Source organism: Apus apus, chromosome 2 (assembly GCF_020740795.1).
Source record: "Apus apus isolate bApuApu2 chromosome 2, bApuApu2.pri.cur, whole genome shotgun sequence".
In the NCBI taxonomy this organism is placed as follows: Eukaryota; Metazoa; Chordata; class Aves; order Apodiformes; family Apodidae; genus Apus; species Apus apus.
Window position 1 is genome coordinate 144,153,149 of NC_067283.1, and position 288,358 is coordinate 144,441,506.

A 288,358-nucleotide genomic window follows, 5' to 3' on the forward strand; every position below is an offset into this window, starting at 1 on the left:
GGTCTTACTCGTTTTTTTTTCCTCTCTCAGAACTCCTGAACCTTGGCTGTGTGGCTTGTTTTGCGCTACACACACACAGAGAAAAATTCAGATGGGGACAGACCTTCAGGTATCCAGACCCCAACTGATTGGCCTCTGCTAAAAGTCCAGAAAACTCAGTCATCTTTCTCAGGCAGATCAGTTCAGATCAGTTTTCAATATCTCCACGGAAGAACACAGTATCTTACAGAAAAGTATGGCTGTCTCATGCTCTGGATCTATTTGTTTGAGGTAAGTGGTCTCCTTTCCCATCAATTGAATACTTATATTGCATTTTTAAAAAATTATTCCAGTTCCTTAGCCTGGTGCTCACCCAGTGACAGCTGGACCTGTGTACTAGGTGAAATCACATCACACCCTTTGGAGAGGTCATACCTCCTTTGGGTGACCTGTGTTAGCTGACACTCAATGTAGACCTTCAAGTCCAGACCTCTCCCATTGCCCTTGCCCATGTTTTGCCTGTCTGAATGTGAAACCTCTCTGTTTCTCTGGAACATCTCTATTTGGGGAAATGAAACCAGACCCCAAACATCTTGCTGAATCCTCAGCCATTAACGTGGTGAACTTCATCTCCTTGCTGAGGGACAGGCAGGAGATAGCCATGCTTATGTCCTGCCCTGGTCAGCCTGCACTGAGGTGTCCCTCAGGCAGCCAGACAGCAGCAGCCTGGCAGAGCTGGTGAGACACTTGAAAAGCAGGCACATATGTTATGAACATGAGCTGCAGAGCCCCCCAGTAACTCTGAATTTGAGCCACAAGGCTGTAAATGCAGAATACACAGTAGTAACGAGCCAGATGGAGCGAATAACCTGAGGACTCTCCAGGAGGCAACATCCCCAAGGCAGTTATGATGAACCACCTGGGCTGGTTGTTAAGTGGGCAAGAGCCACGTTTTGGAGGTTTAGTGGCTGGTGCTGGCAGGAGGTGCAGCTGCAGCCCAGCAGCCTTATTCCCCTCTAGAGCAGCTGGTAAGTTGTGCTCCTGCATCTCTCTCCAGGCAGAGGGTGCTTCCCCAGTAGTAGTTTTTTGGGCTATGTCGTGCAAGGTCAGGGAGAGACACATGGTCTGTGCCACCAAAACATGGGAGGCAGAGGAATGGATGTGATTCACACGTCTCAGGTGGAAGATATAGTCAGGTGGGGACATTCATCCCTTCCAGGAAAACTTTTGAGATTTTGGACATTTTTTTCCCATGTTGTGTTGTAATACAAAAGAAATTCTGACTCTTTTTTTTTTTTCAAAGGGAAAAGTGAAAAGAAGTTTGGGACAATCCTCATGCTTTATTTAAACATGTTTGAGATAAGTTGTTTTGAATTTTATCTGAATGTTACTTCTCTACTTTGCATTATAAAGTTTACAGAAACAGTTTGAAGCTGAAAACTGGGCTTAAAATTTGATCTTGGAAATCAAAATATTACTATTTTTTTTTTACAAATGGAAAAATTTATCAGGTATTTAAATCAACTTAACAGCCCTCTCCCCAAAAATGTTTAAATTAACAATTTTTCCTTTTTAGTGGAAAAATGTTTCACATAAAAAGTTCCCTAACAGATGAGATGCTCCTTTGTGTAGCCTTAATACCCTCCTGCATGACACAGAAATTATTGCACCTATCACCTTCCTTCAGATGCCAAAACACTGACAGAGGTCTCTTGGAAAATGGAATGAACTATCTACTGCTTGTGACCTAGAAAATAAAACCAATAATAAATAATAGAAAGTTACTTATTAAAAATCCAAATGCTATAAAAAGACCTGTGCTCCTTTAGGAAAAAAAATGGTTTCATGTTTCAAAATTGGAGGAAGTCAAATACAACGCAAGGAAAATATAAACATTTACAACACTTTCTGCATCTCTAAGTGTATTTATTTTAAAATCAAAAGCTAGTCAAGGTGTTTTTGAGATACTACACACAAAATTACACAAACAGTCCAAGTTTTCGTGAAAGCAGAAAACCTCCTTGGTTTTAGCATCATGTCTGGCTAATGCCCTACCTAATAAATCTCCTTTCAAATTCAATTAAATATGCAGTTTATTTAACAGAGAAGTGCACATGTATACATTCAGGAGGCTTAACACCACTTCTGGCCAACTTGTGCTCAGGGGGCTCCAGCTCCAGCATGTGGTGGAAAACTCAACCCTGATTTAGCGTCAGAGATCCTATTGCTGCCGCAGAAAATAGAGGATGAATTTCAGATGCTGGAGCAGAGCTGGTGAAAAACTGAATGCTTGCATCCTTTGAAAGGATTCAAATACCTGCAGCTCTTACTGAGAGAAGCTGGCCATAATCACAAAGATATACAAACAACAAAACGTGCTGCGTAGGTCCAGATTCTCAGAAATTTATTGAGCTTCCTAAATGAAAGTTGAGCGTACTGGCAGGCAGCTGCAAGTGAGCAAGCAAGGCAAAGCCACTCTAATGATGTGCTTGCTCCTGGCTGTGCTGGAGGACCACAAACTTGGCTGCCAGCCTGTCTGTTCATGTCTGGTGACCACCAGGCTGTGTGGGAGCTTGCAGTGAGTCTTTCTGTCCCGGCCAATGAACCACCTGAAGAGAGTCTGGGTATTTCGGTCATTTCTGATCATTTCTCCATTCCCAGGGAAGTAGTTTTTGAAAATGAAGCCACAATACTAGAAGCTGAGGTATGCTGAAAATCCTGGCCATGAGGAGGAAGAAACCCTATGTTTCTCTCCACAGCTTGTTTGGAAAGGACTTGATCCAAAACGCAGACAAATCCTGTGAGTGATTCCCATGGACTTAACAGGCTTTGAGTGAAACCCAAAGTGCTTAATATTAGAGTCCTTATAATCATGTGCAAGTGAAACTAGTGAGGACTCCTTGGGCAACAGGCTCTTTTTCCTGCAGCTATTCCATGCCCAAATGTCTGTTTATTTCTTTGGTCATCTCTCTTCCTCTGCAGCCTGCATGACTGTGGATGGCTCATGCAGGTGAGAGTCAGACCATCCTTTTCCAGATCCTTGCAGGTCTCTCTGTTTCTTTCCTGCTCCACTTTCTGCACCAGGAGATTTCCACCCTGACTGACCTGAGGTTTAAATACTCCCTTGGGGACCCATTATCACATCCACAATGCTGGTTTTTGCCAGGACCTTTCTCTGATACTTTTTTGCAGACCCATCATGTCCCCATAGAAACTCAGGGTAACAACTAGGATGCATTACACTCCCCTTCCATTCTTCTGGCACTTGATTATGAATGTAGCTGCCAGCAGGTAAATTTAAAATGAATAAAATACAGACCTTCACACAGCTGGTAGCTGGCCTGCATAGTTTGCTACCACAAGAGGCCACAGAAATGAAGAAATAAAGTCTGAAACCAATTGAAATTGCAGTTGCTTGTGGGAACGTCATCTCACTTTTCACATGGGTTTGATGGGCAGAGGAAGCGATCCAAGGACTACAGTGCTCACTCCGTAGAAGATTCAGCTGTGCGGTTGTTGCAGTTTCCTAACAAGAATTTTGTTCAAAGTTATTGTTAGCTTCAAAGAGTGAATTTGGGCAAACTACCCCCATCAGGTGGTGGGGGTTCTCTGCCTTACACCTTTGAGCAGGACACAGTTGCGGTGCTAACGGTTGGTGGTAGTACTTTTAATAAAGTATGTTCATGATTTCTAATTGAGAAGCACTTGGGAATCCAAATAGATCATGTTCTCCCTTGGCTTGAGGAACTCCAGGCACTGGTTCATGACTTTACTATGCTCCAGGTGAAGCTCCTTTTGAACTTGTAAAATTCCCACTCTGAAGAAAGGAGGATTAGCAGATGCTAATTAATTTCTTCCCTCCTAACATTTCAAGGCTTCATGAAGATGTTTTTTCTTCCTGTTAATTCAACTTATTGAACACAAGGACATGTTCATTTGAGCAGAGTGGTTTTACTATCAGCAGAGAAAAAACTTGGGCACGAAATATTCAGCCTGAAAGAGGTGTCTGTTCAGGGAGAACTCTCCATTTCAGCTCTTCTGTATAGCACATCTTCTCATTGAGCAAAACTGTAGAAAGGAGGTCTGATCATTTTTACATTAAGTTTCCTAAGAAAACTCCTTTTCTTCATAGATCTGCCACTACTGGTGATTTTCAAATTTTCAGAAACCTCTTAAAATTGATGAGAAGTGCAGAGACACTTTCTCTGGGAATGTTTTACTGCTTTCTCTGAAGTGGCTGACCTTGCACTTACTGCAAGTGATAATTTGGTATAAGGTTTCTTCTCTCAGCTTGAAACACAATAGGAGCTCCTCCCACTTCCACAGAAATACATGTACTAGCACTTAACAGACCAGCAGTCCTCAAAGACCTGGATTCCCTTAGTCACACATATGCTCTGCCTCCTTCCTCCACCCTGTTCTGCTCCATGAGATGCCAGCATCTGGTCGGATAGTCTCTCTATGAGAAATGCAGTTCCACTTACAAGAATATTATCATAACACCACTTACAGTTATGGATTTATATATCCATCTCTGGATGACATATTTATCCCCCTGCTTCTCTCTTGCTGCATGTTTCTGTTGTATCAAATAATGCTTGAAAAGAATCAAAACTCCCTGCAACAATCCCACCCATTTTTAAATATAAAAGAAATTTTCTCCAGCAATTTTACTTGACAAACAATCTCGTATTTTACCCAACAAGTTCTGTCATGACATATCCATTGTTTTCACTGAGACCTGTTCCCTCCTGGTGCCACAGACCAGTTCTGGTCAGTGTTCACCACCAGTTGTAACATAGAATTTCAAAACACAATTACTAATCCCTTCCACAGGAACAAATAGATCTAGTTCAGAGTATGATGGATTGCTGGAAGCTAGATCTGCTTCCAATAACTGCGCCTGGGAGACCCAAGAGGGATTTTCCTGCAGGGTAGCAAGCCCATGGACTGGGAAGCAGCCTACATATTTGTGCAGCTTGGAGTCCCTTTCTCATCATTGCACCACAGTAACTTTACAAGCACGACGTGGCTGGCACTTTCTCTTCAGCCTCTCCATGCTCATGATGTCAGGCCCAAACTCATTGCACCTAACAGTAAGTAGTCAGCTTCTGTCCTTAAATTATGACCTTCATCATCATTCTCCTTCAGTTACCTCATGAGGCCACTTGATTGGTACTTTTGATTCCAATATTGCTTGTGTTTCACACTGGCCATGGAAGGATCATAAGATGACTGGACTTACTTAGGGTATTTCAGTCAGGTATTTACAGTTAGGAGGACAAATGCAGGTCTTGGGAGCTATAGTATTTCCCTACCTGTCAAGGTTGCTATGAAGTTAAATATATTAGGGGATTCAAAATATTCAGGTGTTGCTTTGTTAGGGGCCTTACAAATCAATATAGATGTGAGCTGTGTGTACCATTACAGAGGAAAATAATACATACCTAAGTATTTTGTTTTGTTAATTGTCAAAACTACCATGGCCAGTCCTGTCATTTAGTACAGATCCTTATATCTAAGTTTTAAAAGCAATAACTTTTTGATAACCAAAAAAGACTTAAGGAAATTCCACAGATATACATGTATTCTGTACAAGATTCTGTCACAGTAATGACCTACATTTTCTGAAGTTGCTAATAGCTGAGTGAAATAAATGCAGAGTTGAGTGTCCCACTAGAGACATTTCTGTAAAGGTTTCCTCATCTGCAAATCGGGTGTGTCACATGTGGAGATGTTTCTTCCTCATGCAAATTGAATTTAGAAATACATTTCTCCTTTGAGACAGAATTAGAGTTGCACAGATTAATAGTTAAATTATCTAGACTACAAAACTCCAGAGCATTCTCATCTTTTCAGGTCCATACCTTACCGCAAACCAGGAAAAGACTAGGGCACACACTTTTATTCTCAATCCTTATTTTCTGCTTCATATAGCAGTTATTTTAGCTTAGCTAAGTCTGAGCAACCAAGGGACAAAACCCCACAGATCTCCTGCAGAAAGATAAGAGATGTGTTCATAACCTGAACAGTGAGTTGAAAGACTCGGCCTGTGAAACACTGGCTACAATCCCTTCAACTATCACCTTTGACCATCAGCAGCTTCACTGAGAGATGCAGTTTTGGGATTCCTAAAAGTATTCATAAATTCAGCAAGAGAACATGGAGGTGGATGGGGGGTAGTCGTGTGGGGAGGAGGGGGACAAAAACACTGTGGTGCTTTCTTATAGAATTTTCTTAATGAAAAGCTGCAACTTTTACCTCTTTTTGGAAGGGCCTGGAATGCTTAAAGAACGAACCGATTTTCACATTTGAATACATATCTTACATCTCCACGTAAGTGACAAGCAAGAGCACTACCAAATGCCTTGCAAGGAGTCTATTTGAATCAAAACAGCTAAAAGCATTTAATGCTGCTAGTCGTAAATGTGTGACCTCAGATTCACTCAGAACTTTGCATTTTGCTCAAGTCTTTTTCCCCTAACAATGTGTTACATACTGACAACCCCAGAAGGCAGGAAATGTAGGAAACAATAAATTCCTATTGTTGACACAATTCTCTTTCATAAATTAAACCAGACATTTGCTGACAAGTCTGTCACAAATAATACTCAGCAATTGCAATTTCTATTATTAAGGTTAGGAATGTGGCTAGCTAACATCAATTGATTTTATTAAGATGTGGAAGCCTGTCTAGCTAGCATGTCCTCAGGCAATCGACCAAGGAACGTGACCTTTCATAAAGTTTTTGAAGCATTTTGAAAATGCTTATCCACTTCTGAGCATCTATTTATGAGTGAAAGCATCAGGACTTTACCTCTCTAGTGAAAGTTACTTGGACAAATTACTTGTTTACGTGATGCCACTTCCAAGTTCACAGCATTGTCAGCAGTCTCCATGGTTTTGGGAATAGGAAGAGCAATAAGAGAAAACACTGCTAACTTTTCTAATGTAATGGTGGGAAATTTAGCTGATACTGGACTGGTATTACTTGCAGTTTCCCTCCAGCTTCTGGAGCCGCAAGCAAGTCAGGCTCCCTTTGACTTAAAAAGACTGGCCAGAATTATCACCCAAGGGAGAACCTTCTCCTGCCTGGGTGACAAACACGGTTCCAGGGCTCTTTGGAGCAGGTGACAGAAGGAGTTTTCACTCTGTCTTTTGACATCACTCGGCCTATGCTGGACCACATCTTCAGTGTCACTGGCCAATACTACTTGTCTTTCTTCCTCTCTTAACTCCTATACGGCTGTAATTAAAGCAGGGAGTTTCCCTTCACTTTTTAAAGAAAATGAAGTTATTTGCTTTTCTCTTTGGCTTCTTTCATGAAAAATAAAATCCTGTTGGTCCCCTGGAGACTGCATCCAGAATCATTAAAACAATAGCTATAAAAACTTCATGAGTATCCTTCAGCCATCTCAGACTTCAGGAACCAGTGGTTGTTTGTAGCTGTAGGACCTTGCTATACCAACTGCAGATTTTCTGGCTTCTTTATGTATGAGAAATTCAAAGACTGTGCCTAGGAAAACAATATTGTGTTGGACGCTAGGTGTTTTCCTTTCTCTCTCCAATTTTTACACCTTCTTCTTTTTACTGAGATTGTCTTTGTTAAGGGTAGTTCCTGATTTAACTTGTTTCTCCAGTTAATTCGTCTTGGATTAGTGTGACCAAGTTTTTTCCCCTCAGTTCTCTTGACTATGGCTAAGTGGCCTGTAAAGAAAGTTTAATAAATACATAGAAGTTTTTAACTCCAGAAGTTTTAAAATCTTTTCTGTTTGTTCTCAGCTGCCTAAATTTTGCTGCAGGTCTCCTTTATTTTTGGATCAAAAATGGTAAGGACATACCCGAGAAATATGTGCCGTAAGCACATCTCTTAGGCTGGCCTGTGCAACAGACTGTGCAAACCAAAGGAAGCGGAATAGTTGGAAGTGGAGGTCAAACAGTGAGTCTTGCAGATGAGAAGAGTGAAAGAGCATGGAAGCAGCCTTGCCCCAGGGCTGGCTCAGAAGAAAGGCCTGGTTGCTTAGCTTCTGTAAGTCAAGTGTGTTCTCATATGATCCATGTCAGTGTTTATACAATAAATGGACCTTTCCACATGTCTTGCAGCTGTGATACAGACACAATGTACTTAACCCCCACAGCAAGCTTCAGAGACTGTAGTATCCCCTCCATTGCCTGTGAAAGTCTGGTACTGTTCCTATTACTTCTACAACTCTGCACCTTGCAGGTAGCATTTCTGGCAAAGTGACTGGTTGATGGAAGTATCAGGAATATCAGATATAATATATATGAAAAAAATAGTAAGCAGAAAATCAGGAAACTTGGGGATTTAATAAAAAGAGGAAACACAAATTTTTCGGACGATTGACAGGTCTTGTTGCTGGCTACAGATTATTAAAACCAAAGAAGCCTGGGCCAGATTTCTATCTCACATTTCAACCAGAATGAAAATGATGCAAGTGAACCCATTGTCCCTCCATGGGTCAGGCATTCCTACTCTTTATTTCTTGGGAGAGAAACTAGGGATGAACCCTTGTAGCCTGTGTCTTTCAGGACATATTCTTCCAGGAAACATGCCTCTGGATCTCTCTGATCCCTCAGGGCTGGAACTTTATTTAAATCCATCAGCTGGTTCTGTTGCCCCTTGGCTGATTCCCAGCTCCTGTGTGCTCTTGTCACAGAGCAGGCCAGCTGCTCCCTTGAGTCCTTTCAGGGACTATGTGCTTCATTGCAGCAGGACATATTTAGCACGGAGGGTACTGGAATGTCAGTTGGGCTTACAGTGACCTCAGTGAGGACCAGTCTCAGCCTCTGATGCACAGGGAAACAGAAGGTTGTTTCAAGGGCACTAGGCTGGTGTCCAAAAAGAAATGAGGTCAAGAGTGAAGAAAGTGGGAAAAAGGGGAGCAGTAAATATTTTTCCCTGGTGTTGGTGTCAGGCTTACAGCCTATTCTCTTCACCCCATCCCTTTTTTTTCCAAGGGGGAACAATATTAGTTGTCTTCTCTGGTATTTCCCTGGTATTTCCCTGGTGTTCCAGAATGTGAACATCTGAATGCCAGAGACCACTTTAGTCAGCTCTCATGGGACTGTGGGGTGATTATTATTTGAAATGCTGTGTAATATTGTCTTCTGCTACTACTTACCTGGAAAATCTGTCATCTTTCCCCAAAGGTACAAACTCATCTTCCACTTTAAAGTACAGACAATATACATATTAAACATGTTGTCTGCAGCAGTATTAATAAGGTTACTATCTCTGTGTAGTGATAGGCTTATGTTATTTTTACAATTTGCTTTTTTAACAACACATTTAATGTGCTTATTGTCCTTAATCCTACCAAACATAGTTTTCTCTGTAACAGATTTAGCTTTGTGTAGAAGTGTACCTGCAGGTATATTAATTTTCTTTCCCATTTCTCTTGCTGTATATTACCTTTTAACCTTTGTATTCATCTCTCATCAGATTTTAATAGATATCCTTCTTTTTCTTGATTGTGAAATTGTACCAATTCAGATATCCACAAAGTCCTTCTGTCATAAATTTTCAATTTATTTTTGACTGGTTATATTTTCCTTCCCCAGCCAAGTTTCAGCTCTTTAGCTTTTCTAAATCTCTCTCTTATATATTGAGACTGTTTTTTTGTCTGCCTGAACTGAATATACTCCTCTTGGTAAGCATTGGTCCCACAGAAACCATAAATTTCTTGATCATTGATAAGTCTTTACCCATCATCATGAAAACAAAAAATATTGCATAGTAATGGCAGAGTAGCTGAATTTTGACATTTATTACAAATAATTAACAGCAAAATATTAACTGAACAAGCACCACAACATTCTGTGGCTTATTTATTTATTTATTTTAGAAGACATTAGTGCCTACAATGGAATAAATCTCCTCTCTGGGTATATGAAGTGAAAAGCCAGAGTTAATCCACCTGATCAGTTAGCCACAAAAGAATTTTAAAGGTGCCATTCAGAATCACAGCTGGCTGTGACAGATGCCTTTTCCTTCAGTGCTTTTGCTGAGCTCTTGGTCCTAAAACATTTATAAGTTGGGCTGCTAGCCCAGACCTACGTGTGTTGGAGACATAGAAGGCAGCATGCGCCAAAGAGCTGCTGCATGGACCGATGAATATTTAATGGAGAAACACCATTGAAATATTTTTACAGCAACAAGCACAGCTACTGATTGGGAATTGAAACTAACTCCCCTTTTGTACAAGCATGGTATTTTACTTCCTATCATGCCTGTAGCTTTATGGTAGTTTTACCATAAGGCCTTTTGCTTTTAAGATTACAGTAGGAGTGATAGATTGTCACAGCTTCAAGCCTGCAAAGACTGCTAAGCCTGCTACAGGGACTAATGCAGATAAATGCATCCTTTCCAGGCAGACTTTATGGTCCAAAACCAGACACACAGGACATTCTGGGGTCACTTACATTTTATTGCTTCAGCCGAGATAATTCACATGATCTGTCTCTTTTATTCATCCTACCATCCTAGAAGCCACCTGGCTTCTTCATCCTCTGTTTTACAGGCATTTACAATACAGCTGGTAGTCAAGTTTTACTGAGAGAGAGCCAGATAAGGGACACATGTGCATATAATTGAAAATAAGACTGCCTGTTTGTTAGCAATAAATCAGTGAAAAACATGGCCACAAGTACATAACTCTGGTCCACTTACTCACTAGTTGTAATAACATCTTAGTGTTTCCACAGCTCTTCAGATTGCTCTAACTTGCAAAGTTCATGCTGAATAATCTCAAGTCATTTCACAAATGGGGAGGTGTGAGATACAAAATATTTAATTGCCCAAGGCCGAGGAGGCGGCATAGTCCACAGTATACTTGCATAGCCCTTAGGCAGTAGGCTTCATCCAGTACACAATATAGTCAATGTCATGACAAGCTGGTTAAAACTGTGTTCCCTTGCCCTAACATGCTGTGAGAGTGTCTGAAGGGACAGGACTTCCAGGGTTGCTGCCTCAGACAACCCAGGCTGTTGGTGCTGGATGGCTCCAAGGGATGCTGGTGGGCTGGATGCCTGTGAGATGTCTTGGGAGGTGCCAAAAAACAACCAAGAAGGATATGAGTTTGAGAGTGAAGGTGGGGGTGGCAAAGGTAAAATCTAGAGAATACGGACTATGAGAAGTAGGTTTTGCAGGAGAGAGAAACATGGAAAAAGGAGTTGTAAGTTGAAGGGAGGTAAGACTGGGAATACAGTGGGTGTGCTGCAATGGAGCTATAAGGCAGAGGAGGTGTAAGAGTGTCAATCTATGCCAGATAAACTACTCCCCACACATCTGAGCTAATTTAATTATGTTATCTGATGACCTGTTCCCAGTGGCTGCAACATTAACCCAGCAACTGCTGAGACCAAGCTGCTGCCTGTGGCTGGACTAGACATGAGAGTTCGATGTCTACTACTAGTAGCAAGAGAGTTAACTTCCGTGGATTCATTTGTGGGAAGTGCTTTATTTCCTCGCAGCCCTTAATGTCCTGCCTTAACCACCTTGTCAGGAGTCAGGGGTGCTTATGAGACATGGGTCACAAGGCTGCAGGGACACGTCTTCACAGCATAGGGTAGGGAAGGTATGTGAACTACACAGTCAAGGAAGATAATTTTTGTGTATTTTTCATAGAATCATAGAATCATAGAATCATAGGGGTTGGAAGGGACCTCGAAAGATCATCTAGTCCAACCCCCCTGCCAGAGCAGGGTCACCTAGAGTACATCACACAGGAAGGCGTCCAGGCGGGTTTTGAATGTCTCCAGCGAAGGAGACTCCACACCCTCTCTGGGCAGCCTGTTCCAGTGCTCTGTCACTCTTACAGTAAAAAAAATTTTCCTGATATTCATCTTAAACCTCCTATGCTCCAACTTGTATCCATTACTCCTTGTCCTATCACTGGTCATCACCGAAAAAAGCTTAACTCCATCGTCTTGACACTCACCCTTTACATATTTGTAAACATTGATGAGGTCCCCCCTCAGTCTCCTTTTCTCCAAACTAAAGAGACCCAGCTCCCTCAGCCTTTCCTCATAAGGGAGATGTTCCACTCCCTTAATCATCCTTGTGGCTCTGCGCTGGACTCTTTCAAGCACTTCCCTGTCCTTCTGGAACTGAGGGGCCCAGAACTGGACACAATATTCCAGATGTGGCCTCACCAATGCAGAATAGAGGGGGAGGAGAACCTCTCTTGACCTACTAACCACACCCTTTCTAATACACCCCAGGATGCCATTGGCCTTCTTAGCCACAAGGGCACACTGCTGACTCATGGCCATCCTCCTGTCTACCATGACCCCCAGGTCCCTTTCACCTACACTGCTCTCCAGCAGGTCAGCCCCCAACCTGTACTGGTGCATGGCGTTTTTCTTCCCCAAATGCAAAACTCTACACTTGCTCTTGTTAAACTTCATCAGGTTTTTCCCCGCCCAAGTCTCCAGCCTGTCTAAGTCTCTCTGAATGGCAGCACAGCCTTCTGGTGTGTCAGCCACTCCTCCCAGCTTGGTGTCATCAGCAAACTTGCTGAGGGTACATTCTGTGCCCTCATCCAGGTCGTTGATGAAGAGTATATTTTTGTATCAAAACCAGTCTATTAATCCAAATAACTTGGAGTGAATCCAAGTGTTATTCTCAAACATGTTGGTATGACTGTGGGTAAACCATCTAGCATCTCTGGTCCAAGTTTAGCAAAAAAACGCACCCATAAGCCAGACTTGGTATTAAGCATATAGCAGTGGGAAAAACATCAAATGTTACACATATGTTTCTGAGGAAAAACACTCTTAGGATAAATGTCTATAACTATTTTTCATGGATGCAGACTATCTAGACTATCTAGAAAGACACTATTTGGACTTCCCATGACTGGAAACCATCTTCAGTTCAAGTCCCAAACTTTTCATTGATCCTTTTCAGCTTAAAGCCAAAGAGTCCAACTCAGAAAAGCTTTTGCAATATTTCTTGAAGTGCTTTTAGCTGCTTGACAAACAGGAGGCTCCTTGACCACAAAGTAGATTCTGTTCTTCACAGAAATTTTGCCCTCCCAAATTTTAGTGGGATGCTATGGAAATCCCTGGCAGGTACAGCCCTCGAGGGACCCAGCCCAGGTAAAGTGAAGAGCAAAGAGCAGAGAAAGGTGGCAGAAATCAATCCCACAGTGAGTTGAAATTAAGTATGTCTGTTTATTGTAAAAAACCCCAACCCACCAAACACAAAACCCACAAAACTACAACCCAGACAAAATAAACCAACACAAAATATTTTTTTCCCCTCAAAATCCATTTTGACTAAAAGGCGACTGTTTCTAGCCTAGTCAGCTGCTTCTTCCTGCCACTTCAAACCAGCCCCAAAGCAAGATTCTCCTTGAGTGCATCTATTTCTGCCTCCTGATGATGGCTTGATAAGCAGTGATATGCCTTTTTGGGGTACACAAGGAGCATCTCCACACTGGTAAGGAGGCACCTGTTTTGTATGAATAGAAAGAGTCCTCTAGCCAGCTTGTATCAGTACAATTAAGGCAGTGCAAATCCTTATCCACAACCTCTACCCAGTGAAGAGGCTTTAAACAGATAGAAGAACAATGTAACTTAATTTATTCTTGTGAATTCATATCAGCAAACTGTACAATGCAAAGGTTTCTTTTGTATGTTAATTTGTTTCTATACTAGATCTATTTATTTATTCAATTATTTTGGCTAAAGAAATCATGCCTTCCACAACTCCAGTTGCTGCAGTTACTAAAAAAGGTGTGCAAAGTCTTGCCACATCTACTCATAATCCACTTTTATCTTGCTCACATTTTGTCTTTGAGTCTAGGCCCTGTGTTATACATCATTACAGGATTTAGCATAGTATATCAAACATGGACTTTAAACCCCATGGTAACATACATGTTAGATTAAAATAATGAGCTTCATGGCTTACACTCACTGAATCAGTGCTTTCCACTGCAGAGACTGCAATTGTTTCACCTCTGCTGTTCTGCCAGGGCACTTGAAGCTTCACATAACCATGCTTTGAAGTGCTTCTTCCAAGTTCACAATTTACTGTTTGAAATTTCTGATGTAATGCTATCTAATCCTTTCCAGGGCTTCAGGGAAGACAGGCTTTCAGTTTGGTGAAAAATGTATTTCTGTAAGGTGATTAGAATAAAATGAAATAGAAAACACTTGTGGAGTGATCATTGCAAGGCAGCTTGATAAGGGCTTCTTTTTGAATGAAGCAGAGGCCAGCTCCTGCCCCACTAAAAGCAATGGCAGGTTTGCTGTCAGCCTCCATAAGCTCCAGATCTAAACCACAGCTTCCATTCAGGACATTTTTTTTATTTGTTTTTAATAAGGTTGATGTTCAGGAAGAGGTCAACTGTAAAATACAGGACCTGTTTTATAGGATACTTGAATCCCTCTTTTTTTAAAGTGGTCGTATAGATTAGAAACCATACATGGAGGACCTGAGTAATCTTACACCTGGTAGCAATCACTACTCTGCATTATGCACTCCCTTCCTAACATCATATGTGAGCAGATGGGGTCTTTCCTCCAAGGGTGCTTTTTATTCATGTTCTTGAATTGAAGTTATCACTGTGATCTTAAACCGTTTTTATTAGAGTCTGTTTTCAATCAAGAAAGAAGGAGGGCTTGCAATGAAGAAAAAATACTGGTGGGTAAAATGAACCACTACAGAGACAAAAATAAACAAAGAGGAATTTCCTCAATGCCTGATTTTGTCTTCCTTTTCCTTTTTATTAAATAAAACATACTAAATAATTTAACATAATATTGTTTTTACAAGCACTGTCATTAAAGTAGTTGTTTATTTAGAACAGAAAGAAACAGCTTAGCTTCTTTCCTTTTTTTCTTCATTCTTGCCTTCCTTCTTTTCTTTTTCTTTTGAATATAATCAGTTCATAATCAAAAAGGAAATAAGAAACCCTTAAGGAGGAAATTTAGTCTTTTAGGACTCAAATGGTCTTAGCAAGTTAAGGAAAAGGGGTGTTTTGCTGTTTTATTTTCTTGGTTCTCCTGCATGTGACTCCAAAATTAAACCAGTAAATATAAGAGGAAACTCCATGCTAATTATAAGTGCCCCATCTTTGAAAAATAAAGGTGAATGCAGTTATCAAAAAATAGTAATGCTGGTAATACCCTCTTGACAATGGTAGTTCACAGAGAGCCCAGCTAAGAGCTGGACATGAAAAATGCAAAGCTCAGTTTTTGCCTGAATTAGGGAAAGCGTCTGAAGATTGATTACAGGGTGTTGGTACCTTCAGTGGGCTGGTTGGAGATATTTTGCCATTGTAGCCACCTTCTGTTCTTCTGCATGCGCCTACCAGCCGCTGCACACAGGTAGGACAGAAAGGGCATCCACCCATCACCCAGCCCAGACCTTGTAGCACTAATATATGCTCAAGAGCCGATAAAGCAAATTTGCCCAACCACACTGGCCCTCTGACCTCACTGTTGGCTCAGCTACAGGAGCCACCTCTCTTGCAAAGCCCTGAGATCTGCCCAGCATGATTCATTAGTAGTGGCTGGCCAGAGCTGGATGCTTAGATTAGGCTGCACCAACTTGAACTGGCTTAGCCCAGATGGGGTTTCAGGTGTTGACATACAGACACAGCAGATGAATGCTGATAGCTGAGGTGGTCACAGTCTCCAGCTGCCTCCCTGGGTGTCTCACTCTTTTCTGTTGCCACCTTTTGCAGCAAGAACAGACAAATCACAGGTAGAAGTTGTTTCTTGAACTCAGAAGTTGAACTGAATTTGTCACTGGGCTGGAGCAGAACAGTACTCTGACATCATTTGGGAGCAACTTCAAGCATAGTTCTCGCAGGCTGCAGTGGCTGCGGGGGAGAAAGGTGGGGAAGCCACCACAGCTGGGGGTGATAGCTGCTGCGGGATGCTGGGCTGTACCCTACTGCATTTATAAGTCAACATCCTTAACCACTTTCTTTACAGTAAATGTACCGTGACCCCAGAAGCTGTATTTTTAGCAAGCTGAGTTATGGCATGGGCAGGACGTAAACTCAGCCATTTTCCCAAGATCACCCCAAGCCAGCTTGACTTGATCCCTACCCTTAAATTCTTACAGGCTTGACAGATCTTACAATTGGATGTAAATACATTGGATTGAGTTCTAGTGAAAAGCTGGGGACAGCTGGAGTGGTCAAAACCAAGATGGGCTTTTTAAAAACAATCTAAACCAGTCACATCCTTCCCAGGGCAACTGCACAAACATGTTAGAAGAAATTATTAAAAAAAAAAAAATAAATACAGAAAAACACTTTGCTAACACTCTGGTAACTACAGAGTGGGTGAACTTCCAAGAGATTTGGGTATTTGGGTGGCCTGTGTGCAGTTCATATATCTTATGCTTCAAAAAACATTCCTCTTGTACTTAAATTACGGTCTTTGCTACTTGCGTGAGCTCAAAAGACCAGAGGAACCAGTTCTGATTTAGCTCAGCTTTTCCAGGGAAAAGGTCACCCCAGTACAGTAAAGCCACCTCTTCCAGCTTTGTGCTGGAAAGTCGCAGATCTTCTGGAGGATGGGATTAGAAAGCCACATAAATAATTTCATCACCCACCACTGAAAGGGAAGTGAAAGAGACTGAACAGTTCCCAAAACAAAATTGTATAAAATTTTCCAGTTTTTAAAGTGGTTTTAATAACTTACATGTACTTTCAAAAAACTTTATTAAAGTTGTCATTACAAACAGTAACCGCTTCTTTACTAAGTTACAGAGCCTGGGATCTTTATAACTTTAATTCATTTATGGAAACCAGGAAATCTTTGATTAAAACTTCCTTTATCTACTTTGCAAGAGGATTTCAACAAAAGATCAAATGTCCCACTTGCATGAACCACATCTCAGGCAGGCCAAGATGTATAACATTGAATATCTCTTTAAATAAATAGTTATCATCACTTTATTTTCCTAAAGAAATATAGCTTCTCACTATCAATGGTTGAGTAATAGGGGTAAAATTAACAACATCTTGAATTTTCATCCCACACAATGCAGCAATATTTTTGAGTTTAAAAAAAGTCACATTTAAAAATAATTTGGGTGCCTCTTTTAACATCCAGATTTCAGTTGGAAGTCAAAGAAAGTCAAAGATAGAAGCAGAAATACCATGAGAAAAAATAAACCCATAGTATTTCAAGCAGAGTGCAATACAAGAGGTAAGGGAACTGACTTTGAGAAGATTAACAGCCAGGCCTGTATGCCAAGAAATTAAAGGCCTCCCATCGTTATCTTACACTCTCCCTTACGCAGATTCCTGGATCAGATCCTCAGATGATATCAGCTGGTGGGTGCAGCTACATTCATGCGAGTAGCATTACAGTGATTTAAACTAGATGATAATCAGCCTCACCAGTTTCGAAAAGTGACTTTTATTATTCATTTGATTGAAAGGTATTTTCCAATTGTTGTGAAGTTGGAAATGTGTTTTGAATTCATCATTTTTAAGCCTCACACACGTTGTTTGGCAAACAAGGATTGTTTTGGTTGTCCAGGACTCCTCCATCGCATCCTCCCAAATGTGAGATTTCCCTCTTTTCTCCAAGGGGCCATTCTGGCCCAGTTAAACACACAGTGGCCAGCTTTGCAAAGCAATAAGCCTTCCTTAGAATGAGGTCTTTTGGTTTCATCTGTAATCTTTGTGGAAAAAATGGACATTACAGTAGAAGGATTATGCTAAATTGCTTTCTGCCACAGAAGAGCTGGACAAAGCAGTAGTTCAAGGCATGGAATGAACATTCTGAAATAAGCACTGAGGTCACTGAATTCAGTACCAAGAAATTAACTTAAAGGATTTCAATTTACATATGTTTGCAATTTGCATCTCAGCTTTACACCTTACAGAGACTTCCTTGTTTGCTGTTACTGTAGTAAATGTTTGTTCACAGGCTGCTCAAAATCAAGCAGGGAGGTTAAGCTGGGACCAAATCCAAGGCTGACTGCCTTGCCCTGTCTGCATGCCTTGTCTGAATATCCTCCCAGCCCTCGATGCTGTTGGGTGGACGTGAATGGGGCAAGTCTGAGTCCAAAGTCTGTTACTGCAATATAGGGGTTTCCTAGCTATGCTGGGATCTATGAATCAAACCAGAGACTTCATGCAAATGCTTTCTCCTTCTACCACTCCTTTTCTGCACTGATTTGTTCTCTGGAGGAGACTCAGGTTTTCTCTCTTGCTATTGCTCTGTTGACACTTCGCAGGGATGTGTCATCTTTCCTTGGATATATAAATTAATATCACCTTCAGATGATTATATCCAACAAATAAATTCAGGTGCTTAAGAGTTGCAAGAGGTACCATTCATGTGAATGGCTTTTGGACTAGTGTTCACAATTTCATTCCTAGTGTTTCTGTATCAGACATTAACCAATCTCCTGTTCCTTCCTCCTCTCATCCTTCTCCATCAGATGTCTTTGCAGATTGACACTGCTCTCCTATTAGTTCTCACCCTTACATTTTCCATTTGGCACAGAGTAATCTCCAAAAAAAAAAAATGTCCATGGCAGGGCAAGGAGCACCAAGGTTGTGACCCTCAGTAACACCACTCAGTTCTGTCCCAGGGAAAGGAAGAGCTCGAGCAGGGGTTATGCCAACACAGATGCCTGTAGGGCCCAGAAGGCTGTCTGCAACTTTCCAACTGACACAAAATTATGCAGGCTATGTGCTTGTGCATCTTGTGCTGTAACCACAGCACATCTTCGTTCTTCTTTCAGACTGAAGCTCACTCTGCCCCAGCAGCAAAACTGAATGGTATAGGAAAGTTTTCTTTTTCCTGGTGCTAAATTTCCTTTAGCATGACAGGATATTGTACAGAATCTGTGATCAGTGGCTACAGAGATAGATATATGATGCTATCTGGGGTGCCAGACTGTGTAGTAACTGGAGTATGCAAGTCTATACCTAGTGCCTGACAGCTGCAGAGACCTGTTGCAAACTGTTGGTGCACTTCAGAACAGAGGAATATTTATCCATGCAGAAATAACGGTGTTTTACAGAAATGGCCCAATGTTTCTCAGTCAGAGTCATGAACTCCTTGAAGCCCAGGAGAACATTCAAAAGGGTCATGAAACTTTAGACAGCAGAAGTCAGGAGCAGCTCAGTTCCTCCAGAGAGGCAAAGTGAGAATAAGCAGTAAGTATTGGCTGTCAGTGCCTGCAACAGCCAGGGAATAGCTGACTACACCTTTAATTGCTCTCAGTGCTTGGTTCTGGCAGGGCAGGGAGAGGGGCACAAGCACAGACATCCAGCAGTAACACTGTACTCACTGCCTTGCCCAGGAGGAGCTGCAGTGGGATTTGGATGGGATGGTCACCTGGAGAAAGGGAAACATGCCTTGTAAATGAGTAGCCCTAGTACAGCAAAATGATGCTGTGTCAGAGCAGGGTAAGGAAAGTGGTGTCTCTACTGCTGGGTACAGCCTGCCCTGGGGCACAGTGTTTGGTAATACCACCTTGTCCATAGTCTTCAACAGCCTCTGCAATTTTGTTTCTTGCTTTTCTTCTTTCTGCACTGTTTCATTTAATCACCTTAAGGGTCGCTGCAGTCTTTTCATTTAATCACTATACAAAAGATTTAGCTGGCTCACTTATTTCCTTTCTTTCGTTACGCCCATACTCCGTGGACCTTGCAGAGCTAAATTTCAGTATGAAAGGTTTAAAAATCCAGACAGTTGTGAAAGTACTTTGGCAAATTAGCATCTTTGGTTGAGATTAGTCTTAAAGTTGTTATGTGACATCTGAGGACAAAAACCTGTAAATCTTTCTAAAATGCTAGGCCAATAGCTTTGATATGTAATAAATACTGAAAATCTGTAAAACATTGTGATCCATTTTATCATCCTTTCTAAACAGAAAGAGGAAAGTCAGGAAATTCATTGCTGAGGAATTGTACTTTCCTTTGAACCTACTTGATACTAAACATTTGGGTAGTTAAAGCAGCCAGGTTTCAATGTAAACAGGCAAATGACTGAATTAAATGCACAAAGTAGACTATTAATTTTTTCTTATGTGTTGAGTGAGCTCTTACAATCATGGGATAATAGCGCTCTGTAACCATTTAGTGCTTTCCAGCTAAAGAAGTACAGTAAAGCCTTAATCTCTTTAGTGCCACTACTTAGATGTTATCTGTCTTACCTGCCTATCCTCTCATAGATTATAAATGTTATATTCCTACCTGCCTGTCCTCTCGTAGGCCATAGACCATGGCATCTAGGTGCACCAGCAAAAGGTTTACAAAACCCAGGAACTCACAACTACCTCATAATCAAAAATTACCACTTCAGCAGAAGTGCCAGTTAAATAGCTGTGATTGTGCCCCAATTCCTTTAATTTAAATCAAGCCATCCTAGTTTAGACTAGGCTTTAAAAAACAGGCTTTTTACTAAACAAAATTGCTTTGACTAGAACAATTGAAGGGAGGGCTCCAAGAGCTATCCAAGCTCCAAGAGCTGCATCTGAGAAGACGATGTTCTAAATTAGGTGGGAAGTGAGAACAGGACACTTGGGAATGCAACTACTTCAGCCATTGCAACTGAAAATTGAAAAGAATATATGCCAATGATATTAGCAGCATGCAGCTCTCAATTTCCATGCCTGCTTTTCCACTTTCTATTTTCTGCTACTGTAATTTCCTCTAAAAAGTTTGGATTGCATCCCCTACTGCATCCCATGCACAAGAAGGGCTACCCAGTTTCTCCAGTCTGTTTTGTTGTCTCTTTAAAACTCACCTCTGCTGTAACACTCAGTAGCCGCTGGTGGTCTGTGCTCTCTGCTGGGTGCTTTGCTCCAAAGTAGTATCTATATCCTTTTGCTCTGCCTGGTATGTCCATCGCTTTTCCATACTCCTCACCCAGACTGAACGATAATTTCACATCCTTTCATGCTGTGCTGACAACACCTAGAATTACACACCCGTGATCAGATGTGCATCCCTAGACAAGTAGTAAAATAGCAGTAACGTCAGTGGAGGATGTAAGTGGCTCCCCCTAACTCACTGCTGCACAGATGGGGAAAGAGCTCAGATCTTTTGTCTTGATTATTTGCTGTAACCACTTACTCCTCCTTCCTAGCATCCCTCTCCAAAACATACTGACATCAATTAACCTTTTCATTGCATTGAGCCTCTGCTTTTGCCTTTATAGTGATGGAAGCCTCTGTAATACTGACAGTTCTCAAAGATGGCTGTTAGAGCCCAAAGGATAGTGAAGTTGTTTCTCTTAAGGGTTAAGATCTGAGGAGACAGAATGAAAGAAATAGAATGTGCTAGAAATCATACCTTGCAAGTCCAGAGTGGAAGAATGTTACTGACTACCTGCAACAGTGAGGGCAGGAAACCTCAGAGGTGCTGCCTGGTAGCCAGGCTACAATGTCTGGCCTGGGATGTACAGTCATGGACTCACCTGGAAGACAAGACTTGCTGTGAGAGGCTGTTGCCAAGGGGCTGCTTTTCCCAAAAGTATTGCCTTGCATTGATCGCTTGAACACACTCGCTTTGTCTTGACTCTGCCATGGCCCAAGCCCTTGGGCTCTGGGCTCAAAGGCCCTGACAACTGACAGCCACACTTGGATTCTGAGGGGGTCATTCTGGTGACAAGCTGTGACAAAAGTCTGTGTTTAACCATGGCACTAGGTACAGCAGAACACCACATGGTGTACAGGAGGCTGCAGCTTGCTCTTTTAGACAAAGATATCTGGAAGGTATCTCCCATGGAACAGGAACTTTTGGGCACGGAGATGAGTGTAACTGCAGTCATGAAATGCCTATAGACACCATGATTTCAAAAATGTCTCTTAACACAACCCTGTAAACCATGGGCCATTATTGAAAGTCTTCCCCCAACCTGCAGTTCTTTGCACTGACATCTCCTTTCTTGTCTAGTGGTGAGCTTACCAAGTGTCCACCCTGTGCTGTGACCTTCACAAATTGATGTGGACACCAGAAAGAGCAGTAGCCAAGCCACCTACGTCACCTCAGCTGTAAACAGAGCTCCCTCTCCCACCCCTCCCATGCTGCCTGCCACACACCCTCGGGCCGTCCTCCACAAAGACTGGTTTTCTGGAGGAGGCCAAGCTCTGCTTACCAATTACATCAGCTCCCCTCGGTGAGTACATATGCTTCCACTTCAGAGCCTTGTTTCATTTGCTTCTCCTCTTTGTAAAAAGGGTTTTCCTTGAAAACCATTCTTCCAAATGTGCTGCCTACATTTTTTCACATTGCAAATAATATTTTCCTATTCTTTCTCATGGGAATGTTTTTATTGGCTTCTGTTGTTCACTGTCTGCTAATATTTTATTTGTTAATAAAATAATTAGGAAGTGTTCATAGTAGCTGAACTGTTCAGAATTTCTCCCTGTTATATTGTTGCCTTTTTCCCTTCCCTACAACAAAAGTGGTATCTCATTCTCACTACAACTTGATTTAAAGATGACAGCTGTCTTCTGTGTGGTGACAATCAGTATAAAGAAGAGAAATGTGGACTGATTTCTTCAACCTCATCCTGTACATAGTTATTATTGCAGTAATATAAACATCCCTTACTTGCTGAATAAGGAAATATCAGAGGGATTTCTAGTTTGATGAAGAGTTATTTGGTTGGATACAGGTTTGCTGGATTGTGGTCTCAATAGGGTCTGCACAAAATCTTTGTTTATTTTGCTCTGCTGAAATATTTCAAACAGCTTCTCATTATCATTGGGTGGGACTGAAGAGAAGCACTGATGTCAGTTTTGTGACATGTCCTGTTATTTAAGTAATTCACAGTTTAGGCTGGGACACATTTGACCTTCTTAAATGATTGGCTTTCCCCCCCCTTTTTTTATTTAGAATGAATAAACGAAGAACAAACTACCATTGGCAAGGAAAGAACTTCTAATAAACAAAAACTTCTTGTGATTTCCTTGTAAATATCACTCTGGGTTTGTCCCTCCTAAATCATATAACACCCTAAATAAAACCTATTATTAGAGTTGTTGAAAATTTTCCTTTGGAAGGCACTTTCTAAATTCAAAAAGCACCAGACTCTGTTAGTGATCTAAGGATCTAAGACCCTGTCCTCTGCTGAGCTTCAGATCCGTGAATAGCTACACTGGAATTAATAGGTTTACTTACAAATTTATAAGTTTAAGCACTTGGTGAGAAAGCTTGGATGCTGACCCTGTGCTTGCAAGAAGGAAGCTGTCCCAGGCCACAGTGCCATCACCCCTCTTTGAGACAGTGGCCGCTGAGGCCCTTGAAGATGAATGAGAGAGCCATGTTCTCCTGGAAAGTTTTCAAAGAAGTAAGTCTTGAGTGATCATAGATCCTTCACTCTTACACTGCTCTGGTGACTTTGGTGTTTAGGCTGCAATCAGAGAAATTTTCATTTCCCTGCTCATACAAGAGCCTCTCACACAGACATGGGTGTTATTGTCACATCCACAGCCTGGTCTCATATCTTGTTCACACTAGTGCATCTGCTCATGGAGATAAAACATAGTGGTGGATTTGGGTTTCACTCTGAGGAAGAGGATTTAGAGGGTTACTGCTGCGTCCAAACGTTTCACAGCTGATACGTGTCAATGAAAAAGCAGAGCTCAATGAAAAGACTAAATGTTCACAAGGAACCTCTTTACTGTGGGGTTAATGAGGACTTGAAAGGACTTGCACTCTGGCCTTAGCTGTGTATGTTTGTCTTTTCTTTTACTTTCATCTCTCCTCCCTGTGCCCTGGTCTCTTTTCATTCTTTTTTGCTGCTTTTAATTTGTGCCTCTGTATTAAACCAACCAACCTTCCTTCCTTCCTTTGCTCCTTCCTTTCTTTCTCTCTTTCTCTCTGTCTCTTTCTTCCTTTGCACTTTTTTGGGAGTCTGACTTTGACAGATTGTTAGCAGCAGAAACCACAAAAGTGTCTATTGATTGAACCTACTTACGGCCTCTCTTGCTAACACACAAGGATTATTAGTGATAACAATGCAAAACAAAAAGAAAGTAAAAGTCTCAGAAGGAAAATTCTGAGGTTTTTTAAGATGTAAAGGTTTAACTTTGAAGGGTTTAATTCCGTCATTTTTGATCTGCAGCACATGGCCAGAAGAAATACAGTATTTGTTTGTTTTAATTTTGTTTTCCTTTCTCCTTTAAATATAAGCTCATAAGGGTTCTTTCATCTCATGCTCAAGACAACAAGAGTGAATATTGTCATGTAAAGAATACTATGTATCCTAATGAAACAGATTATTTGATGTTGCACATACACTACCTGCTATGTTCGATAATGCATAGTGTAAATAAGAATATAAACCTCTCAGAACACTAATTTTTTATATTTTTCCCAACAAAGAGCACTCTAAAAACTCATGCAAACTGAGGCTGCTATAAAATGCAAAAAATAAGGTCTGTAAAAAAGTCTTAATTTTAAATTCTGTAACTTAAAGACTGTCTTAGCTCACTGGCCCTATCTTCTGTAATTACATCTAGATTCAGTGAAGCTAAGCCCTGCTCCCAATGCTCTGATACACTCTCATGTTTTCTGCCAGTCCATTGTTTATAAAGACAGCATTTCTTCTCTTTGAGCCTAATGAAATTACACTTCAAAATTAACTGGAATAATTGCGAAATAATAAATTAATGCTTCACCATGTTAAATGTTTTCTAGGAGAGCAAATTTAATAAGTGCTTGACTAAATGTAGGACTGTAGATAGCTGGGTGAATTGACCCCTTCTATTGAGTGGTCCAGAATCTCGATATAGATCAGTTATACTAGTTTTTATAGGTCTTTATACTGCCTTCATCTCTACAGGCTACACTTATACCATAAATTTAGCAGTGTGAAGGAATATTCCCAGGCCCTGCAAGTCAATCTTCTACAGTTTTAAATTATTAGAGAAGTTTCTGGCATATTTTTGGCCCACATCAGCATTTTCTCAAATTGTTCCCAGGCATGGTTCGGTTCTGAGATTAGCACATGGCAGGAGCCATTCCCAATAGGCAGTTGCTCTGATTTGCAGAGCTAGAGATTTTTATATACTTATGTAGTACTTAATAGAGTATAGTAGTATTGATTTTGGCATGCTCCACACCAGGTGGCCTTAATACCAGACAAGAGTCATGACCACATTTAACTTTTAATAGAGATGTAGCCTTGGTATCTAAGCACCCACTAGTTGTATGTTAAGTGGCACAGCTGACAGAATTATATATAATTTTATTCAATTCTTCAGGAGAACAGTTAGGACAATATGTAGCCTTTGGCTTCAGCAGACCTAACATAGCTGCTCTTCTCATTGTATGTATTGCTCCTAATTAGAGAGCAAGTTGGGGAACTGCAGTTAACTCTGAAGATCTTTCCTTCCTCAGGGGAGTATATTTCTCCTTCTTAGACAAGAGCATAGCTTAAACCAAAGTGTAATGTATTGTACAAGGGAGAGAAAGACCCTTTGTGTTGAAGAATAAGGGTGGCCAATCATGTGCCTTTGAAACTTTTAGAGTACCTTAAATGTAACTTTCTAGGGTACATTGATATATCCCTGTTCTAGTATGCAATAATACAGATACATCAGAGAGCAAAGGCATGTACAACTGCAGTCAGTATGTTGTCCACCAGAATTAGACAGACCCTGGAGTTTCTGTGCATGGTGGCATTAAAAAAAAATTAAGAAATTATGAGAACTCTTAAACTAATCCCTAAATTAAGCAATTTACTTTCTACACCTTTAATCTCAATGCATTTTGTACTAAGCCTGCAGAATTTTTCAAAACATTTTTTTCCGTGCTTGCCTACCCTCTGCCTTTGATTGCATCTAGCCTTGCTAAGCTCTGCTTGACCAAAAACTGATCTCATCCAAGATCTGGAGGACACCAGTGGAAGACACACAGACATGAGGAAGGTACTGCTGTGTTCTCCTCACACTGATGGTATTCAAATACTTGTCCTGTCTAGTAGTGCTCCTTTTGCCAACCTCTGGATATACTGCACATTGTCTTGCCAATCACATCTTCTAAACCTAATAATAAGGTCATCTCCAGGACCTTAATGATATTTTGATGCAATAGGCCTGTTAGCTGACTGTATTTTTTCTAGTTTTCTGCATTGGAAAAGGAGATGGATTCCCTAAAATCCTGTGCTGAAAGACTGTAATACCAAACTCTAGTGGCAGCCAGAGATCTGACCCAAGAAACTGACAAAGGTGATAAATATTTGCTCTAGATTTACATGCCTGTAATGCAGAAATCTGTATCTGAGAAAGTCATAAAAAATCCTTAAGAAAAAAACCAGACTTGTGCAGAAAGCAATTCTTCTGTTCTGTTTTGCTGTTGGGGAATGTTGCCATCTACCTTAGGCTGAAATTAACTGTGTGCATGAAGTCAGAGTCTGTGTGTCTTTATTGACTAATAAAGCAAATTCTCAACTCAGATGAAGATATCGACATCATGGACATTCAAAGATGTTATGTCCTCTGTCCCTACTCAAACCATGCTTCCAACCCTATTAGTAATTTTGAAGAATGGCTCTAAATGAAATATGTTTTTGAGATCTACAGTGGGATAAAATGTCAATATGGCAAGTATATGCCTGTTCATTTGTAGCTTTTTATCATCTTCATAGATTTTAAAAATCCTTCTTACATCATAAAACACTACTGTTCCATGCATTCAGAGATAAAAATTAAAATTAGCAGAAAGACCTGCCTTATGTATGAACAAAATATACACACAACCATGTGTTCATGAGAAATAGTTTGAAAAACAAACCTTCATAGCATGAGATCTTTCAAGCCATGAGGTTAGGCATTCTAGCTACACCCAATAAAATTAATTTCTATCAAGTAAACAGGAAATGCTAGCAGTATTAAAACAAACAAGACTTGGCATAGGGGCAAGTTAGGAAATGGCTTAAGAGGGAAGTGTTTGGATCAGCTAATTTCTTGCTAATATTGACTACTTATTGAAGGAAAATCAAAAGGTTTTACATTTTCTCACAATCTGTGATTCTGAATCTTCTAAATGACACTTAAAACATACATTTGAAATTAAATTGTTTATCTTGGCATCAATTATGAAAAGGATAGCTGTGTGTTTGGGGTAATTTTTGATAAATTAAGGCCTGCTTCACAGAGAATCACAAAAAAAAATGAAGTCATTGTTAGCTGATTTCATACCTATGCAGTCCTGCTTGGAAGTCCTGCCACCAGCAATGTGTGCCATATGACCAAAATCTGGGATTAATTAAGTGAGAGTGAACTCCTAACCCATTTGAACTGTCAAGCTGAAGGTCTGGCACAAAGGATCCGGGAGTTTACAAAGACTAATCACCACCACAGCGTCCTGTGGGCTACTCTTCACACAAGTGCCTTTGTAGTAAAATGAGCCTTCAAAGAGAGTGTTGCACACTGAGAACAAAGACAGTGACAAGGAGATGCTCATTGGACACCAACTTCCTTTTGTTCAGAGACAATTCTTTGCTCTCTTTAGAAAACAAGAGATTATCCCAGCCTTAAAGTCATCTAATAATAACTCCATAACTACTGATGTCCAATGAAAATATAAGCTAGACAGGACAGGTTTATTTTGCTAAATCTGTGGTAAAAATATCTTACTTTTTCCATGCAGTATATCTGTTGCATTCTAATTATGACAATAGCAGAATTTACAAAAGCTTCGCAGTTAAATCACCTGGGGATGTCAGTTTAATCAGCAGCAAAGAGAGCTAAGAAAAAAATTCCTGTATTTCCTGAGTCCAAGCAGCTGCATCATGGACTTGGGCATAAACACCAAACCGTGGAGCAGAGTCCACACTGCAAAGTTTCCTTGAGATTATAGGGTCTTTACATGATCTACTACTACTTTCAGGTTTTGGGGCTTGTTTTGGGCTGTGATCTGTTTCAGCCTTGTTGGTGACCTGTCCATGTAACATACGATGTCAAACAATACAGTAACTGAGTTTATCTTTGTTTTGTGAGTTGGGCATTTAAAAAATTGTGAGTAGTTATGTATATCAAAGCAAAAGTAAAGTCATATTTACAATAACATTACTGAGGTGGCAAAGTCAAACAATCCCCTCTTAAAAACACAATTAACCAGTGTTCAAAATGGTGAGATAATTACAGTGTCCTAGAGGAATTTGATCAAAAGATTTCTGCAATTTTCTGCCACATAGTTTGATAACCCTGTAAATTCTGAACAAGACCATCCCACCTTACTCCTGCTTCCTCACAGGTTGTTGCTTTATTTGTTGGGGTGTTTTATTAGTTCTGATATAGCTGCATGTAAGTCTCCTCTTCAAAATCCAGCCCCCTTTCCTTTATTTGCTGTATCAGTGGATGAAGATGGTCAATACACCAAAAAATTCACTGCAAGAAATCTTGACAGATATCCACCCATTGATCCTCCCAACAACCCACTCAGATCAAAAGGTAAAGAGGAAGGAGCACAAACACTGGGATCACCTGGAATATCTTCAGCAATGAGAGTTCATCAAAAGGAGCTCCAGGGTTTTACATTTGTTTCAAATGCATTTTATTCAGAAGGTGCTGCGGGTATTTGGGGTGGGGGTGGTGGGGAACCACACAGGGATTGTAGAAAAAGTAGTGTTAATAACCTGAGAAGCAAAGTTGTGATGGTGTTCTGTTTCAGGAAAACATCTTTAAGGTTTTATTGCTGCTTGACTTCTGAAGTGAAAGCAAATTTTAAAAACAACCCACGAAAAAGAGTTGTGGTCAACTTTATTTGATGCCTCTGCTTTACTTATGAAGAATACAAGGCAAAGTAAGTGCCTTGCTTGGATTTAGGTAGCTCATTATTTACTTCCCCATTCTTCTTTGTTCTTTTCTCGTATTCTTCTGAGATCTTCTGTATTTTTCTGTATTCTTCATGTATTTCTTCTGAGTTGCTGTTAGACACAGTGAGTGTGTGGTTGGTAGACCCTGAGAGCCCAGACCAGTGTTTCTGCAGCTGTGTTGTAGCAGATAAAGACCTCAGGTCCTTACTGAAAAGTTTTTAACAATCAAGGATTTTGAAAAAAATTAATAAAAAAGGTAGAATGAAGTTTAGTTCTACAGAATTCAGACAAAGAAAATAAAGTAAAAATAAAACCTTCAGCTGTTAAACCAGTTCATCCTGTTGTCAAAAAATGCAAGCAAACCCAAATGCCTAGAAGGCAGCAAATCTGCAAAGATCAAAGGGAAAGGAAAAACAGATCTGAAAACAAGTGGATCTTGCTTTCACATTCTACATTTGGCTCTGAAAAACATGGCTATGGCTAGACATCCTTGGCCAGAACTGGTGGTGCCAGCTGAGGACACTGCCATAGCCAGCCCACTTCTGCCAGCTCACTACCATGCCCTTGAGGGAGGCTGCTGCCAACTCAGATCCTCTGTCTGAGACAGACAAGATAAAAACAACTTTTTAGTCAAAATAAGATGTGTAAGAAAGGGCTTACTGTCAATATTCCATAGATCTAGCTGGCTATGTGGATGAGGAACCACAGTGATGAGACCTGGGGCCAACACATTGAAGGAGCAATGACAACCAGTGGTGGGGCAGAGAAAAAGCAGCAGCAGTGGCCAGGGTGCTGGAAAAGGGTCTCATTTTCCCTATGCCACTGGGTTGGCAGGTGGTGTGTGAGCAGTTCATCAACTGTTCAGACATGCCTGGCCAAGGGGATGTGAAGCAACTGAGGAAGCACAAGGCAAACCCCATGATTCAGGACAGGCACAGTCCCCAGCAGGATGAGAGAAGAAACCAAGAGAATATGGCTTCCTCCACTGGCAAAGGTGTGTGCCAGGTGGGGGCCTACACACAGCTTTGGGTTAACAACAGTTTCTTGGAAGGCAAAATTCACACTGGCTGCAAAGACATGCTGGCTGCTGCCTACAGATAAACATCCAGAAACTCTCCACCAGCAGCTCTCCACTGGGACTTTGGTCTTGTGTGGTGTGTTTTTTTTTTGTAAATCCATCATTTTGGGATACTTTGTGTTCTGGAGGGTTAATGCTGGAAACACCTTTTAGAAAAAAATAGCCTGGGGTGGCTGTGAAGTTATGGGGCAACACGCAGCAACCCTCTGCGTAAGGGCTGACGGCACTATTTATTTTCATTAGAGAAACAGCGAGAGCAGGGCCTGCCCCAGACATCCCTCACTCCATTCAGAAAGCGATGTTTATGGACAGCTGCAGGGAGTTACTCACAAGAGGCTTAAACAGGGAGGGGAAGAATGGGCCATTCCTCGGGGCCCACCCAGCCACTGGGTTTTTCAGCTGAAGGGCAGGCTCAGTTTCATCCTGACTGGCCGGTGAAAACTGAGCCCAAACAACTGTCAGGATCACAAAAGCGCCAAGAGGTGGGAGCGACAGTGATAAATGTGGTGGCAAGTCATTCCCCTGGAGCTGCCCAACGTGCCCCTTGTTTGGACACTGTCCTGGGGTTAACAGTGGTTTGTGGGCTAACAGGAGGAAACAAGAAAGGGTCATTCACAGACATGAGAAAGATGTTTGGAAAAATGTTTAAAGTGCTTATCAGTTCAGGGGGCCTTTCAACACCAACAGCTCCACGTGTTCCACCGGAGATGCAGATGAATTGCACGAGTAAATCTATGCTCAGTTGAAGCAGCATAAATCCAGTGTGGGCAGCATTTTGTAGCTCCCATGGTGTTGCCTGTCTTTCTATCCCACTGCTTAGTCATTGTCCATGCTGTTTTTCAGTTACCCATCACCATGTCATAGAAATATCTTCCTTATAAAACTGCAGGCTGTGCCCTTATCGTGCGTCATGTCTGCAGCATTTCCCCTGTCTTAGTGCTGGCAGAGGGATAAAAACTTCTCCTAGCACAGGGTTTTCCTCCTTTTAAGACTTAATGACCTATTTTAATGCCTTACTGGTACACAGCTTTTGTGTTTCTCAGATGTGTTTTGGGCTTTTGACACTTGTTGGTTTGCTGGCAGCATCTGGAGAAGTTAAAAGAAAAGAAGGAAGTTTTCTCATTATCGTGTTCAAAATGGAGCCAAATTCCAATCCTTTCTCAACTTTGTGCAGACACAAAGTACCAACTCTCCTGATAGAGAAATGAAGCAACACCTGCTCACCCACCTCCTTTCAGTTACTCTGGTGTGTGTTGTGATGATAACGTGGGATCAGTAAATTTCAGGAACTCTCTCTCACTTGACATTGTTTTTAGCAAAGATTCTGGCCTTTATACCACCTACTTGCACAGTTATGCACCATAAATCTTCTGCAACTTATGAAAGCATGTGATGTGTAGTACAAACCAGTTTCTCTTACATTCTTGGGAAATCCAAACGCCTTGTCCAAGAGTACCTTGAAATTAAAAGCAAGACTAAACCTATATTTCCTTCACCTCAACTTTGGTTACGGTTTCAAATTAAATACAGGTAGTTGTCTGCTTGCCCAGAATTTAAGTTGGTTAGATTTTTGTCTTGATCAAAGCTATTGGACAAACTGGAAAATGTTTCATGTTTCATATTTAGTTTTTTGAAAATTAAAATAAACCTCTCAAGTATGGAAAATATTAATGGTATCTGCTCTTCAACATGTGGATTCTGTGCAAACACAGACAATATGATTTTCAAATGCAATTAGTAATGGTCTGCCTAAAATCTTTGCATCTCAGTGTAAAAACAGTTACTGATAATTTGCCTCAGAGTTAAAATAATAATATTGATAATGGCACATAATACATTTCACCACAGTAGTCTAGTCAAACACTAATAAGATTTAGAACATTTATGAACGCGTTCATTCAGATCTGGTTTATCTGTTATCATAAACTCAAAGATCCATTGGGCCTGTAGTTATTTGTTGTACTGCTGCCAAAAAGGAGTTAACACTATTACGTGCCAAAAGGGGACAGAGGGTAAAAAAATGTAAAAAGTGTTCATAGCCATGCATAGACATGAAACCAGTATGTCAGATCCACCTCCCCACTGCTGGCCCAGTGCCCCACACTACTGAGGAAGGCAATGAATGCTAAGGGTAAATGTCTGCCTGCACCTATATTTTTGTGATCAATTTGACCCAAATAATGGGAGAAGACACGGTTACAAAACATCTCAAATAGGACTCTCTGTAGTGTTTCTGCTACTGATTTACCCCATCTGGTACTTTGTTTCCAGGGTTGGTAAGTCTCTGAGACTTCAGAAGACTTCAAACACAAAAAAGAAAGCATTGCTGAGAACAATGAGGAGCACAGTTTTATTTTCTAGGACCAAAAGGGAAGAAAAATGGAAGAAACAAACTCACAGAACCAAATATATAAAGAAGCTGAACCAAAGAAGTAAAAGAATGCACATTATGGCTTTTACAGTAGCTTCTTTGACAATATCCATACCAAGACACTGATATGAATAAAATACTGAGATTTTCACTCTGCAGTCATGCCTAGCCAGCAAAGCTGAACTTCAGTTAAATCCCAGTAACATTAAGCATGTTCAGAAATGTTTTGCCAAGGCAGGCTCATAAAGAAATACCTGGAAGCCCCATTTCAGTATCTCTCAGTACACTTCCGTCAGCAGTGTCAAGCAAACGCTTCAGGTAAAAACAAAATCTTTCAAAACTGTTAGAAAATTAACCTTTAAGTAGATCCAAGGATAAGTTCCCCAAGAAAGCTGAAATTCTAAGCTTTCAAATAAATCTCCTCTTGGCATTTAAGTTTGTAATTTTCTTACTTTAAAGACTGTATGTTTTCACCTATGCTCTCAGATGAATTTTCAAGTCTGTTAGTGGCATGGCTGTTTTTGAGAAGAGCTGGTGGCATGTTCTCTATGTGCCTAAAGGAACATCCTCCAACAATGAAATTAACTTCACAGTGAGGTGCAAACAAATTACAAATGAGCTTTTCCCTGGGGATCCGTATGTTATGGTGAGCCCAGAGTGCCTGACCTACTGAAATGAGAGTGAGTGACTGCAAAAGGTAGAGTTGAATTCATCTGCATAACATACAACACAGGGAAGAACAGCTTACATGTTTCCTTGCACACTGTCCTGTGAATGATTTTTGTGTTTTCCAGGAGGGACTGTTCTGAGGGGCAGACTCAGCCTCCTTACCCTCAGCTGTTCAGCCGTTTTGCTTATAGCTTCCTGCTTTATCATCCAAAGTAGTGGTAAGCACAACATGGGCAATTCCCATCTGCCTTCAGTACACCTGGCTCTTTTATTGGCATCCCAATGGAAGCTGCTACTTCCTGTAGGCCACAAATGCTGTCCTAACCAGCCAAGTGTGCTTGGCCACAAGGGCTCTGTGTGCTCTGGAAGGTGTGTGTCAGCTGCCAGGCTGGATACAGTGCTTATCTATGTGGAAAAGCAGGCTGGCCTTGAAGCAGTCTAGACATGCCCCAAATGCCATGGTGTTGTTAAGGGTGCACCCTGGTAAACAGAAGCGCCATGTAACATGATGGACCTTGGCTCTGTGTCCTCATTGCCCAGGCAGACCTGCTGGGAAATGACCTAAGTGTGCCCTGGCCCTCCACCCCTTCAGCTTGCTTTCCACGAGGAGGAACACGAGAGCTCAGGCAAGATGGAAACAACTGGACACCAGCCACGGCCTTACTCAGATGGCCAGGGGCAAGAGACTGCAGACAGCCTGGTGGGGCTCAGTCGAGGCAGAGCCAGCTCTTGCCCATTTCTGATGTGGAGAAAGGTCAGTTTTGCCATTCCTTACTGCCTGACCCAGAACATCAAACCAGCAAGTTAGGTCACTTTTAAAACTTCCATTTTCTCTACCACTGCCATTTGCACTGTGAAGCAAGATGTTTGTACTTGTATCCAAGGCAAATTTAATCCCACAGATTCAGGTAACTGGATCACCATGGCACTGGCAGTTCTAGGCTCCATGTGGGCTGCAGAAGTCCACATCACACTGTAGGGACACCTACAGCAGCTGCTAAAAAACAGACACAGCATTAGGCAGAACACAATTTGATGAATAGCAGTGTCTCACAGACCACGTCTGGTTTTAGTCTCTTCCTGATGCAACTAAAACGCTCACACTAAAATAATACAGGCTTAAGCTACCAAAAAGTACTTCACATTTGGGATGTTCCCACTGTCAGTTCCTACAGCTCAGCCAGATACAGGCACGTCTTTTCTCTGCTGACTTTACCAGGCACGTTCACACTTCAGTTCTATCTCCAAGAAGTACTGATCAGATTTTCAATAAAAATTCAAACTGTGTACGTTTCTTCTGGTATTAAACAAGGTAGGGTATTACCCTGGTCTCTACATAATGTGAGAAACCTGCTAAGCTGAACTGAGTAGATATATCCATCACCCAGAGTACAAGGGAGATGAAAAAGGGGGAAAAGGATGATCTTAGTCTGCACATGAGGCTCTCAGGAAAACAGCATCTTTTAACTCCTATGTGTTTTATACGTTTACCTTGCATGTTCTGACTGAGTTTTCCAAGGCTGTGCAAAGATGCTGAAGCACCTGATAAAGTTTAGGAACTTAATAACCAAATCTCCTAGGCAGATGTGAAGTTTCTGGCCAAAGTATATTATCTGTAATCCAACTTGTTTTACTGTATTTTCCAATAAGTGGATGAAAACTCAAAATGAAACTTCCCATGCTATTTTTTTGCCTGCAGGCTGAGCAAGGCACTTGTTTGTCCTACCATTGCTGTGGACTCACATGTGTTTTCCAGTTTAGATGTTGGCATATTCTTTACAACCAAAAAGACAAATGCTTGCTCTGAACAGCCCACATGTTTGAATCTGATCTCACAATGGCCTGTTTTCTTTAAAAATATACCCTTTGAACATGTTGCTATGCTTGTTACAAAACAAATGAACTTAACTTCCTCACCACCATAGCCACTAGGCTGACAAGGACAGCAGGCAAATGTAATCATCAACTGCAGTCAGCAACAGACGGAAGCAAAATCAACTTTCTTTTAAATAGCCATTTACTAATGACAATGAACTTTCAGCCACCTCAGATACTTGTTTCCAGTTCAGTACAAGAGGAAGCATATCCAAGATACCATAAGATGTAGCCAAGAAAATCAGCTCTAATTAACACTCCATCCATAACTCACAGTGTTGTGGAAAATGGAAAGGGAACCACAGTATCTGTTCAAGTTAGACAAACACACATGAATTTTCCTAATGTTCATAGGAGACTGGAGGTGAAGAGGTGATGGGGAAGAAGGTCAGGAGAGTTATTCCTGGTCCACAACCTTTTTTTTAAATTGGACTTTTAACTATACTCACAAATACTTTCCATTGGAAAAAAAGTTATAAACCGCTGAATAATCGCAGTTACAGCAAGTAAGCTGGTTTTCACCTCTCAGGTAATCAAGTTAAACGAAAATTATGCAGCTTACTCAAAAAATATGTAGCAGTCTAAAATCCTTGATCAAATTTGAATAAGTCTTTTTAATGTGTCTGATTTGGGATAATAATGGTCCCTAGAATACCTTGTTATGGAGTCTCATGAACCTCCTGGGTAATTTCCTATGTTATCATCCTTCTTAAGTATCTTTGGCTGTGGTTGAATGTGCAGGGCAAAACCCCTGTCATCTTTATCTGTCATACTCCTCTCTATTTCATGGAGTTATTTTGTTGAAGTGTCCCAGAGTAGTGAATCTTGGAGTTCACAGATTTGATGGAAAGTAGGAAACATATGAGTCTTACAGCAATTTTTATGCCTTTTGCCTATGATGACTGGTAACATTCATTGTAACCTCAGAGTGTAATCAAAAGACTCTAGGAGCTGATGTCTCTTTTATAAATAGGTTTACTGCCATAACTGGATTTACTACATACGATGTCACCTATTAAACCCTGCTTCAGATCTGTTATTTGTGTTTGAGCTCAGAATAACTTTCAGAAAAGCCCATACTCCTCGCTTTATAAGTCCATGAACAGTGAAGAAGGTCTGCCAGATCCAGGACATAATAAAAAGGTAAAGTGTGGAGCAGTCTCTGTCTTGAAGGTGGTCATGTTCCCAGGTAATGTGGCAATGCTGGGAAGCCCAGTCTTAAAGGATTATATATTGTGAGCCAGATTCTCAGCTGGTACAGGTAGACATATCCCGCTCAAGTCAGTTAGTGTTCAAATATATAAAGCTAAAAATACAACCTGAAATTTCTCTTTAGAGTTTTTTTCACCTTGTTTTTGACAAAGTGTTTTCAAAAGCACAGTTCTGGAATGTAACCAAATAAGCCTGATGTTAAAGGGGAAAAGAAATAATCCCAGAGCTAGATTTTCGAGTTTCCTGACAGCCAAAGACACTGTTGTTTGAATTATACATTATGAAAAGCCATTGAATTAACCTAATTAATTAATTAGGATTGGGATTTCAGCTGAAGAAAAATCCCACCATAATATTTTTCATCAATTCAAACCCCATGAAAAATACTGCCTTCCTATCTTTTGAAGGTAACAGGTTGCCTGTTTGAAGCAGGGCCCTCACTGACATAATGTATGACATAATTAGCTTCCTTCATGTGTTGACCCGGCCAGAACATTTTATCCCTGAGACAAAATGCTTGTGTTTTTCCCCAGTACATTTTCAAGAACTAACAGGTTTTCTCAGACACTGTAACATGCTTCAAAGTCACTTTCTCAGGCCAAATTTCTTCTGGGATGTAACTTCTTAACCTCCAACAGAAATACAAATTGATTTTACCTGTGAATTTTAAAATCAGATTGTTTGTAATGCTTGTACATTTTTCATTGATGTCAGAACTCCAACTGGTGCATCAGTACATTTGTAATGTTTGGGAGCACCCTGAATGCATCAAAAATGTCAACACCAGCCCTCTGAATTACTAGACTGAAGATTTCCACATGGACTGGAAAGAAATACAGTCACTGATTTAATAGTTAAATCGAAGCTTGGGAGGTTACCAAATTGCCCAGATGTATCTGTCTTGCTGCTGGAATCCCTTGTTGCTTTGCATGAATAAAGGGTTCCCTTCTAAAAATGATTACAAGTGTTTGTGTTTAGAAATGTCAGGAGGGAAAAGAGAAATAATGATAGAAAAGTTCATGGCAGTCAGCCCTTCATTCCAGCCTCCTAACACGGTGTAAGGAAGGACTTCTTCATGACTACATCAGGAGTCTTATATGACAGCAAATGCACATAATTTCAGCAATAGTAATAGTTGAAAAATATGTTAATATATTCCTTTGGTTGCTTGTTCAGTGACCAACATAAATATCCATGGATAACAAGGGTAAGTAAATAAATGGTAGCTGTTTGCTTTTTTCTCTGCCATTTGATAGCTCTTTTCTATATTTTATTATACCTTTGTCTGAAACATTACTCTGAATTAGTTTTAGAATTGTTACTACTTGGACTGCAGAAGGGGGGATAGGCATGTAGCAGGTGCTACATGATCAAAAAGAGCAAAGCCCATGCTCCAGAATTTTGTAGTCTATTACTTGAGAAGCAGCAGGTAAGGACACAGACAAATACAGAGAATCAGTGAGCAAACTATGATTGTATCTGCAGTGGTAAACTATAGCTGCTCAGGACTGTTCAGTGGTTCTAATACCACCAGGCACACATATGTTCTGAAACAAGGGGTTCATACTCCCTCCACCAAGGAAATGTCCTGCACTGTTGTCTTAACACTGCCTCGGGATTGTATGGGAGATGAACCAGACCAACACTGTGTCATGGACCATCCTCTCAACCTGCCAGTAGAGACTATTGAGCTCCTGTGTCCAGAGCATTGAGTGGTACTGCTTTATTTGCTAGTATAGATGGAGTCAGTGACCATCCTGATGGAGCCTGGTCAAAGCAAACCAGCTGCCTTTCCAATGATGCAAAACATAAGAAACTATATACGATGTGTGCAGATCATCTCAATAATAATGTAATCTCAGCAAATAGACTCACTGTTAAGGTAAACCATATGAACAAAATTGAAGTGTTTGGGTTTTGTTTTTTTTTTTTCTTCACCAGAACAGTTTGTAAAACAAATATATCCAAGAGTTTTGGAAAGGTTAGAAACCCTCAGGCTTTTATGCATAAATCACCCTCTAATGAACAGTGAGTTAGCAAGTGATTTACTTCCAGGGAAAGTTATTTCTCTGAGCAACTTCTTTTTCTCTCTCCAGAACAGATGGTAGTGTTCAATGTTTAGCATAGATTACCAACAGAGATGGACAACTTATGTTTCGTTTGTGCATGCTTTTTTGTGCATTTGCTGTTAGACAAATCTACTTTATTGAAAGATACACACACATGCATTAAGCCTACAACAGCCAGGGCTTGTGCATATGTGATGTATATAAAACAAAGCCACAAAAGCAATTGAATACACCTTTAAGCCATCTATTAGAGTACTGCAGTGTAAACCATTTATGCCTTTGTCTGGAAGAAAATGTCTTTCCAGTCCTACAACCACTATATTTCAAAGCAGTGCATCATAACACTGTCTGTCCCGTAGTGGTGGTGATGGATTGTAGGGTGAGGCTGCCACTGTAATCCTACAAAAATAAAGTGAGAAAAAAAAAATGCACAAAACTTTTGACTTTTTCTCAGAAAGGTTCACATTAGATGGAACAACTTTAAGAATTTAAAAAATATAGTTTGTTATGTGCCTTGATGTGGGTCATGCTGATAACTGGGTCTTAATAATCCAAGTGGATCACTGTGTACAGCACAGTCATGCAGCCCCATGAAATGTCCAGGCAGATGTATTCCAACCACCTCTGTTTAACTATGCATTCACCCTCCTCCTTCCCTTTCATATCCACACAGGTCTTCTTATTCATAACATTTTTTTTTGTTTATACTTTTGAGGAACATGAAGGAAAACAGCCCTCTGGCTTTTCAGTAACTAGGTAAGAAATGGGGTTCTGTTTTCATAGCTACAGTAGAAGTAATATTTCTTAAGGAGTGATAGTCACCAGAGAAATTACAATACTAAGACTTCTTTGTGAGTTTTAGTGGTGGTCATTTAACTGTGGCACCAAACCCCAATAACCCTTAGACTCCTTGCTATCCATTCATATCATTGCAGTTGGCTGTATCCATTAGCATCCATTCATATTCACAGACAAGAACGTGCTGCATGCAATACAAACGACTAGCAGATTCTTTCTAGACATTATGGATTATTTGGGCTCTTTATCTTCTTAAGACAGCAAGATTTCATTGGGCCACAGCAATGTCAGATATCTGAATATTGCAAGAGTTTCTTGTAGCAAAAAGTTCTGTGTTTTGGCATCAAGTTAAGCAGTCTATATTTAAAGGAGCTAGTGCACTTCAGATGACATCATTTTTTTCCTTAGTGAAATGAGAATGAAGTGTTTTCCCTGAAGACTTGATGACCACAGAGGTGCTGGTTGGAGGTGTTCTTGCACTGCCTATTCACTGGCAAAGCCAAATGCTGGGTCCCTGACCCCAAATACTGGAACCCTCTCCCCCATTGTCCCCTTATGTTGAACCGTGGCATGTCGTGGAAATCTGTTTGGCTAAATTATTCAGACTTAATTAAAAAAAATCTGTCTTAACCCAGATCATTTCACTAATTTAAAGCCCAGCACAGGCCCACAGGCAGAGAGATCAGCACTGAGAAGGCGAGGGTTTCAAGGTACAGGGACAGAACAGGAGAGGGAAGGAGAATCCAGCCATATGGGTGGCTTGAGATGGCATCATAATGGAGAAAAAAATTGTATCAGTTTTCTTGTATTGTGGAAAATTAATGAGCAAAGTACATTTTCAGGAACTGGAGTTGAGACTAATCAGGCTAGAGCTCAATTGCTGTGACTGGGGCAGAAATGCTTTCTAATGAGCACAGGATTTACACTGTGATTTGAAGTATAAAACCTCAGTTTCATTGACATGTAAACTAATTAATGGCAATGCAATGAAAATGAGTAATAATTTTTTTAAAGGCCACAATGGAAAGAAGCTTAACTGCTGTTTCTTGTTAAGTAAAGAGTTCCAAACCTCAAACATAAGTTGCAGCACTTCTCTTAAGAAATCTTAAAAAATTACACAGAAAATCTGTTTCCATTCTTTTTAAGTATTCAACTTCTTTATTCTGCATTATCATAAGATTATTCAATATCTACTATGCTTTCTACACTTCTTATTTCTAGCTTCCTGGAAGCATTTCCCAAGAAATATTTTGGTCTATTACTTGAAAATTTCTGAATGCAAATAAGCTTAGTCCTAACCAGGTTTGTCTGGTATTTGTCATGTAAAAGAAGGAACTTGAGGAGAACCAGAGGCAGCCTTGAACACAAAGAAAATGTTGCTCTCCTTAAAATCAATGGGCATGTACAACTCACTGTAACTAAGATATTTATATATTCATTGCTGAGAGAAGCTGCCGATTTAACGTCTTTGATATTATGAACATCTGGCAGAACACATATTAATATGCTCTTTTCAGATTTCTTACTTTTCCAAAAACAGCATGATGATAATGGGCAGAACTGTTTTAGTTATCCACCTGAAATTAAATCAAATACACTGAAGACTCATAAATTGTTAAGAAAAAAAAACACAACCAAAGTTTTCCAACTCTCCTGGACTCTGCCACAGTGCCATACATAATTTACAAGTGAAATTAAATCTCCAAGCATGTCAGTGAGCTTTAGACAAGGCAAAGACTATACTTAGGTGCTGGAGAAATTCAGTTGGCCTTTGGAAAGGATCCTAGACATGTGCAAGGGCTTATGCCTGCATGGAAGCAGAGCCAGGCAAAGTACAGGTATGAATGATGACAGCTGTCCTCCTATGTAGCCAGGGCATCTGGGGAGACTTCCTATATGGCACAGCTCTCCTCAAATATCTTAATTTAATCATTTGGCTATGACATGCCTCTTATCATTCCCTTTCCCAGCACTTCATATATCACAGAAGTGTTATTCATTCATTCATTATTAGAACTGGGCATTGACAAGTATAACATGTATTCCTTACAAAGGCTGTTTATCAAGCTAATATTTCTAGGCCTCTTTAAAATTAATCATAAAGTGTCCAAGACATATATTTTCACTATCTTGCTGGCTTTTTGACTGGATGAAAGCCCAACATCTTGTATCCTAGAATGAGAGCATGCTGACACAATTCTCTGTGTTTGATATCTTGTAATTCCATTGCTGCAAGAACAATAACCAGTATGGCAGCTTTATTGATTTATTGACTTGGCTAAGCGAAAATGCACCTTTTGCACTCATTAGAGAGAAAAATGTTAAAATATAATTGAAAAAAAATTTGACCTAATGTTATTTTCTTGAGAACGTGAAAATTATCTTAAAGTTGACAGCATTTTCATTGGAAGGGATTTTCTGGTGTAAGCTGCATGGTTTTGATTAATCTGAAAGAGTGAGGAAAAAAAGAAGATAAAATTGCCAATTATTTTTCCCCAGTAAGACATTTTGTAGCAGTTTCAGGTCTGATCAGGATTTCTTCAGTTGTTAATTTACTTATTGGAAAAAGATGATTCGTACAAACCTGACTTTTCCCAGATATGGGTTGGTTTTGAATATATTTTCATTGGGAAAATGCTCCCCTACTCTACGGACTAGCCAAGACCAGTGGCAACATTGGAGATAACACAGGACCCTAACCTAGATGTGTGAAAGCAGCTGTACCTCTCCTCCTTTTTCTGGTTAGGTATTTGTAATTTCTGAAAGAGATACAAGCAAATTAGAGATCTTGTAATAAGTTTCAAATGTAATTTGATTACAGTATAAATTATTAGTCCTGCAATCACAATGTGCAATAGCAGAAGACAGATGTCAGGGAGAAAGAGAAGAGTATGGAAATAGCAGATTATGAGTGAGTTTAAAACTAACCCCTTTTTTGCAGAGAGATATTAATCTGGTGCAAAGTCCAGCTGAGATCACTGATGCACCACATGAATCTGGGCACCCATCTCAAGGATGACAACTGTGAACAGTGGGCTTGTATCCATTACAAGAGTTTTCTTCAGTGAAGCAGGGCACAAAGCCTTTTAAAGTAGACTTTGCTCAGTTTCTTTTCTACAATGCAAAATTCTTTTGAGTTCATCTGATGAAAAATGTTAAATAAAAAGTGAGGTGTTAGGATTACTGCACAGCTTTCATCACACAGCAATTGTCATCTATCACCAACTCAGAGAGACGCTTCTTCCCATCAGCATCTTTTTTTCTGGTGGGTCAAACCAGCTCATACAGTAATAAAAAGTATTGAATACTAATGATAAATTATATAGAATATATATTTAAGAGTTCATAGAATAGTGTTTTATGGGAAACATTTATCTAGAATAATCGTAAATGAATCTTGTTGGCTTCCTTAGTTCTGAAATGTGGGAAAATCTTCCCAAATTGTCAGTCAATACATTTCACAATGTTTCTGCAGAAATCTACCAACAATCATTTCATCTGAAACTGATTAAACAGAGCAAAGTCACTGAGCATGACCAATTCCTTCTTATCTTGCCTGCAAAAGCCTAACAAGAATGAAAGTTTCTAACATTTCCCTGTTTCCTCTCAGTATTGTATTTGCATGTAAAATCCATGAAAAATATCAGTTAGGCAACATGAGCATGTTGGGGCTTTCTCTCCTTTGAAAGAAGTGCTTGAAACAAACTCTAGGTACGTGACCCTTACAAAAAGAGCTGAATTAGAAGCTGTTCAGGTTCTTTTGTTAGTCAGTCACTTTCTTTTCCCCCATGACTTTACAAACTCACACAGGCTGGGCTTCCAGTCCTTCATGTTAAGTCAGGGATACATTAAGGAAAGGGAATCCACAAGGGAGCAGGTAAATGGTTACTGAAGAAACATTTGTGTCGTAACCTGCAGCCACCCAGAAGTAGCTGTCGAAGAGCCAGTGAGCCATTAAATGGCAGGGGTCAGCTATCAACTGGGACTAGTTTTTCAAAACGAATAAAGTAATAAATCCAGAGACATGCTCAGAAAGAATTTTTATTCCTTAGGTGCTGGATGCAGATGCTTTCTGGACTTTCACGACTGTCAAAGATCCTATTATTGTAAAAGTGTAAAATTCTTGTCAAGAAGAATGCAAAAAATCTTGTAAAAATCAAGAAATAAACCAGAATGTGATATTCAGTAATCCGCTTCTCCTAGCTTTGCTCTATCTGAGATACGTTTGTGTTCATTGTCAGGAATTAAATGCACCTGGCAAATCTGGGTTATGGAACATCTCCAGGGGACATAAAGATACTAGTTTCTCTCAGTTCCTCAAAACAGTGAAGATTTGTTTTGGGTACCTTCACTTGCCGCAAGTCTTTCTTTACGATATGCTTCTGATTCAATGCTTTGAGAAAACAGAAAATAAAAATACACAATTACACAGTTCAGTGATTTTTGTATATTTTTTTTTTTTTTTTTAAATTAGGTAACACTGTTGGTCCTGTTAGTGAATGTGTGTTTGTCTCTTTATCTCATACTGTTTAAACATCTTGTTAGGTTTGCTTGCAAATCACTTACCCATCTCTGACCCACAAGTTCTTGTCACCCTTTTTTTCTCAAATTGTCTTGTCAAGTGAAACCCAGAGCAGTTTTCACTAACCTGAATGGAGTTTGGAAGCTCACTGTTCTCACTTCAGACCTGAAAGCAATGAAAGCTTGTCTGTTTTATTGCAGCTGTGCTTATTGGATTAATACAATATATAACCTCTGCCTATACATCTTCCCTCTTTGACTAGAGTACTCTGGTGCTCAAAATGAACATGGCGACATCTTCCTACTTCAGCCATCAGTATGTGCATTCCTCGTAATGAAAAGTGAAAGAAATATCTTTTTAGGTGTTTTCTTTATGAGCTTGGAAAATGTTAAGTTTTTGTTTAGATTTTCTGATAATATTAATTTCAATCTATTAATTTGTGTTGGAAATGCCCATATTGTATCACACAGTTGCAAAGAGGTCAGTCTATTCCCCCAGTGGACAAATGTACTTGAGCACATTGAGGACAACAGTTTTATTAGTCTGAATTTTCTGTTAGATGTACAGAAAAACATCGTGCCAGTCTCATGTAGTGCACAGGGGGAAGATCAACTGAGCAGTAGTAGGAACAGGAAGACCTGAAAGCCTGAATTAAAGAACTGAAGGACATTGCGGTGAACCTGGGGACAGAAGGCAAGTGTAGGGCAGCCTGGGTACAACAAGGGGATCGACTGGGAATGGCAGGTGAGGGATTCTAATTAAAGAAATGAGAAGCTGTAGAAACTCACTGGGAGCTGAAGTGTGCATCAGTAATTAGTGTCTCTGTCACTCTGAGTCTTTCCAAGCGAACCTTCTCTAACTCATCCACCAAACTGACATCTGCACTTTCATCAACCTTCATTATTTTCAACTGTTTCATTTATCATCTCTTGCTCACTATAGGAAGATCCATTTCCAACTCCGAACAACCTACCATGTGTTCATGAAATTTCAAGCAGACACTTCAGTGCTTTTTCCAAGGCTGCTGTCAGTCTCAGGAGGAGCTCTTGTAAACTCCTGCAAATTAGGCTCATCAATCCCTTTCACCCTATTTGAGCTGCTGGACTGCTAAGATCAATAATGTGCTACCTATCTCTCTGACCAATATTGTCTCACTCTTTCTTTACAATTGTTTATATCCATTTATTGTCTCTGGTCTTACCTTTAGTTTATAATTTCTTGCAGAGGGCTTCCTGTCTGGTCACCATTTGTTTGGGGCTCAGATCAGTAGATCTTGACTGAGACACTCAGCTATAACATACATATATGTACATATATGCAGCCACTTCATATAAACTATAGTAGTGCCTAGAAAGGTTGGACCAGACAGCCCCTGAGGTCCCTTCCAATCTGGCATTCTATGATTCTATGAACATTAGTGCCACCAATGGATGAAGATGGCATTGGTAGGGATGGCTACCTGCTGCCAAAATATTTATCTGTGTAAGAGAGGAAAATTTTTTCAGCAGGCAGAAAGTTGTTCAAATTCATGCAAGACTTGAGAGCCAGCTGGAGCTTATGGGATCCTGGTAAGCTCATCATTACACCAGCACCCTCAGCAGAAAGCTAGAAGGACTCTTTCATATGCCTGCTGGGAATGAGTAAAGTAGTACAAAAAGGAAAGGAGAACACAAAATTCCTGCATTATTTCAATCAGACAATCAGAGAATAGTTTGGATTAGAAGGTATCTCAGTACGTATTCTAGTCCAACACAGAATTCTAGCTTTCTTTGGGGAAAAAAATAAATCTCATGAAGTTAGCAGTAATCTCTCTTTTTTCATTTTAACTCTCTGTGTTGGCAAAAGGATGGTGGCAGGATCACAGGAACAGTTTCTGACAGTCCATTTGGTAGCTGTACACATGATGGGAACTTAATTGGATAAGCAAGCACAAATAGCCCATATATAGTCAAGATGTTCAAATTTATGCCTTTGAATACCTTCTGGTTTTTGGTCCAAGTTATTAAGGTGTCTCATTTTCTGGAAGCACTGAACATTTGAACCTTTGAAAAGCAGGCCCTGGAAGTGATACAAATCATGCACCAAAAATGTGTGTTTCCAGAATCACCAACTGTTTTTAAAAATGTTGCTGTCATTTAGATATTCCCTTTGTTGATAATCATTAAAATATGGTAATTGTTACCAGGCCTTCACTAAATTTCTAAAGAAAACTGATACTCACTTTAAAGTAACAGGAATGCTGCTTATTTTCTCTTTAAAAAACAAGCACATCCCTATCTAGTGATCCTTCTTAATGAAGCATGTCTTGCATCTCCAGCTGCCAGGCAAACAGGGAAATAAGCTGTCCAAATTGCTGTGCAGCCAGATACTTGCTCACTCCAGGAGAGCTGCCAGATCGCTCTCCTTCAGAAGGAGATTCTGTCAGTCTGGAGGTGACTTTGATTTCTTCTAGATGGGATGGAGTATTAAAGTGTTGTGTACATTTCAGTAGGACTTTACATTTGTGAGGCTGTCTCATATTGTGGTAGGCTGCCTGCTGTTCCCTCTTTCTCTGTCATAAGTCTGTTTTAATATTGATGAAGATTCATTTTCTGGTTGATCCACATTTCAGAACAAAGAATTGATTCGCCCATTCCTAGCTCCTGCCTCACATGGTATGATTTGGAAATGGATTAATTAGTTTGTGCTATTATCTGCAAGCAACTATACTAGTTGCTGCAGGGGGGCTTTTGCCATGAAGGGGAAGGGAGAAAATCTACCTGACTGCAAAAAGGGGATATGGCAAAAACAGTTTAAAAAAAATACTTTTATTGATAAACAAAGATTTTCAGGTCACAGCAACAAAGAAAATGTCATAGTGGTGGTTCATCTAACTGTATATCCTGCCTCTAGACCTGAAGGCAGCTTAGGTGTTTCATCTTAGACATCTGAAACTGATCTCATAGACTCTAAATTCGGTCATAGGTACAAATTAGACAGTGACAGACTTGAGTGAAAGGGCATCCTTCCTTGGCAACAGCCATTGCAACATTACTGTCCCTTATGACTCAATTACAAAGCAGATGTGTTCCCAGATGTCTAATTTGCCATGCAAGTGAAGACATGAACATAGCTTGGCAAGGGCATTCTGAAGAATGATATTCCTGATGTCTTTAGCACATGGAAAAGTGCTGCAGATTAAACTGAGAAATATTATAAAAGTGTGTTTGGGATGCTTAAGATAGGGTTGTGTGTCATTTTAAAACAGGACCTTATCTCTTTTTCAGAGAGGAAAGAAAAAATATTTTGAAGTGCTACATAGTAGTGTCATTACTTTTTCTTCAGCTAGACGGGATGTACAAAAAATCGTAATTATCACAGTATGTATTTTCCATACTCAGTAAAGAAATATAATTGCTAGAGTTTCTTATGAAAGTCTTTGCTTGCCTGAGTGTGTACAGGTTCATGCAGATGTGCGAAATATCCCACTGGTTCAAACCAGACAGTTGCTGCCTTCTGCTAACAGCTTGTGGTAGACAGGCCATTGCTCCAGGGCTGGAGGTTCCACATCACACCTCTGTCATAACCCAGGATGCGGCTACTGCATAGGCAGAGATTTTCACTCTTGTCAATGTAAGCTGCATCCTAAAAAATAAATAACAATAGAATTAGCCTATTAATTCTTCCAGAACAAAATCCTTTAGGGATATTAAAACTTCCTTCTGTTTATCTTCATACTAAATGAAAAATTAAAGCAACAAATCAGCAGCTAATGTTATTAGCCATGCTAACATTGGTTTCCAATAATCTCTGTCTCTCACCAGGTTTACTGGCTAGTTTTATGGTTAAGGATCTACAGACAATTCATCATTGTCTTTGTAATACTCTAGTCACCAAACACGCATTTCTGTATTGTACGCTTGTTGCTAAACAAGAATAATCCAGAGCGGCCGCTCGCGTCATCACCCCTGGTTGCCTTGGAGATGAGTCACAACACCTCCCTCTCTCAGGATGATTTCCCGCTCAGGGAACTCTTCAAGGGTTTTCCCTGCTTTCGTTACACAATAAAAAAGCAGTTTTGTGAAGTAAAATTGATCATTTAGTTCTGCTGTGCAGCCAGAGATATGATTCCTCCAGCAAGTGCTGAAACTTTTATCAAATGGAATGATGTGGCCTTTCAAAAGCTCCCAAATGTATCTTTGCATGAAAACAATTTAGATTTGAATCCTAAATATGTTCAACCTCTAAAAAAATAAATAAAAAATAAAAGTGTAGAACAAACTTCCCACCCTTTTCCTGTACACTGGTGTTTGCAAAGCAGGGTCTGGTAAGGTCTATATGGAGACACCTTCTTGTGTGTCAGAGACTCGTTATGAGATGAGCTCCTAAAGAGAATTTACGTTAAAATGTACTGTCATTTGTGGCTTCCCCATCATTGCCACACGACCCATGCATTGTAAGCACTCCCCAACTTCATCTGGCTTCAGCTCAGTCACAGTGAGTTATCACGTTGCCACTGATTTTGGCAGAGTGCTTCACAGATTTTCTGCAGAGTTTCATGTCAGCAGCAGGAGGACAGGTAAGTCTTTACCTGGATGAAGACAGAGCAATGAGGACAGAAAATAAAGCTGGAAAATGTAATGTTGCTGGTAGCAGTGTGCTTTCTGAAAGATGGCATATAGTTTTATTCCATTGTCAGCAGTGCTCAAGGGCATGAATCCACCATGGAGGGTAACATCATCTAGTGGGGCAAGTAGTCATCCAAAGGTACTTCAGAATTAAGAAGAACTTAAGAAATGTGCTTGTCTTTCCAGTGGATTTATTTCCTCAAAGCACTGCTTTTGGGCAGCATTTTGGTCCTTTGCTGTTGCTTGTCAGCTCCAGTCTCCTCAGTGCACAACTGTCTATCTCAAGCTGGTGGGTATAGAGTCATAGGCAGACAATCACAAGTGGTTTTCCATAAGTGGAACTTTCAAAAATGGACATTGCCCCAGCACTCTCCTCACAAAGGCATATGGTCATAATATGCATACTTTACTTCCGTAGTAAGATTTTTGTCCATTCAGAAAAAAACTCACCACATTTTGAAACTCCATTAAAAAGAAATTGGACACAAATATGGTTGGATTGAACAAAGTGTTTCATTTTAATTTGGGATTTTTTGGTAAAAGGATATAACATATAAAACAGAAAAATGACATAAACTCAAGATTTATTTTAAATTGAAAACTCAAAAGGCTCATCATCAAAAATGCCAAAATGGGACAGAAATTTCAGTTGTGTCAGACCATTTATTCCTGGGCCACTTTCAACAGGAGATTCAAACGTAATTGCAATGATTTCACAAATGGCATTTTGATTTTTAAAGAGTTGCATTCTCCAATTAAAGAAAAAATAAAATAAAAGAAAAATAAAAATAAAGAAAAAAAAAGCTGTAGCAAGAAAGATTTTTCTAATCAGCCTCAGTGAGTGAGAAAACTTCAGCAGTTGGATACAACATGCAAAGCCTCGGAAGGGGAATTAAAAGATCCTGGAATGTAAATATAGAGGAGAGGTTTTTTTTAAAAAAATGTTTTAGTTAGGTTTTTTAGGGTTTTTTTTCATCAGGCAATACTGGAGTGCTAGGGCTGCAGAGACCCCACCCTGCATCTGGCAGGCAGGGAGGGGAAAGCTTCTCTGCTCTCCCGTGGGTCATCTCCTCACAGGTGGGAAGCCAGGGGTAGTGGAGGGGGGTTTCTGGGTGAACTCAGCTGGGAGCACCCTGGGGAGCCCTACAGAAATGACTCACTGGCAAGGGGTGGGGGCGTTTTTTGGAAGGAGGTTAGTGGGGAGCAGATTGCTCTGCTGGCTCCTGAGGACCGGGGCTGTGAAAAGAAGTGGAGTTTTTGTAGCCTGAGCAGGCTGCTGCTTCTCTTTTAATGTAGGAGGGAAGGGGAGGAGGTTGGAGGGAGGGAACTGTTTTGGTTTTTGTTTGGGTAACAAAATCAGGAGAGAGTGTTTGGTAGAGTTCTCTAGTGTGACTTTTTTTTCTTTTGCTGACATAAAGCTATGAGCTGCTTACCCTAAGCAAGGCTTATGCTGAGGGTTTTTTTAAGTGCCCAGTACGGAGCTGTTTTAGCAAAAGCCCCCGTGTTTCTGCTGGGAAAAACTGTGCACTTACTGACAGCTTATTTCACTCAAAGTGATTGTTAGGGGAAAAAAGATTATCATAAGTATCCTGCTAAAAGACCAATTTTGCCACAGCTGTTCACACCAGAGCATTTTCCTGATTTTAGCATCCCCTCCAGTCTTAGTAATTTTCTCAAACCCCATATTTATGTGACTGTGATTTGTTTTGCCTTTTACGCTATGGTTTTAAGCAGTGCCATAAAGGTGGAAAAGTACTTCAAATTAACCTCTGTTTCTTGAGAAATGAGGGCAAATCAGAGAATCCTAGAATCCTAGAATCCTAGAATCCTAGAATCCTAGAATCCTAGAATCCTAGAATGGTTAAGGTTAGAAGGGACCTTAAAGATCACCAGGTTACAGCCCCCCCGCTATGAGCAGGGACACCTCACACTAGACTAGGTTGCACAAAACCTCAACCTGGCCTTGAACACCTCCAGGGACAGGGCTTCCAAAACCTCCCTGGGCAACCCATTCCAGTGCCTCACCACTCTCATGGTGAAGAATTTCTTCCTGATGTCTAACCTTAATCTACCTCTTTCAGGTAATAAAATGCTTAACTCCAAATACTAATTTTCATTTGACAGTTTTTCTGGAGTTCACTTTAGAAATAAAATAGAACTGAGGTAAATGTCAAACAGTGGACATTAAGTCTGGGCAGAATTGCTTTCATTTTCTCCAAGCCAAGTTCTTCTAGTGAACCAAAATATATAGCTAATACTTTTTTTAAAACTTCAGTTGAAAATTATTTGTCTTCTGATTTCAGGCAAATCTGCCCCCTCCCCCCCCCAAATACTCAAATTCAATCTCTTTTTTTACATGCTTTGGTCTTACTGCACCAAAGAGAAAGAACAAGCACATGACAGATTAGGATTCAAAATAAGATGTAGCAAAGAGGCACCTTCCATAGAATCATGGAATGGTTTGGATTGGAAGCGACCTTAAAGATCATCTAGATGCAACCTCCTTGCATGGGTAGGGACACCTTTCACCAGATTGCTCAAAGGCAACCTGACATTGAACACTTCGAGGGATGGGGCAGCCACAACTCCCTGGGCAACCTGTTCCAGTGTCTCACCACCCTAACAGTGAAGAATTTCTTTCTAATGTCTAATCTAAATTACCCTCTCTCGGCTTGAAGTCATTCCTTCTTGTCCTATCACTACAAGCCCTTGTAAAAATTCCCTCCCCAGCTTTCCTGTAGCCCCTTCAGGTACGGGAAGGCCACTATAAGGTCTCCCTGGAGCCTTCTCTTCTACAGACTGAACAGCCCCAGCTCTCTCAGCCTGTCTTCATATGAGAGGTGCTCCAACCCTCTGATCATCATAATTTCATTTTAGATGTGTCCACACACTCTCTTTTGTTATGTTGCAGGATGTTGTGGTCCATGTGTTGGTATCAGTCTCTTCATAGTGGTTCAGAGCGGAGCATTCACTTCACTGCTCTGGTGATGTTGTAACCAGCCCCAGTACCCACAGCTGTGAGAGTGCTGATGGTAATCTTAAAGTTAGCTTGAATATGTCTCCTCTGTACTGTCATCACTGTCACAGCACTGACTTATTTCTACAGGATATGTCAAATCTCCAGAGGAAATTTGGTGGTTACTAATGTCTGCAAATTCCTTCTTTTTTGTCCTTCTCCCATTCCTGATTTCCCATTCATGCTTTCCTCCAGACTCACAGCCTACAGCAATATGTGGAGGATATAATACTCCAGTACAACATCAAACATATGAGATGTGTGACAAATTGTAATGACAAGGTTGATCGGGGTGTGGAGGGACTGTTTGCAGCACATGACTTGGAGAAAAAGAGAGCTGGGTTAACATGATGAATACAATTAAGCCATGGCATCTGAGGGATCTCAGCAAAATAGCTCACTGTCTTCTCCCCTCAATGATGTCTTTTCATTACTCAGCTCTATAAATGTGGAAAACTGAGTTCTATATAAGTGGGTGTTCACTGTTTTGGAACTGGTTTAACTTTCTAATAATGAGCAAAACAATGTGCTACTTTTCTGGGTGTCCTGTGCTCCCCAGCTGGTGCCCATGAGCACTGCCAGCACTGCCACTCTCTGTCCCAGTTCCTGTCCCTTGCTGGATGCACGCTTAGGTATATGGACTTGCTTCCACCTGGACATGGATTGGTGGCTGGCTGTGGAAAGACGACATTTGTAGTTGCATAGGTGAGTATCTGCACCCTGTGCATGCTGCTCAGGGCTGCTGAGCCCCAAGGTAGCAGAGAAGCCCCAGAGCTGTTCAGACTGATAGAAGTGTGATTTCCCAGACACTGCATCCTACCACAGTCTCCCTCCTCTGTCAGACCCAGGGCAGAAGTGGAGTGAGAAGCATATCATCCCACATGTGCAGGCTTATGCTTTGAGCAACTGCAGCCTGAGATCTCTGATTTCCAAATGGCTGTGCCTGGTGGAGCATGGAGCCCACCCATCAGATGATGTAAAACTGAAACCTTAATTTGAGTTTTGGGTTTCTGGGATTTGGGCTGAACTTCATTTGCCTATAGGAACTTAATTCCTTCAGCCAGAGCATGAATACACATAGACAGGACTGAATTTCAGGAAATCCTCACTCCCTTACATTTACTTTAGGTGTCAGCATCTCAGAAATGTTCCTGAATTATGAACTCTGTGCAGAAGGCATTCCTGGCAAGTAATTTTCTCCCTTTCCCGAGCTTAAAAAAATGTAAGAGATAAAGATTTATCTCTGTAGCTGGTATATGTTGTAACACGGTGAATAGCTAGAGCGGGATCACAGAAATCATGACTCAGAAAAAAAAAAAAAGTATCTAACAGAGGAAATGAAACTGTTTTCAGTAAATGTCATCTGATTAGACCACTCAGGATTTTTGTGCAACTACCTTTTTATTGCTTCTAGGACCAGGTTAAGTTTAAATTACTTTTATTTGCTGTTTTGCTCTGTTACACGTAATTGTTGAAATCACAAAAATATATGGAAACTAAAATACCTCTGTTGCCATAGTTATAAAGCCATTTCCTTTCTGGACATGAAAGAGTATCCCATGCCAGCAGGGTGCTCCAACCTTTTCACTGCCAGAAGGTACCAGATTTTGTAACTCAGTCCTGACCCAGACATTTATAGCCAGGCTTTGTGGGCTGCAGCACTGAAGCTTCCTTCCCATCAAAGGACTGAGCAGAAGATAATCACCAGAACAAGGTGAGAGTATTTCCTCTGTGATGAGAGGCATTCACAGATGAATTTTCAATCTCTATAAGAGATTAGAAAATGCTTTTAATTCACACCAGAGTGTATTTCCTGACCATGAAGGAGACACAGGTCCCTCACCAGCTTCAGAGAGTTGCTCAGAAAAAATATCTTGTACTCCAGCAGACCGGGTTTGTTTCATATGTCTGTGACATCTTGAACAGTGGTGGTGCTCTTACCCACTTGGAAAACGTATGAGAATCAAGAGGTCTCACTTCCAGGATGCTTTCAACTCCGGAAGGTTGCACTGTTCCACAAGCCTTGGCTTTGCTGTTGCTGACCACCTGGGCGCGTTTTACATCAGGAGAAAGTGAGGGCAGTAATGATTATACAGTGCACACAGGAGAGTCAATAATAGTGCCAAAAGGCAACAAACAAAGGAGTATTGAGACAGGGTTTGTTTTTGTAAGATTATACTCAATTCAGTCATTCTATGACTACATATATTCTTCTGTTTATTTATGTAATAAGCTGCCCTTGTAAGGCTCTGGCAGATAAAAAATGGAGTCTTTCCAGATGTGTGAAAAAGCCAGTTATTTGGAGGGGATTTTATACACTGTGTTGCTACAAGAGATTTTAACTCACCAATCATCATCAAGAATATTTGGATTTTCCTTGCTAAACCACAAAAACCTTAATGGGGAAAATCATTAAGCATATAAAGTTATAGCAATATAAATATTTGACTAAAACCATTATTGAGACGGCTCTTGGGAACCTGTGTTTCTGTAAACTTTAAGAGCCGTAATGAATATACACATACCCTTCTTCCTCTCTTTTTCTCTCCTCCTATGAAAGACCAAAATTGCTTCAAGTTACATCTGTGAGGCTGAGTACCTTTATGAAGTTTTCCTTCCTTGGCTTATCCTAAGAATACAATTTTCATCCCAGAGTATGGCATAGCAAAAGGTATGTTAATGTCTGATGAACCAATGTAAATATTTAAAAATGAGCTGAGAAAGCTATATAATAGCAGAGCCAGTGAGGCCACCTTGTAGAGCCTGTGTTTTATGATCTGTGTTTTTAACAGATCAAGTGTGAGCATATTATTGTTCATATTTGAAAGGAGAAGAAAATATTTTAGGTGTCTTTCCTAAAATGTGTGATCACAGCAAACCTCTGCAAATTAACCCCTATGAATCTAGTCCCCTTTAGGACCTCATTACAAAAAAAAAAAGTTGTATGACCTTTAGCATCACTGTTCATTTGTTTTGGATCATTTTTTTCTTGCTGCTGCCTTCACAACAGAATGGCAGAGTTGCTGTACTAATTGTGGGACTTTTTACTCTTTTTTTTTCTTTTTTTCTTTTTTTTTTTTTCTGTAGAAGGAGAGAGAGAAAGGAGTTCAGGATTTGAAACTTCATTCTTTCCTCTACATGGACAAGGAAGCTCACAAGAGAAGACTTTAACTTGGATTCTATCTTTTGTAGTATTTTAAAAGCCTATATAGGTTTAAAATAAGGACCTGAGCATATGATTCAGTGAGCACCCTGTGGAACCTGAAGGGGTAAGGCAAGGAGAAGTAATAATGGGCTGTTTCCTGGATCCAGGATGCCTCTCTGGCTCCTGCAGCAGCCAAAGAACTGGAAAATCCCTCTGACCTGTCTTTGAGGAGTTTGTTATAGATATCTCCCTCTCTGATACCCTTTCAACCTTGAAACAGATCATAATAATTTCCAGAACAGAACTTCTCAGCTGTCTCTGGTAGGATAGAAAAGGCCTTTTGATCTTTCAACAGAAGAGGTGAAGCTCTCTGCAGGACTGCTGGACATTGCTCTTCACCATGAAGCTGACAAGGGTAGATGCTGACCCTAACTTCACACAGCTGCTTTATGTAGGATGCACTGTGTGCCTTCAGAGTTTTCTTGATGCAGCCTAATTGGTTTCCTTCTCTGCCCCTTTTGAAGTGATGTCACTTTTCTGAATTTACGTGGTTAAAACCAGAGTACCTTAAATACAGTGTATTCATGTGCCAGGAAATTGTGGATTTAGTGAAAGCTCACAATAAATCAAAGCAAAGTATGAAGCTCTATGTTTTATTTCATTATTAACAAGCTTAATAAAATTTTAAATTTAATTACTTGTATAATCAAACAAAGGCTCCATAGTCTCTCAGTATATTGCGCGGTTTTAGGGCCCACAGATATTGCAGAAGGGGGTATGCCTTTTCCATAAGCCTTTAAAGGATTTAATTACAACCACATTTCAAAAGCCATTTAAACTGGAAATGTAACTGGAAGTCAACAAACCAGCTTGCCTTAAGACATAGTACCTGGCTACGGTGTGCTTGTGTAGGAATAATGGATGATATATTCTTCAGACACCCCCCACACAGCCAGTGTTCCCTTCCTTATAGTATGTCTATCTTAAGAACAACACACAGTAAAGAGCTGTTACTGGCTAAGCACCGAGTGTCATTGTAGCATCCAGCCTTTCCCCTGTAAGTTGTGTTACTCAGCAGACAATTCAGTGTATTCACAATAGGCAATGCAACACTTCTGGTGCTCTCTTTGCATGCTGTGTTGTGTGCAGACACTGTCTTTACTAACACTTCCGCATTCTGCTGAAGATATCCTTCCATTAAATGTGGTCCAGTTTGGCATCCTCTAGTGCGTATGTGCTAGGAGTATACCTTGATCCCATTTGGGTTTTGATGTGTGGAAAAGTACAGCTTCTCCTATTGCAACACATCATTGTCTGTAGTTGCACCAAAACTGCTTTGGAAGAGACTGGTAAGTAGAAAGGAGTTAAAAGATGCTAAGGATAATGCAACAGGAGCAACCTCTGATCTGCCACCCAGCAGCAAGCACAATGCAGTGCTCGGCCAAGCAGAAATCCATCTCTCTCTCTGCACTTTCATCCCCTGTCCAACTCTATAGATACATTTCCTGTGAGATCTTGGCTTTCTCCCCTTGGTGGTTACAACAGATACAGAGGGATTAGGCAGAGTCCTGGTCATCAACCCAATGGTAGCATTCACTCACTACCTCCCCAGAACAGAATCATAGAATCATAGAATGGTTTGATTTGGAAGGGACCTTAAAGATCATCTAGCTCCAATGCCCCTGCATGGACAGGAACATCTTCCACTAGACCAGGTTACTTACTCCAATCCCCAACCAACCTGGCCTTGAACACTCCCAGTGAGAGGGCATCCACAACCTTCCTGGGCAGTACTTCAGGTATGGTCTCACAAGGGCTGAGAAGAGGCGGAGAATCACATCCCTTGACCTGCTGATCACACTTCTTTTGAAGCAGCCCAGTACACTGGGCTGACCTGGCAGAAGGGCTCACTTTCTGTATAATAAAGAATTACTCTCTGTTTTCAGTCTACTTAGTGGACAGCTGTTGGAAAACAATCTGGGAAGTAACGTAATGGATCACAATGAGAAACCTCTTGACACAGAATCAGAGGCACTTCAGAACATCTGTTTCCTCACCACAGGCTGAAGCTGTAGAGTTGTTTTGTCCACGCAGAACATCCCTGAAATAAAGACATTGGAAGAGAATTGAAGAACTAGAAACCTTTTCTTAGGAAGGCAGACACAAAGCAGGAAGTCCGGGAATGTTCTTTGTAAGCCCAAGTTCAAAAGAGATAAGGTGGAGGGAAGGGCACTTGTGTTGTGGACTTTTTTTTTTTTTTTCCTTTGATTCTATAATGTTCTTGTGGGGTTTCCCCTCAAGGCTTTGTTCACTGCTTTAGTCAGTGCTTACTGTGCTGGGATTAAGGCCAAGATTTAGACTATTTTATTAAGGAAATAATAGTAAAGAAAAGGAGACAACTGCTTCGTCTGAGCTATGATAGCTGGAGAGCAGAGAAGGAGGAGAGCTTGAGGAGACCACAGAAGCTAGAGGCTCTGCATACCCTGTGACTGTGAAGGGCACAGGATGACATTTTCTCTTAGGCATCATGTTGTCATTCAAGAAGACAGAGGCAGAGCTCTAGCACCTACAAGCAACTGTAATGGAGAAACCTGTCTCTGGTTTTATGGATTCCATTGTAAATGGCCATGGGAGAGTTTCTGTAGTCAGATCTGTGCCTGGCATGTGCTCTGTTGGTGTCCATCCTAGTCCTTGTGTCATCAAAGGAAATGATGGGAACAGTGAGATGAAATTTCCCCAGTGAAATTCAGCCTGCCAGCTCGGACCATCAGCAAGACACTGCATTTTGAGATACACTGTGAACTTTTCAGGCAAAGCTGGAGGCAAAGCCGGCCAAATAACTCCTTCAGCTAGGACTGCCTGAGTAACAGGCAGTTTCCATCACGGTCTTGAACCCCAGCCGTTAAATTCTGCCTTAACGGCTTTGGTTTTCAAAGTAGGTGGTCTGAGCAGTAACTGCTGCTCCTGAGGAGAAATACAGGTGGCTGACGGCTGAGCTGGGTCTGTAGCCCCACAAACAGCAGTGGGGTGCAGTCATACTGGGAGCCTCAGAAACTTTCTTCCCTCTGAGCAGACATTTCCACAGCTCCCTGTCCCACAGAGCACCTTGCAGCCGTAAATCCTGCCCCCAGCCTCCCTCACTCTGCTCAGTTGTTAACTTTCATACATGATTTTTTTTTTTTTTTTTTTTTTTCTGAATTTTGCAGTGCTGAAGTTCCACCAAGGCTGCAGTAATTTCAAATTTTGGCCCATTTAGCATCAGGACAACTGCCCAAGTCCATTTATTACAAACATATGTTATGAATTCAGTTAAAACAAACAGTCTCTTATTTTCTCAAGTCAAAATAATCACACTCCAGACTTACTTAATGCAAACATCATTTGAAAGCAGTATTTTTTTTGGTAGTAAATCTGTTCTAGTAGTGGATCTGAGATTAAAAGTTAGGCAAATCTCTAATGTAGGCTAAAGGAAACACAAAACCCATCAGAAAAGGTGAAATAAAAATGTTTGCAAGGTTGTCCCAGTCTTTGTCTTTACCCTCCCACTTCTTTGCTTTGTTTTTATATTTGAGACAAAACAAAATGAAACAAAAATAAATAAATCATAGCAAAATAATGTAATGCCCAGAGAACAGGATGTGTCCCATGGCCAGCTTGGAGCTTTTCTGCATCCTTCCCAGCCTCAGTCCATGAGTGTGGTGGCTGGAACCAGTGATTTTATGCAAGCACATATAACATTCACTTGTCTGCCCTTGATTTGCTTCAGAAGAAATCACCTCACAGTTTCAGAGTGGATTAGAAATAGGGAATGGCATTCTGAAGTGAATGCCTCAGGGTGAATGATGCCACATGTCTGGTCTTATGTGTGCCACACTTGGATGAGATCCCTGCAGTAAGTTTCCCCCATCAGAGCAGCTGAGCATTTTGTGATGAGACAGACCTCTGCCACTCAGTGTCACACTTTTTAAGTAAAGCCTGGCTCACCTCTATTAGAGTGATTAGTTGGTTTAGCAGAAAGCTTTTTATATCCCTTTCATCAAGCAGAGCCAATAAGATTAACAAGATTTTGGGTACGAGAGCTGACTTGTCAAAATGAAGGAGAAGGGTTTTTGCAATTGCTCCTACCTCAAGTCAGCACAGGTCACACTGTTGAAAATGTTTGGCACAGTTTTTATTGGTCAAACAACACTCAGAAGTACCAAGTACTGGTGATATTGCCCCACTGAATGAAGAAGTTCTTTTGGTCTCTGCGGGTAGAGATAGTATAACTCAGTGTCATTAAATCTTGATTGGAGGCAAAAATTACCTGTTTGGGAAGAGCTTCCATGCTCTGTAAAGTCAGGCGGACAGGGACACAATGCCCTCATAACCTGAATGATTGACCAGGGGAGAGGATGGTTTGAGAAGCCCACTTTCATTTGAGTCACTCAGCAGGAAAGGTGAAGCAAAAAGGTGAAGCACTGTTTTTGTTTATTAAGCTGTTCTGTAATTTTTGCTACAGATTTCTGTAGGGATCTGTGTAGAGCATCAAAGTCTCCCCACATCTCACTCTTTCAACGTATCAGTTACTCCTGTGGCCACCAACGTGACACAGGTGAGACTGTCTCTGAGCACCAAAATCTGTGACCCAGGCACAGCAGAAATGCACACTCCAGCCTCCACTCTTACCTTTTTCCTGTAGAAGATCCTGGTGGGCAGTGCTCACTGTTGGTGGGGGGTGAGAGGGAGAGAAGAGGACAACCACAGACCAGTTAGTTATGGTAATCCATGAGGTCACTGACAAAGCTTCCAGCTGGCCTGGGCTCCCAATATTTTCCATGCCTTAGTCAGCTCCTTTTGTGCACAGTTCCTTCTTTCGTTGTGATCTCACCTGAAATGTCAAAGAAGGTCTCCCTATGTGCTCTTCAACAACTGTGATCAGACTACATTTTCATAAGGAGCATAAAATCTAAGGGCAAGGCCACAACAGAGGAGTTACTAAATGATTCTACACTTCCACAGCTCTTTGGTGCATGGGGGCAGGTTCCCAGCGGGCGCTAATTGGCCTCGTTCACCAGGGCCTGTAGCAGGATGCCATTCTACCTCATTGTGCATCTAATCCCAGCCTTGAATTCCCGTTTACTGCTGTGTGAAGCATCAGCTGAAAATGATGCTACTTAGTATTTTGAAAGGCATCTTCTACAGAGAGTGGAAGGCAGCTCCCAATAATTCTCTACTTGACAGTTATTTAATACATTTCAGCTCTGGTTTCAGTTCTACATTTAGATTTACAAAAAAAGGATTCCTGACATTTTGTCAGTTTCTTCGTCCATGCTTGTATTCCCACTTCATCTCACATTTCCTCAGTTCATTACAACAACCCCTGCTATGACAGGATAAGGCCATACACAAAAAGCCCTTTCACGGCTACTTCACATTGATATCTATTTTTGAGAGAGAAACTGAACAGAAGCAGCATGAATCTAATACACTTTTTTTTTTTCCTTGTCAGCAACTGGACTGACAGAGCTGGGGTACAGACAGACACACTGTCACCTCCCATTTAAATGCCCCACTGGGAAGTGAATTCAAAATGAAGGGAGTGAAAAAATTCCAGCCCAACCAAAATCTAAAACATATTTAATGTATATGCCAGATGAGGACAGATATAATCTCCTTTTGTGAAGAGATGCTTGATGCTTGTGAGACAGCTTCTGTACTGAAGGCAAAAAGGGGTTGTGGGCTCCTTAGATCTGCAAAAGGCTTAACTTGCAGTTGTTGCCTAAATGCTGAATTATTCTTTGAGCTTTTACCTAGCAGGTGTCTTCCTCCCACCACAGCCTGTTAATGACCATTCTCATGTTCATTTGCTGTAACAACTTAAAAGATGGGAACTTTCTTATCCTACACGTATTTTATCCAAGGTGGGCAGGTCAGAAGGTTACAGGGCTCTTCTGTCTGTGTTGTTGTTTCTTCTGTCTTGTAGCACAAGAGGGAGGAGAGATTCAATGAAATTCAAAGATAGTAAGTTCAAAAGGGAAGCAAGAAAATACTTCTGCGTGTTTTGGCACCTATTGTGATACATCTCTTGAGACAGCATCAAGAAATTTGAGACTAGAGAATGTTTTAAAAGAAGATTCGAGCTGGCAGTGTATTCTGAAGAAGATATTGAAAGCCAATGCCAGAAATATTTTGGACACGACATAAACCCTGTGCCTCAAGATTTTATCTAATCTCTCTTCAGGATTAGGAGGATATCTTTGCAGATCTCAGGGGATACTTCAACTGTCATACAGGGAATTGTTGATACCTTTGTCAGATACAACTGGTGTTGATCTTTCTTGGGGAGAATCTTGGACCAGCCAGGTTTCTGGGCATACTGAAAAATATTATTATTAATTCCACTTCCTTGAAACCTTTTACTGAAGTGCTTTATTTATTCATTATTATATGAAGTGCCTAAATTCTCCACCAAGAAAGATCAGACTCCTCCAAATCTGTTTGGCTTCTGACAGTTTGAGCTTTTGCCAGCCCCAAGCATGGAGGCACCCCCTTAGCTGTCATGTCACCTCTCTGCCCAGTTCCTGAGCTCAGAGGATGCTGCTCACTGTATGGCTGCTCCCTTGGTTTTCCTGTCATGCACAAGTGGGGCTACTTGGAGCACACACACTGCCAATAGAAGCAAAGCAAGTGCTGAGAACTAGGTAATGATCCTAAGCATTACCTCTGTTGGGTACTTAATGACTAGAATTATTTTATTTTTGACTAATTGAACTAGTGCTGGCTCAGCCTGTTGGGCAGCAGTGAATTTTAGTCCTACTGAAGTCCACATAAACAAAGCCACATCATAGGGAAGGGCAGTTCTTCTGCCAGAGATCCATTCCCTTCTCCCCCATGAACACTGCATGACCAGAGACAATCTCCATTAGTCTCCTGGCACATTCAGGTTGCTGCATCTGATAAAGCATATAAAAGTCTTCCTTTCCTCAAGAAGGAATCATCACCTTCATGAAGGTGTGAGAAATAACACATAAGAAATCACAAAAACACTCCACAGCCACAAATTAATAGACAACCTATTTACACTGAGCAGCTTGATTGACTTTCTCATGACCTGACAGTGAAAAAGTCCGTCCTTGCACAATCACACCTTAGACATGCATCCACCAGCGTCAGTTGCTCTGTACAATAACGTTAAACTCATTCCACAGCCAGTGCCAAATTCCACGTCCAGCTACTCCCAGAAGGCCAGGATATGAATTTCAGACAACGTATTTTTTGACAGCCCAGACTGGCACACCCACTGACCTCATGGGGAGGTCTGCACATATTTCAGGGGTAGAATACAGCTTTTAAGTAGTAAATTGTTGTTTATCTGCTTAATGCCTTCTTACAGTCAGTGTTGTTGAGTAAGATGATGTGTTCCTCTTCCACGTCTCTGTATTTTCTCCCCCATTTCCTCCATCCCCTGTTCGATCCTCTGCCTCTTTTCATCCATTTTTTCCTCCTTCCGTATATCCTTCCCTGTAATAGCTCTCAGGTTCTACCATGAAGGAAAGAAATATCTCCATCTTTGGGATACGAATTGTTATTAGATGAAATTTACTCGTTCGTGGTGAACCCAGTAAATTGGATTTCAGCTAGATACGGTTTCCATATATGCAGAGTGCGTCCTTTGGTTTCATCAGACTGGTATTACACCATTGAAGTCCCATAATTTTAGATTACATTCAAGCATTAATTTGATATCTAAATAAGTTGAGTGAACTCCAAACTAGCTTTTCAAACTGTGTATAGGCCCAGGAAAACAATCCTGTCACAGTTACATTAGTAAAACATTTTACAAAGCTCTCTTGTAGTCAATGCAGTTGCAGAAAACATATTGACAATCAGCTTCTGTGTGTTCTCAGGCCTCTTGGTGATACAATATCTGTTTTCAGATAATTATTTTAAAAGAAAATGTTGCTGAAATTGCCATTTTTTTAAAGTAGCCATGCTTTATTTTCCTTGTTCAAAGTTGTTAAATAATAATAATTTCTTCACTCCTTACTTTGTTGGGTGATGAGGAGGGTGGGAAGTCCCAAACAGATGAAGGTGTTTGACCCTGAAAGAGTGTGGGAGAGAAAATGAAGAAACTAGCAGGGATATTTTTTTGTCATGAAGCACCCAAAGACCTCTGTGCATTTTAACAAAATAGAAAGCATAACAGGAATAACAAGGTAAGGAGCTGTAACATTTCAGTAGAAGAGGAATCAAGAAGGAAAATAACACAGGCTTTGCCCCATGCTAAAACCCAGCCTGAGGGATATTCAGTTAATCACAGGTAGTGCAAATGTCCACTACAAAACCAGCAGTGATCTAAGAGGGAGATTCTGAAAAACAGAGTGTGAAGTGAACAGGGTGGCAGTCACCATACACTCACTTGCTCCCTTCAGTTCATGTGTCTGTGAATCAGGCTGCTGGGGTCAGATCTCTTTGTTCTGACCTTGATGCTGACTGATGCAGTAACCTCAACCAGGTGAATTTTGGCTCACCCTTATAAAGCCCCAGAGGTGTCATTCCTGCAACTGCTTTTCTCCTCCACATGGACAACCAAAAGCAGTCCCAGGACTGAATCCACCTCCATAGAAGACATGGAACTGAGCTCAGCAGTTGGAAACTCCTGCTTTGCCAGGATGGGCACTCTACCAAAAAATTACCTGATATCCTGCCAGCCCTGGCAGCTGCCATGGCATTGCCACCCTGTCCTTGCCCACAGAAGCGAGGTAGCTGGGTCAGGGCTCCCTGCATTCCATGTGCCAGCCACAGGAGTTGGTGGGGGTGAAGGCTCACCTGCACTCCCTGCTCCTGGAAAGAGGTCTTGAGCCTCATCCCAAATCCCCACCTTCATGAGCCCCAGAAGGCTGGGCGTATTTACCTCCCTAAGTGTGTGTGAGCAGCTTCCCTTTTATTAAGAAACTGCTTAAAAAAGCAAAGACAGCTCTAATCTAAGATGAGAAACCTCAAGGCAGTGTAAATTATAAGTTCTACATAGGGATAACGGGGTTGGAGAGGCAGGGACAGGCTACACATACTTTTGGCATGCTTTAGTAGATCTGGTAAATAACTGATAAAATATGATTAGCTATGAAGGAGTAGCCTCCTGGCTGCTGGTCTGCCATGAACTGACCCTCACTCCACTCCTGTGAGCCCAGAGAGCTGCTGGAAGACAGCTAAATGGAGGTTCTGGGCCTAATTTACCCATGTAAACAATAAATTGCTTTAGAAAAATCCCAACCTCTTGATTCTTATGCTAAATGTGTTTGTTTTCATAGCAGCAGGTGAATAATGTCAGAGGAGGAACTTTAATCACAACCAGAGCAAGTACACTAATGTGGCTTTAATTGAGGAATAATTAATCCTAAAGTAGCAAAAGTTAAATTTTCTCAGGTTGCTCATTACACAGCATTTGTATGTAATCACACACATACACAGAATGCATCCTGGGACACATCAAGTACTTCTTTTTTGTGTACTTAAAAAGGAGCTTCTTGCTGTTAAATTGCTCACAGCCCTTCCCAAATCCACCAGTATTTACATAGCTTTTGCCAATGTTTATACTAACAGCAGAGGTGCTAACAGATCAGTAAGATAATTTTCCCTCAGGTCTGCCCAGGAATTTTCTGTACTTTCCCAAGGGAATGTAGAAGATAATCCACAATATTTAACAAAAATGGTTTCATTCTCAAATACGATCCTTTTCTGCCAGTCCTGTGGTTTCTTAGGTTATGGTTGTTATGGTGGGTGTCTCCTTCTTTCTCACACGCAGGCATGTGCACACACTCACATGCACTAACACAGTACATCAGACACTGTTATTATTTAAGACTACAATTTATCCTGATTGTGCCAGCTTAATAAAGCTCTTAAAGTACAAAACTTTAAAGGTTTTTTCTGCTCTTTCCAACCTGTACCTTTCCTGGATGATGGCTTTAGGCACCCTGGCACCAGGGGATGATTGCTTTCTTCCATGGACCAATGCAAAGCCCAGCAGAAACCTCCTGCCTGCCCGACAGCTGGCAGACGCAGCACTCTCCTTACACAGGACACAAAGCCATGGGTTAGTCCATCTGCAATGTCCATTTAGTTGCAAAAAGTGAAAGAGCACTTGATGACAGGCTGAAGAGATGCTCAATGTACCTTGTTTCTATCAGACACAAGTGCAACACTGTCCAGACATCTTTACCCAGCAGTTAAGAAATGTCTTCATCAGGACTAAAGAACATGACCTACATCTTGTCCAGGGTGTAACTGGGCAGGATCCCTTTGGGTGCTTGCCAGGAGAGAGGATCAGAAGAGCACAAACAGACATGTAAAACCAAAGCAAGTCTGCATCTGAAGCTGGCCTAGGCCGGCCTGCAGAGAGAATTACACATATTGGCTAAAATTGAATGATGAATAAATATATGAGTATTGGATTCAGAAAACATAATGGCACTCTCAAATTCATCAGAGTTTCTCAATGTTTGTCAGGGACATGCAGCAATGACAGTGTAATTATACTGATCCTGGAACCAGGGGAATATTTTAAGAGCATCTGTCAAGCTAATGAGTGCAGAGATTCTGAATATTACATTTTTATGACTTAAAAACCACTTTTCATCAGCAATTGCTCTTTCTAAAGACAGATAAAATTTGTGCTCCTGAATGTTTTCTTCAGGAGTCATTGTCTTAAAGAAAAAAAATGAATAGGCACATCAAATTCTCATATAAAGATGTCTGGTAAAATGTAAATCCTGAAAATGTTTGGTATCAGAATACTTTTTCAACACCTGAAACCACAAAGTTTTATATAGTATCTTGACAGATTTTTGCTTCAACATCTTTCTAACTTTGATAATCCCTCTCTGGTTTACAGATTGGGTCCTGATAACATGTTTTCTTGCCATCTTAGCATCTATAATTACATCTATCCACCAAATTAATCTCTTCCCTCCTTGTGAGCAGCAAGCTTGGTATTTTTTGAGGAACAGGCTCATTTCCTGACAGGAAATGTGTTTCATACTGAAAACCTCCACTTCGGTTGTCTCATTTGTATATCTCCTAGCATACTCGTAGCTTGCTTTCTCTCTTTTTTTCTTCATTTCTCCTAAAATTTGCCTGTTAGAAATACAAGTCTCATCTATGGTAGCTCTAATATTTACTTTGAATTGTAGTCCCTTTAGTCGTCCCTTCAAAAATGCTGGCTGCCATCACCTCTGTGGTTACTTCCTCCCCTGTGCTTAAGAAGACACCATGTATGATTTGCACTTTTGATGCCTTCTTCTGCAGAAAGTTACCTACAGATTCCAGCCTGCAAACAGCCCAATGAGCTTGTGCGGATGTTTGTGAACACACAGATTATTGCAGTGAAATTCTTCAGTGATGGGTGTGAAGGGCTGTTTTGTCTACCTACCAGGGTGCTGTTTCTAGCATGTCTGTGCTAGCAGTCTTCTTATTCCCAGCCTTGCCTTTCCACTCTCACTGCTGGCATCCCCCTGCCAGTTGGGGAATCTCTTTGCCAACTGCTTTAGGACTTCATTGAAAATGAAAGACAACACCAACATTCAGTGGATGTATTTTACTTCTGGGAAAAAACTAAGCAATTCGAACTCTCTAAGCAGGTTAAGCAGTCTCAGGAGCTAAGACAAAAGCATGCAAAGTGCCCAATCTAAATTGCACATGGCCTTAAACAACCCATGTCTTCCAGCCCTTTGTTCATAGAAATTTCCCATGTAGCAATTTTGGGGCAGGGAAAAGCTGTCCAATATTTTGTATACATAGAATTTGTGAAGCTCTCTGTTCAGACAGAAACATTTGAGGAACAAGTGACCCTTGTAACAGGATATGTGTGATCCCAAAAGGCAGTGAATCTACTTAACCAGATGACATCCAGTCCTGCATATATTATCATGAAGATTGATACAGGAAGGGATTTAACTGAGAATGCAAGTTATCCTGCAGAACAAAGGTGAGTTGAAGGTAACGGCCCTTGAGCTATGGCTCCAGCATTCTAATGACAAGACATCAAAGTGAACCCTGGAGTCGCAAGCACTGTTGTCTGATGAACACAGGAGGAGCCTGGACTGGATCTGATGTTCAACTGCTGCATCTTGTATGTTGGGCATGCTAAATTCACTGCTGAAATCGGTGAGCAAAGAGATAGTGGAACATTTTTAACCACTTATGTTAGAGATAAATTTCTCTTTTATGAAGTCTTAAGTGCCTTAATTCTATACACTAGATAGCACAGAATAAACAGTGTTTCACATTGTTAAAATAAATCCCAAATCATTACAAATATGTGCCTATTTTGATAAAAGTATTTATATCAAAGCTTAAAAACTGTTTGTAGCTGTATTTCGAGCAATTTTAGTGCTCTTATCTTGGAATAAGGAGAAAAAGCAAATATTTCAAAAAAATTAAATTGTTGTTGTGATCATCCATAGCAGACTAGATAAGGACTATTTGCCCTCTGTCTGTTGCACTTTGAGCAAAAGGAACAGCAAAGGCTGCTGTTCTTTGTTGGATAACTTCAAAGTGAAACATGCTTGGGCCAAGATGTCATTTGAAGTGATCCCTGGAACTCACTGAAGCAGCCCCAGCTGGGAGTGGGTAGAGCATTTGCCTTCTAAATACTGGGCACTTACAAAGTATTTCAGGTCTTAGTACTGGAAAAGAGTAATCACATGTGAACATCTTCACCTCACTCCTTTTCTGTTGAAGCTAAGGTGTCCACCTCTCAGTGGTTTGCTTTTATCTGATGTGGCAAAACAAAACCAGGCCATAACGTGTTATTTCTCTCGGGATAGTTTGGGCAAACAATGCCAGTGTGTTCATGGTGCTTGCTGTCTCTATATACATTGCAAACGGATAGAAAAGGAGAGTTTCTCTACCAATTTATAAGGAGACTAATCAGATGTCAAAAATAAAAGCTGTTCAGATGCTAGGCCTTAGTGTTGCACTGACAATGATGCTATTCATTTCAGACCATCTATCATCTCACTGCTTTGTTCAAATATTCTTGAAGTGCTTTGGAAATGTGAATGTTGGTTCCATGGTGACAGGATGGGAAAAAAATACAGAGCAAAAGACCCTTTCCAGATTACATCCATTCCATTCATTTATCTATCCAGAGCTCGGAACTAAGAAAAGAACCACATACTTGTTCTACTAATAAAGCATATTACTGATTTTCCTAATGCTGGTCAGAGATCAAGCTAATCAGGAGGTCTTGTAATTCCTATTCTCATTTTACTCATATGTAAAAAACTTTTTCTTCAGCTAGGTGAACTTCCTAAAAGCTATTTCTGTGCTTAGCCATAACAATTCTCAAATGAACTTATTATTTGCTCTAGGGCTGAGAAAAAAAAAAAAAATTCTAATTAATTTGCAGCTTCCTCAGTTGCTTTGGTAATCTCAGACACTTGTCACCCTCAGCAACATATGTAGACTCTGATTCATGTGGGTTCATGAGGGCTGTGGTCCCACCTCATTCGGAAGCAGGGATGAACAAGCCAGCAGACATGCCCTATGACATTTAGTTTCTGGGAACTCAAAAAAAAAAAATCCCACTCATGTCTTCATTCAGTAGCACTGTGATTGAAACTCTATTTAATACAGATGGGATCATGCTCACAAAGATGCCTTACCTATTTCCCAGTTGAATTTTTAATGAGAAATTACTGGTTATGTGGACTCAAACAGCAACTCAACTATGCTATTTCTGTTTAAAGAAAGAGAAAGTACACGCATTACTATTCCTGATGAGTCATTGCTCTTTGAGGTTCCTTGTATGGGAAACATGTAAACTGAGATGTTCCATCTATCAGAGAGATACGACCTGTTGCCTTTCTCCTCTGTCCCTGTTTGCAAGACTTAAGTTTCTAAATTACCTAGCAGGAAGCCAAAATATGAGAGTAGGGAGAGAGGATAACGTGTGGGGGGGGGGGGGAAGAAAAGCAAGAAAAGCAAGAAAAGCAAGAAAAGCAAGAAGAGAAAGATAGTAAGATAGTAAGAGAGAAAGATAGTAAGATAGTAAGAGAGAAAGAAAGAAAGAAAGAAAGAAAGAAAGAAAGAAAGAAAGAAAGAAAGAAAGAAAGAAAGAAAGAAAGAAAGAAAGAAAGAAAGAAAGAAAGAAAGAAAGAAAGAAAGAAAGAAAGAAAGAAAGAAAGAAAGAAAGAAAGAAAGAAAGAAAGAAAGAAAGAAAGAAAGAAAGAAAGAAAGAAAGAAAGAAAGAAAGAAAGAAAGAAAGAAAGAAAGAAAGAAAGAAAGAAAGAAAGAAAGAAAGAAAGAAAGAAAGAAAGAAAGAAAGAAAGAAAGAAAGAAAGAAAGAAAGGAAAGAAGTTAGAAGAGAGCAGCTGGGAGTTAGAAGCTCAACATTTCAGTCTGAAAGAACACACCAGGAAAATCTCAGAAATAATGACCAGATCTGCCAGGGTAGTTATAGCCAGGGTGCAGCACTGTGCATCACATCAGCTTTCAATTAGTATTTTCTATTTACACTTTGGTACTGCCTAAAGAGCTCCATTTGGACTGAGTCTCAAAAATAGTGCCTTGAGTACCAAATGAACTTGGGAGTGCATCCTGCACACATGGGCCTCCCTGTTCCTCTGCTGTCATCAGAGCTTTCTGTAGCTGTCTCCTGCCTATACACACTAGCTACAAAAAAAGCTCCACAACAACAACAAAAAAACCAAACAGGCTCTGAAGAGCAACAGCATGTCAGCACATCACACAGTGGGACTCCAGAGGTAAAGGGCTCCTGGACACCATGGTTAAATGTAGACATAGTGTCTATCCTTTTATGAACACAGAACACTAGGAAGTTTACAGTCTGAGCAGCTTCTGGTCAAAAAGACAAGCCAGATAACTGCATATAACCACAAAAGCCACTTTTTGAAAGCTGAGTTTGATAGAAGATCTGTGTGTGTTTTCCCAGCTTCTTAATCCCAAATCATTCATTTCCCTTAACATCACCCACAGCATCTATTTGGCAGTCAAATGCCTTCATAGTCCCATGCTGTTCAATTATCCTCCTTCCCTCCTCCCATATCAACCACAGGGAAGCTGTGGCCATTTTTTGGAGGCATATTCTTTTGATACCATATGACTTCGGTAGCTGTGGGTGAGTTGGCCTTAGCAGTATGCCACAAAAATGACTGAAATGTCCTTTGCCTGGAATCTTCCCACAGGCTGATGTCTCAGCACTCAGAAGACGCAAAGCTGCGAAGTGGGGACACAGATATAAGGGAAAATGTCTTTACCTCAACATGGACTAAGCATAAATTGATGGGTGATGGCTTGCCCATCTCCTTTGCATTGGACCCTTGGGGCATATCACTTTCACTTATGATGCAGCTCTCAAGGGATATTGGAGTTGTGCTCATCTTGCTTCCTCTGTGCTCTGCGGTTAAGGGTCCTCTCTTCTCCTGAAATTGAGAGATCAGGCCAGACCTTTGCTGTTTTAACTTCTGCAATTGACAGGAGATGTGCTGCATTGCCTCAACACTGGGGAGGCTCCGAGCAAATTCCTTAGCAACAGTCACTGTGAGTATGACTGGAGCACTGGAGCAGGTTGCCCAGAGCGGCTGTGGATACAGAGTGCCCTACTGATAGGGCAGCCTTTCAGACTACAAAACTGCTTTCTTAGACAAAAACAGGGAAATAAGAAATGTTGAAAAAAGGATAAGCCTAATCACAGACAATGTATTTGTCTAGCTTACCACAATCCAACAGTTCATGTAGGTTTCTGATACATCTTACTTTCCCAGAACTATGTCAAGGCTTCATAGTCTGGGTTAGTCTGTATCACTAATGGGATTTCTCTGTTTCATTAAATGTGCTGTTAAACCTCAGTCAGAATTATGGTCATATTCTTTAAAAATGAAGCCACTATTGAACTAGTTTCATCACTTTCATTTACCAGACCCTAGATCTGGTAAACCAAACTTGTAGCTTAGAGGCAGAATGCAGAAGCTCAATAGTCAACACTCTCCTTATTCTCTCTCTAAAATGTTGCTACTTTTCATGGGTGGGTGGGAGTATTGTTTCTGGGATTGGGTTTTTTTTCTTTTCTTTCCAGTAGCAACTCACACTAAGTTAAAGAAATGGGGGGGTATGTCAGAGATTCTGCTAGTGCAATCACATGTCAATTCAGCTACTCACAAACCAATTTCCGAATTTTATTCTGTATCAACTCCTCACTTGCCATATTCATGAAAGAATGGTATTTTATTCCTGTGTTAACCAGCAGTCCCTTAGAACCTTTTCTGTGCCTCAGGAAAGGAGAATAGCTACCCAAGAAGAAAAAGTAAGGAAAAAAATTAAATGAATATTTTAAATAATTGTTTTTGGAATGCACTGTCCCTTTTTGCACATACTGTTTGAACAATTTTTCTCTTATATCACTTTGTGATTGTGAACTTTGAACCAGCTCTATCAGTTTATAGCTTTTTTTGGGTGTGTCATTTCTCCAACATTTCACAATCACCTTGAGTATTTATAGTACACCAAACGTCTTCAGATTGAGTTTGTGACTCAAGACACAGCCATGACATACATGAGATGCTTTACTACAGATGGCTGTTGACACAGTGACATATCTCTGAGTCAGACTTCCTTCTTTTTTTATTCACCCAGTGGGTGGGACATAAATTATTGCTAGCCTATACTGTGTCAGTTGTTACAGTAGGGTGGATCAAGAGACGTCTCCAGCTGTTCCTTAGCTCTGTCTTATTCTCTGTCTGAGAATAAGCAAGCTCATAATTTTCATTTATTTTTAATAGTTAATTCTAGTAACCTGTGGGAAAAGGATAGTCTAACGTACTGTGACCCAGCTCTAACACTCCTTCCAGCCTTCGTGTCTGTTTACAGCTCATCTGCATTCAGAATTATGCCTCCCTTATCTGACAACCGTCTGGCACAGATTTAGAGGGGTAGATACGTATAAAAAATAAATGATACTTCAAATAATTTGGCAAATCTATTATTCTGAAACTTGGTTTATATCAAATGTGACATTTCCTGTGTGTGTGACCATATCTGTCTTTAACACTACTGAGACCAATAACTTGCTGTTGCTTTTCCATTTGGTCCTTTAACTGTTATTTAATGGCAAGGGGGGGTGTGTGGGGGTGGGGGGGGCAGGGGGAGCAATACCTCATGCTAAATGTATTGAGTACTTAAATCTCTCTATTGATAAGGAGGAAGGGATGTTTGGTGTTCTCAACCAATAAATGGGGTCCCTAAACAAAGGGCTTCATTGAGCTGGATACCAGATTCTCATCCCGGCGATCAGGCACTGCCTTGCTCCATTTCAGGAAGTGCCTGAACATATGGACATAGTTAGGTTCCCAGCAATGGGAGAGTCAGAAACTAAAAGCAAGGCTGCCAGGAAAATCAAACTGCTGCAAACCCAGGAGATATGAAAACTGTTGAATTAATATAGGAACATCCACAAGGACACTGCTATATCCTAGTCCTGTTGTGCTCATTTTCTCTGGTGCATGTGTGTTATTTGTGTATCACAAACGTTAGGAGTTAAAAATAGGAGCTAGAAATGAGAAGGAGCAATTATCAGATGACAAATAAATACCCTACACACGTTCACCTACCGTAATGGTCTCAAAAGTGAAGAACAGCATATACCCTGGCATTTGTAAGGCAAAATCAAAGTTTCATGAAGTCAAAGTTATCTAGTTTGGAGCAGTATCCCAAATTACTGAGTCTCAAAGGAACATTTGACATCTGTATGTCATAAACAAGCTGGGAGAAAAGGCAAAACACACCAGATAGAAGTCAAAATAAAATACAGTGTGTACAGTAGGTAAATAAAGCATTGCTGTAAGGATTGAAAGATATTTAGAGGGAGGTCAGAGAAGTTCAGGGGCTGATTTTGTTTCAATATGAAGTGCTCCCCAAAGCTCAGGTGCCTGTTTTCCCTGGTCCTGAAATTGGTTCCAGCTGGAGTTTTATTTCATGGTTTTTTCTTGCTTTCCTTCTTATTTTCCTCATTTGGATATTCTAATCAAAAACTATAGAGTTCCTCCAGAGTATGTGGGAATAATAAAGTTGGCACTCATCAGGCATTTTGTACTCATAATATGGAGAGAACTCATCCCTTCTCTTATTCTGATGATGTTTAATGATTTTTACACATTTGTAGCAATTCCTTTAAGAAATTAACAGAATAAAGCCATTTTCCTACTTTTCTTAACAAAAATCTGTAGCATATAGACAAAAATGATACAGTGATATGATCTAGTATTCACTCATTCAAGCTGGTATTTCCGAGAAGAAAAAGGAGTCATTTTATAGTGAGAACTTTACCATGTAACAATACATGCATAACCTTTATATACATACATGGACCAGTCTCACATGGAGCTGATCCCATGCACAAAGGCAGAAATAAAGGCCCAGCTCCCCATACATGCACAGAAGAGTACATCGTGTTTAGTTATGTTGATCTCAATGATAACTAAGCTCCTAGGCAGGATTTAGACATGGGAACCACCTTGCTGGATTTTGGATTCTGGGTGTCTACTCATGAACTAGTTGTCATGTTTCCATTTCCAGACAATGTAGGTCCACCCAGTACAATCAGTAGCACGCAAAGACCAGTAGTCATTTCATGATCAGATTAATCTACTCAGCACCAATTATGGTGACTGTATTGATGATCTCTACTGGTTACAATGGGAATCTGAGGTGACTAACCCAGATACATAGACCTTTGCTAAAGATATCCATGATTTAGATTCATTCCCCCTCTTTTTTCTCCTCAGGAAACAAGGTCCTCTGGGCAGGAACTGGCCAGTGTCTGGAACACTCATTGCTTTTCCTGAGCTGAGAAACATGGTTGACGTTTATGGCAAACAAATGCATTTCTATAAATTATGGCACAAGATATAATCTTGGCAATGCTTCCATGCAAGTGCTACATATCATATGGGCAAAACTACAAAGCTACAGAAGACTAGTGCTCAGATAGTGGCTGTTTCTGCTTGACCGAGCAGACCAACAGTACCAAAGTTTGAAGTCAATGAAGTGAGGTTTGATGAGATACTTTAAAAACAGATAGGCCAGATACCAGCAGGGAAAAGCTGCTGGGTGTCATCTGCAGAGAGCTCAGCTGAGTTCAACTGTTAATCTGCTTCTGACACTTTTGCAGCTTGCCTGTGTGTTTGAGCGCACTGAGATATTCATATGGAGGACTGACTAGTATTTAAATGCCACACACTCTGTAAATGTGATAACTACAGATATAAGTCACCTCATTGGACAGATCTTTTTGTATCCTCTTCTTTTCCTACTCTGGGAGAGAGAGGAGATGGATTGCAAGCTAGAGAGACATCTCACATTTAGGATGAAAGCAACACAGCTTACTCTGTTTCAAAGCAGATAACCTCTCCATCTTGTGTTATCCCCAGCCTCACTAGCAAATTGGTTGCAGAAGGTTGACGAAACCAGAAACGATAAAAGGCTTCTGGTGACAGAGAGTGGGCAAGAGACAGACGCAGGCAGTAGCTTGTGCAAGACCCTCTGCTGGCTGCTGCAGAGTATCCCAGGAACACCCCACCATCCTGAGGGAACACTGGAGGAAGTGGAGTCATGGCTGCTGACCCACTGCCTGCCCAGCACTGGCTGACGGAGCCGCAGGCACAGTAGGAAGCAATTATGACTACAAAAAGCCCACAAGACGACTTCAGAAGGGCCCCAGCTATGCCGAGCATACTCTTGCATCCAAACATTTTGTATAGCTGCCCAAACTCATCCATTGTTTTGTTTTCTACAAAGCAAAAACAAACAAACAAAAAAGGTTGTAAGGTATGAAGGATGTTAATGGTGACTGCATGATAGGCGGGTCAAGAAGACGTCTATACATGATACATAGCTTAGACAAACAGAGGTTTCACCCTCCTTCATGGATATTAAAAAAGGCTTAGGACCATTTCCATTTAGAAAACAGTGAATGTGGAAATTAAATGCCTTCCTGTTGTGGGGAGATAAGAGGTATAAACAGTTGTGCAAGTTAAAGTGCTGCCACATCTTCTTCTAATCAAGTATTACTAAGCTTCCCAGTAGAGTCAATTGTGTCCTGTGAGTCAGTCACAGCATAAGGATCTGTAAAATTTCTATTTGATTTGCAGTGACCAGAGGTTAACAAATTCAAATAATACAGGAAACACCCTGAAAGTTTAAACAGAAGTCACACCTGTTTGGTGCCCTGAAAACAACTTTTTGCTGAATCTGCCTTCAAATGTCCATCAGTTTGCAGGATAATTCCAATTTGAATGGAAGCAGACAAACAAAAGTGCTCTTTCTCTGCTTTGCATATTTTCCAGTATAAATTCAGCAGGGCAATTGCAGAAACTTTTTTTATTTGTTACTGAATAAGCCACAGGCTAGCAGTATGAACCTTCAACTTTGGCGATGAACTACCATTTCTAGGTGGTCAAGGGTATAGCTTTCCCTAAAATTGTTATGGGGAGAGTCATCTCTTCTGCAGGCACTGTTATTATTAAATCAACATTGTAATACTGAGTCACAGAAGGAAACAGAAATTTAAAACTAATATAATAGAAGACACATCTGTGTGACCTAACAATGTTATCCAATACAAAAATCCTGTTCCATAGTTCCCCATACATATTACTTCTTATCTGCTTGAGGGTGGTCCAACAGCACTTGGGATTATATTACAAACATAGATGGATTGGTTCAAAATGTCCTGCAGGATCCCCTCCTTCTCTCCTCACAGTTACCTGCTATAATTTGGGAACTGACCAGAAAATATGTGATTCAGCCTTCGTGTTAAAAGGAAACTGAAGTGGTTAGTTGAGATCAGGGAGTAATGGGTTTTTCAGATAGGAAAGAAATTTGGTTTGGGTCAAACTGAAACTGAATTTGTCCAAGTTTTACAGTGAAATTAACAAAGTGAAAAATATGTTTTGGCTCAAGCTTCAATGTTTCCTGTAAACTGATAAGAAAAGAATTTTCTCATTGTCTGATTGTTTAATGCTTTCACTTAATTTTTTTGGTTGATTGGTTGTTTTTTTTTGCTATTGAGTTAATTTCCTACCCAAACTGCCTTTGTGGAGTTCTGCTGAGATTACATGTCAAAAATTCAGCACTTCTGACACTAAGGGGTTTGATATTATTTAATTCTTTCCTCTTTGCTTCTCCCCTTTCTTTTCAAGTCAGATCAATTTATCAGTTTGAGGATGAATTTTCCAAGGAAAATAATATATTCTTAAAACAACATGTTGTAATAAGTTTGCTATTGTTAAATACTTCAGCTGTAGTAACTGGCAGCAACTGCTTGCATAAGTGAGAGGTTTGAGTCCCAGGTGTGAATCCATTTTCCTTATCAAAGTGCCTTTTATTCTGGCCTATAGTGGAATAACAGGATAATTGTGTCCTAACGATATTACTGTGATATCTGTGTTCATTCCACCTTTCTCCATTCCTACTGCTTTTTCAGTGCTTCTGTTCAATGAAGAGTGCTGACAACTCCTTCAAAGGGAGCGTGTAGCTCAGTGGTACCCCAGGGGTGGCTTGGATGCAGAAGCAGTTGGAGATGAAGCAGGTTCCCAGGTGCAAGAGCTTACACTTCTCCCCATTGAACTTCATACAGTTCCTGCTAGCCCTCCAGCCTGTCCTGGTCATCCTGAAGAGTGGCTCTCCATTCCAGAGCATCAGCCTCTTCACTCATCTCGGTCTTGTCAGCAAACTTCGTCAGGATGCTCTTGATCCAAACATCCAGGTCATTTATGAAAATATTAAACAGCATTGGGTTCAATATGGATCCCTGGGGGACCCCACTTGTGACCAGTTTCCAGTTTGAGAAGGAACTATTTACTGTCATCCTCTGGGTATGGTCTGTCAAGCAGTTCTCCACCCACTGCACAGACCACTTGTCAAGGCTGTAACGATTTCTAACTAGAGTCATAAGTGCTAGAAATACAGAAGCACTGTGAAAAACTTGTATCAATTAGTGTGTTCAGTGTGTGGCTTTCAATGTGCTCTGGATCTTGATGTCTTGTTTGCTTTCTGCTTTAGCTTCATGGTGTTCTGTTACAACAATAATGGGGGCCAATACTGTATTCTTCGTGGCTTTTCCTGGTGGATACTCATATGAGACATGATGTTGCTAATGTTCAGAACTTGGAATGCGCTCACAGTCAGAAAGCACAGTTCCTCAACAGTGTGCCATGCAGGGTCACAAAAATACATCTGCTTTTCAAGAACAAGATCATGACTCTGTATTTGAAGGAGAAAGTTGCCTGTTCCCTTGTTAATCAGTTGTAACTAGAAAATTTCCATCTTTATTAGTTTTCCTTGAATCATATTTTAATAGCTTCAGGGAAGCTGTGAAATGAAATGAAAATAGTGTGTTAGGAGTATCAGAGGAGAAAAAAAAAAATATCTAAATTTAGAGCTGCAGAGTTTCCTGTACAATCATGTTCATCTGTTTGAACAAGCCACAAATGTGCAGTACATGACCACAGGTGAAGACACAATGGCAAAGAGTGCAGTGGTGCCCCTGAATGCAAACATCCACCTCCAGCACCTACTCCACCCTGAAGCACTTGTCCCTTTTGTCAGTCAGCCCCAGCAAGATCTCAGCTGGCCACCCTCTCTGGCCTGATAATGTCAGCTCTGAGGGATTACTGGGGCACCACATTCAGGGGGGTGGGACTTACATGTCAGCACTGCATATGGGGACATGATAAGAACAGAAGCTGTGAGCCAAGCAGTTCAGGGTCCCTGTCCTTACGGGTTCCCACTGAACTATCTTTTAAAATAGAGTTTTTGTGCAATAACCCACATGAACTTTGGCCTAAACAAGGAATACAGGATCATAGCAGCTACCTCACAATGTTTGATTCTAGATATGCTGAAGCAAGCCCTGATTTGTGTCTAAGGTAAAAACCAGGTGCCCAGATAAGGGCACCAAATGTCTCTTTGAGGCTGATGGTATCCGGACACCTGCTTGGAAGCTGGCCAGTGTGACACAGCATCTCCAGGGGACCTGCACCCTTTCAGACAAGTAGGCAGAGGCTGGAAAAGATATACAAGACCTTTAGGAAACTACGTCTGAGCACTGGATTTGCTTACCTAGTGTCTCATCTCTGGTGTTGAATCTAAGCATAATGGAATGTAGGGGAGGGCAAGACCAACCAAACTCCTCTGTTGAAAGAAACAGCCTTTTCTTATTGGGGAAAAAAGCCAACTTTTTCTCTCTGGCAGTCATCTCTTTCCTCCTTCCTCATTCCTTGCCCAGCTAAGATAGAGCTGTTTTCACATCTTTTTACTCAAACGTTTTGTCAGCACAGAGTGAGATACAAGTGTATGATTTTCTACCAAAGAAATTCTTTTGATCCTCATATGGAAGGGAGAAGAGATGGATTTTATCACTTGTCACTGCCCTTTACATATCCCAGGGGTATGAAATACCTCCTCAGCTTTCTTGTTTGTAGGTACAGTATATTCAGGGATTTTCTGCCAAGAAAATGCACAATGCTTTTGATTGTGGCTACATCCCTTGCTAAGACCCACCAATTATTTTTCTTACCCCAGTGATTTATTTCCTTTATGAGTGAACATTACTGCTGGCAATTTTCTTCCGATGTTAAACTCAATCACCCCTTGTGGCAATTTTCTTCCAATGTTAAACTCAGTCACCCCTTATGCTCACATGGTGTTTGGGAGTTATTGCCTTGCATGGAAGCCACAGCTGAGCTAAAGGGTGGTGGTCACAGCCACATTCACACACCCCATTTCCAGGCGTTGAACTGAAGCCATGGGAAAGGGAATTACTTCATCTTGTCTTGTTCATATGTCAGCACAAAATTCAGGTTTATGCTTTCATCTTAACTGGGCTTTTTTTCATTTATTTTTTATGTTGGGTTGCCACTTGTTAACAGATCCACCTGTTTGAAAGATATCTTTCTGTTAGTAAATACAATTGCTATATAAAAAATGCTTCTATTTCTAGCTGATTATTAAGCCAATAAGCAAATCAGTCATGATAAACAGAATCATAGAATCCTAGAAACCTAGAGGTTGAAGGGCAATTCTTACTTCTACTCACAATAGGACAAAAAATAAATAAAATAAATAAGACAACAATGGACAGTGATGTCTCCTTTTTAATGCAGCCAGCATTTCCCAAAGTATTATCCTCCCTTGCAATTAATTAACTTCATTTTTATGTTAAATTACAGGGCAGGCAAATGTATACTTAGCCATATATTTACACTTGTTAAATTTTGCCTTGAAATTTAACTTAACAGCATGAATTCAGACAAAGAGACAAATAATACATAAAAGGATGTTACTCTGGTTCAGATAGAAAGAAAAACGGACACTGTCTCACATCAGAGGGGGGAGGGGGAGTGTGTTTTGGTAACTACGGAATGCAGAGATTTCGGATGTTGCCCTCAGAAACCCTAGCGCCTGCTGTTCCTGCAGCTGCCGGCAGAGAGAGTAAAAGGTGCCCGGACCAAAACTATTGGTCAGCTCTCACCTTGTACCCTTGATAGAAACAGCACGAGAAGGAAAAAGTGTTTCCTCATGCCGCACTGGGAACACAGAATTTTCTCCTGTTTTATAGAAAGCAGGTACAGTTCAGCTACTTCACTGTGAAGAATATGGCTCGTTTAACCCTTTCAAAAAGCTACTGAGAAGAGGACTGGCACACAGGCAGTAACACTGTGTGGAACCGACTGCTGTGATTTGTCTAGTTGAAGCTCCTTCCAGCTCTTGGCTTTAATACATCCTGGGGCATGACCTCCATCCATATGGTGACTGAATGATACCCACCCCCAGATGACATGAACAACCTTCAATCTCTTAATGTGTTCATTTAAAATGGCTGGCAGCTGGACTCTTGTGTTCTCGTCAATACAATGGGCTGGAGCCTCAGCTATTGACCCAGTCTTACAAACATCTGAAATTACAGCTACGGTCAATAGCCTGTGGCTGATGGCTGTGGCTGGGCTGGTTCAGAAAGGGGGCTTGTGTTCCTGTCTCAGCAGCAATGGCACTGTTTGCACCTTCCTGGTCTACAACTCTCTTGGCACTTCAGGTTAGCAAAGCCTCAAGGGAAAGGATTTGGGCTGGAAACTGGAAGCCATGTTCAAATAGCAGTCCAAGTGTGCTGAGGATGTTGTCCATGTTCCAGACCTCCATAGCTCCCAGTCTGAAGCCAAGAAATAAGTGGCAGAGTGGGAATACAGGGTGTGGGGAATGACTGACAACAGGTTTTTTTCCTCCTTTTCTCTTCTATAGCATTGAGTAAGAGCAGGTCTGGTACAGACTGGTGTTTATGAACCAGATGGTATTGAGCCTTTAGAAAGAGGATTTAAACGGGGTCTTACAAAGTGCCTCATTAGCCTAAACTCTTCCTACAAGAAGACAGAAAAAACCCAAGGTCTTTTACAGGGTTTTACAGGTTTACAGGGTGACCTGCCAACAGCAGGCAGAGTGAGGAGCCATCACGCCTACCACACCGAGCTGCATCAGTGGGTGATGCATGGATCCCACAAAAAGATTTCCAATGACATGACTCTGAGCAGGATCAGAGAGCAGAGATCATGGGAGGACACGTCCACATCATGGACCTGGAGTCAGAAAGCAAAGGTTTCCTTTCCAGCAGCACTTCATAACTATGAGATTGTTTTAACTGGGTCCATTATATGGATTATTATAATGTACTTATGACAGCTCTGATATCTGAAAGGACAGGAGAGTGGTTTCCAAGAATAGTCACTTCAAAGGCAAACTAATATGTGTAAGATTTGAGCTTACAAGGAAAGGAGTTGTCATCTTCAGTTTTGCTGCTTTTGACAGTGAAACGAATATTACTGTAGGCTGAATCCATCAAATATTCGGTGCCAGACCCAAGGGAAAAATATTTTTAAAGTTGATCACAACATTAAGAACATATGAATTCAGATAGATGAAATTTAAAGATGGAGATCTTGTTCTTAAATAATTTAATAAAGATATTTACTATTTTCCTCCGTTATCATTATGGCTTCAGTCTATTCTTTTCATAGTTATTTCCATCTGAAGTTGTTTCTAGCACCAGTTTCTCTGGTGTGAAAACAACTCAATTAATTTTTAATTGGAGAATGAATGAGAAAAAGACAGTGGGGGTCACATTCTGACTGTAATATAAATATTTGTTTTATATAATCCTGGCATGGACTGAATAGATCTTTCATGGGTTTTGCAATTATCTGTATTTCTGCAAATTTGGGTCATTTGGATTCTGACATGTGAATTAAAACTGAAAAAAATTATCTGCTTTTTAAAAAATATGCTTTAATTTGTTTAATTGCCTTTACTTGCAGTGCTGGTCTACAATATCATCATGTGAACTACAATATCATGAGGAAATTCATAGAATCATAAAATGTGTGGGATTGGAAGGGACCTTTAAAGGCCATCTAGTTCAGCCCCTCCTGCAGTGAGCAGGGACTTTTTAACTTGATCAGGTTGCTCAGAGCCTTGTCAAGCCTGACCTAGAATGTCTCCAGAGATGGGACCTCCACCACTGCTCTGAGCAACCTGTTCCATGCTTCACCACACTCATTGTAAAGAACTTCCTCTTAATAACCAATCTAAATATACACTGATCTAGTTTAAGGCCATTGCCCCTTGTCTTATCGCTACATAACCTTCTAAAAAGCCCCTCCCCAGCTTTCCTGTAGCCCCTTCAGGTACTGGAAGGCTGATATAAGGTCTCCCTGGAGCCTTCTCTTCTTCAGGCTGAACAACCCCAACTCCCTCAGCCTGTCTTCATAGGAGAGGTGCTCCAGCCCTCAGATCATCTTGGTGGCTCTTCCCAACAGAGGTGGACCCTCTACAACAGCTCCATGCCTTTCCTGTGCTGAGGTCCCCAGAACTGTACACAGTATTCCAGCTGTGGCCTCACATGAGCAGAGTAGAGGGGCAGAATCACCTCCCTGGCCCCGCTGGCCACACATATTTTGATGCAGCCCAGGACACAATTGGCCCTCTGGGCTGCAAGTGCACATTGTTTGCTCACGTCCAACTTTTCAACCACTAGTACCCCTGAGTTCCTTTCTGTAGGGCTGCCAAAATTCTGGAAAAATTTTTGAAATCTTGCTCCACTTTTTGATGGTCACTTGGTTTTCTCATTTTATACTTATTTCTTAAGATCACCAGGAGACTTGCAAGTACAGACCAAATATTTGAAAACCTTGCCCTTCACTTATGCAATGCTTACTTTGCATGCTGTGCAATTGGGAATCATGATGATATTTCTGCACTGCAGCTTGAACTTTTCCACCATGAATTTCCATGACAATCACTTAGACTAAAATGTATAAAGATTATAGCTATGGATGCCTTCAATGTGTCCTGACTGGCAGTCAGATAGATATAAGTATCAAACAAACCTGTGACTAGTATCAGCTCTCCAGCCTTTTTGCAATTCCTTTCTTATGCTTTTGGCCGGCTTTAATAGAGAAGAAATCAAAATTTAAAAATTGAGCATGCACCTTTCCCTGGGATTTCTGGTTATGTCCAAAAGGCTGTTAACATACCTGACCTGTACTAGTTCCATGGTCAGAAGTGTATCCTCTCTCTCGTGCACAGATGTTTTACCCACGTGCTGCCTGACATTACCTTCTTTATTTTTCATTACATTTTGAGCTGAACTGTAAGGTTCATCTGAACAACACTCTTCACTTCAAGGAAACTATAACAATGTCACCAACTGAAGCCAGGTGGAGCACAATTATACATCATTAAAAGTAGCTCAGTGTATTGGGACTCTCCATGCACATTGAAGGGTGCTCCTTCCTCCATTGAAGTCCTTTCTCCATGGTGCTGGCTTTACATCTCCCTCTTGTCACTGCTTGGCATTTCTGACACTTTCACTGCAGTTTCTCATAAGATTTTGACTGAGGTCCTGAAATCATAAAAATTGCTTGTAGGCAGGAGAGATGGATAGATAGATAGATAGATAGATAGATAGATAGATAGATAGATAGATAGAAAGGAAGCAAGCAAGCAAGCAAGCAAGCAAGCAAGCAAGCAAGCAAGCAAGCAAGCAAGCAAGCAAGAAAGAAAGAAAGAAAGAAAGAAAGAAAGAAAGAAAGAAAGAAAGAAAGAAAGAAAGAAAGAAAGAAAAAATACATACATATTCCTTGCCCTCCTCCTTCAACAAGGTCTGGCAGCTCTTCTATACTCATGTATCACTATCGAGGGGTTTGCAAGGGGGTTTATTTCCCTACTCCCACTTCACTGTGGTAGGTAGCAGGAGAATACTCCACTTGCTATTGCTGGGACACTCCTCTCTGAGAGGCGGCTGATCTGATCATATAGAACTGGGTTCTGACTTCAGAGAAAGCATATAGAGAAATCTACTTTGATATTAAAAAGATGATATAAAATAATGAAACAGTATGCAGAAATTGAGAATGTTTTGGAGACATTTTCCCAAATTTTTTTTTCTGTCATGTATTATTATGTTCTTACCCTGAGGCAGACTGAATATTCTATGGCTGTATCTGTAGTCCCAGTGAAGCACAATGGAAAACTTTTGATTCAAGGTATGGTAATGCACAAGGTAAAGTGCACCTTACATTTTCACCTAATGACAAATAATCCCTTTTGAAAGAAAAACTTCTTAATCCAGGAAGAAGTAGCTAGTAGTAAGAGTTTCAAAGTATTGCTCTACTTCATCACTACAGATTATTACAGGTTAGTGATGCCCTGCACCTGTTTCACCTAAACAACGTTCCACAATGTATATGAAATTATTTCTCTTATGAGATGAGCAGCTGAGAGAAATGGTGGAAGGAGACAGTACACTGTTTGCTACAACTAAATAATGGACAGTATTAATAAACAAAAAGCCAAGTAGTTTAATAAGCTTCATGGATGTAGTCATTACTGATTTAAATTTCTGAATATCTGGAAGAATATTCCTATGTTCAAGACATTGATAGCTTCATGTCTCAGATGCACATACTCAGTGCAAAACAGTGTCCCGGTTCCCATACGCAAGACAAGGATAAACCTTTTTTCTCTTTTCACAGCTGTTAGAAAATTCACACTCACTAATGGCCATAAAATAACAGGATGCTCAGGTGAAGAGTCAGGGGAGTGGTATGAATACAATGCAGGAATTCACCCAAACCATTCTGTCTCTGTAAAATGGACCTGTCCACAGCACTTCAAAGGAATCTCACCTGAGATTGGCCAGGTATTTGTAAAATATAGAAGTATTTTTCTGCTCAGACTTGTGATCCCCCCAAGTAGCCTTTGTGTCCAGAGCACAGAAAAACTGAGAAGATTGTTAAGAGCTGCTCATGACAGTGGCACCATGTGCATGCCACATTCAAATGCCAGACCACCGTGATAAATTGAATCTGAGCTAGGCTGAAAACAACAGAGCAGAATTTGTACGTAGCCACATGGGTAGCTTAGGATTTTCTGTGAACAGATTATACTGGCTCTCTTGTTGCCAGAAAAATAGTCCGGTAGTCTTCTTGCAACATCACCATGATATGTATATGTCTCCATAACATTTTCAAACTTTATGGCATGCAGCCTGCTGCAAAGAGCCAATAGACTGTAGCCTGTGGCAGTACTGCAGCCTTTAATCTAGAGTTTTGTTAAACACAAAGCCACTAGATATTCAAGTTTGTTTCAGATTTGTGCGTAGATGTAACAGATGGCTGCTAGACATATTGGCAGTGCAACTTAAAGAAGGCTCTGATTTCTGCTTCAGTTTTGGGTCCTCTCCTTCTCCAGAATGTCAAGCACTGGGATACAATTTAGAAAATAGCAAACAACAACACAAGAAACTTCTACATCCTTACAGTACATTTTGCTACTGACAAAACATGGGAGACTCAAAATTCTTATCCTAGACTTCAGTCCTTCTGCATTTGGGTGAAATCTTCTTTTCTCCAATAAGTTTCAGATTTTTTTACAGAAGTCCCACAACTTAGTTTTTTCATATGTTTTAAATAATAATGAAAAACATTCACTTCCTCATATTTTGATTTTTCCCCCACTTCTAATTGTTTTTCTTAGCAGATTTGATTCAGGAAGCAAACTGGCATCAGATTCAGGATCTGACCTTCGGTTATTGTTAGAGACAAAGCAACCAAGCAATGGAACCCATTAGTAACATTGTCCATAGTAGCAACAATGTTGAATTGTTGGGTTAGACTTCTGCATTCAGATAAGGTCTTGCACAATTATTACCAAATAAAAGTGGTGCCTTGGCATCCCCAGAGCTAGACAAATTCTTGGAGAACAAAATCAAGGTCTGCACATGAGGAGGCTGAAGATCTGCCAGCTCTCTGAGTTTTTGACTGTGTCCACACTGCAAAGCAATGTCTGCTCTTCACAGAGCCCTGGCATCACAAGGATCCAGGCTGTGGATTTCAAATCCCCACACCAATACAAAGGGGTGGGTGCCATCACTTCCCTTTCAACAAGACACTCGATGTTGTAACATCTATTAAATTACTAAAAGGCTTATGTGTGTATCAAGGTTTAACACCAGCCAGCAACAAGATCCCACAGAGCCACTTGCTCACTTGCCTCTCAACCCCCACTGGGATGGGGGAGATGATTGGAAGGATAAAAGTGGGAAAACTCATGGGTTGAGATAAAAACCGTTTAATAGGTAGAGCAAAAGCTGCACATGCAAGTAAAGCAAAATAAGGAATTAATTCACTAATCCCATCAGCAGGCAGGTGTTCAGCTCTCCAGGAGAGCAGGGCTCCATCACACATGATGGGTACTTGGAAAGACAAATGCCATAATTCTGAACACCCCCTCTCCCCCTTCCTTCTTCTTCCTCCAGCTTTATATATTGAGCATGACATTGTATGGTATGCAATATCCCTTTGGTCAGCTGGGGTCAGCTGTCCCAGCCTTGTCCCCTCCCAACTTCTTGTGCAACCCCAACCCACTCTCACTGATGTGATGGTGTGAGGAGCAGAAAAGGCCTGTCTGTGTATAAGAACTGCTCAGCTGAAAGAAAAACATCCCTGTGTTACCAACACTGTTTTCAACACAGACACAAAATACAGCCCCATACCAGCTGCCAGCTTCACCAGTTGTGAAGAAAATTAACTTTATCCCAGCAAAAAGCAGCACACAAACGCATCATATCATTACTATCATTACGTACACTTACATTTACAACTTCTCTAGCAGCTGGAAAACACTGTACATCCTCATCTAGTTTCAAATGCTATATTCAGTGGCTTTTGCCCTGCATGTTTCATGGCAATGAAGACCAAGATCCATTTTACCATCCAGGGAACTACAAATTTGTATAGCTAGACTTCAGTGGAAGAATTGTTCTGATTGGAAATATCGCCTAATCTCATTGAATAAATTGGACTATTGTCTTTTTTATCAGGGTTTTAACAGTGACAAAGTGAATGCAGAAACTGAATTCAAAAAACCCAAAGAGTTCAGGCTGTGTTTTGGGCCTGAATACCCTGGAAACCAAAAAAAACAAGAAGTATTTTATATTAGAATGACTTCCAATATTACATCTGTGAATGTATCCAAAAGGACACATATATATAAAAAATGTGAGAATACATTGTTTATATAAGCTTGGATAAGTATAAAACAAAGATCTAACTACAGTCTTGTAGTATTTTCTTTTCTTTAAAAATGAAAGAGAAACATATTCAGGAATCATTGCAACACTAATAAAGTTATTTTCTTTAACCCTGTCATATTCTCTTCTTTCCAACTACATATTAGGGTGTCTGTTGAGAGGTCCCATATTTATGGTTTGGATCCTGCAACAGGCCATATTTTTCCCTTTCATTCATGACTTTTCCCAGCCGTCTGGCTAGTAATAGGTTACAAGTAATTTCATATTTTCTGGGGCTGCCTCCAGCCAATTCAATGTAGAAATAATCACAACCATTTGTGATAAAACACATAAAGTCAAATTCACCCAATATGACTGATCACAGACACAATATGGAAAACTGCTTCCTATAATTTTTTGGTATATTTGTTTCAGTTTTTAGATTATCTACAGTTTTCCAGGTCCACTTTCCTGATTTATTTAGGATAAATTCATACTATTTCCTCATACACCAAACAAAATTACTTATTCTTTAAGTTGTTAAAGATATGCAAGACAGGTATAGAATATTCAAAAGCACTGTATTTTTTTCACAAATTATTTTCAGGACATTCCTGTGGACTGAATCCATCATTCATTTCATTTTAATATGATTGCATTTTCCCAGGTTGTGGCCACAGCAAAAATTACGGAGGGAGTGTTTCCATCTCTGTGTCTCATTCTTGGCATCTTTAACTAACAGATATTAAACACCACCGAGAGGCTGCTGAGTGCTTCATAAAGTGGTGCTGGAAGGACTGGAGACTGGTGCCAAACTGGGCTTTGATGTAGCAATCACACATTCTAATGATATTGCTAATTTTACAATCATTCCTTAACAAGAGCTTTCCGGTTCAGGATTGTCGGTGTTTGCGATTTGGGCAGGTCTCCCAGGTGCACTTCTGCCCACGTCAGTAGGGTGTGTAGATGCCAGTGGTTAACCATGCCTCACAGAAATCCTTCAGATACTGATATTTCTGTAGCTACATGGACACAACAGCAACGTTCAGACAGTATCAAACAGCAGGACATGACATGGTATTTATGTACCTCATCCACGAGGCCTCATCACTTTCATTGCTGACTTGAGGAAGGACTGTCCACTAGATAGTGTTTGTAGAAACAAACACAAGAGCATAAGTAGAGAAAGAGAAGGAGGAGGGTCTATTGTGGAAGTGGTGGTTGTTCCTCACAGCAGCATACAAAGCCAAATGGAGACATTCCTGTGCCATGCAAATTTTTGGACCCAGGCAAAGATCAAATTGAAAATTTTAAGCAAAATTTTTGTATGTTGAAAGGGGATTAGCAAGTTTTGATACCAGGAATTCTGTAGCACCACAAGGCTACGCACAGTTTAAGTCACCTCCAACAGGAAGGTAATTCAGAACTTACTAAGCAAGTTAATTTAAAGCTAGCAATGCTATCTTTACCCAGCTCTGCAGCCATTTCTCTTAGTCCTATGTAAACTCAAGCTTAGTTACTGGACTTTTCTTTTTTACGAGTGTTTCTTCTCACCTTGCACAAGAAGCTGCTCCCATTGTCAGAGGAATTGTGAAAGAGCATGTGCAGTTTCCATCGATTTCCATGACATGTACATTGATTTTTGTAGTATGTCCCAAAGGAAATAGCTCCAAATACTACTATGCAAGAAAGCTGCACAGTGATATAAGGCACACTAGTTTTCTGGTTCTGTTCCAAGTGTGCCTGGAAGTCCCTGGGGTACTATTGTCAGGCCTATGAAACGTAACTATTGGCACAAACCTGCTTGCTACTAGGCATAAGTTCACTACACTTAAGTAATCATCTTCACTGGAAAATGGTTAGGAAAGACTGAAAATCCTAGATACAGGATTATGATCAGGTCAGTTTCCTGGATATGACCATTGCAAGTGACCTCTGTGAGGATGCAGTCTGGAGTAGTATTTAGGTTACTTCTTTACATTGGATACTTAAGAGCTGAAAGATGCTTCTCCTGCTCTGTATCCCTCTGTTCTGGAAGAAAAATGAAATCACTGAGTGTTACTATGGAGAAGTTCTCCACTCAAAATGACACCTGCAGCTCAGCCAAGCACATGAAGGTCTGTGTCTCCTCTCTTTCTCACCTCCTTTAAAGTCCATCTCTGCTCCAGTCTGATCATCTGCACCTGCATATTGCATTCATTGTTGGATAGCAAGCTATTTCTGGCAAACCAAAGGCAGTTTGTTAAATGACATTTAAGAACAATTATAGATTTAAAGAGAATTTATTTTTTTATGAACAACTAAGAATTAAGTATTTAAAGGTTGTTTAAGAGAGAAAAGCTCAGGCATGGTAATGGTCTATAGATATCTGAAGAATGCAAGCAGACAAAGGGAAAATTATTACCTGGATATAGAAACTGTGGATCTGAATGTGAAATAAAAATTCAGAGCTTAGGGCCAGGAAAATCCCCATCTGAATAGAGCAGAATCCCAAGGGAAGGTGGTGATAATACCATTTGTAGAGGGGAAATACTGAAAACAAAGTAGAGCTGCTTCCTATTTCTGTACACAAGGGAACAATTTTTCACTGACAAGGACTTAGACAACATGACCTGGTAGACCTTGTCTACCACCAGCCTCCAGGATTAAAATCCAAGAGCTATATCCTGAACTACTGAAAACATGACACAGGACAACAGTGTTATGCTGATTTCTATCACTTGAAGATCTGGCCTTACCCCAATTTTTTAAAGAATAAAACTGGGAAACTCACTTCCTGCATCGATAAACCTATGTGTGATAAATGTTGCGTGCAAGGAAGTATCAGATGTTCTGAACCTGTTTTGTAAAAACATTTTTCTGTTTGGAGGTACCGCAGCAGTGCCAAAAAAAATCAAGCCTAATCAGACTTGTTGGTGTTTAAAGATTTATAGTTCATTCTTAGCCAAAAGCTGTGGTAATTAGTACCACACCAGGGCCTGGACACAATCCAGTTCTTTAAGGCATAACTAGTAAAGTGCCACACGGAGCGGTTTTGCTGAGGTCAGATCTGGGACATTGTTTTCTACTTGCAAAAAGCAAGTATCTATCACTCCTTCTTCCTTTATGAAGACTATTTTTTCTGTCACCAAAGAGGAAATTGAGAGTGAAATAGCCAAAACAAAGAGGCTAGAGTCAGGGCAGTAGGCAACAGAGACTCACCAGCCAAACCACCCTGCTACAGGAACTACCAAGGCTGATGGAAGCTGCCTAAATGCAATCCATAAGTGCAAGCACATTAATCACAAAGCAGGCAAGAGAATGACTGACATGATTCATGCCACTTTATAATGAAATAAATTTTTGCTCAACCCTCAAGAAGTTGGTTTGGCTGCAAACCAGCTTGGTCTGGCCTTGTTACAACCCCAACTTATACTGCTGCAAAAGGTGAAGAACACATGATCTTCCCTGAAAGGGGCTCGAACTTACAAGTAAGAAGTTAAAAAGCATTAAGGGGAGGCTTAATATAGCTATACAACAAAATCCAGTAAGCCAAATGTTAGTTGAAAGGATGTGTTCTGGGTTTGTGCCAAAAGCCATCTCCAGCCTTCTTCTTCTAAAGATATCCTTTGCAGGTGGCTTGAATGTATTTTTGAGCCTGCGGTGGGGCTGTAGATTCCACAAATGGTTTAGTGACTGAGTCAATCTTTGTGTAACTAATACACCCACAGATCAGGTAGAAAGTGAGATACACCATAGCGCTGCCTGCAACCAGTGTGAAACATGAGTCAATGTTTTAGCTGAAGCCCATTTATTTATAGCTGAAGCCCAGTACTTTGTGCTGGGATGTAATATCAGACTGACACTGAAATAATAGTAGTAATGTCACTGCAATTTCTGAGGCTGAATCTTCACTCCTGTAGTTCCTGTACAAAATGTGTGCAATGGGAAGCTCTACTGTCCTGTGGTGATGAAACACCTGATCAACACTCACACCTGGCTGATCTAGGAGAGAAAATATCATAGGTCAGGCAATCAGGACACTAGTCCACTGAGGACCTTGATGTGAGACAAGGCATCACCTTTATCAGCTAACAGGCCAACCTAGGAGGAAAACACAGACTCCAGCACTTTTTCTCCAAGGCTATTTTTCCATCATATTCAACTCTTCAACTGGCACTTTTCATGCCTGACATGATAAGCATAAAAAGCAAGAAAATAGTTTGGATTTCCAAAAAAATATGAAGGGCTCTGAAACTCTGCCTATATTATGCACTTATTTCCACGCTATGTTGCTCTTTGGAAGTTTTGTCTGAATTTTACAGTACCTTTACTTTTCTTACAAATGAATGATTTATCTTTTTTTTTTTCCTTTAGCAACATATCTACAGAAAAACTTACTTTACACAAAGGTGTGTAAGGTTATTTGCTGGGCAAGAGAGATCTAAAATGTGTTGGAAAAAAAAAATATTACAATACAAGAAAAATATAATTTTGAAAAACAGAAGAAAGCTTGATTTATGGCCACTGTTTCAGTTAAAAAAAAAAAATTGCAATCAGTAAGAAAATAACATTATCTTTGAAAACGTAGGACAAATTCTGAGAAGTTTGTTCCACGTACACAGGCTGCATCTCCACTGGGATGTGTGGGTTATCTGAGATTCAGATGGTGGTAGCCTCCCAATGAGCAATGCAAACGCAATTCTGGTGGTTTGGAATGATTTCCACTTTGCTTAGCCGTTAGAGGATAGACATTACGATTTCATTTAAAAAAAAATGGAAAAGTTTTGCATGACTCTGCTGCCTTTCTGTGGTTTCCTGGCAGCACTGAGCAGCTGTGATTCGTAAGCAGAGAGGAAGGCTCCAGAGCCGCCTTCTAGGGAAGAAGGGAAAGCCCCTCCTCGATTCATCACTTTCTTACGCCTGCACGTTTAGTGACGGCAGCGAACGATGACTCCTGCATGAGCCAGCGTGACAAGAATCTAATCTGCTAAGGTTCGTTTCATAGTCATGTGTTTTAGTCAATGACTACCTAGAGTAGCCTGCACGATACAGAGCTAAATCCTGTATGGTAGAGCTGTTCTTCCTATTACTGCTGTTTAAATCAGTCAATACAAATGCTGTAAGATTTAGACCAATTTTTTTCACACCTTAGTGAGCTAACAGCAGTTCAGATAACTTCTGGCTAGGCTTGGAGACCCGTGCTTGTTTCTTTAGCTCTTGAAACTTCTCTTTAATAGAACATGCCAAGGGTGAGCTGTGCTCAGCCTCAGTTCTCCATCGACATTTGTGAAAGTGGCATCACTTATCTGCTCTCTAAAAGCAGTTTGAAGATGACTGAGTATCTGCAAAATGCTTTGAAAAAAATAAAGCACTGAAGCTGTGAAAGGCAAGGATTCACTTCACCAGCTTCAACAAACTAGAAACTGTTCAAACAAATTGAAGTAACTTCAAAGGTCATCTATAACTTCCTAATGAGATTTGACAGGGTTCTTCTGAAGAGTTTCCTGCTTCAGAGCTTGCAAAACTCATCCTGAAATGGTTCCAGCTTGGAAAGAAATACTGGGCCCACTTCAGAAGCAGTCTGAATCACAGAATGGCTCCAGTACTCCTTCTCTCTTCACTGACCCATGCAGTCGGATGCTCTCTGACACAGTATACAAGGCAGTTCACACCCCTGGGTTCTGTATAATGGAAGAAGCACACAACTTATGCCGCTGAAGAGGGATACTTCACTGTCAGTTGTTCACAGCACTATCTAGGAACTGGAGACGGTAACTCAGCCACTGAGTGCCCCCTTTCCCCAGAGATTGTCAGCTGCTGGAAAGCAAAGGTTAGTGACACCTCACAGACCAGGAAAGCTCTATGTATTTACTGCTGCCACTCCCCTGACGGTCACCCTGCCCCTCCTGTGGCAGGAGAGAAACAAAAGAAGGGATATTTTAAATTCTAAATAAATTATGAGCTCTTTAGCAGGTTGAAAACTTCAGGGTGCACTTCTCACTTCAGCGAAGGTCACAGTAGTGGTGTGTAGTCGGTTATGGTGACTCAGCTGCTTGGCCAAGCCAGCACATTGAATTGCAGGTAATTGTGTCCTCATCCAAAAAATTGAAATCTAATTTCTTAATAAAGAGTTGTTCCAGTAAGATCTCCTCTTCCTTTCTAATCACATGGGAATGATGGTTTAGTACCAGTGCTCCACCTGCAGAAACTGGTGCATACTAAGTGGAAGTCTATATTTGTGACTCACATGTGTACAACCAGTACAATTTTAGATTTTTAGCAAATCTTGGTTCATTCATAAGAACAAAGTTGTCATTTATTTGCTATCTAAAATTCTGTGACAGCATGTTGGCAGAACTATGGCACTTTGTATGCTTAAGCATAAAACAAAGTGGGTTACCCCAAACTATCCAAAAGTAATTTCTGTAGCCTTTTATTTTTACTATGAAAATTTCATTGACCCCTAGTAGGTACAGAGTGTGGTAGAAATTTTACCTGGATTTACAAGAGACAGAAAAGAGACATTATTCAGTCTCAAGCAGGTCTGAATACATGTGGGTCTGCAAATACTTGTATGATGTAAAATTTTTCCCCAACACAGCCAGAAAGATTTTTCACACATGTAAATATTTAAAGCAAATAGCATGGTAGATCACTGTGCAGAATGTGGAGAGACCTATGCTTGCTCTAAAGGAACTAACTCAGGTACCAAGAGGTCTTTACCAATGGCTTCATGCTGACTAGTTTTCATGCTCTGTATTTGGTGCACTGGGTAACACAGAACTGTGCAGCCTGAAGGTGGCCTTTAAGAACAGTTAAGAATACATACACATCTTTATACAATCTAAGATTTCATTTTAAACCAACCTCAACAAATTCCTTTCTGTTAAATGTGTCAGGAACTCCAGGACAGAAATTAATATTAATATAAGCTAAACTAATATTATTAATATTAGCTAAATTATCTTAATTTCATATTAGATACCAACTTTTGTGAATATGACCCCCACAGCCCTTCTGATAGTGGATAGATGTCACAGACAATTTCCACTAGAACAGATTCTGATAATTAAATCTTTTAATTAAAAATGTACCTCGATTTTCTCACCAATTGCATGCAGTCACTCTTAGCATTCTCAAGACAAGTTTGTTTCAATCTTTGTTTGCAATACAGTATGTTTGGTTGCACCAGTGGCTTCAGACTTATAAAATATCTACAGAACTATGACAAAACTTCATTAAGTAATAGAGCTGGTAAATGGTACCTAAAAGAGTTGTAAATTACAGGTATAATCAGTTTGTGAATGTAAATTTATGAGCCCCCTTGCTTACTTGATTTTGAACACTCAACCTATAGCTTAGTTTAGCATCTAAAACAGATTCATCAAATTTTTAAAAGGAACCCTCCTTCTTTACTGGAATTAGTAGACTCTCAAAGAATGTTTCCTCCATTTCTCACAAACACTCCAGTGCTTCCACTTTATTAAAAAAAAAAAAAAAAAAAAGTACTGCAATCCTACCAAATTCTGGTAGGATCAACTCAATTTATTAATTTTGGCCATTTTGTTTGACTGGTCATATGGCTGAAAAGTGAGAAAACTGATTTCATTTTCAGCAGCTCAAAACTAAACTAAGATTGATGGTTAAGAATATCTGAGGATCTTTCAGTGACTGGTGGATGATTTTTTAAAATTAAGTCAGTTTTTGCACAATTTTTCACAGACATCATTTTCATTTTTGGCTGAAAATTGTAATTAATAATTATAATCAGGTGTATACGTTTGCACCACCACTTTCCTGAGCACTTCAGTTACCCCAGTTATGAAATGGATAATTAAATGGGGTATTCTGAAAACTACTGGAATAATTATTTTTTAATTACATCAATTTTCTGAAAAGAAAATAGCACTTTTTTCAAGCAAAACCAATAGTGTTTGATATATTATAATTTCCACAAAATTATAAGCAAGATCAAAATTTAGAACAGATGAAAGGGTCGAGTTCTTTTTGACTGGTACTTTCAATGTAATGCATCTGGATTTGACCTCATTCTGTCATTCCAAAGAACACAAATATTACTGAAGAAAACAGACTAGTGATATTCTTCAAAATTGCATAAATATATTCCATATTACCTTATGTATATGTGACTCATGATCTTCCTCTCTTGCAGCACTGATATTATTGGTACAATATGGTAGGCCATGTGCCTTCATTTACCATGGTTCAGTGGTCCAGAAAACAAGGGAGAAAGAAATTGGAATCACATTCAGCGCGTATAGCTGATGAAATAAGGATATGTAACAGAAAAAGCAGTATGCCAAAGGAGAAAAACCTTCTCCAATGAACATGAGAACATGCCAAAAACTAAGGAATGTTACTTTCAAAGACAATTCTAACTTGTGAGCAAAACCCAGTGGCTGTAAGGACAATATGTACTTAGTGACTTTCCTGTAGCCCCTGTGTTCAAAGGTTTTGGCTTTGCTTTGCAAGACTTGCTCGATGAAGGAACCACTTGAAGTGACGAAATACACAGTATCCCAATGCCCATCCAAGTGATATATAACAAGGCTTGCCTGCACTATGTTATGCTTTCGTCTATGGATTGATCCTGGCAGTTGTTTTCTAGCAAATATCAACCCTTAGTGGATCATGTTGAATCATTTACTCTGAGGTATGGGTTTCATTGTCATTCAACTAAACAATAATGCTTTGTTTATTTAACTGGATTCAGACAGTGTAAGTTACCCAGAGTATCTACAGAGTGAATTTCAGAGTATTATCTCTGTAAAACAATGCTGCTGTGTCAAAAATGCATGTCTGTATTCTTTTAAGACTTTAGGGTGAAATAGGCTCAGTTTACCACATCTAAACATTATGTTGCAACCATACCCATTTCCTCTCATCATCTCCCTCCAGTTAGCCCTCAAGCAAACCAAATGTCCTCATCTGAAGCTAACAGAAGATTCTAATAAAAACTACGAATGTGCCTACACTATACTAGGGCAAGACTGAGCCAGAGGATGTTCACTGTAACAATCTTTATTGCCTGGGTTTAGGAGTTTGAATCTCTATTCCATAGTTATTCCCAATACATTACTTTGGCACTAGGACTTATTGCCATGTATCCCAGCAGACTGTCCCATGCAAAACAGAGCCTCTCAAAACACTGATTTATGAAATATAGGGCAAACATTTCTCTTGCAGAACAAATGTTTGAGGAAATGCTTTTTATTTATTTATTTATTTTGCATTAATGCTGAACCTGTGTGATAAGTATGTAGAAGACTGCATAGATACAATTGATTATGTGATTGCTATATGAAAAACAAATGGATATGAGTCATTCAGAAATAAAAAACGGGAAAATGGTTTTGGATTATTCTGAAAAGGTCCATCAACAGTTTGGGATCCACATCTTCTGCAGGAGAGAGTCCCTAAGAAGCAAAAAACCACCATGATGCCAAAGTATTACAGCAGTCTAGGATTTAAACATTTGTAGCTTACCCTCTTCTAAAATCATTGCTGCTAATGAAAAGGTATCCACTGCATATGTCTGACCCCCAGCTGCTCTCTACAGCTTCCTGAGGAGAGGAAGGGGAGAGGGAGGTGCTGACCTCTTCCCCCTGGTATCCAGTGACAAGCTGTATGGGAATGGTTCAAAGCTGTGCCAGGGGAGGTTTAGGCTGGACATTAGGAAGCATTTCTTTACCAAGAGGTTGATCAAATGCTGCAACAGGCTTCCTAGAGAGGTGGTCCATGTCCCAAGCCTGTCAGTGTTTATGAGGCATTTGGATAATGACCTTAACAACATGCTTTGACTTGGTCAGCCCTGAATTGGTTACATAGTTGGATTAGATGACTGTTGGTCCTTTCCAACTGAAATAATCTGTTCTCTTCTGTTTACCTACCGCAACACAGCTCTGAGTCGTGCAGTGGCCTCTCTGGCCCTGGAAAAACAACTCAACTCAGTTACATGCATTAGTATGTACAAGATTTCAGCACAGTGAACATTTGGTAGGATGAGGACAATGGGATTGGATTACATGGCAAGGTTTTGGTAGTGGCAGAATGACAGGGGTGACTTCTGTGAGAAGCTGCTAGAAGCTTTCCTATATCCGATAGAGCCAGTGCCAGATGGCTCCAAAACAGACCCAGACCCACCTCTGGCCAAATCCAAGCCCATCGGTGACAGTGGTAGCACTTCAGTATAACATGTATATATATGAATATATATTTACACACACACACATATATATATATGTATAAAATAAAGGGTGGGGGGGGGGGGGGGGGGGGGGGGTGTGTAGAGAGAAATAACTGCACAATTGCAGCCTGAGAAAGGAGTGAGAATATGTGAGAGAAACAACTCTGCAGACACCAAGGTCAGTGAAGAAGGAGGGGAAGAAGGTGCTCCAGGCACCAGAGCATAGATTCCCTTTCAGACTGTGGTAAAGACCATGGTGCTGCAGGCTGTCCCCCTGCAGCCCATGCAGGGAGCATGGAGGAGCATGGGTTCCACAATGGAGCAGATAACCACATGCAGCCCATGCAGGACCCCATACCAGAGCAGGTGGGTGCCCAAAGGAGGCTGTAACCCCATGGAAAGCCTGTGCTGCAGCAGGCTCCTGGCAGGACTTATGGCTCCACGAAGAGACAAGCCCATGCTGGAGCAGGTTTACTGGCAGGACTTGTGAACCTTTGGGGGTCCTATGCTGGAGGAATTCATGAAGAACTGCAAGCTGTAGGAAGGACTCACATTGGAGGACTATCTTTCCTGGAAGGGACCCCACACTGGAGAAGAAGAGAGTAAGGAGTCTTCCCCCTCAGGAGGGAGGAGCAGCAGAAATACAGAAAAGAGTTGCTTGGCTCTTAGACCATGCAGATAAAGAACATGGAAGGACTGATGGTATTTGCCTAATCAAGAGTTCAGTTTCACTTTCTGAACCTGGGCCAAACGTGCCACAGCTCAATATATCACTGTGTAAATACTGAGAAGCAGCAAAACACAAACTCATTAAAAAGAGGCTCCACAAAGCAAGGAAAACACACACCAAAGGGAACTACCCAGGAGTCCCATACTCCTGCTGCTGTGCTCTGTTTGCCAAAGTAGCAAGTTCAGTTTCTGAGGGTTCACACAGGGTATTTAAGTTACTCCAGCTTCTGCTTCTACGGGCTAACACAGAAAGCTGTTACACCATCAGGATGCACTGGGATAAGCCTTATTTTCCTGCAGGCAGACACTCTGTCCCAAGGCTGAAAACAACACAGTCTGACTGGGGAATACCAGAAACTTTAAACAACTCCACTTTTTCCTCAGGCTGCCAATAGCACTGTATGCTGCTTCATTCCATCTTTTGCACCTAGATGCCTTCAGAAAGGGAGTGAAATAAATAATAAAATTAAAATTATAAACCACATCAGAAGTAAGGTCCTAAATCCCTGCTTCTATCCACATCCTCACCTCAGCAGTGTGCTGGGTATACTCTTATTTCTCTTCCCAGACCTAAATCTGATATTCCTGGTTATACATGTCCTGCCTGCAATAGGAGGGGAATAGGTTCTTAACATCAATTACAATCTGGGAAATGAAGGCATTTTATGGAAAAAATGAGAGCTTTGAGTTGGAGACCTCTTAGTCTGAGAGATTAAGAACCTCATTTAACTCCAGGGCAGAAGAAGGCTGCTTCCTCCTCAGTCTCACTAGGTGAGAAGTTGTTTTAGGGATATCTGCTGTGAGCTGTCATGCTGTGAACTTTAAGCACAGGCATCTTTCGTTAAAAACGTAAAGTGAATTTGTTTACTGCTTTCACAGAATTCATACTTGCAGTCTGTTTCCTAATGCTTCCACTGGATCACTGGTGAAACCCCAAACATTTCCTCTGCTTCACTTTGAAAGAAATCACATCATAAAACCGGTCTCATTAACAGGCACTCTTCAATTTTATACCAATATTCAGTACAGAGTTACTTTAATTTCAAATTTGAATGATGTTTCCAATGACATCCACAGCAAACTTCTTCTCCTAAACAGATTTTCAGTCCTATCACGATTATTTCTGTTTCAGAGAGGGGTGAAACACTCATCCTTCAGGTCTCCATTTGCCAAATTTGTTTCCCACAAAAAAAACCCACCCACACACACACAAAAAACACAACAAAACCAAAAAACTACAAGGACTTCACTGGGAAATGAAGCAGAAATCCAGTTTCTTTAGCTGTCTGTACTGCTGGGTGGACCCTGCCTTCAAATCCTTGCTTCCTAGACGTATTTCACACCCACGTTAGAACAACCTCACTCACGCAACCATGAAATGAGCACTTCCCCCTGCTGAGAATGCTGCGCGACCACTGAGGAATGGGAGGAATGAGTCCTCTTTCACACTCCATTTGGTAATCTGCTACCGAGAGGCAGCATTCACCACCAGAAAAAAAATGTCTTATAGTAACAAATCACTCACATTCCTGGGAAACTAGCGGGAAAACCAGCCATCAAACAAGACAATATATCATATATTCTCATGTGAGCACTCGCCCTTCTGTTTTGCAATATTGCATAAGCACAGTGAACAAGTAGCCACCGTGTCATATATCAGATGTAAAGTCATGTTTTGAAACTCACTCAACATACTTTCTATTTGCTGGATTTCATCCTACGGTTTTACTGTATTATTACCGGGAAAATATGCTGAATCTTATAGAAAAAACATGTAATATTCTGTTCCTATTCTCTGCCAAAATCTTTATACATGTACAGATTGTGCAAGTAGGCGCATGTTGAATTCTGTATTAAATATTTTTCATTCTTTGGGGAATATTATTCAATAGAATACATTATACATCAGTCTTCCAACAAAAAACTGAAGCAAAATAGAGCCTGAGATATCCTGAACCACAGAAAGATTGACTAACATGCCTAGTGCGAGGTCGGGAAAAGCCAGACAGACATTGTCTCCCATGCACGTGAATAATTCATATAAAGTTTTTCAGACATGAAAAATAGTGGGATGTGGAATCAATCCTCACTATAAGCCAGCAACCATATTTGAAGATATATCCTTCCAAGCCAGTATGTTCAGAGGCAGAAGCAACTTTACCATTTTCCATTCTGACATTGAGGGGATTATTGAGATTTGCACACCTTTTCAAGTAATGACACATTAAGCTGCTTAGTGCCTTGGAAGGTTAAAATGATAATACACAGAAATGAAAAAAAATGCTGCTGATCTTCAGTGCTTAAGTTATATTAGCTCCACCAGTTGCTGAATGGAGACCTGTTTCTTCACTGGTTTTTGATATGGACTCACCAAGTGGCAATGAGATAAATGAGGGAGTAAGCCTTTCAAGAATTTCTGTACTCAGCTCATAATTACTTGGACAGCTAACATCTGGCCTGACATATAAAAGGACAGGTTAGTGAGCTGGATTGTGCCAAAAGTGGTTATGAGTACAAATGATGCCTTGTGAGTACTGGGAAAAGATTGAGTTCATGTTTTATTCTACTGTAGGAGACAATTGTGTGTAGAATGTGATTATAGCAGTTCAACCAGGCAAGTTGCTGCCTTCTTTTCTCCAGAGGAACATGAAGATATTAATAATTCTGAAAACTGGAAGAAAGCAGGAAAGGAGCATTAAGCACATAGCCCTGTTCTGCCTTTAATGTGGACTGTAAGACATTTACAAGGGCGTTGGCCGACAAAGAATAACTTCCTTCATCAGATTTTATGCACAAAAATCAAAGTAAGTTGATAAAATTGCAACTTTGAACACTTATATCTATCTCTGTCTCAGTTACAATTATAAACCAGGCTAGTAGTCTTCAGGGAAGGGCTATTTCACTGGGGAAAAAACCCCAACAAAACACAACAAAAAAAATCCCAAAAAACAGTTAGTTCATAGATTTTTTTTTTTAATATATATATATATATTTAGAAAACTTATAAATAGATTAAATCCACCTCTGAGGATAACAGTGATAAGTGAATTAATCTTACTGGATATGTAGGTTTTGGATAATGAGGACTTGTTTAGAAGAATATTCATAGCGTGTGGAGTTCTTACGAAATTTGCTAAGATCATTTGCACCCATATGTAGGATTCATATAAAAATCTGTCTATAGACCGAGCACAACAGAATCACACCAAATCTGAGATCAGTGTAGTAGAGAATGTGAAAGTGATGCCATGTTTATGAAAGAAGGCAAATAATGAGATACACAAAAGACATTAACTGTAAACATGGGGCCTGAGTAAATAAGTTCCTATGTTCACTTTGCAGCTGACCATAACTGGGGCCCTTGTCATCTTGCACATTCTTACCTGGCACAGTTTAACAGGACTAATCCTAGTGGGTTTTTTGACACTCTTGAGGTTTCGCATCTGAAAAGCCCAGCTCTGAGAGTGTCTCTACTCATTTTGAGTCGCTCTGACTATGCAGGGCTATCTAGATCCCAATTACTCTGGCATCTTTGACTCTAGGTCAGCTCATAAATTGCCCCTGGTGCAATTCATATCTAGAAACAAAGATTTTGAGGTTGTTAGGCTCTCTTATTGGGGGCTAATTTCATTTCTTAAGCAGGGATGTTCAAAATGCCTCTAGTGCTACCAATTTAACCAGCTCTCCTGAAACTCATTTCAAGTAAGGATAGCTGGCAGCATGCAGCAATTATTCTAGCAGCTCTGTAGTTTTGTTCTCCCTCAAGAAACTGGTTGAAAATGCTCCCCAGGCATGAAGGGAATGTTTCTGTATCACCATTACAACATAGTAAATCCTGGATGCAGGAGCTGTGTGCTGGGACCAGGGTTACATGTTCATGACTTAGTCCATGGTCCTTGGTTCCTCTACAGCCTAGGGCAGCCAGCCTGGAGCCAGACACAGCCCTGCAGAGCACAACCTTGTTCTGGGGCTTCCAGTGCTCCATCTCTGGTACAATGATTTAGCTCATTGTGTTTGTATGGGCAACATATAAGCTCATTGTTCTTGTATGTTTGCACAGTCCTTTCCCAGACTCATGAACTTCCTGTAATCAATTAAATTTTTGTTTCACTTAATTTGTGTTTTTGTGCTGTGACTCTAAGAGGTACAACATAGAGTTTGGAGCCTCAGAGGAGCTGAAGCTAAAAACAACATTGAGTTACATTTCTTTCTGCCAATCCTATTGCTCCAGCATGTGTGGAGCCACCTGATACAGCTTAACCCGGAGGGGCTGCAGCTTCTGAGAACTGCTGCAAACAGGCTCCATGGTGAGGGAGGAGTTTCCTTCAAACACAGCTTCAGTGGACCTCAACTAGTAGAATCCTGCTAGAGGCAAAATTATGAGGAGTCCTTTACCATGTATAAAAGAGCAAACTTTTTGCTTTATTGAGCAAAATCTATATAAAACCAAATGTAAAGACAATAAATAAATGTCGGATATTTATTTATTGAGCTGCTACTATAGTGATGATTATGATGAGGATGAAACGGGGGTCTGCCCAACGGTTAAATCAAGATTTAAACTTCAGCATCTAGGATCAGACAAATACATGCTGTTGGTATTCAGGACAGCTTCCTGCTGGTTGTATAGCAAGAGGCTTGGAGTCTCTGAGAAGGTCAAATGTCTTACCCCTTTGTAAGACAGGTGAGAGCCCAGAAATCTTTATTTTCTTGGTGTAGTCATGTTTCCCAAAGTTAATAGTTTCTCAGGCAGAAATAGTGTAAGAAACATGAAATCCCTAAGGCCCATTCCTGAGTACTCACAGGACAACAGCTGCTGCCATTCTCAGTTGCATTTTCAGTTGTTTCAGTATGCAATGGCAGAAGTTTGCACGTAAACCCGGGGTTCTGAACTGTGCAGGATTTTTAAAAACTTATCACCCCATTGCCTCATCTCATTATTGTGGAATGTATCTTCTTTTCCTAGAGACAATGAATACCTGCAGAAGCCAGTCTCAAGTCTGGAATCCAAATTGGTTTGCATTGAAGTTAAGAACACTGAACTAGTAAGCATTTCTCCAAACATCTGGGCTAAGGATCAGTATTTCATAGAATCATAGAATGGTTTGGGTTGGAAGAGATCTTAAAGATCAATTAGTTCCAAATGCCCTGCATGGGCAGGGATACCTCCCACTAGACCAGGTTGCTCAGAGCCCCATCCAACCTGGCCTTGAACACTTCCAGGGAGGGAGCATCCACAGCTTCTTTGGGCAACTTGTTCCAGAGTCTGACCACCCTCATAGTAGAGAATTTTTTCCAAATGTCTTACCTATATCTACCCTCTTCCAGTTAAAATCCATTACCCTTTGTCCTATCACTACACACCTTAGTAAAATGTCCCTCTCCAGCTTTCCTGTAGGTCCTTTCAGGTACTGGAAGGCTGCTATAGGGTCTCCCCAGAACCTTATCCTCTTCAAACTGAACAACCCTAACTCTCTCAGCCTGTCATCATAGCAGAGGTGCTCCAGCCCTTTGATCATCTTTGTGGCTCTCCTCTGGACTCAGTCCAGGAGCTCCATGTCATTCCTGTGTTGGGGGTTCCAGAACTGGACACAGTACTCCAGGTGGGGCCCCATGAGAACAGAGTAGAGGGGCAGAATCACCTCCCTTGACCTGCTGGCCACACTTCTTTTGATGCAGCTGAGGACACAATTGGCTTTCTGGGCTGCAAGAGCATATTTCCGGATTTCTTGTTTTTCGAAATACAAACCCATTTCAGCAAGTATTTTACAGCCTTTGGTTGAAAGGAACTTTATAAACAAGAAGTGCATGTTATTAAATCGACAAGGAAGAAAAACAGTTTCACTCAAATATGATAAATGATCTGAAAGAGTGTAAAGATAAGGAAAAGCTTAAAGGAAGTATTTGCATATGTTTACCAGGGAGGCAGAATAAATCAAATATATATGCTAGTAATCTCAAAAAGTACGATAAAATGGAGGAGTGTGCACTTTCAATGAGCTCATGTGACACAAAGCTGAGAGAAATTTGTTAGCATTATTCAGACAGGACACAGAAACAAAATAAATATGCATCCTACAAGGATTGTTGAAGCATCCCAAGGCAACAGTTCACCTCTCCAGATAGGTGTAAGTGAGAAGTCTGTACAGGACATGCAATAGCTGCAGGATATACTAATTATCCTGGCACAAATAAGACTGGAGAGGCATTGCTGTGAATACATACCAGAATAAAGAAACTCTTTTCATGCTCACTGCTTCAGAACAGATGGAAGTTATTGACTTGCCTAAATTGTTTCTCTATGGAAGACTGTACTGCTGTTTTTCTAGGAAAAGAGCATGTTGCAATATGCAATAGCAGACTAAGTGGATCGATCAGGTCATTTGCAATTCAGGTGTTAGCAGTTAACTGTTATGCTCTTTATGAAAGTTTCCAAGCAAATGAAAAAGGATAATTATTTTTCATGAGGGTTGTTTTTTTTCAGAGTGGGAGCTTTTCCAGTCAAATTGAATTTTAAAGGATTGTTGCCATAAAGATTTACAGAGGTCAGTTCAGAATAAACGTAATTGTAATGAATTAATATAGGATCTGGCAGATGTTGTGCGTCTTGTTTGCAGCAGTGATGTAAAAGATCGCAACTGTTTCAGGGAGTCATGAGCACAGAGGTGGATTTTCACATAATGGACAGTAGCGAAAAGCAAGAGAGTGAGATTTGAAGAATGTCTGTATTTGCAGTCTAGCACTGCATGTATGCCTGGTATGTAGTTGCTGCTGATAGTGCATAATCAGGATCTGAGCAGTGGAGGAACCTTAATGTTTCTCCTTGCTGAAACTCTCAAAAAGGGGAAGCAATGTAATCAGAGATGGAAGGAGCCCCTTCTCTCACCCATCTGCAATTACAGGTTTTATAGGGAGCAAAAACTGCTTATGCAGCAGGAAAAGAATGAAGCAAGGAAAGGGATATTTAGAAAGTACCAAGAGTGACAAGGGGCAAAAAATCAATACTGGAGGAGACTCCTTCCAAATAAGGTTTCCGAGTTCTGAGGAAACAAACTCAGGGAAATACATATTCCTCAGATCTGTGTATTTTTCTTAAATTATTCAGGACAGATATCTATGTGTGTTTCATGCTTCAAATCTGTACTGTAGCCAGGAAGGCTGACAACTTATCAGTGAGTTTCAAAGGTGGTAATTTAAGTTTACAGGTTAGGTTTCAGGGCCAAGAATGGCAGGACCATATATTCCTGTTTTTATTCAAGAAGGCAAAAACCTGCCTTGGGAGGTAAACTGCTCTGTATGCTCCTGAGATCTAGAACTGACTTGGACACAGATATGTGGACTGAGACCCAAGACAACACATTGGTGAGGGCACAGTCAACACGACCTTAAAACTAAGGATGGACAGGAGACACCATCAGGTCTTTCTCTATCCAATTAACCATCAGGAGGCTTCTACTCCTCCACCTATGGCCTTGTGAATAAGTGTGTTAAATGCTTCTGAGAAATCTGGCAGTAGCCCTAGCACTGCAGATTGGCTACTGGCCACCATCACAGGGGAAATCAACCATGCATGCTGCTGCAGTCACCTCCATGTCATGTTTGGGCCTGGGCTTTACTTATTTGTTCTGTGCTCTGTCTCAGTTTTACAGCACTTTCTTGAGAGGAAACTTTACTCTTGTTTCCTGTCCCATGATTACTAGAAATCGCTGTGCTCATTATTCAAGTTTTCAGATTCGCTGTATTTTTCAGTTTCTCTTTGTCCTGATTCGTTTACCTTCCCTTCCTCCCTTACTCAGTGCTGCCAAGTACCTTCTCTTCTTGTTGGAGAAGTAAGCAGGCCCAGATGCCAAACAAGGCTCATGGGAACCTGGGAAGCTCAGCTGCCTCCCTCTAGCCCCAAAAAAGTCTCTTAACACCCCCTTTTAGAAGACAACTGATGTTTTATTGCATTTTGGAAACTAACAGCAAAGTCTGTTCAGCTACAGCTTTACCCCAGGCCACCTCCAAACATTATATAGCTATTTAAGTGATCAAAACAAAAGCGAAATAAATTAAGAGCAAGAATCATCTTTGTCCTATTGAGAGTTTCTATTAAAAATTGGACGTTCTTTCCTTTACTGATGCTTCAGGCATGCCTGCAACAATGGAGTTGGAAGCACTTTCTGATCTAAACCCAAAGGCATAGTTGTCCTGTCAAAGTCCCACAGTAAGGCAATTCCTGCTTGATTTTAGTTTAAAAAAAAAATATTAAAAATTGGCTATATATATTTGGGTCAGCAATGTGATATACTTTTTCTTAAGTGTGTTATTCCATATTTATCTGGCAAGGAGGCATTTTAGAAAACTCCTATTTAGCTGAAAGAGAAAAGTAGGCTCATTTCCTTCTCTGCTGAAGGGGACTGATAAATGCTTATGCTGAAAACACCCATAAATCTTCAGTCCATTCTTCCCAGTTCCTTATGCTGTTTCCCCAAGGTTCTGATTTTACACTACAAGAGGAGTGCATGGGGTCCTTAAACAACTCTAAACACTTTTCCAGTTTGAAGCTTGAGGTAATTTTTTTGCCTCCTCTCTTCAACAAATTTCTTTCAAACACAGTGAAAAGGTTGCAGGTTGTTCTTTCCTTTAGTGAGACTGTTTACAGGGCCTGCTGTTAATTCACAGTGGCAAAGTATTTCCCTTTTGTTCTTCCACAACTCTGAACTTGAGAGACCATTGAACGTCCTGCAGAAAACAGTGGTTTAATCCACTCCAATTACGACACAGCTTGTGTTTCTGAGCCAAAGTCCCCTGATTATGCTCTTACCAAAGCCTTCCAAAAGTCAGGTTAAGCATTTAAACCTTTTCCATGGGGATAACTGGTTTCTGCAGCAATGTGAAATGGTAAGATATCATACTCAAACAGCTGATGTTCATTGATCCATCTGTAGTATGAAATAAGCCAGTCTTTACTTGGAAGATTTGGTCGAAAAACATTCCTTTGGATAGAGGCTCTCAGCAATGTCTTGCTTACTTTTTGTCTTTCTAAGGCACTGGCTTGGACCAGACCTCCTGCTAATTGTTGGTTAGTGCATGAGGGGATTGTTTGTTTGCCTTCATCTTCTCTCTCCTAGGAAATGTATAGAATTATATAGGATTTATAGTATATAGGAGTTATACAGAATTTTAGGAAACTGAGGAATCATTACACCTAGGTTTGCCATATTTGCATGTCCACTGAGGATAAAAACATGCAATGCCAACTATGTAGCAGATAGAAATAGAAGGAGTTTCACTCCCGGCCTGAGTTTGGTTACTTTTGTACCTTCTGCAGAAAACCCAGGAGCAGAAGCAGCTATTGCCAAATGCAAGGTATGTCCAATTCTATGGCCTGGGCTCAGAAACCTGAATCCTTCCCCCTGCAATACACATACCAAGCATCACCTGGTCTCTGAAACTCCCTTTTACTTCAGAGTATGCTGGCAAGGGGACAGGCTGGCACTGGGTGTGCTTGGAGGGATAGTGCTTCATGGCTTCTTTTGTACCACAGTATTTTGTTGCACAGCATGTTTTTGTTTATAGCTGCAAAGTTTACAATTGCTCCATATGGAGCAGATTTTGTTTAACTTCAGTTTATCATCAGAAATCAGCTTCTCGGCACTGAGCCCAGCTGATTTCATATTCTGTTGGTTTAAGGGAAGTAATGTAGGATACACTCTCTGTATATTCAAGCTCTTTAATCAACATAAACAAACAGAAAAACATTGTCTAGCATGAGTGGATGTTTACTCAGCCCTGCAGAATGGCAGAGCATATCACTGTAAAAACCACACTGTAAAAACAATCTGAGTTGTGATTGTTCTGAGGAATCCTGCAGCACTTACACAATATGAGATAGAGTTATCTTTATTTAACCAGCACTTAAAACATGAATGCAAGATTGACTGAAAAATATCAGATAAATTGTTATGGTAGCTGTGTAAATGCAAAACCCAGCCGAGTCATCAGTGGCTTGTAAAGAGAGATTTTCATTCCAGAAGCAAAATTAATTTACCTTTCATCTCTGAGGGCTAATATGGTTCCTGTAATACCTGCAAGTGACCTTAATACTCCAGAAGTATTCATTAGCCACAACAGCTTGTGGTCAACCTCGCTTGATACTCCAGCTTCCATCATGGTCAAGACCAGGAGTTTTGGATGAAGATGCCTAACACAGGAAGACTTTTGTTTCATTCTCCGGTGCTCCATCAGAAGAGAAGACATTCTTCTTTAGTTTAGTGATTGACCAGCCCATAACAAAGGAATCTTTACCAGCTTTAAAACAGTTGCATGTGTCAAATATTTCATTCTGATTGTATCTGACAATATTTTCTAATATTTCACAAGTGAACTGAGCCTTCCTAGCAGAGTTCAGGGGAAGAGTTACGTGGCAAAATATGGTGATACCATATTGGTCCAGATGCCACCCTGCTACTTGATGGATCTGCAATGCTAAAATGGAAGCTATGACTCCCCATAAAGTGTTTGGAGAAAAAGTAAGCTTCTGAGGCTGGTACCCTGGAAAACTAAGATACTAAACTGAGATCAGACTGACCCACCTAGTAGGAAGTCCTGAGGAAGCAGACGGGACAGACAGGAATAGCTGTTTAATGGTGACTGATAGGAAATTTCTCTGCCCAGCCAGGACAGGGGGTCAAACTCACTGCCCTGAAGGAGACTAACAAACATCAATAAGATACAAAAATATGAGGATCCCCCACTTCTTTGTCGAAAGAACATTTCAACAGTCTTTCTCTGTATAAGGAAGTGCATCCAGGGCTGCCAGACTTGCATATCCTCTTACTTATTTTTAAATAGCCAGATGGGCTCATGCACTCTGCCTGTAGTTGCCGTGTTGGCTGGGGTGGGACTTGGTGCTTACAAAACATTGCTTCATCCTGTAGTAGGACCAGTTAATTTTTTTCAACTCAAGGCGCCATACCAAAGACCATGCTGTGACCTGACATTCAGCTTCTTTTAATCCCTCTGGTTTGAGGACTCCCTCTGCCATAGAACTTGCACAGAATCCATTGCTCACTGATGAATGGCAGAAAACAAATCAGCATTGCATATTTAAAAGACTGGCAAATCAAAAAGATAACCACAAGGTAGCCTTGGTGTGACTGACAGCTTCAAGGAATTTGAAAGATTGTTGTAAAAAATGAGCTTTCTTTTATAAAGTTTTTACATAGCTGTCTTCTCCCCTAAGCAGGCTAAAGAAACGGTTTTCCAAGGTGCGAAGTTTTTAGCCTAATTTCCTGATTGTCTTGTCAGTGTTAAAATACTGAATGAATAATAGTACATAATAATTTATTGCTTTTTATTCTTCCTGAGTACAAGGGTAGATTTAGATTAGATATGAGGAAGAAATTCTGCACTGGAAGGATGGTAAGACACTCGAACAGGTTTCCCAGGGAAGTTGTAGATTCCTTCTCCCTGGAAGTGTTCAAGGCCAGATTGGATGGGGTTTGGAGCACCTGGTCTAGTGGTAGGTGTCCCTGCCCATGGCAGGGGCATTGGGATCAGATGATCTTTAAGGTCCTGTGTAAGGTCCAAACTATTATTCTTTAAGAGAAATGTAAACCAGGCCAATTCCTGGGGAATTCTGATGAACTTCAGTCACCATAATAGAAAAAGGACTTTGCTCCTTAAATCTCAGAGGCCTTCAGAGGAGCTCTTTTCTAAAGAATACCACCTCTCAAGACCATTGGAAGGACTGTGAGGTGCTAGAAGTCACTGTGTTTTTGTCAGACTGTTACCTTTCCGCTGATATGTCCTTCCTGAAAGGAAACTTGTAGTTCTTCTAGAAGGACCAGACATAGATGTAGCAAGTGTTTTGCAAAATATCCCAGTACATTGTGGAATTTCACTCAACATTCCGGAATGAACACTGCCTTCCTTTTACTGCTAAACATATTCATTTAAAAGTTAGCATTTATAACAAAGAAACCCAAATTCATTGCATGCAGTGAACAGTATTTGATCATGTCCATTTATAAAGTATAAGCTCTTCTCTACCTTTGAGTTGTCATGAGGAAGAATTGACATTTCAATTTTATTGCAGCTCTTCTACAGGACAGGGCCAAAGGAGGTATGAAGGCAGCAGTGTTGAATAGTTTCTGAGCAATATTAAATGTTATACCACATGACTTTCCTTTAAATTCTATCCCTAATATGAATTGCCCTTTGATTTCGGTTTTCCCGCCTATTATGTTTGGGTTTTTTTCCCATCTGTGATTTTTAAAGGGGATGAATGGTTTAAGAAGTGAAACATAAGCCACGAGAACTATACAAGAAAATCACTGTCATGGCAATTTGTGATTTTAATGGTCAACTGTTATTTGCAGATCTGCCATTTCAAGAGAAAGCATTCTGAGATATCGTCATTTAATAAGGATAGGGCCTTCTACACCTTGATTTCCAGAGTAAGCAGCTGTACATCAAGTTTTTCCAAACAAAATGTGAGCAGCTTTGAAGAAAAAAAAATAACACAATCTTCTTTTCCAGGGATAAAGAACATAGTATTTTCTGTCAAACAGCTGTTTCGGGAGAGGAGCTGATCCACATTTAGCACGACAGGACCTGACAAGCTTACATTTCTATTGAACACTCTAAAGCTGTGAGTATCTTCTCAGTCCACTTTCATCTCCCACCAGTGATTTCTGGAAAACACCCAATGATTCAAGATCCAAATTCCACTTCAAGTCAGGAAAGTAAATTATGTATATGAAGTTCACATAAGTTCACATAAGTTTTACTAAAATATTGTTCCTGTCATGTACAAAACTTAGTTATAAAGCAATACATCTGTGGTCAAGGCTTTGGTGCTATGTACAGAATCATTTTCAATACTAAATAAATACCAATGGAAAGCAAATACACAGTTACTTTATGCTAAACACAGTTTTATTTTCCCACAATTTCTACTCCATCCAAGCATTTTTTTGCTTTAAAAAAATTACAAAATTATCACAGTGATATGACATCACACATCATAGAGCATCAGGTGAAATCTGACTATGAAATCTGACTATGAAATATATCCCATAATAGGGATTTGAAATACATCAATTGTGTTAGCTGTGGGCCATTCTAAGACTGGGAGGCACCCTTAAAGGGTGCCTGCAGAGCACCCTCTGAAATGTAAGCCAAAGACTGACCATTAAGAAGAGGGCTGGTTTTATGTGAAATAGTTTTGAAATCTGATTATTGACATGAACAAGTCTGTTCTGATCAACCCAAATTTAATGTGTTTTTTTTTTGTTGAAAAAGAGCTCTAAGTATAATTGGTTGGCTGAGTGAAGGGAGATCAGTAGATGTCATCTACCTTGACTTGAGAAAGCCTTTTGACACTGTCTCCCATTACATCCTCATTAGGAAACTGAGGGAGTGTGGGCTAGATGACTGGACAGTGAGGTGGATCGAGAGCTGGCTGTGTGACAGAACTCAGAGGGTTGTGATTAACAGAGCAAGGTCAAGTTGGAGACCTGTAACCAGGGGTGTTCCCCAGGGGTCAACACTCAGTCCAGTTTTGTTCAACATATTCATCAACAACCTGGACGAGGGGACAGACTTCATCCTCAGCAAGTTTGCTCATAACACAAAACTGGGAGGGGTGGCTGACACTCCAGAGGGCTGTGCTGCCATCCAGTGAGACCTGAACAGGCTGGAGGGCTCAGGAGAGAGGAACCTAATGAGGTTCAACAAGGGCAGGTGTAGGGTCCTGCACCTGGGGAGGAAGAACCCCGTGCACCAATACATAGGTTAGGGGTGGACCTGCTGGAAAGCAGTTCCAAGAAGAAGGATCTGGGAGGCCTGGTAGATAGTAAATTATCCATGAGCCAGCAGTGTGCCCTTGTGGCCAAGAAGGCCAATGGAATCCTGGGGTGCATAAGGAAGAGTGTGGCCAGTAGGTTGAGGGAGGTTATTCTCCCCCTCTACTCTGTGCTGGTGAGGCCACATCTGGGACACTGGAGGCACTTGTGGGTTCCCCCATTCAAGAGAGACAGGGAACTACTCGAGAGAGTGCAGCAGAGGGCAATGAAGATGACTGGGGGATTGGAGCACCTCCCTTATGGGGAAAGGCTTAGAGAGCTGGGACTGTTTAGTCTGGAAGAGAGAAGCCTGAGGGGAGACCTTATTAATGCCTGTAGTTATCTAAAGGGTGGGTGCAAGGAGGATGGAGCCAGACTCTTTTCAGTAGTTCCCAGTGACAGGATGAGGGGCAACGGGCACAAGCTGGAACATAGGAAGCTCCATTTAAATGAGGAAATACTTCTTTACAGTGAGGGTAACAGAGCACTGGAACAGGCTGCCCATGGAGGTTGTGGAGTTCCCTTCTCCGGAGATATTCAAGACCCACCTGGATGCAGTCCTGAGTAATGTGCTCCACGTAATCCTGCTTTAGCAGAGGAGTTGGACTAGATGATCTCTAGAGGTCCCTTCCAACTCTGACAATTCCGTGATTCTGCAATCCTAGGTTTTTTGACCTACGACAAAATTCATATTTTAATCACATTTTCTTTAGAGCTTTAAAAAGTAAAAATCTGTTTGAAAAGAAAAAAAAAAAAAAAGAGTGTTTTCTAGAAAATTTAATTTAATCTTTTTCTCAGAATTTATTTTCTTTGACCATTTCCTCTTTAACAAAGTTATCTGTTGGACTCAACACAAATTTGCTTACAATTTGTCTCAACCAGTCCAAGTGTTCACTATCTAGCCATTGCAAAATTCAAAGTATTTCATCATATCCAGCCTATAGTACTACTTGGCTCAAGTATAGTCCAGGAACAAAAACCTTTGGTAATTCCCAAAATGACTTCAGAAGTGGATTTAGGAGGCCACTGAGTCATGGGGTGTCAAAGGAAGGTCAGCAGTCAGCACCTTTACCCACCAGCTCACTGTGTAACCCACATTAGCTTCTCAAACAAATTACATCTCAGTGTATTTTAGCAATTAAAACCGTATTTTTGCAAAGTGTACCCTGGGTGACTTTAAACTGATAAACAGTAATTCATCATATACAATAAACAAATCAAACCATTAAATACCCACCAAAACACTAAGGCTCAGAGGCAATTTCATAGATATACATGGCTGGTGAATACAACGGTAATCAGAGTGTGCTTTCTATAAACTAACATGGAATGTTTCCCAAAAATAAACTGTACAAGAGGACTGTGCAACACCAAGAGGATGATAAAACTCAACTTAAAATCTGTACAATACTAACAGGATTTCAAAGTGCCATTGAAGAGATTACAGAGTGCCATTACAGAGATGGTGGCTAGCTTTCTTTTCCATCACTGTCTTGTTAGAAAAATATCTATGTCTCAGTTAGCTGTTTTTCTCTATATTAAAAAAAAATCTCTGTATTTTTGCTAGTCACACAAGGAGAAGCTTATTCTGAAGTCTACAATTTCCCTGCCAGTTGTGGTTTTCCACCCTCTCACAACTTCAGCCAATTTCTACATATTCCCAATTCATCACTAGAAAAGGAAGAAGCTGAATAATATTATTTCACAAAACATTTTAAAGACACAAACATCCCCAAAACTCATGTACAGCTTCTTTAAGGATGCCAAGAACAAGAGCATGGACACTTCTAGGCACATTTTCTTCTCACAAGCTAAACAAGCTTGTGCTACTGCTCATTTGTCATGGAAACGTGGGTGCTGCTGTATACATCTACTCTCTGCTTATCATGAAAATATTCTGCAATGTAATAAAGTTTTCAGAGAAAAACACAGAGCCCAGACTTTTTATGCCTCACAAATTTTAAATTTAGAAGTTTAGATTATGAGATTTCAGTATTATGCTGAACTGCACCAAATACTAATAAAAAAACCCCCATGTGTTCTTTTCAGGCTGCAGGGCTGCTGGCTCTGTGTGGCAGAATTATTTTGTCAGTCCAATGAAGGAGGGAGTGAAAATTGTGAGAAACAATTTTCAGGCATTACCAGCTTTGGTCTCAGCATGTAACCTTAACAAAGCAGGAGAGTAGCTTGCTATTTAGCATAGTTAAGGCATCATGGGTTGCACTAAATTACTTGAACTCTTATGGAACAGGCAGAGCTGCACCTGGTTGACAACCATATGTTGGTCTATATGAAATTGATGGCACGTGGTAAATTATAGGCTTCTATAGGGCACACATGTTTAATGTTAGCCCTGAGAGGCTTGTTAAGAGTGTTACAGCCCTAAAGAGCCCCTTAAAATAATAGGCTTTTATGTTCATGGACTTTTGCAAGTACTACAGATTGCATCTTGACCAGTCCTGTTCTGTGGATATAAACACTAGATCATAGAATCATTAAGGTTGGAAGTGACCTTAAAGATCATCAAGTTCCACCCCCCCTGCCATGAGCAGGGAACCCCACCACTAGACCAGGTTGCACAAAACCTCATTCAACCTGGCCTTAAAAACCTCCAGGGATGGGGCATCAACAACCTCCCTGGGCAACCCATCCCAGTTCCTCACCACCCTTACAGTGAAGAATTTCTTCCTAATATCTGACCTAAATCTCCCCTCTCTCACTTTAAAACCATTATCCCTTGTCCTATCGCTATCTTCTCTGATGAAAAGCCCCTCCCCATCTTTCCTATAGGCCCCTTTCAAGTACTGGAAGGTGCTATAAGGTCTCCCCGGAGCCTTCTCTTCTCTAGGCTGAACAGCCCCAACTCTCTCGGCCTGTCTTCATAAGACAGAAGGAAGGAAAGAAGATAAGAAACAATTAATTTTAGCCACCTACACCTAAATGCATATATTGTTGCATCTTTTATTGTTGCTTAGGGTAAAATGGACTAATTATAAAATGTAACCATCTGCATCATAATAATAGAGAAGTTCACAAAGTGAAGGAATATAACTGCATTCAGTAATAGTGAATTCCTTCGACTCTGAAAATCCAGCAATCTTTTTTTCCTTTCCTTCCCTTCCCTTCCTTTCCCAAGATGTAGATATACAACTTTGTATACCTATAGAGTGAAATCTGGTGCTTATTTAGAAGCAGAAAAATCCAAGAGCTTCAGATTCTCTGAGTAGATGGACTTGAACTCTAAAGTTTGAAGGCACGTGAAATCTTCCCCAACATCCTAGGTACAGCAAGGTGTCTCTCAAACTTGAACGACTCCACTACTAATTGCATCCTTTGGGTGCTTCCATATACCAAGAGAAACTTTTCAGCCTCTGTTCCAAGGGCTAAACTGTTAAACATGACAAAATAGCCATTAGATATTTAAGTGACAGAAGTTTCCCAAATTCAGGGGAAGAATCTTCATGCAGGCTATAGAAACTGAGGCATTCTGTAGAAAGGATATAGGGGAAAGTGGATGACTGATAGGGTGGATAGAGCCTCTGAACTTTGGGCTGACTTTCAACTGGGGATAGAGGTAAAACTACTATTTTTGAGAGTTTTTTATGGCATACTCTCCAGCCAATTATCCGGGAGGAAATTAGAAATACCTTGTGTACTTGAAGTTTAAGTCCAAAGGTTATCAATAATTCAGTGCAATAGAGACATGACACGAGGTCTCTTAGTTACCAAGGTGCATGTCCAGTGAAAATGTTGCACTGCTTTTACAAGCTACCTTTCCAAATCAGCTCAGTGACTTCAGTACAGACTACCCATGAAGTTTCCCAACAAAGTCACAGCAGAGAGCATCACAGTAACTGGAAAAATTTCAAATAACAGCTAGTACCATTACTGTCTATGCTGAATATTTGTTATGGAATGGTCATTTTGTCAATATCCTTTTTTGTCATTTGCAGGGAGAAAAAGGCCAAACATACATCATGGCATAACATGCACATCAGAGGTTATATTTTCACCCCCACTGCAAATCAATGGCAAAGCATTGTTCATTTTTTCTAAGAGCAAGTCTTTTTTGACATCTGCTTCCCGTTCAACCAGGGGCATCCTACCAAAACTAACTACTGTCAGAAGAAATAAGGCAAAACTCATTTTCTCAACTTTGTTCCACGATGATGCTTAACTTTTAGATAGCTTAAGTCAGACCAGATGGATCTCATCTCCAGATCTTCCCATGATCAATGAATAGAGAAAGGCAGCTCTAGAGGTAAAACCTGTCCCAGAAACCAGTCTTTGTGTGGTTTCAATTGCACTTTTAACTGACTGGGCAGGGAATTTGATTTACTGGTTTAAACAGTTCAGCTTTTAGACAGTTAATGTTAAGTGAAAAAAAGCCAATCCATAATTAAGCCACTCAGACCTGTAAAGCAGATCCACTTACACTGCATTTTAATGCTGTGCACTAGTTCTACGCATTTTGCCTTCCTCATGGGAAAATGTTGCACTTTTGTAACCTTTTTCATTATAGAAGACTTGACTATCTTCAAGTCACCTATCAGAGGTACCTAAGCTAAAACCTCAGCTATTAGTGGGGACAATTCACACCCTGGGAAAGGAACAGTCCAACTCTCAATCACTACCCCAAAGAAACTCCTTTGCAAAAGTCACAATAGGTATAATCACAGTTATTTTATGTGTTCTGCATGTTCCTCACAGGTGTGTCCACACTGAAAAAACATGTCATTTTTTTGTATAAAGCCAAAGATTATTTGGATATAAAAAAGTCTCAGATAAGAAGAAAATAAGGGGACCCAGAGATCCTTGACTGTTTTCCGGAATTCCACGCCTTGCAGAGAACAATTGTCCACGTAATACAGAAGTTGGCATGTTTCATATGGTCAACATCTTTTACATAACTGGATTCAAGAACGAAGCTATAACACTGAAGTAACTGCCCACAAGTAGTGGGTAACATCACTTCAAGGAATTGAAATTGAACATTTTCTTCCCCTGCAAAGGAGGTGTGGATTCCTCAGCACTGCATAATAGTTGAACAAAGTTTTTCCTTATAATGAACCATTCATTTGGATTTCACAATATCTCATCACTTCAGCCACAGCTGGTGACCATGCCAGGAGCACTTCTCACGTATCGTTTGCAATGTTTTCTTTCCAATTACTCCAGCGGGAGGAGGGGAGAGAAGTGTGTGGGACAGAGCTGTAGTTCCTAGTGAAGATTTTACAGTGAATCTCTTCTTTTACAATAACACTATCCAGAACTGCAGTATTGGAGTGCTAGTGAGAATTACAAGCTGAAAAACACTTTAGCTGTGTTATTAGTGCTTCTGTCAGTGTTTGGAGGACATGATGGTGTGTTATAACAGTGCCTCTTGCGACACCAAACATTAACACTAGCACTTTGTATCCATGTGTAAGAACAGTCCAACTGTGTCATACCAAAGGTCCTCCTAGATTACTGTCTTGTCCCCTACAGTGGCCAAAACAAAAGGGACATGACAAGTTTAAAATGATCACTCTTTCAGAAGACACTTTTAGCTCCCAGCAATTAGGGGCTTTTTGGCATCCTTGGCCAAACATTTCAGCCAGACTATTAATGTTAACAGCTTCAAGGACTGCTTTTAAACTAATTTCTCCCTTTGGCTCCAGCAATATCCTAACCCACACTTCCAGATTTTATTTATACACTCAGTAGAAAACAAAGAAAAAAGAATGACGGCCTTGCACATTTTTGTAAGTAAGTATCAGATGCAATATTACTCCATGAGGAAAAAGTTTACCAATCAGGCTGTTTAAATTTCCATTCTGATTCAGTGGCGTCTCCATGACTTCTAGAAGTTACATAACTGGCTACGTAACACTTCTTGGGATTAACGACTGAGCAGAAGAAACAAAAAAAAAAGTTTCCTATCTGTTTGACACAGTAGTCACTACCTTGCCTCAGGCTAAAAAAAATCCTCATCAGCCAAATTTTAGTGCAATGTTTTGCCTTTTACAAGAACAGCCTCAAAATGCTGATTTGTGCAACACCCCAACAAAGGAATGGTCATAAGGGCAAAGATCATTTCAGTGATGAAGAACTACCAGTCGGTATCCTTATAATACAACAGGATATTTTACTACAGGTTTGTTCCTCTTTCATAGCAAAGTCTGAGGGCAGGCTGGGCTACAATAACCATAAAATGGTGGGAGTTAAGAATCCTAAAAGGAGGGAACAAAGCAAGAAGAAAGGATCTTCTCTAGAGAGAAGAATTTGGCCTGTTCAGGGACCTGCTTGGAAGAATCTTGCAGGAGGTGGCTCAGAAGAGTGTTTGATTTTTAGGGATCCCCTTGTCTAAGCTCAAGAGATGTCCATCTGGCTGGGCAGGATGTTAGGCAAAGGTGGCAGAAGGCCATCATAGATGAAAAAGGAGCTCATGAAAAAACTCAGACATAAAAAAGAAACATACAAGAGCTGGAAGAAGGATTGGGTCACACAGGAGGAATACAGAGACACTGTCTGAGCATGCAGGGGTGGGATCAGAAATGCCAAAGCCCACCTGGAATTGAATCTCTTAAAGCTCATATGGCAGTGAGAAGCTTCTACAGGTACATCAGCAGCAAAAGGAAGGCTCATGAAAATATGGGCACCCTGCTGAACAGGGCAAGGGACCTGGTGACAAAAGACACAGAAAAAGCTGAGCTGCTCAATGTTCTCTCTGCCTGGGTCTTTACTGGTAAGATGGTCCTTCAGGAATCCCAGGCCCTTGACACCAGTGGAAAAATCCAAGCCAAGAAAGACTTATCCTTGATAAATGAGGATCAGGTTAGGGAACATTCAGATGTAATTTAAACACAGGCCTAGGGGGCCTAAAGAGATACACCCGTGAGTGCTGAGAGACCTGGTCATGAACATTGCAGGGCCTCAGGGTCAAGACCTTGGATATCCTAAAAACCTTAAATGGCAATTAGTTCTCCTATTTAGCCAACTGAATCCATTCTTCCTTTTTTACAGATAAATTTAGATGGACTTCTTGAACTAGAAAAAAAAATATTGCATCTTGTAAAAATCATTAGAAACTTCAGACATGAGATTATTATTAGTCACTATTAGACACAGTACAGAAATAATTAATTTATTCTGAAGAGTTTGGACAGTAAATTCATAGAAAAGTGTACAAAGTCAGTCTGAGAGAAGAAAGTAGCTGTGGTGACTTACCTCTCACTTTTTCAGGAAATATTGACTGTAGAGTTGAGGCCAAAGTGCAGATAGCATTCCAGCTTCTAGAAATCACCATGAGTAAGGATGAATGGCAGATACTCTACTTGTCCTACAGACCTCCTTTGTTGACTGTATGACTTTCGGGAAGGGATCCACAAACTCCAGTCATTTGGTAGGGTTAGTCCCTTTGGTCTTGAACAGTCAAGAGAAGGCTGAGTTGATACAGAGCAACAGCCTTCCAAGTTATAACAGATGGTCTGTAGAATGGGACAAGTGTCTGTGTTCAAACTGCAAGTACATTTACATTTATAGTATGCATTTATACTGCTGGCTCAGCAGGGAAATGAAATTTCATATTTGAAGGAAAAAGTATATTGTTCTTCTGGTTTAAATATTAAAGTGAACCCCCCCAAAAAACCCTCACAAACAAACAGAGAGCAGAACTGTTTTCTATTATCCCCAAGAAAAGATAGAAGGGGAATAAGAAAGAGAGACTTAAAATTAGGAAATTGAAACTAGAAACAAATTTACTATAACACAAGGAAAAAGGGTAAATTGTGGGGAAAGAACAAGTAAATATTTATATACGAATATATAAAACCAATCTTGATGATGGCAGGGACATGCAGGGCTGCTCCAGGGTAGAAGTCCATGGCTCCTCACAGCACCCGATGCAGTTGGATTGTGGAGTGAGCACATGGGAAGCCACAGGAATCAGCAGCAGACCCAGCAGTGAGAAAGAAGCAGGAAGGAAGAAGTGACTGGTTTCCAGCTCTCCTGGCTTTCACAGAATGTGAGAGGTAGAGGGCGGGAATACTGACCCTTCCAGTCTTTCAGGATCCTAAGGACCCTCTCTCTCTGTAGGTGGCCAACACCATGCCGGGGTCTCCCAAACCATGAACTATATGCTTTCAACTAGAATGGGATGATGGTATCTAAAATTTTGGATATTTTTAGTTTAAATATCAGAAATTCAGTGCACCTGAAATCTCTAAAATAATGCATTTACTACATCTTTGTGAATTGCACCCTGAAAAATAACTCAGCTCTTGAAGCATCATACGCAGAAAGAAACCACAAACAGGTCTCTCTTAATCTTTTATTCACCTGCTATTGTAAAACCAAAGATATGGTTGTTGTTGGTTTTCCTCATACACACCATCCATAAGCATGTCATTTGCATTCGGTTGTCACTGGTGCAGAATTCAATAAGAGTCTTTGGTTTTAAGGATCAACACCAAGATCATTTAATATGTAATATGGCAGCATTCATTATTGATAATAATAATCAACATGTTTCCCTAAGATTTGCTATCTCTTCGCAGAAACAAAGCCAACTTGTCTACTGGGTGTTTGTTTGCCTTTCCTTTAATGACATCACAGAAGATCAAGAGAGCCACGCAGCAGTTTTTATGTTGTGTAAGCTCAAGCAACATCTCAGCTCAGATTTCTGTGACTTACTTTGAACATAGTTACATACAAAAAAATAAAACCCAACCCTAAATAAACACAGAGAATCTGATGTCAACTGATTAGCGCGCAGAGGGGACCCAGAGCAAACGTCCCATTGCTCCATTCCTAGCGCCTCCACTTCTTTGTAAGTAATAATGGGCTGTCCTCCACTCAGAAGGTGAAGTGTACAAATCTTTGAATGTTATCAGTTTTTCAGCTAGAGAGTTACTTCGGGCAGTGTATTAACTGAATACCCAACACTAACTATACATCCTGACATTGACTCATCTCAGATACACCAGCTGAGGTTGGCCCCTTGGCTTCCTCCAGGTTGCATCAAGAAAGAAAGGCAGCACCAGAAGACTGTTTAACCCTCATCTCCTATATGCATGGAAAGGGTAAACCTTAACCTCCTCAGTTAAGGAAAGACTCCATATTACCAGCTCATCATGAAGACCTACCTTCCAGAGAGCAGAGATTTATATAAGATGATGAATGTTCTTGGAAACCAAAGTCAACTGGGATGGAGTGATCAGGATTTCACTTTAAAAAAGACTCTGCTCTTCTTAAAAATGCTGAGTTGTTATCCTTTTAATTCCCAGCTGGGCTACCTGTTCTCCTTCTCTAGTAAAAGGCATAACAAATTTTTTCAGAAGAAAAAAAATTACAAAAAATTATAGTTATTTGTAGTCATTGTACCAAACTTCCTCTCCCAGATAGCTCTGTAATGTACAAAATCAATTTACCCATCAGGAGTATTTTTTTCTGCAGCTCTGTCAGTTCAGCACTGTCATGTGCAGTGAAGAACTGGTAAAGAGGGGCTCGGCAGGAAAGCTGAAGAGTGAGTTTTACAAACACGTAGCAGTAGGATGAGGGGTAACGGTTTTGAACTGAAAGAGGGTAGGTAGGTTTAGACTAAACATTAGGAAGAAGTTCTTTACTATAAGGGTGTTGAGACACTGGAGCAGATTTTCAGGGAGGTAGTGGAGGCCTGATCCCTGGAGACATAAAAGGTCAGGCTTGATGGGCTCTGAGCAACTTGGTCATGTGGAAAGTGCCCCTGCCCATGCCAGGGAGTTAAACTAGATTATCATTAAGATCCCTTCCAACCCAAACCATTTTAAGATTCTGTGAGTTGCAAGGGTCCTCAAAAAAGTGGCAGAGATGACACCCTACATACTACATTTGTCAGCAAAGGGAAGCTCTTGCACCAGGGACAAAGTGCCTATCAACTGCAGCAGAGCTCCTCTCCAGGTTTAAGATTCTTCTGACACACAGGACCAGAATCACTTGAAATTTAAAAGAAAAGCTAAGATTGATAATATAAAAACCTGTTAGAAAACCAAGCAATTCCTGAAAAATAAAATGGGAACTGGCATGGAATTTTATATTGCAAACCAAGCTGCGTACTGGTAGCTGTTACAAACAATATTCTTCCTCCTTTTCTCCTTCCCCCCTTTTTGTTGTTGTTGTTGTTTTCGTTTTTGTAGACACAGAGAAGCAAAGAGTTTTCATACTTAACTGGCTTTGTTTATTTACTGCCCTGGAGTCCTCTTAAGAGTTGCTCACAGCCAGTTGGTGGGAAGTGAAAAGCAACATTACAGGGTAAATAATGAGGTTGACAGGACAACCATGCATTTTAGGGAAGAATTTCCCCCATGAGTAGGCTTGTTTCAGTCCCTAGGGAGGGTCAAATGCATGACAGCAATAGAAGTAGAAAATAAGAATGTTAAAAAATGGCAGACAGCAGGCTAAGTCCCTTATGTGATGGAGGATAAGAACATTACAAATGAATGTTTTCCTTCCTGTATCTCCTGACTGGTTTGGCTCTGTCAGCCATCTTCATGATCAACCTGGAACTCATTGCCACAAGACTTCCTCAAGGCAAAAATTTTGGAATGGCCAAAGTAGGAGCGGTCATTTATGTGGATTATGAGGTTAACCAGAACTACAGTATTAAAGAATTTATTAACATATTAAAAAATGAGGGGTTTAGTAAAAGCCATCCATACTGCTTCAATTCAGACGATAATCTCCCTGGGGGACTATTTGGGATAACTTTATACAAGTAATAATGTAGTTATTTTTCACATAACACACTGTATCACTGTATTTTCTGTATCATTTATTACTGATGAAAAAGACTGTCTACACCCATATAGTTAAAGCAAAAAGTTCTCTAGAATTAAGGTCACCTTACACAAAAGCCCTTCTTTACATCATTAAGCTGTTGTCCTTCAAAGTAGGCCAATTGCAACCACATTATCTATTAGAAATGGTCCCTGATACTTGCTAATTCCTGACCACAAGAACTAGGTAAGTACTGACTGGTTAAGCTAAACATGCCCTAGTGCCAGGGATCCTTCTAGCAGTTAACTAGACTGCACTGATTCTTGTGCCACTGCTTATACTTTGGTGCTGTTTAGCTTATAAATAGAAGAGATTAGTATAACTACTATGATAGTATCTTCTGATAGAAGGAAACTAAGATGCCAGTTAGACAGTGGTCTTGTGGCACAGCACATCAGAAACTCATGTACCAAGACAATGCATGCAAGCTCTGCAGTGACCCCCAAGACTTTTCCTTTAAGACCCTTTTGAACAGCTATCTCAGTGTAGGGTACAGGTTGCCCCTATGTGTGTCAGCTGAAAGGAAGCATGACCCTCGCATAACAACCTCCCATGGATCACACCGTTGCTCAACACTTTACAGCTTGGACCTAATTTCAAGGAGAGTTTTTAAAATTACAAAGACAGTAATTACTGGGTAGAATCTCTCATAGCCACAATGCATTATTTCAGTATTAGAAGATGGATTTAATATATCAGTATGTAAATTGACATGATTAATATGTACCCTTAGTTCAATAACAACTATTTTCTACTCTCCACCTTCATACAAGTTCAGTAAGCTGCTTGCAGAAGTTTTAAGCTCACTTTCATTAATTTATTGACAACAGCCCCTATCCACTTGGCACTTTTTCCGTCAAAAGCAATGTATCCATCTCAGCTGCATGTGCCTCATGCAGGAGAATAAAACTCCAATGACAGACTGTTAAATGCATAACTAAGTTATTTACCTTGTAACAGATTCATTAAAATATTTCACGTATGTAGGCAGGCATGCAATGTGGCCACTGGCACTAACTTGCTGCTAACCACTGCGTTCTGAAGGACACGAGGGATTTTAAAATATGTACACAAATACTTCATCTTTTCCATTTACTGTAGCAAGATTTTCCCTGAAGAGAGCAATTTACTAGGATATGTGACAATTTCATCATGCTCCGTCTTGACAGTGCATGTTGTCCTTTATTTCCTAAAAAATGTCTGTTCGGATTTCCAAAATGGGCTTCCACCTTGAGTAAATATCTGTAATCAGAATAGTGGAGCCAGGGGCATACTGAAATTTTTAACTCTGTTTCTGCAGAAAAATACAGATATATAAGAATTAAAAACCTATTATAAACCAAAGTGTTTAGCTGACAACTAAATGCTCTGTTTTGGTTTTTTTCCTGAATATTTAAAACTACCATTTTTCTAAACTGAGATAATGGCATAAAAGAAAACATCTTTTCATAATGAGAAGTTGAAATGCTCCTTTTTGAAAACTGCAAAATATATCTTGATGTTTTCTCACTTTTTCCCCTTTCTTTCTTCCTTCCTGAATCTATTCATAAATTCCCTCTGCAACTATAAGAGTCCTTATCTCAAAATGTCATTTTCTGGTAAATCTCTTATTAAGCAAAACAGGTTTGGGCAGAAGGGGCAGATCTTTAAAGAGATCTCTGGTTCTTATACAGTGGGCAGCTTACCAAAAGAACGTGTCATCATTTGAGTCAAAGGCAAAAGCACAAAATTAGGATGTGTGTCAAAGGGAGAAACATCTGACTCCAAATTTGATAATAGACTTGACTTTAGTCTACATTGCCTCCACAGCTCAACCCTGATGCTGCCAAGTACACTGCACAGCTCATGTAACATGATGCTATGTTGGTCTAAATTTATACTCAGACAATTGATTAGTAGTTGAGCATTATAGGTTAAAACCCAGATTTTAGTGTGTATCAGCCAGTCAGTGAGAGATCACAGCCAAAAATGATAGGCAATGTGATCTATGCTAAAGGAGAACAGGAAACTATCAACTGCAAGGGTATAAGAAAGGAAACTCTGTGACCTTTCCTACTGCTTCAATGAGAGGGTCTAAAACTATGCTACTAAAGGGCATCTCAGAATCTGGCCTTTGGTACTTTAAACTTGTCTTTCCCAGAATCAAAATGAGCTCTTGAGTGTTTTTCTCCTCTAGCTCTCTCTTCTCACATCTTTTCTCACAAAATACAGGTGATCAAAATCTTTGAGGCCTCTTCCCACCTGTCAATCTGGGTTGAAGTTGCCCAGCTCATCTAAGTGTTCTTTGGGGTGAGAAGTGACCAACAGGCACACAAATAAACCTCATGAAAGCATCAGCTTGCTTTCCTCAGAAAATAAATAAATAAATAAATAAATAAATGCTCAAACAGCATTAAATTCAAATCCTGCAATATGATCACAGAAAAGCAAGAAGGATGGTATTGTAATTTTACAGGAAGGGAGCTCATAATGGTGAGAACTGTCTAGTCATCCAGATAAACAGACAGACATTGTCATTTTTTCACTCATGAGTGAGACCTCAGACACTCTTGAGCAGGCAGGATGATCTCAAGGTACAAGAAGTCTTGGAACAGTCACAAAGTATTTTGTTCACTAATAAGAAGTGTTTAAAGTCCTGTCAACCACCATCATTAAGAGACAAAAATACTTGGCATGGACCACAAATCACTGTATGTTACACACTCAAAGTGCAAAAGATTAGCTGGATATATCAAAACATTATACATTCAATGAATAGGCATTTTCTTGCATAAGATCATATCTGCCTTTATCATCCCAGTGTAGCTTTAGTGGATGAGGAACACCTTAGCACATTAATGGTATCCCTAGATTGTGTGTAAATTAATTTTGGCATATCTTCTTTACAAGAAAATATTACCCATCTTCTTTAAAGTAGGTTTGCACACTTTTGCTCCTGCTTCAAGATAATGTCTCTCCCAAAGGAGCAGACATTTTCTGATTATCTAGTGAAGTAAAGAGTTGGCATCTCTTGGAAAAGTATTCATTTACTGTACATTGTGTCTAACTACCTTAAACACCTGTCTTGGGATAAGAAGCTTCAGTTCCTGGAAGTATTCACCTCCTCCAGCAAATATGGTGAGATACTGGATGAATAGCTTGGACTAGACATCTAACTTAAACCTTTACATATAGACAAACATACTCACTTGTTCTACCACACAACAAATGCTGTATGCACATATCATTTGTGTCTTTATTTCTTCCTATATAGAAGAAATGCTAATAAATTTTGCCTTAATTTGCTTGAGTGTTCATACGTTATTATAAAGACATGTAGAATCATGGAGTAAGAACTCCTGGAAATAAATGTTACAGTTTGTACTCATCAGTGTTGTGCCCATTGTGAAAAAAAAAAATCATTACTCCAATAAAAACAGGATGTACATCTATATCTAGGGTCCTCCCTTAGCAGGTTTGTGACCTCTTAAGTTTGCAGCCACACTAGTAATGGTTGGTAAAGAATGAGTTCTTGAGGGGGACAGAGGTAGTCTATATCCCAAATCCAGGAGATCATAAAGCACGGAGCAGTGCCTTTTGCAAGGAGGCCAGCACAGGGCTAATTATCCTATCAATCAGTACTAGCTAGAGGGCCATATGAATGAGGAAGAAGACACCCACATGCCATGAACTGGCATCCAGAGCAGGCTGGACGTAAATAAAAATGGTTCTTCAGCTCAGTGAGTCAAGAGTAGCCCACTCATACTCTGTAATGGAGATAGTACTTAACACATACTATCAGCCAAACTAAGACAACATAAAATCAGGCTGGCTTCACTTCAAGTTCTCAGGCTACTGATGAAAATGGAGGATCCTTGTGGAATTGCTAAAACAACTGATGACTGTGAGGTTGCTTTAATAAACACAATTCCTTGTACAGTTTACAATAAGCTAACTGCAGAGGCCACATGGGTCTTAGTTTCTGCAGAAATAACAGAGAGGCCTTTGTGAACACACATGCAACTCAATCTCAATAAAATTGCACCCATTGTGCCAGATTATTTTGTTGCCCTGGATCTAGGCAACTGCATGGCTCATAACACAATGGAAGAGTCATTTTTAAATGGGCCTCTTCAGAGTCTGAACGTGCTGCTTTTTCTAGGAATATGCTGGTAGTTATTACGTTGTCTTCTCACTGTTCAGTTCCTGTGCTTCTCCTAAGCTCTGTTTACTTTGGATATATATGGGCTGTTAGTAGCAATTCAAGGTTGCTGCCAAATCCCTGAGAACTACTGACTGGATAGAGACAACAAAACGCTCTGGCTACCTGCTAGAACTTTATCCTTCTCACTTGTTCTGTCAAATCTCTAATATACTTACACCTCTTTAAAGCCTTCTTATTTCCAATAAAACACTCAAGAAGTTTTACTGATACTCTAGACATGGATGCTTCCAGACTGGACAGTGGTATTTTAAGGCCAATCCTACCAAGGTCTGAAAACAACTACTTCATGTTTCACTGCTGGCCTAGTGGGCACAGAAATTACATGAATGTCCACAGCATCCACATCACTGGTTTAATGGCGATACATGTGGAACCGTCCCTCTGCCCATGCACCCACTCCTGTCTGTGATACTACTGAAACTTCCAGAGATACTGGTTATATCTGCAAATAGTGGCAGATGTCTCAGTCTGTTTAGTCTTTGTCTTTATTTTGAAGATTTTCACTGCCACGCAGAAAAGCCTGATACATTCAGAAAAGAAGTAACCAATAAAAATGAGAAGCAGAGAACAAAGCATCAAACAGCTGAAGTCACATCGAGCTTCGTGTACTGAAGACTTGCAGGAACAGAGGCATTACCTGATGGTAAAGTGGAGAACAACTAACCACAACCACGCTTAAAATCCTTGCATTCTAGACAGAATAGTAATTGACTGTGATCAAAAGGGGAATACCTGCTCATGGGAGATGGAGGACTTGTTCCATGACACTAATTCTGTCAAATGTATATGAATGCCATGGTATTGAAATCTGAACTCTTTCTGGAGAGTGAATGGTAATTCCACTTTAAGGCCTGGAGTAACCTAGGAAATTTCATAGCTTTGACCTCAAACAAATTTGCATTTCTTCATTACTTATGAGAGTTTAATAGGAATATCCAGTTGCTCTATAGTACTATGTATTTTCTGCTTTTTTCTTACAGCACTCTTCCCATTTCATGAGTCTTCATTCACTCTGTAATGGGAGATTTAAATTATGGCTGGAGAAGAGATTATGAGTAGAACTGTGAAGTCCATCTAGTATTACAATGAGGACTTATGCTGTTTCATCTACCTAAAACATGAAATAAAGAAATACACATAAATCAGTAATACTCTGTAGCTGAATATACTTTGGGACTTTGCATCCTTGAATGCTAGTCTAGAATGGAAGATGGTTGCTCCTGTCTTCTCCAAGCCACCACAGTCTTTTACAACAATAGTAGACGATTTCCTCAGGGCTAGGGGGAAAAAAAAAAAAAAAAAGTGTTGGAGGTTTCTGATAAAGTAAAAGCACAAGAACATCCTAGGGTATATCTCAAAGCACATTTTCATAATTTTCTATTAGGAAAAAAAAATCAATTCCATGTTTTTAAGCTGAGATAGATGCCCTTCTTCAGTGAATCATTCAAAGGTAAAACCAGTGTGGGGCTGAAAGTCTGTGTGTTATGCCTGGAGCACCACTGAGCAGCAGTACTCTATACTGCTCCTAAATATCTCCAGGAAAGAAATACCTACAGATTTCCTGAGTAATATATTCCTATACATTACTGTCTTTGTGGTTATCTGTTTTCAGAACCATGTTTCCAGAAATAATATCTGCTGCAAATTACAGCCAGTGAGCTCTTGTTCTTCCCCTTAGAGACAAAGAAAGCAAACAGTCACAGTCCATTTTACAGAAGTTACGGTTAAACAGTTACACAACCTCCTTTGCCCATCTCCCCACCCCCCTTCCAAACCAAACTAGCTCAAATCTGTCCATTTTCCTTCTCATAAGCTTTATTTCTTGCTTTATTCTTGCTTCTCCCTGCTGCACTCACACCCTTCACGCTGAATATTGGAAGAGTTATCCAGCCCAGGCCTATTGTCACCAAGCAGAGCAGAATCACCACTTTCTGTGTTTTAGTAAAAAACCAACACTGTGCAGAGACATGGTAATGATTGGGCTATCTTATGGCAGGCTGAGGAGGAAGAACAAAAACCCTTAGGATTTTTCTGAAGAGAGCAAGGTAGATTTGGGCAGACACGAGTTCATTCTGCCTGTACTTCAAGCTGGCCAAGTGGGATAGATGGCCAACGAAGATGGCCATTCTCCACCATGAAAAAACTTGTGAGTTCAAATCTGGAGTACTGTGTCTGTTTTGGGGTCCTCTGCATAAGACAGATATTGATGTATTAGAGCAAGGTCGTTGCAGGACCACCAGTGAGCATGGGATGTATGAAAAGGGGCTGAGAGAACCTGGTTTATTCAGTATGAAGAAGACAAGCCTAGTTTTCTCTGTAGCAAACATGCCTTCATGCAGGCATTATGGTCCCTAGACATATTTGGTATTCCCCAGCCTAACCCACAAACACTCTTTCAGAAGATAACTGAAAGGTCAGCAACCCACATCTGCTGGCTTAATGTCATGTCTTGGCATCATCAGCACAATGAATGTAGGACTCAGAGCACTGAAGAATACTCTCAGAGTCCTTGTGAATCAAGTAAATAAAGCCAGGATTTATTTTGACAATAACAAAACTAAATGGTTTGGGGCTTTTTGGATTATTTTTTTATATAAGAGGAACTCATAGTAAACTGGTCTTTTAAATGGAAAAAATTACTCAGTCATTAAACATTATAAAGCTCTTATGAAGTGCAGGAAATAAACATTTTATCCTCACCAACACTCTAGTCCCTGTGCATGCAGGAAAAGAGCAGGCTGAGTATAGCATATGTGAGATGGTTTGGCTCTTTCACTGCTCCTTATGCCATAATCACCTGCAATTGCTTCAAATGGTTAAGTAATTCCAGTTAGAGTAGCAGCTGCTGTACATCCCTAGAAACCACTGCAATAGTAAACTTAGGTTCCTTTTATTAAATGCAGTGAGCACAAGCAGATTGCTCAAGTCATTAGTTTGGTTACTCTGAAGTTCCTTGATATATTACTGTTTCTTTAAATGAAACAACGTCCACATCCACCAGAGCTCCCATATAAATGTTGTAAGTTCATACACTAGAGCTGAGAAGATCCAGTTTCCATAATAATTATCCAGAATTACCCCTGTGCTAGCAAAATACATTCCATTCATTGAATAAAAATGATGTCCATCCATAATACATTTTTTTAGTGCTTTACATTCAAGACTGAATGGAAACATGCCATCAATATAATTGAAGTAGAGTATTCATTAAGTAGAAAACCACTCAAATGTTATAAAAAATTATGTTGATATTTGTCAAAAGTAAACTCAAAACCTTCTTCAACAGTCCTTTTTTCAAAAAAGAATAACCCTGATTTAGAATATGCACATTCACCATTGCCATAAACACCTAAATAAACTGGCAAGTGCCTACAAATAGGTAAAGTCATACGCAATGTAAGTAATAAGTGCCTGAAGACAAGCATAGGTAGATTCAGAATATGTATTTTATGTATGTGTACTTATGTACAGTTTGTTTGAAGTGAGTAGAAGAAACCCCTCCAAATACTATTAAACACAAATACAAGCACTCTTCTAAAGGCAAATTCATCACGGTACAGAAGGGCACGTTTCTCACTGAATCTGCTTTTTTGTAGGCTCCTTTAGGTGCTTGCTTTCGTGCTGCTATTCTGCCTCCTCCCTTCTGCAAAAATAAAAGCAATCGTGGGAGGCAAAAATGGTGGGTGCCTTGAGCTGAATAACAGACTGTCCTTCTCCTCTCTTCAGCCTATCCAGGCTGACATGTCGTTCAGCTTCTTTATTACAGTCCTGTTTGTGTTCATGGTTCCACAGAATCCCCAAATGCTGACTCTGGTCTCTTAGGAGCCCTCTGAGGGATGCTCTCCAAAGGCAGCTGTATAAAAATGGTCCCTTTTTCCTGCTGTTTCACTGATACGACAGACAACAAACATGAGAATATTGACTAAAAATTAAAGTTAGTGCTTTAATGTCTCTGGCAGATTTATTTTCTCTCAGGGAGATCAAAGAACTAAGTATCTTTCCAAACCTTTGCCAAGGCCTTTATAGCCATGGCTATGCCTTCCAAATGGGTTTGGGTAGCTTACAAATCACTAAAGAATGATTAAAGAGACAAAGTTCATAATTCAGCTCTTTATTGCTCACTCCTATGAAAGGCGACATTATCTGTCTCCTTCAGTGCTTCCCCCCACCTCAGCTTTAGTGGGCAAGGAGGGCTTCCTGCTCAGCACAGAAATGCCTCTGATTTAGAAAAATGAGCAGTATTAATATCCACCAGTCCAGTGGTCTCTCTGAGATGCATTCAGATGTTACGCTCATCAGAGCTGATGTCTCAGCCAAGGATGGGCCTTTTACAAGCCATTGCTACCTTTGCAGTGTGCCATCTGATTACTGCAAAGCTTCAATCCTGCATAATTCCACACGTAAGATAGAGTGGAATCTGCAGTTCTTGAACTCCCCCCTTACACCTCCTGTCAAGGGCATGTTTGTCTCTCTCTTATCTATCTGTCAGTTCAATAACAACACTATATCATCAAGGTCTTCAGCTAATTTAGATTACATTCACAACTACCCTCCTATATTACTGCTCCTTCAGGGAAGAGAGGAACTCTCAGTGTGAAAAATTGGCAAGAAAAACATACTCCTATGGAAATTATTGCTTTTGTGACTGGAACTAGGCAAAATATTAAAGAAAGACTCCCAGCAAATGCCATTTAGTGAAGGGTATGTTTCTGTTCTTCTCTGGGGAAAATATTGTCCTCATGACAGATGATAAGAAGCAAAGTTCTTTATAGATGCTCTGGGAGGGACAGTGTTTTCACACATGCTTTTCTACTTTGCACCCAGGACATACTAAGTAGTTTTCACAGACTTACAGGCTCTGTTTCTGTTTAAAAGAATGATTCAATTAACCTAGTTTGCATCCTTTTAAGAGCTAGACCAGTCAATCTGGACAAACTAGGAGAGAAAAAAATTAACCTGTGCATTCCTGAAGAAGAAAGGGCATTGTTCTCAATAAAGGAGCAAAGACACACATTGGGTGTTTTCATTTACAAAAATATTACTGTCTATGTCAGTGTTCATTATTAGGTCATTTCAGAAGAATCAGATATTACATTGGAAAAACTTCATCATGTATTCAACATTTATTTGGCTGCAAGTGGAACTGCCTGAAGCCCACACTGTCATCTCCAGGAATGAAGCCTGAACTTCCCCGTTGTAATGCAGTGCTGCCAGCAGCTTCCACCCCAGTGACGAAAGCAAGTAGTGAGAGTTAGTACAACGGTTCTGAAGGAAAAAAAAAAAACACCTGCAACAGCAAAATCTTCCTTTTTTAACATAAATCTTTTGTGGAGGGTTTACTTGTGACATGCTCCAGAGGGTACATGAGTCATAAAGGAAGTGCATTTGATTGACAATTTCCATCTGCTGGCAGAGGGTTGCAGCCCTCAAAATGCCAAAACTGAAGCAGAAATTAAAGATATAGATGAGGGGATTCCTATTCCTAGGATAAAATTTGATTCAGAGCATAATTCCTCGTGAGCTGAAGCAAAGAATTGTTTGTTATGATCTTTGAAGTGGTAGCAGAATTATGTTTGATTTTGAGTGAGGCCAGACATCTTCCCTTCTTCCTGCCTTCAGTGGGGATGTGGACCCTCAGCACCTGCTTGGATGGGACCCTTCAGCCATTATACAAAGGGAGTGAAGAGTATGAAGATGTAGAACAGCAACATCTCTTATCTTTGCAGGAAGAAATACCTCATGATGACAGCTGGTTAAGATACAGAATGACTGAATGATTAATCAGCAGAAATGTGGGTTGTGTTGTTACTGCATCAAAGCATGCAAGGCCGAACAAACTCTCAGCTGGACTGCAGATGCCAAAAGCAAGCTGACAGCCAAAAGCCATGTGTTTTTGGAACTTGTCTCTGGAGAATGGAAAGGAGAAGAGATTTTCCCATGCTGATTTGTCTCTTCCACTGCTCTCATTCTCTCTCTGGAGTTGATCCACTACTGATGAAGTCCAAATTTTTAATTAGGATCTAGTGTAGCAATCTATTATTTTTCTGGCTCACAAAAGACCATATGAGGAAGGAAAAAAAAAAAAGGGGGGGTGGGGAGCGGTAGAGAATAAAAAAAACTTCCTAGCTTTTCTATTATACAGGAGAAGACAATAGGTGATTAAAGGAGGATTTTTCGAAGTGGCCAATGAATTTTTGGAAGGTTTGGGATTTTGGTGATTGCAGCTTGTCATGTCCGAAAGAAATGAAATTCTTTAATAGGCTGAAAGTAAGAGGTGAGAATTTTTTTTTCCGTAGAAGTAGTTTTAAATTGCTTAGCACCTGGAAATCTCAGTCTCATTAACCACCCAAGCAGTCTGAATTAGAAGTGTGTCTTGTGCCCCAAGATCTTGAGGTTGTCTCTATCTCTCTCTCATGAGGGTTAATTTCTAAAGAAATACAGACAAACAGCATTAAAAAGCCAAAAATATTTCTTTTGAAGAGAACCTGATGACACTGACTAATGTGTGAGTTCCTGAAAGAAAGACAACAGCCTGGGGAAACCTTCAAAGACTCCACCTCCAACACATAGTTTGCAACCACAGGTAAAAAGGGAAAGCCCCAAATACAAGAGGGGCCAGCACAGCCCATCTGAGAAACACAAACTCTCAGGATGGATTATGTTCAAAGGAAACTCTGGAGGTCATATGGTGCCATCAGCTTAAATCAAGGCTTGGTTTTGAGCACATTGTCCAGAGTCATGTCTAGTTCAGTCTGAGTGTCTCTTAGGAAGGGGATCCTATGGCTTCTCTGGACCCCTGTTCCAGTGTTTGATTGTCCTTGTTGTAAAGAACAAGGACTGTTTTCCTTTTATGCAGTCAGAACTTCATTCACTGCCGCTTGTGTCTGTTGTTTCACATCCTTTCACTGTCTACCTCTGAGAAGAGACTAACTTCATCTTCTCTATTGCCTCCCATTAGGTAGTTGCAGACAGCAATAATATCCCCCTGAGCTGGCTCTCCTCCAGACTGAGCTAGTCTAGCTCTCTTAGCCCCTCCCTACATATCATATGCACTGGCTCTGTGACCTTCTTGGTAGTCCTCCATGGGACCCAATCCAATCTATCAATGTCATTCCTGTAATGTAGAGCCCAAAACTGGATGCAGTACTACAGATGTGGTCTTGCAAGTGCCAAGCAAGCAAACATTATTCTGACCTACTGTCTGCATTCTTTCTTGTACAGTCCAGTATGTTGTTGCTCTTCTTTGCAGAAGGGACACACTGCTGTCTCAAGTTCAAGCTGTTGACCAGCAGGACCCTCCAGGTACTTTCCTGCAAAGCTCCTCCCCCAGATTGCATTATTATATGATCTTATTCCATACCATGTGCAGGATGTCATTCATGTCTTTGACAAACATAATGAGACTTCCATGAGCCCATTTCTCCAGCCTGACTAGATCCTTTTGAAGAGTAGCTTCTGAAGAGTAGGATTAATAGAACGGTGTCATACTTGGATTGATAGTTTCAGCAATGTTTTGGTTATAGAATTTGAAACACAGGTTTGTAGGTTATTACAAATTACCCACACATTCAGTGATATCTGTTAGGTACTCAAGGAGCTTCCATTTAAACTGCACTATTTTTAAGCCAGTAAACCACTTCTGCAAGTTATTTCTTCTGTATGAGAATCACTGCAGCTTATCCTGGAGAATTAGTGAAACACAGTGATAAGGCAGCAGTTCCTGATAACATTTGGGACATAACACACTGTCCCTAAAGACAAGAAATCTCATTACTGAAGAGGAGCAAGTCTCTGCTTCTGTATTGAGGTGACTTAAGGCATGTAAAAGTCAGATTTATAAATATCAACCAAACTGTGCTTAATTGTTTTCCCTAGCTTTGTTCACTTGACATAGCAGTTGCTGATATAAATATGTTTTGGACATGTGAAATCTTATATATCTTTCAGAGAAACAGAAAAGATAAGATAGAAAAATCGTCTTGGGAATGTGCAGCTGATCTGCTGATTTCAGAGCTCATCTGGCATGATAACTGATCACAGCTTTAACTGAATTACTAAGAAATGCATTTACAGATTTATAGACATTGTAACAGGCCTTCAAAGAAGAGCTCCTTGGTAATAGGCTGAAAGACCTTGATCTCCTGAAATGTCTTAAGAGTTGATCTAAACAAAACCAATAAATTATTATTAAATTTTTCAGAGCAGACACTGTCAGTTTGAGATTTCAGACACTAAAAGAAGTACTTATTTTGTAGTAACTCCAGTGGAAAACCAGATAGCCTGTTGATGATCAAAAATTGTTATTTGTTTTAAAGGGATGTGTATCCTTGGGGAACACCTACAGCAACAGCCAGCATAAAATCTCTACTTCACTTGTGTATTATACTTTTCCATACATTATATAGGGAATGCATCCAAACATATTTCTACCCAGACAGAAGTTATCTGCTTTTGCCACAACAGTATTTATTCCCAATGATGAACCTTGGATCTGCACTCAGATTTAGAATCATAGAATAATATAATCATAGAATGGTACGGATTGGAAGTGACCTCTGGAGATCATGGAGTCCAATCTCCTCTGCTGAAGTGGGGCCACTGTTCTGGTTTGGTGGGTTTTTTGGTAGGGAGGGAAGGGCCCCAGAGATGGCTCCAGTAAGAAGCTGAGAAGCTCCCCCAGCTCCAAAACCAGCCAAGGAGCCATTAGAGAGACAACAGATGCACCTCAGTGATTCACATACGAAAGAACACTTGTAACACAATGTAAAAGGGTAAAACGTGGGGAAAGAACAGGTAAGTATCTATATACAAAACTGATCTCAATGATGGCAGGGATATGGGAAAGGCAGGGCCGCTCCAGGGGACAGGTCCACGGCTCCTCACAGCACCTGATGCAGTTGGATTCTGGAGCGAGCACATGGGAAGCCACAGGAACCAGCAGCAGCCCCAGCAGGGAGAAAGGAGCAGGAAGGGTAAAGGGCACGGCTTCCCGCTCTCCTGGCTTTTATAGTTTGTGACAGGAAGTGGGCGGGAATACTGACCCTTCCAGTCTTTCAGGATCCTAAGGACCCTCTCTCTCTATAGGTGTCCTACTCTGTGTCAGGGTCTCCCAAACCATAACAGCCACCAAAGGCAAGTCACACAGAAACATATCCAGACAGGTCTTGAAAGTCTCCAGAGAAGGAGACTCCACAAGCTCTCTGGGCAGCCTGTTCCAGTGCTCCCGTCACCCTTAAGTAAGGAAGTTCTTCCTCATGTTGAGGTGGAATTTCCTGTGTTCCAGTTTTTGTCCGTTGCACCCCATCCTATCACAGAGTACCATTTGAAAAAAACAGGCCCACTTTTCTTCAGGCCCACCCTTCACATATTTGTAAACAGTTATAAGATCCCCTCTCAGTCTTTTCTTCTCCAGACTAACCAGTGCCAGGTGTCTCAGCCTTTCCTCATAAGACAGTTACACACTGGAAAATTAATAAAATTATCTTCTAAAGCCACCGAGACTCTGAAGATGCCCTGTTTTAATCCTTATTGTACTGCTTGTGGATGAAGATGCCTAGGAACATAAATGAAGACAAACCTAGCTAGTTTGTGTAGCAGTGGTAGGGTTAGCATTTCATTGTTTAATTCCTTTGTACCCCAAGTTTGTGCAATACATCTTATGGCACTGTTCTGCACATTATAAGATACCCATCTGTTTGGGCAAAGCAAAAAAGGAATCATGGGTGTAAATATTTCTCCTTTGCAATGGGACCACCCATCTTCATTGTCTCTCACACACATAGAGCCCTACCAGTGCACAACTTGCTCAAATCTAATCTTTCTGTTTCCTCTCACCTCTGTGGTTCCAGGCACCACTCAGGTTGCCAGTATTTGTCAACCATTTAATACAGATGTTTTATTGCCTTAGGGATCACAAATATAGTTAAGCTCCTTGTGAGGAAAGTGCTAACACACTTGATTTAATAGATAGGAAACAGTGACAATGAGAAGGGCAGTGATCAGATCAAATACAATTCTTCAACCTGAATACCTACACATCTAGATATCTTGGTCTTCTAAGCACTTGCAACAGTTAAGACATAGTAACATGCATTTATGACAAAATATGAGTTCTGAAATCATGCACAGTTTTGCCACTCTAGCAATGAGACTGAATTTTCAGCTTTAATTTAGATTGGTGTAAAGCCAGTTCTTTTTATTGAATTGCTGATGGAGGAGGGAGTAGTTCCTGTGATAACGAGAACACTAGGACTAATAGCTCCCCTGGTCCTTCAAATTAAGTTTTACTTAATGTTTAACAGAAAAGGGTAGGGTAGACACATGAAGCACAAAGGCTAGGCAAATGTGTGAAAATACAGCCCATAATCTCTTGACACCAGAAACTTGAAGAAATGACACTGCAAGATAAAGTGTATTACTAATGTAATGGAATTTTTACTAAAATGAACAGAATCATACAGCTATAAGGCTTTCAGAGAGGGAAAGTGTTTGTAGTGTAGAGATTTTAACAGTAATATTAATTACTTGCAAATATCATAACATCAATATAACTTAAAGACCTATGTAGTTGTGCTTTAGGAATTAATGAAGATTAATTAATTATAATCTCATAAAGAATTTTTGGCCAAGAAAAGAACTGAGGATGATGATTTTTTTTTTAATGAAACTCAACTTACTGAGTTTGAGAAGAGCATAAACAAACACTACTCTCTGATGTTATAGATGAGGCTTGTGGGATGTTAGAGGGAATCTTCTCCAAACCTATTAACACGCAAATGGTGAATGCACAGACTACAAAAAGCAAACAAACAAAGTGAAATCTGAGGACTTGTAAAGCAAGCCACCCCACTGTGGAGAATCCTCCCCACAAGGCCATTACTTGGACTTCTGCTGGTTTTAATCTATGTAAATGACTGAGACAGATGGGAACCAGTATGGAAGTTGCATTCACTGTGAGTGAATCAAGTGAGTGAGCAGAAAAAGGAACCGGGTTTGTCTGAAAGCAGGCTGCTGGCAGTAAGTAGAACTCAGCATTGACAAAAATAATTGAGCAAAAGCCAGATACAGCAGTAAACAACACAGAAGATGAAGTGACACAAAGCAAGAAAAAAACCAAAGAATATGGAGGAGATCTCAGGGAGACACAGGATTTGTCTTAAGAACACCTTTTGTGATGGATGCAGAGAGCTTCTTTTCCTTTGAAACCTTGTGTATACTGCCAGTAAGGAACCCTTATGGAAAATGGAGTGCTGTATTTCTCCCTGTATCCTCCTATGTGTTTATCACCAGCACACCATTAAAAACAGGTAAAATCAGCCATGTGCTGTCTCACATTGTTTAAGATATTCAGAGTATCTATTGCCCCACCACTACCAAGTCCTATAGCTGTTTCATAGCAACTGACAATAGATCTCAGCCAAAATGAACAAGACAAGAAAAAATGCTGTCTTTTTTATATAACCTACTTGAGACACCAGTCCAAATCCCTACAAAAGTTAAGTAAAGCTTTTACAAATCTCTCAAAGAAAGTCTGGATGTATTGCACCTTACTAAATAAGAGATTATGAAACAATTTTGAAATTATTTAGAAGATTCTGTACTATTTCCTAAGGGTGACTAGTGAATGCACATGCCCCAAATTAAAACGACATTACTATTATTATAACCTGTCTCATTGACTGTGCAAAAGACAGGCTGCTCACTTCTTACTAACATAATCTTGCCTTTGAAGCCTGCCCATGAGGATTCATAAAAACTGGAAGCAGAGATAGACTATCTTAAGAGCCCATAACAGCTCTCATCACTGGACAAGTTGTGAGTTAGGCAGGAGAAATGGCCACACGTCCTTTGGTTTCAAAGACATACCCCTTGAGAGACTTTGGGAAGGCTGAACCCAAAAAACATGTCTGGGACATTAGGTAGACCTAAAGGCCAGAGTGAAGAGACAAGATCTCTGCAAGTGTGACCATGATCTCATGTAGATAACCTGAATTCGTGAGAATGTGGGCAGTCTCAAGAAGTAGAGAGACAAAATGTGCATAAATCCTGCACTGTTTAATCCTCCATTACTTCTCACTCATAGTAGGATGGAGGGATAAAGATAACTTTTCCATTCCTCTGAAATCCATAGCTTTACTTCTGTGCCCACTGACCTAAGCCCAATATTAAGCCTTTATTTAGATGATAGAAAACCCCTCTCAAGCCAGTATAAGTTGTTACTTCTCTGCGCTGTGTGTTCCCATTTACCCACCATCCAATTCCAGAAGCCATGGAGATGAAGTATGAGAGCTTGTGTTCACCACTTGTTGACCCAAATCTTATATAAAACCTTCCTCCAACCCCCTTCACCAGCCCCATAAACCTTCCCAAATCAGTTTTGCTGCATGACCATCCAAACACTTACACTAACACAGAGCAGAGGATGGTCAGGGCTGGAGCTCAGGCTGCTGGGAGAAGGCAGGCAACAGGTGTCAGTCACTTAAATAGTATTGTTGAAGAAATGTCACTTAGTTCACAAACATAATCACAGAATCATAGAACTATTCAGGTTGGAAGAGACCCTTGGGATCACCGAGTCCAACCATCATCCCTACTCTACAAAATTCTCCCCTAAACCATATGCACCAACACCACATCCAAATGACCCTTAAACACATCCAGGGATGGTGACTCAACCACCTCCCTGGGCAGCCTATTCCAGTGTCTAACCACTCTTTCTGTGAAAAAATGTTTTCTAATGTCCAGTCTAAACCTCCCCTGTTGCAGCTTGAAGCTATTCCCTCTTGTTCTGTCACTGATTACCTGTGAAAAAGAGACCAGCATCAACCTCTCTACAATGACCTTTCAGGTAGCTGTAGAGAGTGATGAGGTCTCCCTTCAGCCTCCTCTTTCTCAAACGAAACATTCTCAGCTCCTTCAAGTGTTCTTCATAAGATTGATTCTCTAGGCCCTTCACCAGCTTCGTTGGCCTCCTCTGTACTCGCTCCAACACCTCGGTATCTCTCTTGAATTGAGGCGCCCAAAACTGGACACAATACTACAGTTGTGGCCTCACCAGGGCTGAGTACAGGGGGACAATCACCTCTCTACTTCTGCTGCCCACACTATTTCTAATACAAGCCAGGATGCCACTGGCTTTCTTGGCCACCTGGGCACACTGCTGGCTCATAATCAGATGCCCAAAACCTCTTTGGGGCACAGCCAGGCCATTCTTTTAAATTGCTTATGACAAGAAATCTGAAAGGGCTTAAAGCAATCACAGCCACAGTAAAGTTTTTTTAGGGAGGAGGACATTTAGGTGACTTACACTTCTTGCAAAGTCTTTTTATGCTTTTAGAACCTCAGAAACGGATGCTGTAGATGCTCATTATTGTTGGCTGAAAAACGACACAGGAAGATGACTGTGGTTTGCTAGTGCTTCTGCACTCTCTGGCACCAGGAGTAAAAGGAGAATGAATCCCCAGGGCACATTAGGAGAGAAGGAGCCTTTGTCCACAATATGCTCTCAATATAAACTCTTACAATCCTAAACTGGAATATATAATTCACAGGATGTAAAGCTTGTCACAGGAGTGGGGTGAGGGAGAATACAATTTCTCAGTGCCCTTCTCTGTCCTTTTGTACCAGACTACAATGCAAGACAGCAGAACCACAGAAAAGACAAAGTTGAGGACAGGCAGGGTTGCAGGCCTACCACAGCCCGTGTCACCCTGTGCAGAGCAGCACAGATGAGCAATCTGGGGAGGGGGTGATGGAAGTTAACGGAAATTAAAGGAAAACAAATGCAGAACAGATGTCAGAAAACACATTTTCCTTCAGAGAATAATAAATGTATGTGGTGGCCTTCCAGACAAGGTTACTAGGGCAGGAATAACAAGGTCATTTCATAAACAATTAGCTGCTCTTCAGGGTGAAAGTGAAATGCTAGCAGTGACCAAGTTGGACAGCTGACACAAGAACAAAGAATATATTCTTTCCTTTCCTTTGCACTAGGGACATTCCTATTTTAACACTCTTGTTTTCACAGTTACTGTTTCCTTGCAAGAATTTCTTGATAAACCTCAACCCCTCTCTCCACTAAGACCATCAGGAAGAAGCTGGTTAGTGTCTGCTGTGATAGTTCAAGGTAGGAGGGGGGGGGGTGTGCGTGCATGCACCATCCGGAATATTTGTGTGTGGTGTGAACTCTTCTCTGTTAGGAACAGAAGACCACCAACATATATGACCCACAGGCAGTCAATAACCAGTTCCCAGTTGGTAATAACCTGAAGTTGCTTCTGATCCTGGACTATGATTAAAAAGGCATTAAATGGCTACTTAACCAAGACAACCTCTTAGGCTATAACAAGGCATTATTTACATTGCTTACAAACTCCTGTATTATTAAAATTCCTTCAGGAAAACACTTGGATTCAGGTACCTAGAATCCTATGTAGTCCCTAGCTGTGTCATTCACTAACTGATCTACAACTGTGCAGTTACTTATTTTGGTAATTCATTTGTATTACTGGCTAAACAATGTTTTCACTGATGATGTGAGAGTAGCTCAGACAGAAAGGAGGAGCATGAAATCACAAAGGATACAAAGAAAAGGCAATGAAGTGCTTTCATTTTTTATTTTTTAATCTAAGAATGTCACTAGTACATTCCTAAAAGCTAATTATTATGACTGGAACTAAGAATGGCTGTGAGAACTAGCCTCTTCTGCAAAAATCACAGATAAATACTGATTTTCATGACTTTAAGTTACAAACATCACGCAAGCTTCAACAAAATCTGAAACTTTTTATTTTCACTGTGGAGTATCTAACGTGCCCTGCATCAGCCTCTGCTGGCTGCTAGTTAGAACACTTTTTATACTGCAGACAGGGAGAAAATCTCTTGTTTAGAAGTTCATGTATGTATATGTATCCATTTGATCAAAGAATAGATACAGAGATTTATTTTCCTTCCGAAACTCTTGTCCAGCTCACTCAAGGAAACAGTCTGCATTCTTTATTGACATGGAGCAGAATGATCTTCATATCAGATCCTACTCTCCAAAAAGTATTTGGTCTGAATGAGAATCAGTTGCCAAATAGAAGAATGAAAGTAAACTACTAAACCTGAAACTCGTCTGCTCCTGGACTAAGGCCAAATACAGAAGTAAACAATACAGCAGCATCTAACCCATTGAGAAAAGGCAGCAAAGATAATTTGAGTTCTATCAGCTCGGTTGGTTGGCTTGGCTTTTTTACTCCACTTTTAAAAGCTACCTGCTTGGTACAAGCAAAAAAGAGGTGTGAGGACAATGGGAGAAACAGTCAACAAGGAAAGGGAGAAGGCAAAATCCATTCCTCTCACTTCATGGGTTGTTTTTGGTTTGTTGGTGTTTTTTTTTCAAGTCATCTCTGAGAGTCAACAAAACCAGTGCCACAAAATTTTGAAAAACATAAGCACTTTTTTATTAAAACATGAATACATTGAATTTAAATGAAGTTTCTATTTCAGTACCTAGAAATATTTTTTACCAAATCTAGACAAAAGAACTAATTTCTCTCATCTGCAAAAGGAAAACAGCACAGAGCTCAGATACCCCTCAGAGTCTGCAGGGTACAGAAAACTAGAAAAGCTGTTGGGTTGGAAGTTTTCAGATTGTCTAATAATTTTCCTTAGGATTTACTGTAAGGCAAGTGCTGAATGCTGAGATAAATATTTCATACTTGATAAATGGAATATAATGTGACAGAGCTCAGCTATATACTACAAATTAGATGGTTTATTATGGCCTAAAGAAAAGCAGAACAATTTAAGATTTTCTTTTCACATTTTTTCAGCCTAACCCTTCTTAGCCTCTTTTAAGCAATTGTCATTTATTTGTGAGCCCTTGTCCTCTGCAAAGGCCTCAGTCTTGGAAGAGGCTCCTGCTTCATTCATGTATTCACCAGCATCTTTCCTGCCATGCTTAGGTGAAGACTCCCTACACTCTCTCCATCAAACCAGGGACATAAATGTAGACATGACAGACAGCTCTACTCACCACTAAAACAGATTACTCGATCCCCACACAAGTATTTTCCCTTGCAGATCCCTAGAGACAGGTGCATTTTGATCAGTGGGAGAGAGCAACAGCAGGAGGGTGGGCTAGAAGGGGACACTTCCAGACACATATTTTCTGAGAAGGGGAGAGAAGATGTTGTCCTCACCTTCTGGGCACATATGTGTCAGACTAGGGGACATGCTTCTGGAAGGGATGCTGAGAAAGAAGGTAGAGCATGGATGAGATGAGAGATGAGAATATGATGAAAAAAGACCCCAAAAATGTTGACTGAACAAGCTGAAATGACATAAGTTACAAACAGGGAGCCATGTACCGGCAAGTGAACTAATTATGGCGCTGACATATCTTAGCTGTAAGTAAAAAATCTATTGCCAGTCATTAAAGTGTAAAAACAGCTTAAATTGTGCAGGGATATGAAACAACCGTAAACCACATCAGCTAGAGGAAGGATTAATGGATTTACAACCAGCATTGTTTGGACAACAAGCCCACTTAGATTTAAAGGCAATAAACCAGATTCAAATATAAAATGCAATAAAACCCACACAAGTGAATCTGTGAGTGCTGATATCAACAACATATTTTATCCAGAATGACAGGAAATAATTTAAAACCAAGAGGATTTACAAGGAAATAAAGAGACAAGGTTAAGGAAGGGTCCATATTATAGTCTTCTGTGGACACTTCTGTGACCACTTTCTGATTTTTTAGGACATCTCTACTGAACATCAGCAGAGTGTTTGCTTATTCTATCATTTGACAGCCAAGATGGATCACTGGCATGAGCATGACGCATGTGAATCTAATACCATCACACAACTGCAATTAGAGCTTTTCTGAAACTTAACCATTGCAAAAGCAGTCTTCCTTCCAAATTATTTGAACAATGAATTCTCATAGCCCTTCAACTGCTGTATTTGATGCAGAGTTTACTATAGACTACTCTTTTAGTTAGCTAAAAGACTCTCTGAACTCAGTTCTTTGCCCAGACAATAAAAAATTCCTCTCAAAGTGTGTTCCTGCAAGGTCCTTCCGGGTAGGAACAAAAATGCTGGAAGCTGCATAGCACATGTGCTTTCATGCATCTTTTGAGTGGTTTACAATGCTGTCCTTGGGCAAAGAACTTCTGTGTAATTGATGAAATATACAATGACTGTGATTTGGGAAAGTCTAGTCAAATAACGAGTCTTGATAATTATCAATTATAGCTACTGAGAAGCAATGTGGACACACAGATAAAATCTCTCTCACTCTAAGGAAATTTTAATGTAGCTCAAGTTGCAGACTATAAGCTTTACAATGTGAACTGAGCTGTAATTATTAATTACCTTGGCGGCAATATGGGGAATAATATGTATGCTAAAAACATATAAGAATCTTTTTCTTATATTTACAGGCAGCTGCAATTAGAAGGTCTTAGAAACTTTTATTTAGTTATTTATTTATTTATGTGTTTTACTCCAGACCTAGTTTCCCTACCAAGTTACTTGAACACTGAATTTTGATTACTTCCCACCAGTGCCTGATCTGCCAGGCCCATGTGCAGCAAACGTATTCTTCATTACAGTTTTTATTTTTCAGGTCTCTGTGCCACTTTCTAGTAGGGATTATTTTATTGCCTATAGTTTTCTTTCTCTCCTAACTGATAGAACATAAAAAACTGACAGGATATGTATATAAAAGGTCAGATATGTTACAAAAGTTCATACCAAAAAAGTAATCTTACATTGAAAAAGTCATGTTCTTCTTACCCAGTAGCTATGTGGGCATTGGGTTTGGGAATTTTACCTGAACAGTTTCATCCAATTAGTAACTTTGTACTTAGAAATGCATTTTTAGTCTCTCTATTTGAGCCTTTTGCTTTGTTATAAAACCCTTATATAAAATAACAAAGGTTTAGGTTATTGTTGCTTTCTATGTCAATAAAAATAGCCGGATGGAGTGAATTTGATCTCTTCAGTATGTCTGAGTGCACTTGAAAGAGCTCTGAGAAAGGTTCACTTTCTGGCTTCATTTCTAAAGACTTCAATAAAGCTCCACACACAAAAACAATCCTGACCTTCTTCCTTCCCAGTGCAAAGAAACATTAAGTCACAGAAACATATAACTCACTTCTGAGGTAACAAAGTCTAGGGCTTGCTATTATCTTGTAATTAGGACAATTATATACTTAAAACAAACAAACAAACAAACCACAAAACAGAACAAAAACAACAAAGAGAATATATAACAAAATCCTTTCAATTACCTTCTGGTACATTCATCATAACTATGTACTAAATATCAAAAGAAGAATTAAAGCAAAAGCCTATTACTGGAAGAGCTAAAAAAATTAAACATTTTCTCATTTGAAGGCAGTATAATTTCTTCATTTGCTTCAGACCTTCAAAATTTTTTTCTGAAAATTGGCAATTCTGATTAAATGGCTTTCTGAATAAAGCCATTCCCTAGTGTCTGTTACTAAGCAGTGAAGTCAACTGTATAGAAAGTCTTGAGACTGCAAGCAGCATCATGCCTCTGACCCACGTTACTTTTGAAGTGCAGCTATTGGCACCTCAAGATTAGCTGCTGCAGTCCATGAATTCACAGCTCACCAAGACCTGCAAATAAGAATCTAAAATACACTCTAGATGTACTTTTCTGGGAGCAATGCTCCAAAGTTTTGTCCCCAAAATGCCTGATTCGATGGCAGATCAATGAGCCAGTCCTTTTTGTGCTGGCTGCATGGACAGGACTTTCAGGAAACCATTTAGATATCGTGATTACTATGCATGCCAAAATTAGGACCTAAATTCTATGAAAATATTAGCTAATATGCCTGCAGTTAGATGCATGACATTTCAGGCAGAAACTTCCCCAGGTAGTTAAAGGTGTAATAGAATTATATTAATAATGCATAGAGATATACTGGTCTTTTCTGGACTGATTACCCTGGCACCAGTGTCCTGACCAAAGCTATTTAGGATTGGATATTTTTGTACTCAGGTTTCTCCAAGAACATAATTTACTGAGTGTATTCAGGTCATGACTAATGCTTCCAAATTCTATGAGTTAAAATAATATTAGTAGTGGGAGTTTTGCATAATGGCTGTCAGTTAAATCCCCCAGTTAAAAACCCAGAAGGTAAAAAAGAATTTATTTGAATAGACATATTACCGTTAATAAAGGCAAAATCAGCAGTTCCTAAAAGAGTATTTTCTTTGCAAAATTTCATTATGGATCATCAATTTCTACTCGCTTTACTTGACCCCAATAACCTATGCTTTTGCAAGCATAAATAATTTTTAATTTTTATGTGTTGGATATTTCTAGCAGCTATTCAAAATGAAAAAGAAAAAAAATTCATTTATGTAGATTCAGGTAGAAACTAAGCTTATCTTCCACGCAAAACTTCAAAGCATCTATAAATCATTGTCATATAATATTTTAAATTTGAGCATTTTTCCATGTTTCTAGGCACCATGAAGTGCGTGGTACTATTTGCCAAGTTATTTCTCCATTTTCCCTTTCCTCCACAAGAGGCTGAGATTTAAAAAGTGAAATTAAAAACGTCTGCTACTTCTCAGGAAAATTTCACTGTAATTTCTCATATGATTTCCATACCATCTCATTCATCTCCAAGGACATGTTTAAATCTGTGCAATATCTGTCCTGGCCACCTCAATGTTTGAGTTGCATTCTCTTTAATCCCTCTTATCCCCCCTCATTTATATTTTCGTTGCATAGAAGAATACTCCATAAATATTTAGACCACAGAAATCTACAGATTTAAAGGCCTCACTGAAACATTTTTTCTGAAATCAAAATAACCATCAGCCACAGCTGTAGGCAGATGCTGGACATGACTAACTTTGGCTCTGTGGTTTGAACATATAATCAAACACCTACTCTTTGGTGCAATATGAAACTGATGTCACGTGAGCAAAATAAGTAATTTAATTTCTGTTTTAGTAAAACGATGCTGAATGAAATTAGAATTACTTAGATCTAAGCTTTGATAAAATTTTGAGATGTACATAATAAAGACCTTAGCTAATTTACTTGTTTTGAGGCTCTGAATTTAAAATAACTGAATTCTGGCATACATGCAGAAGTGCCATTGAAATCTGCTTTCTTGAAATATTTTAGCAGTCATGCTCCTGGTAGCTGGAAAAAAAACTTCAAGCATTTGCAACAGTCAGTGAGTTAGTTTATAGGGCTAGGAGAGGTGCTGCTTTTTCTTATGTTGTTCATTCACTCTTCCGTAATACTAAACTCAGTTTTTATTCATATGAAGACAGACAAGAAATTAAGTATGCACTTCTGTGGTTATGAGGCTCAAATAAATCTATGTCTAGTTGCCTAACAGATATTCACAGTCTTCTGTAAAGTGAGAGAGGTTAAATCTTTATCTTTCTTCTTTTACTGCTTCAGCATAACCTGAAAAATGGGCCTTTCATCCAGTGATTTCATACAGGTCTTTCTCATCATCTTCTCACCCTAAGCCCACTGCCATCAGTGGATGTGAATGTGCACTTTAATTTCTCTCCCGTCCACAGTGGCGAGCAGGCCTGGCCACAGGCCACACGATAAGGGCAGCAGGAGCTGCACAGTGGATGGTAGGGATGTGCAGGGATCCCAAAGCCCGGCTGAAAAAACTGGCACCTCTGTAAGGAGATCCAGTCAGGTGGGCATCCAGTGCTTATCTCTCTTCACTGTCTGTGTACACAAATGCAGATCTGCCACATCAAAATAGTTGCATAATAGACCTCAAAACACAAAGTAGCTTCTCTTCAACCAAAGTAAACTCTTACCTGCCAGACTAAGCAATTATAGTTTGCAGTTGTATCAAGTAGGTATTTGGACCCTGACTCTGCCATCAACAGCCAAAGAGCCTAAGGAAATGGGCAACAGCAGGCAATTTACAGCAATCACAAAAAGTAATCATTTTTATTAATACAAAGTTGGGATAGTTCTTGTTCTGTGTTACATTAAATGTTCACTATGGAGAGTAATGGCTTTTATTCAAAAACCAAATACAGACATTTGGAAAATAATCTCTTTTTTCGTGAAGCCAGAGGATGAATGTTTTTCATGAGCATGCAAGTGTCTCAAATTAAGTTGTACTTGCAACGTTTTAAATCTAAAGTGCTTTCCATGGTCATGGTTTACAACAGCGTATTCTGCTTGACAATAAGATTAAATATAAAATTTAGAGACCAAGGCCACAAAGCTACATTTAACTTAGTTTAGTGTCTGTGTTTGACATTTCTTAAGGAACCTATCATCATAAATTTGTTTGCATTTACAATTTCCATTACTTACTGTCCTTACATTTGACTTCAGACTTTTCTTCGCTTTCTCCACTGTGTCTAATTTCTAAACTAAATAAAAGAAACTTAGGCCCTCCCAGTGCCTGAACCCAAGCAATGTCATCTTGGTTTAGGATCCAGTCCAGGATAAGGGAAGTGTAATAAATCTGACCATGATGCTAAGCTATTTCATTTCAGAAAGATCTCTGTATCTGGAAGTGATTTAAGGGAATATGTCAGTCAAAATATGATTGGAGTAGCAATCACTTTCATATATCAACTGGCTTCATTATCACTGAAATGGAACCAGTCTTTCTTAAACTTGAGCTGTACAACAATAAGATCCCAAACACATCAAAGCTTTCTTTAACTTACACAGAAAGCCCACAACTTTACAACAAAATTGCACTGGTCATAATAAAAAGATTAATAATTTTTTTTGCATTACCAGCTGTAGCGAATTTTACTAAACATCTTCCTACTCATTGATCATATAAAATGCACCCTTTAGTATCTGTTGTTTAACCCTTGTATTTTCCTCTGTGTGACCTACATAGAAAAGGTAAGCAGAAAAGTTTTAAGAAACACAATGTATAAATTTAAATTTAATTTGCCTCTTAAGCCCTTGAAAAATATCAAGTGAAATTTTTCATAATATACTGAATTATTAATTTTTCATAATATACATCAGGTACCATAATCACTGAACTTCTCTGGTTTTGGAATACACGGAATAATCTCAAAGGTAAAAAATCTAATAAGACTGTTGTGCCAATGTTACCTTTTCCTGAAAGGAAAACCTTAAAAAATATTAAAGGCTTTTAGCTTTTGAGGAATGAATCAATAGAGAACAGCTCTTTGGTTTTCATTCTAACACAAGAAGTAGAGGACTTCAAATCGGACTAGCCCATTGTAGATTTGAAACAGGATGCTGTGGGTGCTAAAATTTTGTATGGATCCAAGAAGTAACTACACTGATTCTTAGGACAAAAAACTATTTAAGAATATTAGATGTGGTGTCAGGCTCACTAAGTCCCTGATCCTCAAATTGTCAGAGGCTGGGAAAGTACCATGGGAAAATAAGAGTATATGTAGCCCCAGTTCTGATATTGTTCCTTAGGTATCTGGTTTTGGCACAGTCAGAGCCAAGGCACTTGGACATATGGTACAAATTATACAAGTGAAGTACTTCTCCCCAAAAATACCTACTTTTAAACAATATCTGTCCTGGCACTACAGCTACCCGAGCAATACCTTTCACCTGTAACCTAGCCCTGTGAGAACACTTTGGCCTCCAAGAGACCTTGGACAATATAGACTTACTTTTGTGAGCCAGAAAGGGACCTTGTTTTATTCATACCTCTACATTTAAGCAGGGTGAGATACCACTACATCTTCTGTGCAAAACTCTTGTGCTGCACTGTTTGTCATGATTCTCTTTATCACCTCCTTCATTGCCCCAAGCAGCTTTTTCTGAATTTTGCTTATCAGACTAAGAGCCTGACCTCCCCAGCGTCATCCAGCCCTTCAAACTTTTCAATAGTGACTTACCACTTACGGGGTGTATTAGACACTTGGATCTCTCTGTCCTTATTATTTTCTTTTGGAGTCTAAGACTAACTTGATAGATATGAGTAGTCTGCAATACCCTTGAAATATGATCCCCCACCTCCTCTGTAAATATTCTTTTTTTCTCCTTCCCTCTTGAGGATAACAGGACCTTGTGTGAAAAGCAGAAACTCTCCCTGACTTTTCCTTTCTTGACCCTTTGCCTTTGACTTGCAGTTTTGATGCCTTTTTCAAACCTCTCACATGGTATCACTTCTCTCCTACTGACTGCTTAATAAGGCCACAATGCTCCTTCAGCTCTCATGGCTGCTGGCCTGATAACAGAATCAAAGCTCTTACAGAAAACAATATTCATTTGCCACTACCATTACACTCAATAATCAGCAATAAAACTGTCACTCTTGTAATTTTTCTGCATCAGCCACCCTCAACTACACAACTATCTCACACCCATATAGTCTAAACCAGCTAAGTGCCAGGGCCTGGCCATGCTCTCAGAGGTACATAGTTTCTGAGAAAGAAAAAGTCTCTTCCTTTCCAACCCTGGCCATGCAAGTGAATTTAGCTTATAATTGCTTTACAATGCACTTATGGTACACTCAAATACAAATATTAAATTAAGATTATTTCAACTTATATGGAAGGTCATATCCTGAGCAGTAAGTTTGCCCCCAAACACTGATTTATCTATTTCCAGGGGAAGGTTCACTGAGAAAAGAGAAAAACTCCAGAGGAGAGGTGTGTGTATACCACATCTATATCAGCCATTGAACAACCTCACCAATAATTGCCCTTGTTTTTGAAGTGACATTAAACTGTGAAAAATCAGAGCTCCTTTTTGAGTATTTTCTTCCCAGAAGAACAGGACAATTATTGCTGAAGGAAGAATTCATATACAAATTATAGTCAGCTTTGAGGGAAGGGCAGCAGGTCATGATCATGTCCTGGGAGCAGCCTGGATTTGTCCCGTTCCTCCTAGACTTCTGGTAGGTTTCCTTTTTCAGGGAACAGGAAAGCAGTAAGAAGGGAAGGACTCTTTCTCCTTAATTTGCTGTCACAAGAGAATGTCCCTATGTCTCTGTGGAATCACTTTCTGCGACTGAGAGAGCCTAGAGATCATAGAAAGCCGCTAGCTGTTTTCTGCAGGTCTACATTCCAGACTGTAGTCATATAGCAAAAGAGAGCTGGCACTTTTGTCATTTTGCTCTTTCTAAATTTTCTCCTTTACTTTTTTTCTGAACAGCTCTCTATCCTGCCCAGGATTCTCTGAATGGCAGCACAACCCTCCGGTGTGTCAGCCACCAGCTTTGGATCATATGCAAACTTGCTGAGGGTGAATTTGCTGCATCATTCAAGTCTTTAAAAAAATGTTTAAAAATACTGGTCCCAGTATCAATACTGGAATAGACCAATAGTTTTTGACATCCAGGTAGACTTTGCAGTATTGACCACAACCTCTATGCCTGGCCATTTGTCCAGTTTTCCATCCACCTCATTGTCCATTTATCTACCCTGTACTTTTGCAGTTTGTCTATGAGGATGTTGTGGAGGATAGTGTCAAAGGCCTTGCTAAAATCAAGATAAATAACATCCACGGCTCCACCCATGTCCACTATGTTGGTCATCTCATTACAGCAAGTGATCAGCCCAGTAAGGATGATTGTCTCTTCATAAAGCCATGATGAATACTCCCAACCACCTTCTTGTCTTTCATATGTTTGGAATTTTTTTCCAGTATTAATTACTCTATCAGCTCCCCAGGGATCAAGTTGAGGCTGATCAGCCCGTAGCTCTCTGGATGTTCCTTCTTTCCCTTCTCAAAGGTGGGTATGACATATGATTTAAGAAATAATTGAGAATGGCTTTGCAATGATACTGACCAGGCGATGCATGTGCAAGGTCTATAAATGTTCTTTAAGAGGATCCTTCTCCAATTAGAATGTCTTCCTTGCTGCAGACATTCTCACTCATGTCAGGAGGCTGGGATTCTTGAAGGACAATCTTGCCAGTAAAGACCAAGGCAGATAGTACATTGACCAGCTTGGCCTTTTCTGTGTCCTTTGTCACCAGGTTCCCTGCTGTGTTCAGCAGGGTGCCCATGTTTTCACTAGTCTTCCTTTTTTTTTTTCTGTTTGTGTACCTGCCCTTCATATTGACCTTCATGTTCTTTCCCAGACTGATCTCAAGGTGGACTTTGGCTTTTCTGATCACATCCCTCCACACTCAGACATTGTCTTTGTATTTATTCCTGGTCTCATGTTGCTGCTTCCAGCTCCTTCATGCTTTCTTTTTATGTCTGTCTTGTCATGAGCTCCTGCTTCATCTGTGGTGGCCTCCTGCAAACTTTGTTTGACTTCCTACACAGCCAGATGGACATGTCTTGAGCTTGGAGGAGGTAATCCTTGAAAAGCAAGCAGCTCTCCCAGACACATTTTATCCAGGGCTGTCTACCATACGATTCTTCTAAGCAGGTGCCTTATGCAGCTTCTAAGAAAGACAAAATCTGTTCTCTGGAAGTCCGGGGTTTTGCTGTGCTATGCTCCTAAAGAACTACCTTTTATTTCATTTCAGTTAAAAGGGGTCCAGGCTGTAGTCTCCAAGATTGCTCTGCACTGTGAACCAAAGTGTTCAGAAGCATGGTCCAAATCTAATTTAAACAGGGATATGAGACACAATTTGAAGGCAGGCATTAATCTGATTTTTTATCATTATGCTCAGAGAGGTCAGTGAGTGATGTGACTCCTTAAAGTGCTTCTATTTCTATTCTTCTATGACTTTATTATTAATTATAATTATATATAATCTATTATATAATCTATTATATAATCTATTATATTATATATACTATTAATTATATTTTATTATTAATAATTATGAATAATAATAATAATAAATAAACCCACAACAAAATCTTTCTAAAATATAAACAGCCCAGGAAGAAGGATAAGAAATCAATTTTCTCCTTTTCCTTTCCCACTGACCTGCAGCATTATGCTACTTCTAAATTACATGAATTATGCACACAGGCTGGAAGAACATTTCTGACCCCTTCATACCTGCTGCAGGCAGGCATGACAGAGACACTTCTGCACCAGTTTGTGCCAGCTGGCAAAGGTGTAGCCCTTTAATCCCCTGCTTCTTGTAAATCCTGTTCATGGGAGCCTATACTGCTTCCTTCACTGCACATGACACAGGAGTATGAGTTCCACTTGTGCCATCAGACCCCAACATTTCAGCATTGAGGTCCTGAGACTTGCAGTGCCTAAAACACCTTGTGGGTCTGTACTGCAACTCCTTAACAGATTTGATGATTTGGGCCAAAATAATATGAACATCCCCAGTAAACATGTCCAAGAAATAGAACTAGGCAAAGAAAAGCCACATGCTAGGATGGTAAAGCATTAGGTCACTTTATTACAGCTCATATACACAGCTCTGACTAGGCCCCAACAGTTTGCAAAATCTTGTAATCTGTTCATATGATACCTGGAAAACTTCCAAGCTCTTTTGGCTCAAGAGTGTTCAAATTGCCTTGTAATAAGGATGAATAAAAAACTATTTTGTCTTCTTGAGAGTTTTCATGAGAAACTTGGAATGTTTTCTGGCCACCTCTCCAAAACACTTATAGATTTGCTGAACCTTATATTGATACTACAGCAAAAACCTATATATAAATTTTAGTGTAGCACTGACTCCCTTTATCATTAGTCCCATCTGAACGATAAGGTTAATTTATTTTTATCTAAAGACATATTAATGTGTGATTAAGATTGAGTTCTAGTAGAGATGGCTAGTAGATCTGCTTGGGTGTAAATCAGTGACTTGCAGAAAAATACCATTTGAGTTACTATTTGGGTTTCTGGGAGTTCTCATTTATCACCCTTCCTTTCCCCAGGGAAAATAAATAAACAAACAAATAAATAAATAAATAAACAAACAAATAAATAAATAAAATATTTAAGAAAGGAAGCTGGAAAGCATACAGTCATCAGGAGTGCAGAATAGTGTTACTTTTAAAATAAGAGGTAGTGACCTCTCATCTGAAGAGAATATTCAGTAAAGACAAGTGTAAGTTCTTGCACCCAGGAAAAAAAAACAACAAAACACATAATCCAGGAGTGCAGCACAAGCTGGGATCTATCCAGTTGGGAAGCAGCTCTGTGGAAAGGAACCTGGGGATCCTGGTGGACAACAAGCTCAATATGAGTGAGTAGTGTGCTGCAGTGGCAACACATTACCACATTCCAGTGCTTGAAGGGTGGCTACAAAGAAGGTAGAGAATCCCTTTTTACAAAATGTCACATGGAAAAGACAATGGGTAATGGGTGCAAGTCACTGCTGGGAAGATCTCAATTGAACACAAGAGGAAAATTTTTCACAGTGAGAACAATCAGCCATTGGAATAATCTCCCCAGGGAAGTGGTGGATTCCCCAACAGTGGACACTTTTAAGATTCAGCTGGACAGGGTGCTGGGCTATCTTATCTAGTCTGAGCTTTTGCCACAAAATGTTGGACCAGATGATCCTTGAAGTCACTTTCAACCTGGTATTCTATGGTCCTCTGATTATTTTAATTTTGAAAATTGACAATTTATGCTAAATAATGTTCCTGAAACTTTTACTAGAGGAAAGTTATTACTGAAAGACTTCTTGCATCTTTAAAATAAAGGGTCCTGGTAAAATGTGGACTAATGACCTAAAACCTTCCTCTAGTATTAGTTGCCTAAATCATGCATGTTGATCTGTAAATTATCTGTTCCAATCCAGTACATTCTATGATTCTATGATTCTGTGATTCTAAGAAAGAGTGGTTTAAGGTTTAATCGTCATCTGAAGTTTTATATAGTATGGACACAGTCTGGCCATTTATTTCCACTTCCCCAAGCTGTCTTGCTATGTTGTTAGACAGCTGAACCAGATGAAAAACTTCATACAACGGTCAGTTTTCACCTTGATTTTCTGTCCTCAGCTTCTCTGAGAACCAACAGCCTACATGAGCCCATTGTTTTCTCTCCTTATTACTGGTTGGAGATCATCTGCCTATCTCCAATACACCTCGAGTCCCAGAAGGCCTCTCTAGCTCAGGGCAGTTGTTCTGACAGTACCAAACCAGCTAAGGACTGGACTAGAGATGTTACATCCACATGTGGCGTCAACAGTGTCCTGAGATGAAACAGTGCTCCAGCACTGTGATCTAACTGTTTTACATGAAAACAAACATTAACATCTTACTTCTAGGCAGAGTCTTATACAGCCATGAAAGGGTGGCAAGCTGACTAGGACTAAAACGCCTTTAGTTGCTGCAAGCCAAACCAAAAAGCTATGTGCGTGGAACTATGGCCCAAAGCTATGGCCTTGTCCCCAACTGAATAACACTGAACCAAGCCAAAACTCATTTAGAGTTGAAAACTGTCAGCAGTTGGCCAAATGATGATGATTCTGGTTGCCTATAAAGATAATTCCTGTAGTTTTATCCCATTGTGTGTGCTTCGCAGAATGGCATGAACTGTGAACACTTGTAGTATTTATTAATACCAGATGTTAATGCATTAAGTGGATGGCCAAACAAAGACTAATGAGAGTCATAAAAATATAAATAAGTGCTGGTAAGAGAGGATTTTCAGTATCTTTCACAAAGAGTTTTTCATGCTTGAAGACTGAGCTTGTCCTGTGGAAAAAAAATCTGCCATATGCAGAAGCACCAGGCACGTTGCATCACATAGTTTCCACATAAAACAGCCCTAGTGTTACAGCAACTGCAATAATCTGTAAGAGATGAATAAGAAAATGCCAAAAAAGAAATAAGATGTTAGCCAAGCTCCATCACAAGGATTTATCCAAACAAATTTCTGATGTGGTCTGAATTTATTTCACACATTTATTTAGATTAAAAAAGTGCACCCAGTTTCCTCTAAAAACTCTCAAGGCAGTAAGGAATATTTAGCCTCTACAAAACATGCAGTGGAATTCCTAAGCTTCTTGTTGGTGATCATGATTGGAATAAAACACAGGAGTTTTTGGAAGCACTGAGCAATTAAAAATGCAAGTGCTGCAAAATGTCAGTCAGCATCCATTTCCATTCTTTATAAAAATTCACCCACTTCAGAGAGTTCAGCACTTGGAATTCAAAAGGTGGATTTTTCACCACATGTAAGCCATGGAACAGAATTGCACTACACATGCTGTTGTGAGCTGTGTCTAGATGACATGGCCATTGATTACGAAATGAGAGAGGAGCTCTCTTTCTAGCATCATAAAAGCACACAAAAAATAATTCCTAAGAAAATAAACCACTGATCAAAATGTTAAACCCTAAAATTTCCATTGCAAGCTCCTATGCAATGGATGATATTTTTATTGTCATATAACCTCATCCACTCTCTGTCTTGCCTTCCCAATCAAGCTGAACTCAGTAATGATGTCTGCATCCCATTTGGAGAGGTGCTCAGAAGAACAGTGTATCTTGGTTATCTTTTTTGGACTTTGAGGATCACCCTGCCAAAGCCATGCAAGGTGTCTGTGTTTAGCAATAGACTCTACATCCAGCTCAGTTAGACTGGGGTCTTTGCTCTTTATGTAGGCCTTTCTAAGGAACCAGGTTTTTTCTGTCCTCCCTGGCTGGTATATGACTACAAGAAAGAGAACCAGGAAATGGAGTGCAAAAGGACACAACGTTGGGAGACATGTTCAAGCTGGAACTTCTGAACATTTGTTGCAGAAAAAGTTGGGAAAGCCCAGAAGATGTCAAGTCATGAAAATGAAAGCCATGTTAGGGTAAGATACTTCATTCATTCTATCATAAAATTTTTCCATGACATAAAATCACTTAAGCTGAGAGCATAAAATTTAAAAAGGCAGGGATCTTGCTGGATCAGATGGAAAACTTAACACACCCACCATATAACGCTGAAGCCTGTAATGCTTTCCATGAGAACCCCACATTTTTATACCAAGACAAAACACCTTAACTATCTGTTCCAAAGTTTTAAAAGGGAGTATTGATATGACAGAGATTTTTTATTTTTTTTTTCAGAAAATTAGGTCATGCTGAGGACATATCAGGTTGGACACAGAAGCACCTTGGTAACATTTCAAAAACTGCAGTATTGGTTTGAATCTGATCTGTTTTCTGAGTGCAACCCTTTGCCTCCATATATAATAAAAATTCTGCTTGCAGTCACTACGCAGTCAACTAGTCACAGTCAACATAATATTTTCCATATTCTATTTAGTATAAAGGTAAACAAATTAGGAAAAATTAATCAGGGAATTTGTTCTTTCTGTGCTGTACCCATCAAAACCCATCCTTTTTTGTCTGAAGAATTATTAGGTTTTATCTGAGGCAGGATGGTGGGACACCAATATTTCCATTTAATCCATCCCTGTAAAAACAGAGTAACAACTTTAATTTCAGGATTTCAAGGGTAGGATTCCTTTGCTGTGAATAGGCTGACAGAGGTTATGGTAACACAAAGCCACAGCGAGAGGTGGAGGAAAACATTATACATTTTGTAGTACACACACTGTCTTTATTCTACTCATGACAGATACAGGCATTATTTTTTGAACAAGCCATTTGATGAGCTGTCCAGCATTTTATCCTTGACTCCATCTAAAATTATGGTAATGTCAAGGAATCCAGACTCTTTGCTAGAGAAAACAAACTTAGAGATAGAGCTCTGGAAAAATCCTACAGTAAATGAAAGGTTAAGCAAGAGCGTTGTGATTGTTTTAGCTTCTGCTGGATGAAAATTATTTTAATTTCATACAATAAACTCAAGTTACCACAAGAGATTGTGGGGAGCTGGACTGTGAGTATCACTCCGTCCACTGAAAACAATAATTTTTTTTAACATAACCATTCTAGTGCCAAGTGTTGGGAAAACCAGATGTCAACCAGGCATTATAATTGGATGATCAGTTTCTCCATACCCAGGATTTTTACATTCTTTATATCAAAATACACTTTCCTGTAGACCCCCTTCATATACTGGAAGGCCACTATAACGTCTCCTGGGAGCCTTCTCTTCACCAGGCTAAACAGCCCCAACTCTCTCAGCCTGAAGGAAGGAAACATCAGGTTAGAATTAGAAAAAGTGCTTTACTATGGAATTTTGTAAGGGTTTCAGTGTCTTGCCTTTTAATGAACCTCTTTAGCACACACTTTTCTGTCTTCTTCCAGGGGCCTGCAGAGCTGTGCTACACCACTCTTTTTAGAAGAGAGCACAGCACATTTGCTAACTTCTTCCCTTCTAGTTTAGTAGACACAGGGTAAAAACACTAATGCAGATGTGAATATATCTCATCAGTACATCAATAAATATTTTGGGGATACTTCCGCATCCTCTCCAATGTTGCTTTCCACAGGAATTAGTAATACTGCAGAACTGTGAATTTGACTCCTCCTGATGAGATGTTCCTTGTGGCTGACACCAAAATCGCCATAAATTGATGAGAAGTTTTAGTTCAAGGTGAGAAAATAGGAACCATTGTTTTCTAATGAACTGCTAAAAAAATCAATAAACTGAAAGCACTGCTGTAAAACAATAGGCCTGTGCATCTGAGCCAAGTGCCTTGGGTATGCATGCTTTCAGAAGTGGAAGACTTTGGGCCCAATATCTTGTGGTGTCCCTGAAACTGATGTGCAAGCAGCTGAGCTGACACTAGCTGATCATCAGACTCAGTGATCTTGGACCTCTGCAGAAAAAGGAGTCACATCAACTACATGGGGAGCCACATCAGCAGTTTGTTCATTTTCCTATCCCAGTGTTGTTCCATCTGTCTCGGGAAGTCAAGCAACTTGGGACTGAGAAGAAAGCACAGCCTCCAGCTGATGCTATGTCATGTAATGCCATGGTTCTCTCTGCTTTTTACTCATATCTCTATTCCTTTAATGTGGGTATAACATTAATACAAGTGTATTTCATTTAGCATTTGGCAGGATCGGTGCATTCATGTGTTATCTTAACTGTCATGGTGAGAACGTAATTATTTTCCCCAACAAAAAATATAGAAGTTTTGGAAAAGAGATCCCATAACTCTGATTTCTCCATTTAAAGCATGACCAAAGCCAAGTGAAACTAATGTAACAATACTAATTTACTAATTGGCTTATTGGGCTTTTGGTTAGGCTTTTATTTAAATATAAACATAGGAATTTAGGATTCTTTGAGAACCTATCACTGAATTAGTTACTCTTCACCTACTGAAGCCCTGAACTTATTTTTTCAAGGAAATCATTTAAGTTTAAACACAGTTCATGTCAGTTAACCCACCACACACACACACGATTATTTAAAAAAGAGAAAAATTAAGGAAATATTTTAAAGAGATACATTCAGCATCAAGTCCTATTTGCATGTGTGTTGTGGTGTAACCCCAACCAGCATCTAAGCCCCACAGCTGCTCACTTACTCCCCACCTCAGAGAGTCTGAAGGGTGAAATTGAGAAAGCTCAGGGGTTGAGACAGACACTTTAATAGGTAAAGCAAAAACTACACATACAAAGAAAGCAAAATAAGGAATTAATTCACTACTTCTCATCAGCAAGCAAATTTTTTGCCATCTCCAGGAAAGCAGGGTTTCATCACACATAACAGTTGCTAGGGAACACAAATACCATAACTGAACATCCCCTTTCCTCTTTCTGTCCTGCAGCTTTTATTGCTGAGCTTGACATCATATAGGATGGAATATCCCTTTGGTCAGCTGGGGTCAGCTGTCCCAGCCATGCCCCCTCCCAGCTTCCTGTGCAATCCCAGCCCTACTCACTGGTGGTTTGAGAAGCAGAAAAGGCCTTGACTATGTGTAAGCACTGCTCAGCAATTACAGAAACATCCCTCTGTCATCAAGACTGTTTTGGTCACAAATCCAAAACATAGCACCATACAAGTTACTATGAAGAAAACTAACTCTGTTCCAGCCCAAACCAGTATCATGCACAAGCTGTGGAGAGGGCAGAAAGCTGAACTTTTATGTACTCCTCAGAATCACAGAGCTGATGAAGCTGGAAGGCAGCTCTCCAGATCATCCAGTCCAAGCTGCTGCTCAAAGCAGAGTTAGCTATAGCAGGGTGCTCAGGGCTATGTCCTCTGAGGTTTTGAGTATCTCCTAGGACAAAGACTTCACAACCTCTCTGCTTCAGTGTTGAAACACACTCACAGTAGAAAGTATTTAACAGAATCTCCTGTAATTCAGTCTGTGCCCATTGCCATAGCATAGATACGTTCCATCTGGGTTGTGGTCTAGGAACAGCTGAGCTGTGATCCCTGTAGATGTTGCAGGTGTTGTAGATGACCTGAACTGCTACTAAGTCTGTTACCTGCATCAAATAGTGTTTGAGAAACATGAAAATACATTTTGATAATTGCTCAACTGCAACTATTAACATTTTATGCAGGAGGAAATCTGCTTTTCTAGCATGGCAGTCTTACTCCTGGAGGAATTCAGCACAACCTCAGCCATTATTGTTTTGTGCCAATTGTTTTATTTTGATTGAATGGGGGGAGTTTTCCTATTTCTACATCTTATTGCCTCCTTTCACTCTAGCCATTGTTTCTGAATTACAGCTGGTTAGAAAGTATATGCGCTTTCTTTATCCATAGAAAATGACTTTAAATTATTGAAGTATTTATGTTAGAAAATTCTGTAGTAACTCAAGAAAAGGAAAACAATAGCTTTTAGTCAAACTCTTCTTTTTTCCCACTATGTATCATATTTCTGTGGCTGGAAAAACACAAAGCTGAAGATAAATTTTCTTAGAAAAAACAACTTTGGTGGGTAATTGTCAATCATTCTTAGCTGAAAACCTTTACTCAACTACAATTATGCTTGTGTTTCCTAATCTTTTCACTTTATAAGTGAAAAATTATTTGGCTGAACAGCAGCACAGGAAACAATAGCCACTTTATACATTTACATATTTTCTGTGCGTTTTGGAAAGGTAAACACATGACCATGTATGTGGTATGTGTGTCATTCTGTGTTCCCATTGCTGAAGTTAGGTCTAGTCCATCTGTTTTTACAAGGACTGTAGAATCAGACTAAGCATGTATGTACATAGAAAAGCAAACCATTTCCTAGCAGTGTGTTATGAATCAGAGAAAGAAATATAACTTCAGTCACTTCCAACCAAAAAAGGTCAATCTTTGCTGCAGATTCTCAATTTCTTTCTTTCTTATAGTTGTAAAAGACTGAACCAGTGCAGTTTCCTTCACTACTTCCTGATGAGTGCACAGTATGCTTATATGTTGGGTTTTTTGTATATGTTTGAGAATATGTCCTTGCCAACATATAATCAATTCGCAAAACTCCTTTAGCAGGTGTTTGTTCAAGCAACGTGTGTTAAATTTCAATCATTTTTGCTTATAAATATGTCGCTTAAAAGGAAAAACCCAGACACAGTATGTTGTGAAAGCCAAGCAGGCAATGACTGTGGAACTGGCAAGTTTGTATAGACAACAACTGCTATTACTATGAATAATATCTAAAGTAAGTAACATTTTCATAATTTCTTAGTTGGAAGACTTGATCAGTGTAGAGCCAATAAGATTTTTAAAAATACAGATTATTAAAAAATGGCAAAAAATCTTAAAAGTTAAGCCTCTTGTTCATTATCCTGTTCCTATTGCTCCTGATGGTTGATATTTCACTTTGTTTCAGTGCCCTGATGACATCATGGTCATGTCACAATCTGCAAGAAGTGGAAAGTCTTCTAGAATATCCTGATACCCTGAAGTTGGTCCTTTTTGCATATGTATCAGGTATGACTTTCCTGATTAGACCTAACTACCCCATTTGCAAGTTCCTGCAGTTACTCTCTGCAAATACTTTACCACATTAACTGCTGCAGAAAACTGTAGTAATGTGAACAGATAAAAGTATTGTCCTGAGACAAAGGACAAAAATGGAATTAAGAAAATGTGATAACCATTTCTTACTCAGAAGCAAGCAGTAACTTATCACATTAAACTGATGTGTATGGTGATGAGAATATTTTGATAAGGCACTTTGAGACAGGATCCTTCTCACTCTAAGGACTGTGGCAAGACATACACAATATTAATGGTGTTTATGTTGGCAAATTCATCGACATTTTCCAATGAAACAAAATGTCCTAAACATCTTAGTTCTACACTAATTCATAAATGAAAATCTTTATTATCAATGGGTACATTCAAGGAAAGATTTCCTGTGCTGTTTTCAGAATGGTACCTTTAACATCTGTTGGTCATCAGACTTGGCAAGTCAAGAATGCTGTGACTAGGAAAATGACAAAAAATCTCTGACAGTGTCAAGCTTTGTAATAGTATTAATTCAATCATTTTATTAAAAATATTAACTTTGTGTGTTAACTGCTACATACACAAGCCTGTTTCATAATTATTTTAGTTATCTAATCTACTGTTATATAAGAGATGCTGAAGCATCAATTCCAGAAATACAGACTTCACATCAATTTCTTCTTATCTGGAGTGAATAGAAATCACTTTTCTCCTTCAATACAATGTAGATAATGCCTTCTGTTCTATAACTTGCTCAGCAGTTACTCCAGGAACAGCTATACAAGTTATGCATGTGCACATTTTTGTATATGTCTGCATATATATATATATATATATATATACATAAAGTATGTTTAACAAGTGCATATATTCAGGGACCTGGGAAATAGTCTTTTGAGCTTAAGTGAATTTTTAACAGATCAGTATGCATGCCACACAAAGTCATATTTCAAATGTTGACATGCTGATTTCAGACATGGATTTGCAACCCTAGTCCATCCGAAAATACACCTAAAAGTCAAGTCCTGGCATGTGTAAATACAGTACATACTAGATGAGATGAATTAGCTGCCAGCTGCAAAGACTAAGGCACAGTTTTGATACAGGCTCAGATGTCAGCAGCAGGGTATGGTGGGAAGGTGAACACTTTAAGGTCATGGCTTACATCTGGGTAACAGACTTAACAATAAAGCATGAGCTGCTCCTTCCTTCTGTTCCAGTTTGGGAGAGATGGACAATTATTACCATACAAAAGAGTCTTTGAATGAAATCCTTCCATCTTTGCCTCTGGATTGCAAGAGTTCCTGTTCAAATTATGTTCAGAGGTTACTGTTTCTGAACTGTGTGTGTTAGTCAGCCTTACAATATGGAACATTTTACAAAAGCTGTGACACTGATCCGTTTTGTCTCAGTGCATATTTGGTCATGTACCATGTCTAATTTTAGAAGAACTTACAATAGATTAACTTGTCCAATAACTTCAATTTAAAAAATAAGTTAAAAATCTTGATTTATTAACTGATTCACTCAAATTTAATTGCAGCCCCTGTGAAATACAGCATGAATTAATTCAAAAACAGCTGCACTTCTAGTTAGCCCACTTTAAAACACTGCAAAACCTAGTTAACCTGTTTTGTGTTTTCATACAGCTTATATGTACATGCACATAGGTGGGATGGCAAGGATGGATTTCCCAGTATGTAAAATAAGGTCATTTCTTCCCATAAATCTTCCCCAGTCATGGCCAGTGAACATAGGGGAGAGATGATATGGAGGGAGAACAATACAGTGAAGTAAGCAAAAGAAGGGGTCCTTTTTTGTGCAATTTGTCTTCCTCTCCATGCAGGTGGCATGTGCTTAGATGTCCCAGAGGGGAAGGGAAAGGTATCTTCAGAAGCTGATCAACCAGGTCCCTTTCAGAGAGCAGCCTTTCAGGGAGTACAAGGCTGAAAAACTGTCCAAGGCACCAGAAATTCTAGACAATGCTGCTAGGCAGACTATTTACACTACACATTAAAATCCAGCACCCAGAATCTGCAGATTCCTGGTAATCGACATATGCAAGATTTTCACCCAGAAATATTTCCAAAGCACTAGAAAAATGTATTCCTGACAACAGAGGCTTTCAGGTTACATCTGTACTTGTACACTAACGAGGAGCCTCTTTCTAAAGCTGTGGTCAGCCAGTCTGACTCCACCCTTCCCACAAAACCTCTTACCCACCAAAACAGAGTTCTCACACCCAAATGAAGGATGAGAATGGTCCCTTGCCTGTGCTAAAACTAAGACACACTTGGCTGAATTGTGAATTGTCCCCGTGAGACATTAACCAGGCAGACAAGTTTCCAGTATAGGCAACTGTGTCCCAGCAGCCAGGGACATGACCTGGCATTTTAAGTACCTTTGAAAAAGCATCTCAGGAAATGCCCCAGCAGATACAGCCAAGCTTGATTGGCTTTCCAAGCTGATGCCTTTTTATTCAGCTGCAGTATGATTTTTTGAAATAATAAAGTGTACTAAACATTATTAGAATAGTTTTTCTACCAAATTTTATATAAAAAGCCCTACAAGAGCTGCTTATGCTCACTGCAAGGCAAGTCTCCCTTCCAGATAAACACATTATCCCTCCACCGCCATTTTCCTTCCTCTGGATCAAGTAATTCGAGCAAAGTGATGTGCCCAGCTCCACGTCCTGTCTCCTGGTCTCTGTAGAGGAGCTTGTCTCCCCTCTGCTGCTTGGCAGGAGGCTTTTCATCAGGTTGTTACTACCTAGGTGGGCCACAAGCTGGAAATTATCCCGAGGACTTCACATCTGCAGCTCAGGACTTTGGTCTCTGGCACCTGAGCTCCCACAACTGAGTGCTGCCCACCAAGAAAGCAGTTCCTTGCCCCAGATGGGCTTTCCAAGGGGGTAGCTCAACCTGGCAAAAGCAAGAGACAATCAAACCTTTTGAAACATGGCTGGAGAAGACCAGTGAGACCCTTGTCCTGCCGGAATGTCTGCACAGGCATGTCCTTCACCTTCACTCACTGCTCTGACACAGAATCACAGAATCACTCCGGTTGGAAAAGTTCATCACAACCAACCATATCAGTTCTCTGTGCTCCTGAAGAGTCATGGGTGGGATGAGCTGCTCATCTCAAACCTGTCATAGCAATAGAGAGTGACAAGGCACCCCAGACAGTCAGCTGACCTGTTTTCATTAGCTACTCAGGGGAAAAAAAAAATGCAGTTTGCCCTAAAAATTCTGTTTTCCTTCACTGACTATAAGCACACCCCAGAGAAGTGTTACAAGTGCCAGGTAGAAAGTTCACACATTTTCTACTTAGAAATTCACCTCTTTGAAGCTGTGAGTCTGGATTATAGGGACCACTGTGACTGACCTTTCTGTTCCTTCATGATCTGTTAACTTGAGAAATTATTTTAGAAAAACAACTCCACTGATCTTAAAAAATCCCCAATCTCACCAACTCCACTGACTAAACACCCACACTGTTAGTGACACGTCTAGATCAGTTTTGAACTTTCCAGCCCCAACTTCCTATAACATTATAATTTTATCTAAGAGACTGAGCAACACATAATCAATGTGGGTTTTTTCCCCCTAGTGTCAGTATTTATAAATCATGCTGAGGTCACTCCTGTGCCTCTCCCTCGAGGTCCTGGGCACTTCCATCTATAGGGCATGTTCGTGAAGGCTCATTAAGAATACAATCTGAGTCAAATCCCAGCAAATAAATAACATATTGATGTTGTTTGAAGAACAGATGAATGAAATGTTTAAAATGTTAGACACTATTTATTATTTTTGTTACACATCCACCATTGCAGAACACTGGCTCTTTAATAGTCCTAATTTATTAAGGAAAGGGACAAGCAGAGTTTACTGAACTGAGATCCTCACTTTGTCCCTACCACGTCTCCCTTAAAAACAATTTACTGAATGTTAATTCCAAGTGACCTGCAAGAGAAAGGTAAATGAAATACCAGCTTAATGACACAAAAATTTTCAGATGACCACTGTGTACCTTTGTAATGAATGCACACTTTTATGAGTAGAGAGTCTGCCACTTTTAAATCTAAATTTAGAGAGGTGGTGTATTTCTCTTACAAAGTATGAGTTGATTTCTACTCTGGAAACAGACAGTTGGTTCTCAGGAATAAATATCTATCACTTCCCACCAATACCAATTTTGAAGGGTATTGCTGCTGTTTTAATGGATTTAAAGAGGATCTGACCTCTGTTGATCTCTGCAGTCCACTTTGAAGTGCACTGGTGACCAGTTATTACTGTTTACATGTATTTATAAGGTTTAAGGGCTAAAGGAAAGTAAGTTCTTTTAGTGCTGGTTGCTGTACAAATAAAAATGAAAGGTGGTCCAGAGGATGAGCCTCTAGTCCAGGAATGGCATCAGAATCAGCTGCTCTGTAATGTTCCTAAAAAGAGAAAGCAAACTAATAAATTATTTTAACAGTGCCTTCATGCATATTTATTTTAAACTATATTAGATATAGACATAGTTTTTACAGACTAATTTTACCGACAGTGAAGGGAAAGCTTCAAAGGCAAAAAGGTCAGGTCACCTTGCCGTGGAGGAAAGCTTACATACATAAGTCATGTGCCAAATTTCTTTCTTGTCTTCAAAATTTTTTCCCCACAGCTCTACAGGAGTCACACTGCTTCTGCAGGAGACCAGCCGCATCTGAAGTGAAATGTTGATACTGTTTAGCAATTAAGCCATCATACACATTATGCGTGAACAAGAAGTTAGTAACAGAAGGCAATTAAAACTACAAAAATATTTTAATTGGCAGAAATAAATTAGTTCTTAAGTCACATGGATTGGAAACAGGACTTCTTTTCTCTGCCAATGCTGGCTGGTTTCCCAAATTACATTTTTACAGCAATTTCTCCAGGCTACTTTCAAAAGCCCCAAGTTATCAGAACTTTGGACTCCTTTCAGAAACCCCCAAATCATCTCAAGATTACCATAAATTTCGGAATTTCATTCCACATCACTCAGCAATGTTCCTAAATTTCAATAATTTCTTCCCACCTTGTGGACCTGCCCCTTTTTGTACAAGAGAGATCCCTCACCCCTTTCCCTCAGAGACATTTTGATGAAGTTAGGACCAGCTGGCACAGGGTGGGGCAGAGCGATGTTGCCTCCCAGGATGACTCAGGCCATTTCCTTGGTAGAGGGAGAAAGGCCTCCTGGACTTGTCCCAGAGCAGGACAGTCCTACAGGCTCAACTGGGCCTTGCTGGAACGCTCGTTTTCCTGAGAGCTGGGCTCACAGAAAGCACTTTTTAAACCTTCCTAAATACCTGATCTGCATCTTTGGATGGCTAAATGCTTTCAGAAAGCACTTAAGTCATTTAGTGTCCTGTGTTCATCCCAACTGACTTTAGCTGTAATCAACAGGGAAAAAAGTACAGCCAGAAGGCTATGAATCCCAGAAAAAACAAGTGTCTATGTTATCGTGGGGTGGATGGGCCTCAGAAAAGCCTATGACTTTCCATAGAGAGGCTGGGAGACCAGCAAAGCCTCGAAGCCTGATTTTCAGGTGACTGGACCTCAGTTGAGGTGCCTCTATGTCAGCTCCCCACCAGTAAAACAGAGATAATGTTCTTCTGTCCAGCCTGGGAGATGTGAAGAAAACTCTACATACCGTGTGATGAATCAACATGTAAAATAAAGGACAGCTGCTGCTATGAGACTGTGCTGATGCAGGGTAAGACATACAGATAAGGGTGCAAACAGCAGATCAGAAGCACTTTCTGTAGTGCTGTTGCTCACCTCATAGTGCACAGGAGTCTGAAAAAACATTGCACTCTTAAACACCTTGTCCCTGTCAGAACCGTCATCTCTCCAGTGTTCATTTTCCCTTTGTTATAAGACACTCAGCATGGCCCTATCAAGTGTCAAGGGATCTCATCTGGGTCATCAATACATGGGCACCACCATCTCCAGCTGGCAGCCTCTCAAACGTGGCTGTTCTCTGCAAAATAGGATTCATTAAGTGAGCTGTTCAAGTGGTCTGGAACACATTAAGGTAAAAGGAAGCAACTCTGTACAATGAATTTTCATCCACTGAAATGTGTTACAGTGCTTATCAAGTATTTGTGTTAGCTGGCTCCACAGTTACAGCAAGCTGATAACAATTTGCAGCCCCATTAACTACTGTTAGAAAGCAGAAAAAGCATACATGCTGAAAAAAAAAGGTAGCCACACAGGAACAAGGAATTCCTGTTTTTAAAAAGTCCATTTACATGTTAAGTACATTGCTTCTGTTGAACGGATATGTATAATAAGGGTAGTGCTTTCCCATGCAGCAAAAAAAGACTGCTCTGGATATTGAAGCCTTGTGTTTACTCATCCAATGAACAAGATCTGTAGGAATTTGCCAATGAAGAGCAACATTCCTCTCTTTCCCATTTCAAGGGAGCAATTTACCACCACTTAAACCTTTAAACTCTTATTTATTGGTTCTCAGGACTATTCCTTTGTGTCTGAAAAGAGGGAAATATTGTAAGCAGTCCCTACTTCAAAGAGTTTAAAATTCAACTCATATATAATGCAATGAAAGAAATGCCTTCACAGTGTGATTTAATAACTTTTGTGACCAGTTATCGCAGACAAAAAGCTTTGCAACTAAAATAAGCATCCTATGATAAAGCAAAGTTAAAACCACTTCTAGAAGTAAACTGTAGGCCTAAAAGAACAAGCTGAATGAGAGGAAGGACTGGAGAAGCACAGATGTCAGCCTTTTGCATCAGTAGGATGTGACACAATTTAAATCTGGATTAAATAAAGAGTGAACATAAAGAGATTTCAGTGGGTCACATTACCTCATGGAACCAGTTTTAATTACATCTCTGGCCAAATCATGACAGAAAGATCCATTTACCTCAGTAGGGTGATCAGAAGCTGCATGATTAGGAAAATATCTGCTCCTGTGGAAGGCAGATTTCAGCTTAGTCTCCTATATATTAGTTTCCTATGTAACTGGTTTTGTTTGTGTTTTTTTTTCCAGGGAGACCCATCTTCAAATCCTAGGCTGGGCCAGCCTGGTCTCAAGAGGTAGATGATACAGTCTTCACTTGGTCATGAAGGTCTTGAGGGATCTTTCCCAATAGGAATGGAAATCCTCAAGCCAGGTTCCCAGGGCAGGAACAATATTTATCCCATGGCATTAGGAAGGACTCAGCACTCACTATTAGCACTGTGGAAAGAACAGGAGGTGACAAACTATACTAAGCTAGGTAAGGAGATGGGTGAGGAGTCGTGGAGAGCTGAAACAGGACAAATGCAAGGAAACCTCTGTAGGAGTGAAGGAGTATGCTGTGAGCTGACTGTTGCCTACGGAGATTTAGCAAGGTTGTTTACCCAAAATGGAAAAGAGCAATGTTGGAGACCTGATGCTGATTCTCTTCACCTGACCCTTATGGCTAGTCACACAACTAGTATTACTATTTGTGAAGAAATGCTGCTAGAACCTCTGATGTGCCAGCACAAAGTTGCAATTCAACACTGCTCAATACAAAGCTCTTAGATCTTGGAGACTTCACCTCCTTCCATGAGGCCTGAGATTTTCCTGTTAACTGCAGGCACCCAGTCTAAGATAATTATCAAGGTCTATTCAGAATCAGTGAGGAGATAGGCACTTCCAGGAGGTGACTTACCCTACTGTAAGAAAGGTACTTAATGACACATGGATGAAGGCCAACTGCTAGCATAACTCTTAATAGATATTCCTGGGTTCTTCCCATCCTTACTGTCACCTTGCAGGTCTTGATAAATCATAAAGGCTTTTGAGCAACCAAGCTGAGTTAAGTCATGAAACCCCAGTAGATGTCTCTGTCAGCTGCCAGTGGTGGATGCCTACCACAGACTGTAAGGACAGTGCAAGGATATTTTTATTCCCCCAGAAACTTCACCAGCCTTGTGAACTTTCTGAGCGAAAGATGGAATCTCTTTACTGATTAGACTGCCTTGGTATTTTCTGCCATGAGTTTATTCAGTCACCTTTTGAACCCTTACCATTTTTTCTGGAATACAATGTTCTGCAGCACAGCCTTAGTACCACATAAGTTGGAGAAATACACACTTTTTTTAAATTTTGAAGCAGTCTTCTAAAAGTTTCATTTGGTACCCTCTACTAATCATGTTACTAGAGATCATTTTCTATTGTCATTCTTAAAGTTTCATTATGTTATTGGCTTCTCTGAGGAGTTTCTAGGCTTTCTTAGTCTGAGTATTTGTTTCCTCTGGCACAGAATATCCATATATTATAGAATTTCTGATGCCCTTCTTGTACTTTTATTCCAGTTCTGTTACTACCCCTTTTTATCTAGTGAAATTAGACGGGATGAAGGAATGTGAAAGTGTACTGTGTATTCCCAATATCGTGGATTTGTACAGAGTCATAATGATGTCTGGTTTGTTCCTTAATCCACGCTAAAAAAAAATCCCTAGGTTTTATTTTCTGTTTTGACTACTGCTCTGAGTATGTAAAATTATCTGTGATAACTCCAGAATCTCATTTTTCCATGACAACAGCAGTTCAAATTTCATCACTGAATATATAAATACAGGATTGTTTTTCCCTTTATTTTACATGTTGCTTTATACTACATGGAATTTCGTGTGTCATTTCATCAACCAGTAATTTAGTACTGTGAGATCCTTCTGTAACTCTTTGTAGCTCTCCTCATCAGCAAATGGTCACATTAGCCCCTTTCCATATATTTATTGAATATACTGGACAGCATTGACCCTAGTATAAGCCCTATCCAGAGCAACTAACAAAAGGCCTTTGATTAACTGTAAGTGATTACTATAAATGTAGAGTTATATTTGCAGAAATATATAATCAAATCTCTGCACCACTAAACAGCCTTGAATTAAGCACATTTCCATTCCCCAGTTATTAGTACTGCCTTGGAAATCCCCTGGATATCCCATAAAATTATAGATTTAGCTCTAGACATAAAAGTATCTCTGTCAAATAGGTTAAAAATTGTTCATGTTGACCTACAAGAAAAATGTCTTTAGCTGTGAGAATCAGAGGTCTTTTGCATTAGTTCTGAATAGATTATAACTTCCTATTTCTGGTGTTCATCTATAGTAGAATCTCCAGAGACAATCCCATGGTGATTCCAGATACTCTGTTCAGAGTCACCAGGCTTTTTCCTGGTTAAACATTTATGGTTTAACAATGTTTACACAGCTTTACCTATATCCTCATCCAGTTTTACAAGAGTGTACCCTTTACAGTCAAATTGGATTTGAAAATGATCCTTGCTATGCTGGGCAAAACCTGCCTTAAGCATTATTAGCTCTAATACTTCTAATAAAATTTAATATGCAAAAAGTAAAGATTTCCAATCTGAATGTTAAATTCAAGTGAGCAGGAGTCATTACAGCACATGGTCCTTTCTTTTTAGCAAGCCAAACTTTTCAATTATTTCAGAAGTCATTCAAGCATGAAAAGCAGATTAATTTAAGTTCCTGCTTCACTTTATATTATGTGATGTTATTTTTCACTATAGCTCAGCCAGTATTCTTCTAACTTCAGTTAAAACATACTTGGCTCACATTTCTCTTACAGAAATACCTCACTACACAAAAAGCATGAAATATGTTGGATGGTTATTAAAAAGGCAGAAGCCAGAAAGTATTGCAGTCTTGAGATATCTGAGGAATACTGAAAAACTTTCAATATTTAAGAGGAACCTAGTTTAGGAATAATTGTCCTAAAGTTAGTTAGATGGAGGAGTAAATGAATGAATAAATGAATAAGGAATGCAAGGCCACCTGTAGATCTAGTGGCTGAATGAAGATCAGTGTAAAAAACCAAAGCAAAGAGGGCTTGACATCTGTCTTTCCACATGATAACATTAAGAAGACAAGGAGGCAGAGAAATTAGACCAGTCAGCTGGTTTTTACCCATGTGCTAACTCCAAATACATTGGCATTTGTGACACAGAGAAAGAGCACAATGTATTTTATCATAGCAAGCTCAATACCCTCGATTTCAGAAGAGCAGACTGGTCTCTGCAAGGGTTTGCTTGGTAGGGTACCATGAGTCAAAGCCCTGGATGTGAGGGGAGCCCAGGAGAGCTGGTCTGTATTCAAGGATCACTCACCTCCTCCATGCCCAGGAGCAATGTGTCCTAAGGAAGAAGAAGGCAGGCAGGAGTGCTAGGAGGCCTGTGTGGGTGAGCAAAGAGCTCCTGGACACAGTTAAATGTAAAAAAGAGGTTTACAGAGAGTGGAAGCAGGGACAGGTAACCTGAGAGAAGTGCAGAGAAGTTGTCAGAGAGGTAAGGGATCAGGTAAGGAAAGAAAAGCACACGTAGAATTGGATCTGGCCAGGGATGTTAGAAACAACAGAAGTTTCTACAGGTATGTCAGCAATAAGAAGACTAGTGAAAATGTGAGCCCACTCCAGAAGGAAACCGGAGACCTGGTTATGCAGGACGCAGAGAAGGCTGAAGTACTCAATCACTATTTTGCCTCAGTCTTCACCTGTAAGAGCTCTGGTCACAACATCCAAGTTATAGAAGGCAAAGGCAGGAACTGGGAAAAGGAAGATCCCCCCACTGTAGAAGAACAGGTTTGAGACCACCTGAAGGACCTGAATCCATGTGAAGCCTGAAGCAGAAGTCCATTGGACTTGATGGGGTTCACCCATGGCTCCTGAACTGACTGACCAAGTTGTAAAGCCTCTGTCCATTATATTTGAAAAGTCTTACCAGTCTGGCAAAGTTCCTACTGACTGGAAAAGGGAAACATAACTCCCATTTTCCAGAAGGGAAAAAAGGAAGACCTGATGAACTACAGGCCAGTCAGTCTCACCTCTGTGCCGAACAAGATCATGGAGCAGATCCTTCTGAATGTTCTGCTAAGGCCTGTGGAAAAAAAAAAGGGGTGATTGTTGACAGCCAACATGGCTTCAGCAAGGACAAATTCTGCCTGGCTACTTTGGTGGCCTTCTACAATGGGGTCATGGCATTGGTGGACAAAGGAAGAGCAACTGACATCATCCACCTGGACCTGTGCAAAGCCTTTGACACTGTCTCACATGACACTCTGGTATCAAAACTGGAAAGATACAGGTTCTGTGGATGTATCACTCATTGGGTAAGAAACTGGTGGGATGGCCATACGCAAAGAGCTGTGATCAATGGCTTGATGTCCAGATGGAGACCAATGAGGAGGAGTGCTGTTTCCCAAGGGTCGGTACTTGGACCGGTGCTATTTAACATCTTTTGTTGGCCACATGGATAGTGGCAGTGAATGCACCCCCAGCAAGTTTGCTGATGACACCAAAGTGCATGGTGAGGTCAACAAGCTGTATAGAAGGGATGCCATCCAGAGGGACCTTCACAAGCTTGAGAGGTGGGCTTATGCAAACTGCATGAAGTTCAGCAAGGCCAAGTGCAAGGTTCTGAACCTGGGTCAGGGCAACCCCAAGCACAAATACATGCTGGGTGTAGAATGGGTTGATAACAGCCCTGAGGAGAAGGACCTGGGGGTGATGGTGGTCGAGAAGCTCTACATGGGCCGGCAATGTGTGTTTGCAGTCCAGAAAGCCAACAGTGTCCTGGACTGCATCAAAAGAAGCACGACCAGAAGGTCAGGGGAGGGGATTTCTCCCCCTCCATTCTCTCTCGTGCGACCTCACTTGGTGTACTATGTCCAGTTCTGGAGTCCCCAGAATAAGGACATAGAGCTCCTTGAGCAAGTAGGGCCACAGAATGATCAGAGAGCTGGTGAACCTCTCATATGAAGTCAGGTTGAACACGTTGGGGCTGTTCAGCCCAGAGAAGAGAAAGCTCCAAGGAGACATTATAGGAGCCTTCCAGTACCTGAAGGGGGCCTACAGGAAAGCTGGGGAGGGACTTTTTATCAGGGAGTGTAGTGATAGAATGAGGGACAATGGCTTTGAAGGGAAAGAGGATAGATTTAGATTCGATATTAGGAAGAAATTCTTTAGTGTGAAGGTGGTGAGACACTGGCACAGGTTGCCCAGGGATGGTGTGGATCCCCCATCCCTGGAAGTGTTCAAGGCCAGGTTGGATGGGGCTTTGAGCAACCTGATCCAGTGGGAGGTGTCTCTGTCTATGCAGGGGTTTGGAACTAGATGATCTTTAAGGTCCTTTCCAACCCAAACCATTCCATGATTCTATCATTGTATGATTCTGTCGCTTGCAAATTTTGTGGTTTTGAGAATAGATAGAATTCAGCAAAATAACTTTGTTACATTTCAGAGGGATTCAGTATTTATTTGCTTCTGACATTTGCCTAGACTGCAAAGCCTATTAATGCTAAATCAACCACACACATTTAATAACTAAAAGCATTACATCTTGCCAAATAATGTTCTCTGAGTCTTCCCCTCCCCCCCTTCTGTTGGAAGTAGGGCACCTAAAATAGGCACTAGAAGCTAGAGACACTCACTTCCCCTATCAAAGGGAGAAAGATTATTTGAAAGAAGGAATACTCTTATCTGCAGAGGGCAGATAACCTTTCACAGATACCCTGAGCACTTGCCTACCCCAGAAGAGAGATTTCCCAAGCACTGCAGTTGTGCTAATGCCATGCACATCTTCCAGCTTTCATCCCTGTCTCCCACTGCAGAACTGCAGGCAAAGCAGCCAGCACCAGACCTCTTTCCATGGTGACTTAATTGAGGAGTAAAGGGCTCATTAGTGTTCACTTTCTGAACTCACATGCATGAGGAGAGAGTTTTCAAATGACTCCTTGCAAGCACCCAGGCTCTGACAGAAATTGCATTATGAGTTTTGACTGGGTAAACAGCAAGGAAGATTTCTGGTGTGCCACAAGTTTGGAACACTGAGATAAAACACACTGGCTGAGAGGACTGAAGAGGAAACAGATGTAACTGAGAAGCAGTCTGCAGTAGTTTCCCTGATATGTGGTAAAAGTATACACACACATATATACACATATATACACAAACTATATATATACATATACATACATACCCATAGATACAGAGATATATGTATATGTGTGTATATATTAACTCACATTTACACACACGTGTGTGCATGTGTAAAAATATAGACATATGTATAGTTCATTATTCTTCTAGAGATATTTTCCATTAATCTTTTTCCAGAAAGTAATTACTTTGCACTATGTGATACTGATGGGTTTGGATTGGTACATACAGACTGATAAAACAGGGTGTGCTGTCCTTCACCTTGGGCATCTGCTTAAGTGTAGTCCTAGTTCTAGACATTACTCACTGTAGATGTGAGTTGCGCAGTCAAAAAATGATTGATGATGGCTCCAACACAGAGACTTACACACACAGTCTCACTCTATCTTTTCCACGTATTATCAAAGTGGAGGAGATAGAGATGGAAGTTGTGTAGGGGCCTATCAGAGCAGCCAGGACTCAGTTACAGCCTTCAGCCCCCTGGAGATTCTTGGCTGAGGTGGAGCCCGTAGGAAGCCCTGGGCTTGTTTCCATGAATCACAGCAACCAAAGATTGCTGCAGCTCTAAAACTGTTGTGAGAAAAAAGTGAATTTCCTTGAAACTTGTGTCTGCTTGGACACATAACACAACCTGGGGGGTTTGGTGATTTTATGGAATTTGCAACCTTCCACCATGGACAAGAACACTGCTGTGTTGGACACTGATTTCTCTGTACATTTTTATGTAGCATAATCCCAAGAGCAGAACTCTGAAACAGAGTTGTACATACATCATAAAGTATATTTTGTTGGATGCAAGTTTTCAGTTGTCAGAACTTACACTGGCAGTTTTAAACTATAGACTGATTTGTGGTCTGAACATTTACAAGAGAATACACTTACAAGTGAATACATTTAGGAGGTACTAGCACAATTTTCACAAGGTTTATAATTTATTTCACATGCTGTTTATTTACAATAACAGAAAACTAATATAAAATTTAAAAAAAAATTGCATATATTACACTCTAGGCTTCCTGCAGTGTATTCATAATGATCTATCCAGATTTATGCTACAATGATGTCACAGACAGATATGGAGGGTTTTAAAAAAGAAAATAAAAGAAAGGAAATACACAAGTCAAGAGCTGCAAACTTTCCTGAAACTAGGTGCACTGTAGGATCTAATAGCACAGTAAAAACACTCCATGCAGTAAACATTACTTTGAACCATGCCAGTTGCATGACTGTCAGTTCCAGTCCAAGGATGAAAGGAAGCCCTTCACCTTTCAGAAACTGAAAACAGTCTGGTTGTATCCAACCGATTAATTTTTGTCTGTTCCCATGGTTACAAAATGATAACATACAAACACTCTATCAGATCTTTTTTGGCAGAAGGGAATATCTCAATAACAGTCCATCTCCCTTGTCCTCCAGAGGGGAAGGAGACTGGAGGAATGAGGAAGGAAAATCCAGGCTCTACAAGGGGCCCATCTCCCCTCATGGAGCAGTGCACTGAGAGGAGAGGAGAGGAGAGGAGAGGAGAGGAGAGGAGAGGAGAGGAGAGGAGAGGAGAGGAGAGGAGAGGAGAGGAGAGGAGAGGAGAGGAGAGGAGAGGAGAGGAGAGGAGAGGAGAGGATGTGCTTTCAGGGCACACTCATCTCAAGAACAATTGTGTTTCATGAAGACAGCTTGTGCATGTCCAGAAGCTTGTAACAAAGTGTTTGGCAGTACCAACCAAAGTGCTTGGAGACACAAAAGCATCGAGAATTGTACAGAGGAAAGACATGCCCAAGCTGGGAGACACCATTCATATGGGAAGGGTAACAAGGCTAATGCTCAAGTAAACAAGATAGCTGCTTTTGCTTACTGTTTGCATGGGAAACCAAATCAGGTCACTATGCAACCCTACCTACTGTCAAAAGCGCAGCACTTCACATCCTTACTTCACAAAGAACAGGCTGCAGATTTAGCCCATACCCTTACCCCCCTCTTCCCCCTATTTATCACAGAATCACAGAACTTTCAGAGTTGGAAGAGACCTCTAGAAATATCTAGTCCAGCTCTCCCACTAAAGCAGGATCTCCAAGAGCATTACTCAGGACCGTATCCAGGAGGGTTTGGAATATTTCCAGAAAAGAGAATTCCATAATCCCCCTGGGCAGCCTCTTCCAGTGCCTTGTCAACCTCACTGGAAAGAAATTTTTTCCTCATGTTCACATGGAACTTCCTGTGTTCCAGTTTGTGCCCATTGCCCTTTGTCAGGTCACTGGGAACTACTAAAAAGAGTCTGGCTCCATCCTCTTTGCACTCATCCTTTAGATACTTGTAGTCATTGATAAGGTCTCCCCTCAGCCATCTCTTCTCCAGGCTAAAGAGTCCAAGCTGTCTCTTTCTTTGTAAGAGACATGCTCCAATCACAAAATCATCTTTCTTGCCCTCCGCTGGACTCTCTCTTGTAGTTTCCTGTTTCTCTTGAACTGGGGATCCCAGAACTGGATGCAGAGTTCCAGCTGTGGCCTCACCAGGGCAGTGTAGAGGGGGAGGATGACCTCTCTTGAGCTATAATTATTGACAATCTCTGGGTGCATTTCCAGGGAGATTGGCTATATTCAAAGAGATAAACAAGACATAAAAAGAGATGTCAGGCATACTAGGACAACCCTTTCAAGATCTCCTTGGTTTGGGTCTTCTGTCTGCCTGTGCTGAAAAGCTCCTACTTCCTCACCCCATGAGGATTCTCATCTTCTTGCTTGGCCATCTGCCAACTTTTCCTAGTAGTGAGGGAGAGATTCTGCAAAAAACGTAAGCACCTGAAAGCCTTTGTGTTGCAAAAAAATCCCAGATATAAATAGGGTTTTGTTTTTTTTCAATTTACTCCTCAATTTAAATATGTGCTGCAAAAATCCAAAATTAATTTGGATATAATGGGATGTCTTGTGAGAAAGGAGGGAAAAAAATACTTTTAGGATATTTGAAGTATTTTGCCAAATCAAATGTCAGATTATTTGTTTCCTGGCATTTTTCTTGCTAGAAGTGAGGAGACTTCACAAGGAGACTCATACAGCATTCTCCAGCTGGTAGAGGACCTTCTGTCAGTGGCCAGTTCTTCATTCCTGGGCTTTGTCAGCATTTTGAGCTAAGGCTTTTCTGCAAACTAGACTCCAGAAAAGAGAGAAAACCACTAGTCCTGAACCCTGACTTAGGAAATGGTGCCTACTTTAAATCCTGGCTGCCTCATCAAGACTTTCCATTTGCAAATGTTTTCATGAGCTGTGTTGGTTGTTTTTTTTTTCTCCAGATGTTGCTACAGATTAGGTGAATTCTCAAACTTAAAGGCGTCTGCAGAGATGTGTGTCTTTGACACATGAAAGACTTGCCAAAATGAAAAAAAATATTTCAGAATTGCCCACTTCAGCCCAACAGAATTTAAGGTACCGTAACCTAAATTCTGTCCTTTTCTAATTAGTTTTCTATTTGACAGTCTTAATGAGCAGGTATCTTCTTATCCTTAATATGTTGAGGAGAGTTTTCATGTGATTTCCTATAGAAAAAGACTAAGGAAATCCCCTGAAAAATCATTATGTAGAATCATACCAACAGTTCCATGAAACATCAACAGGGTCGGCGCAACTGGATCCATGGGACAACTCTTTATTCCTCTTTTTACCTACAGGACATTCTCATGAAGGTTATGCATCCATTTTTTCTTTCAGAAGTACAACGTAAAATATTTTTCTAGCTTTGTGGCTTGCTAGCCATATCTGTGGATTTTCAGGGAAGAAAAGAAAAAAACAGAGTAAGATCTTGTAGAAGCAAGTCTGGCTGGAGTTTCTTTAACTTCACATTGGTGTGAATTATTGCTTCCTGTTACTCAGAATAATCTTTTAGTATTTCTTCAGCCTGGCCTTCGTTAGCAATAACGGTGCCAAAAGATACAGCCCAAGTTCTATCACAGTCTCAAGTAATGAAACAAGAAGGGAAAATGTTAGAAGGGCAGAATTAAACCAAGAAATATTTATGGTAGTTTTATTTATTTCTCTTTTTTGTTCCATCTGTCTCCTTTTATGTGTTTATGTATACATGCATATAGATACAGATACATACATAACTAATTCTATCTACATATATAAATGCAAATGCACCCATAAATCCTTTTGCCCTTGGTATATGTCTGTACTTTGTGTTGTGTGTGATAAAGCAATCACTGAAGTCATGAACAGCAGCAATATCTCATTGCCTGTTCCATGTTTTGGATAGTTAAATCACAAAGCTTGTATTTTTTAAGAAACCAAAATAGGAACAACAAAAATCTACCAACTGGACAATTAAGAAAGTTCTAACCCTCGGTAGTCCACAACCTCTTTCTCAATTGAGTGGTGATCTGCTGTCAGTGGTGATGTGCTGTTCCCTTATCCCCTTCTCTGCCACCCCTGCCTCATCACGAGCATGTAACGATAGGACACATGATAATGATTTCAAGCTAGAGAAGAGTAGATCTAGGTTGGACATTAGGAAGAAGTTCTTTCATGTGAGGGTGGTGGATCACTGGAGCAGGTTGCCTGGAGAGGTGATGGGGGACCCATCCCTGGAGACATTCAAGGTCAGGCTTGATGTGGCTCTAAGCAACCTGTTCCAGTTGGATATGTCCCTGTGTACTGCAGGAGGGTTGGACTAGATGACCTTTAGAGGTCACTTCCAACCCAAGACCATGATCCTATGATCACATGGTGGAGACAAATGGGCTTCCAGGAGAACCAGACAGGACCAGGAGGCTGTTCCTGAGTGCTGCTCATCCAGGCAGCACCAAGATTATCACTCCAGCCAGTCTCTCTTGGCTGCCCACGTTCAAGGCAGCGCACAAGGCAGCAGAGTGGCACTGACAGCAGGGCCAGTGAGGGAACGGAGGGTGATCTCACAAAACAGTGAGAAAAAGCTTGCAAAGAGTAAGACAGTGAAGACAGATGGAAACAAGACACTGGAACTGACTGATTTTTCTCCAGGGCCTGAGTAACAGCTTCCCATTCCTTACATTCTAGTTAGTTATTTATGTAAGCAGCACTTTAACACTTCTTTCCCCTTTATTAGAGATGCATTAAAACACTGAGTACAATATCTGCAAGAATTTCCCTTTAAGCTGGCTTAAACTGTATTGTCTTTCTTCTCCAGCTCTTTCAATTCTTTTTTGCCTAAGTAATCATCAGTGCATCTGATTACATTAGAGCTGTGGCATTATGTTCTAAGTTGGAGTTACACTGCAAATTAAAAATGCATCCTTCAAATCTCATAAAGAATTATGCAATTTGTTTTACAAACCATGACCCATTTGTATTTTCTATGCCAGTCCTCCCACATTATTTCAAGGCCTAATAGGAAGGGAGCAGATATAAACACAGTGAGATTGATTTATTGAATTATTGCCCAAATCAGCAGGGATTTCAGCTACATTCTTCCAGTTTATTCAAGTAGTCTCTAGAGAGGTATCTGACTGCACACTGTTGGCTGATACAATGGCTTGAGGTACTGTTGTAAGAAGGAGGATTCTTCTTCTAGTTCCAGAGGATGGTAATAATAAATTCACCCTTTTAGAAGTGGAGCATTCACTGTAACAGGCCCAGATATAAAAAAGTCATATTCACTGTGGAAACACAAAATAGGCTTTAACTGCAACTTATAGATTATTTTTTTTTTCCCTTCATTTTTCTAATCAAAATGTACAGCAAATATTATAGTTTTTCTAAAATAACATTCTTATTGCAGAAAGTTTGTCTGGAAAGGGGCATTGTGGTTTTGTGCCACTGACTGCCCCTTGTACAACTCAATGGGCCCTTGAGTTTATTTAAGGCATCTGGTCATTGCTGCAGTACAAACAGAAGTCACTTATGAGTGAAAATGGGCACCTGTCTGAAGTAGTGTCCCACCCCTGGTTAAAGTAGTAGTGTCCTCTAAGGTCACTTATGTAGGAGAACATCTGCATGTTTAAAAACCCAGAAATTCATAAAATCCACACTAAATTTATCTAGAGTCACCCTGGGACTTTGAAATTCACTCCCTGTATTCAGTCCAGTTTATCCATACTGTTCACCCTCTAAGATTTTTTTCTACCCTGCATTAGATTTTTTTCTGGTACATTTTACAAGATGAGTGATGTTTAGGACAACAATGGTGTGATATGAGTCTGAATAAGATTGAAACCACACCTGATAACACTCATGGAGGCAGGTAACAGTGACTGTGTCTACACTTCTATATACATCCTATCCCTGAGAGTGATCTCTGCATATCAAACCAATACTGAGTATGTTCACATTGCACAGCATCTGACCGTATATCTGCTTTGGCCACCTAACTCACAATGGAGTGAGAGAAGAAGAAATCATCTCAATGTTCCTAAAATATGGTGGGACAATAAGATGAGGGTACCCTCATGGGAGCTCAGAGCAGTAGATCGGGGTACAAAACCTGTGGGGAGTGCTAGAGGTTTGCACAGTGCAAACAGAGCACAGATGTGATCTCCAGAGTCTATTGAAAATTGCCACAATGAGAAACTCTCCCCAGAAACAAATCTACATTTGTTTTGGAGAAGGCTGGTTCACCGGAATAGGAAGCTCGGGAATGAACTAACATTTAGGCAGGGGATCAGGTGTAAACTAGGCAGAGAAGTTATCTGATAGTGTAAACATACCTTCCACATCTGCTTCCCAGGAGCAGTGAAGCAAAACAGATTCAAAGACTGGATCAACAGACTAGAAATTCTTAGATCTGAGTCCAGTCTGATATCTGAACTCACAGTTTTCAAGCAATTTATGTATGACATTACTCAGATATCCCACAAACAACCTGCAAACTGTGGTGCTTTTAAATATGGGTATTACTAACTTACCACTCATCTGTCTGTGTGGGGCCATTCCCCAGCTGTCTGCTCAAAAGAGTATTTTGCTGGTGTTACCTTACACAGACTGTATGCTCAGAACCAGTTAAACCAAGGCAAACACTGTCATTAGGCAACTGTGGAAGGAAAAACAAACAAGTTTAAAAGTACTCTTTCTTAATGTCTTTAAAAACGTGTCATTAAACAACTGTTCATCATGCCAGTCATCTACTGATATACACAGATTTAAGCATTTATGAATAAAGAGGTATCTCAGCTATGCTTCATGAAATCAAAACACATCACAGCAAACTAATGAAACTCAGGTAAACACTCCATAGCATCTTCATTTGCCATATTTGCTGTATCTGAAATATTCAGTTATCCTTGCTTCAGGTAGAAAGATGCCACAGACATTCACATGAAAAAAAATTGAAAAGGACTGAATAATTAATGAATAATCTCCCGAATATTACAAAATGGAACATGCTGTGGGAAGGGTAATGCTGACACAAAAGGGATAAAATTTAAAGTTTCTAGATCACATGATCCCTCTGAGATTTCCATTCAGCATTTTTATTTGGGGGAAATTCCTGTCGATCCTGACTGGATATCAGGGTTGAACTACAAGTGTGGCTTAGTGTTAATATTTTCAACAGATGATGTCTGCTCTTATGGCTGGTGAGGTGGCCTTGGTACACATACAAAACAGAAACAAACTAGATGCTGGAACACTGGAGGTTGCCTCAGTTTGAAGGATACTCCTAGAGACCCTGCAGATGCTCTACTATCCTTGACAGCATCTTTCTTAAGATCCCAAAGTGAGGACCAAAGGATAATCTAGCATGTTCAGTTTGAGAATCCCTTTGGAAAAGCATTTTTGGCAACTCACACAGACCTATTGGTGTAAAACTACCAATTACTGCATCAGCATTGCAGCAACTTGGGCTGGTAAGGGTTCCAGTTCTCAAGCAGATCCCTGATATCACCAGAAACTAGCAGAAACCCCAATATCCTAATTTGAACATAGCAATCCTGGATTTTCGCACACAACTCTTTGATAATTTTGAGCTGTTTATAATCAGTTGATTTGCACTATGGTCTCAACATAACGGCAAACAAAAGCCGTCTCTGTCTTAAAAACGGGGAGCGTGTCGGTTAGGGGAAGGAAGGTCCATATTATACAGTTCCCAGTGTAGGGATCTTTAGGTTCTCCAGCCCACAAGAAAATCTAACTGTAACCCTAAACCCCGCTGAGTACCCATTTGATCAATGGGGTCCAAAAGAGCCCTGACAACAAACTGCATATGCTGGTCACATAAGTGTGTTAGGCATCATCTATGTTAACCTGCTAGGTTAACCAGCAGCTAAGTCAGGGCAAAGCTGGTAATGAGAAGGGAGGAGTTTCAGCCTCAGCCTCACCAACACTGCACTATGAAAGATCCCAGCATGCAAAGAAACCCTGGATCAGAGTGAAATAAATGAAAACTAAGCAACTGAACTGACATTTAGAGTAAAAACCTGTATCCCAATTAACACTGCTAGGTTTTTTAGCTATGCACAAAGACATGTTAGTGTTGCCAAGATGTGTTCCTTTTACAGGGCCAGTATTTTCTGTATGGGATATTACATTTTTAAGTCCTTTGTGAAAATGCAACAAAACACATCCACAGAAAAAAAACTTTCTGTCCTCGCAAGAGGATGCAAGATAGAAATTGAAGTACCCAGCAGTGTTACAAAAGTGAGCGGGGGCAGTAATGAATGGAAACATATAACTGGTATCTGCAAACTGGCATAAACAAAGCTAGAGACAGAGTGTTAGGTGATAAGGAGACAGGGGATCACTGGCGACCCGTCAGGCTGCCTCCCCCGCTGTGTCACCAGGGGCCAGCTCAGGCCGGAACTGAGTGGTGACACAAGATAACACTATCCCATAATGGCAAGACCTGCACCAAGGCTGAGAGCATGGAACAAAGATCATGGAAAGTCTTAACTCATTTGTGCAAGAGGTTTTTTTGCCTGCTGTTCAATAAACCCAATACTTTCCCAAAGCAAAGGGTACTGTTCGATTTTTCATACAGTCAATCCTTTACCCATGTATGAATTACCTAAAATTCTGCTGATCTCAGAAATTATAAAGGGTTGTTCTTACACAGGTAGTAAAAACCTGCCACCCAGATCATCTGAACACAGAAAAACAAGTATACTTTGGCTACAGCTCTGTTGTGTTTGATCCTCTGTGAATAAAAAGCCAAAGCACAATCACATCAAGAAAGGCAGGTCTATGTAGACAACGGTGTTATCTGTGGGCTGAGTATGAGCTGGGCACAGTGGCAAAACTGAGCAAAAGCACATAAAAAATTGCTACTGACCTATGAGTGCTGTTAACATTACAAAAAGATAAACTTGCCAAGTGGAATTTGGGTGAGGACAAGCTGATGGAATACTTAGATCCCAAGGAGGCACTTTGAAACGTTGATTGATTGGTATTGTATTAATATCCAGAGGTCAAGAACCTAATGCTCTACATGCAGCTCAAATGTACCAAGGTGAGCCCTGTCCAGAAGGCTAACGAGTCTAATCCCCCTGGAGATGGGATAATTCCATCCTCAGTGAGCATTTTGTAATATATTCTAATTTTCTGTAATGTGAGATGAGGATTGTGAAGGATGCCATGGAACCATGGACAACTCAAGGAACTCAGTCCTAATATGCTTCAAACCTGCCGTGAAAGTTTATGAGTTGGCTCATGACCATATGCTTGGCCTGCTGGGCAGTGTAAGTGACACCTTCCTTACTTGTCAGCACACCACATTATTGTAAATACCCAATGCAAAGGAAAATCAAGTAACAAGTCCCTCAAAGCTCAGCTGCCCAGAAGAAGAAACTTGGATTCATTCAGTACCGCTCAGTAGGACACAATGATGAAAGACTCAAAGAACAGAGAGTAAGAAAGTAAGAAATTACATGAAGCAAGAAATTACATGGATCCAAGAGCGGGCAAACACTCAGTTGTCTATGGTAGCTTGTTTGGAGAGAGCTGGTTAATCGCCTGGGGAGCCAACTGTGCTTGTCACTTGTTCTTTTGATCCACATTTTCCCTCAAATATTTTTGTTCTGAGTTAATGGCTCTCAGTCTTAAGATGAATTGGTTAGCCCCAGTTTAATCCTGGAGAAGAGAACTGCAGCTGTTAAGATTAATTGAAGCCTTCTACAGCAATTGTAATTGGTCAAAGCAGATAGCCTAAGAAACGGGTCTGGAGGAAGAAAACTGTAGGAACCTGCAGGGTAGAGCTGCCAGCCAAAAACCAAAGACTCCTCTGAGGCCCTGGAGTCTACAAAGCAGCTAGAGTTACAGCTAAGCTGGAGACTGTGGCCAAGGACCCTGTGTAATGAGGATAAAGTGTTTCACTTCTGAGCAGATCTACTGCAGAAGTAGCTCTATAGATCTATGGACACAGCATAGTCCCCCCAGGTTTGATGCAGTCCTATAGTTTCTGTTTTGCTTAAATCTATACAATGCCATAGCATCAGCTAAATCCTTCTTTTCTGCATAGTTTTTGATCCTGACAGATTTAAAAATAAGCTGTATAAATTAACTTTGGTTTGAAATTAATGGGTGTATTCTCAGCATGCAGCCAGCTTTATTTCACAGAATGGATACCAAAAAAAACACATTAAAAATGAGAGTGATGGAGCCACGCTTTACCCAGGGAATAAATAAATGTGACACTACAGTGCCCTTTTCAGGAGTGTAAGTTTTTGCTGTTCCACTAACAGAAAACAACTTTGTTATAGTCCAAAAAATATATTTTCGCATAACTCCCCACATCTATAAACATTCACAAAATAAGCAAAGGAGTGGTGTGGGGGGGGAAGAGATGACCAAGTTATTATGGCTATGAAAGAGCTCTGTCACTGGCATTATAGAAACTAAAATACTGTTTGTATAAAATCTGGTTCAGTATCTGTTCAAATCCTTGGAGTCCTGTTGACATCACTGCTGTGTTAGAGAGCATCCTTTTATAGGTCCTGTAGACTTTTATGCCACGCACAGAGTAAAATCCTAGCTCTGTTAAAATGAATATGAAAGGTCTCATTGCATTCATTGGAAGAGATTTTAACCTGTTGCCTTCTTAGGTTTATGCTTGATCTTATGCACTGGGCAAGTAATGAAGTAAGCAGAAAATGTGGTGTTACAAGCCAGCTGAACAGAGCAGGTCCTCACAGGGAAGGTAAACTCTCTGGTTTTAATATTACAACACCAGTTGCTGTGTATAGACTGTACACTCAGAGAAGTGTATTTATACTTCTTTATGATAAATCCTTCTTTCTTAAACACCAGACTGGAAAATCAGGAATCATGCTTACTTTTATACAGCTCCTGCAAGAAAAGGAAGTAAGTTTCAGGACAAATACAGGCTCTGCACGTGAACTTCTCCTTCATATGTCTGGGTTCAGGTGGTTTGGACTGCAACAAATAATGTAAAGCCCATGCTTTCAGAGAGATAAAGGTCTATCCTGCATGATATTGTGATAACAGGTCAAGGGAATTTGCTCAATAAATGCCTTGAAGGGAAATTTTCTCAATAGCCAGATGAAAAATGAAGTTTCTTCTCCTTACTACTCTGATACAATTATGGAATAGACTGCATTTCATATTTTGTATTCTCAATGTTCATCTTCAAGCCTTTGCTTTCCATACTGAAGAATCACAGGAAGGCTGAGGTTGGAAAGCACCTCTGATCACCCAGACCAACCCTCTGCTCAAAGCAGAGTGAACTGAAGCACATTACTAAGGGCTGTGTCTGGTCAGGTTTTGAATCTCCAAGGATGGAACGTCCTGGGTCACTTGTGGCTGTTGGCTACCTTTGTCACAAGGACACATTGCTGACTTGACTTGTTGTCCACCAGGTTCCCCAGGACCTCTTCTGCAAAGCTGCTTTCTAGCTGGTCTGCCCAAGCCTGTCCTGTTACACGGGGTTGTTTCTCCCTAGGGGCATTTTTCTTTACCAAACTTCATGGGGTTGCTGTCAGTTCACTTCTTCAGCCTACTGAGGGCCTTCTGAGTGGCAGCACGACCCTATGGAGTATGAAGCTCTCCTTCCACTTTTGTATCATCTGCAACTCTAACTGATTTGATTATGAGGACATTATGGGAGACATCATTAAAAGTCTGGCTCAAATAAATGTAAAGAACATCTCCTGCTCTCCCCTCAACTACTGAGACAGTAATCTCATTACAGAAAGCTATGAGGCTGATCAAGCATGATTTCTCCTTTGGAGAACCCTTACTGACTACTCTTAATCTGCTTCTTTTCCTTCATATGTTCAGAAATGGTTTCCAGAATAATTTGCTCCATCACTTTCCAAAGGAAATACCCAAGGCTGACTGCCCTACAGTTCTACTAATCCTCCATTTTTGTAGACTTTTTCAATATGTTTTGAAGGTATCGATTTTACCATTACATATGCAATATAACTAAACAAGGAAGAGACACAGTTATAGAACATATCATCTGCTCTAATTCTTGTGCCAGCCTGATATTGGCCATTATTTTGTGTTTATTAGCTTCCTGTAGTTCAGAGCAAAATATCAAGGACAAATAAATGGGATTCATTTATAATAACTGAAATGAGAGTAACATTACTTGTTCCAGCAAGGACTTCAGTATTGAGATCTTTTTCCCTAACCAAGTTTTTCTTGCAGAATAAGGCTTATTCACGTAAGCACAAGCAACTTTGCCACCACAACATTAGTTTAACTGAAAACATCTTTTTCCAATGGAGCATGGCATTTCCTTGTTGCACCACGTTAACTTCATTTCTTTGGATCAGGTAATTAAGGCCAATTGTCTCTTGAAAACAGCAAATGAATTCCTGACACCGTTGCACTTTCTAAGACTATCACATCCAGCTGTTGCACTTCAAAATAAAAAATGTGCACAATATTCACCAAACTGTTTAACCTCGTTTATACTCTGTGCTGAATTTTTTAGGTAAACAACAGTTTGTACATAGTACTTAATACAAATAGATACAGTTAGAAAGTACCAAGGCAGTGACAGATGTTATGGTCTCTCTGGCCAACAATCACAGCTGGCACTTCTTTCACAGCAAGTATCTTCAGGGTAGGAGGAACTTGCCTGATAACACCATCTTCCCCACTTTAGGAGAGCACAGTTCTCATGTCTTGAAAATGGGTAGGTTAGAAGCATTCAGAAAACAAACCTGCAAACAATCCCTTCTAAGTTTTGGGGGGATATGTCACAGGGCTGTTTTCCTCCTTCTCTTTCTAAAATGCATGAAGGGAAAGTGCCTTGGCTCGTGTGACTGTTCAGAAAAACAGAAGTTTACATGAGGATGTGCATGTCTGTGCTCACGGGCTCAGGCTGGGGGTTTTAGGGCATGAACAGGAAGCTTGTGCTCCAAAGGACTCAGCTCACACACCATTAGACAGATATTTGTGACCCATCTGTAAAGAAAAAATACACATATATTTTTTCATATACACATGTACCAATATTCAGTAGCCATCAACAGTAAAGACAACAGAAGAAAAAGGTGACAAATGTCATTATTACCTGACAAATGAAGAAACCATCATTGAATTCATTCTTTCTTAAAAGCAACTCAAGGTTGTCTCTTAGTGGATAGCAAGAAAAAACTCTACCATATATCAAAACTAACAAAAAATCATTGTCACACTGCATTGCCCAAACCAATTTAAATTTGGGGACTGTCTTTGAAAGAAAACCCAGTAAGGTTTTCCCAATTTGTTTTCTTTTTCCTGGCATGCCTTTGGATTTCATTTTGAAGACTGAAGATGTTTGGCTCCACTCTGAGGACAGTTAGAGTAGCTTCAGAGTTTTAGTGCAGCTACTCTCTTGGTATGAGAAAATGGGTAAAAGCACCAGATAGCAAAGCATTGGTTTGAGGAAAATGTCATGGCAAGGGAAAGGGAAATATAGGAGCAATGACATCATTTTAATTAACTATCACAGCAGTTTAAATATCTGGTTAAGATCTCATTTTCCTTCACTTTTCTTCTCCATGACCTCAGTCCTTATCACATTGGCTTTATCTGCTGGTGCCCATAGTGACACGAAGACTTCCAGAAGACTTTGTGAAACACTAACCTCATTTAGCCAATGCAAATGCCTGGCATTGTTCCAGGGATGGAACAGGCCTGCTGATGCAAAACTGTTCTGTTTGTTTCAGGAAACTCATTGTTTCAATAAGCAACTTTCTTGTCTGGCCATTCTGCTCCTTGTTTCAGTATGTCAGTCAGAGTCAAAGAATTGGCAGTGGTGGGAAGATAAGACAACTTACAGTCTCACTGAGTTAGATTGGCTTCCCAGTCAAGCCAAGCAACAAACAGAAACTAATTAAGAGTAGCTTACCCATGCAGCAGTATTCAAATCTCACCCAGTTCTCTCTAAGGCAAAATTCCCCTTGATTCCCAGGCAGAGTGACAAGCCACTCATGTCAAAATGAAAGTTGGCATGTCCTTTTAGATCATAAAAGGGTCATTAGAAAACACATATTTCTCATAGTCATTCAGAATCCCAGAAGAACACACTGTGTAATATAGTCAACCTAAATAAAGGACAAAGTCCCAAAAGCTCCAAACCAGACTCCAACTGCAGCACTTACAAACAGAGTTTCTGAACAACTTCTGAATTCATTTCCCTTTCTTTGGTCTCTAAATGTGAATCGGCCCAGGAAAAAATAAACTGTTTTAAGAGATCTGTCCTTGCTATATATCCTTTCTAGCAATGACAGTGACTAGACATTTGCTTTTTCAAATTATAGTTTTGTATTTCTTCGTGACCTGTTCAGCCTGACCAGAGTACTTAACTACACCTTTGGGATGTAGATGCAATGAAAAACTCTGTACATAAAACCATACATTGTTATATTCCATATCTCTGCTTCCATGAGGAGGTTGGTATTTCTGGATGGTCTCAAGGAAGTCACAGCAAAGATGGACTTTGATTTAAGTATTGTTTAGAACATACTTACGTGTATACCATATAAAATATTTATACACATATCATTATTATAAAACGTATCATAGAAACATAGAATCATATAATGATTAAGATTGGAAGGGACATTCAAGATCATCAGGTTCCAACCTCCCTGCTATGAGCAGGGACATCTCACACTAGACCAGGCTGCAGAAGGTCTCATCCACCTAGCCTTGAACACCAGGGACGAGGCCTCCAAAGCCTCACTGGGCAACCTGTTCCACTGCCTTACTATCCTCATGGTGAAGTCCTTCCTGATGTCTAAACTAAATCTTCCTTCTTTTAGTTTAAAACCAATATCCCAATATCACTGCCCTCTCTGGTGAAAAGTCCCTCCCCAGCTTTCTTGTAGCCCCTTCAGGTACTGGAAGGCCACTATAAGGTCTTCCCAGAGCTGCAGTTGGAGTCTGGCTTGGAGCTTTTGGGACTTTGTCTCTCAGCCTGTTTTTGTAGCAGAGATGCTCCAGGCCTTCGATCATCTTCGTGGCCTTTCTCTGGACACTCTCCAACAGCTTCATATCTTTCCTGTGCTGATGGCTCCAGAACTGTACACAGTATTCCAGGTGAGGTCTCACCAGAGCGGAGCAGAGGAGCAGAATTCCCTCCCTGGCCCTGCTGGCCACACTTCTTTTGATGCAGCCCAGGACACAATTTGCCCTCTGGGCTCCAGCACACACCAGTGGCTCACGTCAAGCTTCTCATCAACTACCACCTCCAAGTCCTTCTCCTCAGGACTGCTCTCCAGCCATTCTCCCCCCAGCCTGTACTTGTGCCTGGGGTTGTGCTGACCCAGGCACAGGACCCTGCACTTGGCCTGTTGAACTTCATGAGGTTGGCACTGGCCCACCTCTCCAGCCTGTCAAGGTCCCTCTGGATGGCATCCCTTCCCTCTAGGGTGTCAGCTGCTCCACACAGCTTGGTATCACCAGCAAACTTGCTGAGGATATGCTCAATCCTACTGTCCATGTCTCCAGGAAAGATGTTGAATAGCACTGTTCCCAGTACTGACTCCTAAGGAATGCTACTCAGTGCTTGCCTCCACTTGGACACTGAATCATTGACCACAACTGTCTGGATGCAGCCATCCCGTCAATTACTTATTTGCTGAGTCATCCATCTGTCAAATCCATGTCTTGTCAGTTTGGAGACCCTGATGTCATGTGGGACAATGTCAAATGCCTTGCACAAATCCATGTAGATGACATTAGTTGCTCTATCACTATCCACCATCTCTGTAGCCTTGTCATAAAAGGCCACCAAATCATTTTGCCCTCAGTGAAGCCATGTTGGCTGTCACCAATCACCTCTTTATTTTCCATGTCCTTTAGCAGATTTTCCAGGAGGATCTGTTCCATGATCTTGTGGGGTGCAGAGGTGAGACTAACCAGCCTGTAGTTCCCCAGGTCTTCCTTTCTCCCCTTTTAAAAAATATAAATATATATATATATACATGTATATATGTATATACGCATGTATGTACTTATATGTGTATATTTATTTCCAGTCCTGAAATCAAAGCTTCTGTACCACTGAGCACTTCTACTCTCTAACAGTGTCACTGTGCTTTTACCACCCTAAATCCATCACTTAGGAGTGCAACAACATTCACCATTTCAACCCAACACACCCAGGCCAGCAGACATTCCCCTCTATATACAACCTATCTCTTCCTTTCCCCCAGACCATGCCATTTTAGCAGGATAGCAAATGTATTTATGGAGGTGATAAAGTATGTTGAAGAACAAATTTTGGTAATATAAGCCATGTCTCCAGCAGGAGGCTTCGTTGGCAGAGTAAGACTTTGCAGCAGTAGCCGGCACCGGCTGCAGGCAGCTGCTGAGCAAGAGCATCCCACGCTGTAACCTCTGCATCAGAACCAGCTGCTTTCTCCCCACAGCTACAAAGAACTCAGAGGTGTTCTCAAACAGGCTGCTGATTTCAGCAGTGCCAAACACTAACCACCTCCCACTGTGGCTGCAATCAGAGTGATGAAACCTGCAGTTTGAAAGATTATCTTCTCAGAGCCGCAACAGCAAAAGAAGAGTAAAAGAGAAGCTAGAAGATCCTCATGGTCTTCTTGGAGCTTCTCAGAGTGCAGGTAGTGATTTTTGGGCCATGTTGAGAGTACAGGAAAGCGAAATATATGTTTTACGGGTTTAAAATATATTTCTAAGTCAATGAAATCAGAAGTGATATAATGTACCTTAGACATTTGGTTGGTTCTCCCAGATCTTCTGTAACTCCATTTTATATACACTGAAACCTCCATGTGGGCTCTTATTCATGTTCCTGTCCTCGCAACAGAGTCTTTTTCTATAATGAAAGATTTTGTTAAAAGGAGGACAACTAGGGTGTTTTTTTCACTGCAATGCCACCTCTCTGTCCCAAGTATAAATAAAAAATCCTCCATATTCTTCACTGTCCAAATATAACCAACAATAACAGAAATAAAGTCAGCTTTGGGGGCATAGGACAGCAAGTGCCCAACTATCCACATCTTTGGGAAGGGGATAAAATGATCAGGGAAAGTGTCTTTTGGAAACTAATTTTCAGTTCAGTCCAAATGACTCAAATAATTGCACATAAAAGCAGCCAGTCAAGTGACAAACTTGCCATTTGCATGTGAAATTATCCACTCTGTATAAGTATCCTCTATTCTTCTGTGTTCTGATTTTTAAGATTTCATGTATTAAATAGTCACATAGAGAAGTGCCTTTCACACCAGTCAATTTCCTTCAGTGAGACTTTGGCAGTGACTTTATCAATGTGACAACACTCATGCTGAAAAACAGGATCCCGTTTTTCTGTTGCACACGGTACACATTTCTTGGACCTCAGTTGGAAGAAGACTGAGTAAGGAAATTGATCTATAGTTCAGAGAAGTCTACTGATTTCTTATCTTTCATAACACTAAGTCAAACAGGCGGTCACTCTCACTGCAGCCTGCAGAGCAACAGAAGTACACAAAGCACAGCCAGGATTCTGACCAGCATCATGGTACGAAAGTGTATCCTCTATATACTTAATTAGCACAAACATTTAATAGGGCAATCAATTTTAGTAAAAATATCTAATGGAAAGTTTGCAGTTGGAACAAACAAAATAATCCTATATTAAAATACATACTTATGAATTATTTTCAGTTATCAACGTTATAAAAATGTCAGGAAAATAAATTAATTTACAAATATAGGCTTCTTATAACCAGCCAAAATGGATTTAGTGGATTCACCAAAAGTCTCAATAGGCTCTATTGTTCAGAGCTAATTTAAACCATCCTGTGCAGTTTCAGTAATTTAAATACCACTGGACTACAAGCAGAGAAGCTCTGCTTACTAGTCTCTGAGTCACATGAGAATAGGGAAGCAGTTTAGGTTAGGAAGTGTGCTTCACAGTTTCCAAAATATCAGCATCCATTCCCATGTTTCCAATCAGCAAAGTAGCATAAAATGCAAGACTTTGCCACATTCTTTGAATCTGTTCACTCTCTGAAACCATTGCTGGGAACACACTGTGAGGAGGCCGAAATGCAGAAAAATGTCTTCTGTTGTTTAGAGCCCACTTGGGCTCTAGGACATGCTGCATGGAATTTCCTTCAGAAGCAAGTAGATCCTTGAATTTTATTCTTAAACCTGTGGCTTTTCTACACAGTCAATAGATATTTGCCTCATATAAAACTGAAGTGATTTTCTGGGGAGACATTCAAACATGCACTCAGATTTAAGCATAATCTCAAGTGACATCTGAAGTCACAGTAGTTTTCTATGCTTGAGTTGCAGATAAAATGAGACAAACTGAAGCCCAGGTGATCCCTTTCAGCATTTGTTGGGTAATGTTCCTTTTTAAAAACCAAAGCCTTTGCTTTCATGGGGTGGGGCAACCCTGGTGGTCAGTACAGACTAGGGAATGAGGGGCTGGAGAGCAGCGAGGCAGAGAAGGACCTGGGGTTGGCAAACTGAAGATGAGCCAGCAGTGTGCCTTGGCAGCCAGGAGGGCCACCCGAGTCCTGGGGTGCATCAAGCAGAGCCTTGCCAGCTGGTTGAGGGAGGTGATTGTCCCACTCTGCTCTGCACTGGTGCAGCCTCACCTAGAGCACTGCATGCAGTTTTGGGCACCACAATCACAAAATCACCTAGAATCACAGAATCCTAGGGTTTGGAAGGGACCTCGGAAGATCATCTAGTCCACAATATAAAAAAGACATCAAGCTATTGGAGAGCATCCAAAGGAGAGCCTCAAGGAAGATGGAGGGTCTGGATGGGATGACTTCATGAGGAGTGGCTAAGGTCACTCAGATTGTTCTGCTTGGAGAAGAGGAAGCTGAGGAGTGACCTCATTGTAGTCTGCGGCTGCCTCACCAGGGGAAGAGATGAGGCAGAAACTGATCTCTTCACTCCTGTGACTTAAGTGCTGAGAGAGAACAGAATTGGAGATTAGTTTGTGCTTAAATCAGGGAAGAAGTACTTACTATGTTTGTATCTAGTGAAAGGTCAGAAAAATTAGTTTTAAAACCCTCCTTTGAAGGAGACAGGATACTCCATTTCACTGGAGAGACTGTGGAAGCAAGTAGATCTAGCCCTAGGAAAAATACAACCTGCAAGTGTAGTTAAACCAGAAGAAACCAAAGGACATAATGTTGACAGCAATCAGTAAAAAGCCACACACAGACCCCAGGAGAGCAATCCAGATTGAAAGACAGAGTGATACCTACTGAGAATCCAGATACCATCAAGGAGTCTGCCACAAGAAGAGTGAAAGAATAAGAAAACACTGCACAGACTGAGGTGATCAGCTAGACTTCTCAGTTGGCCAGCTGTGTATCAAGCAAGACACTAACGATGTTGCAACTGGAGGTCATGCTATCCAGCAATGACAAACCCTGACCAGGCGCCAGCAAGTGAATGGCAGGCTAAAGGCTGTTGAAACGGAGTCCAACAGGACTGAGGTCATCAGGACTCAACATCGAGGGGATTCTGAAAGACACAAGCAATTGGGAAATGCCTGGATGAAAAAGTATGAAGCAAATCCAGCAACCAACAGGAACATCCAACTACATGGAATCTGTGCACATTCAACAAAAGTAGAGGCAGCTAAAGCAAAGTGAAGAAATATAGAGAAAATTATGACCAAAGAACAGACATTTGGAAGAATTAAACTAAAAAGAAAGTATTTGTCATAAACCACCACAGACTTACAGAACAACTTGAGTGAACATGTGTTGCCTCAGGAGCGTGGGATCAGTAGGTGTGTAAAATCAAACTACAGCACCTACTAGCATAGCTCCTACAGAGAAAGAATGTATGCTCTACTCATCTTTGGGTGAATGGCAAAAGTTTTATAAAGTACTGCATAGAAGTCAACCATGTGCAAGCAAATGCACTTTATACAGACTCTCCAGTCAGGAGAGGAAGAGATTTCTGCCTCTGAGAGCTGCTGCTGCTACATGCTTTAGGGTAACTAGTAAGACTCTTTCCAGGACAGGGAGCTTCATATTGTAATAATTTGAAGTCTAAGCCTGGCCATCTCACAAGAAAATCTGCCTTCAGACATTATATTTTGCCCTACGTAGCTGGTGCCAGGATGTATGTGCAAGGCAGGATTTCATTTCAAGGTGGCTTAGCACTAATCTCACCAAATTTAAGACCTAACATCGCAGAACAATGGGATGTGTCTACTTGGTAGCCCTGAATACTCAGCTTAAAGCAAACCACATACACGCCATGAGCATGAGCAAAGAGGTTTTACAGTAAAAACAAAGATTTGACAGCTTTTTCAAATCTTAAACGGATATTGTGAGAAGAGATCAGATCTGGCATATCCTCTATATGTCAGGAAGCAGTATTGCTACAGTGGGTTACAGCTCTGGTTCAGAAAAGTGGCCTGCTGGCGGCACACAGGTATCAGCTACGGCCAGGGAACTGAGAGCAAGTTTTGTAACCTCATTTTGTAACAGCAAGAGACCACAAAACACAGCAAAATTAAGCCCACTAGAGCCAATTGGGAATTTCAGCACAAAACAGAGCTAATACTAAAGCAATCAGAACGCATAAAACATAGGAAAAAATCTGACTGGAAAGACAAAACACACACTAAACAGAAGAATGTTTTGTTGTGGTTTTTTTTGCTGAGTACTCTCCAAGTACCTGACAGTGAGGTTTCAAAGAGTAATAACCAACAGCATGTAACAAAAGTTAGGATAATGTAGGAGACTCAAGTCTGAGGCCAGCACAAAGGCTGTTTCTAAATCCAGTCTCATACACCTACAAAGCAATGGCAAGGTGCAAATTGCACAGGTCATTAAAGGTAAGAGCAGATTTTATGGAAGTAAACATGAACACAACTGCTGAATAATCAGAGAAAGACAGAGCCAGGATCAAATACAGTAGGACTGAGACAGAGATGCTGTCATCAAAAGAAATAAAATCTACCAGAGCAAAAGATATATTTTTGTTGGCCAGCCATTCTCCAACAGAACAAGAACAGACAAAAAAAAAAAAAAAAAAAAAAAAAGAGATCCAGTTCTAGACCTGGAGCAATAGCAGAAACAAGATAAACAAGATGTAAGAGAGAGTTTCAAAGGCAAAAAAAACCAAACCGAACAGTTAAAGGACCAAACTTGTGGAGTAAAGTGGCATTCTTATAAGCACCATATATGTGCACATGTGCTCTCACACTGGCAGTTCCCAGGGCACTGCAGGATCTGAAAAGCCTATGACAAAGTGAGGGAAAAGGGAAGTTGAACATGGAAATTATAAAATAATAATAAAATAAAAATCCAGTGAAAATTAAAACAGATGAGAACCTGTTGCGTTTGTGTTTTTTTTTTAAATAGTAAATCTTTAAAAGTCACAGAGATGTCAGAAAACTTCCAGAATGCATCATTTTTCTTCTTAAAAAAGCAAATGTTATGAACAACACATTTCTCATGAAAAACATGTATTTTTGATTACTTCTGCTGTTCAAATTCTGCAGAATCTTCAAGTGAAACCAAAGCAGCAGCATTTGTTTGTTCATGAGAATCTAGATACCATCAAGGAGTCTGTTTTCTTATGGCTCTGTTTCTAGACCCATACTTACAGCAATTCCAGAGAACCACTTTCAGTGTCAAAGCAAGGTAAGTACTGGTCATCTCCCATTATTCCCATCTTACAACAACCTAAAAAGGAGGAAGCAACAGTTTGCATTAGTACCTTGCTGTTAGCATGTGACAGAATCATTAAAACCTAATGGAGAAAAAAAAAAACAACACAAAAAATCTTCAATGTTATATATTTGAGTCTCCTTCCATCCTTATCTACTTCAAATCACAGTTTCCTACAAGAAGAAAAGAAACCTTTTGGCTTTATTTTGGTACAGCAAGACTTGCTGTAACTCTGTTTCTTGTATCTAGAATCTTTACTTGAGGGCACCTTCTTTCAGTTACGCCAGGCTATAGGGACACGTAAGAAAGCAGAAGATGGCTTTAAAAGACTGCTTTAAGCTGCCTTAAAAAACTCATTGGCACCTTGTCCTAAGGGCTCTGAAGCCTCAGAGGCCTTCAAGACAAGTTCTGGGGCTTGCTGAGACACTAGAAAGTTCCTGCCAGGTTACCTTTTCCAGTGATTACTTCAATATCAGATGAGGAAATGTGGCATGGGTTGAACACATCAAGACTGCGGCTATCCAAAGGCACATCTTCAAATCACCAGCTTTAAAACCATTAGATTTCTTAGACTGTGCTAACAAGAGAGATGCACAAAGAAAATTTACAGGCACAGGAAAGTAAACCAGAATAGGACTTCAAAGACCATTTAAACAGTTCCTTCATTTGGATGCCAAGTCTCCCATTTGCCAAGACCTTTCTGAACAGATGTTTGTCAGGAAATATGAATGAGATTTCACTGGCTTCCTCAGTAGCATGCTGCAATTCTTAACTGTGCTTAAAATAAATATTTTCCCAAAAATCTCACCTGAATCTTGTTTACTGAAAGTTCATTTCCTTCTTGTCCAGCTCCCAAATGTTCACAAAACAATTTATCGCTGTTCTCTTCATAATAACTTTATACTTATCAGAGAGTTGTTATCATGTCAGCTGTAATCTCTGTTTCTCTAGACTAAACAAACTCTATCATTTAAACCTTCCTGTAAAGGTCATGTTTTTCAAGATGGTTGTCATCCTTGCTTTCCTTCTCTGGCCAATCCACAATTTATCCACAGCTTCGTAGAAATCTGGGCCTAGGAATTGGATATAAACACTTCAGCTGTGAGATGACAAGTGTCAAAAAAAGTTTAAAAATTACCTCTGGTGTCTTACACACAACACTTAGGTTAATACATGCTGGAATGGAATTTACCAAGTCTCTGCCAAAAAAAAAAAATACATTCATCAGTTGATCAAGTACCTATACATCTAAGCACCAGTCTGTGTATACACATTGTTTGCACATGGAAAACAATATTCCCACGTGCAAGGACTTCTGTATTATAAAGCTGCATTCTTTTCAGTTTTACTTAACAGAGGTCAAGATTTTTCAGAAGTACATGCCAAAAGATGGACTTTGTTTGCTTGCTGAAGTAAAATACGTTGATCTTTGCACACTGTCAAGATGCAGTAGCACCTAGCTCTGCAATCTCATAACCTCTGCAGGCTTTAAGCACAGTCTTTAAATCTTAATTTTTAAGCACCTTTTTGTTATTAAAAGCTGAAAGCAAAAACACTACTCTTTGACATCTCATTTACCATTTCCTAACATCTACAGCTCTGGTAGGCACGGTAATTTTCTTTTCTAGTTCCCACGCAGGAAGCTGAGGAGCAGGTGGTCACCTCCTGCCATCTCTCAGCACCAAGTTCTTTTACAGTCGTCTTTAAAAGAGGGTCAAATTTAAAGATATCTCAATAAAGAAAAGCAAATATATCTTAGAAGTCCATCAAAGTTAATGCTTGGGAATTTTGAAAATAAGTCATCCTCTTGGGGGGAACTTAAGTTAATGACCATGGCTAATCTATTTGGGTCAAGGCACTTCCACTACCCTTGGGCTTAAACAGATGATGTTCAAGTGGTTGCTGGAAATCCCCTTTTATCTTCTGTCTACAAAGTGATAAATCTTCTGATACACTTCTGTAACAGCCCAGGAAAAGAAGATTTGAGAATTAGGGTTTCCTAAAATCTACACAGGGGATCTTTCTAGAGCTGAAAAACTACAGATTTTCTTCTCAAGTGATGTAACCACAGCCTGCCAGTAAATCGTGCTGTTCTGCATGGAAACATTCAAGTGGCTTGAACAGCTGCAGAGGAAATGTTAGATTGTCTGGCATGCAGCACTTCAAGTGACTTGTGCTCTCTGCTGACATACTGTACTCCATCTAGGGCTTCCCATCACAACTATAATGGCTTTTAAAGACATGAACAGTATCAGCAGACCACACTCATTATGCTTGCCTCATCTCCCAGTCCCACATTTAGCATTGGTGACAACAAACCAATCAGTATTCAGCTGGGGTGAATGATCAGTGCTCTCATGATGGCCAGCTTCACTGGAATCACCAACACAAGCCTGTGAAATTTGCTCACAGATATTTGGACTCCATTAATGCTGGAGGTTTGGGAGGGACAGACCCTGTGGGACGTGAAACTACTCTGAAAAAGACTGGCAAATGCTTATTTGGAGACATTCTGATCTAAACTCTTGTCTTTCTTTACTTGAGTATTCTATTGCTGGAAATAGTTAAAAACAAGGAAATTATCTTGGTGCTTCCTGTTTAGAAGTGGGTCTGTCTTGGAGAGAACAATAAACTGCAGACAAGCTTTCAGCTTTCTGCTCAGTCCTCTAAAGGGGTTTTGACAGAAATGGTATTTTCTGTATGAAATGTAGAGGGCAGTGACAAAGAATATAACGTCATAAAGTAGAAGATGGAAGACAAAGATCTGTACTTTCTAGAGGAGTTTCACTGATTTTAGCAGGTTTACCTCAGCCGTTATTAGACCTGGGTCTTTTTTACATTCACACTGTGAAGAATTCAGCCAACTAAGCATGTTTTATGTGGACAAAGGTTTTCTGTGTGACCTCTAGGTGCTGGCCCGGAAGGACAGCTGAGTGTCCAGAGAGTCCTCTGTCACATCTGCCAATCACATCTGGATGACAGAATATCCCAGTGTATTTCAGATTAGACTAAATGCCTCTGTTGAGGCAACAAAATCTCATTCCTGGTATCCAGTAGATAGCCCCTGTGGAGTAATTGCTGGAGGTCACTTAGAAATAAAACTTATATTCAAATTTTAAGGAAAGCTACAGCACTGAAGCAGGGTGGAATGCAGCTAAGGCGTAACAAGTTGGTACCATGGTGATTTTCTAGGCAACCGTAGATGTTGTCAACATCAGGGCAACTTGGTGTGCTGGCTCTAAGACAAATTGCTCTAAGACAATTGAGGGTGGAGCAGAGTGGAGACGTGGTGGCCACCATCTATGACAACAGTGGGATTCAAAGGTACTATGGAACAAATCAACTGTATGTTCGATACTCTGGGCCAACAACCTGCCACTTTTGACAAAATAACCTCCTTCAGGTGAACTTTGCTCATTATAATATCATTATCATGCCAAAATACACCTCCATTCCAAAAGCTACTTGCCTCCAAAAGTGCAACCACCCCACACTGACCTTGAGCTCTGAATTTTCTCTGTCTGTGCCTTTAAACACGAAGTGAGAGAATCCTGCACCAATCATGATAAAGGTATGTATGGCTAGAGTCACTCAAGCACTACCTGTAGGGTAAAATACTATATAATTATTTGATAGAGGAAAGATGCTGGGGAAGACACCATAGCAGGGATGACCATGTTCCTTTGACCTCTGGGAAGAGCCAATGGGAAGAGTATCTCTTTCCCACACTCTCCTGTAGGGATGCCTTTGGGTAAGATTCAAACACTATACCAAGTGCATCCCCAGGAAGCTCAGGAATCTCTAGAGTCTCTTTATAACTTAATGTGTTTTAGCCAGACTGTAGCTATCATACTTGCACATGCTTTGCAGACAGTGAATTTATCACCAGCCACCTTAAAGAACTTGTGCTTCTGTTGCTTCATTAAATTACCCTGTTCATTAATCTAGCCATGAGAGTTCTGCTGGAACAAGACCAAATGAGTGTGCCTGTCCTAGTTCACAGAACCCGCTAGACGGATGGTGCCGTGTTCATGCATCCAGAACCATGAGAGTCCAATTGGGCATGATCAGACCATCAATGCCAGATTGGGTATCACTCAGAATCTAAGGTCAGCCACTCCCAGCTCCTTTAACATCTGAGGATAAGATGGAACACAAGGGGGGTTATTTTCTGTCAAGCTAACACCTGAGCTAACACTCAGCATCACTGAGAACCTAAGCCCAGCCACCCCCAGCCCTCTAATATCTGAGAAGCTGGAACCCAAGAGAGTTTCTTTTCTGCCAAATTACTTTGCCCCTTAATGCAACAAGTCCCCAGTTACAGATGGATGTTTACATACACCTTTATGTGTCTGCACACATGTGACACATGTTCACACTCCCCTTTGCAAGATCACACACACTCCACTGCAGCTGATACTGCTTCAAGCTGTTATAGGACCTTCCAGACTGTTCATCCGTTTGAGGTTTGGACTCTCCATTGAGTCAGTTTTTTCCTAGTTTTTCCTTTGTATTGGCATGACACAATGAGGAATCCCAGCCTCCTGCTTATCTGGTGTCACGCCATACAGATAAACAGAATACTTCATACTTGTTGGGGCTGTGCATTTGCCATAAGCACAAACATAGAGACAAGCACCCAAGTACCCAAATAGACAGTATCAAAGTGGCAGATACTCATCTTCCAAACAGATGGACACTGTTTATTCTGTATATTACTCAGGAACTGTGTGTTGTGTGTGCACATTCATGCAAAACCACGGAGGAAGCATTTGTTTATTCCTGTTTCAAGAAGTGTCCCTTCCAATTACATGTGTAAATCCATTTGCAAAAATATGCAAATGATCACACTGACAGAATGAGAAAATTCAAAAATCTTCCCAACCCCAGTATGGAAGCCTGGAAAAAAAGAGAAACCAACAGATGCATCTTACTTTGAGATTATGTTTTTCTGGTTTACCCTTCTCCCATTATTTTTCTTTTGTGCACTTTTGTTTCAGTCTTTATCATTTAGCAAAGTGCAATAAATTAGTTCTTTAAAAAAAATAAATTAAAAAACCAAAGAACATTAGAAACCTCAGGAAAGAAAATGTTAAGTCCCATAACTCCTCACCTTCTTCTGAACTGTATCCACTTTCTAAATTGATGGACTCCAGCTGGGAACTTGTTTGAACTTGAATGAAAGGGAAGGATTTTACCATCTCAGTGCAATTCAGTCACAGTTCTCCACTAAAGATTAGTCTTCCCGGTCCCATCACTAAAGGGGCTTTCCATGCAATTTTTTTCCAATAAAAGGAATTCCTTTGGCTCCAGCATTAAGGTTCGCTTTCTCAAGGTTATTTATTGCACACCCTGTGGGAGCTTCCAGACATTAACTGCTCAAACTTGGCAGAGGAGAACTGGTAAAATTTCCCTCTCTCTATGGAAGTTTCTATTGTATGAGCCACTTCGTTGCAGAAGTCTCTCACTTGGGAATCTCTGTCTCAGAGGAAATACAGGACAGCTGTGATTTGGCATGTGGTTTCCTTCTTCTTCTGGATTTTATTCACAGTTTATAAAACTTCCAACAACACAGTTGCTCCTAAACAGAACAGGAAAAGACTGAAACCTTACTCTTGCAAGTGTATCTTGCAGGATTTCATAAGGAGTGCAGACAGTGGACATTTCTTTGATGCTACTTGAATTCAGCCATCTCCTGTGTGTTCTACGTTACTGCTGACATTTTCTGGCTGTCTCCAAGTATCAGTGGTTGTCATAGAAGTTTGGAAGCCCAACGAAATTTTTCTTCAAGCATGCTGTAGGTGAAACTTAGCCTAAGATCACACACTTTCAGGAGATGGTTGCATTCCTTTTTAATGCCATTGTCCATGCTAGATGCTTCCAAAGGGTTGATGTCTCCCCTAAAAGATTAATAACCACAATGCAGCCTAATAGGAATAACCCTGTGCTCTGTTTTTCAGTACTTCCAAATGAAACATTGGGATGTTTCTAGTCTGTCAGGAAGAGTCATAATTTCTAACTAGAATCTGACCACTCCACAAATTAAATGCTAAAGTTTCCAACAATTTTCTTGACAGTTTTGGTTTTTTTACCTCTGTAGATTTGACACTACACACAGATACAGTAACTAGTTACAACCATGCATTTTAAAAGGCACCACATGCTCTGCATCTCAGTTTATCATAAAAATGATAGGTTGTATTAACAAATAACAATTATATGACATGGATATTATTTGAAATATTAATAAAGTAAAATGGTTATTAACAGGAATACATATGTATACATTAATAGTCTATATGTGCATGTGTATATATGGATACATGCAATGAATTTCTCCACTTCTCTGGTGCATGGCACATAAAATAAGCAGCAGATGCATTGTACATGATCCAGGTTCTGTAGCTCTCTGGATGAAGGGCAGCAGGTAGCTCTAAGGGGCATATAACGTCTTTATATCCAATCACTTAACCTGAAGGAGAGGGTTGTGCACTAAGTTAAGTCTTTTAGATCACACTTATCAGTTCTCTTCAGATTTATTTCTGATATTTAAAGCAGAAAGTTCAATCAATTTGAACTCTTATCAAAGATGAACACTTTCATTCTCAACTACATGAGACTACACACTTTATGTCAAAATTAGCTGATATAAGTCTTAATGTTTAGCTTCTTAGATCTCTCTGGGGCTCAGAAATAACATAGTCTGTGGTTATAAAGCTCTAAGCACAGGAAGAAAATAGAAATAGATTATCAGTTTAGGAATTAAAGTAACATTTGTATCTTTTGGCTTAACTACTGTAGCATATTGAATAGTATAGAGATTATCAGGTTACAGATGAGAGGTGTTTTCTATTCATATTAGACACTTATGCATTCAATCATCAGATTTTAAGCAAATTCAATCAGCAGTGTATTTCTGGACAGTACACTGAGTATAATCTGGTATTTGAAAAAAACTATTCAAAACATATATTCTGTCAGCCATCTACAAAGAAAGTCACTGTCATGAAAAAAATGTTTCAAGCAGAAAAGTGTTTAATTGAAAGCATTTAAAGTAACTCCAGAGTTCTCGGCTGTTAAAAGGTAAATCAGATCAGTTGCTCTATTGAAGTTAATAACTGAAAAGCAAAACCAGCAGGCTGGTTTTTTGCAACTACAGATGAATAATAACTATGCAGCCAGAAACAATGTAGTCCTATACATCTTGGTCATAAATATGGATGTACTTATAATGACCTGTTCTCAAATGAATACTCAAACCTCTTCCATCACAGCTTGTTTAGTTGCACATAAAAGACTGGTACACAGCACAAAAACATCATAACATTGTAAAATATGTAATGCTGCAGCCTCTAGGAAGCTGTCATCACTGGAATTGCATGTTAAGGAAAACGTTTTTCAGAAAGTGCCACGTTTTGCTATGCTTCAGTACAGCTCTGATAAACCCTGGAGCCAAACATTTCATCCTGCAAGTGTTGCCAGCAGGGTTAGCTGAGAGTTTCATGTTTCCTGGACAAGATGATGCAGACAGAGGTCCTGCTGTGATGGGGGGAGACACTACTGGGAGGTACTGAGTGCCCTCCACTCCCAATAAATTGTAGTCCCATTAGAGGTGAAAGGACCAGATCTGCTCTCCATAGTGTGAATGGAAGGGGGATTAGGAAAACCACTTGCAGCCAGCAGTTGGGAGCACAAACTGATATTTACTAATGAGGATTTATCTGCTGCTAACTTGTGACTGCCTGTTCAGCACCACAGTGGCTGCTGAAGGCAAATGTATCCTTAGGTTTGAGCTGGTGTGAATTGGTTTATTTCCCTTGAATGGAGACACACTGGAGATGTACTAGAGAAGAATCTGCTTTTTTGAGCACCAAGAAGTAGTTCTCCAGCTAGATCCATGTGGAATACTTCAACTAGGAGTATTATTCCTTTCTTATATTAAAACTATGTTAAATACATCAACTTTCTCAGACATCTTAAAAATTGCTTGTTTTTAACCATTTGTTATGTCTTCATAGAGCACATGATTATAATTAGGTTTACTATTATTTTTAGTCTTTGTCCTTTGCTAAATACCTTCCAGAATGCTTATGAGCCCAGTTCATGGCTCCAGCCATCTGGGTTATGCCAAATACTTCACAGGACAAATCAGCTTTTATTCTAAACCCAGATTACACTTTCTTTGCAGTCTTTGGAGCTGTCTCATGTGCAATCCCAGATCTGCTATCACAGCATCTCAAAGTGAGCCATGGAGATGTGTGCCTGGTTTTCTGTGAAAGCTGTGAATGGGTTGGAGTTCAGGCCCTGCACAGACATGGCATTTGGCTGACTGCATGTCCTGCAATGTCTGGAGTTACCTGAGTTTCTAGATTATGGTCATCTCACATGGTAGCTAACAACAGGTGCTTAATTTTCAATGTCAGATGTGCAAGGTTCAGAAGCACTGACCCAAAGGATGTTTCATCCTTTCAAAGTCTGCAGTTCCCAGAGCAAGGAGCTTCAGAAAGGCTCAGTTTATAAGGTAAGTCTGCTCAGCTTTTCTGGCAAATTGCCTCCCTGGCAAAAGCAGAAAGTCCAAGACAACGAGGTGCATCGCCCCTCTCAGCCAGCATTTCTAACTCAGTGACTGTGCTTTCTCATGTGTAACATGGAACAAACTTTAGCCTTACCTCTGTAAGAAAATAGCACCCAGCCAACACAAACAGGGAAACAAAGTGCAGCCCAGCTATTCATGAGTAGGACTCAGTGTACACAGAAAGATGCTCTAGAGCAGCAGGTGCTGATGTGGGTTGACTCTAGGGCTTTGTGGCTCAGAGAGCCATTTAGGGCACCATTGTTATTACAAGGCAAAGAAACTGCTGAATCTACCAACGTAAATATATCGTAGCCCACAAAATTCATTCCACGGCACTTTAATGAAGAGCATGTTTTCTCTCTCAATTACTGCGTGACAGTAATGACTCCCTGTGGTCCTGTCCACCAAATGACAGGGAGATAGTACTATGAATGGAAAAAAGCAGCAGGTTTCCATAATGTTTAACATCCTGTTCTGCCTTATTGCTATCAGTCTTATGGTCTGGAAACAGTAGGAGGCTTAGACACCATTTATGCATACTTGCACACTTTAAACATCCCTAGTCTTTAGGATTAGTTTCTATCAGTTCAGGAATGGTCTTGTCCAGGCTAGTCTTTCCAACTAGCCTTATCTGTGGAGACAGATCTGCTCCCTGACTCAGTGCTCCCTTTTTCAGTCCTGCAGGGAAAATATCTGTATGCACAGTTTCTCTCCTCTTTTGTGTTTGACACTTTGAGCAGAATTTACAAAAGGAAGAGAAGCTCTATCACCACTGAGACAAATTTTAACATACAGAAAGCAACAAGTACAATCTTATCCTTATTTTTCTCTTTTTCTGTCTCTTCATTGTGCAGAACTGATACTCAATGGTTCCACAATTTTATATATATATATTTTTTTTAGTTCTGTAAACAAGGTCTACAAAAGATACACAGGTTAAATTCTGTAGGAGATGAGAAATACCAGCAGACCTATGAAGTCTGAACTTCTTAAGGGTGGCCAAGGTTTGTCAAGATTCAGAAAGTCAGATACGTTTTGTCAATTGTGCTAAATTACAATGTTAAAAATGTTTTTTCCCCCTTAACGTTTCCTTAAATATATTTTTTAAATGAATGGCTCTAGCAACTGTTTTCTCATGGCCTCATTAAATGATTAGCTTCTATTCTTTAATTCTGCCTAGCTAGTAAAAGGGTTAAAAATTCCATAAGGCAGTTAAAACACAGGCAAACCTAAACAACTCATGCTTTTAGAGACTTGAACTAGATAGATGGGTATCTTTTTTGAACCACCACATCCAGCAGAGGACAATTGTCTCTGAGAATGTGTAGCTTGTTATCCCATGTCTGAATCTCAGAAAAAATTAAGAAATACATATAAAGAGGAACAGAAGTCATAGTTTTATATTTTACACATTGTGATCAAGAGACCCTTCCAATTTGACATATGCATGTGGCAGCTAAATCTGGCATCTTTTGAGATGCAAATTGTAGCATTAAAGGAAACCTTCACTGCCCCATGCTTGCAAACTAAAAAGATCAGCTAATACTGGGTCTGACAACTTCTTTAACTTGCTGAAAGGAATCTCCATGGAAATGCTGTAACTCTGCCCCAGAAGGCAAAGAAATCTATTTTACCCCTTCCAGATACCAAAAAAGAAACCAGCATGATCTTCACTGCACCAACAAGCTGAATGTGAAGCTATGAGGATCAATTGCCTCAGTGAGATACTGAATAGGCAAATGTTTGCAGTCAGTCACAGTAGTTTTATTTCTTTTCTGGCAACAAATATGACACAGCAGAGACACCACAAAAAAGGTAGTAAGATCCCTTCAGAATGTGCAGTAACAGATGCAGAGTCCCAGGACCTGCTGAGTTCATGCCACCAGTACATTTTATACTGCAGAAATATCAGTCCCTTAGAAATTATGCAAATGTTGATGGCATGGGCAGGAAGCAATAGCCAGAGGCAGCTTACCAGCAGAGCTAAGAACAGCTGCCCTTCATCTCCTTCCCCCATCTAGCACCATTTTATTAAGCACTTAGTCCACTATCTCACCTATGCTCTTGACCAGTGCAACTGCAGCATCCAGCACTCACAGACCAGCTGCTTCAGCAACTGCTTTGTGCAGGCACTTGGACCTAGCCAGCACTGAAGCAATCTGGCAGGAAGATCTTTAAAAAGTTCACTCTACCTCAGTGCCAAAAAGTGAGAAACCACACTCAGAGATTTTACCAGAAAAGCTTATTTTCTTCCCATAAATTATTTAAATATGGGATCTGGAGACAACGCCAGTGTTGGCACTCACCTGCAACCTGTTCCAGGGGTCTAATATACCCTTTTGAAGGACACATGATATGAGGGTGATAGGAGTTTTCAGCTGTTAGAGTTGAGTATTATAAATATTGAGGGAATGGCCCCAGTTATGAGTTTCATCTCATGAACCAGGTTTTTCCTGGCCTATATACAACCACACAGCTTGGTTAATGCCATGGAGCCACACTATGCCAGAAGACAAACTTTATTGCTAAAGTCCCCTGCCTTCCTTTGGCAAACTCAACCCATACTGAGCACAATGATGTGAACTTCAGCATAGGTTTCACAAACATTTTGATTCCAGGAACTCAGCAATCTGGTAACCCATCATAGTTGTATTATTGCCATGTGTAAGAGGAAAAAAATATTATAGAAAGTACAAAGGAGACAGTATAAGGTATCTGAAATGTAACCAGAAGTGTTACAAAAGATTATTTGAGAGGAAAATAGTACTCGCCAAAAAGTGGATCAGATTCAAAGATATTCTCAAAACATCTGACTTCAAATAGGAATTAAAGGTTCAAAGTAGATGCATTAGCATCCAAGCCACTTGGAAATAGGATTCCTAAATCACTCTGGCATTTGAAAATTATCATTCTAAGAATATTAGCAGAGCTGTTGCAAAGCTTATTCTGTGCAACTTGAAACTAAAACCAACCCCTCAAGAGTACTGTAGAAAGAAAGAACATTAAAAAAGCACATCTAAAATGAGAAAATGTAGTATGCAGTACCTAATCACAAAATGGCTACTTCAAAACTACAGTACTTTTTGTTTCATTTAAAGAGCTAACACCCTGAGAAGGCACGTTAGGAAAGTCTCTCATGAGAACTGGTTCCTGAGTCAGTTGCTTTGAAGCTCCAACTCAGAACTATCTGGGGAGTTTCTTTGGGTTACAGTGAGTCTAAGGATTGCTTTGTCATGCTTTGAGTCTACAGCAATCCCAAAACCAGTGAAATGGTAATCACCAAGTGTTCAACATCACACATCAGAGAACCCAAGACCACTGATAAATGGAACTTCATCACACCCCTCTGAGCTGTACAGTAGAGATAATTGCATGCTTAAAATTAAGCATATGTATAAGTGTTTGTAGGACAGAGGCCAAAGGTTGCACCAGCAGCCAAGGGAATACCAGCCCAACCTCTTCAAGGCAAGGATATTTTGTTTGTAAAAGGATATTTTAACCTTCAGAGGCCGTGGACTACGTAGTGGTAATGTGACCTTTAACTTCTCCAGATCAAATGTTTATACAGGTGTTCTCATTTCCTGAAAGAGGAGCAGAGGTCTGAATATTATACAAACACTATTGATTTAAATGTTTTTCCCAGTTGCCCTTTCATGCCATTGAAAAGAAATATATTAATCATTTTTATTCAGATCTACACATGCAGCATAAGATTTTGAAAATGCCACTGGTTAAGTGATGGAAGTTAAGAGATTGCATGTATAGGAAGGCACCTTAGTTTCTATTAGCTTGAATGCTGAAGATGGTAACAATGAGAAATTTCACAGGAAAAAGCTCTGAAGTTTCCCCTGAGTGTTATGAAGTAATCCCTGTACTGCTGTGGCTGCAGATCAAGTGGAAGAAGACCCAAGGTCCTACGGCTGGGATTCCTGTGGTTCCTAAGTCAGTTATGAGACTGACACCAAGGGGGTTTCCTTGTCCCACTTTGGTGGCAACATTTAGACTTGTTAGCAGGAACACCAGCTTTCCATGGGAAATGTCTCAGCCACAAAAATCTCTCAGTTGTTTCCCCTCTGCCTGTTTGGATTTAATAAAACCACTGTTTTCCACACCTCTTGGCAATCATCTGCTTTTCACTTGCTCCGGACAACCCAGTGTCCCTGCCAAGATCCTCTCTCCTGATCAGTACCACCACGGAGTTCTGCCTGGAGTTTTGCTGAGTGTTAGTTGCAGCATTTCTTTTCCTGTAGATTGGTGTAGCTCAAGGCTGGAAAGCACATAGACATAAAAGCTCTGAAAATGCTGCACGTGAATGATTTCACATCCGCTCACGCATTCTGAGCCAATTAATTAGTGAGATGCAATTCTGTTTGCCACCTTGCCAATTCTGGATCATGTCTCAGATCCTCAGATAGGTAACTGAAAACAGATGCTTTGAAAAGCATGATGTGAATCATATAAAACCCGCTTGATTTGCTTTGTTAGCAGGGTTGAAAGAACGAGCAATAATGTTGTGTTTAAAACTCAAACAAACTCATTGGTGTGTTTTTCTCAGGTGATAAGTGAGAAAAAAGAGTTGTCCAGAAATTGCACGGTGGGAAATTTCTTCCATTTAATTTCCAATCTGGGTCATTTTCTGGAGTGTCTTCCCATATCACCCAGGAAGCATAAAGCCTTTCCTTAAGGCTTGCAGCCCACACATGTGACACCGCAGTGTTTCTCTCCCCTCCAAAAGCACACAAACCAGACGATGGGCCAGAGGCTGTTAAGGTGTATTGGGGTAAAAAAAAAACCACACCAAGGCCAAGACTTGGGCCTGTTGGCAGGAAGAGTTCAGTCTTGATACAGGGTAGAGATCTCCTCTTCCACAACTGCTGACAACCAGGACAGTGCTAGGCCAGATGGCACATGGAAGATGGCTGGACACAAAGCCCTCCATATTGTTTGATCTCTGACAGGACCCTGAATGTTTTGGAGAGGTGACATTTTCCTTAGCTCTATAGAGTTCAGGTGACATACAGAAAATAATAAAGGAGCATTGCTCAGTCTAAAAACCATCTCTGAGGAAAAAACATGGGTTACTCTGTGTGATAAAGCAAAATCACGTAGTATTATATCAAACCTCATAAGAGGTTTGATATCATCTTAGAAACAGCAGCTGGGTTTCTAATTAGCAGCTTTTGTGTCAAAGTCACTCAGAATATTCCAAATGCCACAGACATCAATGGTGTTTGCAGCAGGGTTTTTCTGCATTAAATACTTATTCACTACAAAATTATATTATATTCATTGAGGATGTCTGAAAAATGGTAGCAGGTACTGATCTGCATTTTAGGGTTTCAGTTTTAAACAGAGAGAGGCGTTGTTTCATGCTATCCCATAAGGGGAGAATATTTACATGTTCTAAAATAAATACAAATATCTATGTATGTATGAATGTATGACTTGTAAAATGGAGACAGTGCTCTCATAGTTTTATAGATGAGGAAATAGATGGTCTGTGCAAATATTTTAAAGCCAGTTGGGAAGTAAATACTAGAAAAGTAAAAGTTCTTCTAGTTTCATGGCACTGAAAGATGCCATGAATGTTCAGAAGGAACACGGTGTTCTAGTTCCTTATTTCCAACTCCTTGTAAATTGTCATGTCTGCTGAGACCTTCTCTATGACGACAACCAAGAGTATTGCAGGATGCCTTCTTGGTAGTTAATTTTCTAGCATTGTCTTTTGGTTCATGGAAAAAAATATGCTTAATTTTCCTGCAGGAGACAGAACAAGTTGCAGCTTTCTGATCTCATGATCATTTTACAAACAGTGTGTCCATTCCCTCTACACAAACATAGGGAAGCCACTTGAGAAATTACTCTCACAGTTCTCCCTGCACGTTTTATTGAGGCAGAGTTGAAGCTTGTCATCAGGCTGTATGCACTGGAGGTCTCGTGCTGCTCATCCTGTCATGATGGACTTCTTATTTTCACAGCTTTCCAAAAGTCACAGTGTCCTAAAATTACATTAATGTAGCTTTCAGGAGGCTGTTTAGTTACTAACAGCATGAACAAAGCCCCATGAAAATTGATGTTTTTCACAGAGTAGGGTTTCAGTCTGCAAGTGCATTAAGCTGTAGAGAAGAACATTAGAAATAATTTGAGACAGGTCACTTCAAATGAAAGATGTCTCTAACTCAAGACCACCTCAGAGCAGAAAAATTGACAGGCAAATTCTGTTCTCTCTTAGGAAAAACCCACAGAAAAGGGAACTGGGTATTCTGAATGAGAGTTTTGAAGTTTACCTAAATATTCCACAAGCAACAATAAGGTTATTTCTGGATACATTTAGGGATGTAAAATCAGCCTTGACTGATCATATGGGGAAGCATGGTATTCACAGATACTGCAACTGCAATGCTAATTCAAAATGTGGCTGTTTGTGGTGGACTTCCTCTCTTATTCCTGCAGAGCACTTTAGGTTGCTTTATTTAACTTGCTGAGTGAATTCAAGATGTATTTAATTATGTCCAGGATTTTGGAAATCTATTTGTTTTTTGTCTTGGTAGATGTGTGATTTTCATGGGATGATTATGAACTCTGATTTGAGACATGTTTTTTATTCCTTGCTTGTTTCTATCATCCTTAGAGCTGGATCTTCTCATGTGTGATCTCTTCTCCTTGGTATCCAGTGACAGGATTTGTGGGAATTATTCAAAGCTATGCCAAGGGAGGTTTAGACTGGGTATTAGAAAGCATCACTTTAGTTAGAGGATGCTCAAACACTGGAACAGGCTTCCTAGAGAGGTGATCGAACTGTAAGTGGAGAGTAGGAAAACCCTTACCAGTGTTCAAGACATCAAACACCATCTTAGAAACTTGCCACTCTGACTTCAACAGTATGTTAGGGTTATAGGAAGAAAAATGTGAAGAAAAGTCAGTTAATTGACTGGAAGAAAGGATGAAATACAACCTTGTTCTGTGAAAGGTTGGATGTAGAGAACAAATTGGATATTTTTCTTTGGTAAAATTATTTATTTTCTAAGAGAAGAAAAAACAGAGATTACTATGTTAATTTCAGAAGAGCAATGTACGCATTGTCATGTGGGGAATTTTAATTCAAATAAGAAGAATAAAAAAGGAATTTCAGGATGAACTGTTTTGGAAAAGGATGTTGTTAGTGGTGTTCTTGAAGTACCAGCTTCATATCCTTCATATTAGAGCAGCTCCATACATAAAGTAATTGTGAGGATGCTAATGTAATTTTCCACAGACATAAAGCTGGGAATACTTCTTAAATACAGAGGCTGCCTAGAATATTTCAGGGGATACAACTGTATCCTAGGCTCAGAGAAATTAGATAACATGCAGAGTTTTTGCAACATCACCTGTGTACTCCATTATCTTGCACTGACATAATCTGGAGGGTTTATGAGTGAAAATAACACAATAGAGATCCCGCTCTTCTGGCAAATCCTAAGAAAACCAGGAAGTATCAAAACGATGTGGTCTTTATAAAGTGCAGTAGTCATAGAAATGCAAAAGTAGAAGAAAAACCCAGTAGTCTACAAAAGATGAGGCATTATTTTCATGTTCAACAATAATTAACAACATTGTATTTGGCATCAATGTCACTTTAAATGAAGCTCTGTGCTCAGATAAATGTATCTGCTTTCAGGGAAGTTGAGTTCAAATTAAGGTACTAAAGCTTTTCTTGTTTACCTTCATCAAATGTGAATTTAGAAAAGATGTGACAGTTCCTTGTAAAAGTACCATGGAGAATAAATAGAAAGTAACTTGTTTAGGGCAAACATCAGTGGTAGGGAAAGCACTGGAAAAACTTTCTGGGGGAGATATAAGGTTCTGAAACTGCATTCAAACTAGTAAAATAAAAACAGGAGTGATGTACTTTGATGATTCAGGAGGTTCTTTCCAGGTCCCATGTGTTCAGCCCGAGTGCACGTGGAGGACACAAAAGTGTTTTAATCCATTTTTAAATGAGTTTGACTGTGGTCAGTCTAATATCAGTATGCACCATTCGTAAAAATACTTCAGTATACAAATAATCCAACAAAAAGTGGTGAAACATGCCCCTTATTTTAGGAAGCTAGGCCTTTTCCCCCCTTTTATAACTTGAAATGAGAATGATTCACCTGCCAAGAAGAAAATGATGGGTAGGGATCCCATCCTATTAAATCTACTTATATATAAAGTAATTCACAACTCACTGACATGCTGACTCTTTCCTCCCACAACATTTTTTCATCAAATTCTTGAATACCAGCATTTCCCCTTATTCTAATTGCAGGCACACATCTATCTCATGGCTGCAGAGTGGTACCATTCTACACGAGCAAGAGATTGTGGCAAGGAAAATAACTTGCCCGAAGTAGTAAAGTAAATATATGTTGACCCCTGAATGTGAACTGGGGATAGACTGATTTGTTGTGTTTTACTCCAGACCATGAGCAGTAGCTCTAAGCAAGGTAGAGCAAGTTTAAGAAGGGTCAATGGTAGCTACTACTTGGATCTCATCCAAAAAAGAGATGTGTGTTCATGTGCTTTCACTACCTCAGATGGAGAATTTTCACTGCTCTGATTGGAAAAAGGAACACTAGTGGGAGCTGAGAGGGCTGTGAGTCAGCCCAAATCCTTGTACACCAGGGTGGATAGGGCTTTGATATCTCATCTCCATGGCAGTGGTGGCACAGAAGGATTCTTGGCTACAGAAGCAATTAAGGAAAATAAAGATTACTGAACATTACTCAGACAAGGAAAAATTTAAGAGCAAATGAGGCTGGTCTACTCACAGCCAAGTAACGCAGCCTGAGGAATATCCAGCAGGATTTGTACCACTTTACCAAGACTGATTGTAGCACTGAGGAACGGGGGACAGGAAACCATCCAACCATCACTCTTACACTGACTCCTCCTGTGCTTTTGGAAAGCAATTCCTTATCTCCCAAGTGGTCCATACATCAAATCCACATCCTTCCAGTTTTGAAACCAGGATGTCATGCAGGACAGTGTTGAATGCTTTACACAAGTCCAGGTAGATGACATGAGTTGCTCTTCCCTTCTCCACTGACGCTGTGACCCCATCATAAAAGGCCACCAAATTTGCCAGGCATGATTTGTCCTTGGTGAAGCCATGTTGGCTGCCACTAACCACCTCCATATTTTATGTGTGCCTTAGCAAAGCCTTCAGAAGGATCTGTTCCATGCTTTTACCAGGCACAGAGGTGAGACTGACTGGGCTAAAGTTCTCTGGGTCTTCTTTCCTTCCCTTTTTGAAAGCTGGTTTTATGTTTCCCCTTTTCTGGTCAGTGGGAACTTCACCAGATTGCCATGAATTTCAGCCTTTTTGATCACACAGCCTGAGCATGTATAATAGGAAGTATCAGTATTCCTCCTATAGTTTTAATTAAAGCTAATGTTCAAATACAGATCCTGAGTGTCATTTCACCTTAATCTGTTCAAGGGGTATCTGACAGTCGAGCATTTTCTCAGACCATCACATTTTAATTACTCTCCCAGGGACCAAGGTTGGATCCAATTGCACCTAGGATCCCCTCTGAGAAGAAGTTTAGAAAGCAAGGGGGTCCAATCTGAATCTCCCTGCTTTGCCCTGTTCAGGTCATGACAAACCCCTGGATGCAGACAGGGAAGGCAGATTCTTCTGCTTACAGCCTCCCAAAACAGGAGCCACCACTGATGTTTACCAACTTCCTCAATGCCTCTGTCCCCTCTCAGGCAGGGGTATCACCAGACTGACACCAGAGTCTCTCTTCTGTGAGGTGAGCCCAGCTCCTCAGCACCTCCAGGGCCACACCAGCCATCACCAGTTCTCTAAGCCCCTTCTTTAAAATTTTGGCCAGAGAAACCACTCCTGAGGGGGTCTGCTTTCCTTCTTCATTGCCCCTCCCTTTCAGAGGCACTGCCATTTGCCCTCAACTACCAACAACTTGTTAACACAGCCAAAGATTCATGCAATTGTTTTTTATTTTTCCTTTTATTTTGTCATCTTAAACTAGGAGCACTTCATGCTTGCAGCTGGCAGGGACAAAGGGGGAGGCAGCAGGGCAGGAAGGGTAGAGGGTTGGGGAACATCTGTTTCACATTTAACCTGGAACTAAACTTTTTCATTGTGCTTCTCCAGCCTTGCTTGTATATTGATTCAATTACTAGGCTCTGCTAGTGCAAGAGATTTATATTAAAGCCTCATACAAAGCTATTGTGTTTTGTCACACAACAGTACTGAATCAATTACAAATGTGCTCAACATGATCCCTCTCCAGGAGAGGCTGGCTGACGAGATGCCAGCTGGGTGTTAGTGGATCTCCACGAAGGTGTAACACACCTTGCTGGCAGGATGATCTGCCCTCAGCACATCCCCATCACTGTCCCCTGGGTGCCACTGTTCTCAGCTCTGCCTTATTAAAGGTTTGCACGGGGTGAAGAAACGAAGCTGGACTCACATGCACAAAAGCCTGGGCTCTGGTCTCAGCAGCTGCCTGGAAGGAAAGGTCCCTCAGATGTGCAAAGCAACAGCTGTGCCAGCCATGGGCTGGGGTGAGGTGATCCTGCTCCCAGCAGCAGAGAGAAGCAGCCAGGGCAGCCACATCATGAAAACTGGAAAAAGGAGTTAGAGCTGTGCAGTACTAGGGGAGAAGAGGGGCAGAAGAAACACAGAAGTCTACCATCCTCCAAATCCCTTTCTCTTTAATAAGTCAGCTTCCAAGTAGGAAAACAAAACAGCAATTGCTCTTTGCGGAACTTGTCCCTTACAGAAAGATAATTTGCTGCTTACACCAGAGTTCCTGGATTGACCACTGAATTCCCATGAAACCACAACCAAAACTTTGTTAAGCCAGCATTTCAGATATGGCTGATAATTATGGATACTGGCAGAATTTCTAGCACCTCAACACAACCTTTCTGTACAAATACAGCAGAATTGGAGGTATCTTGAATTAAAGAACTTTTATAAACATGTAAACCTACTAGTTCATCTTCCAGCCACCCAGGAAACTACACAATACTTTACAAATTGCAATTGCTTATATATAACATAGCAATCAATAAATTTAGGACCTAGAAAGCTTCCAAACTGGTCAGAAAACCCTGCATAAAAAGCTCTGAGGAGCCACAGGTCAGATTGTTATAGTTCTGTCAGACGTGCAGATGCTCCTTACTTGCCCACATGGTTGTTACTTATTTATCTGCACAAACAGCATTTGCTGCTTCTTAACACTTGTCTATCAAAATCTTCCTGATGGGACTGTAACCACAAATCAGTTCCTCTCCCGAAGTCCATTTGTGCCCCGTTCCCAGGTACATGCAGCACTCCTTTCCATGTAGGCTGTAAGGCAGAACTGGGGCTAAGATTGTGAGGTCTCTTGCAACAGGGACTTTTTTGAACCTCGTGGTTTGTAAGTAAGCACAGCCTGAGACCACCCCTGAGGCACTAATGTAAGGTAATATTAAAATCAGCAGTAGTGTACCTAACCAACCTCAAATTTTCAGATTCATTCAAATGGTACATTTAACTGCCTTATACTTTTTTATGCTCAGCAGAGACCCTGAAAGATAAGAGCAAAGTCAGGGTTATCCAAGATAAGTTGGCCATTTGTCAAACTGATTCACCATGCCAGTTACTGCCTCTTGCCTCAGTTTATCTGTTCCTGGAGTGAAGAGAGTGCATCAGGGAACAGAGCAAAGATCCTATCAGATAAACTGATGGTGTGAAGCAGATACTTATAGATTTAACCTGCTTACAGACCTGACTTATAACTCTTCAGTGGAACTCTGTCCTGAGGGTGAAAGCTACTAGGCCTCTGTACCCTTGGGAAAGGTTGAAAATATCTTGACAGATGGAGCCATTAGTGCCCAGGGATCCTGAGCTAAAACGAGGAGGGCTCTTTCAAAGCCAGACCATAAATAATTATGATTAGAGCCCTTACAATGAGCTTTAGCTAATTTTGAGCTTTTTGGTGATCCTTTTATACAAGCAATGTGCAAAGAATGGCAGCAGCTGTGTGTCGCCCTGTGCAGGCTGCGAGCCAGCCGGATGCAGGCCAGCTGCAGCCCAGAAGCCCTGTAGCCACATTTTCTTCAGACTGGCTCCCAGTTATTATACCTTATTTCTCAGCAGGGTTTTATTGCTTCAGGTTGAGCATCCTGTTAATGCAGCTGCCCAGCTTCCTGCTCTTTCACCAGCTGGCAGAAATCAGGGGCAAAACAGGCAGTCTGCTGAGCGTGTTGGAAAGAGTGGGTGTGCCACTGGATCATGGTTATGCTCCAAAAGGATTTCTGTCTTCATCCATGACAACAAATAGAGTAGCACAGCCATCCTTGAAGGTGATTTTACTGTCATCAAATGTGCAGGGTATTCATTGCCATCACCAAGAAATAAAATTTTCTTCAAAATACAGGGAAATAGGGTCCAGGGTCAAGCATTCTCAGCTGGCCTGCTGAGGTAAGAGTGTAAAAGGCAGGAATAGCAGAAATGGGACTTTTGAGTTCAGGATTTCTGATGAACAGTTCTGAAGCTACTCAAAGAAACTCTACTGGTATTTTGCCCATTTCTATAACCAATGCCTGTGAGTTTATTTTTCATCCTTTCTGTTCATCTGTTTTAAATAAAGAGCCTTTGCTGGAAAACCATGTGTCATAAGTTGACATCTCAACACCCCAGGAACCCCTCCTTTTCAAGACAAGTAATTTCAAAATTTTATACCCCTAGAAAAAGACGAGAGAAACATGATCAGGGAGATCTGCTTTGATTAATTGCTGCTTGATTAACCTAAGTTGCAAGGTATTGACACTCCAGCAGTAGTAGTTTTAAATTGATGTTTGATTAGTGTTGGTCATTTTCTTTCCTGAGTCATCTTGTTCTACTGTGCAAGAAGTGTGAATTTACAAATGAATTATGTCAAAATAATATTTTGCAATAGACACTTTAACTAATTAGAGCTTGTGGCAGAATCTCCCAGTTCTTGCGAGCAGACAGCAGCTTTCCTGTAACTGGGTAGTTCCATGAAAATATTACCTCAGTGTTATAAAGAAGAATAAGTTTTAAGGGTTATTAGGAAAAACACAGTCTGTCACTGCGTGTGTCTATGCATCTGTGTCCTGAATGTTGTGTTGTTTGCTCTCCTAATATCTCAGCCACAGAAAGATATAGTAGACTGTAAAAGGTTCAGAAAAGCATAACAAAAGATAATAAGCAGCCCAGGTCAGCTTCTGTACAAGCAGTGGCTAAAAGAGGTGAGAGCCTTCATCCTGCAAAAAGACAGCCAGAAGGGGATTTTACGGGATCCCACAAAATTAGGGAGAGGATGAATGCAGATTGAATATACTCTGCCCCTTGAATACACACAAGACAACAGATATGAAATTAAATTATATAAAAACAGATGCAGATCAAATGAAGAATGCTCCTCTTCACACCAGAAGCAATTTAAGCTGTGGAGCTCTTTGCCACAGGTGCCAAAAGATCACACAGCTTCACAAGGAGGCTGGAGAGATTCAAAATCTATCAAAGGTAAATAAATATATGACTGGTGCCTCTGGCTTGGCAGGACAATGAGCTGTAAATTGCTGAAGACTGGAAAGGCATTTGAGAAAATATTTCTATTTTTGTTATTCTACGTATAGTTTGCATCCATTTGGCAACATTCAAGACAATATACTGTGCTAGACTGCTGTTTTCTCTGCCCCAGGATGTCTGGCTTTATGTCTTTATATTGAACCTGAACCACTAGTGAGGTTGGATACTGTTCATCTGAGGAATCACCTGTGAGAATCTATACCTGGAGCTACCACTGCGAGCAGAAACCAGGCAGCCACAGCAGCAAGGCTGAGCCGAGAGATCCTGCCACTGACATTCACATTCCACCAGGGAATGCTGCGTGGTGACAGTGGCAGCTCTTGCCAGCTCTCTCTCTCCTGCAGGATGTCTGAGGCATTGCCTGGTGTGCAGGATAGATGCACCCATGTCACCCTACATTCCTTTTCAAGTAAGTAAGAGCTGCTCAGCTCTTTTCTGGAACCCAGACCGCTGATCCTAGAAACTACCTAAGTGCTGGTTTACTTCACTGCTTCCTTTTGAAGCTAGAAAAAAACATGCAAATTACAGATAGTTGAAACTAAGGACCCCTCCAACTTTAGGTCCTATGACAGATGAGGCTGCAGCAGGTTCATTTCCCTGTGCCTTCCAAAATCCTGCAGTGCTCTTCTGATGGTTGTGCACCTTTACGTCACATCATGGGGCATTCAGGGCAACCCCTTGTTTACATCCCATAGCATACTTCTGGTAAGCTGGAAACTTCACACTGGGAGGGGAAAAAAAAAGTCAAAGTAAAATTATAATGTTGTATTAGAGGACACCATGTGGACCACACATCAAAGACAACTGCATGGCAGAGGATATGGTGCTCTGGAGGAACTGAATACCCTGAGCAATCTGACCACAAGCAGCTTGGCCTCAGAATCAGGGACTGTGTCCTGAAGGGAATTATTTAGCAGAATTTATGTAGGTGGTGTTTCCACTGAGGACACAAATCACCCTTGAAGTAAAATCTGGTTTTGCTCTAAAAACTGTGTATGCCAAATGAAGTCTAAGGATCATCTTTCTGATCGTAACGACCTTCAGCCTCTTCTTCCTGGCCATGATGACTGCAGTCTGTCTGTCATGTACCATAAACCAGTTCCACACAGATTCTGGGATGGCTTTACTGGCTGTGTAACATGGAGATACACTTCTAGAAATTAGACTGTGTCACCACCATAAAGTCAGCCAACATCATCCCACTATGGCATAACCCAGATGTGATCCCAATATTCAGAACTGCTACCAGCAAAGAAGAACCAAATTATAGCTCCTTTTCCCCTATGTGCTTGGAGTTTCCTCACAAAACAGCTTCTCTGACAGCTTAAAAAAATATCAAAGAAGTTAAAGACAGTCCTGACTAAAGGAAACTGCACAACCCTTCTAAAAACTGCACTGCACAACATGAGAGTTAAAGGTCTAACAGAGCCCAGACAGCCCATCAGGAAACACGAGCCGGTTTCAGAAGCCAGCGCTGCAGAGGGAAAGGTCCCAGGCACCACTCAGGCAGCCACCACCTTACCCTTCAGTGTCCAAGTACACTTTTACACCTGAGTCAGACGCAGGGAAAGGGGAGGAGGGAAAATGATTTCTGTGTTGCAAGGCTGAACTCATGCCTTCAAGGTCTGTCAGGGTGCTTCGCCAAGAGGTCACCACACCCTCCCCACATGAAAGAACTGCGTTGAAATCAATGCCAGTAACTTTTGGCCCAGGGCTGATGTAACGTTTTGCTCTTTCTCTGATGTGATGTGGATAAGCAAAGAGAGTGTTGAACTGAAGTGCCTCTGACACTGCAACATGAAGCACAACAAGGTTTCCTTTTCTGTGTGTTACAGTACAATTCTGACATGTGGTACTGAATGTACTTGATTATTGCCGTAATTCTGTTTGTTTCTGGGAATCTGTAAGGAAGCAGACTTCCAAATAATATCCTCATCCTTATATATCTCTTGGACTCAGCTTCTTTAGTAACATTTTTCGGCAATACAGTAATGAAGGACCTCCTTATATGAGCCACTGGACTGCCCTCATTATTTTCCCTCACTTCTTACTTGCCTCCAATAAAACTCCTACCTGGGGAGAGAGAAAAGAAAGGGAAAACAGGAAAGCCAAGAGCTAAACAGCTTTCACAGCCTGAATGCCACTTATTCTGGCTGCCCGCTATGGTCTGGAGCAGATATTTCCAAGCCGTGCTCTGCTGGTTAATTGAGAGCTGAGCAGTGGAGGTGCACAGGCAGGTAAAGACCAAACTCATGGCATGGACTTCTCAGGAATACTGGTGTGGGCCATCTTAACCAGGTCTCACAGGTATCAGTGCAAAGCTGATGAGCTAATGCTGGACTGGCTGGCAGTCTGCCCTACATCCAGATATCTGTGGCTGTCCCCCAACCAGACGCATGAGCTGGTGCTCAAGACAACCCTGGAGACCATATCTACAGGTGTGTTGTCTCTTCAGCACAGGAGTAGTGGCTGGGCAGTGGCCTCCAGGGTCAACTTAGTCTCTGAGACAGATCCTCATCTCAGCTCCCTTATCTCTTTATGTTTCGTCTCTTGTGGCCAAACCTCTGAGTAGCATTCCTCATGGAAGATGTGCAAGAGAGATATCATAGCACAGGCAGAAGAAATAAATTGTTCTCTACTCCAGTGGATGTCACTGCCTCTGAAAACAAATGGTGGAAATCAGAAAACTAATGGGGACTTTATTTTCCTGGCAGAAGGGTTTTGGCTTCAATCTCCTCTCCCACATTTGTCCTCATTTCTGCCTCCCACTGGCAGTGCTCTCCTGCTCCATGTCCTCATTCTTGGTGTTTCCAGACTCTCGCCCTTTCCCTGCCAGACACCAGCAACCCAAAGTAAATACATACATTCACTGCATTAATCAGGGAAGTGGCTGGACCTAGCAGCACAGGCACTTGACACCTTGGTGGCATCTGTCAGTCTCACTCCGCTCCACGTTGGTCACTGCTGCATGCTCAGACCATGAGGTGTTTAAGGCAGGGATTATTTCTTCTGAAGTTTACACAGAGGTGCTGACTGTGGCCTTTGGGCAGTGTGAACATTAAATAAGAGCCCTGTGCTAGAAAACATTCCCACCTGGAAAGGTTCAAAGCAAAACCTCCTTGTACAAGTGAAATTCCTGCTGTTTATTTAACAGAGCCTGGCAACTGAAGTAAATCGCTGTGCAAGAACAAGCAGTGACTTCCCATTGCCCTCCACCTGCTGTCCCACAGGCAGATCCACATACGTGCCTGCTGTAGGCAATGAGATGGGGCCTTTTCTGCATGCAGAGGTGATTCTGCAACTTTCAGAAACCTGAAGTATCAGCCCTGAGGAAAAACCAATGAAAATAGGGCAATGGACCAACATCTGTCGTTCAAACCATGTGTGATGCATTACAGCTTCCAACAAAGACTGATACAAGTACATGCTGCAATAAAATTTTAGTATTAATTATTTTTTAAGATCAAGTGGGAAAATAGTTTGTTCTGATCCCCTTTCATTTCTACAGGCTGCTGACAGCAACCCATTCACTCTTACCAGTCTTGTGTGAGAGTCATAAAGAGGAACTGAAGGAGGAAGGAATGGATTGTCTCCCTGAACTCACAGGAATCGAAACTTAAGCAACAACGATCAACTCTTTGCTGTTTATCTTACTCCTCCTAGCACTGGCCACACATAACACACACTGAAGGTACTCTGTTCACATGATTGCATTTGTGCACAGACATTACAACTACTACATAAAAGCACTGCTTGAAAAATACCTGCACTGCATTTCAACCTTCTGTGATGATGTTTTTCTTGAGTCTCCGAATTTCTGGTTTCACTACATGCAAAATGGGATACATGCCCTCTTACTGCCAATTGCTTTGAGATATATGGATGAAAAGTGCAATATATGTACTCCTGACTACAGGCAGTTTATTTGTTCCCCTAATAACCAATTCCATCCATGAAGAGATTTATATTAAGATCAACAGGAGAGCAGGGGGGAGGGAAAGGCACTTAAATTAGGGTAGGATTTTTAAAAGTGAAATTAGTCCATGCCCCTGTAATATAACATTTAGGAAAAGAAAAGTTATTTCAACAGGTGCATTCTATATATCACATGCACGTGCACATTCACTGCTTGAAGCCCCTCTGGTGAAATTCACCTGGGCAGCAAACAAGCCTGTAAAGTTACATTATTAATTTTCAGGCTAACGTTCCCATTCAGATAATCAGCGTCATGCCTTAGTAATTTACTCAACTAAGACGATTCAGCAAAATTGCCCTTTTTACAGCATATGTACCCCATATGTGCAGGCTGGATATATCCTTTCATTCCAGCATAGTAAGTAAGAACATGTTGTCAAGATGATGTAAACGCAAGGCTTACACTAATCAGCTATGATACACCATCTAAGGATTTGACTAGAAGCTGAGCGCCCTTTCTATATTTATATGCTGTATTTCTGCACGTGTTAGAGATCATGTAATAAAGAAACATGGTGCTCATGATCAGACATGGTACAAGTTGGACAGCACATGCAGGTTTTATGTGCCACCATCAAAGGAGAATCCATACTGTGCTTGCACTGCCTAGCCACGTCTGGGCTGACATACAGTGGAGAAAACATCCAGTGGAGGAAGATCCAGGACAGATCAGGGATCCTGTGGGACAGGCACTCAAAACACTTATAGCAGCTTGTATCCAACTAATTTGGGGGTGATCAGTCACAAACAAGACCCACAGAATGGAAGGTGGCTGAAATAGATAGAAGTATTTAATGCATCTTAACAAACATATAGCTATATATGAAACCCACTGTTTGGTATTTAGCCGTGGATTGAGCAAGCCATGGTGACCACAGGTTGAGAGCCTGTAGTCAAACCTCCTTCTGATGTAACTTCACTTATTTAAATGTAGATGTGCAGATAAAGCCTGGCTGTCCTTCACACCGAGTGGCTGCAAAGAAATACAGTCAGTGAGATTCATCCAGCTTACTTCAGACATGTGCCTTGTGATGGGATGAATTATTTTATGAAGTAGCCTCATGGTCTGCATTGATTGCAGAAGAAACTTAAGAGTAGATAATAAACTTGTAGATGGATTAAATTAGTCAGGATGAAACACACACCGAATTTTACCCACTGGGAAAATACTTGATACCAGCGTGACTTAACTTTCGTATGGATTTCCAGTGATGCAGAACCTGGGGCAGATGGGGCTGCAGAACAGACAAAACTGCAGTGGTGCTTGTTTAGTGGAATCAAACCAGCTGAATGACGACATCATGAAACAGAGTATTGCATTTCATCAGACCTTTTGGTGGAGAATGATCTTAATTATTAGTGACTATACTCAAGGCTCACGGTAAATTTTGAAAAAAAATCAGTGTCTTATTTGCTAATTGCTTTTCACTGAAATGGGTGTCTCATAGGGGGAAGCACCATGTAATCTCAGAAGGAAAAAAAAAGATGAACCTGATATTATCTATTTAGTGCAAATTAAACGATGTGGAAAATGAAAACTCCAGGGACAGCCTGTGTGAAGAGGCTACAAATACTGTTTTGCCCAGCAGGGGTGATGTCATGGTTTCTGTCAGAATTACTAAAATGCAAACATGCATTTTCTGGAACATGGACTTAAAAGATATATAGTCTTTGTATTTACAGACCCACTTTCCTGCAGAACTTCATGCACTGAAGAGTGAACTTTCATAACACTACAGCAACCTACAGCTTTACTTTCTTTCACTGTATCTTGTAAAAATCTCTCAGTTCTTCCTGTTAATATTCTTCTCTATACTTTCTGGAGTTACATCTGAAATGCATTAAATAATTATTCAAAATTTGGACAGACAAATGCAACGGAACAATTACATTTAAACATTTTTGATCTTAAATGTTTAACAGACCACTACAACTTCACATCCACATACCAGACAGTCCCACAAGAAGAGTTTTTCTCTTAGATCTGTTTATTAATGTCTTCATGAAAAATGCATTATACCATTTAGATTCACACTTGACTTGCTGCAAAGAAATAGATGCCCACAGGCATTTTGCAGATTTAACTGATTTGAGATATAAGTAGGTGTGCATAATTTTGATTTATTGTATGTTGACTTAGCATCCAAAAATCTGAAACAACACAACTGGGAAAAGGATAACACTCATTTCTCCATTTCAAAAACTGGTCACACAGACCACACTCTAAAATTTACTTCCCAAGAACACCCAGTGTAAAGTCCCCTCCATCAGAGCCACACTGCAGTTCAAGTCAGAGCTGTGCAGCTCAACAGATGTCAATCGGTCCTGGGAGCAGAGGCCAGAAAGCATGATTCTGGGACAAGATTAGCACAGACAGGGATTTCCAGATCACAGTTAGGCAGGGAGAAAGAGGAAAGAGGAAACTTCTGTCAGGGTAATGTGGTAAATGTGGTTAGGGTGCAGCACTGGTAACAGACGAATTTGCTGATGACAGTTTCCAACAGGTGATTTGGTAACTGCTCATGATTTTATCAGTGACTTCTGCTGAGCCAGGCCAAATCTCTTCCAGATGTGATCTGACATTCATTTATTATTGACATTGTCTAATCTGTCATCCTAAGGTTGTCCAAGAGATTTTTTTGCTGATCAGCTGCTACGGAATGGAGTTCTGGCAAAAGAAAATTATGATGATTTCATTATCTATCACCAAGACAATAAACGCAAATCTAATTGCTCCTTTATTCAATGTCTGTGGCCATAAGCAGTTTCCAGACCTTAGACTGGCAAATCAAAGTGAGATTGGAGGGCCACCCATGTTTCAAAATCAATAATTATTCAAAACCCAAAAGTGGCCCAACAAGTAACTTGTGTCCCAGTGGAAGGAGAGGACCTACCAGCTCTACAGCAACTGGCTCCTGGAGGCAAGAAGAGTTTTATACCTCACAAAGCTAGATAAGAACACTGCAATTGTATAAAGTAGATGCTTATTGTTTATTTCAGTAACAACGTTATGACCTCCTATGATGTACATACTTGGCAGGAAATTAATCAGTACTTGTCAGAAGTCCGTTGTCTTCGTAGACCCATTTTTACTTCTTTGTCCTTGCCTGAATTTGTGACGATCCAGTCACTCAACAGCCCGAATTATTGTATAGCAAAATATACACTGGTATCACACAATGAGTGAAGAAGCTCCTGTTTTTCATATAGATCCTTAATTCTAAAGAAGGTGGAAGAAACCAAAGGCTAATGCAAGAAAAAATGGGCCCATCATCTTCCTGGCTTAGATAAATATCACTCTCAATGTAATACCTGTATTACAGAAGAAAAACTCAGTGCTCTTTGCTCCTAAACTCAAAGAAGTACCTATATAGAGAAGATATTAATTCTGCATTCTCCCAACAAACTACTTGCTGGCTATTGTAATAGACCTTCCTCCTCAGGCACAATTTTACACTCTTAATTCAAAACTGAACTGGAGAATAAAAGTGATTCAGACTAAGTGGAAGAATTTGGAATAGGTTAGTGCTGCCTTCCATGGTTTAGAAAGCATGAAAAAGTAGACAGCCATGAATTATCCCTCACAGACTGTGATGAAGATCATGGGCATAGACATATCTAAATACAGAAAGGATGTCCAATTTGGAAATTATTTTCACTCTACACACTGCAGCAAATGTAAGTACCTTATCTCATCTATGCTCTCTAGCAATCTGAAATCCCTGAAAAATGATTCTTCCTTTTTGCTGCACAAGTCTCATGATGAGGATGTTGAATCAAGAATATAGAATTTGATTGGCACTGTCAGGCTCCTGGAAGAGTCCAAAGATGAAGAGAAGAAATTTCTGAGGTCAACTTTTGGATAGTGATGAGAAGCTGGACACTTCAAAGCTCACACAGTTGTAGAAAGGATGTTTACAAATTAAGGCAGACTAAGGTCAAGGACACCTGCTAGTCAAAAAATGTGTAGTTTTGTTACTAGTCAAATGTGAGAAATCTAGTGGAGCCTCCCTGCTGTGCTTATAAAGTCACACAATGTTCTTCATTCTGATCATTCATGCAAAATTAACTTAGTTCTGTTCTGCTTTCTGCTGTCCCATGACAGATAATAATTTTTTTTCAAATAGTTACTTAAATAACATCCATTTTTCTAAGGGTGATAAACATTTTGTTTACTCTCTGCAGCTGCCAAGGTATTTTAGTTGAATTTGGATAAATGTTTGTTTGCAACATTAGCGATTCCACTGGGGGGAATCCAGCCTGGAAAACTGTTAATTGCATTTTTCCCTCCAAGTGACAAACCACTCCTCGTGCTTTTATGTGGTTTTTGCACTCAACATTGTCACTTTGGCAAGGCAGCAATCAAGGACTTTTTACCTATGTGAATAATAAACTATAGCCTAGATATTAGAATGCTTCTCTTAGTTTGGCACAGATGTAACTGTAGCTCTAGCTCAACAGGACGTGATTCTTCAGTTTCTAAGCTTAAAAAGATAAAAACAGATGAACCAGTTACAATGGGATAAGAAAGGTATGAACTTGCAGTGCACTCCATGGCAATCAGCTATGTGTATAATCTCACCTCTTAAGTAACTTTCCCAATTCATCTCCATCAGATCCCTTAGGTAAGAGTGTGTTACCACATATACCATAGAAAAACACCAAATAGTTCTGGTTCTTCTTTAAAATACCAGGGAGATTGCATCTTTGTGAGTTTTTCCAGTGGTTTCTGTTGATTCCCAGGAGTAGTGTCTTCCTGAACCAAATGTATTTTCTCTGTCATCTTTCAGAGTCATTGTCTTCAATCCTTCACCTAGAAGGAGCTTCTTGAGTCTTGTTTGTAGCATGTTTCCCATTCGCCAAGTAATTCATGAAACTCTCCACAAGAACCATCTCCACTTTTTCATCACCAGTCTTCAAATATGGAACTCAGAGATAGAGACTGCAGCACGTGGGCAGCTGCCCACTGAAAGTCTCGACACTCTGAAGTGTTATGAGATACCTAAAATTGCAAGACACTTTGGAAAACAATGGCCCTAGTCACTGATTCTCTAACATAAAGCAGAGTGCCTTGCTAATACCTCATCTAAAGTCATTAGTTATACCAGTTTCAGAGGAAGAAGAATCAGATCTTCAAGGTCGTTCCTTAAACTCTACATGCCAAAAAATCTTAATGAGTTAAAAAAGTTGGCACATACTGGAGTTTAAAAAAAAAAAAAAAAAAAGGAATAAGAAAGTGGAGCTCCCCTGCCCTTCCTGTTTCAGTTTACTTTAACTAGTGACCGTAGTGCAAATAAACCAAATAAGCAGCAAAAACAAATATTCTTTCCCCTGCCACCCAAACAACTTTTGTGTTCTCAGGGTTTGCAAGGAAAATGGATATATGTTATTAGCCCAGCTAACACAGCTGTAGGGACACAGACAGGCTTTTGGACATGCAAGCTGTTTGTTCTTTATGAAAGCTGGAAAGTCTGTGTTAATTCCTGCCTGCCCTCAGCATTTGCAAGGGGATGTGAATTCTCTGTGTTAATAACTCACAACTCTAATGATCCTTTCCATGCTTAAATGCAGAGTGATTGTCCAGCTACCAAATGTGGTGTCTGAAGTGGAAATTTTGGGGGGTTCTGCAATGCAAGGTATCTCTGCGGGAGGAGAAGGAGACAGGAGTCTGCAATTTGGGCCAAGATAGTTGGCTTTAAATTAGCAGATTATAAAAATGTGGGTGATTTGTTTTGACCCAGATGAGAATTGCAGTGACCATCCTAGGAGGGGACTGGTACCATGACAGCCAACCTACTGTTTAGTATATTCTTATTCCCTTAAAAAGGCAGGTGGTAGCAGAGCATGAAATACCACCTGGAGAGTAACAAAGTTGACATAAAAAACTTGGAGTTAAGGAAACACTATCTCTGGAGTCTGCCACCAGGGTGCATCCTCTTTCTCCCTGTCCAGCCGTATACTGGGCTGCATCAAAAGAACCTTGGCCAGCAGGTCAAGGGAGGTGATTCTCCCTCTCTACTCGGCTCTCATGAAACCCCACCTGCAGTACTGTGGCCAGTTCTGGGTCCCCAAACACAAGAAGGACATGGAGCTGTTGGAGTGAGGCTGGAGTAGGACCACTCTCCAGGAGCCCACACTATGTAACAGCCTGCAGACCTCACAGAAAGGGACACCCGTACATTAGCACATCACCATTTATCACTTACTGAGTAGGCTCTGGAGGTTACCCCAGTATTCTGAGGCCTCATGAGGGGGTCTCCAGCACACTTGATATCTACCCCAGGACTGTGTTTATGTAGTAATTATAGCCATGACAGCTAATTGAGTTTTTCCAATCAATCACACTGGAAGTTTTGTTTGTTTTCCTCTGCTAGGGAACAGGAAGGTTTTACACTTTCTAAACAGTGAGAAAGAAATGAAGGGATTTTTAAGGCAGAAGTTGAAAATTATTATTTAAGAAGGTTTTAATTAGTGAAAATACTACTTACTTTAAGTGAGTGTCTGTAGGTAACGACATTGAGTTTTACCTGTACTTTACAGTAGACAATCAAAAGAATTTTAGAGCAGAAGTCAGTTCCCCTTCAGTTGATACACAGAGAGTAAAACTAGATGTTACAAAGTCACTCCACAAGCTGGAAATAACTGTCAGGTCTCTCTCAAGCACTGCTGTCTCATGATTATCATACAAGAACCATGCAGCTGATTGCAGCCAGGAGTATCCAGGTCTGACTGCCACAATGGGGAGATGAAGGAATCTTCTTGTTCAGAGATGTCATGCCAGCAAGGACAAGAGCCTCTGAGATCAGGAGATGCTTCTTGCCCTTCCTGTGTGCCTTTGCCAAGATAATTAGTGAATGATGGCCAACTAAAGAAAAGCTGTTATCAGACTGGAACATGTTCCAAGCCTGTACATTTGCAACTCTGGGTTAGTCACTATTCTGGGTTACTGGTCAAGGCAAATACTCCAGCTCACTGTTTCACCCAGTGAAATCACACATCTCTTTTCATGCAAATACTAGCACAGACCAGGTCAAGTTTCCTGCCATTACAGTTTACACTCTTACACTTTTCTGTTTGGTGTCAAAATTTCTCACTGCATGAAATTAAGGTTTTGAGAGCAGTTCCCATCTACCTGCATTACTCACTAAGAAATAAAAAGACACAACACATCCCAGAAGGCTGCATGCCACTGTTCTGTGCACAACAGTCTTGCTCTGAATTTGGGAGGTATCTGTCAGGAGCTAAGCTGAAACAGTTCCTCCTGCCTCAGGGCAGTGAAATAGACTAAATCACCTGGTTTCTGCTTTTCTCTGTTAGCAGATCCCTGAGCAAATAGTCACAGAAGTGGACCTTCTGTAGAGCAAATCTAGGGCTGTTGACTCCTGTCCCCAGCCACACACTTCTTTTGAGGACAAGGAATTTTTTTAACAACTCCACTTATCCAATGTCTGTACTTTAAAGAATGAAGAAGCTGAAGCTGGTCACAAAACCAGCTCTGCTTCCTTCTAGTCCCAGAGAATATTTTTTTCCAAATGCAAGGCAATGTCCTACTTGTCAGTCTAACAACTTACCCGCAAAGAATTGTAAAATGCCCCTGTGGGGAATTAGGGAAACTAGCATAGATAATGAGTGAGATTAATACACTGTATATAAGGGGCTGCTGTTTCCTAAATGATCCAACATCAGGTAACATCTGACACTGGCTCTTTGAAGCTCTGACTGATAACAGCTTCATTGATTATTAGTATCACTCTCTGGATATTTCCCACACAAAATCAGAGGTGAAAAACAGGATTTGGTAAATCATAAAAAAGAAATGCTGCTTGTTTACCTTGCTCCTGGCAGGACATGATGCTCATTCCTGGCAAAGGGACAGTAGACTGCTGCTGACCTCCTTAAGCCCCCTTAAACTATAAAATTTGGGCTAAACTGAGATTTAAATTATACTTTTCTTTCCTGAAGTTATCTTTAGCTCCCGTATATTGAAAAGGTTAGATACCAAGTCCTGCTTCTAAGACCCTGGGAACTGTTCAAAGGCATCTTTACTAAAGTTCATCAGAGTTATTTGAATTTAAAATTTATATTGAAAAAAGATTGCTTTCTGGTTTGTTAAATATTTTCCTTGTCTTTCAACGTAGCAAATGTTGGCTTCCCAGCACATTAAACATTAAAAAACCCCAAAACATTCTATAAGGAAGACAGATTGCTAAAGGGTTTGGATTGCTTATGGTCCAGTGATTAAAAACATAAATTCAGTACTGCATTGATCATGATTGCCTCAATCTTTTTGCCAAAGTCTCTAGTTAAAGTGAACTTTTCTCTGCATGTGCCTTACATCTACCACTGAGATGCAAACAGAAAAAGTGGAGACACAAAAGGGACTGAAACAAAATTTGAGAACTCAGTGATACTCAGATCCAAACTCTTGCTTCAATCTATTAATAACACAGAAGTACAAGTTAAGTGAAATGTGTGCAGAGTTTATATTTAATTCTTTCTTTCCTAATCCTCACTGAGCACAATAATAAGAGTGATCCCACGTAGGCAGCCTGGTAGCAAATAAGTTATAAATTAACAGCAAGTCAGAGATGTTAAAGTTCTATCTTCCCTAGAAAAAAAAAGATATCTTTTTAACTTGAATAAGCTACTACAGTGCTTACGCCTAATGAAGACAAAGTAGTTGATAGCTTTCACTGAGGTTAGTGGGTCAAAGAAAACCCTGGGGCTGCCCTAGGCTTTAATCAGAGCTGCCAACATCTATCAGAATTAAACTTTCTTCCCTGGGATTGTACCTCATCCTAATATACTAAGTTCCCTGTCTTGATTTAAAAATACCCTCTTTCCCCCTAGTGAAAATGAAGTCTTAGGGGTAAGAACAACAGGAGGTGCATTGACAGTTCAAGCGGAGGGTAGGAAGATAGGGAAAAACAACAGGAAAAAAAGATGGAAAAAAAGAATGTTTTATTAGCATTGAGGAACCAAAGTTTAAAAAAAAAAAGGGGGGGGGGGAGGAGAAGAAAAAAAGAAAAAAAGAAAAAAATTTAAATATGTGTAAGCAAGGAAGCATAGGTACAGATGTATTGAAATACTTCCAGATACCAATATCATAGAATCATAGAACCATTCAGGTTGGAAAAGCCCCTTGGGATCACCGAGTCCAACCATCATTCCTACTCTAAAAAGTTCTCCCCTAAACCATATCCACCAACACCACATCCAAATGACCCTTAAACACATCCAGGGATGGCAACTCAACCACCTCCCTGGGCAGCCTATTCCAGTGTCTGACCACTCTTTCTGTGAAAAATATTTCCTAATATCCAGTCTAAACCTCCCCTGTTTCAGCTTGAAGCCATTCCCTCTTGTTCTGTCACTAATTACCTGTGAAAACAGACCAGCACCAACCTCTCTACAATGACCTTTCAGGTAGTTGTAGAGACTGATGAGGTCTCCCCTCAGCCTCCTCTTCCCCAAACTAAACATTCCCAGCTCCTTCAAGTGTTCTTCATAAGATTTATTCTCTAGGCCCTTCACCAGCTTCGTTGCCCTCCTCTGTACTCGCTCCAGCACCTCGATATCTCTCTTGAATTGAGGTGCCCCAAACTGGACACAATACTCCAGGTGTGGCCTCAACAGTGCTGAGGACAGGAGATAATCACCTCTCTACTTCTGCTGCCCACACTATTTCTAATACAAGCCAGGATGCCATTGGCTTTCTTGGCCACCTGGGCACACTGCTGACTCATATTCAGCCACTTGTCAATGAGAACCCCCAGGTCCTTTTCTGCCAGACACTTTTCCAGCCACACTTCCCCAGGCCTGGAGCGTTGCCTGGAGTTGTGGCCCAAGTGCAGGACCTGGCACTTGGCCTTTTTGAAGCCCAGACCATTGACATGAGCCCAATGATCCAATCTATCCAAGTCCCTCTGTAGAGCTTCCCTATCCTCATGCAGATCAACACTCCCACCTAGCTTGGTGTAGTATCATAGGATCAAAGAAAATTAAATAAATTCTATAAGGAACTTTTCTGAAATCTTTTATGTCTTCCTTTCTTGATCACTAGACAGAGATACGGACAGACAAATAGATTGTGTTTCAGACAGACAACAGGAAAAATTATTCTGTATTTGACTATGTCATATTATCTTTGCTGCTCCTAAAAGTCCAGTTAAGACAGTCAGGAGAATCTGCACTACGGATGTCCCCAGATATGGCAACCATCTTCTGGTTATTTTGTTGCTTTTTTCAGAGTCTAATTTTTCTTCCATAAGCCCTTACCACAAATAGAATCTTCTTGGACTAACTTAAGTTTTTTACTAAGTCACAGTAAGTGGCTTGAGAGGGAATATACCCCCAAGGAATAATATTTAAAACATACATATTCACAAGGACTGTTTCAGACCCTCTTGAAAGCTTAATGTTTGAAAAAGGGTGATAGAAGAGGGGCCAAATCAACTTCCTCTGTGGTGATCTTTTTCATTATTTGTTGGGTTGCCCTTGTCCACTTGTTTTGTCTTGTTTATGGATGGATTCACTGGATTGAGTCAGGAATTGAGGGAAGAGATATATTAACTCTGGGGTCTCCCCTTGTGCCTGGCTGGTCCACCTCAGCAGTGCAAAAACAAGTTTTTGATGGGAGTATATATATTAGTTGCATTCCAGGACACAGCTGAAACATAAAGTGATGTGTTATGTCAGTCCTAACTTGGCCTAAACAGACTTCAGCAGCAGACAACAAACTCAGATGGGAAGGAAGGCTGGTCTTTGAGTGACTATAAACAGCATCTCACCTTAGGACAATGACTGGATACTGATTGCACTTTAAGCTAGTTTCTCATTCAGTAATAAGAAAGTCACATTGATCCACAACTCAGCAGCTCAGGGGGTTGAGGTTCTGGCCCCTTCATAGTTGTCTTCCAGAAATTGTTCTTCAAAATGAGTATTCTGGAGCTGCTTGTTCTCCAATGCCACTTCAGTATCGATCAGTGCACATAGCAGCTACATGTGGCAATACCTCAAATAAATTTGGCACTACATAATAAGAAAGACCATCTTACATAGAAACTACGACAATCCTGCAGCTGAGTTGGTTGGGTATTACAGCATTTCTGCAGCAGTAAGTACAAATTTTAATTACTGTTTGAAGACTTCATAAGCTTCATTCATCAGTTAGCTTACTGATCATATCCCTTCAGAGCTGGATAATATCCAATTCTTTGTCTAATCAAAATCTCTTCCCATCATGTCATTGTTGACATTCAAGCATTATATGAGCTTAAACATCATATGGAAAAAAAACGTAATGATCCATAAATGGGTGATTAAGCTTAACCCATAAACATTGATGTTAATGACTACCAGGCTGCCATGTTCTTGTTTGAAGTCTGATGGCTAAAACTTTGTTTTCTCCTTACAAAAACAAAAACCAATCTCAATTTCCTGGAATAACATGGAATAAATTCCTGTTCCATCCAAGATATTTTGAGTATTTTAGCTTCCTCAGTTACAAGCTCTGTTTCTTGGAAAATGTGATTTTCATATGGCTCTGTTTAATAAGGAGGAATTAATTTTACAATTCATTGCCTGTACTGAATCTTTTCAATTCCAGAGAGACCATGTGAATCCTTCATATTCTCTCCCTAAAATTGTGCAACATAATAATTCCTACTAAATGCTCTGATATTCTTTAAAATACTTGTGGCTATTTTGTCATGGTTTGTGTATGTAATAATGCAGAGTAATCCTCTTTTCCAGATACATGCATGGAAAGAACGAGGTCTTTATAGATTAGTAATGAATACAAAGTAGCACAAAGAAAACAACAATATCTGAAGTCAGTTTTCTAGATATTTTTGAACCAAAATATTACAGAGCTAGGAAAAGTGATATTAAGACTTTGATGTTGTATTAAAAATATACTTGGAAATCAACTAGGCTAATCAAACATACCTAGGTGAGATTCCTCTGAAGCCTTATTTAAATGTATGATGACACATCTACAGAAGATGTACAAATGCAACTAGTTATGTCTTCCAGATCTAGGGACTTTGTCCACTCTTGGCTTTTCACAGTTCCCTACACAAGGATCCAAAACAGGCTCTGTACAAGCGAAGGAGTCCATTGTGTGTAATCTATTATAGCTATGACACAATATTGTCTCCTATTTGCAATTCAGTAATTCCTGCAAAGGCTATTTTAGGAAATAACCCCAGGACTTCGACAAGGAGGGTATCGATAGGCATGAAACCACTCCTGAATGCTAGTCTGGAACTCTTCTTCCTGACTTGGGCCTTACTCATTGGTGATTTCCATTTCAGCTAAGGTACATAACACTCATGTGCAACTGGAGTAATTTTCAGCTGACCAGAAGCAAATTGGCAAACAGGTTAATCCAGGGAAGAAGTGGCATTCATTGTTTGGGAGGCATTTGTATTTTACATGATAATGGTGCTGTGGTGTAGACTTTCTTTATTGGTTTAGCAAACTCTTTCTTCTACAGAAAGAAGACATTAATCAATACATTTCCCCTAAAACAACGGCTTAGTTTCTACTTGAAGTTCTTTACCCACCAGGCAAAAGAAAGTGTCCTCATTTGAAAAAAAAAATGACATTAAGAAGGGTTAATTGTCTTTTCTGAGCCATCCAAGAACTCGAATTAACTCAGAGCTAGTTTCTTTTCTTCTGTTTTGCCATGCTAATTGTTCATAGAGTACCTAATATATATAGTTGTCATTGTAAAAATCATCTGCTAAGCTGTGAATTTATGTTTTTTCTTCCTGTCTCAGGAGGCAATATATTCAAAAGCATCTGGAATGTCTCAGTTCTGTTCACCTGTGACTCCTGACTGTCCCATGCCTGCTGTGTTCAGAGAACATGCCAGAGAGCAAGAGTTCTGCACACTGAATCCCTACCATACTGGGTTAATTTGAAAAATGCCTCATAATTTGATCAAAAGCTGAAAACCATTAAGAGCAATTTGTTCTTTTCAACAGAAATAAGTTTATGAGCTTTTTTGCTTTGATGGTTTCCATTAGCTAGAAAGCATGGTCCTGCAGCAAGTCCCCCTCTTAATGCAGTTTTTTTATATACACAGCCTCAGTTAGACAATAGAGTAGTATCTGGTTGGTTTCCAAGCTCTGTAACATGAACTGATGGAAAAGAGAGATTGGACTTGATGTATACCAGTCATAAAAACAAATGCCCCCTTGGCAGAACAGCAGAAAGGGATGCTGTGTGTATGTTTCCAATGTGGATGTGGGAATGGGTGAGGACAGATGTGAACTACCCTGCTCGTGCTCAGAGTTGGTCAGATGTAAAACAAACCCAGTTTGGAAGCTTTATAGCTAACTTCATGCAGAGTCTGTGCCCTGGCTAATATACCCTGCCTTTCAGCAAGGCTTGTTACCTCACACACAGCTCTCATTACACAACTCTCACATCAGGGCCTTTAACACCCAGAGCTGCAGCACTGGAGTTCAGGTCTGCCTTTAGACATAGCCACTGTCTGCAACCAAGAGAAAGAAAGCTATGAGATTGAATTTTTACTTTTTTCTTTTTTTTTTTTAGATCTTTAAAACATGTACAAATCAAGGAGCAGGAACACAGAGATTTCAGAGGTCAGACCGTATTGTTGCAAATGTCACAATTGTCTTTATAAAAACTTACACCTTTCTCTTTTCCCTCATTTCTTGGGCTGGAGGCTCTTCCAGAGTCTCTCTCATCAGATTGCAAAAACTTTTCACTCCCAGGATAAATGGACTCATGGCTCATTTATATCTCATTGCTCTTATAGACAATTTTATTTCTTGTGGGTTTGGATTCAATTCATTTAGTTAATCCTAATTCAAGGACCAGGATTCTTCCTTCCCTGTTGCCAACTAAAAGAAAAACCCTACTCTAAAGTGTTAACAGATTTAGACTAAAGGCAATTGATGGAGACAGGCAGTTGGCAGAGCCTGAAGGAAGCATGAGCAGCATCAGGCAGTGTGATAACCACCAACATGGCTGCACTTTTGTGCTGACCAGATCTGAGCAAGAATTTGAAAGACAAAAGAAGCAGCTATGTGAGTATTTGCAAACATCTCAGCCAGGGGAAAAACAAACAAACAAACAAACATGAAAAAGCAGATCACATCTGTATATAAAAATAAGGTTATACAGACCTGTTGTCTGAGTGGATATGCTGGTCATCCTGGACACAAAAGCTGACTTCTTGGGAAAAGAGACTGTACACATTGAGAGGTGGCATAAGACCTTGAAAGCAAAAGTCTGCAAGAGAGAAGAGGGAGTCAGAGGGAGGAAACTGCACTTGCCTATGATAACTGCCAAAGCAATATGGGAATGTGAGGAAGGGACTGAAGAGTTTTCTAACATTCAGAAGCACTCTGTGGTCCTCCTCACAGCTTACCGTGCCTGCACTGGGACTCTGCTAGGATTCAGTGAAGAAAACTTGATTTACTAAATGAATATCAATGCTTTTTGTTATATGTTTCTTGGGAGGTCTCACTGCAGATACAGGCTAGGATCAACCCCACTTAGCTTACGAAGCTTGACACCAATCAATCCTGCCAAAAAATGTCTGCAAATTGTATTTCCTTTGGCTCTGAGTTATTTTGTCCCTCAATTATTGGCATTTGTTTTAAAACAAAAGCAATTTATTTAAATAACTGTTGTGACTATCGTCTGATCTTCCCATAATTCCTACACCCTCTGGAGCAGCTAGTGGTGAAATTTCCTCCTGCTTTGTATATTAATAAATTGTTTAGAAAAGACAGCACTTTGAACTGCCAATATTTGACTATCAGAAGTATAATAGACAGCTGATACAGGCAGAATACTCCTTTACCTGCATGCCTTTCTCACAGGAAAGGGTAAAATCACACAATTTCTATCAAATGTATTAGTATGAATAAAAGTTATCCTTTCTGTAACTAGCTGGATAGGCAAAGTGTGCATTACTCTGTAACATGCCCCTGAAAACTGGCAGAGGAAACAGTTATTTCAGCCAGGGATTCCAGGCCTTTGGACAGAGTGACTTGAATACGGATTGAAAGGTTGCAAAATCTTTGTCTCACAAAACATATAATGTACCCTCTCCTTACATCCACTATAGTACTTAATGCCAAAAAGTATAAACTAATTATTAACATCTGTGTTGAGAGCAGTAAACTTTTTTTGTTGTCCTGCAGTTTCAGAGAATAAAGCTGTACTTCAGCCTCAAACACCCTGGAAGAACAGACCAGGAGAGCACTGGAATTGAGAAACAACACAAGATTTTTCACTAGTGCTTTTTATTATGATGCTAGATTAACAGACCTTTTTCAAGGATAAAAATGGACTTGAAAACTTCATCTCAGTTTCATATCTCTGCCTGACTGAAACGGCAGGTCAAGGCAAAAATCTATTAGAAAAAATTGTCTTTATAAGCAAACAAGGGATTATTGGTTTCAGATCATTGTAATGATGGAGTAACCATGGAGTTACCAAGACTCACTAAATTAGTCCGCAGTGATCCATTGCTCATTTTACACAATGGCAAGTTTCATAAGCAGGATGTTCATTGATGTAACCACCTAAGCAATGTCACCTCTCTAGTCTATACTTTGCTCTAGGGATGGGCATCCTCAAGCAGCAAAACAGCTGCCAGATAACACACCCTGTCACTGCTCCCTGCTTAGGAGAATGGCAGAGCAGTACAAGAAACAAGACTCTGGTTTGGAGGAGGACTTGGAGTTTTCCTTAAATCTATGGTCTGCTCCAAAGAGATATTCATTAAATGAGAGGGTGGTTGTGAGGTTTGTGACTGTCATTTCCAAAATGAAGTCACAGTGAGAGAAAGCAAAGGAACTGATGCACGGAGACAACAGGCAGTGTGGACTGCAAATGCACTATAGGCTTTTCAGCACGTTTGCTTCACAGAGTCATGTTAGCATCCAAATCTTCCAGCTGGATCCTCCTCAGTTTCCAAAGAACAGTGCAGCCATTCCTCCTACATGATTTTTTTTTTCTTCCCCAGAGCAAGCAAAAGCATCTGTACCAGATTTTTCTTCATGTCTGTAGAACTGCATCATGATTGATTCCTCGGCAATGCATCAGGTTGTCTAAGCCAGAATATTATTCCTAACCCCACTTCTAAAACACCTCTACAGAGAAGTGCATAGGATGGAATTGAAAAATTTTTGAACTGCTTTAGTGTTTAAAATACAAGAGGTGCAAACATTAATTAAGACCTTGATTTTCCTCTGTACTAGTATTTGCTTGGTTCAAGCCTCACAGGGTTGATAATTGCTGAAACAGTTGTCTGTGTAACCAGGAAGATGCTGTAATACGAGTTCAAAGAGACCTGCAAAATCCCTACCTAATGACAGCAGAGGTTCCCAGGAACTCTGATTCCCAGTAGCAACCAGGAACCAGGTCTTCCCTATCAGCTGAGTTTCTCTTGTGCCCTTCCCACATCTAATCCCTGACAGGTGTCTGCTGTTGAGCTTCATTTGCTTGATTATTACAACTGTTAAACCAGATGGTAAAAATGTAGTAAGAGTCATTAAGCTATAATGTTTTAGCATGAAACTAGCAAATTAAATTTATCCTACCTGTGGCCCAAAAATGGTAAATTTTATTTTAAAAATTTATTTTCTTTCACTTCATGACCTCTTTCTGGTGCTTTCTTTCAGGAGAATGTATTAAACTTTTTTTTTTTACATCCTCTCCAGAGCACTGGTCCAGAAAACAATTGGACATGTTGGTACAGGGGGATTGCTTGCCACAGCAAACAGCAACTGTCTGTAGGGCTCCATAGCCTGAGACTTACCACTTTCACTGAAGTAGTAGTTTCACTCTTATCTTCCTCAAAGATTACAAGCAAGTATTTTGTTTTTTATTACCCCAGACACAAATGTCACAAGTACCATTGTAAAAGAAAAAATAGTCATTCCACATGCTGACTGATATTGTAAAGATCCTAAGTGGTTAGGCACTTTAATGTGGCTCATTTATTCAATACAAAATTAAATAACAGCCAGGTGCCTCAGATTCTTGGCCTGGATGTGAACCTAATTGGGGTTAGCCATTGGTCAGCCAGTGTAACGTAAACTTTCTGCATTTGGGCTGCACCTCAAGTTTCATGGAATGTCTCTTTCCTTTTTTTTGTACAGCTCCCAGACCCACACAACTGGCCAATCCACCAAATCTAGCTGCCCCAGCAGAAACTTTGAGAATGCATGGAAGTCTCTTAGGGGCTAAATTAACAAAATAACTGGGGCAGTACTTGCAGCTGAACTGTTGGTGTTACCTAGATCTCCTAGGAATTTGTGGAAAATGCAACTCTTCAAAACACTTTACAGGCACATAACATTATGATACCCCATGGTGTTTTGTGTGCATGCTAGTCAGGCCAAGCTTTACTGTATCATGCAGTCTAACATGAACAGACCAAGGCAGGGTGATGTGAAACATCAAAAATCCGGGAGACATCCAGTGATGAACACGAAATATCTCCAGAATGCTTTTGCATCCATTGCACATATGAAGAAGCTTTTATAGTTGAGCTCTTTTGATGGAAAGGATAAACAGAGATTATCTAGTGTGGCTTTCTCAATCTGTGTGGTTGGCCTCCCAGGGAAAAGCTCTGATCTCTTTCAAGTATGGCACGTGTGTGTAACCCTGGGGTAAATGAGAAATGGAATGTGTGTCATTTATTTGTTTAGTGCTTTGCAAACCCCCAACACCCTGTGCTGGCTACTCAGTGCTGAATGCTTATTGTTCAAAGGATTGTTCCTCACTAGGACTCATCCCAGCCCTGGAAAAGTCAGTGGGAATCTTCCCCTTATCTTGAGGGCTTTGGATAGAGCCCTGATCTTCCACACTTCATATTCCCATTGAACTCAGCAGACTGTCTGGATGCACAAGGAAGAAATCACTGGTCCTTCAGTTACATAATGTCAATATTAACCAGCAAAGTAAATACAAGCAATGGGCTTTCCCACACAGAGTAATTAAAAAGGCTTCCTCTATTCTCTGCTGCTTTTTTCACTAGAGGATCTGCGTTGTTTTATTTAGCGTTAATGATTGTATCTGGGATTAGGTTTAGAAGAGGGCACCACAATCCTATGTTGCCAACAGGCTGTTAGAATGCAGTTTTTAAACACAGCAATAGCGAGGCAGAGTTTGGTAAATGGGTTTTTCATTGTTTCTGATCAGTTGCCATAGACTGTTCATCCTGTTCCTATGTTAAAAAAACTAGCTTAATCATACGAGATAACTCATCTTTTTCTGCCATCTAGTGACAAAAATGACATCTTAGCAAGTTTATGGACCTTTTATCCAGGTTGTTTATTTTATTAATTCACATGGGCAATAATATATAGCTATCAACATGTGTTTTCCTGGTCACTTCACAGCACTTCATATAATCTGAAGGTGGAAGAAGGCAGAGAGTCCTTTTGTGTATCATTTTTGTAATTGTTTTAAGAATCTCATCCTGTAGATAATGACTAGGTCAGTCTTGCAATAGAAGAAGAATCATAGAATTACAGAATTATAGAATGGTTAAGGATGGAAGGGGCCTTAAGATCATCAGGTTGCAACCTCCCTGCTATGAGCAGGGACACCTCACACTAGATCAGGCTGCACAAAGCCTCATCCAACCTGGCCTTCAGTACCTCCAGGGAGGGGGCTTCCACAGCCTCCCTGGGCAAACTATTCCAGTGGTTGACTACCTTCATGGTGAAAAATTTCTTCCTATTGTCTAACCTAATCTACTCTCTTTCAGTTTAAAACCATTTCCCCTTGTCCTGTCACTAGACACCCTTGTAAAAAGTGCCTCCCTAGCTTTCCTATAGCCCCTTCAGGTACTGGAAGGCTGCTATGAGGTCTCCCCGGAGCCTTCTCTTCTCCAGGCTGAACAGCCCCAACTCTCTCATCCTGTCTTCATAGCAGAGGTGCTCCAGCCCTCTGATCATTTTTGTAGCCTTTCTCTGGACCCTTTCCAACAGCTCCATGTCTTTCCTGTGCTGATGGCTCCAGAGCTGGACACAGTACTCCAGGTGGGGTCTCACCAGAGCAGAGTAGAGGGGCAGAATCCCCTCCCTGGCCCTGCTGGCCACACTTCTTTTGATGCAGCCCAGGACACAACTGGCTCTCTGGGCTCCAGCACACACTGGTGGCTCATGTCGAGCTTCTCATGTCGAGAACATCCCTAGGACAGAAATACATGCCCTGTGTGTCTTCAAAGAAACTCACCTGTCATATACATCATCTGTGGAGACTTTGACTCTCTGCAGAGGACCAGCAAAACCTTTCCCCCACGTTTGACAGGTTACACATGAGCACAAACAATACTACTGTGCAGTGATAGTATTAAGACAATCAGTGGCCACCAGCCACAAAAAATTGAGTAGTTGTTGTATCTAGCCCAACACCTGTACATTTTTCTTTCTTTCCTTCTACTGAAATCGGAGACAGACTTCGCTAATGTCAGTAAAACCATTAATAAACTTAAAATGTAAGCGTATGTTTAAAATGCTTTGGTCAAGCAAGCCTTTCACCTGCTATTCCATCAAAATTTTGTTGTGGGGCTATGATATGAAAGGAGAATTCTCCTAATCCTTGTCTAACCACTGCCTTACCCTAATATATGAAAGAATTTTCTGGCTTCTTTTATGTAGGCACCAGGATAGACACCAGAAACTCATTGCTGGGTTTTTAACATCACCTGAGTTACAGTAGTAGTTCTTTAAGACTTTAATAAGTTGCATGATTTTTACCTAAACAAGAAGCCTCATTTGGACCCCATTAATGTAACTTTAAAAAATCACTAAGTCTCAGTACACATTGGGTCAGCCCATGGAGAAATGACGGTGACATTCAGTCTCTGTACTGCATATACAAGATTCTTGCCAGAACTGAAAAGTAAATTACCTCTGCCTGTTTTTCCAGATAATGTCAAAATCATCAGATAGGGTGAGCAAGAATGAAAGCACACATTAACATATAACTGCTAACTTTACACTAAACATTACAGCCTTATTAGCAACAGCTGATGACCTTGTCATATTCATTGCAGCAATTTTACAGACAAGAATTAACAAGGCGATTATTTTTCCATTGTTTCCAGTGAACGATAGTATTATTTTAATCTCTTATAATGGGAAAATGTTGCAGTATCTCATTACATCTATGTAAGGCAGGGGCACTATTAAAAAAGATCACTGAGTACTTTCGGGTTTTGTCTTATAGGTGTTTTATTGTTAAAGATTTATATACATGATTCTCCTGGACTGTGACCCCAAAATTGCCAATGAAGTCCTTCTTTGAATAGTAAGATAACCTGTCACAGAAATTGTACTGTCATTTTAGTGAATTGATTAGAAATATTACCTATTCCAAAATGCTGTGCTTTTAATTTCAAATAAACAGTTAATATAACAATTAAATGTTAATTAGAAACATTTGTGTGAAATTGCTATGAGAAGTCTAACTGGCTTTTAGACTGGAATCAGTGGAAAGCAATGAGAAGTCCATAACTATTTAATTTCTGTAAGCAAATGAATGTTGTGACCCTTTTGTTTAACTTTTCGCTTTCTTCATTTTCTTCAGGTCTCTCCAGTTGCATCACGTTGCATTTATGTGAGGAATAGGAGAGAGCCGTATCTATGAAATAATAATTCAAAAGAAAAACCCGAGATCAGCACCGTTTTTGTAGTTTCCATCAAGGTTGGGGCTTGCAGGAGTAAAGCCAGGTGACTGTCCTGATCCTCAAACACTCCAGTAACACAAGCACAGAGGGTTCCTTGAAACATTGGCCTCTGAGATGAGCAAGAAAATACTGACCATAAGGGAAAGAGATATTTTCAGACACCACCATGCACTCTTTTTTAACTCTCCTTTTTCCACTTTGAGATGTTTTCCCACAACCTCCCCTTAAGTTTTATGAATAAATAGAACATACAGAGAAACCTTGGAAGAAGTGTCAAAAGCAGCTTTTGAAAACAAGGCACGGTGCTCACTCAGTCATGTTTCATTGGTGATTAATGTAATGCAGGCCCTGTGCCTTTGAATGCTGGGGATCAAGCCCTAAATATATGAGAGAATCAGTCTCATTTTTATGTTTTCACAATGAATAATGTAGAGCAGTGATAGTGGTTTCTAACATCAATAGTTCAAGAAAGAAAGACCTGAAGACAAATATTACCAGTCATATTGCAGCACTGGGATTCTTCTGACTATATCCAAGCACCTGCACCTGTACAAGTCACCCTACCCTTCCTTTGCTGCCAGTTTGGAGCTACAGAGTGAAGTCAATGGATTTGTTGGTACGATTCATCTTATCCTAAACTAGTTGCCAAGATTTAATGGACATGAATCATAGTCAAACTCTGTCAGCTCAGCTGACTGCAGCCCTAGACACATGGGGCTGTAATACCCAAACTGGGGGGGCCCTAAAGAGATCTCTAGCTTTTTTATAACTTGTGATGAATTCAAAAACTTTGTGATATTCTTTTTCTTTCTCAGTTGACAAGATATAAGCAAGATGATTTGTCATGCATATGCTAAAATGCCATTTCACTGCAGCCATTTCCATGCTTGTGGGGCTGGCTATCTGAGGGCCTCACACAGAGAGTGTTCTGGTTAAAGATGCTGTTTTGCAGGTGCAACAAAAAATAAAGGTGCTTATATGGAAAGGACTGATGCATCTCCCAGTTCCTAGAACAGGTACTTAAAATAGCTATGTCTTTTTATGTTCCAGTTAAAAAAACATACTATTTTATTGAGATTCTAGGTACGTAAAATATCCACCTTGAAGCTACCTTGTGGTATGAATCCCTCTACTCTTCTTTCTAAATTATACATTAATTAAACAGATTTGATTCCTTGAAAAATCAAGCTATTGTCAAATCACTGGGTAAATGCAGAGGCTAAATTTAATTCCTCAACCACATCCACACACAGTCGCCCTGTGTCTGTGTTGATTTATTTGCAGAGGGTGTGATCAAGTGTTTGTCCGGCTCAGTAACTCCTGCATCAAAGCCCTAGAGAGGAAATGCTGTGACGACAGCAATGCAAAATGCATGACAGTTATACCTACATTGCTATTTATTTACTCAGTGTAGAGACTCATACTTTTAGAAATGGTTTGAGACAACTGGCTGATTTATACAAGGCATGGAAGAGACACAGTTATAGCCATGAGTTTGCACAAAGTACTAACACAGATGAACTTGTACCTTTGTCCCAATTCTTGACCTAGGAAATAGTTCAAATCTAGGAATAGTTTAATGCAGTGAATGAGCAGTTGACCACATAGATAAAAAGTCATTCTAACTCTTCTTTGGAATGAGTTTACTTGGTAGGAATGGACAAATATGATTGCAGGTTTCATTAAAAGATGTTCTTATGATAAAAAAATCCCATTACTTTTGACTCAAACTAAGAGCAACATCAGTCTCATGCTCCCAGTTCAGCTTATGAAGTCCCTTGCCTCAGTGACCTGGGTGCAGCTTTTGAAACCCCAAAGATGCAAAGTGACCCGAGCCTGCTCACTTCCTGAGGTGAGATACAGGATCTCACAATCACCGTGACCAAGAGACATGTGCACAGAGTTGCCATGCATCAGGTAGCATGTGGTAACTTTTCCACCTTCCCATGTGTCCTCCTGGCTTAGTTAGAAGGATCTAAGCAACTGTTAGTCCATGACAGAGGTAAGTTTTTAAGGAATTGGGAGGGCCTTGTTTTCAAGGTCAGAGCATGATTTTCAGGCAAGAAAACAGTGTCATATGCTGGTTTACAAGGTGTCGTATCTGCTTGTCTTATCTTTCTCCCTTTTCCCTTGTCATGCCAGATAAAGGATACTAATTTACTAGAGTGTACAGAAATAAGCAGTAAATCATTATCCACCATGCATGGCCACTGTGCAGACAGAGATATAAAGGACATTCCTATTTCTTCTCTTTTGCATTAACATGTAATCCAATTTGCAATCTAGCTGTAAGTTATGGGAATGAGTGATTAGGGTTGTGTTCCCAGATCCCACACAGGGTCTCTGTACAGCACTGAGCTAATGCCTGCTGTTCCAGGGGAATATTTCAGGCTTTCATTGAGGACCATGAGACACTGATGGAGGGAGTTAGCTGCATGCCAAGCATTATTAATAATACTAACATATTAAAGACCATCTACTTACTGCCAAGTAAAATAAAATTCAATCATGTTAGAATAGTACAAAAATCTCATTTAATAAAAAGAACAAAATCCATATGATTATTTAATCTAAAGTCTTATCTAGTGAATACTATTTCAGTTCTCAGGCTACATGCAATTTTGAAGGTGTTTTCAGTCTTTTTTTTCATTTCTTTGTTATCAGGCAGCAGGCTGCTGGGCAGTCATGTTGCCAATTAACAGGGACTACCAGTGGGGTTTCTGCTCATCTGAAACTAAGGGGACTATGAAACACTAGGTGGGTGTCCAGTTTGTTATACAATAGAATCATAGAGTCACAGAATCATTTAGGTTGGAAAGGATCTTTAAGATCTTATACTCCAAACATAAACCCAACACTGCCAAGTCCACCATGTCCTACCATGTCCTTAAACATCATGTCTACGTGTCTTCTAAATACCTCCAGGGATGGTGACTCCACTGCTTCCCTGGGTAGCTTGTTCCAATGTCTGACAGCCCTTTCTGTGAAGAAATTTTTCTTAATATCCACTCTAAAACTCCCCTGGCACAACTTGAGGTCATTTCCTCTCATCCTATCATGTGTTACCTGAAACAAGAGACCAACCCTCACCTCTCCCCCAGTCTCCTGGCAGGTAGTTCTAGAGAGCAATAAGGTGTCCCCTCAGCCTCCTTTTTGTGCCATCTACAAACTCACTGAATATGCACTTGATCCCCTTGTCCAGATCACTGGTAAAGATTTTAAACAGAATTGGCCCCAGTACTGAGCTCTGGAGAACACCATTTCTTACCAGCCACCAACAAGATTAGTCTCCTTTCACCACAATTCTTTGCCCCAGCTATCCAGTCAGTTTTTACCCAGTGAAGAGTACACCTGTCCAAGCCATGAGCAGCCATTTTCTCCAGGAGAATGCTGTGGGAAACAGTGTTAAAGGCTTTACTCAAGTTAACGTAGACAACATCCACAGCCTTTCCCACATCCACTAAGCATCCACTATCTTTTCAGAGAGGAGATTGGGTTAGCAGGACCTGTCTTTCATGAACCCATGCTGACTGGGCCTGATCACCTGCTTGTCTCACATAATAGCACTCAAAATTATCTGCTCTGTAATCTTCCCTGGCATCAAGGTCAGACTAGTATGTAACTGGTCCCCACTTGGGATGCAGGAAAAACTACTGTGCTGGTAGCCCCATCCAACAGCAGAAAACCTCCCTTGAAACAGGACAGGCTTGAAGCCTGATGCCTCATGGAAAGGAAGGAAAGGAAATGATTGACACTTCTATCTGTACCATCTGCAAGCTCAGCTGACTGTCAGCTTTGTCCCCAGGAGACAAAAGCAAATCCATCTAGCTACCTCCAGTCACAGCTCACCATTTGCTGCATTCAAGGAAATATCATAAAAATTCTCCAGTTGAAAAAAAAGAGATTTCTATTCTTGTTGGTTTTGCGTTCCTTGTTACCCTTTCACAAATACGATGGCTGTGGTTTCTTTTGTTCAGGCAGAAAAGCTGCCATGAACATCTCTGCTGTGCTCATAACTGCTTGGGATTGTCAGTACAAATCTACTCAACCAAGGGTAATAGATTAAATCATTGGTCATAGGACTTGAGATTTGCCTTTTTCCACATGATTCACTTGAGACCACATAAAATACTACACAAATCTCATAATTAGGCAGAGTAGGACCTTTGAATGTGAAGAGTCAGCCCTGGCTCTGGTCTCAGACCAGAGAAGCAACGAAGAGCCAGCTGCCTTTATAAACAAGCAACCTAAAGCAATTCACATCATAAAAGGATCTGAGGAAACGTACCTCACTCTGAGTGCAGCCTATGCAGCAAACAGCAGAGAGATCCAGATAAATAAGGTCTTTATTTTCACATCTGTATCAGATGTTTTGCATAATTAATACCAGTGCAGTCTGGCTGGTACACGGATGTAAATGGCCATACCTCCATTGCTGGAGGTGTGTGTGTTCTCAGGGTTTTGAAAATGGACAGATACTTCTGACTGTGAACATACAAAATGGAAAAAAATATACAGCCATATCTGTGGTGCCCTTAAAGGTCTGCTGATTTGCACTACTAGAAGGCAAAATGAAACTAATGTTCCTCATTGTTTCTTAATGGAATACTGTCAAACATTTCTTGACACTGAGTATTAATAGCTAGAAGCAGGGAGAAACTATTACCAGTCATTGCCTGGAAATCATAATGAAGCCACAGAGTGGCTACAAAATTAGCTTTCAGGATTCTGCAGTATCCTTTTACATGTAAAAGGCAGTTGAATGCAATAGGTCAGTTTATGCAGCACATTGGAAAAAAAAAAAACTCCTGGCTCTGTTAAAAAACAATTAAATTGCAATTTATTTTAATTTTCAATCCTACACTTCAAACCTACCTTTTCTTTTCCACTAGATGCTTACACAGGTGTTGATCTTATTTGAATTATTATGTAGAAAATGTATTTATAAATGCCACCAACTGTAGCAGTTAATGCACTGTCCCTCAGGATCATGTTGGGGAAAACACTCCAGATGAAGGAACAGGTGCAGGAATGTTGTGCAATGTGATGACTTCATTCAAAAGAGTTGATGATGACAAAGGAGGAAGCAAAGTGCATTGTGTTTCCTACGCAGCTCCTGGCTCTTTCAGCTCAGATCATTTAGAGCCACTGGCCCAAAATTAACAGCATTTTACTGCCAGCTCCAAATTCACACACTTTTACTAATTTTATTTTGGCAGAACCTAATGTTAGCAAGAGGTAGATGCATTCTTAATAGCTGCAAAGAAAATTTCCTATTCACTTCTATTTACAGTTGTTGGCATTTCATTCTCCTCTATTTAGATGAAACTTTAATAGTTTACCAGTTCATGAAAGGCTACAGATGTTTCTTCAGCCAGTTCTAGTCTTAATGAAAGAGTAAAGAAAATATTTTAAAGCAGCATTGCTGACGTACTCTACTGGTGATATTACATTGGAAGTGCAAGAATTCTCATAGGCTTTAGAATGGAAAGGAAGCTGGAACAACCCATGTTTCAAATTCCAGTGGTTGTCCAGACAGACTTCTGTTTGTTAGCAATGATGACAAAATGCCTGTTGCTACTTTTACATTGCAAACCATTTTTCTCCTGTGGTTAATTTATTGCAAGTGAAAGTTTTGGAGAAACTCTGTCTTCAGAATCCACAAATAGCTAGGATCTTTAAGCAGATTTCACTAAACAGTATTAAATGTTGTATTCATCAGAAATAAAAATGACATGTCTCACCATGGTAAACACTGAAGGAAGGCAAAGTTAATACCACATCCTCCTGCATTGAGAGCCACGAAGAAATCCTCTTGGGAAGGTGAAAATGGATTTACCATGGATGAAAAAAAAGGATATAGTGTGAGGGGATGCTATTTTATCAGCCTTAGGCAAAACATAACACATTTTTGCCAGCTGGAAAAGAGTGTTGCTGCTGATTACAAAATAATAATGATAAAGCTACAAGTTTGACTTTGCCAGATTTGAAGGGCCACACTCACAGAGGCAAGATGTTAGGAAAAGAAGTCTCAGCACAAGAAGACTACTACAGTGAGGACCACTGAAAAGGACCAGGAAATTAAATAATCACAATATGCTGTTCTCTGAAATAATATATTTAATGAAACTGATCAACTGCATCTATTCTAATCATTAATTATTTGTGGAGTAAGAGCTGCAGAATCATAGAATCATAGAATTACTTAAATTGGAAAAGATTTAAGATCATTGAGTCCAACTACTAACCCTGCTCTACCAAGTACAACCCTAAGCCACATTCCCAAGCGCCATATCCTGACAACTTTTTAACACATCCAGGGATGGTGACTCATGGTGGGCAGCATATTCTGATGTCTGACAACCCTTTCAGTGAAATGTTCTTCCTAATGTTCAGGTGCAGCTTGAGGCCATTTCCTCTTGTTCTATCACCAGTTACTTACCTGTACCTACCTCTTTACAACTTCTTTTCAGGTAGTTGTAGAGGGTGATGAGGTCTCCTCTCAGCCTCCTTTTCTTCAGACTAAACAGCCCCAGTTCCCTCAGCTACTCCTCATAAGACTTGTTCTCAAGGCCCTTCACCAGCTTCATTGCTCTTCTTTGGACACACTCCAGCACCTCAGTGTCCTTCGTGTCTTGAGGTGCCCAAAACCGGACACAGTATTCAAGGTATGGCCTCACCAATGCTGAGTACAGAGGGACAATCACTTCCCTAGTCCTGCTGGCTGCACTGTTGCTGATACAAGCCAGGATGCCATTGGCCTTCTTGGCCACCTGGGCACACTGCTGGCTCGTATTCAGCCACCTATCAACCAGAACTTCCAGGTCCCTTTCTGCTGGGCAGCTTTCCAGCCACTCTTCCCCAAGCCTGTAGTGTTGCCTGGGGTTGATATGACTCAAGTACAGGACCTGGCACTTGGCCTTATTGGACTTCAAACAACTGACCTCAGTCCATCAATCTAGTCTGTCCGAGTCTCTCTGCAGATCCTTCTTACCCTCAGGCAGATCAACACTCCCTCCCAGTTTGGTGTCTCCAAACTTACCGAGGGTGCATTCTATCTCCTCATCAAGATCATTGACAAAGATATTAAACAGAAGCAATTAAGCCTCTTCTGGATGGACTGCACTCTGTTGCCTTCTGCTTCAGTAGATGTTATAGGTGTATCACTCTCTTCAACTACCTGAAGGGAGGCTGTAGTCAGGTAAGCACTGGGCTCTTTTTCCAGGCAACTTAGAAACAAGACAAGAGGGCATGGCCTCAAGCTGTTCCAGGGGAGGTTAAGGTTGGATATTAGGAAGTACTTCTTCACAGAGAGGGTGATTAGACATTCGAATGGACTTCCCAGGGAAGTGGTGGAGGCACCGTCCCTGGATGTATGTGTTCAAGGAAAGGGTGGATGTGGCACTTAGTGCCATGGTCTAGCCAGTGTGGTGGTGTTGGTCATAGGCTGGACTTGATGATCTTAAAGGTCTTTTCCAGCCTTGGTGATTCTGTGATTCTGTCTTCTACTGCATATTTCCAACATGTAAAAGGTCTTGCTGGGTCACTTACACTGCTGTTTTGTGTTTATCCTACAAACTGAGCTTACCCTATTGTCTTGGACAGACAGGGAGTATTTACTCTTGACATGATGGAATTACATGAAGAATTCATTATTGTAAACAAAAAGTTTTAAACATGTTTCTCTTCCTATTTATTCAATTGCAGGCACATACTCCCAGTTTTACTGTGGTTTCCTCTTGACTGTATTCAATTCTTCATGGGTTTTTCTCTAATACCATCTTAATTGCTAGCTTTCCAGTCCCTTCTCTAACATTGCTTTTCAGAAGAACTCACCAAAATCTCAGACATGCAGCTATCAGCATGCCCATGGTACTGGTCCTAGTATGTTTATGGCAGTTTTGATCCTGCACAAGAAAGCCACAAATTCTAGTGCTTAACATACTAAATTCTTAACCAATATATAACAGCACACTCTCACATGATCACACAAACAATGCCATTTCATGTTAAATGGTGAAGAGTTTCTGTCTGGAGAAAAGAATTGAAATAATGGATATTTGAGGATGTGTGTTTAAGACTGAAGATTCATAATAGAGTTACAGCAGTCACTTAACACACTCAGCAGCAACTTTCCATGTTTTTAAATGGTGAAAACTAGTAAGATGTACAATAAAGGGACACATAAATTGAAGAGTGGCTTTCTGCAGCCTTCCTCTGTATCTGGTGACTCCTGATTTCTGAAGTCTTCCAACCCATAATCAATCTTAAAATAAGTCTGGACAGGCTGTTCATCCCTTCATTATAGAATCATAATCTTCTGTACAGGGAAACTAAAAACAACTGTGTGGATAGTACAACCCTGAGTGCACTGGAGTGTTTGCATATCTCCAGTTTCACAAACTAGCCCAGGATTTTGAATAAGCTCGATTTGTAAAAGTTCACTGACCTCATCACCAAGAGGGCCAAGGTTGTTCAGGGTCTAAGAAAACCGTGTGTACTTTAGGTCATATTTCCTTGTTAATTAAGGGGAAGACACTCTTCCTGTTCATTTTACAGACCAGCAGTTTCCCAAAAGATGCTGGAGCTTCTCTGCTTTGTCACAACCCTGGTGCAATTCTAGAGGAGTTGATTCCTTCTATCCACTGAGGTGCCAGTGTCAAGAACTGGGCTCTTTCAGCAGGAAATTTTCATGGGAAATGATTCAAAGATTATTCTGAATGGATCAGAAAAATACAAGCAATATGCTTCAAGTTACAAAACAACTAAACAAAAGCATTAAGGTTAATAAGGCCAGCTCTATATAGCATAAGAAATCTGCCCAAGGAAGCAGTGGCATATGATGTAGGTGTTCTGGCATCCTCCTTAAAGACCAGGCACTAGCCAGGTGCCAGAAAAACTGTCAGTCTGGGATGGGTGAAAACCTAAAAGAAAAAGAATACAAAGAAAAGGTACTCATGACTGGCGATGAAGGAAAAGGAAGTGGTGTGAGAGCTGAGAGCTCAAAATGGACTGAGAGGGCACTGGGGAGAGAGGAGACCAGAGAGAGAAGAAAGTAGCCCAGCAGTGCCTATGGCTCACAGAGGATCTCCAGGCCAAGTGGAGTTGTTTAGCATGCAGGCTGCTCTGCACTGGTGCCTCCAGGGCAGTGGTCTGTGTCCACCTGCAGTGGAGATCACCTCATGGGGCCCTGAGATAATACTGCTAATGTAGCACTGTGGGGAGCCAGTTGCAAGTGCTTGAAACTATAAAAGTCCACCTGAGAAGCACATTTTAGCATGATGCCCAGGAAATATGATTGGAACTAGACATGGGAGTGTGGTGTGTGTGACCTGTTGGGGTAGCACCAAGGGACTATGCAAGGTCCTCAGGCTACTGGAGCAAATCTAAGCCATCTTGGCCATGCATCTTGTAGGGATGAATTTCTGAAAAGAGCTACTCCAAGAAACAAATCTGAGTTTTATCCCAGAGGATATCAGTGGATTCACTCCAAAAGAGGAAAGAACTGGCACATGTATGGAGACACAGGGGAAGGTAAGTTATTTGACAGTCTAGACAAACTGAAAGTAGAAAACCTGTAGCAGAAAAGAGACATATCCTTTTATTTAATATTAATGCATTCTTCAAATGTCTGGTTTGCTGAGCATTTAATTAGATAAGTGAACTAATGAATATATCGTAAGCAAAGACAAGGTTTGTGACCATCTGAGAAACCTGAACCTACACAAGATGAGATGCATCACAGAGTCCTGAAAGAATTGGCTGATGTAGCTTCCAAGCTACTCTCCATGATATTTCAAAAGTCATGGCAGTCAGGTGAAGTCCCTGGTGACTGAAAGAAAGGACATGTTATGCCTATTTTTAAAAAGGGTAGAAAGGAGGACCCTGGGAATTACTGACCTGTCAGCCTCACCTCTGTGCCTGGGAAGATCATGGAACAGATCCTCCCAGATGACACGCTAAGGCACATGGAGGACAGGGAAGTGATTCAGGACAGCCAGCATGGCTTTACTAGGGACAAATCCTGCCTGACCAACATAGTGGCTTTTTACAATGGAGTGACAGCATCAGTGGAGAAGGGAAGACCTATGGATGTCATCTATCTGGACTTCTGCAAGGCCTTTGACACAGTCCCCCACAACATCTTTCTCTCTAAGTTGAAGAGATATGGGTTTGATGGGTGGACTGTTCAGTGGATAAGGAACTGGCTGGATGGTCACATCCAGAGGGTAGTGGTCAATGGCTTCAAGTCCAGATGGAAAACAGTGACAAGCGGTGTCCCTCAGGGTCAGTGCTGGGACCCGTGTTGTTTAAAATCTTCATTAACCATATTGACAGTGGGACTGAGAGCACCCTCACCAAGTTTGCTGATGACAACAAGCTGGGTGGTATGTTCAATATGTCAGAGGGATGGGATGCCATCCAGAGGGACTTGAACAAGCTAGAGAAGTGGGCACAGGCGAATCTCATGAGGTTCAACAAGGCCAAGTGCAGGTTGTTTCTGATATGAGGGAACAAACCGTGGGGTTCAGTATCTCTTTTGGTAAGGCAGGTATCAGTGAAGAAGGTACTATGTTTCTTTATTCCAGGATCAAAACTTTTTTTCAGCTACCACACAGAAAACCTTTGCTAGGCTTCTTCTCATGGCTGTAATCCCAGTGCTCAGTCTTGGCTTTCAGCTGATTTTTTGTTAGCATCCTTGTATTTTTGGCTTGTCTGCTCACATCTGCATCAATCTGTAGAGGCAATAGCCTGTCCTCTACATTTAAAATCAATTCAGAGGGAAAACCTTTCAGCCAGCTTGGGTTACTGACTTGCATATACCTTAGTTTTGGATTATGTTTCCCATCACTGCAGCTATCTAATTCCCTAAAGACGTAGTTGTTTCTAATATTTATTCTGAATTAAGGACAGCTGTTATACCTGTTAGCTTGCAAGGGTTTTTCAACCAGGATAATATGATACCAGCTTTCTGCCACTGGCCATTAGGACTAATATAATATTTATTTTTAATTCAAGTCATTGACATAACCTTAGATTTACTTCTTTCCTCTACAGCCTACTGGTTTGGAATATCCTCAGTCCTTACTTCATGATCCTTTGTATTTTCACAAATTTTCTTTCTACACTGTAGGATCCTTACTTCTTTTCCAAAGTAACTCCTTTTTTGATCTTATTTATTTTTCATTACCTTACACTCCTGGACACATGTTTACCTCTTCTTGGCCAATATCTAGTTTATCTAGTAAAAATTAAACCTTGTTATTCAGATTCTTAAGTCACACAAACTGCTGGTAACCTTTCTGACCTCTGTCAAAAATTGTTTATTACACCACCTTGTTATGCAATCCCCTTGGTGAATACATACGTTTAATTTATTTCTTAAAAATCTGTCCCATTCTTCCTGATAGGTGGAGGAAACCTTTGTTTATCTTTTTATAAATACTCGTTTTCCTCAATTAAACACACAAACCTCCCCCAGTTTGTTTCTGATACATGAAATGGCTTTGTTTTTCATTGGCTTTGTGTTGAGGGAAACATTTTCACAGTCAAAAGTATTCTTTCAATAAAAAATATTAATCTTATGTTTAAATTCTGGGAGTTTAGCAGCTCTTAGCAACAACAGGATAAACCAGAATGCATCAAATCCTATTATTTTTCAAATCCAGCTGTGGCTCAATAGTGGAAAAACAATGACTCTCAACAATGGGTGGATAGTAGCTTGCAAATTGACTGGAGTATTTCAATTTCCAAGTACATGTCTTCTCACAAGTCATCAATATCTTTAGCAATAACTGGCACCCATGCTGGCAACTTTACTGAAGTTTCTATCCTACAAAGAAGTGCATGGCCTCTTCTTATTAATATAGGAATAATCTTGATGCTGGGAAAGCCAAAAAAACAAGATTAGAGAAACAAATACATAGAAATGCAGAGTTTTTCCTTTGGGGAGGTTTTCCATTTAATTAGCAGGCTCTGTACCAGACCCTTGCAGACAAATCCTGACTCATTTAATTCAGTGAGAATCTTCCCACTTCCTTCAGTGGTGCAGGATTTCACCCCCATGTTCATACAGCCCTAGATCAGAGCCCATGTGACTCAGTACCCATGGTGTATGACAACTTTTTCTTACTTATGTCAAGTTTTTTCTTATTTCTTGATGGCCCAAGAGATTACTGTGGATTCTCATCAATATAAATGAAACCAGTACTTTCTTTGGAGGCTGTTATACTTCATGTCTTTGCTTCTTTGCTTTAGGGATTCCTTTCCTGAGCAATGAACTTCTCCCCTGTTTCTCAGCCCAGACAACAGGACTGGTTTTTTTCCTTTTCCATATTCTTTTTCTCTTTCACCTCCTTTTTCTGTTTCTTTTTCTCTTTCCTTTTCTCTTTCTCTTTCTTTTTCTTTTTCTCTTTCTTTTTTTTTTTTGTTTTGTTTGTTTGTTTGTTTTTTGTTAATAAGAAAGAAACTGTAAAAGCAGTTTTCAGAACTAAAAAAATATGGTTTGATTGTTAGACTAGTGTAAGCCATGTTCTGAAGACCTGGACATGTTGCAAAAAGCAGAATATGTCAATTCTTTTTTTGTCTTCAGTTACTCTTTGCTTACTGATACATTTTACATGACATGTGAATCAGCTAGAAGATACGTTTGTGGTACCAAACTCTGAATTTGCCTTCATCTTCTACAAAGTTTTCTTTAGAATATCATGGTAGGTTGGTGAGAGTAATTCTTTTAGAGACATGTGCTGACAGCTCAATGAGTAGTTTTCTTCCTCCAGTCTCACTACATTTTGGTGTAAGAGCACACAAAAATTAGCTACTAACAAGAATTGTATTACATCATTCACTTCCAAAAAACTTCCAGAAATCTTCTGGAAATTATTAGGAAAAGCTACATTAATAAATAAATAAATCCCTTAACTGTTTACAGAGGGTACAGATTTTCTAGGGAAATAGATTATGTCTTCAGACTCCAGATTTGAACAAGGGTCTAAATTCTCTGTTCTGCAATAACCTGTTTCTCTACTCTGTTTAATGAGCTATCACATTGTAACAGCCAAAGAGTATAAAGCTCTTCTGATATATGCATTTAATCTAATGCTTCCACAGGAAAGGATATTTCATTTAATAGGTAATTCTTCAGATCTTGTGGAATAATACATTTGTTTTTCCTCTATATGTTGTAGGTTGTCCAACTAAAGGTATTTTGTAAAATTAAGATGCCATATTCTGCCTTATGTTAGTTAGATGTAAATCTGAGGGGCTGCTTCATGCAAAACAGAATCAGCTGTCAAAGTCAAACAAGATAAATGCTTGGAGACTCTGTAAAGTTCATTGGAAAGCCCATTATTACCCCACAGGAGGAATGATCTGCTGCAGGATTGTTCTAGAAGTAAATAACTGTGTCTGCTTTAAAACCTTTAGTCTTGATCATTGTTCCCTTGTGTTCACACCTTCCCAAAGGTGAAGAAGAAAGCCTTCAGTGATGAGCCTCCACTAGCCTGGAGGTTGCAAAAAGGTCAAAATCATGGAGGACAAAACTAAAATATATAGTTGGAAAAGTATCACATCAGGAATAAGGGATTTTTCAGACCTTGGTACCATCTGTGCAGGATAGTGGGTAACTTCTACCCAGCTATACCCTGTGTCTGAGGTTCAGTCCAGGTCAACTCTCACTTTGGCATGCCAGGCTTTGAGGGAGAAGAATAACTGGGGACTGGCCACTTCAGGAGGGATGCTGGTGGCTATTACCAAAAGGTATTGCTAAAGAATCTCTTATCCTCAGAAAAATTAACTGACTGGAATTGATAGTTGCAATAATTTTGCCTGGTAATTGAGAGACGAGCACAAAAGAAATAGCTCTCCTAACTTTAAAAAAGGTAGGAGACAATCCCTGAGCCTTGCCGCTGAAGTTTAAAGTGCCCCAAGAGGATATTTACAGTGTCTCTGGTTACAAGAACAGACACTGAAAAAATAAGCATCTGGAAAGGAAGTTTTAAAAGTCATCTGCACTTCTGTTTTCATGAATGTTGTTTTTGCTTCCAGAAAAATACAGCAAACTCTGTCTTTATTCAACTAGTTCTAACATGATAGTCTGAAATACAATTGACTATTTTCTATATAATATAAACTCAAATTTTGTGTTAAATTACCTTAAAATCTTATGAGCCTTTATTTTAATTTGCACCCAAATTATGAAATCTCTTTGGCTGTTTGAAGACAACAGAGATGTTGACCTAGTAACACAATCTGGCAACCTATTGGTCCTTCTTTCTTATAATAAAAACTCTTCTATCAGACACAATGTCTGAGAAGAAACCAATCTCCTGTTTGACTTTGTAGGCAACTTAAGATTGATTCATCCCGTCAAAGAGTTCAGAGGTTTGTGATGAGAAGTTATCTTGGGGGCAAATTAAACTCTTAAGGAGATTCACTTATTAAAATGTCTATTTCCTCCAAGGGCTGTATATGCGTTCCTGATTAAACTGTGTAAAGTAAAGGTGTCTTCCTTTTTGTTGCATTAGCTTTCTGAGAGCTAAAAGGGGAGATGAGAACCACCCCCTACACATACACTTCAATTTTAATTAATGTTAAGACTGCCCTGTAAACAAGTAGTAAGAACAAATAACAACTAATCTAAGGTTATGACATTTCTCTCCATTCTACCACACTCACAAACATCTAGCCAAACTTTAAAGCAGCTGAGTTAAATTCAAAACCTACAGTCTTTCCACAGACTTCAAATGGCTGGGACAGAAATAATGCTGCCTGCCTCACTCAGAGCAACACTCCTTTCTTATCCTCATTCCCATTAAAGTTGTTTTATAGGTAATGAGCACCTATGATTTAATCTTTCAGCAACATAGTTGATGATTACTATCACTACCCTATTTAGTCTCAGTATAGTTTTTCACCTCTCACCAAACTTTTTTAAAGCCTTTTCTTAGAGCCTAACTCATTATCCTAGTTTACAATGCTTACTCTCTATTTCCACTGAACAAGATTTTCACTTTTCTGCTCCCTTTCAGAGACATAATTACTAGAATACAATACTGTGAAAAATCTGTCTCTGTATGTCCATTTCAAACTCAGTGCCTTTTTCTTCTTCTTTCCACTTGTGAAATACCACAACATTTTTCAATTAGAGTCGGTCTTGTTGCAACTGCTATCAAAGCACTGTTATCATAAAACATCTGTCCTAAATGTAAAAACATCTGTTTCTCAAACTCCTTCTTGGTCCCTAAATGACTCATTTCTTTCCTAGCTTTTCTTTGTAAGGGAAGGTTTTTTATTTTTGTTGGTTTTTTTTTCTTGTTTTTTTTTTCTTTTTTTTTGTTTTTAAGTACTTTGCTTTTAAATTTTTTTTTCTCCATTTGACATACCAAGCTAGTGCTTCAAAATATTAAGCTATGCCATTCTGTGCTTTTCTTGTCATTCTTTATGTATGTTCTAATACTTATTCATGTAACATCATTATTTCAGTTTCACCTGTAAGAACAACTGTTTCTAGACTCATTTTTAAGTGCTGTCCAAGATGCAAGGCAAAGAATCCTGGATTTCATCCTCCATGAAATGTTGACACTGAGGTTATGAAAACAGCCTAAGGACCACTGGCATCAGGTACCACTCAAGTGCATGAAAAGGCAGCCTTTTAACTCCTGTAACCTCCTTTGCAACTTTTTATTTCACATAAATATTGCTGAAGCCAAGCATATCAATGCAGACCTTCTAAATTACTCCCTCCATTTTGCAGTCCAGCCTTATGCAGCAGAGCAGAACCTCATCAATTTATCTTGCCAAAATAAAAGGAAATTGAAACCTCAACAAGGTTGCAGCTGAACTCCCACTGAAAATGTAGACTGACTTTATATCTTCCTCACTGAGACACTGGAGTTTACTTTATGTGACAAATTGTGTAAGCACTATTGTGCAATTGCTTCTTGCACGCTCCTTCTCCATTCACCTCCTGTGCAAGCACCTAACTGCAGCATAGTCAGAAAGGTTCTTAACAGTTACTTCCTTTACTTCAGAACTTCAGCTGCAGCTGCTTTGATCACACCTTTTAATTCCGAATTGCCCAGAGCAGTTCCTTGCAGGGAGTGCCAAATGCACCTTGGGGCAATTAGGGCTTCGGGGCACTATCATGTCTTGAAGCACATAAAGTTTCCTGTGAGTCTCCCTCCCAATTATCGCCTGAGGCAAAAGCCAGCTCAGCTGGTGAGATCTGATGCCTACACACACCATGTGCTTTTAACTGAGCTTTCAACAGTCTTATAAAGTGCCATTCAGCCACCTGCCTTGTCCACCCAACAAGTGAGAAGTGTCAAACCAGATTGCTTCTGGACATAAATCAGCATCACTTTAGGGAGCTGTATTCAGCCTCACTAAGCAAGGAACAGGACAGCAAGCAGGTGAAACAAAACGTGTTATCTGCACAGATGACCTCAGATATTCACAAGGGCTCCTGATGTGGGCTCCTGCTTCAATTGAATAAACTCTGAAACTTCCCCTGAGTCATTGTAATTTGCCAGGATCCTCACACAGATGCGGGAAATAACCAAATTCTAGTTCTTTTAGTATTAAAATTCACTATTGAATTGAAGGCTAAAGGAAACTGAAAATGGCTTGACCTGTGTGGTTTCTGAAAAATAATATTATTCACAAGTGTCTTGGAGCTTTGAGTAGCTTGAGATTGGGTTAGACACCCAGTTCCCTGACTCTGTGAACTCTGCTTTCTACTGAATTAGCTGGAAGTAACAACACTGGCTTCCAAAAAGACATTTGCATAGCCTAAACCACAAGGAGCAGGATTGTAACTGGACAAGCTGGACAAAAGTGGTTAAATGAGCTTTGGGGTTTTTTAGTCTCACCCTCAAGCACTTTTTTGTCTCTACATTTTCCTTGCCTTTCTTACTTTGGCAGTTTCTGGAGTTGATCCCTAAAACATATTTTGCTGCCAGCCAGTTTTCACCAAGCAGGAGGAGCTGTTGTTAAACTTCCCATCTATTATTGTAGTCAGCACATTTCTTTTTTTGGATTAAAGCAACTGGCTGAGTTCCTCTGAGAATGTGAGCTAACACTTCTTTGTAAATGGGAGTGAACAAGGCTAAAAACCTCAAGAACTCACAACAGGAGTGAGCTATGAAAATCAATATCAAGGTGACGCGTGGCTGTCTTCTGAGCTGGCACTTTTCTGAAAGTTTGGCAAAAATGCTTGATCTGCTCTTTAGTGGGTATTTCTAGAGAATCTGCTATCACAAGTTCATGAGCAAAGAAACATCCAGCAAAGAAACAGCTTCTAAGAAAAAAAAAAAAAAGAAAGAAAAAAAAAGTGAGAAATTGAAGAAGACATGGAGAAATTGAAGAAGAAAAGAACTTAATCAAGCAAAGTAGAAAGGATAAATTGGGTGTGGTCACTCAAGGTGAAGTCCAGAAGCATTTCAGTCTTGTAGTGCAAGGAGGGAAAGAGCAGGGTCCATCATCACATATAATTACTTGAGAGTGCAGGCGTTACATCTGACCATCACCCACGTTCTCTCTGCAGCCCATGAGAAGATGTGCTTCTGGAGAGCAGCAGCTGTGTTTAGACTACAAGCATCTGTTTCTCTCCACTGGTCCTGCCATGAGCTTAGATATTTAGTTCTGTCAGCCAAATCAAAAACCTCACTCAGCAGCCCACTCTTCCTAGATACATCTTCAGTTTCTAGGCACATAGGTTTTCAACACTGAAAGCACCTCTGTCTTGGCAGCACTGAGCATCTTGGCTTGCCTCTTAGTCATTCTCTTACCAGTCCTGTATCCAGCACATAACATAGTAATAGGTTTTCTCACAGTATGCTTAGGACATCAAACACCCAAGACTAGCCATGAAAAGGGATGAGCCCAAGCCTCAGCACCCTGTAGGTACCAGTACTGGTATGGATCAATGGCAAAACACAGAATAGAAAAAAAACAAGGTATGCTACCTTGTGCTGCTACATTTATCCTCAGTTCCTGACATTGTTCCACTTTGAATGGAAAAAGAAACTACTAATAGGATGACAGAGGAAAAGGAGCCAAAACAAATCTTCACAGTGCAAAATACAGGGTTTTCACTTAGATTTCAATCTGTGAAGCAAGACATGACAAAGTCTTTAGGGCAGGACCAGAGACCTGTCATGATTTCAGGCACCCCAACCCCTTTCATGTGCAGCAGAATAAATATTGTTGAATAAATTTTTTAATTCTGGTGACTCTTTAGGGTCTGCTGATTCAGCCTCTCTTTCATTCCTAGTGCTGAAAGTCACATCATCTGAAACACACTTGAGTTACTTATAATTTACTGTTGTGTTTTTAAATGAACACTGTAGATGTAAAAAGATTGTACTGTGAAACAGGAAGATGTCTGAAGACACTCATACAAATCTATAAACAAGCATTATAGAACAGCACAGGCCAAAGTTTTCAAAAGAAACGTGAAAATTTCAGCACCAGAAAGAGAGCCCCAACCAGAACAAATGTTACCTTGCCTTGCTGTATCTTTCTTTGATGACATTCTTATTTAGGTACTTTTATTGTCATTTCAGAGTAATACTAATTACACATCTAAAGAAAAAACTCTTGACTGTGCAGTAAATATGGATTTTCCAACTAGCAGTGTGAAAAGAGTGCACTGGTTTTAAACACATAAGGACACTCAAAGAAACAAAGTGTCACAGGAAAAGAAAGTGTTGGCTTCATTAGCACTTTTGGCATAAAAATCATAGAAATCATAGAAAGGTTAGGGTTGGAAGGGACTTAAAGACAATCTAGATCCAACACTCCTGCACAGGCAGGGACACCTACCACTAGATCAGGTTGCTTAGAGCCCCATCCAACCTGGCCTTGAATACTGCCAGGGATGGGGCTTCCATAACCTCCCTTGGCAACCTGTTCCAGTGCCTTATTACATGCACACCCTTCTACTAAAATCTGAGACAGATGTGTAGCCCTGGGTGGAAGAAAATGGGTGGAAAGAGGCTCTCTTCTTGTGTCAAGGACTCAGTGGAAAAACAATGAACCCTGCCTCAACACCCAGACTGTTTAGGTCTGTGGGCCTGTCAGTGGAGATCTCTGCAGATTCTGAGCTGGTTTTATCTTGTCCTGAATCTGAGCAGTCTCTTCAGAGAGGTAACACAGAGCTGAGCTGCACCTGCAGAGCGAGCCCTGGAAAGAGGGCAACAGGCAAGAACCTCAGCTCAGACCACCAAAGACAAAGGCTGCTTTGGGATCTTTCTTACTTGCAAGACTCTCTCAGTCTTTACTTTGAAGATTTTCATATAATGAGCCATTTATTCTGTTGTTTGTATCCCCTGCCCTTTCACTGAGCCCTTTTCTTTCAGAACAGTCCTCTGTCAAGGGTGATGAGGGAAAATTATTTCACTTACTTTTGTCTGGCTTTTTTAACCCAGAACAGAGCGAAAAATGATATTTTGAGCCAGGGTTCTTGCCACGATGCTGTTGTTTTCCCAGAAAAAGAGATCTCTTTGATGATGTTAACTTCTCCCTAAATGCCCCCATGAACACCTTCCCAAAGCCCTGTGCCATGTTGAATACATGACCTGATTCCTGGGTCCTGTCTGCCACACAGCAACCTTGATTTATGGAGGTTTGCCACAAGTGTTCAAAATACCCTTTGCAGATCAGAGGGTTGAAAGATGGGCCGTGTTTAGTATATAATTCAGTAGGTTTCCACTGCAGGAAAACACTTTCATAACAGCTACCTTTAAACCAGTCCCAGACTATAACTGTTTGTAAGGTGCTGGTTTTTTGCTGCTGTGTTTTGCTGCCATATCATACACCAGGATGGGTAAATGTGTGGGCCCAGCTTCCAAAGGACCAAATGGTAAATCTGTTAAGAACAAATTTAAAATGCTTATTGCTAACTTTGCAAATCCTCTAATCTCTTTGGGTACACAAAGTAGTAAATATACCCTGGGAAGCCTTGTTCCAGTGCAGGGGCAGAACTGAGACAGATACAGGGATTACAGCTGGTCAACAGTGTGCAGATAAATCACCACATTATTTTTCAACAGAAAACTGAGTTATAGAAACGTTTTTCTCTGAAAAGATCTCTCACCCATAGAAAATTTCAGGTTTTTCATAATAAAATAATAATATTTTTTGAGCAAAAGGTTCTGGCTTGGGTTCTTTCTCTTTTAGGTACATGAAAAACTAAAATTTTCTTCAGTTAAATGTGGAAACAGAAAGATTTTCCAGTCAGCACCAGAAAAGATAACTAGTTCAGAAGAGACCTTTACATCTGAGCATAAAACAGGCCATGTCAGTGGTGCCACTTCAGAGAAGGAGCTGTGCCACTTACTGGTAGTTCTGCTATTTAAGGTGGTTTAAGCATTATTTTAAAGACTCGACAACCACAAAGTGCTAGAAGCTCTGTAGTACTTGTGAGAGTCGTAAATTTGCCCTTCAATGCTAGTCATTATTAAAGTTAAATTTCAGATGTTCTTTTCCATTTGTACACTGTGAGCTGCAAGGCTGTACTCTGCTTTCACCCCATGTATGGGCCACAGAGAACCACGGTACTCTGGTTGCACAGAGATCATGCATGAGTTACACAGCCTCTCCACATTTGGGTTCTCAGGATGATTGGAGGGTTTTCTAACCCTCATCCCCATTGCTCCTTTGTGCAGCAAGGGATTTCCTGGCTGAGGAATAGTAACCACTTTGATTTATTAATTCTAACTACAGCAAATCTCGTTGACAATTTGCAAGGTCTGGATATTGAAACAAACAATAGTTTTAATGAATCCCTGAAGTTTCTCCTGTTTCTCCTAGCTGCACAAAAATAGCTATTTGACAAACCCCTCATGGATCAGAAATAGAGTAATCTGACAGATTGTGTACTGCACCAGGAAGAACAGTCAAAATAAACTGACAACCCAGCTCGCTGTGTGCATATGTGCAAGCAAAAATACTCATACAACACAGACACTGAAGAAGCTTGCATATAATGAGGCTGACCAGTAAATTACTTCCAAACAAAGCATAAGTAAAGGTTTATGTCCACACGAGCCAGTTAGCTCCAACAATCATAGGTGCTCTTTTTGTTCATTGTCTTGGGCTCCCTTTCACAGCAAATTGATGCGTTACAGGAGGTATTGCAGTGATTTCCCTATCAAATGACGTGTAGAGAAAGTGTCTGTAGACTGGTGGCAAAGGCTCATTCTGACAAGGACCTCTAGGGCAGTAAGCATGTTATCTTTGTCGTCTGGCCAAGTTTTTATGTAACAGAAGCTTACTACTCCCTGTAGTTTTTGTCTAAAACCATGCGTGAGAACCACTTGCAAGCTGGCTTTAGGGAAAATGAGATATGCATGAAAATGGCTGGATGCTATATTTAGCAACAAGTTTCAATAACAGCTTAAGTTTTCAGCATCTTAGCACTCATTCCTTTTAAGTCCAAGAAAAGAAAATTACAGAGGTACATATAGACCAAAATCTTAGGTGGCAACATTGTCATCTTTGGAAAACTCTGAAAGAAGAATTACAGTTTCTCAGCTTCTCCTTGAATCACTGTCAAAGAGTACCAGGTACTAAAATGTTTGGAACTTTTCTGTGTGAAGCAGGCCCATCTCTGTCCTAAACACAGCAACATCTCTTGACTTAGCACTGAAACAAAGATTATGTTGCCATATGCATACTTGGAATAACATCCATCATTGAGTCAAAAAAACCTCGCAAAATATGTGCAATTACATAACTTTCTTTCTGTGCATCACATTTAAACACATAATCACAAAATCCTGTCTTGTTTTCACCCAAGCAGGATTGTGCTAAGCAAGACAACACGTATCCACTACCACAGAGATACTACATGCCTGCTATGGCTATAACCATAATATTAACAATGCTGCCTAATAAGTTACATCTAATACAATCCACTGATAATAAGAGTGTTATTAAAATAACATCAGGGTCAAAGCAAGAGCTGGAATAGATGCCTAATTCTCTTTTATTCCACATGAAAAAGCAGTTTAGAGTGACACAGCACATAGCTTTTTTGACAACACTCAGCACTTAATTGGTAAGGATTCAGTGGTTCCCATTTCTTACCATCACAACATTACTATCCTGGCACACAGCAGATCTGTATCACATACAAGTGATCATATTCATTGTTGTCATCCTCAAGGCTTTGCCAGAACAGAGAAGAAGCCACAATGAAGAGGCAATCTGGGTCTCTTAATTTACTGTTTCTGCACATTTCTCTCAAAAATATGAGCCTAGTCAACAGAAGTTCTTTGCTTTTATGACCACTTCTGCTGCTTCGACTGTGCTCATTAATTGGACCTAATCTCTGTTAGACTGTCTGCATATCAGCAAAAGTAATACACTAAGTGAACACTGCTGGGTGTAAGGCGGTGCCAATTCAGACGTATTTGGTATAATCAATGTTTGCCACTCCCTTCCCAAACTTCCAGCTGCTTTTCACATTGTTTTTCTTGTATATCTCATTCCATTCATACAAATTTTCTCCAAGGACTCCATTAAATGGGGGCCCCCACGTGTCACCAGGATGTGATAGTAAGAGGGAACCCAATGGCCTTTAGTCCTTGTCTTTCCCTTCCGTATAATAGAGGGTAGTCAGTGCTCCTCATGCCTTCTTCAGATTGCATCCAGCCCTGGGTGGATCATCTAGGTCCAATCCTGAAGTTCTTGTTAGAAGAATTATTCCAGAGAAACTGAAGTTTTCTGTTGCTCATTAAATTGAATATATCAAGTGTATTTTTAAAACAACAAATATAAACAAGCCATACTCATGTACATCTGTGTTTAGGATACATCCTGAGGTTAAAGATGGTTTATATTAATGCTCAGAAATCAAAGCAATCTAGAGCAGCTGCACTAGAGATGGAAAAGGATTAATGGGTGTATTAATGTGGCATTTTAACCCTCTTTGCTGGGGAACTCAATGCACTAACATGGAAGTGGTTCTTCAGATGGAAAAAAATGCCATTTCTAAATGAGATCGCCTAGGTAAAAATCTATGGTGGGAGTAAGAGTTTGAATAAAACCCTATTATAAGCTGGTTTGCTTCAAACGTGGTTTCTTGAAACAATAATTTTATAGCTAAACAATTTGTCAAAAAATATTACTTGTGGGGTTTTTTCTTTTGGTTTTGTTTTACTGTGCAATATGCCAGCAATCAATTCCATATGATATCCATATACTTTATTATTTAAGGTTTCTAGTGTCTACTCTTTCATTTTACCTAAATTGTGTGGTGGGTCTGTAGCTGTCTGGATGCACTGGGTAAACCCTCAAATGGAGAGAAAACAGATTATAGTGGAGATAGAGGTAAGAGGGGAACCTTAGGCTTTGCACTACCAATGCCATTAGTTTTAAAAATAAACATTTCCCAGCAGTGAGATTTTGACACTGTCAGACGGCTGTTCATCCCACCCTAAAACTGACCTAAGTGAGGCTTACTGCTGGAAAAGGGATCATTCCCACCCCACATCTTCAGAGGAACCTATTTTGTGGGTTTGCCTGCAGAATGATTTGACATAAACTAGATGCCTAATCTTTCAGCTGCTGCTGTTAGCCAGTCCCCTGCCTCAGTACCAAATAAAGAAGGAAGCAGAGTGCTGGGTCTGGCTGGGGCAGCAAGGCAGCACCAGAAGGGTGACCCTTGGTGGTATCAAACCAGGGTATGACTGCTGCTGCAGCAATTTCCTCTCTGGGGTGTCTTCCCACATCACAAAAGTTTGCTCTCCATTTCTTTTCAAGCTGACTCCTTCTTTATTTAGAAAAGAACAAGCTTTGTAATTGCCCAGCTACTGTTTAGTCCAGCTGATGTTCGTCTTCTTTAGCGTTAGCATATTTAGGCAACCACCCTCCCAGATTTGTGTACTTGATCTACGCGCACACTGTGTACACTCCCAGGCTTAACAAACATTTTTGTCTAGGATATTTGCCAAGGCTGGGCCATGTGAGTCCCCCTCCCAGTCACTCTCTCCAGTGATCTTCCTAGCCTTCCCTTTCTGATCTTCTCCAGCAAGCTTCTTTAATTAATAACTTAAGACATGTCTCCTTGAGTCAGACCAACAGGCCATCTAGTCCAGTGTCAATAGCAGCTGTTGCTTCAAAGTGCACTATTAGTCAGATTTTCCCAATCTCAAAGGCTTATGAAATGTATTCTGAGCCTATTCTGATTTCCTAACGACAGCTTTAAGCTGAGCTAAGAAACTTGAACGTGGCTTTCAAGCAATGCTGCATAATGCCTGTGCAAATTGCTTGGATACAGCATTCTCCAAATATAAAATTCAATACATTTTTATTTAAATCATGATTGTGACAGGTCAGTAAGAACACTAAAATATTGTATTAGGCAAATAAATGCATTCCAATGCATTAACTAAATGACTATCATACAACTGAGGTATTTATGACCCAGTGACACAAAATTGCACTGCTTGTCTGCAAACATGCTGAGGAAGTGAAGAACTGGTGCTGAATCAGTGTAGCTGGTGCTGAATCAGCCTTAGGTGAGTTCAGCACATTGCCTCATCCTTTATGATCAAAGAAAATGAGGGAAGCTAATGAGCAGCCAGCACTGCCATCATCCCACACACATAAACCATCCTGCCACACACCACAGAGCATTACAGAGCTGAGACAGATTCTAATCGGTGGGAAACAAGAAAATCCTGCTCACCACAAACAGCACTGTGATTAGTGGTAGCATCAGAACAATCTGTGCTAGTGGATGAACCCGTAGGCAGATTTCTTAAGTGCCACTTAAACAAACAAACCTCTGGTCCAGGTTAGCCGTATGAGAAAGGGAGAATAGTTAAAATATATGCACGCCAGCTTCATTCCTGGGATAGCATTTAAACACACTCTAACTTTGCTGACCACTTCTCCATCCATCCTCACTCAGCTCATTGCCAGCTGAGGTTTTTTACCCTACAAAAATCCCTCCCCAGGGTCTGTGCAGATACCAGATGCCCAGTGTCATCAACTTCACTCTGTTACTTTTGTCCAAAATGTCTGTCGTGGCAGTAATGCAAAAGCAAAAGTAGGAAAAGGATGTCCCTTCCAAAGCAAGGCATCATTTTAGGAGTCATCAAGACTTGCTAGCTCCAGCTGCTGTGTGTAGTGTTTCTGCCCACAGAAAAGGCTGGGGGGCCCAACAGACTGCCAGGAGCCTTATGAGGCTGAGGAGATTTTAGAAATATTTGAATTTTTCTGAGTGTTGGAAGGAGAAAAAGAAGAAAGTAAAAGGAGAAGCCAGTGGCTGGAAGGAGAAGCAGAGGAAGGTGTGGGGAGTGGTGAGCAAGCCAGGAGGGAATCAGAAGAGCTGGAAGCAATGTTCAAATTAAACAGCTACTCAAGTTCTTCGTACAGAAGCTGGCGGGACCTGGTGCACGGAGGTGTGGGGATCAAAAGAAGCACAGAAAGCGAGGATAGAGATAAAGTAGCATTCCAGAACTTAGCTTTATAAAAATAATGGCCAAAGACCTCTGTTTCACAGGACTGAGCAATATTTTTGGTTTTCTTGTTCTCTTAGTTTGTTTCCAGGAAAATCTTGTCTTCAGCATGTTCATAGGCACTTGTGGTACAGTCATCAGGGGAAATTGGGAGCTACATGTGGTTGGGATGTTCTTTATCTGATACCAGTGATGCCAAAAGACAAATGCAAGAGGAGTCTCCATTTCCCACAGACTGGACCTGAACCATGTTGTGAATACCATGGGCTTCATATTAAGCCCTATCAATAATTTGAGTGGCAGACCTCAGTGTCATGCCTGTCTCCTTGAATCCCCCCCAAAACCCACACAATTGGCTAAAACCTCAGTGGTGTTTAAAATTCATGAGAAAGAAAAGGAACATTGTTTTCTAGGTAATGCTCACTTGGCTCCACCCTTGCCACTGATATTTGTTGTTCCAGACTCTTAAAGAAAGCAAAATCCTTTTTCCAGCTGGAATAATCAATGTAGATTTTAACTCATGACTAGATACAAATTTCAATTGTCAAAAATTAAGCCAGTGTCACTTAAAAAAAAAATGCTGTTTCAAATAGACTTACAGTTACTAGATTCTTTCAATAAAAAATGATGGAATAATAAGCTCTCAGACAGTGGCTAACAAGCACTTAATAAGCCTTCAGTCACTTAAAACAGCCACGGTCAGATTGGTGGCTACAGCTGCAGCAAGAAGAGCCATAGCAAATCCCAGCTCTCAGTGTGAAAACAAACAGCAAAGATGCTCCTTTGAATAAGACAGGCAGAAAAATAAGTGAAAATTAAGTCAAGAGTTAAAGCAATTCACTCAGGAACCAAGGATTAAATACAGATCACCCAAGCCTTTTCCACTCTCCACAGGACCTTGCTATTGCTGCTTTTGACAATTCAAAAGTCCAGCCTGAGGGTGAATTTCTAAGAAAGGGATTAATTTTGTTGACTGTGACTAACATCCAAAGCAACGGGTAATTCCACTTGAATTGCAATATGTCTTATTATGGCATCCTGACCTGAAAATGTGCATTTTTGTTAATGAGGTCTGAGTCTCATCAGCTTGGAATGAGAAAATTAATCCACTTTTAGATTTTTAAAGGGGATACTTGGCAATTTCCTCTTGACAGAGAGGAGTAAAAATAGGAAATATTTCACTTCCCATGGATCCTTAAGTATTACTGGATTTCCTCTAATCTCCAGCCATAATGAACATGATTAATTGCAGTGGCAGGAACAGCAGGTCTTCCTCACCAAATCTCAAGCATGGCAATGTTTTGTTAATGTGTGAGAATGCACTGAAGTACCAGCTGTTGAAAAAAAAGGTGACTGTTCTTGTGCACGTTCCAGCTGTGACCACACAATAAAGCTAAATCATGTAAGAATCTATATATTTTTGTCTATTCCCACATACGCTTTGTGTGTAACTTCACTCATTGTCTGTATTGATGTACATATGATACCTTTTACCCTATTTCTTTTCTGCACACAGCTGCATGATTTCAATACCACAAACTGGAGAAGATTACTGTTGGAAGTATTTTTATATACTTACCTTGCCTATGACCAGAAAGCCAGCCATATCTTGGGCTGCATCAAAAGAAGCATGGCCAGCAAGTCAAGGGAGGCAATTGTCCCCATTTAATTTAGACCCCACCTGGAGGACTGTGTCCAGTTCTGGAGCCCCCAACACAAGAAGGTCATGGAGCTGTTGAATAAATCCAATGGATGTCAACAAGAATGATCAGAGAGCTGGAGCACCTCTACTACGAAGAAAGGCTGAAAGTGTCAGGGTTGTTCAGCCTGGAGAAGAGAAGGTTCTGGGAAGACCTTATAATGGTCTTCCAGTACCTGAAGGAGCTACAGAGAAGCTGGGGAGGGGCTTTAAATAAGGGCATTTAGAGATAAGACATGTAGGGAATGATTTCAAGTTGAAAGAGGGTAGTTTTACAATAGGTATTAGGAAGAAATTATTTCCTGGGAGGGTGGTGAGACATTGGCACAAATTACCCAGGGATGCTGCGGATGCCCCATCCCTGGAAGTGTTCAAGGACAGGTTGGAAGGGGCAACCTGGTCTAGTGGGAGGTGTCTCTGCCCATGAAAGGGGTTGAAACTAGATGATCTTTAAGGTCCCTCCCAACCTATAAAATTCTATGGTTCTATGATTCCATGACCAGGAAAGGAAAGAAGAGAAAATATTAGATGTCATGCAAGCAAATGTTTGATTTTAGTTGTTCTGGTCATTGAGTCCTTAAAAAGAATCCTTTGGCTCCAATGGACCACATGAGATCCGAGTTAGATCTTCAGCATGGACTTTGTGCACTTCCTGAGAAATAGCTTTATAATCTGCCCTGTTTCAGAGCTCTCCCTTCTTCGGTGCCTTGACAGTGCCAAAGAAAGGTGGAAACTGTGATAGGTAGCTACAATTTAGTGAAATATCTGGCTGCTTATGATAGATTTTCAAAGGACATGCAGCAACCAGCTACTACTGTGGTCATCAGAAGTGAGGAGAAGCTGTTATGTCAAACAGGATTTTGGTTTCAGGCTATTGCCAGGCTCCTTCACACCACCTGAGAACCAGGCAGTCCAGCTCTCTGACCATATCCTACTTTGTCTTCAAATTGAAAGTGTCTGCTCCATGTATCATGCTGGCAGTATGACTTCCTCTCAGTGTGGTACATGGGGATGCTCTGAGAGATGGAGAGATGGTATCACCAGAGAGCCCTAATTGTCAAGAACAGCATTTGATGTGTCAGTGTTGGTGCAGAGAGCCAGGAAAAGCCAAGGATAAGTAAGGAGAGTCATCACATTCAAATTCCTTAAACGTAAGTGAGTGAAACTCATCCTGGCCTTCTAGCTATATTTACACCAGCAAACTTAACCAATGTATGGCACAGATTTGAGCCTATCTCACAGACACCTTACTGTCAACTGATAATGGTTCTGGCCACAGTGGAGAATTCATCCCAGTGAGCAGCTTTGACCAACCCCATTTCAAGGGAAAAGAGTTTAGTTATACATCATGTTGTGCCAATGGGCCCAGGTCAGAGAACATATCTGGGCCATTGTCTGTAGTAGCATAGGTGTAGACAAGGGGTAAGGACACTGCATTCCTATTTACACTTAATCTGCAGCCTGCATCTAAAGAGGAGCCAAATTACTAGGTCACTTGTTCTTCACACAGTACACCATAAAAACACACAAACTCACACAACAGTTGTCTGCAAATCTGTTCTGGAAGATCATTTGGGATAAATATCCTGTTTACAGGAGTACCAGTTGCTGCACTGGCATTGTGTGTGCCCTGCAGAGATCCAAAGTTCCCCACCACATTGCATGTACAGCACACACATATTATAGCACACAACATTTCACTAGCAGCAGCAGCTGGGACAGTCAGGTGTTGCAGTCAGAGTTGCACTGAGAATCTGACATGGAGGAGGAAGTAGATTTTGCCCATTTAAAGAGCCTGTTAAATCAGTGCTCAACCCATGAGTGTTTTTTTTTATCACATATGCCTCCTTGTGGCTGGCAAAGAGCAGATTTTCCTTTCTGTTTCAGAAATGAAAGCTGTAGTAATCTGCAAGCCAGAATTTGAATATGCACTTGATTAATTCCTGCAGCTTATTTTACGAATGTGTAATTTCCTCCTTGGTGGCTTTCATAAATGATAGTGAGACTGAAATGGATAGGTACCCTTCCTTGGAGGTTATTAAAGTAAACACAGCATTAACTGGATTTGGTTCCATTGGAAATGTGCTTTGATCTCCAGCCTAGGTAATACTCTACTTCCTCTCTTCAGATGTACTCTATCTGCTCTCTTTAGAAGTGACAATTGCAAGGCCATCAGTTATTTGAACGGTTTGCTGTGGTAGGATTTGAAAAGCCCACTCCAATGTAAAAGCTCCAATGTAAAAACAGCCTTTTATTACACTGGAGATTTTCAAGAAAAAATAAGTTAGACACCCTCAACCCAGATACCCTTTATCTACACTTTCCTGGGGGAAAAAAAAAAAAAAAAAAAAACACATTCATTATTCCAAACTGAGCATCAAGAAAAATGAAGCACTGACATAAGATAACTGGTGTTCAACATAGGGCATGTGGTTGATTGGAAAGTTAAGATTCAGCATCTCCCTTCCTTTATTCACAGACCACTCCTCCATGGTTTCCCTCATACAGTTTGTCTCACTCAGCCTCTTCACTGCACTATCCTACCACTTATGAGAGTATGGTTTTCAAGTCTTTCTTAAGTCCATGTGATCTTAAAACAAGGTTTTCACAATGAAGGCAACTCAAAATTCTCCAGAAACCCATTATAATATGCTATGTTAGTCCTTCCCCAAGGCCACACTCCCGATACATTGTGGAAGATCAAATTCACAGCATCACACATCAGCAAATCAATAGGCCAATGGAAGCAGGACAATTCACAGAAAGGCTTCTGCATCCCATGAGTTTTTCACACAGGCCGACTAGAATCAGTGGAAATACCTTCACAAACACTGAGTTTAGCAGCTTTCAGAAAATACATCCCAGTCACTGACCCAGTTGTTGTTTAACAATAGTCCCATCTCCAAGTAAAAAGAATTACAGCAATCTTCATTTATATCGCTTAATGAAAAATGGTTTCAAGCCACAGTTTAGATGTCTGTCAGGAAATACAGTATCATGTTCTGCCAAATCACATACTGACACTTGAGCCAGAAGGATGACACATCACATGTGCACAACTGGAAAAGCAACTTGCCCAAAACCTTCAGAGTGAAATTTTGTGCAGTGTTTAGAATAATTACATTTTACAATGCTGCATCTCTGGATGTCTCTGAATGGCAACAGATGATGTGAATTAAACTACACTATGCCAGCACTGCCAGATGTTGTGCTAGCCACGGCCCCCTCCCTTTGGGGAAACTTTGTGTCATGAAACTCTTGGCTTGCTCATTCAGTGATGAGTACATAGCCATGCTACATATCATGGGTCAGGATTTTGAGTTTTGTCTTCGCCCAGAAGGACTACAGATGCAAGTCAAGAAGAATGTCTGAGTTCTTCCACACTAAGAGAACAATTCTGGCTTCCCACGAAGTATCTTGACAACGGTCAGGTTGGGTGATGTGGCAAGGACATTACAAGTCTGGTTGATCAGTTCTGCCACTGAATTCCCATTTTCTTCTTCCATTTGTTTATTTGAATCTGTTCATTGCCTTAGAATTTAAGTTATTTGTTACCTTCTCCATTTTATTCTCTTTTTGTATAGCGCCTTGCACATGGCAGGAGAAAGGGGAGTGGTGTCCATGTGCTCCTAGGTTCAAATTATTGCAATATTATTAATAGATAGATATTTTCTTCAATGCCAATGGAGTACCAAAAAGAGAGGAGACTTTCTCTCCACACAGGCCATGCAGATGATCTGTTTAGTAAGCAAAAAAAATAGAAACCCAGTCGTCATCTGGTTTAGACCTTCACAACAGCACTTACCCCAGCGGTGCTACATGACCTTACCTCATCTAGCCTAGTCTGCGAAGTGTAACAGATCCCACAAAAGAGACAGAAAGCTAAATCTGGAATGCATTTAAACAGCATTACAGAAAGGAGTTCAGCACAACTGAAATGCAACAAGCACTCCAGAAAAACAGCCCAACAGTATTGATTAATTGCATTTAGCCTTTTTAAAAGGGGATCTTCAGAAAATCAGATCATCCCCAAATGGAGAGAAAACAACAAGCAGGGAATAAAGCAGCCAAGACAGTAGTAAGCTAGCTTCTAAAAACTGTTGGGATTTGAAAGAATTATACATTAACTCCGGTTATTTAAGTGATTATTTTAACTGTGGTTCCCCATGGGCCTGGTCCAAAGCCAATGAAGTCATCATCCAGAAACAAAGGCCTGTGACTCCACTCTGAAACCGGTAGGTCTTTGTGTGGTGTGCTCTGCTGTGCATGTATCCCATCAATTACATCTGCATGGTTTTCTTATTAATAATGATGTGAAACATAGCCTAGAGGAAGAAAAAAAATGTTGCGAAAGGCCATTGAAGTGATATAGCAAGGCACAACAGGGTAAAAGCTAAGGCAAAAAAAAAATATGTAGGCAGAAACTCAGTTAAAAAAAATCATACAATAACATGTGCCAGACTGTTAAATATCCTCCCCAGGTCAGTAATAAAAATTTCTGTAGTATTCAGGACCAGATTAGACAAGAAACTTGTCAATATACTGCAGACAGTAATTCTCCTCAATGGAGTATGTGGCCTGAAGAGGAGCTTTACATCAGAATGTGGTGAGGTAAGTATATACAACCCATCTCCCAGATGGTCCCTTGCAAGAAGCACTTACCTTCTCTGAGGACTTACATCACCTCTAATTTTGGAGGGCAGTCCCAAGAACTTGCCTGCCTTGTACACCCATGTGCAACAACACAGAGATGACACTATGCTGCTGCTGCCCCACGCTGCTGCCCCTTTGGTGCTGCATAGCAGTGTGAGGCCGTTTCGGTGAAGCTGCTGGGGCGAGGAACACCAGAGCTGGCAGAGCCCTTCTGCAGCGGCTAAACTGCAAGGAAACCCTCGGTAAAACTGAGGAAGAGAAGGCGAGAGAGAAACAGAGACTGGGAGGGAGTCAGTCCCAGCCCCTGTCCCTGGGCGGGGAGTGAGAGCTTCTGGGGAGCAGCAGCTCTGACTCACCATGGGTGGAGGCAAAGGGAAGATGGCCTGACCCCCCACAGGTAGAAGAGCAGCCCCTGGGGGAGCATGGTGAACAGGAGCAGCAAACAGGGCCTGGCAGGGCAGTTCACACAGGCAGGGCACGCGGAGCAGGGCACTGGCCCCCTCTTGGCTCAAGGTAAGAACTTGGCTAGTGATCATCCTCCCAACCCCGAAGTGGACCTAGCCATGATATCCACTCGGGCAAAAACTGTTGCTAGGAGGACAGTGGCAACCCAGACAGAGGTTGCCTTTCAAGAATGCAGCTGTCCAGGTCTCTGGCTGCACAGAATGTCTCAGCCTGGCAGTCATATTGGAGGGTAGCAGAGAGACCACCTGCGTACGCTGTGACCAGGTGAATGATTTACTCAGCCCAGTGGCTGAGCTGAAAGAGGAGGTAGAAAGATTACGGAGTATCTGGGATTGTGAAAGAGAAATAGATTGGTGGAGTAATACCCTACCATCCTTGAGACAAAACCTTAAGGTGGAGGTTTCACGAGAAGCAGAGGATCCTCTGCCTTCCTGTCACCTGGCAGAGGTAGGGGACCTGAGAGAAGAGGGGAACTGGAAGTGGGTCCCTGCTCGAGGCAACAGGTGAACCCGCTCCAGGCTTCATGTGTGCCCTTACAGAACAGGTACATGGCCCTGGATCAGGAAAATCAGGTATCTGAGGTTACTGACAGAGGACCACCCAGGGAGCTGCCAAGGCAAGTTTGCTGATGACACTAAACTGGGAGGAGTGGCTGACACTCCAGAGGGCTGTGCTGCCATTCAGCAAGACCTGGACAGTTGGGTGGGGAGAAACTTGTTGAAATTCAACAAGGGCAAGTGTAGAGTCTTGCATCTGGGGAAGAACAACCCCATGTACCAGTAGAGGTTGGGGTCTGGCCTGCTGGAGAGCAGTGTAGGAGAAAGGGACCTGGGGCCCCTGGTGGACAGGAGGATGACCATGAGCCAGCAATGTGCCCTTGTGGCCAAGAAGGCCAATGGCATCCTGGGGTGTATTAGAAAGGGTGTGGTTAGTAGGTCAAGGGAGGTTCTCCTCCCCCTCTATTCTGCCTTGGTGAGGCCGCATCTGGAATATTGTGTCCAGTTCTGGGCCCCTCAGTTCAACAAGGACAGGGAACTGCTGGAAAGAGTCCAGCGCAGAGCTACTAAGATGATTAAGGGAGTGGAACATCTCCCTTATGAGGAAAGGCTGAGGGAGCTGGGTCTCTTTAGCTTGGAGAAGAGGAGACTGAGGGGCGACCTCATCAATCTTTACAAATATGTTAAGGACAAGTGTCTGGAGGACAGAGCCAGGCTTTTTTCAGTGATGTCCAGTGATAGGACAAGGGGCAGTGGGTGCAAACTGGAACATAGGAGGTTCCACACAAACATCAGAAAAAAAATCCTTACTGTGAGAGTGACAGAGCACTGGAACAGGCTGCCCAGAGAGGCTGTGGAGTCTCCTTCACTGGAGACATTCAAAACCCGCCTGGACACGTTCCTGTGTGGTGTGCTCTAGGTGACCCTGCTCTGGCAGGGGGGTTGGACTAGATGATCTTTTGAGGTCCCTTCCAATCCCTAAGATTCTGTGATTCCGTGACTCTGCAATGAGTTCAAGAGAAAGAACTGTCCTCAGACCACTGTCAGGTGCTAGATATATGTTCTTCAAAGTGAAGACACACTCATGACAATTATATTAGGAACATGACCCCCTGGACTCCAAAAATGACCAACTGTAAGGAACACAATGTAGGAACTGCAGGTACAGTGTGTGCATGTGTTTGGGACTTTGGGTCTATCATGAGGATGTGGCTGCTGATCAAAACCACAGATTCTGCTGCCTTCAGAGCAAGAGAGACTGATCTGGTCTTCCATGTCTTGCCTGCAAATCATGGCAGTGGTTATTTCCTCCCATTCCCCATTTGCATCTCACACAGACCGCTACTTGCTCTGGTTTGGGCAGGTTTGCTAAAACATTGCTCTGTGATTCCCAGCTTATTCTCTGCATTGCATAAGCAGAGTGGACTAAACAACCAGCTTATTCTGTGTTTCCTCCTGGGAATCCCTTTGTGGGTGTATGAGGGTCTTGCAGCTACACAATTGATCATTAAAATGCAGTATCCCATAATCATGCCAATGAAATGATGATACACAACTGCTGAAAAGACTCAGAGCTCCATCTCACTGCATTGGGTGAGAATTAACTCAAAGAATGTAAGCAATCAACATGTGGTATTTTTCTAATAAATACTCAAAATAACAACCATAAGGCCTGGCCAACACAAGAAAAGCAAATGTCCACACAAATTTTCAGTGGTAAGCACTCCCAGCTCTTCACATATCCCTCGAGGCTGCTGTTGTCATTACTTCGCCTTCCAGATATTTTGAGTTTTTCCACTTCTATACACGTTTTTACTAAAGCCCTGTGAACCCATCTATTCCATGCACAACTTAAAGGGATACCTAAGGGATAGTTACACTCCACACTATAATATGGAAGCAGCATTGTGGCTTTTCTCCTACTAGAGCACAGGTATTTCATGGATGAGTGTTCCTGGTTGTGTAGCATTTGCACTAAGCATGTTCCAGTCTGGCTTTTTTTCCAGTGATACCTCATTAATTCCCTTGACTCTGAAAAATAACTTATAAACTATCTTAATTTTTCACCATCTGTGGCAGCAACACTAAGATTTGTAGAAAACTCACAATGAAAGATCATAGGGTTAACTTCTAAACTATTCCCTAAACTTGGGAACAACAACATGCAGTCATACAGAGAAGTAAAAGGGTAGTCAGTTACCTAAATATTGAAAATCTGAAGCTGTTTTTCAAAGTTACATCCATTAATATTAACTGAACCCAAAGAAGGATAATCTGGATGTCCAAACATCAGTGTGAAACTTGGGAGATTTGACAGAATACCTGTAAATGTTATTTCTTTCTTGTATAAGCACAAGAAATCCAACTAATCTGCAACCAAAGAGCAAAAGAGACTTCAGGTGGACCTCTCTCAAGCTTTTTTACACAAGTTTCACACGGGAAGTGGAATTTCACTGCAAGTCACAAAGAGATGTTGAAAACAAAGGTACTATGGATCAAACTTTCTATCCACTTATACAAGTGTCAATCAACACATCTCTGCTGAAGTCTCTGCAAGTGCAGTGGTGTGGCAGCAGCAGGAACAGGAGCTGGTCAAAGCATTGTTTTTTATCCTAAATATGCACAGTTTGAGTTTAGCATGATAGGGAGCAAGGGCAGGTACGACCTTGTTTCAAATTTGTTTCAGAATGTCTTCTAGGAGGAGAATAACTATCATCTTAATTTCACAAAGTCTAGAAATGCATTCACAAAGATATAATAGTGCTTAAAATATCTGATACAAAGATGGGATGAGAACCCATCCATAAACAATGCAGTGAGCTCTCACCTTCAGCATAAACTATTCTATAATTAGACAAAAAATATTGTTAGCTAAGAGGAAATAAGGCTCAACAATCATATCTAGAAGAGCAGTAATAGGAGCAATAACAATTACAGATGTATCTTTCTGTAACTTTGCCATGATATCAAAATTTCAGAAAATCAAGGGAAGTCTAAGCAGTCCAGCTCTGAAAGCAGGGTTTTCCTTCGTATTACAAATTCCAAATACTTTAGAAAAGCAAAATTGTTGTCCATAGGCAGCTGGACCAAAAAATGTTCCTCAATCTTTTGTTTCTTTGGATGATCTCCTGGTTCTACCCATACATTGTACTCTTAATCTTCCAGCACAGTTTAGCTAAGGAGGCCACAGAGTCTGCATTACGCAAGGTGGAATGCTGAATATGAAATTATTTTCCAGTTGTGGGGAAAAGTCTAGGACTTTATCCTATTAGTATTGTGGCCTTGAACTTAGAATAAAGTTAGTTATTCTTGGTATGGCACATTTCCTTTTGTTTATTCCTCATAACCATTTTAAAATAGCTTTCTAAGATGGGCACAATCTCTCAATGTTTGCCATTTTAAAGGAGATGCTTCTTTACATGGACTTTAGAAAGAGCTATTTTTTAGAACACATAATTGTCCTGGACTTCCTCTGTAAGTGTGTGTCTCTGCACAAAGGCAGCAGTTCTGACTCCAACACTGTTTATGACTGAGTGTTCATGGCTAAGCCAGGACCAAGACTTATCCTACAGATATGTTGTAAGTGCTTTTCTTTCACACTATGAACACAACAGCCTGCTCAGGTCTACATATATTTGTAACAAGAAAACATGTTCCAAAAAATATGGCTTTTCTCTGTCATGAAATATACCTGCATTGGTCTGCACAGTCCAGTGTAAGTGAAGTCCTGAAGCAAAGTGGGGATCTGTCATCTCTTGACAGAGGTTGGTCAGGACCTTTCACTGTTCTCTTGTTCTGGGCAGATGCAACACCTCTATCTATTAGGTACATATACATCAGCAGATGGTCTGGAAGCCTTCATAGAGTCATAAGACAAGGAGACTCCACAGTCTCTCTGGGCAGCCTGTTTCAGTGCTGTGCCACTTTCACAGTGAAGAAGTTTTTTCTAATATTTAACTTGAAACTCCTGTGCACCAGCTTGTGCCCATGGTCCCTTGTCTTGTCAAGCAGCAAAGCCCCTGCTTTGCAATAATTTGTAGGCTGTTGCCACCAGACTCTTAGTTTCAATCACACCTGCTGGAGGTGCTGTTCACTCGTGCACAGCACTGCAGCCCCACGGATCTCCTCAGACCCCAATGAGAAGCAGAACTAAAATGACACAGGAGTCCTGTGGGCACCTACCCAAGGCTGAACATCAGCCTCCAGTGCACCTCAGCATGCTTTGCTTTCCATACAGCTCCTGCAAACATGCACAAGTGCAGAAAAGTCACTCTAGAGTCTTCCATCACCTGCACACATCAGCTGCCCCAGCTTTTTCTTGTCACCTTTGTTGGTCCTGACTGATCATAAGAGCTCTGGAAACATTGGCTATGCATATATACATATATGCAGACATACCTGGGGTACATTCCCATAGGAAAACTCCCAAGGAACTCCCAGAAACAGCACTCCACAGTAAGAAAAAACAGACTGGCAACAGATGGTCTCTGTGGCAGTAGGAAGATGTCTCCCTGTAGCAAGGAACATCTCAGCAACAGCCCAAAGTAGGCATAGCCCTCCCCAGGTTTTCATCACAATTACAGATCTTCTCACCTCCACAAAACAAATCCAGACTGCATTTATGCCAGCTCAACAGCATCTCTGATTAGCAGCATTCCCCAAGGGTCAATACTGGGACCAGTGTCATTTAACATCTTCGTCAGTGACATGGACAGTGGCAGTGAGTGCACCCTCCAGCTTTACAACAACACTAAACTGTGTGGTGAGGTTGACATGCTGGAGGGAAGGGATGCCACCCAGAGGAACCTTGATAGGCTTGAGGGGTAGGCTCATGCAAACTTCATGAAGTTCAACAAGGCTGAGTGCACCAGTTCTCACCTGGGTCAGGGCAATTCCAAGCACAAATACAGGCTGAGTGGATAATGGATTGAAAACAGACAGCACAGCAAACACACAAAGACCCTTCCACCTCCCAGGCACTTCACCAGAGGTCCCTGCTCCCTCTGCTCTTCTTGATGTGGCAGCAAAGGAGAAAGACTGAGTTTGGGGAAGACCCATTGCTCAGAACCACCCCAGTTCTTGAGTTTAAGGGGGCAAGAGACTCCCAGACTGGCTCATCTCCTGAAACAAAGAAGGAAGGAAAGAAATCCATTCTTTCCCTTGGAGAGCCAGTTCCCAGAGGGATAGCCAACCCCCCTTCACTTTCTCAGAACTCCTTACCCTGCAGGGAAACACTGCTCAGTCATTTCTCATCAAATCTAGTTATGCTACTCTGCCTGAAGTTACTAGTATCTCCTCGGTGCAGTCCATCTCCTTTGTTTCTCTGCAGGCACTGCCTATATGCTGTCATGTTACTTTACCAACTGGGCCCAGTATAGGCCTGGCCTGGGAAAATACATGCCTGACAACATTGAACCATTCCTGTGCAACCACTTGATCTACGCCTTTGCTGGGATGAACAACAATGAGATCACAACTTATGAATGGAATGATGAGACCCTTTACAAATCCTTCAATGGCTTGAAGAACCAGTATGTACCAAAAGCAAAGGTTATCACTTGTTCTCCCTCTCGGGCCCTTTTCCATTACTCAGCAGATGTTCTCTGCACAATGGAAGCATAATCCAAGGCTGAGGGATGCCAGGGAGAAGCAGCTGATAGTGATGGGAAGGGCAGGGATGGGGAAGGCAGGCTGCCAGCACTTGTGCTTTGAGGATGGTCATGGTGATTGGGTGCGCTGTGGACTTGCTCTTTGGGTTTCACACCAACAGATGAGGCTTACAAAGGCAGTTACACCAGATGCTTACAGTAAAACATGTTCCTGTCCCTTCCTTTACAGGAACAGAAATCTGAAGACCCTCCTGGCCATTGGAGGATGGAATTTTGGGACAGAGAAGTAAGTGAAAACTCTCTCCTTCCCATAACTGCACCCTGGAAAATAAGGGAAATGGGGAAAAGATCCACCAACCAAATCCCAACTCAGTCCTGCTCTGCCTCCCTAGGTTCTCCACAATGGTTTCCACAGCCCAGAACCGCCAGACCTTCATCAAATCCGTCATCAGATTCCTGCGTCAGCACCAGTTTGATGGTCTGGACCTTGACTGGGAATACCCTGGGGCCACGGGCAGTCCAGCCTAGGACAAGACTCTCTTCACTGTCCTGGTTAAGGTAAGTTGAAACAGAAGGATTTGGTCAAGCCCTCTGCCCTGCACCGCTCTGGCTGCAAAGCCTCAGCCCAAAGGGTCCACAGTGAGACCTGTTTCTCAGCATCCCTCAGGAAATGGTGGCAGCCTTTGAGCAGGAAGCCAGACAGGCCAACAAGCCCCGTCTCAGGGTCACCGCTGCTGTTGCTGCAGGACTTTCCACCATTCAGGCTGGCTATGAGATTGCTGAGCTTGGGAAGTGAGTAGCCAACTTTCGGATACCATTTCTTTGACTTAAGAGGTCTCCCTTGCGAGTGGTTAAGGGAAACTGCCACTACCTGGCAGAAACCAGCCCCATGGCATATGGAGTCCCTGCTCCTTTGTGTAAGGCAAGAATGCTACAACAGTGGTGCTTGTGTGGTGTGCAAGGGGACACCTCAGGAAGGGATGTGTAATGACAGGCTGGCTCAAGACGCTCCATGCCAACAGGGAACATCCTTTGGTTCCCAGTGCAGCAGAGCAGGTCGCTCTCTGTCTTCACCTCTGCCTCCCTCCTCAGGAGGAGTGAATTGGATCCAGTACTTACAAGGCCAGCTCAAAAAATATCTCAAAGAGCCCAGATTTGCTGAATGTGGAGATGTGACAATGGATGTGGAGGGGTAGACAGCCAGCATTAGAGGGACAATCAGGTCCAGGTGACTGAGAAGGCCAGGAGATAGATGTGGGCTTTATTCTCCACAGATACTTGGACTACATCCATGTGATGACTTACGACTTCTATAGCGTCTGGGATGGACGCACTGGGGAGAACAGCCCTCTGCACAATGGGGCTAACACACAACTCAGTGTTGTAAGTGTATTTTTGGAGCCTCTGCCACACAACTCACCCTCTTGCCTACAAATCCTGGCACAAACTTGAACTATGATGGTTGTTTTATAGGAATATGCTATGAACTATTGGAAGAACAATGGTGCTCCAGCTAGGAAGCTTCTTGTTGGATTCCCAACCTATGGACATAGTTTCACTCTCCAAAACCCATCTAACACTGCTGTTGGGGCACCAACATCAGGACCTGGGCCAGCTGGACCTTACACACGGGAGGCTGGATTATTGGCTTACTATGAGGTAGGTGTTCCCTCTTACCTGGGTCACCAAGAACAACACAAACACTCCTCAAACTTACCAACAAGGAATTTTTAAGCCATGGAATATTCCAACTGCCCTTTTTTTGTAGAACACTTGCCAACTTCTCCCTCTCTGCCCTTTTTTCCTAGATCTGTACACTCCTGGACTCTGGAGCCACCCAGGCTTGGGATGCCTCCGAGGATGTGCCCTATGCCTACAAGGGCAGTGAATGGGTTGGCTATGACAACATCAAGAGCTTCAAGATCAAGGTATGGTGGGATGTGTGGCTGTGCTAACAGTAAGGCAGGAGGCTTTCTGCATTAGCAGATCCTGGGACTAAATGGGATTTCTCCCCTGGCACTGAGCAGGTTGACTGGCTGAAGAAGAACAAGTTTGGAGGTGCCATGGTTTGGACCCTTGATATGGATGACTTCACAGGCTCTTTCTGCAAGCAGGGCAGATATCCCCTGATCACCACCCTGAAGAACAATCTTGGTCTATGAAGCAGGGGTGAGTATCTTGAATAACACAGGCTCTGTGCACAGCACATCAGCTGCTCAAAGCTGATGTGCTCCTAACACCATGGGGCCATGGAAGGATGGTAGAGAGGAACATCCCCTGTAAATGGACTTTCCTGTTCCAAAGGAAATCTACTTCCTGCTTTCATTTCAGGCTGCAAGGCCTATTAACTGTCCAGGCCATCACAATCTTGTCTACAATGCCAGCTGGTCCTGCTACCGCTTGCCATGAAAATACCAGTCCTACTGCAGCAAACAGAACCCTCTGATCTTATTGCCTGGAATAATAATAACAATTAAATAAAGTATTCTGCAAAAGTAACAATCCTCATTTCAACTCATTTTGCTCTTCATCTTTTCATGCTCCAAGATTCTCTTGTGATACTTACACTTGTGTTCAGGGAAGAGCCTGAATCTATAAGCTGCATGTTAAACATCCTTAAATGGGCCTTTCCCAGGGCTTTCTGGCTGTGCCAGCGGAGCAGGCAGTGAGAGGGGAAAAAAAAACAGTAGAAAGAGTCAGGTCAGACCAGGCAATGCCATGAAAGAGCACACAGAGCAGGGTCACAGAGGCACAACCGGGACACTGGCTCCCCACAAAGCAAGGCCTGTGCATTTGTCCAGAAAAAAAAAAAAAAAAGAAAAAAAAAAAAGAATTCTTCTCTTGGAAAGGTGACCTTCCAAAGGGAACAGTCTTCAAAGGCGACACAGCCCTGTTGCTCTGGTGATCAGACATCAATTACTCCCTGTTACCCCCTGCTACCAGGAATGGTTCAGCGGAGCACATACCAATTCACCTGGAGACTCCTGATGTATTCCTCCCTAAGTTTTTACTGCCACAACCACAGATCTTCTCACCTCCACAAAACAAATCAAGACTACATTTATGCCAGCTCAACAGTATATTTGCAGCCTCCTTCACATGGAAATCCAAAGACACATTGTGACTATACACACCAGGCAAGGGGCATATCAACCCATGTCTCCCCACACTGAGGTTACTGCTGCATGGGTCACTGGAAACACGGGAAGCAAAAAATCTAAACAAAATCCATCTAATTTTATGGCTTCCAGTTGATATGTACATTTGGGGTTCAAGTACATTCTCCTTCCAGGTGTGTTCTGTCCTGGGGATCCATCTGAGTCTTTGAGGCAAGTGGAGACCTTATCTTTTCCTTGTTTTTCCTTTTCCCTATCCCTGTCTGTTAAGTATTACCCCATGACCTTTCACTGATTGGCTTCAATTAAGGCCATGGATTTCCTCTTCCTGAACCAAAGTCAGGTTACAGTGCAAGAATAATAAAGGCAAAACAAATGTGTTGCAGTCATTCCTGTAAAGTTCCCCAGTATTTGTCTTAGAACTGTACTTGGGACTCCCACATCTCAAGAGCCTCAACATATGAATTTGCTGGTACCTTTTCGAAATCTCCAGTACTTCTCTGCAGGAATGTTTTTTGGGTCTTTCTTTTTATTTTTTTTCTTTCTTTCTTTCTTTCTTTCTTTCTTTCTTTCTTTCTTTCTTTCTTTCTTTCTTTCTTTCTTTCTTTCTTTCTTTCTTTCTTTCTTTCTTTCTTTCTTTCTTTCTTTCTTTCTTTCTTTCTTTCTTTCTTTCTTTCTTTCTTTCTTTTTCTTTTTTCTTTAAACTAAATGAAGACTGGCCATATTTTGGACCTTTTTCTTAATTAGAAGTTTCACAGTGTATGCCCTGTACATTGTCAACATCAGAGGGATTAGATGGATTTCAGAAGTGCCAAGACCCACGTGGGATCAGAGGCCTGGAAGCACAGTCAGTTGCTGGGAAAAAAATAATAATAAAAATTATTTTACATTAGAAAATGCTCCTTCACTGAAAAATATTCTTCACAAAATCTCCTATTGTTCATTAATTTACTACAAAAATACACTTCCTTGAAGAAAAGTTTTCCTATTTGGAAGACACTCTTTTCTTTTGGGTTCTATTTTGTTCTGATGCGGGGGCTGCATTTTGCTATTGCTGTTGAGATATCAACTTTTCATTTCAATAGATTTTTTTATGTTCCTTTCTTTTCTATTGCTATTGTAGCCATATTCTTCCTGGCTGCCTGTACCTTGTGGGGTGCCATAGTATTCATCCTTAATAAGACAAATCTTTGGACCATGTAAATTTATGCAGAGAAAACATTCATCCACTCAAATGTATGTCAAGACTAAAATTTGATAAATATATTTAGCTTATAGTTCTCAAAACCAAACCCTGTTCACCTTTTAGCACAAAAAACAACCAACTTTTGTGCTTCCAAGAACCACAAGGAGATGTACATATATGAACTTAAGTGTCTTTTAGAAACTTTCCTTCAGCAATTCAGAAAGCAGCTGTACATAAAGGCTCTCAGTCATTCTTTATTGAAGCACCACTCTCAGTATGCCTTTAATATGAAGAAGGTAGCATAAAACATCACCACGCAGACTTCCTGCAACACTGAAGGCTGACCCAAGCATCACATTTCAGGGCTGAGAGCTAAAGGATTTCATTCATTCTCAAAAGACCATTGCTCCTTCTAACTGGAGGGCAGCAAAGTTTATGTGACTTTCTCAAGTTGAAAGGCATGAGACATCACAAGCATCAGTCTCCATCTGACAACTACTGACATAACCAAAAGCCCTCATGAAAGCAAATCAAACAAATGATGGTTATTTGGAAAAGTGATTTAACTTAATCTCGCTCCACTGTAAAAACTGGGTTACATCCAAGTTGCTGGGGCTGTGGCGGGTTCCACAATCCCTCTTTTATGGGGCACAATCAACTTATCAAAAATGATCCAGAGTAATTATTTATAATACTGGCTTTCCAATGGTGTTAGTTTTCTCCAGGTTTGAACCCTCGCTAACACCTCTATTGCTTCCGTCTTCCACCAGGCTTCCTCTGCAGAGGCGATTTCATGCACTTTTGAATGGAGGAGATGGAGCAGCTTCTTGTGAACTCAGGATAGACCAGTGTGTTTTTAGAAGATCAGTCTGCTCCGCTTTAAACATTTCATTCAAGAAAATTTAAAGTCTGTCATGAAATTTATGATGTCCTGCTGGACAAATGTTTTCTTTTTCTTCATGAGTCACCAGCTACTGTGATATAACAGAGTGGAAATTGCTTTCCAGAGAAACATGTAGAGATTTATCAGAGATACCTCATTTAATCATATTCCAGCAAGCCAGGGTCAGACACTCATCTTTGGGGATTAGGGAGAATGGTGATCGTCTATTGTCTTGCACTTAAGGTGACTGGAAAAGAGATGGAATTGTACCACTTTTCTGTGAAATCCAGGGAATTATAACTCAATCCATTATGAGGGCTGGTGTTAAATACTATTTGACAATGAAGTATCTGCATCATAGCCCTAACAGGAAATTATAAAAATACTTGTATCAGCTCTATGTGCACCTTGTAAGCATCACAACAATTGAAAACTTCAGGGAAAACAAAGTGCTAAATAGATACAATTCTTTCTGGTTCCCAAGGAGCATGCATAACTGGGAACTACTGAACTTCAGCTGCAAAAATGCTCTTTTCTATTACACAGTCAGACTGATGACCCAGCAAATAACTGTACAGATTAAGAAATTCAGGGATCCTGTGTAACCTCAAGCAACTAAGCTCTGTGCAGCAGAGGAGATCCTTGTACTGACTCACCAGCCAGACAGCTGAAGGACAGTTTACACTAAGTGGCCAGTCTTCCCATGTGCTGGCAGGTCACAGGATGATCAAATACTGAGATGTCCGTGTCAGCTGACAATGCACTGCAGGAAGGGCATGGGAGGGAAAGACAGGGGCCATTGCCCGTGAGTGTAAAGCTGGTAGCACTAATTGCATGTGAGGATGGGAAAAGCAGAAGGGGGAACAATGTTTTGGTAGGGAAGTAGTCAAGCTTGTTATTAAGTTCAAATCTTTAATAGCCCACTAATTCTTTTGAGTCTGCAGCCTGCTTTGTAATTGCTTTCAAGATCTCTGTGTTCCCCTGCCTATCGGAGCAAGGCCTGCCCGAGCCACTCTCCCAGCACACAAACAAGATCAGCAGTTTTATCAGCTCCCACTGTAACACCGAATTAAAAAAGAGCAAGGCTGGTTCACTGGCTCCAAGGACAAGCAGCACAGCACGACTTGCTTCTACAATGGGAAACGGTCTCCCTTCCAAAACCGAGATGGCCTCATCCCTGTAAGGCCTGTCGAGGACAGTGTCTGGCCAAGGGCGCTGCCTCCACCCATGCCCAAGCCTTGCTTGGACAGCACTGGCAGGCACAGGCCAAAGCTCTTCTAGGTAGCATGTGAGCAAGCAGAAAGGATGGTCCTATTCAGAGCTCAAACCCCAGTTTAAGAGAAGCACACAGAGGTGCTCCTGGGGCCTGGGTTGTACTTGTGCTTCCTGGAGTAGGGAATAAGACCGGGCAGAGCTCCAGGCACCTGTGGATGAACAGCCCCCAGGTCCCAGCCAGCCCAGGTGTGTCTGTAGTGACACAGCAAGGCCAGCACCCTTTGGGGTGTGTGGAGGGGGCTCCACAGTGCCAGGACATTTGTTAGAGGGTATAGAGTGCCACCTCCTGACACAGCATCCCTGCACGTGCCCAGCACTAGCACGAAAGCAGCCAGTTGTGGGGGGCAGCTGGGGAACCCCCACCCCAGCAGCACCCCCACCAGGCTCCTGCTTCTGCTCTCGTCCTGTCTGGGTGCAAACTCAATCCCCAGCCCAAGGACCCACAGCTGCCTGCATCCAGAAATGAAATGGAGAACAAACCTCCAGGACATAAGGTGCTTGCCTTGTCTGCTCAAATTCACAACCTTGACAAAGGCATCAAAGCATGCAACTTTGCAGTAAACTGCAGAAATTTTCCAATAAAATAAAGTCAAATAGGACCCAGACCTCAAAGGTATTAAAAATAAAGAACAAACATTCAAAATTCTTGGGCTTTTCCCCAGATTTCATAGAAAGTGGTGCAATTCCATCTCTTTTCACTCACCTTAAATGCAAGGCAATAGATGCTCTGTGCAGATAATCGATTTGTGAAAACAAGCATGTGATACACAGCTTTGTGCTCTGTGGGAATTCCTCAGCAACATACTATCAGGAACATTGACAGCTACCCCCAGTATATAGTCATCTCCCTAGTTATGCTTCATCCAGCCACAATCCTAGCAATCTATAGTTAATATACTGTGAATGGTATGCACCCCACACAATTCCTGAAAGAACAGGGAAAAGTGCACCACGGAGAAAGATGAGTAATGATAACCAGAATGTCCTCATGGAGTTTTCCTGGAACACTCTCTTTGTCTTCCCACCGCTGATCTGGGGAACCATGCAGACACAAAGTGGCATGTACAATTTCTTTCGCCTGATCTGAACCTATTTTGTGCCAAGACTAAGCTCTCTAACATGATAATTTTTTTCTACTTCTAGTGTAGCAATTAAGTTACCTGTGTAATGATGTGTCTTTCCCCTTCTCCTGAGCTGTGTGTACACACTGGGCCCTGAGACTCCAACACATTTTGTGAGTTCAGATTTGTGGCAGAACTTGCTAAGGATCACAGGAACCTGTTATTGGCACTTCTTGCTGCAACTGATGTACAAAAAGGATTATGAGCACAACAGGGCATGGATGCTGGAGGCTCTGGTTTTGTTCCTAAAGACACTCAGCTCAGTCCCCAACTCTCCCACAACTGTGTGATGCAGGGCAAGTCTCTGAGGTGACATTTGTCTCATCTGGTGTAGAAGAGTCACATACCTTCCTGGTAGGCTCAA

General features: G+C 40.6%; 1 protein-coding gene across 1 annotated transcript; it reads left to right on the plus strand.

Annotated features, from left to right (window-relative positions):
- The first annotated feature begins 274,264 nt into the window (after positions 1–274,264).
- Positions 274,265–282,575, plus strand: LOC127380823 (acidic mammalian chitinase-like). The gene is given in 9 exon segments (XM_051610305.1): positions 274,265–274,355; positions 280,134–280,335; positions 280,643–280,699; positions 280,806–280,971; positions 281,081–281,205; positions 281,688–281,796; positions 281,887–282,072; positions 282,222–282,341; positions 282,441–282,575. Coding segments are annotated over 9 exon segments (1,191 nt in total).
- Positions 282,576–288,358: the final 5,783 nt, after the last annotated feature.